The 283,515-nt window shown below is 52.6% G+C and overlaps 5 protein-coding genes and 1 long non-coding RNA gene across 28 annotated transcripts; 3 read left to right on the top strand and 3 right to left on the bottom strand.

Annotated features, from left to right (window-relative positions):
- Positions 1-74,602: 74,602 nt before the first annotated feature.
- On the top strand, positions 74,603-91,838 carry SLC22A11 (solute carrier family 22 member 11). The gene is made up of 10 exons (XM_007993799.3): positions 74,603-75,429; positions 78,158-78,261; positions 80,984-81,138; positions 81,247-81,415; positions 83,233-83,353; positions 84,144-84,259; positions 86,529-86,743; positions 87,596-87,704; positions 88,581-88,787; positions 89,914-91,838. Exons 1-10 carry the CDS (start codon positions 75,037-75,039, stop codon positions 89,975-89,977), a joined length of 1,653 nt encoding a protein of 550 aa, XP_007991990.1. The 5' UTR covers positions 74,603-75,036; the 3' UTR covers positions 89,978-91,838.
- Positions 91,839-111,383: 19,545 nt separating this feature from the next.
- On the top strand, positions 111,384-122,989 carry SLC22A12 (solute carrier family 22 member 12). Its single transcript, XM_007993774.3, has 10 exons — positions 111,384-112,121; positions 112,943-113,046; positions 113,578-113,732; positions 113,808-113,976; positions 118,821-118,944; positions 119,112-119,227; positions 119,975-120,189; positions 120,670-120,778; positions 121,036-121,239; positions 121,791-122,989. Exons 1-10 carry the CDS (start codon positions 111,720-111,722, stop codon positions 121,852-121,854), a joined length of 1,662 nt encoding a protein of 553 aa, XP_007991965.2. The 5' UTR covers positions 111,384-111,719; the 3' UTR covers positions 121,855-122,989.
- Positions 122,990-126,444: 3,455 nt separating this feature from the next.
- Positions 126,445-243,556, bottom strand: NRXN2 (neurexin 2). Of its 16 annotated transcripts, none has more exons than XM_073014973.1 (23): positions 243,328-243,556; positions 233,281-234,257; positions 218,695-218,712; positions 213,841-213,870; positions 211,127-211,198; positions 206,321-206,622; positions 197,216-197,239; positions 188,390-188,551; positions 187,196-187,634; positions 180,769-181,155; positions 180,350-180,553; positions 173,740-173,766; positions 172,067-172,186; positions 171,288-171,669; positions 170,478-170,668; positions 168,781-168,954; positions 168,267-168,386; positions 155,399-155,580; positions 150,563-150,734; positions 146,683-146,772; positions 142,961-143,286; positions 140,503-140,581; positions 126,445-127,784 (listed from the first exon to the last, which is right to left on the bottom strand). In XM_073014973.1, exons 2-23 carry the CDS (start codon positions 234,011-234,013, stop codon positions 127,480-127,482), a joined length of 4,539 nt encoding a protein of 1,512 aa, XP_072871074.1. In that variant the 5' UTR covers positions 234,014-234,257; positions 243,328-243,556; the 3' UTR covers positions 126,445-127,479. The 16 variants fall into 16 exon arrangements, with proteins under 16 accessions (XP_072871074.1, XP_072871079.1, XP_072871076.1 ...); XM_073014952.1 differs by having other exon boundaries at positions 126,924-128,366; positions 243,328-243,449; XM_073014978.1 differs by lacking the exon at positions 146,683-146,772.
- Positions 163,827-168,506, top strand: LOC103233180 (uncharacterized). 2 transcript variants are annotated; one of them, XR_012092886.1, is made up of 4 exons: positions 163,827-164,689; positions 165,703-165,787; positions 166,429-166,626; positions 167,354-168,506. It is a non-coding gene; the product is annotated as an uncharacterized lncRNA (long non-coding RNA). The 2 variants fall into 2 exon arrangements; XR_005240579.2 differs by having other exon boundaries at positions 167,351-168,506.
- A 3,999-nt stretch (positions 243,557-247,555) lies between the features above and the next one.
- Positions 247,556-266,694, bottom strand: RASGRP2 (RAS guanyl releasing protein 2). Of its 7 annotated transcripts, XM_073014945.1 has the most exons (18): positions 265,983-266,072; positions 265,581-265,730; positions 264,058-264,201; positions 263,275-263,377; positions 262,710-262,772; positions 262,224-262,355; positions 261,292-261,442; positions 260,915-261,088; positions 260,639-260,755; positions 257,783-258,064; positions 256,939-257,016; positions 256,580-256,702; positions 256,150-256,265; positions 250,368-250,509; positions 250,076-250,112; positions 249,178-249,357; positions 247,942-248,009; positions 247,556-247,776 (listed from the first exon to the last, which is right to left on the bottom strand). In XM_073014945.1, exons 3-17 carry the CDS (start codon positions 264,128-264,130, stop codon positions 247,948-247,950), a joined length of 1,833 nt encoding a protein of 610 aa, XP_072871046.1. In that variant the 5' UTR covers positions 264,131-264,201; positions 265,581-265,730; positions 265,983-266,072; the 3' UTR covers positions 247,556-247,776; positions 247,942-247,947. The 7 variants fall into 7 exon arrangements, with proteins under 7 accessions (XP_072871046.1, XP_072871044.1, XP_072871040.1 ...); XM_073014943.1 differs by lacking the exons at positions 265,581-265,730; positions 265,983-266,072 and adding an exon at positions 266,515-266,694 and having other exon boundaries at positions 247,942-248,006; XM_073014939.1 differs by lacking the exons at positions 265,581-265,730; positions 265,983-266,072 and adding an exon at positions 266,515-266,617.
- A 943-nt stretch (positions 266,695-267,637) lies between these two features.
- On the bottom strand, positions 267,638-282,513 carry PYGM (glycogen phosphorylase, muscle associated). The gene is made up of 20 exons (XM_037999120.2): positions 281,945-282,513; positions 280,819-280,920; positions 280,653-280,731; positions 280,462-280,565; positions 279,989-280,120; positions 277,322-277,433; positions 277,148-277,230; positions 276,569-276,712; positions 276,130-276,222; positions 275,784-275,930; positions 275,422-275,585; positions 274,981-275,095; positions 274,312-274,413; positions 273,829-273,976; positions 273,486-273,544; positions 273,214-273,355; positions 272,263-272,470; positions 268,472-268,606; positions 268,170-268,236; positions 267,638-268,057 (listed from the first exon to the last, which is right to left on the bottom strand). Exons 1-20 carry the CDS (start codon positions 282,185-282,187, stop codon positions 267,908-267,910), a joined length of 2,529 nt encoding a protein of 842 aa, XP_037855048.1. The 5' UTR covers positions 282,188-282,513; the 3' UTR covers positions 267,638-267,907.
- Between the last annotated feature and the right edge of the window lie 1,002 nt (positions 282,514-283,515).

Here is a 283,515-nt window from a genome sequence, read left to right as displayed (position 1 = left end):
ACTTATTTGCTGGACCCTGAGGTGCCATTTATCTTTTTATTTCTTTTAAAATAGTGGCCATGATTTTTTTTTAAAAAAAAAACAAGTAATGCTTATTCAATGCAGATAAATTGAAGAACACAGAAAAACTCAAGAGAAGTCTAACCCAAATGCATAATCACCTGTCTGCTGTTAGCATTTTGATATGTTTTCTGCTAGTTTTTTCTTTATGTATATTTTCAGACAGATACAGAGTTACAAAAATATGTGTTTTTTATATATGATGCTGTTGTCAGTTGTTTTTTTCTCTTACCAATACATTATGAACATTTTTTTCCATGCTGATACATGTTTTTCTATGGCATAATTTTTAATAGATGAAAATTATTCCATTACATGACTTTTCCTTAACCAATTCCCTGCCAAACATTTTTCTTTTTTCTTTTTTTTACTACCATAAACAATACTGGGATGAACATATTTTTCCATTATGTTAGTTCACTTGTCTGCTGGTCTTCTAGAGGTAGAGTTGTTGAGTCCAAGGTGATGCACATTTTCAGAGTTTTCATACCAATCAGTCTCCGAAAGATTGTATCGGTGGATGCTCCCCTCTACTTTGAGCCAACAGTGGTGTTAGGGGCTCATTTCAAACCAGAAGCAGACGCTCTAACAGTGCCTGAGCCCAGCTCTTCTTCAGCCCCAGCCTGTGACATGGCGCCATGGGCAACACAGTCTTCACGTCTCCCAGGTTTTGGTGCTCTGTGTCTTACAGGCTTTTGTGTTCATGACCCCAGCGGACCTTCAGCATTGATCCTGCAAGGTTGAGAGGGTCAGAGCCCATCCCTATGGCAGATGGGAAACCTGATGCCACCGAAGGTCAAGTGACTTGAGTCAGCAAGTGTGTGGGTCAGTTCAGGCTGCCATAGAAAAATACCACAGACTGCGGGACTTAAACAACAGAAATTAATTTTCTTACTGTTCTGGAGGCTGGAAGCCCAAGATCAAGGTGTTGGCAGGTTTGGTTTCTTCTGAGAATTTTCTTCTTGGTTTCCAGATGCTGCCTTCTTGCTGTGTCCTAATGAGGTAGGAGACCAGCAGGACTTGTTTTCTGGTCACAACCCTGCTGACCAACACAGGATCTGGTCCAGACAGGATAAAGTAAAAAACGAAAACCAACTGGCCCAAACCAACAGATGGTTGCAAAAACAATCTCTGGCTGCCCTCAGGGCTCATTAGCGTAAGACACTCCCACAAGCACCATGACAGTTTACAAATGCCCAGGTCATTCTACAATGACCTGGAAGTTACTGCACCTTTCCTACCCAGCCTTCAATTTGTATTGACCCACCCCTTAATTTGCATGCAATTGAAAGTGGGCTTATGTGAACATAAATATAGTTGCCAAGAGCCCATGCATTGCTGACTCTGGGCACACTGCTTGTGAGTCAGGCCTGCTTTGCAAGGGGCAGAACATCAGCTCCCCTTGAATTCTTTCCTGGGTGAAGCCAAGCACTGTCCCAGGCTAAGCCCCAGTTCTGAGGCTTTCCTGTCTTGCACCACTCACGTGGCTGTTTCTCTGTGCAAGCACTTCCCTGGTGTGTCTGTGGCTCCACATTTCCTCTGCTTATAAGAACCCCAGTCACACTGGATTAGGACTCATCCTAATGGCCTCGTTTAACTTGATTGCCTGACTAAAGGTCCTGTCTCCAAATACAGTCACATACTGAGGGACTAGGCTTGGGACTTCAACATACGAATTTTGAGGGTGGGCACAGTTCTGCTCCTCATAGTGAGTTAACAGCAGAATTGGGGAGGTCCTGGCCAGGCGCAGTGGCTCACGCCTGTAATCCCAGCACTTTGGAAGGCCGAGGCAGGTGGATCACCGGAGGTCAGGAGTTCAAGACCAGCCTGACCAACATGGTGAAACTCCATCTCTACTAAAAATAAAAAAATTAGCTGGATGTGGTGATACGCACCTGTAACCCCAGCTACTCGGGAGACTGAGGCAGGAGAATTGCTTGAACCCAGGGGGTGGAGGTTGCAGTGAGCTGAGATTGCACCACTGCGCTCCAGCCTGGGAGACAGAGTGAGACTCTGTCTCAAAAAAAAAAAAAAAAAAAATTACTGGGGAGATATAGATTTCTGGGGAGATCCAGATTTCTGGTGTACCCTCCTGAGAGCAGAGAATCTGATGGGGGTGTGGGATGGAATGCAAATACAGTGCCCAAGACTGCTCCTGTGCTTCTGTTCATTTGGCTGGAGAGAAGCTACGACATCACCAGCGATTCTCTTCACGGTCCCACTCTTTTGGGAAACTGGAGGAATTATCCTTGGATCATATTACCAGCCTCTGATGTGGGGAATTTTGTGGTTCACAGATTTAGCCCAGTTTTCCAAACTGATTCCAACAAATGGACTCTAGAAGTTCTTTTTCTACAAAGTTTCTTTCATTAGCTCCAGCAGAAAGCAATGCCAGGGAGAAAGCCCTGAGTTGAAGATGAGAGCCCAGGGGTTTCGGGAAGCTCGGCTTCCCAACCAGTAGTTGCGTGAGCCTTTTCTACAAAATAAGGATGGCCCTATTGTCTGGAAAAGCTCTTTGTAAGCTGTAAACAAAACACATCATGAATATTAATAATAAAATAACATAAAACAAGAAAGAAATAGACATAGAATCCAAATCATTGATATCTGTGAAGGAAATAAAGTCAGTACAGATTGAAATAGAAAAAGTGTGACTTGTAACTTTGCTGTGAAATTCAACTTCATTTTCATTTGCTCTGGACATTAACAATGTGACTGACAGACTGACTTCTAACTTGGAATTTCTAACAACCCCATCAAGAGGCTGTACCCAGGATCTCAATGAGCCAGATTGTGGGTGACGTTTCCCATTCAGCAATTGCTGGTATTGGTGAGCCGCGTTCAATGTTTCTTGGGAAGTCCAGGCCTAAAGAGGTAGTTGAAAGAGTCTCCCAGGGGGATGATTATTTAGGGCACACTAGACTTGGAGTTCAAAACACATAGAAAAACAGCACGAATGAATGGAAAAAAGGAACCGGAGACACAGTGACCCGTGAAATGGGTGAAGAGAATGTAGTCTTAGGAATGCCAAGAGGGACATTTCCCAAGAGTGGCGCCAGCTTTGTGGTTGGTGAGGTTTTAATTAGATTTGAAGGCTTTTGTTTAAGCCTCAGGATAGTAGATTTAAACAGATCGATACACGAATTAGAATGTAGGGACTGTCATGGGACATTGGAGACTGGCCCTCAGCAGAGGAATAGAGGCTGGCAGAGTTGTCACGCGTGTCCGTGACACATGCGTGGGAAAGAGAACCGGGAGGGACCAGGCTGTTTAGGAGAAGAGCCCTGCAGGTATGGGTTTTGCACTTGGCCTCTTGCACCAGGCATTAGATAAATAACCATGGGCAAGTCAGTCTGAGACTCTGATTTCTCCCCGCTGAGCGGGCACAGAGACACCTCAGGGATTCGGACATGGAGATGAGAGCCTAGACGTTGGCTGGGTTGCAGGACAAGCCAGCTGGGATGGTATCAGAAAGCGTCTTTCTTTTTGCCCCCCCAGTGCCCCACTTGAATTCCTGCAGAGGGTGAATGAGTGTCCTGTGTTTGCTGGAACAAAGTGCTACAAACCAGACAGTGTGAAACAACAGAAACTCACACGCAGTCCTGGGGTCCAGAAATCTGCAATCAGGGTGTCGGCAGGGCCATACTCTCTCCAAAGGCGCTGGGGGACCCTTCCTCTCCTGTCCATCTTCTGATCATTATCTGCGTTCTTTGTCTTGCAGACGCATCACTCCCGTTCCCTCTGTCATCCCAGACTTCCTCCCTTGCCTTTGCATCCTCTCATCATCTTCCCTTTACGAGTGTGTCTGTCCCCAAGTTTCCCTCCTCTTATAAGGACACTAGTAGGTCCCTTGGATTTAGGGTCCACATGAATCCAGTATGACCTAATCTTAACTGGGTTACATCTTCGAAGACTCTATTTTCAAGTAAAGTCACATATGGAAGTTCTGGGTGGACATGAATTTGTGGGGGCTGCTGTTGAACTCAGTGAAGTGAGAGATGTAAGTGTGGGTGCTCCTAGGCTGGGCATAGTGGCTCATGCCTGTAATCCTAGCACTTCGGGAGGCCGAGACGGGTGGATCACAAAGTCAGGAGATCGAGACCCTCCTGGCCAACATGGTGAAATCCCGCCTCTACTAAAAATACACAAAAAGATTAGCCAGGCGTGGTGATGCGTATCTGTAATCCCAGCTACTTGGGAGGCTGAGGTAGGACAATAACTTGAACCAGGGAGCTGGAGGTTGCAGTGAGCCGAGATCGCACCACTGCACTCCTCCAGCCTGGCGATGGAGTGAGACTCCGTCTCAAAAAAAAAAAAAAAGAAAAGGAAATGTGGGTGCTTCTATGACTTTTTCAATTACCCTTAGGGGAGAAATGTCCTATAGTCACTTTAAGTCCAAAATAGTGTCTTGGCCGGACACGGTGCCTCATGCCTGTAATCCCAGCACTTTGGGAGGCTGAGGCAGGTGAATCACTTGAGTTCAGGAGTTTGAGACCAGCCTGGGCAACATGGTGAAACCCCGTCTCTACAAAAAAAAAAAAAAAAAAAAATTAAACAGGCGTGATGTTGCGTGTCTGTAATCCCAGCTACTTTGGAGGCTGAGGCAGGAGGATCACTTGAGCCCAGGAGGTCAAGCCACTGCACTCCAGCCTGGGTGACAGAGTGACACCCAGTCTCAAAACAAAAACAAAACTAAAAACATTAAAATAAAGTATCGATTCAGAAATTCAAGGCTTCCAGTTCAATGTCTTAGACCACACATTTTTCTCCATTCCAAGCCAAGGCGTCTTGGACAGGCAGCAGGGGCTGGGGAGCATCTAGGTGGCACCTTCCTTCTCTCTGACTCCTAATTCATCCCGTCTGAAGGGGAGGGGCAGGCTCCAGGAGGAGCCATCGGGGCAGGACATGTCTGTGTGGCTGACACTGTCCTCACGTGGTTCCGTGTTTGGCATCTGTCAGAGTTCACAGATGTTGCCTCCTCTTTTGGGACTTGGCCAGTTTGGAGACCCTCAGGGCAGGGGTTCCTTGATGGCAGCCCCTGCGCTCCGGGCAGAGGCTTTGTTCCAAGCAGCCTGCCTCCTACCCGCCTCTGCTGAGGCTGTTTGCCCTTCTAGATGGTCCATTGGCCTGCACCGGCTGGCACTGCAGCCCTCATCCACCTCCACCTGGTCAAATGATGGCCTGCGGGCGGGACCATGCTTTAAAATGAGGAAGCCATTCCTGGTCTCTCCACCCATCACTGTGCCTCTAACTGTGGGGTCCCCCTTCAGGCTCTTTGGGATGTCCAGGCTCTCCAAGCTAGAGGCGGGAGGCAGACACCCCCTTACCCTCACCCCACGTGGGGGAGGTGGGACTTCTAGTTCTCTCTAAATAAATCCTTTTTCAAATACCCGCCCTGCCCTGAGCCTTTTAGATTCTAGCCCTTGAAGAGTTGTGACACCTCCTTTTGGCCACCCTGCCCTGACAGCCAGTAGGGGGTCCCGTCTCACTCCTTGCTCTGTCTGAGATCTGGTGTCTTGGTGCCTCAGTCAGTCTCAAGTGGGAGACCCTGCTACCCATGTCAAGCGCTGGCACAGGGCTTGGCATATAGCAAGCCCTTGATAAATGGATGCTGTAGTTATTCAGACACATTCCCTGCCCTCGCGAGGCTTAGGGGGCGTGACTCAGAGATAGAGAGGCAACCTCAAAGGGCTCCCTTGATGGGAGTGAGAGGAGAGGATGTGAGGCCGAGGTGATGGGGAGGCCGCAGGCAGGGCTCCATGCAGGATTCGGGAATTGAACCAGCCCTGAGCTTCCGTGAGATTTGAGTCGGGGAGGGTAGCTGTGACATTCAGGGCTGTGTGGATGCAGCAGCCCACGGGAAGGAGCTACAAGGCTTACAATGTTGTGGGAGGCACTAAGGCCAAGCCACAGACACAAGGCTTGATCCTGCAGGGGATGAGGGGCCTGGCAGGTGTGAGAGCCGAGGACGTACGGTGAGTTGAGGGCTCAGTGAGGGAGCAACCAGGCTGCCGTTCCTCCCTGCCCATGGCCTCAGAGGCCATGAACCCTTTCTCCTCCACACACTCTTCTCCTTAGACCTTGGCTTTGTCCCATTTTTTTCCTCAGCTCTAGAGTGGGGTTCCCTGATGTCCTAGGTCAGATTCCCTAGACGTGGAGCCTGGGATGGGGATTCCTTTTTTTTTTTTGAGACCGATTCTCACTCTGTCACCTAGACTGGAGTGCAGTGACACAATCTTGGCTCACTGCAAGCTCCATCTCCCGGATTCAAACGATCCACCCACATCAGCCTGCAGAGTAGCTGGGATTATAGGTACGTGCCACCAAACCCGGCTAATTTTTGTATTTTTAGTAAAGACAGGGTTCCTCCAGGTTGGCCAGGCTGGTCTTGAACTCCTGAGCTCAAGTGATCCACCCACCTTGGCCTCCCAAAGTGTTGGGATTGCAGGCGTGAGCCACCACACCTGGCCAAGATGATGATTCTGGAGCAAGGTTAATTGAGAGGGACTCTCAGGGGAAGGGAAGTGGAGGAGGCAGGAGGAAGACAGGAGGAGGCTCAGCGGACATGGTGTTTCCACCACAGCCTGCTGGCCTCAGCCCCATCCCACTGGGGAGCCCTTCCCACAGAAAGGCAAGGAGGTGGAGACTCTGTGTCCCGTATGGGATGACATTGGCTTTAGGCTGCCCTCTGAGGGATGCTGTGACGGTCCAGGCACTTCCAGGGAGGAGTCTCCTAGCTGACTGCAGTTCTCTCCAGCTCAGAGTATCTGGGCAAGGCACCAGCAGCTTCTCCTGTTCTGCACCTGCTTCCCCATGGCTCTTCTTGTCTTCCCAGCGAGGGGTACAGGCCTCCCTCCTCACCTCTCTCCTCTACACTCACCTCACCTGCTCTGCAATCCAAAGTCTTCCACAAGTCTTGTTCACCAACACCAACTCCTCTCTTAGCAAATCATAGCCAATTTAATAACAGTGATTTCTAGGTAACATTATTCCTGATGATGTATGTCTTAGTCCATTTATGCTGCTATAACAAAATACCTGAGACCTGGTAATTTATTTAAAAATACCAGGAATTTATTTCTCACAGTTCTGGAGGCTGGGAAGTCCAAGATCAAGGCGCCAGCAGAGTCAGCACCTGGTGAGGGCTGTTCTCTGCTTCGAAGATGGCACTTTGTTGCTGCATTCTGCAGAGAGGACAAAGCCTATGTTCTCACATGGCAGAAGGGACAGAGGGGCAAGAGAGAGATGAACTCCTTCCAGCAAGCCTTTCAGACCAGCTCCGATTCCATTCATGAGGGTGGTGTCCTCCTAACTCAGTCACCTCCTGGAGACCACACTTCTTAATATCGTTGCATCGGGGACTAAGTTTCAACATGAATTTTGGAGGGAACACAAACATTCAAGCCATAACAATGACTTACATTGTTTTTTGTTTTGTTTTGTTTTGTTTTTATGTGTGGTTTTGTATTTGCGTGTTTTGTTTGGTTTTGAGATGGAGTCTTGCTCTTGTTGCCCAGGCTGGAGTGCCTTGGAGTGATCTTGGCTCACTGCAACCTCCACCTCCTGGGTTGAAGTGATTCTCCTGCCTTAGCCTCCCGAATAGCTGGGATTACAGGCGTGCACCACCATGCCCAACTAATTTTGCATTTTCAGTAAAGATGAGGTTTCTCCATGTTGGTCAGGCTGGTCTCAATCTCCTGACCTCAGGTGATCCACCTGCCTCTGCCTCTCAAAGTGATGTGATTACCGGTGTGAGCCATCACGCTAGGCCATTTTCTTTTGTATTATCTTGTATTTATAGAAACCAACTGTAACTAACATTTGTGTTTTCTGTTACCATTTTTCAGGCCCATCTACATCTTTTATCTTGATGTTGTTTCACAACCCAATCAAGTGTTTTCCTAAATTCTCACTTTAGAGTTAATGACTGTGAGCATGAGATAGGAGCTGTGTCTGGGCTTGTTACAGAAGAATAGTAAGTATATAAAATTCTGTAAAATCAACTTTATTGAGCTATAAGTTGCATACAATAGAATGCACCTATTTTAAGTGTGCAGTTCAGTGGGCTTTGGCTTTGACCAACATATGTATACCTGTGTAACCACTACCTGCATCACCACCTCCCTGGTCCCGGCTGATCATCAATGCTTTCTGTCACAGTACGTTAGTTTTTAGCCTTTTTGGAAATTCACGTAAATGTAAATCATACTTTGTGCAGCCATTTGTGTCTAGTTTCTTTTGCTCAGTGTAACATCTGTGAGATTTATCCATGTTTTGGTTATTGAGAATAAAGCTACTATGTACATTTAAGTACACATTTTTGTGGAGATATATGTTTTTATTTCTCTTGAGTAAATACCTAGGAGTGGGATTCTGGTTTGCATGGATAAGTATATGTTTAAACTTATAAGACAATGCCAAGTTATTTCCAAAGTGGCTGTGCAATTCTGCATTTGCTCCAGGAAGGTATGAGAGCTCCAATTTCTTCTTGTCCTTGTTAACACTTGAAATTATCAGTCTTTTACATTTCAACAATTCTAGTAGTGTCAGTGATTTTTTTTTTTTTTTTTGAGACAAGTTCTTGCCCTGTTGCCCTGGCTGGAGTGCAGTGGCACGATCATGGCAGCCTTGATCTCCCGGGGTCAAGCAATTCTCTCACCTTAGCCTCCAAGTTGCTGACATTTCAGGCATGCACTAACATGCCCAATTAATTTTTTATTTTTTTGTAGAGATGGGGTCTTGCTATGTTGCCCAGGCTGGTCTCGAACTCCTAGGCTCAAGTGATCCTCCCATCTTGGCCTCCCAAAGTGCTGAGATTACATGTATGAGTCACCATGCCCAGCCTAGGGTTTTAATTTAAATGTGTATGATAACCAATGATATTAAACTTTTATGTATGCACTTACTGGCCATTTGTATATCTTCTTCTGTGAAATATCTTTGAACTTTTTACACATTTCTAAAAATTGGGTTGTCTTCAAATTGAGTTATAAGGGTTCTTTATATTCTGTATACCACCAGTCTTTCAGTAGATATATGCATTGTAAATTTTTTTTTTTTTCTTCTGGCCTGTGGCTTGCTGTTTAATTTCTTTTTTAACAGGGTATTCTGAAAAGGAGAAATTTTAAATTTCCTTAAGTTTTAATTTATTGAAACTTTATTGTCTCATGATTTGGGCTTCCTAAGAAATCTTTGCTTACCACAAGGTTGTGAAGATTTTCTCCTGTTTCCCTCTAGAAGTTTCATAGTTTTAGCTTTTATGTTTAGGCTTATGATGTTTTTCAAATTCATTTTTGTGTACCATAGGAGGAAATGGTCATTTCCATATATAATTGTTCCAGTACTTTATTGACTATTCTATCCTTTCCTCATTGGATTATTTTGGCAGTTTTGTAAAACATCAACAGACCATGTATGTGGATCTGTTTCTGGATTCTCTATTCTGTTTCACAAGTATATGTTAACTCTTACAACAATATTACCTGCCTTGCTTACTGTAGCTTTTTTTTTTTTTTTTTTTTTGATAGAATCTCACTCTGTCACCCAGGCTGAGGTGCAGTGGTGTGATCTCGGCTCACTGCAACATCCGCCACCTGGGTTCCAGCAATTATTTTGCCTCAGCCTCCCAAGTAGCTGGGATTACAGGCACCCACCACCACGCCCGGCTAATTTTTGTATTTTTAATAGAGACGGGGTTTCACCATGATGGCCAGGCTGGTCTCTAACTCCTGACCTCAAGTAATCCCCCTGCCTTGGCCTCCCAAAGTGCTGGGATTGCAGGCATGAGCCACCATGCCCGGTCTACTGCAGCTTTACAGTAAGTCTTCTCATTGAAATGTTACATATATAACAAAATAAAAATTTGTTTTATGTTATTTTAGGTTTTTCACATTTTCTCATATTTTTCAAAGTTATTTTTGCTCTTCTAGGACTTTTCTGTCTCCATATAAATTTTAGAATCACCTTATAAATTTTTATAAAAAAATCTACTGGGCTTTTAATTGGGATTGCATTAAACCTCAGCTCAACTTGAGTAAAACCATTATCTTAATGATACTGAGTTTTCCAATCCATGAACAGGGTATATCCCTCCATCTCTTAAGGTCTTCTTTAATTTCTTTCAGGAGTGCTTTGAAGGTTTCAATGTACAAGTCTTGCACATATTTTATTAATTTTATCCCCAAAGTACTTCACATGCTTGATGAAAAATTTTTCATTTTCTAATTCATCATTGCTAGATTAGGTATACAACTGATTTTTGTATATTGACCTTGTATCCAGCAACCTTGCCAAATTAACTTCTTAGCAAAACAGACTGGATGCTGTGTTTACCCCTGGGCACAGAGGGACACACACACAGTATCCCAGGCAGTGCTCCAGATGTAAGGTTGTTCCCAGATTTGTCCATAGAGTCATTCCATTTCATTGCCCTCAGAGACTAACAAAGGTAAACCTTTATGCAGGGCCAGAGAGGGGCTCCTAAGGCATAACATTTAGGAAACTCTTGCTCTTAGCAAGGGCAAGGCATCCTTAAAAAGACTGAACACCTCCTTAAATTTTGCATCTTGCTCCCCCCATGTCATCATTATAAAACCTGAATGGAATTCCACTTGCTAAAAACTCCCTTTTTCATATGCATATTTAATGTTCACTAGAAAATCTGAATGCATTTACAAAAAGAAAACAAACAGAACTATTTCTGTTTAAAAGTAATTCTTTATTTTTAAATCTCCTGTGTGCCCACAGACATCCAGGGCACAAAATAAAGGGCATGCACGTGGCAGTTCCAGATCCCACAGGCACAGGGATGTGGCACTGGATTTTCCAGGAATGCAGCTACCACACAAAGCAAGGGAGATGGCTCCTTGTTTTTTGGGGACTTCTCCAAGAATGGTTCACCATGGCAGAGCCTCACAGTGCTGAGAACAACACCACTGGTGCTGGCTTCCAAATTGGCCTCTGCAGCTGTCCCTTGAAAACATGTGCCAGACAGGCCTGGAGAATTATTTTAAGAGACTAGGAGCAAGTATTATCTAGTGTATGTTAAATATACACAAAAGAAACTTTGGTTTTGGCTGGGGGATGGTGGCTCGCGTCTGTAATTCCATTACTCTGGGAGGCCAAAGCAGGAGGATCGCTTTAGGCCAGGAGCTCGAGACCAGACCTGGCAACTTAGTGAGACTCCATCTCTACAAAAGCCAAAACAATTACCAGGTGCGGTGGCTCATGCCTGTAATCCCAGCACTTTGGGAGGCCAAGGTAGGAGGATTGCTTGTGTCCAGGAGTTCAAGACCAGCCTGGGCAATATAGTGAGAACCTATCTCTATCAAAAAAAAAAAAAAATTAAAGATTAGCCTGGCATGGTGGTGTGTGCCTGTAGTTCCAGCTACTTGGGAGGCTGAGGCAGGGGAATCACTTAAGCCTGGGAGATTGAGGCTGCAAGGAGCTATGATCATGCCACTGCACTTAAGCCTGGATAACAGAACAAGACCCTGTCTCAAAAAAAAAAAAAAAGAACTTTGGTTTTATATGGAAATAGGCACAAGTATTTCTTATTTCTAAGCACAAACAATTGTTCAGGCTTTGCACCACATGAATGTCCCACAGAACATTTGCAAGGTGACAGGAAGCTGAGTGTTGCTGTGAGGGGCTGTCCTGGACAATGGGGGCACCTGTTGCTCTGGCTGTGGCACTAAATGCCAGACACAATCATGGCAACCACCAAAGGGCTCCTACAAATGTCCGAACGCCACTGTAGAGAAATACTATTTTTAAAGGGGCATTGGGCTGCAGGGTGGCAAGAGTCTCATCAAAGTTTGCCTCCAATTCAAATATTCAGCTTCCCCACTGTTACTGCTACCAGAAAGGGGCCCCGATCCAGATTCTAAGAGAGGGTTCTTGGACCTCACATGAGAAAAAATTTGAGGTAAGTCTGTAAAGTGAAAACAAGTTTATTAGGAAAGTAAAGGAATAAAAGAATGGCTACTCCATAGGCAAAACAGCAGCATGGGCTGCTCCCTGATTACACTTACAGTTATTTCTTGATTATATGCTAAACAAGGGGTGATTGTTCATTAGTTTTCCAGGAAAGGGGTGGGCAATTCCTGGAACTGAGGGTTCCTCCCCTCTTTAGACCATAAAGAGTAACTCCTGGATGTTGCCATGGCGTTTATAAATTGTCATGGCGGTGGAGTGTCTCTTAGCATGCTAATGTATTATAATTAGCATATAATGAGCAGCGAGGACAACCAGAGGTCACTCTGTCGCCATCTTGGTTATGGTGGGATTTGGCTGAGTCCTTTACTTCAAACTGTTTTATCAGCAAGGTCTTTGTGATCCGTATCTTGTGCCAACTTCCTATCTCGTCCTGGGACTTAGAATACTAAAATTCCTAGGAACGCCATCCAGTAGGTCTCAGTCTCATCTTCCCCAGCCCCTGTTCAAGATGGAGTTGCTCTGGTTCGAATGCCTCTGAGGTTACAATGCAGAAAGCATTTCTCTCAGACCTCCTCTCCCTCTCAGTTATCGGTCTCTCCCCTTCTGCTACCTCAGAAACAAAATATTAAAAGCAAAACCAAACCAAAAATACTCCAGTCTTTCCCTTGACCACCCTTTCCAGCCACAACTCATTTCTCGGTTCCCTTTCAGCGCCAAACTCCTCAGCAGAGCTGTCCGCTCCTGCTGTCTCCATTCTATCACCTCACACCCACTTTTTAATCTAAGTGAAAGAATCTGAACATATAGAAGAGTGCAGAGAATTCACAGCCCAGATTTGACAACTGCAAACATTTTGCTGTATTCGATTGGGATTTGTGTGTTTCATCCTCCCCACCCTTTCCTCCCATCCCCGCTACCCCAGGCTGGGGCCCGTATTCCACACTCACTGCCTCGTTGAGGCATCCCAGTGGGGCGGCGCCTCCATCTGTCTGGGAGTTTGGCTGGTGGCCACCTGCACCTCGGGTGGGGAAGCTCCACGAGACAGGGATCTCGTCCATTCTCATCCCAAGCTCTCCTGCACCTCGTTAAGGCATCCAATAAATAGTTGTTGAACCGAAGAATGGCCACCCACCAGCTGAACTCCCAGCCTGATCCCTGATTGCCAATAACAGGAGCTTACGTGTCAATTCAAGCCTAATTATTTCCCTTTAGATTATTTTTTTGTTTTCTAGTTCTGATCATTTTTGTAATAAGGCACTCCCTGGTGGAAACACGGAAAGTACAGAGAGGTAAAAAGGGGAAGGGGAAAACTCACTCATACTCCCACTCTCCAAAAACAGCCTGATTGCATGGCTCAAGGCAACACCTCCTTGTCTTACCGATTTTGACCCGGATGCAACAGGTAGACAGTTTCATTCACCAGAAACTCCACCATTGATCCTCACAAGAAAAGCAGAGAGAGAACTATGCGCTCCCTGGGGTCCCATGGGTGGAAACGAGGGCCTCAGCCCAGTTCCTGTGAAAAGATGTCTCGAGAGTCTTTTTTTTTTGAGGTGGAGTCTCACCCTGCTGCCCAGGCTGGAGTGCGGTGGCACGATCTTGGCTCACCGCAACTCCCACCTCCTGGGTTCAAGCAGTTCTCATGCCTCAGTTTCCTGAGTAGCTGAGATTACAGGTGCCCACCACCACTCCCAGCTAACTTTTTTTGTATTTTTAGTAGAGAAGGGGTTTTGCCATGTTGGCCCGGCTGGTCTCAAACTCCCAACCTCAGGTGATCTGCCCGCCTCGGCCTCCCAAGGTGCTGGGATCACAGGCGTGAGTCACCATGCCCAGCCAAGAGTCATTTTTGGCTGCAGAAAGGTTTGGGGTTTCCCCTGGTGGGTGGGGGATATCAATGAGGGGAGGGGTGGGGAGGTTTCAGCAACTTCTGTGCCTGGGAAACTTTGAGATGGGGAAGAGAAGCCTACACTGGATTTATGGGTAGCCTTTGAGGCAAAGCTCTCTGTGAATCATTGTGGCTTCTAGAATCCGGCTGCCACTTCCTTCAGTTCTACATCAAGCAGTGACTGGGCCACGTGGAGCCCTGCGACTGATGGGTTACACTGACAGTCACACATGCAGATGTCTGAGGGAACTTCAGTGTAGCCAACAGCTCCTACTCAGGATTGAAAGAAATAGAGTATCAGAAGCGTATTAGTCACAGTTTTCCAAAGAAACAGAACCCATAGGCTACATAGAGACATAAGAGGAGATTTATGATGGGAATTGTTTCACGCAATTATGGAGGCTGAGAAGTCCACCATCTGCCACCTGCGGAGTGGCCTCTGGGGGCCAGGGCAGGATGGGGAGGGAAGGGAGGGAGTCAGAACCCCCTCCTGTACACACTTCCATGTTGATCTTATTATATTTTGTTACAATCATTCATTTATGGGTTTGTGCCTCCCAGCGACTGCCTGTTCCTCTAAAGGGACCATGTTTATTGATCTTTGAGTTGCCAGCTCCGTGGACAGCGCCAGCAGACGCAGAGAGCTCAACACGTCTGTTGGCCGAATCCACCTCCCTTCACCCTGTGGCACCCTGCCCAGTGTTTTCAGCACTGCGTGGGCGCCCCTTCCCCACCCAGCTGACTCCTTGAGCACAGCTTTAGTCATGAGCCCCATGGGACCACCCCAAGTCTCTCTGTGGATGTACTTGGCCAGACCACGGGTCAAGCTCCTTTTTGGGGCTATGCCCACTGAGCCAGGACTCATGGCTCTCCTCCTGCCAGGAATGTCTTTAGTAGGTAACACAGGCCACTGCCCTGCAAAATGGACACAGGGCCTTGCCTAAGGCAGCAAGGACCACCAGGATGGTGTGGGAGGAGGGGAGGAAAAGGACCTGGGGCTCTGAGGCTGGGCAGGCTTCATGGGTTTGTGTGGCCACTTAGAAGGGTCCAAGCTTGTTCCAATGCTTTCCAACCAGCAGCTTGAAATTCTTACTAGTTCTGAATAAAAGGCCTGTGTTTTCATTTTGCACCAGAAACCGCACATTTTGTAGCTGGTGCTGCTGTGAGGAATTATCAGAGGAGGGTCCCAGAAGCAAGAAGGAACAATGAGCTGTTTAGAAGAAGCTCTGGTCCTCAGCCACCCTCAGAGAGCAGTGATGGCCGGAGCTTGGGCAGGGGATGGGTGAGTTGGGGGCAGGGACATGGCTGGCACGCTCTCTCTGCCCTGACTGGAGAGCCACGATGTTCCAAGGCATTGGGGGCCAATATCCCTGGTCCACAAATGGGCACAGGCCCTGGTGGTGAACTTCGTTTTTTTCTCATTGGAGAGAAAATAGCAGAGTGAAGACCTGCGATTGAAGATCACCCCAATGTAGAAATATTATTTTCAGAGAAAAGAAAAATCGAGTTCTCAGTGTTCCAGCATGGCTTTGCCAAGACTGAGAGGAGGCTGGGGCAAGCCTGTGCAGAGTGAGCCCCACAAGATCCCCCTCATGCCCCCACATCCAACAACTGTGAAATATTCAGTGACCCAAACAGATGACAGCCTGTTACAGGGTCACAGGGACCCGAGCTGCACAGACGGGTCATCCTCACCCTAGTTATATGTGGATTCTGTATTTGCAAATCTGCCTACTTGCTAAAATGTATTTGTAAACCCAAAATCAACACTCAGGGTCTTTTTTTTTTTTTTTTTTTCTGAGACGGAATCTTGCCCTGTCACCCAGGTTGAAGTGCATGGCATGAACTCGGCTCACTGCAAGCTCAGCCTCTCCTGGGTTCATGCCATTCTCCCGCCTCAGCCTCCCGAGTAGCTGGGACTACAGGCGTGTGCCACCACGCCCAGCTGATTTTGTTTTTGTATTTTTAGTAGAGACAGGGTTAGCCAGGGTGGTCTCGATCTCCTGACTTCGTGATCCACCCTCCTCCGCCTCCCAAAGTGCTGGGATTATAGGCGTGAACCACCACGCCTGGCTAGTCAGGGCCTTTTGAGTTCATTTATGGACAGGCCCAGTGGCAAAAAAAAAAAAAAAAAAAAAAGGCTTTGAATGCAGGTTTCCAGTTGAGGCTGAACAAGGAACTGCCGTCTTGCTTCAGCTCTTACATCATAAACAAATGTCTTTTTCGAAGTCTATTTGGTACTGTGGTTTTGCATTTTCATGTTTCTTCTCGGTGATTTTGTTGTTTGAAATGGCTCTAGCTCCAGCATAGCACCAAAGTGCTATCTGATGTTCCAAGCGCAAGAAGGCAGTGACCTGCCTCATGGAGAAAACACATGTGTTAGATACACTTTGTGCAGGCATGAGATAATTAATCAGCAATAGACACGAAATGAGGTATATTTAAATGGAAACACACATAAAGGAGAATTGTTTATACATAGATTAATAAATGTGACTAGAGGCTGGGCATGGTGGCTCACACCTGTAATCCCAGCACTTTGGGAGGCCGAGGTGGGTGAATCACTTGAGGTCAGGAGTTCGAGACCAGCCTGGCCAACATGGCAAAACCCCATCTCTACTAAAAATACAAAAATTAGCCAGACGTGGTGGCATATACCTGTAATCCCAGCTACTTGGGAGGCTGAGGCAGGAGAATCACTTGACCCTGGAGGACAGAGGTTGCAGTGAGCTGAGATCATACCACTTCACTCCGGCCTGGGTGAAAGAGCCAGATTCTGTCTTAAAAAAAAAAAAAAAAAAAAAAAAAAATTGTGACCAGAGTCTCACAGGACCCTGACTCCAAGTTTCCCTAAGAGCAATAATTCAGTATCCACTAGCTCTAGTTCAGTCTTTGAGGGGACCTTACAGAATGTAACTATTGCGAATGATGAGCAGCAACTGTAATCCAAGAGGCCTAACAGGTTCAGGAATGCATTTTGGGTTTCTTTGCCTTGTGGGTATATAGACTTAAATCACCACTTTTTTGATGAGAAATAGACTTAGAGAGATGAAATGATGCTATGGACGAACGTTTGCGCTCCTCCAAATTCTTATGTCAAAGGCAGAATCTTTCTGATTCTAGAGCTGGGACATAGTTTTCAAACATTTGCACTGAAGCATCCCCAACACAGAAGAGGGAAATGCGGGTCCCTGGGGGTACAGAGGGGTGGAAAATGACCCAACTGGGTGTAAAAGTTCTTGAAAGTCTCTGTTTGACCTTAAAAATTCCAGTAAATTATTCATTCTACTCTACAGATAGTATGCTTTTGTTTTACCATAAAATATTATATTAAATCACTAGCTGAATGATGTAATTCCAATAGCTAGACTCACTCACTCAGATGTCATACACACTCCTAGAAAGAAGGGGCTGCTGAGCCTAACTCATCCCTGTGTTCCCTGGGCCCAACAGAATAGAGAGTCCCAGAACAGACACGGGATGAAGAGGGTCCCGCACGGACACGGGATGAAGAGGGTCCCGCACGGACACGGGATGAAGAAGGTCCCACACGGACACGGGATGAAGAGGGTCCCGCACGGACACGGGATGAAGAGGGTCCCGCACGGACACGGGATGAAGAGGGTCCCGCACGGACACGGGATGAAGAGGGTCCCGCACGGACACGGGATGAAGAGGGGATGAAGAGGGTCACTGTCAGAAGCCAGGGAGGTGCGAGAGAGGGGTCTGCAATGTGACAAACTCATTTCCTTAGGCATGGTCCGCTGGACACTCCGGCTTGGGCCAGTTTTCTGCACCCGCTGCGGGACACGCTTGCGCCTCTATCCTGATTGACCACGTGGGGGCGCCCCACACGCGCTGTACCCCGGTACCCGCACCTCTGAGCTTTTCACTCAGATGTGGCTTTGTTTCCCAGGATGTCCGCATCCTCCTCTGTGTCAGCCATGGTTGCCATGGATACCGTGGCTCCCAGCCAGAGGAGGGTCTCAGGACTGAGAGGCGTTGCTGGTGTTAGGCCATCAGTTCAAGAACAGGACCACGCAGTGGGGAGCTGTGTGCTGGTGGAGAAGGACCCTGCGGATGTTACCAGGGAAAAATGAATGGAACTCCCTTCTGAGCAGCCTCAGTGGAGACCAACCCAACACCCTTACCCTGTGTTCATCCCGTGCAGCAGGGACTTCCCCTGCCCCCCACACAGGAGGGGCCAAACCCACTTACAGCAGACTTGTGGCCCCCAGGTCTCGGGGTCACGGGAAAGTTCCTCGTTCCTCTGTTCGTCCTCCTTTCTGTCAGCTCGCCAGTGGCGTGTTGATGCTGGGTTCGTGGTCCTTCGTCTTCCTTTGTGCTCAAACTGGCAGTTTCTGGACCTATGCATGTGGATGTCTAATAAGCGCATCCAGAGAGCCATGCCTTTTCATAAACGGTGCTTGGGTCTCAGTTTCACTCTGGCCAGGATGTTGCGTTTTTGGAGACCACGTGCCAGAGGGCACATACCCTCCTGTTGCTCAGATGAACGGACCGGCCTCAGTTCCTGCGCTTCGGCAAGTGGCCTGTTCCATACCTGCAGCCGTCTATGTGTCAATCAGTGACTGCCGAACAACACCTGTGGCTCTGAGGGCATCCTCTGAGGGATCCCACCTGAGTCCCACGGAATCTGATTCTCCCGGAGCCTCCCTTTCCCAGTGGCCATCCAGTCCCCACACTGCCCACTGGGGCTCCTCTCGGCCCCCATCACGGGGGTGTGGCTTGCCTGGCCATGACAGCAGGCTGTAGTTTCCTGCACCCACCGCACCCTCTCTCTAGAACACTCTCCAGTTTGAGCAGTGTCTTCAGGAAACATCATCTGATCACAGCGCCCATCTGTAGCACAGATCAACTCCTCCCTTCCATCAATGTGACTTTTGTGTTGGTTCGGTTGCTTTTCTTGATTTCTTTTGAATAATTTCGTTTTCCTTTCCTAATTTCTTAGGATGAGTACAAGATACCAGTTCTTTTATTTTTCATCTTCCTACTTTAATAACGAAAGCATTTTAAAGTGCTAACATTTCCTGCGAGTATTGGTTTTTGAGGATTCACATAGATTTCGGGATGAAACGTCCTTTTTTATTATTATTATTATTTTCAGGATAGTATGCCATTGATTTTTTAAAACTTCCTGTTTGAGCTAGGTGTAAGCTAGGAATATGTCTCTTAATTTTGAAGTTGTAAACATTTTTGGGCCATCTCTGTAATAATTATTCCTAATTGTTTTGGATTATGTTTAGAGGATGTGCTGGTAAAGCCTGTTTTAAAAATATTCTCGGCCGGGCACAGTGGCTCACACCTGTAATCCCAGCACCTTGGGAGGCCGAGTCGGGGGCGGATCACTTGAGTTCAGGAGTTGGAGGCCAGCCTGGCCAACATGGCGAGACCCCATCTTTACTAAAAATACAAAAATTAGATGGGTGTAGTGGTGCATGCCTGTAATCCCAGCTACTTGAGAGCTGAGGCAGGAGAATCTCTTGAACCCGGGAGGTGGAGTTGCAGTGAGCCAAGATCATGCCACTGCACTCCAGCCTGGGTGACAGAGTGAGACTCTGTCTAAAAAAATAAAAATTAAATAAAAACATTTTAAAAATTAAAAATATTCTCAAGGATTTCTTTATGGCTCAGAACAGCAATGTGTTCCATGGACTTGAAAAAATGAATCTCTATTCAGGTGATATAAAGATATATTTTTATTAAGTATGAAGATTTTAGTGTATCTTATTGTATATATTGACATTTCCCACTATACTTGTATATGTGTGTTTACACATATTAATATGTGTATACGTGTACACATACATAAATATATACACATACATATACATGTGCGCATCTTTTTTTTCCTCCAAGGTAGGGTCTCAGTCTGTTACCCAGGTTGGAGTGCAGTGGCATGATCTTGGCTCACCGCAACTTGGCCTCCTGGGTTCAAGCTACTCTCATGCCTCAGCCTCCCAAGTAGCTGGGACTACAGGTGCCTGCCACCACATCTGGCTAATTTTTGTATTTTTAGTAGAGACAGTGTTCCACCATGTTGATTAGTCTGGTCTTGAACTCCCGACCTCAGGAGATCTGCTTGCCTTAGCCTGCCAAAATGCTGGGATTACAGGCATGAGCCACTGTGCCTGGCCATGGGTCTATATTTTAATCAAAGTCTCCTACCATTTCTTTTTCTTTTTTTTTGGCGTCTCGCTCTGTCACCCAGGCTGCAGTGCAGTGGCTCAATCTCAGCTCACTGCAACCTCTGCCTCCTGGGTTCAAACGATTCTCCTGCCTCAGCCTCCTGAGATGCTGGGATTTATGTGTCACCACACCTGACTAATTTTTGTATTTTTAGTAGAATGGGATTTCACCATGTTGGTCAGGCTGGAGTCTCCTACAATTTAGAATAGCTTTTGTTTATGTTTATCTGTGGCACTGTTGTGTGGACACAGGTCTACTTTCTTCATAAATGGTGGCTTCTATCATTATGTAATGTCCATTTTTTTTCTAGTTAGTGCTTTAACCTTCAATTCCACTTTTTCTCATATTAATATTACTACTCATGTTTGCTTTGTGTTTCCATCTGCCTGGACTTCTTGTGACCATCTTATTTTGGTTCTGCTTTTTCCTTCCTTCCCCTTTCTTGCCTTCATTGAACTAACTTTTGTTTTTCCTATTGTTTGTTTATTCTTTCTGTGGCAACCATAGATTTTTTTCTCATATGTATACTTAAATTAACAAAATCTAAATTTAATCAATATCTTCATTCTCTTAATTAAGGACCTTAAAATGCTTTAGTGCTTAAATAACCCATCTAACTTATACATACTACTGTTGTCTTCACTTTTATAATTTTGAATCCCTAAAATTAGACATTATTATTATTGCTTCATAGTCAATATTTAGATGTCTATGTTCTAACCAGTTTCTTTGCTATTATTTCATATTTTTAGAGCTAAATATAATATTAATTTTGAAATGATTTTATATATATAGAAATTTGGGCTATGTGAGGTAGCTCACCCCTGTAATCCTAGCATTTTGGGAGGCTGAGGTGGGAGGATCACTTGATCTTGGGAGCTCAAGACCAGCCTGGGCAACATAGTGAGACCTCATCTCTATAAAATAAAAAAATTTTAAAAAAGAAAATTGTAAGAAGAGTACAAATAGCATTTTTCCCCTTCTGAACCACTTGAGAATTAATTACCAGCCTGATGCCCATTATCTCAAATCCTTTAGGGTGTACCACCTACAACAAGGACAGTCTCCTGCATAGCAAGGCAACATCAACATCAGGAAATCAACACTCACACACTACTACCATCGAATCAACAGAATCCTGCATTCATGTTTTGGCAATTTCTCAGGAACATCCTTTGTACCAACAGGGTCTCATCTTGGGTCACAAGTTGTGTTTAGTTGACATGTCTCTTCAGTCTCCTTCAATCTGACAGTTTCTCTGTCTTTTCTTGACTTGTATGACCGTGACGCTTTTGAAAAGCACAGATCAGTTATTTTGTAGAATGTTCCTCAAGTAGGATTTGTCTGATGTTTCCTTTTGATTAGATTCAGGTTATGCATTTTTGGCAGGACTATCAGGGAGTTGGGCTGTGTTCTTTCCATTGTATCCTATCAGAGAGAACACAACATAGATTTATCCTATGACTGGTGATGGGACATCATGCTTTGACTGTGACTTTGGTCACTTGGCTAGAATGGTATCTGCCAGGTGTCTCCACTATAAAGTTATTATTTTTCCCTTTGTATTTAACAGGTGTTTTGTAGAGAAGTACCTCGAAACCACGTAAACATTCCTGTCTGTTCAAACTTTCACTCCTCAGCATTAACATCTCCTAATACTTCTTGGTTAAATTACTAATAGCTGTGATGATTGTCAAATGGTAACTTTCCTAATTCTATAATTTCTTCCACATTTATTAGTTGGCATTTTGTTGTAAGAAAAGTTTTTTCTTCTCATTTATATATTCATTCATTGGTATCTATATGGCTGTTTTATCCAATGGGTTATAATATGTTATTATTATCTACTTTGGTGTTCAAATTAGGTCAGAACCAGTGGGACCCCTTTAGAGCTGGCTCCTCTGTCCTTTTAATTCATCTCCATCAATTTTTGAGCACATGTTCACTTTCTGGCACAAAAGATGTTATAGGTTCATCTTATGCTTTTCCTACCTCAACCCTGGAATCAGCCATTTTCCCAAGAAATCCTGATTGCTTTTAGGGGAGAACGGTATTTAGAAACCAAGATTTGAGTGCTGGGCACGCTCATTGCTGTCAGGGTGTTATTGCACCCAGGACTTCTCGGTGGATAAAGCTAGCAACACATGTATGTATACACACATTTATATCTATATTCATTTCTGTATCTGTCCATTGAAAACCATTAGTTCATCCCTCCAATTATAATCTAACACACAGAGTTCATTCCAGTTTCCTCCTTTTCCGTGTCTGTAACTTCTCTGGCAGTGAGAAACCTGGCTTCCACTTTCCTCAACATTTTGCTTATTTGATCAATCCTTTTTAGGTAACCAGTCTACCTCCATGTTGCCACATGCTTTCCAGTACTCAGAGCCACTTTGCTCTGAGGATAGTTTCCCATCCCAATGAGATACCTGAAAAGATGGGCCCTGTTATTCATAGCCCCTTCAGGCTAAGGGGACGAAAGTCAGAGTGCCTGGAAAGGGGGGATCTGAGGACATAGGAAAAAGAACAACCAGAAACCAACAAAAGTGCTTTTCCTATTCTCTCACTCAATAATCAACAAGCAATACTTCTTGATTGATCTGCTTGCTCTTTTCCCCCACATACCAAGCAATCAATCAACTTTGCAGAGGACACCAGCTAAGCATCCTCCAATTCAATTCTGATGCTGTCTACCTGGAGATAGCGTCAGATCCCACAGGCTGAGCGCTCAGTCCCACAAGGCTGTCCCCACTTCCAGTGCTCATTGAAAGCCCCAGGTTATTCCACCTGTGCTTCTGACCCACCAGCTATAAATGGGGGTTCCCATGACCCCCTTTTTGAGTGTGATTAATCTACTGGAGTGAGTCACGGAACTTAAGGAAACATTTACTTTTACCAGTTTATTATAAAGGATATTACGAAGGACATAGATGAATAAATGCATAGGGTGAGGTATGGGGAAGGGGCGTGTTTCCCTCTCCAGGTGCGCCACCCTCCAGGAACCTCCATGTGTTCAGTTATCCAGAAGCTCCCAGAACCAAGTCCTTTTGGGTTTTTTAATTTTTTAATGTATTTTATATTTGTCCATAGGTTATTGGGGAACAGGTGGTGTTTGGTTACATGAGTAAGTTCTTTAGGGGTGATTTGTGAGATTTTAGTGCACCCATCACCCGAGCAGTATACACTGCACCCTATTTGCAGTCTTTTATCCCGCCCCTGCCCACCCTTCTCCCCATATCCCCAAAGTCCATTATATCATTTTTATGCCTTTATGTCCTCATAGCTTAGCTCCCACATATCAGCGAGAACATACGATGTTTGGTTTTCCATTCCTGAGTTACTTCATTTAGAATAATTTTCTCCAAACTCATCCAAGTCGCTGTGAATGCCATTAATTCATTCCTTTTTATGGCTGAGTAGTAGTTCCCTTTGGGGTTTTTATGGAAGCTTCATTACATAGGCATGATTGATTAAATAATTGGTCATTGGCCATTTAACCTTCAGCCTCTCTCTCTTCCTCGGAGATTGGTGGGGGACAAGATGAAAGTCCCGATTATCTAATCCTGCTTTGGGCTTTATTGTGATCAGCCACCACCCTGAAGCTACATGCGGGATGCCAGCCATCAGTGAATTCATCAGCATACAAAAGATACTCATCACTTTGAAGATTCCAAGGATTTTAAGAGTTGTGTGCCAGGAAAAGACCAAATATGTATTTCATAAGATCACTGATGGGAACCTGTAAACCCTATTCCACTTTAGGCTAGGACCCAAAGGGCTACACCCAAGGAAATAGAATAATCTTAGCTTTTCATCATCTAGACAGCCCAGAAAATCTGAAGTCCTGAATTTATATTAAGGTGATTCTAGACCGGGCACGGTGGAATCATATCTCTGATCCCAGCACTTTGGGAGGCCCAGGTGGGAGGATCACTTGAGCCCAGGAGTTTGAGACCAACCTGGACAACATGGTGAGACCTGGTCTCTACAAAAAACATTTTTAAAAAATTAGCCAGGCATAGTGGTGTGCACCTGTGGTCCCAGAAACTCAGGAGGCTGAAGTAGGATTGCTTGAGCCAAGAAGGTAGAGACTGCAGTGAGCCCTGATCATGACCCTGCACTCCAGCCTGGGCAATAGAGTGAGACACTGTCTCAAAAAAAAAAAAAAAAAAAAAAAAGAGATGATTCTAGATCATTATTATCCTCAGTACCTGGAAAAAAGAAAAGGAAAAGAAATATTATCTTTAAAGGAGAATGACATCCTCTCAGGCCTCAAGGGTTTTCTACAATTAATTAATTTTTTTTTTTTTTTTTTTGACGGAGTCCCCCTCTGTCTCCAGGCTGGAGTGCAGTGGCACGATCTTGGCTCACTGCAATCTCTGCCTCCTGGGTTCAAATGATACCCCTGCCTCAGCCTCCTGAGAAGCTGGGACTACAGGTGCGCACCACCATGCCCGGCTAATTTTTTTTTTTTTTTTTTTAGACCGAGTCTCACTCTGTCATCCAGGCTGGAGTTCAGTGGTGCAATCTTGGCTCACTGCAAGCTCCACCTTCTGGCTTCACACCATTCTCCTGCCTCAGCCTCCCAAGTAGCTGGGACTACAAGCGCCTGCCACCACGCCTGGCTAATTTTTTTGAATTTTTAGTAGAGAGGGGGTTTCACCGTGTTAGCCAGGATGGTCTCGATCTCCTGACCTTGTGATCCGCCCACCTCGGCCTCCCAAAGTGCTGGGATTATAGGCATGAGCCACCACACCTGGCCTAATTTTTTGTATTTCAGTGGAGACAGGGTTTCACCATGTTGGCCAGGATGGTCTTGTTCTCCTGACCTTGTGATCTGCCTGCCTCAGCCTCCCAAAGTGCTGGGATTACAGGCGTGAACCACTGCACCTGGCCTCTGCAGTTAATTTTTAAAATTGTTATCAAGGCCGGGTGTGATGGTTCACACCTGTAATCTCAGCACTTTGGGAAGCCAAAGTGGGTGGATCACTTGAGGCCAGGAGTTCGAGACCAGCCTGGCTAACATGGTGAAACCCTGTCTCTACTAAAAATACAAAAATTAGCCAAATGCGGTGGTGGCCACCTGTAATCTCAGCTACTCAGGAGGCTGAGGCAGGAGAATCGCTTGAACCTGGAAGGTGGGGGTTGCAGTGAGCAGACATAGAGTCACTGAACTCTAGCCTGGGAGACAGAGCAAGACTCTGTCTTAAAATAAAATAAAATAAAATAAAATAAGGTATCAAGTACACATTCCAAAATAATCAGATGCATGAAGAGACATGACACTTAGAGCAAGAACCAGCACAAACAGTAACATAGGGACACAATATTTAATATACTATAAAAACTGTAGACTATGGAATAATTATGTTTACTATGTTCAAGGAAATACATGCTATGCTTGAATTTTTTTGGCCAAAATAAAAAAGCAGCAGCAGCAAAATCTGACATAGCAGCTTTGACAAAGAACCAAATAGAAATTCTAGAACTAAAAAATAACTAAAATTAGGAATTCCATTGAATTCCTAAAATAGCAATTCAATTATTAGTTTATTATACATAGCTATAGAGAGAATTAGTGAACTGGAATACAGGTCAGAATAAACCTGGCAAAATAAAGCATGAAGAAACAAAACCTCTGTCTCTTGTCTCTCAGAAGAGAAATGAAAAGATCTAATCTGTTTCCTTAGAGCCTCAGAGGAGCGGCTGGAGGAAATGGTGCAGAGGCGTTTGAAAAGATTACAGCTGAGATTTCTCTGGATTTGAAGAAGAACTAATGTTAATACTCATAGATGAGTTAATACTCATAGATTCAAGAGGCCCGCAAACACCAAGTAGGATAAATAAAGAGAAGGAGGAAGTCATTGCAGCTTTGGCTGCTTCACGGAGAAGCCACTGTCCCTGCCATGATGATGAAATTCCAAGAGGCACCACATCAGCCCCTGCCCCACTGTAACCCTTGCCCAGTCCCCATGGATGGAGGAAACTGAGTCATAGTGTCAGGGAGCCATACCCTGGTCACTGCCCAAGAGCTACCTTGGAATCCTCATTTTGAAAGTGAAATTGCATAATTTTCACTCCGTGTACTCCAAGGCCTGTGTATAAGACACTAAACTTTAGAAGCAAGGAGGTAGGACAAGAAGAAAGGCAGTTAACTTGGCCACCATACTGGTGACAAAGGTGTGCACCAATGGGAGGGGAGCTGGAGTAATGATTCAGCCTGGAAAGGTGAGTAGAACCAGAGGGAAGGCACGAAGATGAGCCATCAGGACCAGGTGGAAAATTTCACTGGGATCTGTGCAGTCCCTACACCCAGCCTCCTGCAACTGTCCTCAACCCTTCAACCCCACGATCCCATTCTACCACGAAGATTATGTAGCTCCTTCTTTGCTGTCCTGAAATGGAATTCAGAGATACATTTTTAGACCTCAGTATAATTCCCTGACTGTAATAAAGAAGAAATAAAGATAACTTAAATAAAGTAATCTGTATTATAATAGATAAATGTTCAAGCACAACCCCACTAGGGACATGGTCTCCGAATGGGTGACTAAGTCTTGATAAAAATTGGAACAAGACAAAGTACAATCTCATTTCACGTGATAGTTGAAAACTTCAGGCTTCAGTTAAAAATATACATAACATAAAATATAATATATTATATATTTTATATATAGTAAAATAATATTAGGTTTTAGATGCTGAATGATTATAAACAAGGTCTTGTAATAAAATTAAATTTTGAAATTATAAGACTTCTTTAGCATTTTGGAATAACTTTAAAATGATTTAAAATGATTTTAAATGCAGTCCAATGGACATTCAGAAGTTGCGCTGGATATGGATGATTCTTGGTGGTGTGGGACCATCTTACCCACTGTAGAACATTTTAAGTCCCCACCCCAGTTTTTGCAGATGCCAACAGTGTTCTCACCAAGTCACTGTGATACAAAACGTCTCCAGAAGTCTCCAAACCTATTCCGGGTTCCACCCATGTTGAGAGCTCCTGGTTTAGGGTGTGGGCTGGGGCTGGCTCTGCAGGTGGACACTTGTTCCTCTGACTGCCTGCTGGCCTCGCCACCTCTGTGGTCCACAGCCTCAGAAAGAACAGTCCTCATTGGCTTTTTCTTCAAACAGGACCCTGGGGATGGCTTTAGTAGCTCCTGGAACAGGGGAATCTTGGCCCCGTCTGTGGTCAGGCATCTCTCCAGCTCACTGAAGAAGAATGTGAAGTGGAGAAAGGCTGAGAAGGGCCCCATAAAAGGCGGAAAAGTCACTTCCTCACTTTTCCCCAGTGAGAGAAGATGAGCTTTGATTATTTGTCCATAAAACACACCCATAGCAAGGGCCTGGCATGGAGCACAGTGTGGGGAGCGGAGGACAGGGTCCTGCCCTCCTAGAGTGTACAGACTGGGTGTGTGGGGGAGAGAGACAATAAACAAGGAAATAAACGGTTGCAAGTGTCCCATCAATCATAGGAAAGAACAAGTGCTGTGTGTGGAAGAATAAACCAGAAGGACGCCACAAAGAAGGGACTGCTGGCGTGGGGGCGGCCACAATAAGTTCCCACTGTCTTCAGAGCTTTGGGCCGGGAGGCGGGCACCCAAGCTATACTCACCCGTGAGGCTGTTGTTCTCCCGTCAACTTTAACAATGATTCGGGTCTCACTGGATGCACAAGGTATATGTCCTTTCATAAAGAATGCAGAGCAATGGAAGAGTGTGTGTGTGGGTCTTTATCAAAGAAATTGTGAAATTCCAGCAAAATACAATGTTTTGGAAGGAAACTCCCTTAGAGGCTCCCCTTTGGTGGCATAGCATCATGGAAATGAACCAAAGAAGAAAGGAAACATTTAAAGAACATCCTAAGTTTTAAATTAGACCTAAATGCTGCAATCTCATCAAATAAACACCCAATCCACCAAATTCTAGCCCCACCAACAGGAGTTAAGGAAGGAGCACTCTCTCAAAATGGCACCGGGGGCCAGCCCTGTGATGGGTGGACTCAGGTCATGTGACCCTAACTGCATCTTCAGGACTGATCTCTTGTGAGGCCCCTGAAGCTGTGCTCCCCAACCTTTTGGCACCAGGGGCTGGTTTTGAGGAAGGCAAATTTTCCAGATGGTGGGGGATGGGGGTGGGGGTGGTCTCAGGATGATTCAAGTACATTTCATTTATTGTGCATTTATTGTGCACTCTATTTCTATTATTATTACATTGTAATATATAAGGAAGTAATTATACCACTCACCATAATGTAGAATCAGTAGGAGCCCTGAGCTTGTTTTCCTGCAATGAGACGGCAACAGATCATCAGGCATTAGATTCTCATAAGGAGCACACAGCCTAGATCCCTGCATGCGCAGTTCACAACAGAGTTTGTGCTCCCGTGAAAATCTAATGCCGGCACTGATCTGACCTGAGGGGCGCTCTGGTGGTCATGTGAACAATGGGGAAGTGGCCGTAAGTACAGATGAAGCTTCACTTGTTCACCAGTCGCTCATCTCCTGCTGTGTGGCCTGGTTCCCAACAGGCCATGGACTGGTACCAGTCTGTGACCCAGGGGCTGGACACCCTTGCTGTAAAGGCTCCTGGGGTTGGCTGGGTCTGCTTGTGGGTAAGGGAGAGAGGACAGAAGCCTGTGCAGCTCAGGAGCCCACACCACAAAATGCCCTGTGTCCTGGATCCCAAATTCCTGAAGAGGCTAAAGTAAAGGGCGATATTAGAGGATATTGAAAGTTTTGTTCCACAACTCCAAAACTTCTTTTATTGCAAAAAGATTTCCTTTACCAAACTTTGACATATATATATATATATATGTGTCTGTGTCTATGTCTATGTCAGTGTCTGTGTCAGTGTCTGTGTCTGTGTCTATGTCTATGTCTGCATCTGTGTCTGTGTCTATGTCTATGTCAGTGTCTGTGTCTATGTCTGTGTCTATGTCTGTGTCTGTGTCTGCGTCTATGTCTATGTCTGCATCTGTATCTGTGTCTATGTCTATGTCTCTGTCTGTGTCAGTGTCTGTGTCTGTCTTAGTGTCTGTCTACGTCTGCGTCTGTGTCTACATCTGTGTCTGTGTCAGTGTCTGCGTCTGTGTCTGTGTCTATGTCTATGTCTGCATCTGCGTCTGCGTCTATGTCTATGTCTGTGTCTGTGTCTGTGTCTGTCTGTGTCTACGTCTATGTCTGCATCTGTGTCTGTGTCTGCGTCTGCATCCTAATCTGCGCCTGTGTCTGTGTCTGTGTCTGTCTGTGTCTATGTCTATGTCTGCATCTGTGTCTGCATCTGTGTCTGTGTCTGCATCTGTCTGTGTCCATCTGTGTCTGTCTATGTCTGCATCTGTGTCTGTGTCTGCGTTTGTGTCTGTGTCTGCGTCTGCATCTGTGTCTGTGTCTGTCTGTGTCTATGTCTATATCTGCATCTGCATCTGCATCTGCGTCTGTGTCTGCATCTGCATCTATGTCTGCGTCTATGTCTGCGTCTGCATCTGCATCTGCTTCTGCCTCTGCGTCTATGTCTATGTCTGCGTCTGCACCTATGTCTATGTCTGCGTCTGCGTCTGTGTCTATGTCTGTTTCTGTGCCTGTGTCTATGTCTGCGTCTATGTCTGTGTCTGTCTGTGTCTATGTCTATGTCTGCATCTGCATCTGCGTCTGTGGCTGTGTCTGTGTCAGTGTCTATGTCTGCGAATACGTCTATATCTATAGCAGTCAGGATTTTCCAGAGAAACAGAACCAATGGGATATAGATAGATGATAGATGGGTACATAATATACATAGATGGATAGATAGATGATAGGTAGATAGATAGATAGATAGATAAATTAGATAGATGATAGATGATTGATAGATAGATAGATAGATAGATGATAGATAGATAGATACGAGAGGAGCGTTATTAGGGGAACTGGCTCAGGTAATCAAAAGTTGAGAAGCCCTGCAATATGCCATCTGCGAACAGGAGAAATAGGGAAACTGGTAGCATGGCTCAGTCCAGGCACAAAGTTCTGAGAACCAGGGGGCCAATGGGGTAATTTTCAGTGGGAGCCAGGGGCCTGAGAAACAGGGATCTGCTGGTGCAAGTCTCAGAGTCCAAAGGTGAGAGAACTTGGAGTTGTGATGTCCAAGGGCAGGAGAAGAAGATGGCCCAGCTCCAGGAGAAAGAGAGCAAGCAAATTGGACCTTCCCAAGCCTTTTTATCTGTCCTGGCCCTCAGCCAAGTGGATGGTGCTCCCCGCACACAGAGTAAGGGTAGATGTTCCTTACTCAGCTTACTGATTCAAATGCCAGTCTCTTCCAGAAACATCCCCAGACACACCCAGAAATCATGCTTTACCAGCTGTTTCATATTCCATAATTTTGTCAGGTTGACACCAAAAATTAACTATCACAATCTCTATGTGTATGATCTAGATCTGTATCTCTATCTGTGTATCATCTAGCTGAGAGATGTATTAGAAGGTACTGGCTCATGTTATTATGGAGGCCAAGAGGTCCCATAGTCTGTTGTTTGCAAACTGGAGACCCAGGAAAGCTGGAGACCCTGAAGAGCTGGAGACCCAGGAGAGCTGAAGACCCAGAAGCTGGAGGCCCAGCAGAGCTGGTGGTGTAGTTCGAAGGCCTGAGAGCTCGATGGTCAATGGTGCAGATTCCAGTCTGAGTCTGAAGGTGTGAGAACCAGGAGCACCAAGGACAGAAGATGGATGTTCCAGCCCAAGCAGTCAGGCAGACAGGGAATTCAACCTTCCTTTGCCTTGTTGTTCTCATCAGGCCCTTAACGGGTTGTATAATGCTCGCCCACATTGGGGAGACCACCTGCTATCCTCAGCCCACTGATTCAAATGCTCATCTCTTCTGGAAACACCTTTATGTAAACACTGGAAATGATGCTTAGCCAGCTACCTGGGCATCTTGTGGCCCAGTCAAGTTGACACATAAACTTAACCATCACATCACCCTCCTCTTTCAATCAAATATTGGTTAGGGGGTCATGCACTCCAAGGAAGCTGGCCTGGTGGCTGGCCCACTCTGCACTGGCCCCTCTATGCAGGCTCTGGCCCCCCGAGCTTTAGAGGGAATTAAAGGGTACTTCTTTAAGGGTCATTTGGAATGAATTCATTCTTGCCAGGCACTGAGCCAGGGGGTGCTGCAATGACCATGACAGGCCAGATGCTGCCATGGCAGAGGGGGTATCAGAGGAACCTAAACTGGCCATCATGGCCAACCTGCAGTGAGAGCAATGGTTTCTTTCAGGGAGTGGCATGATTCAATGGGGAATGTGGAGGAGGAAGAGGGAAGTCAGCCAGACCCTTGAGGAGCCATGGCAGTTGTTCACTGATAGTTCTCTGCATCAGGATGCTGGCCATGGAGACGGGGAAAAAGTGAACAGATTCAAGAAATGTCTCGGAGATGGAGCCTACGATTTGGTAATAGATCAGATGAGGGGTTTTTAGATTGTGTTGTCACAGAGGCAAACCAGGAAATGGGACTCACGTGCAAAGGACTTATTAAAGAAGTGTTTGCAGGACAAATGGGAAGGACAGTGGCCATGCAGGACAAATCCCAGATGGCCTTGGCCACTCAGCTCTTCCCCACTTTCTTGCTTGTCATTTTCAGAATAACTGTTGATTGTGCTGGGAGTGCAATACCTTGATATAAGGAGGAACTGGCCGGAACAGTCCAGGGTCTCTCCCTGTCCCTCCTAGAACAAGACATCCTGCAACGTTTGAGCTCAGTGAGTCAAATTCCCCTAGGTATAAAACCTAGCGTGGAGCATCCTTTGCAATCCCTCAGCTGTGGTGCTGCCTAGGGCATGTGCAGATGGACTCTACCCTCCCTGGCCAGCTTGCCTGAGCCTTGTTGGGGGGCAGGGACCCTAGGCTCCTGCTGTCTCCTGATGCCGGTCCATGAATAAAAAAGTTGCTTTGCTTAATTCACAGTGTGAGCTTTCTCTCTCACCCAGCTCATGCAGTGGTAGAGTAATCTTGCTTACAGAGGGAAGCAGGATAGGGAGGAAACCACACAAAGGTGCAGTCTCAGGTGAGAGCTGAGCCCCAGCCAGATCCTGCAGGATACTCTGCCGCCTTAATGATGTCCCAGAGCTCATCTCACCTCGAAGCAAGGGAGCTGGGCTCTCACAGGGCTGCAGCAGTCAGCCACAGGCTCCCAGACACTTCTGGCTTTTAGGGGTATCTTGTTAAAGTGGCAGGGAGAAGAAAAGGGAGACTTTAAGGATCACATTAGGTTATCTGCTGCGGGGTGGATGGTGCCATCATTATTGAGATGGAAAGATAAGGGGCAGCAGGGGTTCGGGGGATCAAGGACTGGACTCCTTGAGTGTGAAGTGCCTGTTAGACGTTCCAGCGGCGATGTCAGGTAGACCATGGGTATGAATCTGGGGTCTGGGAATGTGTATGGGGGGGTTGGACTGAAGGTACGCTTCTGGGAGTCACTGGGTGTGGCTGGTGTCTGAAGTCATGCCACTATCCACAGGGCCTTGGCATATGCCATCCTTTCTGCTGGGAACTCGCTGGCCTCCTCCTCACTTGTTAACTTCTACTCATGCTGAGGCTCTTGGCTCAAGCATCGTTTCCTTAGGGAGTGCCTCTGACCTCCCTGGCTGCACCAAAGCGCCCTGTCAACCTTGTTCTCCTGAGAACCTGAACTTCCTCTCTGCAGCAATAGCCGCAACTGAGGGTTGGATCTATTTGTGTGATTTTGTGGGTTTTATCCACCATGGGGCCCTCAGCTTCCTCCTCCCGTGCTTGACAGAGTATTGGAGTGTCGCGCCGCTGATGGCTCTGCTCTGACGAGGTCTTTCTAGCCCCAGGAGCTTGTTCACGGGGTCCCTTTCATTCCCACCAATTTATTTGTCCAGCTTCATCTCTTGCTGAGCTGTTAAATGCCGGGAGACCTAACTGCTCACCCTCCCCGAGTCGGTTGTGTGCGATCCTGTCCCATGACTCTGCAGATGCCATATGACCCAGTTCGCAGTCGCCTCCTGTCCCCACTGCTGGAGCCAGCCTCCACCTCTCAGTGGTCCTTTCTGAGACCAGACAGATGAAATGAGGCGTGTTCAGGGTGGTACGGCTGTAGACAAGGGGGCCTTTCAAAAATGCCTTCTCCTCGAGGCTCTCGCCAGCCCTCTCTCCTAGAGGAGCACGTTTCTCCTGCTCTGTGTCTCCCCTTGGACCTTGTAACGCGGTCTGTGTTTTTTGAATATCCCTCGGCAAAACTAGGGTGTGTGCTTTCTTGCCTGAGGGCTGCAACCACGCCTGAGTCCACATCGAGACTCCCTGGAGCAGAGCCCAGCCCTGGCATGCAGTAGTCAGAGTGCGTGGAGTCGCGCGCTGCTGCTGTGTGCCTCTGTGTGTGTTCAGTACAAAACTGCAGAAGGGACACCCCTTCATCCCTTGGGGTCACAGAAGTCCCTATTGTCAGGAAAAAGGCCTGAAAACCTCTACCTCTGCTTCCAGATCCTGACTCACACAGGTCACCTTGACCTTATAAACAGCTCCTGCAAACCTGTGTGATTTTATGGCTTTGTTTTTATCCGTGTGTTTTGTCTAACATATTCTGAAAAATTTAGGACTTCCCGTAAATATCCCATTTACATGTAAAAGAGTCTGCTGAGAATAGCCAAAAGGAATCACATACATTTTTGCATGGGAAAGAGGTCTTTTAACATTTAGTATTGTTTTTATGGTGGTAAAATATACATAGCATCAAATGTATACCGTTTTTAAACATATGGTTCAGCGGCATTTAGTCCATTGACATTGCTGTGCAGCCATCGCCACCACCCAGCTCCCGAACGCTTCATCTTTCCAAACTGAAGCTCTGTCTATTAAATACTCTGCTCCTCCTTCCCCAGCCCCTGGGAAACATTATTCTTTCTGTCTCTATGAATTTGGGTACTCCAGGCACTTCCTATGTGTGGAATTATACAGATTTGTCCTTTTGTGACTGGCTTATGTCACTTTGCATAATGTCTTCAAGATTCATCTGTGTTGCAGCCTGCATTTCCTTCCTTTTTAAGGTTGAATAATATTCTATCATCTGTAGATGCCCCTATATTGACAATGCTTTCTTATTTTCTGTGTTCTCCGTGCTCTGGCATTGGGATCCTTGATCCTGGAGAGTCTGCCCCCCACAGGGCTAGCTGAGTTCCAGAGCTAGCAAATGACTCCTCTGCAACACACCTTTGACACGCAGACCATCCAACCCGGAGCCCACATTCCCACCCGCCTTCTTTATCACAAATTCACACACTGAGCCAATAATCCACCTGGCCAAGTCACCCCAGGGCCAGGTCCTGGACAAGTAGGGACAGGCCCGATACTCCAGAGTCCACCAAAATTATTCAAACCATCCAATTGAAACAGCACACCTACCCCATCATACCCATTCTATCCCATGAAAACCCCAGTAAAGGCCACGGGCCACTGTCTCACCTGACAGCCCTGGTACTTCCTCATGTGGCCCTGGGTGGCCGGCCGTGATCCTGTTTCTAGGGTGAGGACAAGCTTCCTCCTTCACGGTGATCATTTCCTTGTCTGGGTGTCTCCCCTTTCCTGATTAAAACAAACTGAGGCAACGTTTTAACACATCATGTTTATCCATTCATCCAACGATGGACTTCTGGGTCATTTCCACTTTTTGGCTGTTGTTTCTTAGTGGAATATTTCAAGCAAAAAAAAAAAAAAAAAAAATTGCATGCAAAAGAAGAAGCAAGCATGGGCCGGGCATGGTGGCTCACGCCTGCAATCCCAGCACTTTGGGAGGCCGAGGCGGGTGAATCACAAGGTCAGGAGATCGAGACCAGCCTGGCTAACACAGTGAAACCCCATCTCTACTAAAAATACAAAAACTTAGCCAGGCGTGGTGGTGGGCGCCTGTAGTCCCAGCTACTCAAGAGGCTGAGGCAGGAGAATGGCATGAACCCAGGAGGCCGAGCTTGCAGTGAGCCAAGATTGCACCACTGCACTCCAGACTAGGTGACAGAGCGAGACTCCATCTCAAAACAAAAAAAACAATAAAACACAAAAATTAGCCAGGTGTGGTGGTGCGTGCCTGTAATCCCAGCTACTTGGGAGGCTGAGGCCAGAGAATTGCTTGAACCTGGGAGGCAGAGGTTGCAGTGAGCCGAAATCGCACCACTGCATGCCAGCCTGGGTGAGAGTGAGACTCCATCTCAAGAGGAAGAAGAGGAAGAGGAAGAAGGAGGAGAAGAAGAAGAAGAAGGAGGAGGAGGAGGAGGAGAAGGAGGAGGAGGAGGAGGAGAAGGAGGAGGAGGAGGAGGAGGAGAAGAAGAAGAAGAAGAAGAAGAAGAAGAAGAAGAAGAAGAAGAAGAAGAAGAAGAAGAAGAAGAAGAAGAAGAGGAGGAGGAGGAGGAGGAGGAGGAGGAAGAGGAAGAGGGAGAGGGAGAGGGAGAGGGAGAAGAAGAGGAAGAAGAGGAAGAAGAGGAAGAAGAAGAAGAAGAGGAGGAGGAGAAGGAGGACAAGGAGAAGAAGGAGGAGGAGGAGGAGGAGGAGGAAGAGGAGGCAGCAAGCATAATAAATACAAGGACTAACCATGTGCTGTCACCTGACCTAAGAAACCAGAAGTTCCAACTTCCCCTAACTTCTCCTGAAGCCCCCATGTGTCCTCTGGCCCCCATCCCCTTCCTTCCCAAGGGAATTGCTCTACCCTATTAGCATCATTGTTACTGAACGGACCTGGAGTCCGTTAGCCCAGCACAGTAAGCCAAATATCTACACTGAGGTTTTGAGGTGGGAGGAAGGAGGGTGTTTGTTTGCTGGGTGCCAGTCGGGAGCTCCAGACCTCCGTGGTGGCCTACACACAAGGGTTGTAAAGGCAGCAATAAATTTTGAGAAAGCAGAAGTTACAAGCAAAATCGTATCAGTACATGGAGGTTCTACCTTGGTCTGGCCTAAAGAGGGAGGAGGAATATATTGAAGCAGAGGCTTGTAGGTCATAGGTGGATTCAGAGATTTTTGATTTGTGATTGGTTAAGGAAGCAAAGCTTTGTCTAAAAACTTGGGGTCAGGGCCGGGCTCAGTGGCTCACGACTGTAATCCCAGCACTTTGGGAGGCTGAGGCAGGCAGATCACCCGAGGTCGGGAGTTCGAGATCAGCCCAACCAACATGGAGAAACCCCATCTCTACTAAAAATACAAAATTAGCCGGGCATGGTGGCGCATGCTTGTAATCCCAGCTACTCGCTTGAACCCAGGTGGGGGAGGTTGCGGTGAGCCGAGACTGCACCATTGCACTCCAGCCTGAGCAACAAGAGTGAAACTGTCTCAAAACAAACAAACAAACAAACAAACAAACAAACACCATTTGGGATTAGCAGAAAGAAACGTTAAGGTCTGGCCTGTGGCTGTGCCCTCAGGAAGAAATTTAGAACAAAAAACAGCAGTCAGAATTCAGGCCTCAGTCCCCCTGGTCTAAGTCTACATGGCAGCCAATGGCATTTGACATTCAGTGGAGATCTGGGCTTCTGAAAAACAACTTGGGACATAGGTCAGGATGTTGTATTTCATTTCTACAAGGAACCAAACCTCTGGTGGCGCTAACTTATTTGGGCAGGCATCGCTTTAAGACACTGTTACGGTCTTGCTTATCAAGGAAGTTGCCGTTTACTTCTCGAGGCTAGCTAAGTGCAGGGAATTTCCCTTGAAGGAATTCAAGATTTTCCTTTATTTCCATGCTTAAGGGGCTTGGCAGGCCCCTACGAGGGGTCCCTGCTGTACCTGCCCCAGGCAAGATTGCAACTTTCACTACACATGAATGTCCTCATAAACAGCATATGGTATAGTCTTGTACGTTCTTGAATTTTACAGGAATAGCATTATTTGATCCAGACATGGGCCTGTTTCACGCAGCCATATGTTTTTGAGATGCATTCATGCAGAGGCCAGCAGCTTTAATTCATCCGTCTTCCTGGCTGTGTAATATTCCACGCTTCGAAGGCATCACATTTTCTGTATCCACTCTCCTATTGATGGGCACTCAGATGTTTCCAGTTTTTTAAACTAAATCATGAACATTGTGTGTCTGTGTGTGTTGGGGGTGGAGGCATCTCTAGGGGACAGAGTCTGGAAGAGAATTGAGGGAGGAGGATATGTACATTTTTATTTTACCAGATAGAACCAAACTGTTCTCCAACTGATAAACCAGTTTGCACCGTGACCAGCCGGGTCTGAGGATTCCTGGTGAGACAGAGGAGCTGACTCCCACCCCTCACAGCTCCTCCACACTGGAGACATCCTTTTGTTCATGCTCTCCTCCCCTGCGGGCGATTTGGCATTCGGGAGAGTGGTTTCCTGGAGCTTCTTGCAACCACGAATGAAATGGTTTGGCCAGGACATTTCTGGAAGGGAACCTCTTGTTTCTGCTGCAGGGACCCCAAGGGGTGCATTAGGCAGCAGAGACAACCTGGCCAACCATCACACTATTTCTGCTTTTGAGAGAGTTCTCAGGACCCCGGAGAGGCACCCCCTGGCTGTTTGTGGATGTGCGTGCTGACTCTCTCCCTGTCCCTGGGAAGGAGATCTCCCTGAGACGCACCCCAGCCCCCTCTCTGACCTGGAGTTTTGGTGTCCTGCCGATCCCAGGCGACAGTGGACAGTGGCTCCATCAGTTTCTGGAAATCGGTTTGGCAGATGTACAGGCATCAAACAAAAAAAAAAAATTTGCTTAATAACGTGCGTGTAGTGAAGTGTTTTTGTGCCAGTGTGCTGTGACAATGCAAAGCATTTCAGTAAAGAAGAGGCAAATTTCTTTGAAATTAGAATATTCAAAGTAACTACTCAACTCAGGCCTTTTGATATTGCCTTAAGAAATCTGTTTTGCCCATAAAATCATGTCTCCGCTGTTCACACCACTCAGCTGACATTTATTTCAATTTTCAGATAGCAACTTCTTCCACTTTGCCTTCTGTAATTCAAAATAGAAATCTTTAAGTCCTCGGGAAATTGTTTTTATAATATTCTAAAGTGAAAATACTTGCAAATGTGTACTTTTTAGAACAAGCGTAAATTTTAAATTCAGGACTAAAGTAATCTTTTATGTGTGAACTTGTCTCTACTGTAAATCACAAGCGTTTTACTCTTTATTCTTTGAGCATGTCTCAACTGCCCTGCGTTTTCCTGAGACTGGCATTGCTGGGTAGGGGTTTGAGCTGGGCTTAGGGGCTGCTTGCTCTACGTGCTTCATATGCTTCCAGTGTTTGCTTGTACAGCTGGTGCGGCCGCAGGCCTCTCCAGCCTATGGACACCAATAATAATCTGGTAATGCCAGCTATGGGTTCTTGCACCCATCCTCAGTTGGAGTCTTGGCTCCCTGCAAGTTTCTCTCAATCCCCCCATATATCGTGGGTGTCCCACCTGTGCTCAGGCCCAGGCAGCTGCCAGCTGGCATCTGATGGGCACCAACACTGCTGATGCTTGGCACACCAGCACTAGTCTTTGCTGGACAAAGCTGTCCCTTCCCTTGGCCCAGCCCCTGGCGTCTGTCTCCTGGTGCTCTGGGTGGCAGGTGGGGAGAAGGCTCATCTCTATGGTTTGCTGAAGGGCTCAGGCTATGCCATTAAACCCTATGTGCCTGGAAGGTTTTGCAAGAATAGCTCTTTCAGGTTTTACTCAGTCTTTCTAGGACCCGGATATGGCCAGGCTAGGCAGGCGCCTGGGCTGAGCGCAGAGATTGAGGTCGGTTATGGTCTCAGGGTCCTGCTCCCTGCAGTGCAATCTGCACTTGTTAATGCATCAGCCTCTGCTGCCCGCTCCTGCCCCCTGTTCCTCCAGGAAACAGGGTTCTAGGGCTGCCCCATCATTTGCTAGAAACTCGCATCCCAGCTTGAGCTCACACTGTACTTGGAATACAGTTTCCTCACAGCCAGAAATGCGCATCAACCCATTAGCCATATTCCTAAATGTGCAGCATCTCAGACCCTTCCATGGAGCATCTGGTACTACTTGCTGTTGGGTGCCACTGAGCACAGGAGGAGTGAGGGACACCTTCAAATGTCAGGAGAGGGTGGGGACAGAATTGAAGTCTACAGAGTTCTTCTGACTTCAGTTATCCAATGAGGAAATGAGCAGGTTGTACCCATTGACCTCCAAGGACACTTTAAGCTCTTTAAACTATTAGGAGAAAGAATTAAACCTTATTGGCTGGGTGTGGTGGCTCACGCCTGGAATCCCAGTGGTTTGGGAGGTCAAGGGAGGATCACTTGAGGCCAGGAGTTTGAGACCAGCCTGGGTAACATAGCGAGACCCCATGTCTACAAAAAGTTAAAAAATTGGTTGGGTGTGGTGACACAAACCTGTAGTCCCAGCTATTCAGGAGGCTGAGGTAGGAGGATCACTTGAGCAAAAGAGTTTGAGGCTGCAGTGAGCTACAGTCATGGTACTGCACTCTAGCCTGGGTGACAGAGTGAGACCCTGTCTTAAAACAAACAAACAAACAAAAACTTACCTGAGCCGCCTCTCTTTCAGTGACCTTGTTTGGAATGTCCATCCATTTTCAGCCTATGTGGTCTGGGCCACCTGCTTGTGTAACCTGTTTATACCATTAGGACCTGCTCAGGCATGTTGCTGACTGTTCCATTTTCATCCTTCAGTGGGTCGTTGTCATTACGGCCAAACACTCCAACTTGGCAAGCCTGGTAACGCCCAGCTCAAGATGGGCAGCTCTACCACGGAGTCACTGTTGTCCCATGCCAGGCATGAGTGTCTGTCTATGAACTACTTTTCAATGGTGACCAATTCTCTGCTGCTGCCAGTATTGCCTGGTTCTTGTGTCCACACCGTGAATCTCCTATCCATTCTTTCCAGATGCTTTCCATGCTTTCCATAGCATCCTTCTCTACCATGGGCAGCTCTGGTACCACAGGATATGAAGAGATGTGGTCCAAGTGGCAGAGTTACTTATCTGGCACCTGAACCTTCTATAGAGACAGCCATTTCTTGCTCTCAGATCCAACAAAATTGGCAGTCTCCAAGTCATCTGATAAAGAAGTTGGAGCAGTATTCCCAAGTGTGCCATGACAAGGGATCATCTCCAAAGTCCCAAGAGGCTTACCAAGGTCTGTGCCTTTTCCTTAGCAGTAGAAGACACAAGATGACGTAACTCATCCTTTACTTTGGAGGGAATGTCTCAGAATGACCCATGCCACTGGATTTTTTTTTTTAAGTCTCGATTTGCTCCCCAGGCTGGAGTGCAGTGGCATGCTCATAGCTCACTGCGGCCTCAACTTCCCAGGCTCAAGCGATCCTCCCACCTCAGCCTCTGGAGTAGCCGGGATCACAGGTGCACGCTACCATGCCCAGCTAATTTTTAAAATTTTTTGTAGAAATGGGGTCTCTCTATGTTGTCCAAGCTGGTCTTGATCTCCTGGGCTCAAGCAATTCTCCTGCCTCAGCCTCCCGAGTAGCTGGAACCACAGGCATGCACCACCACGTGCAGCTACTTAAAAACATTTTTTTAGACATGGAGTCTTGCTATATTGCCTAGCATGGACCCCTGGATCTTTATTGAGATAGCAGACCCTTGAACCACTCTAGGGCTTATCTCCCACTCTCTGCAATGCATGGGTGCCTTACAAGGGCATGTAGGGTATGTTCCACTTCCTGCTTACCAGGTCTGATTAGCATGACATCTTCAATGTAGCATCCCAATGTGATGTTCTGTGGGGTGTCCAGATGACTAAGGTCCTTGTAAATGAGTAATGCTGCTATTCCAGGTAAGTGCAAATCAGTTTAGATACATCTTCCTATAGGGTTTCAGAGGGTACACACACCAGATCAACAGCTTTACACCGAATTCCAAGGCTGTGCTGATCTGTTCTACAGAAGACGTTGTACGTGGCACAACAGCAGCACTTGGGGCTCCCATGCAGTCAGGTTTACAAGAGTCCATCATCATCTGCTATGATTCAGATGACTTTTTCAAGGGCTGTACTGGCAAATTAAAGAGGGATATAATGGGGACCACCCTCTTTGCATCCTGTAAGTGAATAAGGGTAACACTCATCTCTCTTATAATGCTCAGACTTAGTATTGCTTCTGGTTTTCCATCTTGTTAAGTGTCTCCAAGCTAAACATGTGCTCAGAGACTGAAGAAATGGCCACAGATGGTTCTCCAGACTCACTGGCTTCCTGAAAGGTAGACTTGGGCCAGAACTTCATTTATCACATGTTCTGTAGACCCCACTCTAATGGGGGTGGTCACGATGGTATTTTGGGTTCCCTGGTAGCAGTGTCAGATCTGACCTGTATCCACCAGTCCTTGAGAGGTCTGGGCATCACACTTCCCCACTATGAAAGCTATTCTGATAAATAAGCAGAGCAGAGGGATTGGGAGAATCCTACTATGTGGGCTTTCAGGATCCTTCCTCAAGAGGACCTTTCTTCCCTTCAATCTGCGGGCTCTGAGTCTGAGAACTGGTGCAAATCTAGAAGTTGGGGGAGAGATAATAACGCTTCCATTGAGGTGGCTGGCCTCAGCCTCCTGCTCACACATTCTTATCATTTTTTGGTTACATAAGTCAAATAAGCACACTGGCTGCCCATCTACCCTGCCTCTAGAAAGAACACAGCCTTTTTTTTTTTTTTTTTTTTTCTTGTTTTTCTAGATGGAGTCTCACTCTGTTGCCAGACTGGAGTGCAGTGGCACGATCTCAGCTCACTGCAACCTCCACCTCCCAGGTTCAAGCAATTCTCCTGCCTCAGCCTCCCAAGTAGCTGGGATTATAGGCATGTGCCACCACACTCAGCTAATTCTTGTATTTTTAGTAGAGATGGGGTTTCACCATGTTGGCCAGAATGGTCTCGATCTCTTGACTTCGTGATCCGCCTGCCTTGACCTCCCAAAGTGCTGGAATTACAGGCATGAGCCACTGCACCCGGCCAGAACACAGCCTATTATTCATTACCACAGAGCCCTGCGTGTCAGGCTCCTGGTGACCTTTCCACCCTCACTGCCCATTTTGGTAACGGCATCGTCTTGCCTCTGAGGGTTAAGAGTGCTACATAGCTTCTGTTGTTTTGGGATCCTCTCTTCTCCATGGACACTAGGGAGGTCAATTCTATAGCAGCCTTCCGTCATCAATCCTGTCCTGTAAATGATGACCACAACTGGACTTGGCAACACCGCTGGGGCTTTCTTCACTAGTGCGTGTCTTACAGTCTTCGCAAGCAGAGTCCTCTGGGACTCCTGGGAACATACAGAGGGAGTAAGTTCTCCAGTCTTCCATTGTAACTTTATTGTAACACGTGCACCTTCTGAGCCATTTGATCCCTTTCTTGATCAAAATCTGCCAAAGTAACTCCAGCATTTCTTCCTCATCTATTGCAGGCCATTGTTGTTGCTAAATCTCAAGATGGCAGCCCAGTAGAGCATTAGGGGCAACTCAAGCTGCCCTTGTCATGATGAAGACTCCTGAGTCATGGGACGGTGCCCCTCATCAGTAAATTCTTCCCTACCTGGCCTGCTATTCCACCCCTAATCTCGCCCAGCACACTCCATCCACTCCCAGGCATGTGCTCCCAGGTTTGTAGGTGCACATTAGCAGGAACCTGCAGTTCCCCTCTCTCTCTTCCCTCTTCTCTTCTCTTGTATTCGGCCACAGCCAGGCAAGCCTTCCCAGCTGGCCATGCAGAGACTTGACTATCCACACAATCTCTGTGCTGCAGGTGGGATTGTTCTAGCCCACCTTTCATGAAGGAGGCAGCCTCTCAGGCGTTCCAGGCTTACAGGGAGCAGGGGGCTGTCGTTCCATCTCTTCCCTTCCCATGGGCTCCAAGCCTTATTTCCCATCCCCATGGGACTCTTAAAACCAAGACCTCCGTTCAATTCCACAAAAACCCTTTGCTCCTAATTGCTCAGGCTTTCTCTTCCATTTCCCTGTTTGTTCCATGGAGTATTTCTTTTACGTTCTTGTAAGCCCAGCTATGCATTTCAAAGAATATCTGCGGCATTTAATCTAGCATGTTTACAGGCTTCGTCGTTTTCATTGTTGTTGCTATTGTTTTCATAATATTGAGTCCTTAGTATTGTAGGAAGCAGAACTCCTTGTGGTTTCTCTTTGCTTTTAGCTTCTATCACAAAAAAGTCATTTTCTGTTGCAGAACAAATTGAACCGTGGTTTCCGTGCTAGCATGTTCCAAACAATTAAAGTACTTCTTGTCTCTTTCCACCCCCGGAACTTTGGGGGAATTAATTTGGGAGTTGGGAGCAGGTTGAAATTTGTAGTGGGAGGGTCATATTAATGTAGGATAAAATCACTGTGATGTGGGGCAGGGCACATCCTACTGTGCCCTCCCAACGCCCACATAGAGTCTACTTTTGATTGGTACTTTATTTATTGTATCTATTTATAAATATTTAGTTTTGTTTTCTTCTAGGTCTTTGCAGTTCATTTTTCCCCTCCTTTGACACATGTGCAATCTATTTTTGTGTGTGGAGTGAGGTATGAATCCAACTTTCCTCCCCCATATGGCCAGTGAATAGTCCTGGTTCTACTTCTGAAGACACTCCTGCTCTTGCCCACTGAGTATGACACATCCATTATTTCTGGGCAGGCAGTTCTGTTCCACTGACCGGCTGTTCATCCATGCATGGAATCAGTAGGAGTGTGTTTGGCTGCAAGTAGGAGAAAAAGAACCCCCAACCAGCTACGCCTTAGACAGGTGGTGGGTCTCTTTTTCATGTGTAGCTGTGAATCCAGAATGGACAGTTTCTGGCATTGGTTCAGTTACCTAACGTGCTGCCAGGGACCACACCCTCCCCTTCTCTCTTTCCATCAATGTCATAACCATGTCTGTCACCTCCTGGGTACAGATGGCCACTGTAGCACCAGGCCTCTCCTCTGCTCTCAGGACAACAGAACGAAGCGTGCCAGCAGCATCTGCCCTTTCATCGTGAGTGCGAGGTTTTCTAGAGCCCCAGCCGACTTCTGTTCATGCCTTCTTGGCCAGCACCAAGGTGCTGGCCAATTGTAGGGAAAGCTGGAAAAGTGGGTAACTGGACTGTCCTAAGTGACTTAGAGCAATGGTGATTACCTTGGGCTGGGTGTGAAGGCAGGAGCTCCGGTCTGAACCACTGTAGTGTTGCCCTGAGAGAATATTGTGCCTCAGGGGTACTTGTGCAGGAAAAACCAAACCAAAGCCAGAATTCCTGGATGTGGCTGTTTTCCCACAGGGCTTGCATTCCGCCGGTGGGGGGTGTGACACACCCAACCTCCCCCAGCAGGACTGGATGATCTGTTTAAACCACACCCCACTTGACCCCACAGGAGAAGGTGGAGAGCACGATGTGCCTTGGGGACCCCAACTGAGTGGGGTGGGCAGCAGGGGGTGGTATACAGAATGACCCTTGTGATATTACCTTACCGTAAGAAATCTATATTTGGTCTCTGCTCCTGGTTCTTGGCACACAGCCTCTAAAACCCTTAGAATCTCTGGCGTGGTAAGAGTGCCTTTAGTATGCTCATCAGATGACTGGTGGCTGGGGGCCCCTAGGTAGCCTTAGGATGGGACTGGTCACCAGAAAGACCAAGGCAGGACTAGCCAGCCCCACCTCCCAACCTCCAGGGAGGGGAGGGGGCTGAATGTTGAGTTGATCACCAATGGCCAATGATGCAATCAATTCCGCCTACATAGTGAAGCTTCCATAAAACCCAAAAAGACTGGGTTTGGAGAGCTTCCGGGTTGCTGAACACGTGGTGGTGTCCTGAGAATGGCGCCCAGGGAGGGTGTGGAAGCTCCGCAGCCCCCCTCACAGCCCTGCCCCATGTGCCCCCCTCCATCTCACAGTTCATCTGTGTCCTTTGTAATCTTCTTCACAATAAACTATAACTGTAAATGTCTCCCCGAATTCTGTGAGCAGTCTTAGCCAATGAATTGAACCCGAGGAAGAGGTCATGGTGACTCTGACTTAGAGCTGATTGGTCAGAAGCACAGGTCACCACCTGGGGCCTGTGATTGGCATCAGAAGCGGGAGCAGTCTTGTGGGACTGAACCCTCACCCTGTGAAAATCTGATGCTAACTGCAGGTAGGTGGTATCAGAACAGGGTTAAATTATAGGACACCCTGCTGGTGCCCCCTGAGAGCCGCCACGCCCCGCACATCTGGGCACAGGCATATTCTGTGTTGAGTGGTGCGGGATGTTCAGGAGTGAGGAAACGCTCTGCTATTTCCTGTATCTTACACAGCAGCTCATGCCCTGCAGAGGCTGTAAAAATTCCCCACCAGTGTAGTGGCTTAAGAGCAGCACTGACTTATTATCTTACAGTTCTGGGGGTCAGAAGTCTGAAGTGGGTCTCACTGGGCTAAGATGAAGGCGGCAGTGGGGCCAGTTCTTTCTGGAAGCTCTGGGGGTCCCCGCTACTGGAAGCCTCTCCTCCATCTTCAAAGCCAGCAGCCTGGCGTCTGCCAGTCTCTCAGCTTCCGTCTGCACATCAGCTTCTCTCTTCGGAGGACCCCTGTGATTCCTTCCAGCCCCTCAGGATCATCCCCCACCTCCAGATCCCGAACTCGGTCTCAGCTGCAAAGTCCCTTTTGCATATAAGGTAACACTCACAGGTTCTGTGGGTTAGGACCAAGCTGTTCTCTGTGTTGTCCCAGGTGAGAGGCAACGGCGGATTCTCCCTGCAAACGGAAACCCAACGCAGGGTGAATCGTCCCAGTCTAGGAAACCAAGAGACTCAAGCACAACCAATGAGAAACTGCCAAGTAACCTCTAACTAGGGACTTTCCACTTTAATTAACCAAATGTTTTCTTTGTCTGGCTTTTGCAAACCTCTCATAAGAGCTTCCCCCTCATGGCCCCTTGGCGGAGTCCTGAGTAGCTCTAGATCCAGTGCTGCTCGATTCATGAATTGCTGACTGTTCAAATAAACTTATTACAAATTTTAATGTGCTCAAGTTTGTCTTTTAACACAAAGGAATGAGTGTGGATGTCCCCCAAGACATTATTCCATGAGTGTCGAGACCAGCTTTACTTAAGAGAGCCTTGAACTGGAATCACCCCAGTGAAATCTTGTAACAGCTCTGAACACTGAAGCACCGGGGAGCTTCCTGGCTGATGAGCACATAGATGTCCCAGGTAGGTGAGCTGCCTGGTTCCCCAGAGAGAGGGCATGGCTGGTGATCACATGGATGTCCCAGGTAGCTGAGCTGCCTGGTTCCCTAGAGAGAAGGCATGAGGCTCGGGGTTCAGGACACCCCCGGACCTTGTCCCGCACATCTCTGCGTCTGGCCAGCCCCAATCTGTATATTTTATAATAAAACTGTTATTGTAAGTACAGTGCTTCCCTGAGTTCTGTGAGTTGTTGCAGCAATTTATTGAACCTGAGGGGTTTGTGGGAACTCCTGAATTTGTAGCCAGTCAAAAGTGCAAGTGGCCTGGGGACCCCTGAACTTGCTGCTGGTATCTGAAGTGGGGGCCGTCTTGCTGGGAACCACGTCCTCAAGCCCGTGGAGTCTGACACTAACTCTAGGCGGCTGTCAGAACTGAATTACCATCCGCCAGTCGGGGTTGAAACAGAATATTCAGAAATTCCATGTAGCTGAGCAGAAACGTGCTTGAGAAGGGAACCCCACATCTGTTTAGAAAACGGTTTTAACACAGAGACATCCAGAATCAAGTATAGCAATGATGAAGTAGATCAAAATGACAGCATTTATATTTTTGTGCTAAGTTCAGAAATATACATCTTTGGCATTTTAAGAACTTACAAAGTTTAAGAGAATTTGGCATATTTGAGTCTTCACATCAGACGTGTGATTCTAATTTTAAATGTGCTCTTGAGTCATGGATTTCGGAGCCCTTTCAGTAACCCATGAGCTCAACCCATGATCCCTTCAACCAACTAACCTGACACCAACAATCATCCTCTGTGGCTACAGGTTGAAATCTTACCAAGTTGGTAAACAGTTTTTGAATATTTAAAAATCACCATAATTATACATGTAATGTATTTGATTTATAAGCATCACGTAATGACTTGGGAAGATTTGTTAGTCAGATAATTGAAAAACTTAGAAAATGGAATATAATACATTTTGATTGCAGCTTAAAATGTTTAAAGGAATTTAAATTAACTAAGTAGGTAAATAATACAAACATTAATTAAATTCCTCCTTATAAATGATGATTGAAATTTGCCGGATCTATTCATAGAATAAGATTTGTAAGTTGCATTTGAAAGCTCACGGAGGGCGGGTAGAGGAACGGGCAGTTGCTGTTCAATAGGTATAGAGTTTCAATTATACGAGGCGTAAAGTTCCGGAGATGCACACAGCACAGGGCCCACAGTTAACAGTACCACACTGCACACTTAGAAGCTTGTCGAGAGAGTCGATCTTGTGTTAAGTGTTCTTACCACAATTTTTATAAAAGCGATAGAGCTAAAAGTTCAAGGAAGAATTAGGGCTTAAAAATCAACTTTACTTATATTTATTTATTTATTTATTTATTTATTTATTTATTTATTTATTTTTGAGACAGGATCTCGCCTCTGTTGCCCAGGCTGGAGTACAGTGGTGTGATCATGCCTCCCTCAGCCTCCACCTGTCAGGCTCAAGCAATCTACCCACCTCAGCCTCCTGAGCAGCTGCGACTACAGGTGCATGCCATCATGCCCGGCTAATTTTTATATTTTTTTGCGAGACAGGGTTTCACTGTGTTGTCCAGGCTGGTCTTGACCTCCTGGGCTCAAGTGATCCTCTCACCTCGGCCTCCCAAAGTACTGGGATTACAGGTGCGAGCCACCGAGCCTGGCCTAAAAAACAACTTTAAAAACCAAACTATTTCTGAAGTCTTTTTCCTCCTCAAAGGCTGCCTTCAAGAACACTCAAAAAAATCACTGGAACTGGACCAGAAGGAGGCTGGAATAAGGTGGATCCAGCTGTCACCTGCCTAGATGAGGCCCACAACAAATGGGACGGTAGGCACAGCAGGCGGTGGCCTCGAGGGCTCAGTAGGAGCCCTGGACCCAGGCTCCCAGCATTTAACAAGTCCCCAAACTCAGGGACAGGCTGAGTGAGCTCAGAGAGAACAGAGGATGAAATTGTGGATGGAGATGAATTACAAGCACGAGCAAAACAGGCTCTATTTATTTCTCACTTGAGGTTGTGGCCCGAGAATGGATCCACCTTCTTGTTTCCTCCCAGGGACTGGAGGGGAACTGAAGGGCGGCTATGAGGTGCATCTCGCCGGCCAGAGAGGCGCTCAGTGCTGGGTAAGCAGCGAGCCCTGTGTCTCTTCCCCTCCTTTCCCTTTATTTCCTTTCTTCTTCTTTGCTTTTTAGGCTTTTTGCTGTTTTCTTGCTACCTCCTCCTCCCTGCATCTTGCTGGTTGCACTGCTGCGGAGTCTGGGGCCAGCACGTCCGTCGTCCCCGGAACATGCGGGTATTTGCCCGTCATGACTCCCCCAAGCCCCAGCTGCCACGGAGGCCTAGGGCGGGGGTCTGATCCCCACGGGGGCCCTCCCCACAGTGCTCAGGCACTTCCTTGTTAGTGATAGCTGCAGAACCAATGGAGAAATCACCACGACCTTGGCTAAGCCCCCCTCTGGAGATGGGTGGGTCTCACCAGGGCCCCGTCTGGGAAAACAAAATAGTCCCATTGACGACTCTGTCCTCGGCACCCAGAGCCAGAGCTTGGGGTGGGAGGGAGGGGGTGGGGCTGTCTCAGACACAGGGCCTCTGGAAGACGCCGTTCAGATGCCGAACACCGGGAGCTTAGGACTTGCCCAGGCACTCTGAGATCCGACTGCTGCTATAGACTGTGTGACGGTCCCCACAGTGGCCTCAACCAGCCCAGCCCACAGCATTGGAAAGGACCACTTTTCTCATTTCCCTTTTGATCTTACTCTGAAAGTGAAACTTTAAAAGAAATGGGACTTTATTCTTGTGCTTATCACCTGGGTCTGCCACAGAGTACTCACCTTCAGCCAGCAGCTCCGGACCTGGAGGTGCTCCCCAAAGCAGCCCTCAGGACAGTCTGCAGTGCCCTGGGGTCACCAAAGCATCCCAGCCACTGTGCCTCACAGACTCTGTGAAAACGAGCCACGACAGCCCAACCACCTGGGTCTTCAGAGCTTCTTGCCTGCTTGGCGTTGCCCTCTGTGATTGGCAGAAGAATGCCCCCCAAATATGTTCAGGTCCTAATCCCTGGAACCTGCGAATGTTCCCTTATATGGCAACAGAGACTTTGCAGATGTGATTAAGTTCAGGTTCTTGAGATTAAGGGAGATTATCCCGCATTATCTGAGAGGTCCCTAAATGTAATCACAAGTGTCCTTCTAAGAGGGAGGTGGAGGGAGATTTGGTCACTGAGCACTGAAGCCAGGAGCATGGCTTGGAAGCCGGAGGAGGTGAGGATAGGCTCTCCCCAGAGCCTCTGGAGGGTGCAAGTCCCTGCTGCCACCTTGGTGTCAGCCCAGGGAGGCTGATTTTGGACTCCTGGATTCAAGACTGTTAGAGAATAAAGGTGTGTGATTTTAAGCCACCGCATTGGTGGTTATTGTTACAGCGGCTGCAGGAAGAAGACACACCTGCCCAGGGCCCCTCCTTGCTCTCAGCTCACCTGGATACCTGAGCTCCTCCTCCGGGACCCATGGCCTCTGCTGACCTCCTGGACCCAGCCATCATCTTCCCTGGCACGCTGCTGACATCTCACCATCTGGTGGAGAACTTCTGGGCATCTGTCTCTGAACTTGACAATGACACTGCTCCCACCCCAAACGCCGAGCAAAACTTCCATCGCGGTGCCCTCGTGGGTGTCTTCATCCCCCTGGACTCACATCAGCCAGAGAAATCCTGGTTATTCCTGAATCTGCAGTGACAGTTTTTACACAAGCAAGGGGCAGGTGCTGGTACAGGACACGAAGCCTGTGGCCAGACGGTGCACAACAGGAACCTTTTACTCCACCATTGCCACTGAGATGTGAGTCCCCACCATGCCCCACAGACTGTAGCTGCTTGGATATCTCCCAGGCCCTTCATGCCGGGGAGGGTGTCCGCTGCTGCCTTCCATACAGGTCTGTCTCCTGGGACACAGTGCGGGTGTGGAAGGATGCAGAGTGTTTCTGGAGGTGAAAATGGAAGACAAACGGCACCAAAATTATTTACTCATTCACTCAACAAACATTAATTGGCATCCATGCAAGCCTAGCTCTGTTCTCTTAGGAAGTGACATGGTGGGTCAAAGCATGAGCCTTGGAGGCCAGTGACCTGGACTCAAATCTTGGCTTGACCACCTTCTGGCTGTGTGATGTTGGGCAACTTACTTGGCCTCTCGGTGCCTCAGGTAATTGTAGTACCAACTTGCTGCCCTCCACCAAGGTAGGAGGAAGACATGCGATGAGGTGGGGATGACACTGAGCACAGCGCATGGCATGCAGCAGGCACAGGCCCACTCAGCAAAGGGCAAGAAGAGCCACAGCAGGAGAGGCAATGCAGGAATCAGTAGGATTTAAGGAAAGGTGGGTGCCCCAGACTTAAAGGACAGCAAGTAATTCTGGAAGGACCAAGAGCATCAGTGAGGGGCAGGGCCAGCAAGAATTGAACTTACAAAAAAGGCAGCGAGGACAAAGGGAAGAGAAGGGCTGGCCATGGCACTGCCTCTCTGAGACAGATCACACAGGGAAGTGGCCCGGATCTCCTCTCCTGCTCCCTCCACAGAAGATCCGTGTCCCCTGCCATTTCAGTGGGGCCTGGTGTGTGATTCCCGGGACTCGAAGCAGTTGCCACAGGCCCTGCTCACAGGTGGGCAGTTAGGGGGAGGACTTGCAAGCAGCCAGCCGTCTAACAGTTGAGCTTCCCTTGGCCCCGTGTCAAGCTGTGGGCTCTGTTCTCTGCTCCTGGTCTTGCAGCAAATGCCATTTCTGTGGCCAGGTCAGGGAGGCTGTTGGTGCTGAAGAGGGAGCTCCCTGCTGGCTGCTGTCATGGGCAGCACCTTCCGCAGTCACTGCTGGCTGTGCTTCCTGGTGGAAGTGGCTGAGACTAGCATGAGAATGAACTTAGGTCTCTTCTGTGAGGCTGCAGGAGGGAATCCCCCAGGGTCCGACATCAGGGCTGCTAGCCTTTTTCTTTGCCCACTGTCTTATCTGCTTTCTACTGCTATGACAGAGTACCTGAGACTGGGTGATTTATAAAAACAGAAATTCATTTCTCCCAGTTCTGGAGGTTGGGAAGTCCAGTATCAAGGTGTGGGCATCTGGCGAGGGCTTTCATGCTGCATCACCTTATGGCAGAAGGTGGAAGGGCAAGAGAGCTTGGGGGAAAGAGAGGAGCACCAAGGGCTAGTCCTGCTTTATAACAAACCACTCTTGAGATAACAATCCCACTCTCATGATAACAGGATTAATCCATTCATGAGGGTGGGACCCCATGACCCAATTACCTCTTAAAGGCTTCACCTCCCAATACCATCACAGTGGCAATTAAATTTCAACATGAGTTTTGAAGGGGACATTCAGACCCTAGCACCCACCTCTCCTGGTGTGGCCTTCTTCTGCAGCTTCCCTGCTGTGATGGAGTGTATTGCAAACTGGGCCAGGCCGTCACAGTGGCCATCACCACCTGTCACTTCCCATGGGCCTCATACTGCTGGAGTCCTGAACTACTGCACCCCAGATTGGCACCTCTTGTACCTCACCATTCCCACTCCCCATGGCTGCCCTCTTCCTGTACTCTTGGCAAGTGTGGTCTGGGTTCCCATGGTGGCTCAGAAGTGCCTGGTGTTGGACTTTGGGGAGACAGCCCAGCATTTCCCAACAAACCCCACAGGCCAAGCCAATTCACATCACGGTTATGCTGAAGTTCACAGGAAACCAGATGTGTCTGTGTGACTGCCTCCAATTCAGAAGTCTCTAAGTAAGTGGTGCCAGACAATTTGCTGGGATATGGGAAGAAATATCAGAACTTCCATTTACATTTATTTTTAGCTCATTCTTTTATATTGCCATTCTTTAAATATCTTTCATACTTAATATATTAGAACAGGGTTATAAGTATATAATTATAAAGAAATAAACATAAAACGGTAGTATAACGCTTCAAAATCTTTAGATATGATGACAACTAGTAAAGAAAGTTTTCCCACCATTAATCGAATTGATGAGCATTTATTGATCATCTACCGTGTGCAAAGCACTGTGCTAATTGCTGTGGGAATATTTTACAAAGAGAGAAAGCACAGGGTGTAGTCTTTAGCAGAGAGTGGAGAAGTGCCAAGTCTGAATGACCAACTGGGAGAATATTTGTAACTCATATCTCAGACAGGACTATAAGGAACATCCACAAATCAACAAGACAATGGCCATCAGCCTAATGTGGGGAGGGTAGAATGGGCAGAAGAGATTTACAAAGCAAGCTGTTACACAGCCAAAAAGATGCCCACTTATCAGAGGAGAGCTGCATGAGGCGAGGATGCTGAGAGGCCAGTTTGCAGAATCACACCCTCCCCCACACACAAGCTGGCCACTCATCTGGGAATTGACTGATAAATATCCTCACCTGTAAAAAACGAATTACATACATCCATAGGGTGGAGTATCACTCAGGCTTAAAGAAGAGTCAGGATACCCTGTATGTGCTGATATGAAATGAGTTCCAAGAAATATTGTTAGTGGAAATGGCCAGGGCCTATGATTTGTAAACAAAAGGAAGAAAAAAGAATATATACACACAGACACACACACACACACAGAGAGAGAGAGAGAGAGAGAGAGAGAGAAAGAGACTGAGAGACATATCCTTGGAAGGCAGGTGCAGAAGGAGAGAGCGGACCAGCACCTTGGCCAGGTTGGGGGGTGAGCTGGGACAGGCCTGGCTGAGACTGGGAGAGCCCAACCCCAGGTCTTCATGGAGCTGTGCCAGCCTCAGTTTTCTTGTTGGACATGAACACCACCCACCCCTTAAGCCCCTAGGGTGACTGATGTCAGGTTGACAAACCCAATAGCTCTTTCGTCACTCATTGGGGGGTCCTCTGGGAGCCAGGGTCTCTGCTCCAAGCCTCACCTATGTTATCTTTAGGAAGCCTCACAACAGCTACCTTTTGCATCTCGATTTCCAGGCGCTGAAAGTGAGGCTTCTAGAGGTGAAATAATTGGCCCAGGTCACACAGTGATAATGCGAGATGCGCCCCCTCCCCCAGGCTGTGTCCTTGCAAAGCCAAGCTTCGTGTTCCTTTCTTGTCACTGTGAAACAACAAACCCAGCTGGTGCTGTGCATGTCGTAAGGGCCCTGCTCACACAGCCCCTGTGCTCACCCGGGAGCGCTGGTTCCTGAGAGCTGCTACCTCACGTGCTGTCCTTGTCCCCATGGGTAGGTGTTGGCTGCCCCCCTCCCTCCTTCCCATCCTGGGGAACAAAGTACCCCACCGATGGGGGCCCAGAGGCAACATGCTGGACAGCAACAGGGAGGGGGTTCCTGGCACCGAGAGGGGAAGCGAGGGCTGACACAGCCACAGAGGAGAAAAGTCCCCTGGTGCCCCTGAATCACCCTCACGAAAGAAGAAGAAATCCGCAGCCACACCAGGCGGGCCATCAGGGCTCTACTACCGCCTGCTTCCACTTAGCTTGACGCCCTGACTCCACAGTACAGGGACTCCGACACACAGAGGCACATCCACCAATAATCCAGGCGCCCACTCTAGCTAGCGCCTCCCACCTTCCCCTTAATTTCTTCTCTCCTTAGTGCTGCTGGCAGGCGGCAAGACCGGAATTCAAGTATTCCTCTCTCTGAGGGAAGCAGGGATGCTGGGAGGATTTAAATTGCCCTTTGGGGACAGCAGGCAGAAGGAGGAAGATTTACAAATGGATCACTCAGGAGACCGAGCCCCAGCCACGTTCTGGAGTCACTCTCCCCACCACCCTCGCAGGGAAGGCTTTTGAAACTCAGCAGCCAGTCTGGGAACTGTCATCCCCAGGGAACATCCCCCAGGGAGAGGGAGCGCCGCCAAAGATCCTGGAGAAGGGGGCGAGGTTTGTAACTCCCCTGCTCTCTGCAGGCCTCTTAGCCATCTGGGGGGCAGTGGCGAGGCCTGCTAGCTGCATATCACAGGCAAAGCAGAGGGTGGTGGCAGGAACCTAGAGAGGTAGCCAGAGCACAGGAGAGCAAAGGGACGGCAGAGATGTTGACCACAGACTGAGGCAGAAGAGTTGGGCTGTGATGACTGGGAGGGATGTCCTGGTGTATTCACTAACTCACCTGTTCCATGATTTCATTCATTCATTCAACAAATATGTATTGGGTCCTTACAAATGATATGTCTGATTTGAAGACTAATACCCCCTTCCACCCCATGTATTTGCACACCCCATACAAGTCCATGGATGACCAGATAAAATTATTTAGGTGAGCTCTTGGGCCGCTTACTCAAGCCTGCACCCACTTTTTGGTGTGTACTTTCGTTTCAATACATCTGTGCTTTTGTGGCTTCGAAAATATTATTTTGTCTAAAACTAAAAAAAAAAAAAACTATCAAGTTAACTTTGAAACTTAGAAAGCTAAATAAAAAGAAAACACTATAATGAACAGAGATCACAGCCACTCAAAGCAAACAGATTTTACAATTTTCTGCAAACGTGACCTTTTGCAAGTTTCACCTTTTTTTTCCAGCTGTTTCAGGAGCTCTGCTGAGCAGAGCCAAGAAAGCTCCATGCACCATGGTAGGCTGGAATTCCCAGGGAAGGAAGCAGATTTGGGGGCAGGAGTCAGGACACTGGGGAGGAAAGAAGGGACTTGGATGGGCAGGGGAGCAGCTGAACTGAGATGGTTGCCAGAGAGGCCCCAGACTATCCTAAGGGAGCTCTGAGCTGGGATGACCCTTCAGGGGTCCCTTTGTGCCAGCTCTGAGCTGGGCTGGTTTTGGTCCTAAAGGAGGCGGCGGGGAGGGAACAGCAGCACAGACTACAAATGGTAAAGTGAGCCAAATGGCTCCCCCCACTATTTCATTCCAGTCTCTGCTCAAATGCCACCTTTTCAGAGACTTTCCTTCACCACCTGCATTACAGGAATCCCCCAGCCCCTCTCTTTTTTATTTTTTATTTTATTTTTTGAGAGGAAGTCTCGCTCTGTCACCCAGGCTGGAGTGCAGTGGCACAATCTTGGCTCACTGCAACCTCCGCCTCCTGGGTTCAAGCGATTCTCCTGCCTCAGCCTCCCGAGTAGCTGAGACTATAAGTGTGCACTACCATGCCCGGCTAATTTTTGTATTTTAGTAGAGATGGGGTTTCACCATGTTGGTCAGGCACCCTGGCCTCTCTTGATCCCTTCTGCTCTGTCATCCCCACCCTCGATTCCATCTTTGAATATTTATTGCTTGTTGCCTCTCTTCTGCTGCAAGAATGATGACTCCGTGAGGCAGGGCTTTGTGTCGTATCCCGGGGCCTGCTACACAGCACGCACTCGGGAAATGTCTATAGCATGAATGAATGAATGAATGAACCAGAGTGTAGGGTTAGCCCCTGGCATTCTGCCTGCTCCCAGGGATGAGGACTGTGTGGGGAGACCTGAAGGACCATGATGAGTGTGACTCATCAACTGTCTCTATTTGTATCCAAAATGATTGTCTCTGCAGAAAATCCCAAGGACTTACAAAACAAACAGACAAATAGAAACCTTCCTGTAACATAAGGGTTTAGCAAGATCATAGATACAAGGTCAACATACAAAAGTCAATTACATTTCTACACTAGCAATAAACAATTGAAAACTAAAAATTTAAAGTGTTATTAACTCCAAAAACTGAAATACTTGGGCATAAATCTAACAAAATATGTGCAGGTTCTGTATGGTGAAACTATAAAATATAGATGAAAGAAATCCAAGAAGACCTCAAGAAATGGGCAGAAGTACTGTGTGCATTGAATGAGGGCTCTGAGTGGTTAAGGTATCAGTTCTCCCAAGCCCTGGTCCCTTTCCTTTAATTCTGGCCAACCCAGAACCTCTCTGGAGGCCATGCACCTTCCTGGCTTCATCAGGTGGCTACGGAACAGAAGTTCAGGGACAGAGGTTTTGGTTTATAATGACAATTGGATGTACTCTTTGGGAAGAAAAAAAAATTCAAATCATAGATAAGTATATAAAGCCAAAATTCAAGTTCTTTCTGAAAACCTCTCAGCTTATACTCACCACAGGAACCACTGCCAGCAAGGAGGTCTCATAACAAGGCCTTAAGACAAGGACCCTGGAATTCAACTGTCTGCGTTCAAGTCCTGGCTCCATCATTCCTTGGCTATGTGACCTTGGCAAATTTCTTTCCTTTTCTTTTTGAGACAGGGTCTCACTGCGTCGCCCAGGCTGGAGTACAGTGGTGTGATCATAGCTAACTGCAGCCTCAAACTCCTGGGGTCCAAGCCATCCTCCTACCTCAAGCTAGGACTACAGGCATGTGCCATCACGCCTAGCTAGGGTTTTTTATTTTTTTATTTTTTATTTTTAGTAGAGGTGAAGTCATACTATGTTGCATGGCTGGTCTCCTGGGCCTCAAGCAATCCTCCTTCCTCAGCCTCCCAGAGTGCTAGGATTACAGGCATGAGTCACCGTGCCTGGCCACCTCAGCGAATTTCTTAACCTCTATGAGCCTTAGTTTTCTCATGTGTAAATAAGGATTAAGTTTGATATCGATCATAAAGTCTGCATCATGTAAAAGCCCCAGTAGAAGTTAACTTTATTTATGAGGCTCTCACTATATGCAAAAATTTGTCGTTATTTTTACTACTGTGAAAATAAGCGAAGACCAACCAAATGAGAACAAGCAAAGCTGTTCGTTCAGAATTTGCTAGAGCCAGGGAGTCAATCACTGTCACTTGTTTGGCAGTGACTCAAAGGTGGCCGGGGAGTGAGGACACCAGACAGTGGGAAAGGTGGCGGGCTTGGCTGTGCCCTGGTGCGGCTGGCACGTGGGGAAGCTGTAGGGCCTCTTGGGAGTCTGGGTAGGGAGCAGGTTGGCTTTCTTTTCTTTTCTTTCTTTCTTTCTTTTCTTTCTCTTTTCTTTCTTTTCTTTCTCTTTCTTTCTTTCTTTTTTTTTTTTTTTCTGAGACAGGTCTTCTTTTTTTGTTGTTGTTTTGTTCTGTCACCCAGGCTGGGGCACAGTGGTGTGATCTCGGCTCACTGCAACCTCCGCCTCCCAGGTTCAAGTGATTCTTCTCCCTCAGCCCCCTGAATAGCTGGGACTACAGACACACATCACCACGCCCAGCTAATTTTTGTATTTTTAGTAGAGACGGGGTTTCACTGTGCTAGCTAGGATGGTCTCGATCTCCTGACCTCGTGATCTGCCCGCCTCAGCCTCCCAAAGTGCTGGGATTACAGGCGTGAGCCACCGCGCCTGGCCGGCTTTCTTTAGTTAATCCTAAATTAAAAACTGTGACCAAAATTAGGGAAACTGGCAGTTGCCGGCCAAGTCCTGGCCATCTGGGACGTTGCTGTGGAGGCTGTGGCTTCCTGTGCTGGTTGTGGCAGGCACTGAGGAGTTCCGTTTTCGTGATGAGGTCTTGCTATGTTGCCCAGGCTGGTCTTGAACTCCTGGGCTCAAGCAATCCTCCCACCTCGGCCTCCCAAAGTGCTGCGATTACAGGTGTGAGCCATCGTGGCTGGCCCCCTTTGCAATTTTCTTTCAGTCCCCTTAAGTCACTCGAGCAGGAGAATCTGCTTCCTGAGGCTAGTAATGCCTTATTCTTAAAAACAAAGAGAACGCTGGCCTCAGTTCGGCGCCCTTGGCAGGCGAAGGCACCCAGCCAGAACTGTCACAATTGTTTCATTTGCACAGGATATTTTTACAGTTTTCTTCTCTTTGTGGTGAGTGATCCTGGTTTTCCAATCGTGGTCGTTGCTGTAGACATTCTGGGGCACATAAATGGTTTAGAAGTCAGTTCACCGAGAGAAAACCATGAATTAGATAATAGTCCACGTGATCTGAGATGTGGCAGAATCAGAAAGGCATGTAAATTACACAGGTTTGGAAAACGCTGCTCTGAGGCAAGACAAGGATCACTTGCTGGGTCAGGGATGCGTTATTTTGTGACTGCGTCTTGCTCTCGCGCTATTGTGGCCTAGAGGATTTGGGAGCCCCGGAACAGATATGAGTTGATTAAGCATACACATGGCACTTCCTTTGTGGCTGGGCACTCCCCTAAGTGCTTTTCTGATGTGGCCTCACTTCATCCTCACACACCATGCCATCAGTCCAATGTTCCCATTTTACAGATGAGAAAACTGAGGCGAGCCGGTGAATGGCAGAGCTGGGGTCTGAATGTGGCTGCCTGGCCAAGTGTCTGTGCTGTGAGCTCCTGCCACGGTCCCAGTGTCTCAGCCCTTACACCCTGCAGGGCAGTTGTTGATGCGGCAGTTGTGTCCCTGGGTCACCTTTTCAACGTGTGCCCTGGAGGAAACGCAGGCCTGGCCCTGCCTGGTGCTGGTGCCTCAGAGCCTCTTACAGCTGTTTTGTCATTTACTGGCTTAGGGGCCGTAGCCTCCGCCAGGGCCCCTGCTGTGTGGGCACCAAGGGAGACTCAACATCCTTGGGGGTGGAAATCCTGTCCTGAGACTAGGGTGCCGCTGCTGTGGCTGGTATCCCCAGGCCAGGGAAGCTGAAGCACGAAGTGTGACGGTTACTGTCCTTCCAGGGCAGAGTTAGGGGAGTACTGGTCACTGGAGTGTGAAACGGGCTCCCCTCCAGGATGGGGCATTTGGAGAAGGCGCCCACCCTCCTTTCAGGACAGCGGCTGGGGAGTGGGTCAGATATAAGCTCACCCCCGGTTCTGAAGATCCGAGGACCCCTAAAGAACATTTCACCCCTCTCCCTCTCATCACCAACCGCATCCTCCCGGGCACGGCCAGCCTGGAGAATTTTCTCCTTCTGCCTGGAACTGACATTACCCAGGACTCGGAGGACAGTGAGCAAGGTCCTAGAGAAAGGGCTGATGATGGAGAAACGTGAAGACAAGGTCCTAGAGACAAAGTTCTGAGGGTGAGGGCTCCCTGGTGGCTACAGAGAGAGCCCAGAGGTGCCCGGGTCCTGCTGGGCTGGGATGTCCTGTCCTTAGTCTTCCAAGAGGCTCTGGGGTCCAGCTGTGTCCTTGGCTCCAGGTTCTGGTCTGCCTGCGTTGTCAGCAGCTGGAGGCCCCTACTCTGCAGGGGACCCTGCCTAGGGGCCGAAGTCACCGACCCAAGGCCTCAGTGGCCAGAGATGTTCTAGGCATCTAGGCATGATGGAACCCGTCTGGCACTCGGGTTCATGGGTTGCCAGTCCCTGTGCCGCCCTGGCTGCAGGCCTCCCGACCACATGTCCAGCGCCTCAAGAGGAGCATCTGCGTTCCATATTCATCGTTCTAGAAGCAGGAGGAAGTCAGGAAGTGAAATTGTGACTAGAATAGAAAAGGGGTCTTGATCCTAGACCCTAAGAGAGGGTTTTTGGATCTCGCACAGGAAGGAATTCAAGGCAAGTCACAGAGTGCAGTGAAAGAAGCAAGTTTATTAAAACTCCTCCATTCCCGGCCTGGCGCCGTGGCTCACACCTGTAATCACAGAACTTTGGGAGGCTGAGGCGGGAGGATCACTTGAGTTCGGGAGTTCAAGACCAGCCTGGCCAACATGGCGAGACCCCATTTCTACTAAAAATACAAAAATTAGCCAGGCTAGTGGCTCGTGCTTGTAATCCCAGCTACTCAGGAAGCTGAGGCAGGAGAATCACTTGAACCTGGGAGGCAGAGGTTGCAGTGGGCCGAGATTGCACCCTGCACTCCAGCCTGGGCGACAGAGTGAGACTCTGCTTCAAAAAAAAAAAACCCTTGAGCATTCTCAGAAAGTGAGCAGAGGACCTCCCCGTCCTTAAGTTTCTCTTATATAGGGGTCTTATCTGTGTAAAGACTACCCTAAGCTGTGCCTACGTGCGGCTGGGCTGACAGCATGACAACAATGATTATGCTATTGATTTAAGAAAGCTATCCTTGACATCTTCACGAGTGAGTACATCAAAGCATAACTATAATTTTTTGAAAGCGTATATTGTTATGGGTATTGGGACATCTGGACTTTCTGCTGTTGTAGGAGCATGTCCTTGCAGGCATCTTCAGGCTGTGTTCTTCCTAGATGTAATTATCTGATGACCCTGAGTCACGACCGGCAAGGAATGTGCCTGTTTGTGTCGAGATGGAGCCGAATTTAAAATGGCATCACTGTGGCTCTCCCCGCTCCTGCTTCCGTAACAGAATCCTTCAAGGGAAGAAGACAATCATCGAGTGAACGTTGTGTCTGTACTCCTGGGGCCTCATAGAAACCTAGATTCAAATTTCCCTGCTTCCAAGACCCCCACCCAGAGGTGGCACTTCTGCTCCCACACCCTGTGTCCCTGAGGGCAAGCCCCAAGAAGGGAGTGTGGTCCGAACCCCTTTGTCCCAGCCCACCTCACAGTCACCTCCCCTGCCGCCCTTCCAGAAGGACACAGCAGCCTCCCACACCCCGTCATCTTCATCTGTCAGGGCCCTCCCCGCCCACCAGTTGGCCCTGGCCTGAGGCATTGGGGGCTGAGAAAGGGTGATGTGCTAAGAAGAAATCAGGGTGTGGATGAGCAGAAATACCTAATCGCTTGTGAAATCTCTAGCATGCTGGGGCAGCTTCCTCCGGGCCCTGGTGACACCGCAGTCTTTGTCAGCATTACCCGGACAGGAAGTGACAAGCCGAGGGCCCGGGGCAGCAGCCTGATGTGCTTCACATGCACTGGGTGGACAGCGGAGGCCCCCCGGCCCGGGGAGGTGGCAGCGGCCACTCAAGTGAACCCGGGTCTGGAAGCTTCTTACAGCACGATGATGCCCAGGCCTGGCCGGGCAGCTCCCTGGACCCCTCCAGGAGGGTCAGGCACTGCTGTTACATTCCCACATCCCTGGTGGTCCTTATGGTTAGCATTTACCACGGTCTTTCCGTATTTATCCAACTCTCACTTAGTGTTTCCTTTTGCTGTGTATGGTCACTGTCCTAAGTGCTCTACTTACACCTTCAAAACGACCTACGAGACAGGAACTACTATTATACATTGTACATGGAAGGAAACTGAGGCACGGAGAGGGTCAGTCACTTCCCTGAAGTTACTGAGCTGGTAACAGGCAGAGCTGGACTCCGAGCCGGTGTTTCGGCCCCGGTGCAGTTGCCTGTTTTCTCATCTGTTCCCCTGTTAGACGGGGCTTTTGAAGTCAGGGTCTATGTCTGTTTTATTCTCCTTTACCTTCATAGGAATTGGCAGAGCCCTCAGGTTGTCAATAAAGATCTGCTGATTGAAATAATGAATGAGACTGGGCACGGTGGCTCACACCTGCAATCCTAGCACTTTGGGAAGCCATGGAGAGCGGATCATTTGAGTGCAGGAGTTGGAGACCAGCGTGGGAAACATAGCGAGACCCAATCTCTATTTAAAAAAATTTTTTTTAATTAGCTGGTCATGATGGCTGCATCTGTAGTCCCAGCTACTGGGGAGGCTAAGGCAGGAGGATTGCTTGAACCCAGGAGTTTGAGGCTGCAGTGAACCATGATCACACCACTGCACTCCAGCCTGGGCAACAGAGTAAGACCCTGTCTCTGAGATAGAAAGAAAGAGAGAGAGAGGGAGGGAGGGAAGGAGGGAGGGAAAGAAGGAAAGAATAAAGGAAGGAAGGAAGGAAGGAAGGAAGGAAGGAAGGAAGGAAGGAAGGAAGGAAGGAAGGAAGGAAGGAAGGGAGGAAGGGAGGGAGGGAGGGAGGGAGGGAGGGGAAAGAAAGGAAACCAAGGAAAGCAAGAAAGCAAGAAAGCAAGAAAGAAAGAAAGAAAGAAAAAGGGAGGGGAGGGAAGGGAAAGAAGGAAAGGAAGGAAGGAAGGAAGAAAGAGAGAGAGAGAAAGAAGGAGAGAAAGAGAGAAAGAGACAGGAAAGGAAGGGAAGGAAAAGAAAGGAAAGGAAAGGGAAAAGAAGGGAAGGGAAGGAAAAAGATGAATGAAGGCCAAGGTAACCTATAAATTGAAGAGTTATAGTGGAAATTTAATGTACAAACCTACTTCCATTCTTGGAGTTTAGACATTTCACCAAGCACGTGCCAATTTTTCATCCTTGCTACCCAAAGCTACTGGGACATTGTAGTCTAAACATTTCCATCTTCTTCAGCTCAGAGGTCCTTTCTTTTCTTCCTTTTCATCTCTCTGTGCTTTTGCACTGGGTTCCAGGAAACTCCTTTGTCAAGAACTTCCAGGTCACTGTATTCCCCTCATTATTCAATCTATTAATTAGTGGTTTCAGAATTTGTCCATCAAGTTGGCAATTTCCAAAACTGAAAAGGTTTCCTTTTCTCAGGAATCTGTTTCTTTTAAAAAATAGATGTCCTCTCAAATTTCCCTGGAAATAGAAAGTACAGCTGTTTTACCTTTCTCTTCTGTTTACTGCATTATTTCATCGGCCTCCTGTGTTGGTTCTTTTGTTTGTCGAGTTTGGTGTCTCTCTTTCGGTGCATTGAATTCTTGCATTTTTAGTGTTTCTTGGTTGCCTCTTGATATTTGAAGATGGTGCGGGGAGGGATCTGGACAAAATTGTTGTTTCCTAGAATGTCCTTCCTCAGGCTAAGTGGGAATTCCTGTTGGCTTAGCCATGCAAGAAATCTTTGTGCTGGAGAGCCCTATCTACAGTAATTGTGACATGTGGGCAAGTGAAAGAGGCCTGTGGCCAGGAGGAGCTGGTGGATCTGATTTTCTGAGTAAAGGGTTCTGCTTCCCTGTGGGACGCTTAAGTTACCTGGGGTGCTGCCCTTTTTCTCTGGCCTAGTATGCAGTTTCAGAACTCCATTTAGCTGTTCTTGCGCCTTGACCTCCAGGCAAACATGGAATTCAATGCCAAGTGGTGTTTGGTGGAGGAAGGGTGGGACACAGTCAATCTGCTCACCCTGACGCTGTTAATTACCCAGATGTCCTTGGCCTGTGACCACCCTGCAGCCTCTCACCTAGTGCTGTCCTCCTAGGAAGGTTCAGGGGCTTGGGTCTCCTTTCCCTCCTGCATGGGGTGTGGGTCCCTTTGTCTGTGGGTTTCATTGTCCGTCTGTCCTATGACCTTTATGTCTTATGCAGATTCTTTCCCTAGTTTTCCATTTCTCAGCTTTCCCATGCTGCTCTGGGACTGCCAGACTATTTCCTTCTTTGATCCACTTGGACTTGGCTGGGGGAGATAAATGAGTGCCCCATCAGCCATCCTGAACCCCGAGCCCCTCCACGTCCCTGGAAAACAGAGAGCAAGTGGTCAGGAGACCTGTGTGACCCAGAGCTTCGCGTTCCTGCATCTCTTGGGCGATGTCACCCAGTAGGTTCCTTAAGGGCAGGATTCTTAGTTGGCAAAGAAGTGGCTGAGTGAGCTCAGTCTGTAGCTGGGTCGAGACCAACGAAGAGAAGGGTCTGAAATCTACCTGCCGCCAGGGCAAAGGCACATGTGTCAGGGAGAGTGGGAAGGGGGGTGGGGGGAATATAGGCTCCCAGGCTTCTGCCTCTCCAGTTGTCTGTGCAAAGAACAAATCCTAGCGCGCTGTGGCAGGGGTGGCACATCTCTTTGCTCTCATATGCCACTCTGTTCCTTGTTCCATTGCCTGATGATGCAGAGGATAGAAAGGGACTTGGCCCTGGCATGCTGCCAGTCTGCATGGTGACACACATCCCCTCGCTTATTCAGCAAGCACTGAGTAGGCACCTCCAGTGTGCAGGCAGGGCTCAGGCACCGAAGGCTTTAGGGATACACGTTCCCATCCATAAGGAGCTTATATTTTGATGGGGAGGCAGACGTGGAAATAAGCATAAAGCCCTTCCTGGAAACCCCTTCTGAGGAGACAGAAGGTGTGGAACAGTCGTGGCTGTGGAGAGTGGTCAAGGCCAGGGCGTATTAAACTTCAGTGGGCACACAGATCACTTGGGGCTCTTAGTAAATTCAGATTCTGGTTCTGGAGGTCTGGGTTGGAATCTGAGATTCTACATTTCCAAAGAACTCCCAAGTGACACTGATGCAGCAGCAAGGGAAGAGGGAAGCCCCAGCTTCCTGCCACGCCCTGATGTCCTGTGGGTGCTGGGGGCACCTGTGGGAACCCACCAGGAACAGTTGCCCCCAAGGCCTCTGAAAGAGGCCCTGTCCCAACCCCAGGCCCAGGGGCAGGATGGAGGCTGGCTTCCAGGTCAGCCTGGCCTGTAGTTCCCCCTCTGCCCTTCATGCTGCTCCAGAGGGAAAGTGCTGGCAGGTGGCTTTGCTTGGACAGGACACACCCCAACAGCTCTGGACTTGGTCAGGGAAGACCTCTCTCCAGAATTTTGGGAGTTGGCTCTGTTCTTGGGGGAAGCCTGGTCAGATGAGGTTCTGTAGCCGTCTACACGGCCCTGGGGCTTCAGAGCTTGTAGTAAGGTCCTCGTGAGCACTGAGACCTCTGCATGAAGCTGACACAGCGTGGGTGCCCAGGGACCCTTGGGTGTCTTGGGGGCCAGATGACTCAGCAGGGGTCACTGCTGCCGTTGGACTTGGCTCCCTCGGGTCACTCAGGGTCAAGGTAAAGGCTCCAGACAACTGGAGAGTCATGCCCCGCTGCCTGTGACAGTGGCTCAGGGCCAGGTCAGACGTGGCCATCCTCGGGACCAGGCTGGGAGCTCTCTCCCTAACCAGGGAGCTCTGGGGCTCCTTTCAAGGTGGCGGAGAATGTTGAGCCATGGTTAATAGGCTTACAGGTTAATCCAGCATGTGACCAGGACAGGCGCATGCTTCGGCGGGTAGAGGTCAGGATGCTGCCGCCTTACCAAAAAAAGATGCTCTGAAGTTCTGGAACTCTGTGCATGCCATTGAGATCACTACAAGAGCCAGCAAGACTTTGCTGGGACCATGAAGCACTCTAGGCAGTCCCTGCCCATCCACCTCTGGGCTGGAGTGCAGTGGCACGATCAGGGCTCACTGCAACCTCCACTTCCTAGGTGCAAGCGATTCGTCTGTCACAGTCTCCCGAGTAGCTGGGACAGGCGAGTGCTACCACGCCCAGCTAATTTTTGTATTTTTAGTAGAGATGGGGTTTCACCATGTTGGCCAGGCTGGTCTTGAACTCCTGGTCTTAAGTGATCTGCCCGCCTCAGCCTCCCAAAGTGCTGGGATTACAGGCGTGAGCCACTGCGCCTGTTCCTCATCTCTTTAAAATGTGTTGAATTCACATTCTCCTCACCATCTCCACAGTCTGTGCCCAGTTCAGGCCAGAAAAGCCTCTTCCCTGGTTCTCCTCTCTGTAGCCCTGTCTCATCTAAGCCCACCTTACATTTTCATCCATCCAAGACATTCTCCTAGTAATCAGACACTCTTCCCCCATCTCTCCTGGTCTGGCCTCAGGGCCTTTGCACATGCTGTTCTTGCTCTCGGAACACCCATCCTCACCTCCCCACACCCTCTCAAACCTGTGCTTTCTCTCGGCTCTTTCTTCTCTGTACTTCCTAGTTACATTTTTGGCCTTTGTCCTGTGGTGTATTGAGTTGGCTGATACTGCCCTGATGCAGTGGTTTTTACATCTGTCTCCCCACTGGACGCACCTCCTGGCTGGTTCACCTTGGGTCTCCAGGGCCCAGCATGGGGCCTGGAACCTTGTACACTTTTAATACATGTTTGTGGAGCTGACATGATGATGAATTCTTTCACAACCTTCAGATGTGTATCTGTTAGATGGAAGGAAATTGCTGGGAAACTATTTTCAGAACTAAGTGCATTCGCTGTTGCGCTTGGAGAAGCCGTTTAACTTCTCTGAGCCTCACTACCCCACCGGTCACCCACCTGTGCAATTGTTCTAAGCATGACCAGGGGGTGGTGCCAGTGATCAGCAGGGGGCAGGCTTGTCATTGCAGGGCTACCACTAACCAGCTGTCACACCTCACAAAAGAGGGTTGGGAACCCTGCCTTAAGTTGGGTCCCCTCCAAAGCCAATATAAAATAAAGATTTGAATATAAATCATCTATTTGGGAGGCGAACCCAGGAAGCACTGGTAGGAGAAGTGAGACGGGAAAGTCAGCAAAGGGTGTGGCATCGAGCAAGTTACTGCTGTGAGCAACTTGGGCCAGGGAGCTGGGGTATTGATCCACCAGGTCCCAACAGTCACTGAGTGGAGGCTACCCTGCGGGTGCTAAAGTCCTCAACACTAATTCTGTCTTGCTCCCAGTAGACCCTTTGAGTTCCTGAAGCCAGGGAAGTGCTGGAGTACTTGCAGTATGTGGTGTCAGAAGGCACCAGAAAAGTAGGCTTGGGGACCTCTTCCTGGTAAAATGAAAGGAAATAAGCAGAAGCCAAATAGCAAAGAATGAACCCCCATCACTGGAGCTCAGGGCAAGTCCAGCCTCAGCTCACCTGCTTTGAGCAGGACCTGCAGGACAGCTCTGCGGGTGGCTGTGTAAGTCTACCAGTTTTCAGACACTCTGATTCTTGCAGCCGGTCAAAGTCCAAACAGGCATATGGTGATGGAGACACATGTGAGAATGAGAACAAACCCCTGCCCAAGATCACATGACAGTCTGGACCCATTTGAGGAAATGAAGCCCACAGGTGAGACTGGTTAAAACCTGATCTCCCGGAAACTGCAAAAAAAAAAGAAAAAGAAAAATTAATACACAGAACCTAGCAGTACACTAAAGAAATAATACAATCTGTCCAGCTCTGTGTGTGGCTGTGTAACTCTACTTAAACCTATAAATATGATTAATTATATTAATGGATTTCCTGATACTGAACCATCCTTTCATTCTAGAAGTGAGTAGAGATTTTGCCAGAAAAGAAAGGAAACTACAGCCCAATCTCACATGTAAAGATTAATGAAAACCTCTACATAAAAGACTAATAAATAGGCTGGGCATGGTGGTTCATGCCTATAATCCCAGCACTTTGGGAGGCTGAGGCGGGCGGATCACCCGGCCTTGGCCACCCCGCCTCGGCTTCCCTTTCATCCAATGAAAAGGTGGTTCAGCATTAGGAAATCCATTAATATAATTCATCATATTCATAAATTTAAGAAGAAAAGTCATAGTGTCAACTCTACAGGTGTTGGAGAGGAAAGTGACAAATCCAACAAGCATTCTGGATTTAAAAATCCAACCATGAAACAATTCCTTTATCACCATAGAGTAGAGAGGGCTGTTCTAATGATGACTAAAACCCAAAAATCAAAAAAGAAAATGATAAATTCAATTACAAAAAAAATTCTGCAAGCAGAAAAATATCAATAACAACATGAGTTGTTAAAAGACAAAGTGGGCTGGGCACGGTGGCTCACGCCTGTAATCCCAGCACTTTGGGAGGCCAAGGTGGGACGATTGCTTGAGCTCAGGAGTTCGAGACCAACCTAAGCAACATGGCGAAACCCTGTCTCTTCTAAAAATACAAAAATCAGTTGGGTGTGGTCGTGTGTACCTGTAGTCCCAGCTACTTGAGGGGCTGAGGATTGCTTCCCAAGTAGCTGGGACTACAGATATGCACCACCTACTCCCTCTCCCACAGTAGTGGGAGGATGGCTTGAGCCTGGGAAGTTGAGTCTGCAGTGAGTCCCGAATGCACCACTGCATTCCAGCCTGGGTGACGGAGTGAGACTCTGTCAAAAAAAAAAAAAAAAAAAAAAAAAATCCAGTCTCCCTGATTTGTATAGGGTTTGTAGATATTGGTAAGGAAATAACCTACAATTGAAATAGGTAAGGGATATGAAGAAATAACAGAAAAAGAGAAATACAAATGCATCTCAAATATATTAAAAGGTGCTCAGCCTCACTCATAAGAAAAGAAATGCAAAGTAAAGCTACACCGAGAAAGCACTTTTTATCCATGATATTGGGAAAACCCCACAACTGTGACACTGGCTTTCTGAGTTAAGGAGCTGGGGACAGGATACGCGACTATGTCCTTGGGGAGGGCAGTGGGTTGCCTCTCAAAACCACGGCTCGCTCACCCTTCAAGGAAGCAATCCTACTTCTGGAATTTTATTCTACAGACATACTAACAAACATTTGAAATATTATGTATGTAAAGGTATTCATCCGAGCATTTTAAATAATGCTTTAACTTTTATTTTAGGTTCTGGGGGTACGTGTGAAGATTTGTTACATCGGGGAACTCATGTCATGGGGTTTGTTGGTACAGGTGATTTCATCACCCAGGTACTAAGCCCAGTGCCCAATAGTTATCTTTCCTGCTCCTCTCCCTCCGCTCACTCTCCACCCTCAAGTGGGCCCCAGTGTTGTCTGTTGTTCCCTTCTTTGTGTTCATGAGTTCTCATCATTTAGCTCCCACTTATATGTGAGAACATGTGGTATTTGGTTTTCTGTTCCTGCATTAGTTTGCTGAGCATAATGGCCTGTAGCTCAACACATGTTCCCACAAGAGACATGATCTTGTTCTTTTTTATGGCTGCATAGTATTCCACACGTATATGTAGCACAATTTCTTTATCCAATCTACCACGGATGGGCATTTAGATGATTCCATGTCTTTGTTATTGTGACTAGTGCTGCAATGAACACACATGTGCATGTGTCTTTATGGTAGAATGATTTACATTCCTCTAGGTATATGCCCAGTAATGGAATTGCTGGGTTGAATGGTAGTTCTGCTTTTAGCTCTTTGAGGAATCACCACACTGCTTTGCACAATGGGTTGAACTAATGTACACTCCCACCAGCGATTTATAAGCATTCCTTTTTCTTCACAACCTTGCCAGCATCTGTTGTTTTCTGATGTTTTAATCAATAGCCATTCTGACTGGTGTGAGATGGTTTCTCACTGTGGTTTTGATTTGCATTTCTCTAGTGATCAGTGATATGGAGCTTTTTTTCATAGTTTTAAAAATATTTTTTGAAATATCAAAATTTTAGGGCGAGGCAAGGTGGCTCACGCCTGTAATCCTAGCACTTTGGAAGACCGAGGCAGGTAGATTACCTGAGGTCAGGAGTTCGAGACCAGACTGACCAACATGATGAAATCCCATCTCTACAAAAAATACAAAAATTAGCCAGGCTTGGTGGCAGGCGCGTGTAATCCCAGCACTCTGGGAGGCTAAGGCAGAAGAATCACTTGAACCCAGAGGTTGCAGTGAGCCGAGATCATGCCATCGCACTCCAGCCTAGGGGACAAAGTGAGACTCTGTCTCAAAAACAAACAAACAAACAAAAAATCAAAATTTTAGACACAGTCCAAGTGACCATGAACGGGAGGGGGGTTAAATGTGTGATGGTAAATCCATACAGGGGGTTACCATGCTACTGTGAAATGGGAAGGAGGATGTTCACAAAGCACGAGGAAAGGCGTCCGAGGTACACTGTTGTGGGAAATCAACGCAAAGGGGAAGAGTACCTTTGTGTAAAAGGAGTAAAATCAGAATGTGCGTCTCCCCTCGCTTATATTTTCAGAAAGAAAATCTGGAAGGATGCGCAAGAAACTAAAAATGGTTCCCTGAGGGTGGGTGGAGGTGGGATGGGAGAGAGCCTCTTCACTCTACACATGTTCGTAAGTTTTCTATTTTTGAACGATGTGAATTTACTACCTATTGAACAATTTTAAAACTTTAAGAATGTGTTTGAAGGTACATTATGATTTTTCTGGAAGAGTATAACTTGTTGGTGGCAGTTGCCCCAGGCAGTTGGGGATTAGAGGAGAAAAGGACTTTTACTTGCCATTTTACACACTTTGAGATCATTTTGGTTGTTATCGTATACATCAAGACTTCTCAGGTATAAATGACTAATTATAATGATTTATGTTGACATATTTCTAAATACGTAGGTGTTTTAAATAGGTGTTTTACCTGGGGTCCTTTGAGCAGTGGGACTGTTGGAGTCAGGGTGGGAAAAGGGGGCCTTCCTTTCATTCCTCACATGATTCTGTGATTTTTGCAACACGTACACTTTAAGAAAAGACAAGAAAATTGAGTTAAGGAGGTTCCTATCATCCTCCCTCCCTGCAAAAAGGCACGTGGGTGAATTTAGGAAGATTCGCAAAAATGAGTTCTTATAAGGCATAATAAGATCTAAGAGCTCTAAGCTGCTGCTGGGCAGTGAATTGAAGAGGAATTCAAAAATGAAGAAAGATGATTTAAGTTTGTAGTGTTATTGGTGGAGGAGGGGTAGTCCCCAAATTTATGTCCCTCAAAGAGGAATTAAAGAACTGAAGAGGTGAGATCTGCTTTTGGCCTTATGTGGCTCATCAATATCTCCTGTTCAGTGAGGTGAGGCCTGTTCTCTGGAGCAGGAGGATAATTTGATATTTTATGGTTAATGTTTCTTTGACTTTCTGATGGATCATTGGGCATCTTTACAAGGGTACAGTGGAAAAAGCAATCAAACTGGAGTCAGGATCTGAGACCCTGGAGAGCCCTGTCCCTACAGCAGTATGAAACTAAGAAAGAGCCTCACCTTCTGCCGACTCCAGATTCTTCCAGGATTTCAGGGAGGAGTCAAACAAGAAATCCCTGTGATTCCAGTTGGATCTGAAATACTGCAGCTTCAACTGGAAAAGAAAAAGAGGAAGAACGATGGGTCTGCTGTGATGGTTGTGGTAATGGTGTAATGGTGATGGTGATGGTGGTGATAGTGATGGCGGTGGTGATGGTGGTCATGGTGATGGTTGTGACAGTGGTAGTAATGATGGTGGTGGTAATGATGATGATGGTGATGATAGTGAAGGTGATGGTGGTGATGATAGTGATGGTGAGGGTGATCATGATGATGGTGGTAATGGTGATGATGGTGGTGTTGATGGTGGTGATGATGGTAGTGGTGAGGGTGATGGTGGTGATGGTGGTGGTGATGGTGGTGGTGATGATGATGGTGGTGGTGATGGTGGTGGTGATGATGGTGGTGGTGGTGGTGATGGTGGTGATGATGGTGGTGATGGTGGTGATGATGGTGGTGATGATGGTGGTGATGGTGGTGGTGATGATGATGGTGGTGGTGATGGTGGTGGTGGTGGTGATGGTGGTGATGATGGTGGTGATGGTGGTGATGATGGTGGTGATGATGGTGGTGATGGTGGTGGTGATGGTGGTGATGGTGGTGGTGATGGTGGTGGTGGTGGTGATGGTGGTGATGATGGTGGTGATGGTGGTGATGGTGGTGATGATGGTGGTGATGGTGATGATGGTGGTGGTGATAGTGATAATGGTAGTGGTAATGGTGACAATGATGATGATGGTGGTGATGGTGGTGATGGTGATGATAATGATGGTGGTGATGGTGGTGATGGTGATGATGGTGGTGCGGATAGTGATGATGGTGATGGTGATGGTGGTGGTGATGGTGATGATGGTGGTGGTGATAGTGATAATGGTAGTGGTAATGGTGACAATGATGATGATGGTGGTGATGGTGGTGATGGTGATGATAGTGATGGTGGTGATGGTGGTGATGGTGATGATGGTGGTGATGATGTTGGTGATGGTGATGATGGTGGTGTTGATGGTAGTGGTGATGGTGATGGTGGTGATGATGGTGATGATGATGGTGATGATGGTGGTGGTGATGATTGTGGTGGTGATGGTGGTGATGGTGGTGGTGGTGATAATGATGATGGTGGTGGTAATGGTGACAATGATGATGATGGTGGTGATGGTGATGATAGTGATGGTGGTGATGGTGGTGATGGTGATGATGATGGTGGTGGTGATAGTGATGATGGTGTGATGGTGATGGTGGTGATGATGGTGATGGTGGTGGTGATGGTGATGGTGATGGTGATGATGATAGTGACGGTGGTGATGGTGATGATGGTGGTGATGATGGTGGTGATGGTGGTGATGGTGGTGATAGTGATGGTGATGGTGGTGGTGATAGTGGTGATGGTGATGGTAATGATGATAGTGGCAGTGGTGATGGTGGTGGTGGTGATGACAGTGATGGTGGTGATGGTGGTGGTGATGGTGGTAATGGTGGTGATGGTGGTGGTGATGGTGGTGATGGTGATGGTAGTGACGGTGGTGGTGATGGTGATGGTGCTGATGGTGACGGTGGTGACGGTGATGGTAATGATGATGGTGGTAGTGATTGTGGTGACGGTGATGGTGGTGGTGATGGTGGTAGTGATTGTGGTGACGGTGATGGTGGTGATGGTGGTAGTGATTGTGGTGACGGTGATGGTGGTGATGGTGGTAGTGACTGTGGTGATGGTGATGGTGGTGATGGTGGTAGTGATTGTTGTGATGGTGATTGTGGTGGCTAGTATTTATTGTCAGGCCCATTAATTATCTCATTTAATCTTACTACCTTAAGTGGAAGGCCCTATCTTAGAGATGGAGATACTGAAGTTCACAGCAGGGAAGGCAACCGCCTAAGGTCATTTGGGGGCCATGCTGGTCTTTGGTTTAATTGATGGGAAACCTGGGCTAGGAAGGTCAACTCCACAGCAACTCTAGTTCTATGAATAACAGGGGTTTACATTACACAAATTAATTTAATGAGGCACCCCAGAGGACTTGACAACTATAATCGGGGGCTGCCTGCCTTCCTCCCCAAGCCCTTCTCTCCCCACCCCTGCCTGAGGACCCTTGAGGGATGGGCACCTGGGCAAGATGTGCCTAGTTTGGGAAAGGCTACAGTCCCAGGTGTGACCGCCAGGTGGCAGAGCAGCTGCACCAAGCCCTGCCCCCAGCAGCCTCAGAAAAACAGAAAATACAAATGAAAAATTCCTTGGCCTGGAAGCAGAAAGTCAGTTGGAGATTCCGGGAGCCTTCTGGCAGGTCCAGGAGGTTTGACCTTCTGCTGTAAGCAAAGCCTAGGGGTGTCCATGACAGGCAAAGGGCAGGGAAGAAGAAAAAACGTGAAAGCATATGGACGGAGGAAGGAGAAAGAATCGAAGGGCTTCCTGGACACCTTGGATTCCGGCAGCCACCTCCAGTCCAGAGATTTTCAAAGCAAGGCCCAGGCCCGGTGTGGTGCAATCAGTTGGGGACTTACTTTAAAATGTTCACTCCTGGGCCCAGCCCACCCTGCAGCAGACGCTCAAGAAATTGCGTTCTAGCCAGCACCCCAGTGGCTTCTGGCACATGCTGAGGTTTGCAAACACCAACACAGAAACACACTTCACTCTGCAGGCGAGAAGCCAGGAGCCAGAGAGAGGAGGCCACCACGGAAGGCCACATCTCAGGGCCAGGCCTACCCCCAACAGCTCGGTGCTTGCTCAAAACAGGAATAGGGTGCAATTCTTTGCACGTTAGATTAGGCCTTTGGGTTGTTTTGGACTGGGGCTCTGTCCAAGGAGTCCCTCTCCTGCGGCCTCCTGGGCTTTAATTTGGGTTGGTTCTCCACCTCCCCCAGTCCCTCTCTGCGATTTTAAAATTCGTAACGATTTCCTGCCTGGAGAGGCCGAAGACAGAAGGAGCCCCAGCTTTGAAGCCCAGGCCTAGAATCCGGCTCCCCAGCTTCCTGGCCAGCCTCCATCCTGGCCGAGTTCCCCAAGCCCTCCAGGGAGGTTCTCAGAGGTTCAGGGTCCAGACACCCACCCACACCTCACCCACACTTCCAGCACTTCTCGGACTTCTTTCCGGAACTGACTCAGCCGCTTCCCTCTCGCGCTCTGGGAAGTGACTTCGGGCTGGCCCTCATTCTGACCCAAATCCTGAATTCTAGCTTTTGGCCAGGATTTGGTCCGTGACAGGCTGGAGACCACACAGCAGCTGCCCAGGGGCAGCGGAGAAAGCTCAGGCTGTGGCGTCTGGCTCCGATCTGGACTGTGGCAAGTGACCTTGGGCGAGCTGCCTTGTCCTCTCTGAGCCTCGGTTTCCTTGTTTAAGGGAATTTGCCTTGTCTCTCTGCTGGGCTGCCACAAGGAGTGAAGGAAGGGGGGCAGGCAGTGAGGTCAGCCCAGAGCTCAGCACAGTAAGAGGCACCACCCAGATGGCCATGGGGGAGGGCTGGCTTCACTCTACCTCGTGCAGAGCCTGGAAACGGGGCTGGCCTCAGAGGCTGGGTCACAGCATCGTGATTCTGCTCACTTCCCCAACTGCCCGCCTGCTCAGCTGCGGGCCCACGAGGGGCTTCAAAGAGAAGCCAGGAAGTGGTAGCCATGGTTTCCACTGGGGGAGCTTACTGTCTAATAAAGGCAACCTAAAACCTCGGAATAGAAGCTTCCCGAAATAGTGAGTCTGCAAGCTGGTCTCCCCGGCACTGCCTGGTAGGAGGTTCACATCAGGAAAGAAAAGAGCACAGACTTGGGCCCTCCTGCCAGCCCATGCCCACCCCACATCCTCTCCCACGCCCACCTGCACCATCTCCCCAGCCAGGGAAGGCCCTTCCCAGGCCGCACATCTGGCTTCAGAGCCTTGAACAATTGTCAGGAGGGATGAAGTTTAGGCTGACCGTTTTCTGATTTAAAGGGCCTCGCGTAGAAGATTCTAAAGATTTAAGAATGAGATCAACTGGCCAGCGGGGAGTGGCTGAGGCCTCAGGTCCTGAGACATGAACTGCCTTCCTCACTCAGAAGCCCACGCTGAGATTAAACTTTAACCAACTCAGTGAGGCAACAGCCCAGTTGATATTTCTTCCAAACTGTAATTCAGTAACATCAAAGCACCCTGTCTTTTTTTAATAGAATCTGCCTGACTTTCACTTTTGGTGCTGGAGAACTCAGAAGGTGGCTCAGCCCTCTGGTCCACATTTGGTGGGCAGTTCGGATGCCCCAGGCAGCCCGAGTAGAGTGAGCTTAGTCCCGTTACCCCCTCCGCAGAGCGCTGGGGCATCCGCAGTCACTCCTGGAAACAAGAGAAGGAGGAATTTCCCGGAGGCATCAAAGGGCTTCCTGGGACCGACTCAACTGGTTATTGGACAGTGCTCCACCCTCAACCCAGCCGAGGGGTGGGAGGGCAGAAGGTCCTGGTGGCCCTGGATCTTGTGGCTGTAACCAGTTCCAAACAGCAGTTAGGTCAGCTGTCCGCTCAGCCGAGGCAGCTCTGTTCATGGCATTCTCAAAGCTCTTGGAGCAAGCCGGAGGCATGGGCCTCTTCCAGACCCTGCAGGTCCTCACCTTCATCCTCCCCTGCCTCGTGATACCTTCCCAGATGCTCCTGGAGAACTTCTCAGCCGCTGTCCCAGGCCACCGATGCTGGACACACATGCTGGACAACGGCTCTGCGGTTCCCGCAAACATGACTCTCAAGGCCCTTCTGACCATCTCCATCCCGCCAGGCCCCAACTGGGAGCCCCACCAATGCCGCCGCTTCCGCCAGCCACAGTGGCAGCTCTTGGACCCCAATGCCACGGCCACCAGCTGGAGTGAGGCCGACACGGAGCCGTGTGTGGACGGCTGGGTCTATGACCGCAGCGTCTTCACCTCCACCATCGTGGCCAAGGTAGGGCCTCCCCCAGAGCCACTCCAGTGGAGGTCAGAGTCATGGATCAGGTTGGTTGGACTCCAAGGTCCAGTCCTGGGAGGGACTCGCTTCCTCAGACCCTGCTCACTCTCGAGCCTCTCAGCCCCTCGTCAGCCACACACAGGGGAGTGGGCGGCAGGGATCAGTCTACAGATGGGGCCAGCCCTGGCTCCTGGAAGTGCAGGGTCACCTGGACAGGCACCTCTGAATGCTGGCACCTGGACATTCGCCAGCCTCGTCTGGTCCCGGCCCTGATGACCCATCAGCCATGACCCCAGGCAACTCAGCTGCAGGGGGAAGTCAGGGGTAAGGGGGGATCTGGCTGAACTGACCCAACAGGCTTCTTGCTGAGACAGGCCAGGGTGACCAGACATCACCCTAGAGGTGGGTGGAGGATGAGAAACCTGATCGGATATCGAGGCTGGAGTCAGAGGGGATTCTTACTAAACTGATTCAGCAGGGTCCTTTGCTAAAACTGGATTTTATGAGGAAGCACCCAGATGGGCCCAGGAGAAGGTTTAGGAACCTGACTAAAGATTAGCCAAGCAAAGACTTCTGGTCACCCCACGCCCATTTCCTGATTGGTGATGATGGGCCAGATTCGGATCGGGGCTCTGGTTCCAAGATGAGCAGGGAGCCTTCAAGAAGCATCCATTCCACTGGTGACTTCACTCAGTTGACATCTAAACCCCTCCTAGCAGCAAAGCCCCGCCTCGCCCTGTACCTGTGAAGCGGCAGACACATTTCCAATGGGTCTCTGCTGCCACAACCTCGCCACAGTCTTGTGGGATGGATCCTATGACAGTCCCCATTTAATAACAGAGGAAAGGAAAACAGAGAGAGGTTAAGGGGCTGTCCCAAGCTTCACAACTAGAGTGTCCTGGAGCCTGATTCAATCCCAGCAGTCTGCATGGGGGACAAAAGCAAGGTTGCGAGGGGCGAGGAGGGGCAGCCTCCTTCAGGCAGATGGTTGGGGATGGCCTCTCCAAAGAGGCAACATTGACACTGAGACTTGGATGGTGAGGGGAGGAATCAGTGAAGGTCAGGCGCCCCACAGAGCAAAGGTCGTGCATAGAAGCATGTCTGGGATTTGAAGGAGCTGAACAAGGCCCAGTGCGTCTGGGCACAGGTGCTAAGGGGCCACAAGCAGGTGCAGGGGCATGCTCTGGAAGTGAGATTTTCTTTCTCTTTTTTTTTTTTTTTTTTTTCTGATACAGAGTCTCACTCTGTCACCCAAGCTGGAGTGCAGTGGCGCAAACATGACTGACTGCAGCCTCTAACTCCCAGCCTCCAATGATCCTCGTGGCTTGGCCTCCCCAGTAGCTAGGACTATAGGTGCATACTACCATGCCCAGCTAATTTTTTTTTTTTTTTTGACACTGAATCTTGTTCTATTGTCCAGGCTGGAGTGCAGTGGCATAATCTCAGCTCACTGCAACCTCCGCCTCCTGGGTCCAAGCAATTCTCCAGCCTCAGCCTCCCGAGTAGCTGGGATTACAGGCATGCACAACCACTCCCGGCTAATTTTTGTATTTTTAGTAGAGAAGGGGTTTCACTGTGTTGGTCAGGCTTGTCTTGAACTCCTGACCTCTGGTGATCCACCCACCTCAGCCTCTCAAAGTGCTGGGATTACAGGCATGAGCCACCACGCCTGGCCTAATTTTTAAAATTTTTAGTAGATACGAGCTCTGACTACATGGCCCAGACTGGTCTCGAATTCCTGAGCTGAAAGGATCCTCCAGCCCCGGCATTCCAAAGTGCTGGAATTACAGGCATGAGCCACGGTGCCTGGAATTTTCTTTTAAATGCAAAGAACCTCATCATCGTCATCCTCATTGGAGGGTTTGGAGCATGGAAGTGATTTGGTCTGACTTGCATTTTCAAGAGGTCACTTTGCATGGTGGACAAGCTCTGTGAGGGCATGGGGGACCCACTGGAGGCTACTGCAGCTGCCTGGGTGGGAGGGGAAAGAGACAGGTGGGGGAGCTGTCGGGCCTCAGTGGAGGACGGGCTTGGGGACGGGTGTGGGGTGTTCAGGCAAAGGATGACAGGCCCTGGGCTGGAGCCACTGTAAAAATCCCAGCGAACTGTGCCAAGCTCTCTCTAGTCACCCTCACTGCTGATGACAGGACCAGGTCATGGCTCCGTCTCTAGAGGAGAGGATAGCCCAGCGGAGGCAGTGGCTCTGCCACATCCACCTGGCCAGCACTCAGTACAGGTGGAAGCAGAGCCTGTCATGTCACCCCTGCCAGCCATTCCCTGCCCCTGCCTCCCACTGCCCACCTTGCCTGCCACCTCACTGCCCACCCCTGCCAGGTACTGCCGGACACAGCCACACATTGCCTGCCACACTTCTTTTTACCCAGAAATTGTTCATTTTCATACCACTTCTGCCCCTTCAAGGCCCGGCTGCCCATTAGAGTCTGTCCTCTGCATGAGGGGGTCACCGGGCCCCGTGGAGAGGCCTCCACACAGCTGGCGGACACAGAGCCAGGCCACACTCTGTCCTGCAGCTGGGCTTCCCTTGGGGGTTGTAGCCCCATGGTCAGCAGGTCCCTTCTACGTCTGTGACCCGGCAATGGGAGTCCAGGGACCCTAGTGTGGGTGGCTGGCCCCAAGGGCTCAGGCTGGCCAGGTGTCCCTCGGCCACACCCAGCCCCACGATTCCACACCCCCCGAGCTGAGCCACTGCACCCTCCTCTTGCAGTGGGACCTGGTGTGCAGCTCCCAGGGCTTGAAGCCCCTGAGCCAGTCCATCTTCATGTCCGGGATCCTGGTGGGCTCCTTTATCTGGGGCCTCGTCTCCTATCGGTGAGTGCCTCCGCTCCTCCCAGCTCCCAGCTCCCTCAAAACAGAGTTGAAGACTATGGGGCAGAAGGTTCAGAAATGTCAGGCGAGCACCCCATCCCCCTTCCATCTCCCTCCTGCCTCCTCTGTTTCTTCCCTCCCCTGGCCATCGCCACCAACCCACAGACTGTTCCGGGTCCCCACCTCAGCAAGTCCCCCCAGACCCTGGCCTGGTTCCCCTCACAGGGAGGTCACCCCAGACCATCTCCCACTGCCCCCATTCCCTCTTCCATACTCCAGCCAGAAGGTCATAGGCCTCCTCCATGTGGCCGTGCTTGGACCCTGTGCCTCAGAGCTGTCCTGGCTCCCCATCCTCCTCTCCTCTGTCCTTTGTCCCCCAGTCTCAAAGCCTTTCCAGAAGCCTCACGTCGGCCAAACACTGGCCAGGTGCAAGGGACACCCCCAGCAGAGATGGGGGAAGGGGCGGTAGGGAGGCTAGGAGACAAGTGCCTGCTCTTCTCCAGCTTGGAGCCAAGCAGGGCTCAGGACACAGGTCAGTAAGTTAGGCCACCTTGGAACGTGGGGGGGGCTAGGGAACAGGGCACAGCTGATGGGCACGCCGGGGCCGGCTGGCAGGACTGGATATGTCTCATAGCAGGTGACACTGAAACCCAGGCCTGCTGGCGGGAAGAAGCGTTCTCTGTGACATACTTTCTTCTCTTGGCTTCCAGAACATCCTCACTGCTGGTTTTCCTTCCACCTCCCAGGAAGCTGTTTCCCTTCCCCCTCTTCCTGCTCCCCCTCCTCCTGCTCCCCCTCCTCCCTCTCTTCCTGTTGTGGAAGCTGAGCTGCTGATTCCTCGCCACCCCCGCTCACTCCCCTAGCAGCCTCCATCAGAGGACGCGGACCCCCGACCCATGGGCCCCTCTGCACCTGCGCTTTCCCCGGCCTCCCTTCCTCACCCCACACTCTCCTGGCTCTTCCTCTAGGACACACTCAGCCCAAGCCCCTCCCTGCCACAGCATCCCCTTGCCTAAGCCACCATCTCCTCCCACCAGGCAGGCTGCAACCCCTCGCAGGTGTCCTCTACAGTGGCCGTCCACGCTGCCACAGCACTGGATGACTTTGCAAAATCTTGGAGGTTGATCTGGTCAATAAAAGCTGGCCGGAAGTCCTCCAAGGGCCCCACTGCACTGAGGACAGTCCCTTTCTGCCCACCCCCTGCCCTGCGCTGGGCTTCCTCCCACCCCCAGCTCCACCAGCCTCCTCCTGGAGCCCCCTGCACCCCTGCAGAGCGCCTCAGTGACTGTGCTTCACCCAGAAGCTCCTGCCGATGCTGCCTGGTGCCCACACACAGGCCACAGCTCAATGCTCTTCCTTGGGGAGGCCCTCCCAGGCCACGGAGCTAGAGACTCCTGCCCAGCCCCAGGGATGATTATCCCAGCCCCTCCTTGCTTCCCTCATCACCGTGCCTGGCTCTGACCATGACTAGCTGGCTTAAGTCTTGTTTATTGTCCATGTCCCCACAAGCACACAGGAACCCAGGGACTGTGCCCCAGAGCCCAGCTCAGCACCATGGCAGACTTGCAGTCATTATTTTAGGAATGGAGGACTGCCTTCCCGCTCCCTCCTGCCACCACCCTACTGGCTCTGGGGTCTGACTACCTGGGTCTGAATCCCAATCTTACCACACCCAGTCTTGTTCTACAAGGTAGATCTCTTCCCTTCTCTGGGCCTCAGTTTCCCCCCAGCAGTGGGGCCTCACACCTGCCCATGCGGTTGTCGTGAGGATGAAGCAAGTGTCCTTGTTCCTGGATGCTGCTCAGACAGGCATGGCCAAGGTCCACCTCGCATCTCCGTTCTGAGCAGCATGGGCTTGAGTGGCACTAAATGCAGTCTCCGGTTCATGCTCAGCCAGCCTGGAGGCCACCGCGGCCCAGGACACTTGGGCAGGGCCGAGGGCTCTGTATCGCCCCATGAGCACCCCTTTCACAGCGCACAGATGAGAGCAGTGCCTTGCAAAGTCTCAGCCTCCTCACTCCCCAGCCCCTTGCCCCGTGTCTTGATTCTCATAGCAATCTCGTGAGGCATGTCCTTATGGATGCCCTTGTGTTACAGATGGGGAAACTGAGGCTCAGAGATGTTGAGTCACATGCTCAGGGTCACCCAGGAAGGAGAGAGCTGGGGCTCAAACCCAGGCATCTGATGCCCAAACCTGTGTTCTTTTTTATTTATTTATTAGAGACAGACGCTCACTCTGTTGTCCAGCCTGCAGTGCAGAGGCATGATGATAGCTCACTGCAGCCTTGAACTCCTGGGCTCAAGCCATCCTCCCTCCTCAGCCTCCCAAGTAGCTGGGACCACAGACGCCTGGCTAATTTTTTAAATTTATTTAGTAGAGACTGAGGTCTCACTATGTTGCCCAGGCTGGTCCTGAACTCCTGGCCTAAAGTGATCCTCCAGCCTCAGTCTCCCAAAGTGCTGGGATTACAGGCATGAACCACCGTGCCCGGCCCCAAACCCCATGTTCTTAAACATTGAGACCGAACTGCACCCTCCCGTGGCAAGGTACTGCCACTTTTATAACAAAAACACTCTGAGTGTACCCCTAAAAGTTCCAAGAAAGATGAGCCTCCTGCAGGAGACCCCCTGGCGTTGTCGAACTCCCAGAAGGCAAGTGCCTGCCCACATATCCACGTCCTCAGGGGCCCCTCTCCAGGCCCCGTGTGCTTCTCTCCTTTGACAGGTTTGGGCGGAAGCCGATGCTGAGCTGGTGCTGCCTGCAGTTGGCCGTGGCGGGCACCAGCACCATCTTTGCCCCAACACTTGTCATCTACTGTGGCCTGCGGTTCGTGGCCGCTTTTGGGATGGCCGGCATCCTTCTGAGTTCACTAACACTGAGTGAGTGCCCAGCTCAGCGCACTGCTGCCATGGGGGCGGGGGTGGCAGGAGAGAATGGGGCTCAGGCCGCCGCATGAGGCCTCACCTGCACGTGTCTGCATCCTGCAGTGGTGGAGTGGACCATGACCAGCAGGAGGGCGGCCACCATGACGGTGGTGGGATGTGCCTTCAGCGCAGGCCAGGCGGCACTGGGTGGCCTGGCCTTTGCCCTGCGGGACTGGAGGACCCTCCAGCTGGCAGCATCAGTGCCCTTTTTTGCCATCTCCCTGATATCCTGGTCAGTATGATGTGGGACCTTTTCCTTAGGAGACCCAGGGTGGGAGGGCATCCCTTCACTTTCACTTCTCTGGCTGGCAGGAGGTCCAGAACCATGCAGTGCCACAGAAGGGCCGTGGCATGAGCGGGGCCCTCGCTGGGGAGGGACGTTGGAGATTGGCAGTCCTAGGCTGAGTGTTGCAGCCCAAGGTCTGTGGCTCCCATCCAGCCCAGACAGGCCAAGATGGGCCCGCACAGCATTGGTTCAAATGGTGATTTAAAAAATATATTTGTAACTAGTTGCTAACATTTAAAAATCAGAAGATTTTTAAAACAAACAAAAGCAGTATTTTTACCTTCTTTGGAAAAACTGGAAGATCCAGGGGCACTGGGCCGAAGTTCGGGCACAATGGAAGCAGCCGCTCTCCCAGTCCCCCAGGCCCCACCGCTACCGTCCCCTGGGCTGAGGCTGTGGGCATCGTCCTTCCCCAACGCTTGCACCAGCCCCCACCCACCAGCTTCACTCCTTCACATACAGTGCGAACCAACATTGGATATGAAAATAGATCATTGTCACTACAGTTTTAGGGGCTGCAAAAATCCATGAGGTCTGGAAATTCCTCCTTGGATTGGCACTGAGGAAGGAGACATAGATCGGTGCAGGGGGTCTTAGGTGCTAGGGACACAAGTGAACAAAACAGGCAAAAACCAGGGGCCCCATGAAGCTTACATTTCATACACAGATCAACAAGTGAAGAGGAAGGCCATCCCTTACAATAATTAGGCCATCCCTGCCACACTGATCAGGTGTGTACCAGGTGCTTACTAACATATCTTCTAATAAGGAAGATGATGCCATTACCGCCATTTTCAAATGAAGGACCGAGACCTAGAAAGGTTAGGTCACTCACCCAGGGTCACACACAGCCGGTGAATGCCAGAGGGAGGATTTGAACCCAGGCAGGCTAACTCTTCACCACTACGTCAAACTGCCTCCGGAAGTCCTTCTTAGCTTCCCTGCAAACAGGGCTGAGAGCCGGTGGGCTGGGCAGATCCTGTGCCTTCCACCAGCAAAATGCTTCTGGCCCATCTGCCCCTGTGGTTGGGGAGAAATAGACTGGTTTTATAAAATCACCTGGTTCTGCCTGGGAATGTTTTAAACGTGCTTTAAAAAATAAATAAATAAATAAAACAGGCCAGGTGTGGTGGCTCACGCCTGTAATCCCAGCACTTTGGAGGCTGAGGCGGGCGGATCACAAGGTCAGGAGATCGAGCCATCCTGGCTAACACAGTCTCTACTAAAAATATAAAAAAATTAGCCATGGTGGTGCGTGCCTGTAGTCCCAGCTACTTGGGAGGCTGAGGCAGGAGAATCACTTGAACCTGGGAGGCGGAGGTTGCAGTGAGCCGAGATCGCGCCACTGCACTCCAGCCTGGGTGACAGTGAGACTCCATTTCAAAAAAAAAAAAAAAGTACTAAGTGACCTTTCTATCCTAGAAATTGCCCCAGAATCACTGGTGAAGCAGCCAACTCTAGGGACACCCATGCCCAGGCCACCTGTGCCCTGGCTGTGTGCAGGACTCAGGTGGGCAGGCCCCAGTAGCCAGGTGAGCCACCTCCATCTGGGCCGGTGGGAAGGTGGGCCACCAGGCAATGGGACTCAGCTTTATTCTGAAACCATCGGGGACTGCCAGGCTCCCAGCTGGACAACAGCAGCACAGAAGCATCTGCCTACTCGTCACTCATCTCAGCTGAAGGGTCTATGCCACTGCCCCTTTCCACCCCGCCCCGGGGGAGAGCCCAGCGTGCACCCCAGCTACACACCTGTCTCCTTACAGGTGGCTGCCAGAATCCGCCCGGTGGCTGATTATTAAGGGCAAACCAGACCAAGCGCTTCAGGAGCTCAGAAAGGTGGCCAGGATAAATGGCCACAAGGAGGCCAAGAACTTGACCATAGAGGTGAGATGCTGCTGTCTGTGAGACTTGACCTGGGACAGGACATGCACTGATGGATCGTCCATGTGGCCTCCAACATCAGCACCACCCACTCCAGCACCACCTCCACCAGCACTACCACCAGCATCTCCACAGACACCACCAACACCTCCATCACCACCTCCACACAGACACCACCACCACCACTAATCCCAATACCATCCCCAACAGCACCACCACCGTCCACACCCACCATCACCTTCACCGCCATCACTCCATCACCACCAGCACCACCAATACCATCACTAACCCCACAGCCACCATCTCTGCAAAACATCTCCACCACCGTCACCACCATTGTCACCATCCGTAACAGCACTGTCATTATCAACAGCACCCACACCGTCACCTCCATCCCCCACCACCTCCACCCGCACGTGGCACACACCCACCTCACAGGGCTTTTCGATGTGTCTGGGGAAACAGAATGTGCTTATTTGAAGGTAGCTGTTTTCAGGAAGCAGGTGCTGCCAGAGATTAGAGTGAAGATGGGGCGGGAGGATCAAGGAAGACTTCCAGAAGGAGGCAAGCTAGAGCTGAGAGGACCAGGGCTGAGTCAAACCTGCAGAAGAGCCAGGGCCTGGAGATAACTTTTTCTGCTCCATCCCTGCCCCTCCCCTAGAGATCCGGCTTCCAGAGGCTGAGGCGCAGGACAGGCTCCCAGTCGCTCTGGCCACTTGGACAGTTCTCTGGCACAGGGGATGGGGCGGGGCCGTTGCCCTACCATTCACAGTACCCCCATTCTCCCCGGAAGGTGCTGATGTCCAGCATGGAGGAGGAGGCAGCCGCTGCAAAGGAGCCGCGGTCGGTGCTGGACCTGTTCTGCGTGCCCGTGCTCCGCTGGAGGAGCTGCGCCATGCTGGTGGTGAAGTACGCCATCCTGGCGTCCCTCCCCAAGGCAGGGCTGGGATAGGCAGGAGGCAGGGTGTCTGGGGGAAAGAGCACCCGCAGGCCTCAAGGGGGTGCATTTCTGTCTGGGACAGGACGCAGGCAGCCCCAGGAGGCAGGAGTCCTGGCAGACCCCAGAAAGGGACTGTGCACTGGTGGGGTCTGGAGGCTGCCATCTGCAGGAAGCTAGAGGGAAAGGCTGGGGGTCCCAAGGTCCCAGGGAGGTCCCAAGACAGAGGCAGAGTCAAGGTCCCTAAAGCCAGGGGACCAGCCGTGGCCGAGGAGTACCACTGTTTGTCAGCATTAGAGACTTACCACTTTCCTAGAGTCTATGGCCATGCTCCTAGAGGGTGAACCCGCATGCACTGACGCCTCCACGCAACCCCACTTCACTGATGGGGAACGGGGATCCCAGAGGGGTAAACAACAAGCCCAAGATGATAGAGCCTGCATTGGAACCGGGCTGCGCTAGCACTTGGCTTACTAGTACTGTCACCGCCCAGGGCCCGCACGACCAGACCCTGGCCCACCGCAGGACCCAAGGTCATCTAGGCCCAGGAAAAGGCCCTTAAAACAAATTCAGTTCCGCTGACATCCGAAAGAGCATATTAAAAAGCAAGGACCAGTCAGGCGTGGTGCTCAAGCCTGTAATCCCTCACTTTGGAGGCTGAGGCAGAAGGATCGCTTGAGCCCAGGAGTTCAAGACCAGCCTGGGTAACATAGTGAGACCCTCTTATCTCTACTGAAAATCAAAAAGTGAGGTAGGAGGATCACTGGAGCCCAGGAGACAGAGGCTGCGCTGAGCTGAGATTGTGCTACTGCACTCCAGCCTGGACGACAGAGCAAAGAAAAAAACCTTAGGACCAGGTTTGACTGGGACTTTCATGTTGAAATAAAACTAAAGCTTAGGAAAACGTTTCTTTGATGCTATATTTAACCACATGTGGGTTATGATGGCAAATATTTCCTAATCTTAGAACAAAGATAGATCAAATGCCTTTTTTAAAACACTTCAGTTTTTTTCTGATAAATCAGAAGAAGTGCTCTTGCTGCAAACACCCGGGACCTGTTTAAAAAAAAGAAAAAAAAACCTTCCAGGATTCCTCAGGGGCCGGCTCTGCAACCTTTGTTATTCAAATTAGAGGCTTTGAAGCAGGTGACCTTGTGGGTTTTCTTGTCTTGACTTGTTAACCTAGTTGTTATCTGTCCAAGGCTCCAGCATCGGCCACTTTTGAGCATCAGCCAAGTGACTCTCACATCACTCACATAAACTTCATGAAACACTGCGGCTTGTGCATGAATTGCGATTTCACTCTGCTGTGGTTGGGCTGGTGTTGTCCAATGTTTATTGGGTGATGCAATCAGGTGACCCCTAAGGGGAGGGCTGGGAGGAGTGTATGGGTTGAGCAGGGAGGGGCACAGATTTTAAACTTGGCGGAGAAGAATTTTACCTTGCAGCCACTTGTGGATCCAAATCCGGTCTCCAAACCACGAGAATTTAAATACTGTAAATTCAGCTACTCATGAATTTAAATACTGTAAATTCAGCTGGTGGGTAGGGGAGTGGGCAGAAAGCAGACCCTGAGATGGAGAAGAGAAGGGAAGGGGAGATGCAGCCATAGCCTGGGCCCGGCCCAGCCCCTGGGAGCATGGGAGCTGGGGCCCTTCTAGGTGGTCCCTCTGCCCCGTGAAGCAGTCACAGGCTGCTCACCCCAGAGGAGGGGCAGCACTCCCAGGGGCTGGGGGACAGGCTTTCCATCCTGAATGCGGTCTGGGCAGTGCAGCCCAGGGTCTCCCGAAAGGCCCCGTCCTGCCATGATTCCCGTCTTCCAAAACAAAGGAACTGGCACGGTGTGATTGGTTATTGGAATCAAAGTCAGAGAAGGCTAGGCCGGAAGTGAGGGGCAGCTCAAAGACCCCCAAGGGCAGGCTTGGTCCCAGCCTGAAGAGGGCCGAGTCTCCCAGCCAGGGAGCCAGAGAGGTGATGCCCCAGTCTATCACTGCCCCTGACCCAAAGCCCGTATGTGAAGGGATGGGGGCACCACCCTGCCTGCCCTTTCCTGGAAGAGCCTGAGCCTGGGGTTGTGTCCTGAGTTTAACAGGCTTCTGGGACGGCTGGCCGAGACAAGCCCGGGATTGTCGTCTGGGGTAGGCCGTGTCCTTCCAGGCAGCTCCTGGTGGGAGGTGCTGTTGCTGTTGGGGCGCCCTCTCCCCAGCAGGGCCGGGACCTGACTTCCAGCCTTGCCCGCAGCTTCTCTCTAATGATCTCCTACTACGGGCTGGTCTTCGACCTGCAGAGCCTGGGCCGTGACATCTTCCTCCTCCAGGCCCTCTTTGGGGCTGTGGACTTCCTGGGCCGGGCCACCACTGCCCTCTTGCTCAGTTTCCTTGGCCGCCGCACCATCCAGGCAGGTTCCCAGGTCATGGCCGGCCTCGCCATTCTGGCCAACATGCTGGTGCCGCAAGGTGAGGTGGGAGGCCTGGGTGGTGGGACAGGGCCCTGCTTCCCCGCCCACCCTACTGCTCTCAGCGTGGGGCCACATCCCCTCCCTGGCCCCGGGAGCTGCCTCCCTGTCTTCTTTCTGAATGAGGGAGGCTGCGAGGATCTGGAATCCCGCTCCATGTCTCCTTTTATTGCTCAGGGTGGGAGACTGGGGGAAAAAGACAGGGCCACACGTCCTATGGTGGCAGCAGAGCTGGAAGGAAGGCAGGAGGGTGCCTTGTGGCTGGCAGGGGAAAGCCTGAGTGAGGACGGAGGCAGCCGGGGCCCTGCAGGCTGCAGCGAGAGCCCAAGTTCTGAGCAGCTGCAAGTAAACTGGCAATGGCGAGCCCCCTCCCAGCAGTTCAGGTGCCTGCTCAGAACAACACACTGGGGAGGCCAGGCCTGCAGCCAAAAGGTGGCCCAGACCTCTGCCTCCAGGCAGGGCTGCTGCCTTCCCCACACAGGCAGGCTTGGGGGCAGCAGGGAAGCTGCTATGGGCTGGGCCTGGCGCTCTCTCCTTCACAGCAAGAGGCACCTCGGGACCCTAGGAGCTGCGGGGGGCAGGCTTTGAGTGCAGCCTCCACAGCCGGCCAGGCTCAGCCACCCCAGACCTGGCTGGGTTTCTGCCTGTGCCCCTCGGGCCCACCTGCCGTGATATCACATCCTATGCTCTGTGCCCCAACCCCAGCCCAAGGCAGCCCCGCACCAAGCCATCAGGGCTGGGGACTTGTAGGGAGCCCAGGGGCCCCTCTGCTCCAGGCTGGCTGGCCACACACTGACTAGCCCCTGGGGACCCTCCGGGGCAAACCCCACTCTCACTCCCTTCCTATACCCAGATTTGCAGACCCTGCGTGTGGTCTTTGCTGTGCTGGGAAAGGGATGTTTTGGGATAAGCCTAACCTGCCTCTCCATCTACAAGGCTGAACTCTTCCCAACGCCACTGCGGTAAGCTGGGCTGCAGGCCATGCCCCAGGGCCAGCAGAGCCATCCTGGGAGGGCAGTGGGGAGGGTAAACAAGGGCCTGGTAGTCAGGGAAATGCAGCCAGGGCCGCTCAGGGCCCCCCCAGGACAGCTCCTCCCCACAGAGAGTCTCGGCCCAGACAGAAGTAGTGCAGCAGAGCCCTGGGGACATCTGGGCCTGTGTTTTCACACCGTTTTGAACCACAGAGTCATCTGTCCAGGTGGAATCTTATAAGAACCCTGATAAGGAGACCAAGAGCTGCTCTGGTGGCAGTGGGGACCCTCAACTCATTTCCCACCACTTCTTCCCTGCCCCAAGAGAGCCCCAGGTCACCTCCTTGGAGCCCAAGGGCATCACAAAACACAGATGGAAAACCAGTGGTCTAGAGTCTTGGCCACCCCCACATTTGATATTTGGGTAAACAGGCTCGGGGTGAAGGGCTGACTCAGCAGAAGGGTAGGACTGGACTCCAGTTCTCCAGACTTTTAGCCCAATGTTCTTTCCACCGCTCACTCATTTGTCCATTTTTAAATTTGTTGTTTGGACAAGCATTTATTGGTTTTGTTGACATCATATGGAAAGCCTGAGTTGGGAGCTCAGTGGCCTAGCAGGAGCATGGAGAAGCCCTTAAGTTGCCCAAGAGCAGGGAAAATGAGGTGGACCCTATAGATTTCCCCTGAAACACTAGATGTGAAAATCTGGGTAGGCTCCATGGAGGAGGTGGTATTAGAGGAGGCCTTGAGGAGGGCAATTCTCTCAGCCCAGCTTTCCTTCCCCTGGCATCCACGGGCCCAGCCAACCTGTCTTCCTGTCACAGGGCCAGCTATAACAGGGATCTGGGCCCTCCCCTTCACCCACAGGATGACAGCAGATGGCATTCTGCATTCGGTGGGCCGACTGGGGGCTATGATGGGTCCCCTGATCCTGATGAGCCGCCAAGCCCTGCCCCTGCTGCCTCCTCTCCTCTATGGCGTTATCTCCATTGCTTCCAGCCTGGTTGTGCTGTTCTTCCTCCCGGAGACCCAGGGACTTCCGCTCCCTGACACTATCCAGGACCTGGAGAGCCAGTGAGTGACCTGTGACCCCTGGGCATAGGGCTGGGCTTCCTCCTGGGCCAAGATGGAGACAGGCCTGGGCCACCCAGGGCAAAGGCTCAAGAGTATCAAGGCCTGTGTTTCTGAAACCATTTAATCTTTCCAACAATCCTGCCAGAAAGGTACTATTACTATCCCCGTACTATTAATAGAGTCAGAGAGAAAAGTGACTTATCCAAAGTCTCATGGGTAGAAGGTGATCATACCTCATGCAGGAAAATGTAACGGTTGAAAGCCCAGGCTTGGCAGCCAGATTGCCTGGGCCCACGTTCCCCACCTGCCTGGGCAAGTGACTTAACCTCTCTCAGCAAAACTGACAAAGGAAGATACAGATAGTCTCAAGTGTCCTAGTGACATTTTCCCACAAAGAATTTCAGGCCCAGACAGATTAACAGGTGAGTTTTTTCAAACCCTCAGAGAACAGATTGTGCCATCTCACATCCGTTCTTTGAGAGGGAGAGTTGAGGGAGCACTCCCTAGCTGCATTTTATAGCCAGAACCACTTCTGTGGGCTTTAGCCCCCTCCTTTGTAAAATGGTGTTTTTTTAAAAAAAACCTAACAGACAAAACCCAGCCTGGCTCACAGAGTTGTTTTCTGGTTTAAGGGAATTATTATTTTAAAGCGCCTGGGAAAATGCCAGGCTTGCAGCAAGCGCTGTGGACATGTGGTTGTTGTGACCTGGGTGAGTGTTCACGGGGCCTCAATTCTGCTGGTGACTGAGGTCACAATGATAGTAATAATACTGAGCTCTTATTGTTTTATGTCACCTTATTTAATCAATGCAACAACCACATGAGGTGCTATTACTGTCCAATTTCTTTGCCAAGGAAACTGAGATGCAGCAGGGTTATATAACTTGCCTAAGGACACCTGTGGAGACCCGGAGAAGATGGGACTTCATTTTTTCTTTAATTTAATTGATTTTTGTTGTGTACCTACTATGTTTCAGGCACTGTCCCATGCTTAGGACACAGAAGGGAGTAAAAGCCTAATACCATAGAGTTTATCCCCCAATAAGACTTGACTGTCGTTCTGCCCCAAGCCCCAAGTGCATACCCACTTCATCACATAGCACTGCTTTTCTTTGGATTATTCTAGGAAATCAACAGCAGCCCAGGGCAATCGGCAAGAGGCCGTCACTGTGGAGAGTACCTCGCTCTAGAAATTGTGCCTGCATGGAGCCCCTTTAGTCAAAGACTCCTGGGAAAGCAGTTGCCTCTTCTCCAGTCAGAGGGTGGAGGCGAGCTGGGCGAACTCGAGGGCCTGGCATGGCAGAGGCCAGGCAGCCGCAGCCGAGTGGACACCATGGCCATCTGCTGTGGCTGAAGGCAGCTTTCACAGCTCACTCCTCTTCTCCCTGCCCCACCTTACCCCAGCCCTACAGGAGCCTGTGCAGGCGGCCATGCCCAACCAATAACAAGACGGTTCCCCTCCCTTTCCCTGCCAGGCTCATGTCTTTACACCTTCACTCAGCCAGGCCAACCAGAGACTGGGTTCCAATCTCACCCCACCACATACAGAGCCCTCATCTGTGAAATAAGAATGATCATGTGACCCACCCCCAGGGCAGGTATCAGGGTGAACTGATCTTAGCACCGGCCAAATAAATGGAACTTGCTGAGAGAGCTGCCAGATACAGGTGTCCAGGTTGCACACTGGCCCAAGGCATGTAGCCAAGGAGGCATGTGGGGTCTGAAACTCAGCCCCGGTTACACTGGCCCCACTACCTACCCTAGCAAAGGCTGTGTCCGCTCCAAGAAAAGAGCTGTTTTAATCACTTTTCATTTACCCATCAGTGAGGGAGGGCTTCCAGCCCTGTGGTTACAAAGATGGCCAAACACATCACCAAACACCAGACAGGAGGCTGGCAGCAGGTTACGACACACATGTGCTCAGAGCCCACAAAGATGACACTGCACGCTATGCGGGGCCACACGGGACAGGGTGCACTGAGAATCTGAGCGAACAGCCAGGGCTGCGGGAAGGCAGTTTTGGAGCACGGAGGGAGTGGGGCAACTCCTGGCTTCTGCGGGAGGGTGTAATTGAATTGTTCCATCATGCTGCAGGCTGGCGAGAAATGGAACCTTACAAGCGTAGGGATAAGAGGAACCGCCCTTGGTCCCCTCACTGAGGGTTGTTTGGCCAGGGAGGTTCTTCCACAGGGGTGGAGTGAAAGGGGAGAAGGGGAGCTCACAGGCAGGCCTGCCGAGGCCTCCTGGCTTTGCCAGATGTCAAGACAGCACATAATACTGAACCTTAACTTTCGGTTTTCAACCAAAGAGCACCCTTTTACTGTTTGTTTTTCCGGAGGAGACACCTTTTCTAGATTCATGCCCAGACCTCCCTTGTCCAGGCTGTGAAAACTCTGGGATGGTCGAGGCCAACTGCCCATCTCAGAGGCAAGGAAGCAAAAGTGCAGAGTGGTGGAGGGGCCAGCTTGCAGAAACACAGCCGAACCCGGCCCTGATCCTAGCCCAGGGCTCTTTCCAGCACACAAGGCTCCTAGCCCTCGTCTCCACCCCTCCACACCCCTGATATCTGTGATCCTGCCACAAAGTTACCCTCATGCCCTTCCCTGGAGACCCCACTCTGGGAAACCTCAATCTCAGGCCCCTCAACTCACCTCTCACACCCCGTGTACACCAGGTCAATCACTCCTGCCCCCTCACAGCTCCCAAATCCACCTACTTCCCCTTCACTCTGGCTACACCCTGGTTCACACCACGGTTGTAGTTCCAAACTGGTCCCTGATGTCCGTATTGCACTCGGCACAACGGCCACAATGCTCATTAAGAAACGCAATCCAAACCAAATCTCTCCCTGCTGAAAGCCCTCCAGTGGCTCACGATAAGGATCACACTTCTTCCTCTGCCTGGTCAGGCCCCTATGGGCCCCCAGCCTTTCCTCACACTTCAGTACACTTTAAAGGATTCAGATCATACAAAGAATGTTCTTGAAACAGCATGGAATTAAATTAGAAATCAATTATGGAAAGAGATATAGAAAACCTCTTCAAACTATACAATACACTTCTAAGTAACCCACGGGTCAAAGAGTGAATCTCAAAGGAAATAAGAAAAGATTTTGAACTGAGTGAAAATGAAAAAATGACATATTAAAATTTGTGAGATGAAGCTAAAGTAATGATTATGGGGAAATTGATACCATTAAATGCTAACATTAGAAAAGAAGAAAGTTCCAAATCAAATACTTCAGCTCTCACCTGGAAAGTAGAAAAAGAAGAGTTAATTAAAACTATAGTAAACAGAAGAAATAATACACAAGAGAAATCAGAGAATTGAAAAAACAATAAAGAAAATTAGCAAAACCTAGAGGTGGTTCTTTAAGATCAATACAATTTACAAACCTCTAGCCTTCCTGATCAAGAAAAAAAGAGGCTGGGCATGGTGGCTCACGCCTGTAATCCCAGCACTTTGGGAGGCTGAGGTGGCAGGATCACTTGAGGTCAGGAGTTCGAGACCAGTCTGGCCAACATGGTGAAACACTGTCTCCACTAAAAATACACAAATCAGCCCGGTGTGGTTGTGCACACCTGTAATCCCAACTACCCCGGAGGCTGAGGCAGGAGAATCAAGGAGAATCACTTGAACCTGGGAGGCGGAGGTTTCTGTGAGCCGAGATTGCACCACTGTACTCCAGCCTGGGCGACAGAGCGAGATGCTGTCTCAAAAAAAAAAAAAAAAAAAAGAAAGAAAGTAAAAAAGAGAAAAGACACCCACTACAAATCTAGGGCATGAGAGAGGACACATCACTAATAATCCAGACATTAAAACGATAATAAGGGAATATTCTGGGCAATAATTAACCAAAAATTTTGAACACTTTAACAAATTTCTTGAGGAACACAAACTACCAAAACTCAAGAAGATATAGGTGACTTGATTAGCCCTAAATCTGTTTTTAAAATTGAACGTATGTTTTAAAAGCTTCCCACAGAGAAAATTCCGGGCCCAAATAGCTTCACTGGTGAATTCTGACAACTATTTAAGCAGAAAATAATAGCGATTCTACAAGCAAAACCTTCCAGAAAATTGAAAACGAGGTATCACTTCCCAACTCATTCTGTTTCCCTGAAACCAGAAAAAGACATTACAAGAAAATAAAGCTATAAACCAACATCCCTTATGGACATAAACATAAAACTTCTTAAGAAACATTTAGCAAGTTGAATCCAACTATGCATGTATATATATTTACATATGTGTGTGTAGTGGTGTGTTTTATATATAGGTATTTATTACATATGTGTGTAGTTGCATATTTTATATATAGGTATGTATATATACATATATATATATATATATAGAGAGAGAGAGAGAGAGAGCAATACATCATGACCGAGTGGACTTTATCCCAGGAATGCAAAGTTCGTTTTACATTTAAAATCAAGGTTAACAAACCAAATTATGAACAAGCCAAAACAGAAAAGCCATATGTCATCCAAATAAACAAAGAAAGATCATTTGACAAAATTCAACAGTCATTCCTGATCATTAACATTCAGCAAACCAGGAATTCACGGCAACTTTTCCAGCCCAATCAAAGTCATCCATGCCCTAGATGGGCACCCTGTTATCCCAGAGGTGGCATCATGCTTATGGTAAAGGCTGCTTTCCCCTTCCGATCCGGAATGAGGCTAGGACATCCACTCTCACAGTTTGTATTCAACGTTGCTCCTAGTCAGTGAGATAAGGCGAGCAAAATAAGTAAAAGGCATACACATTAGAAAGGAAGACACGAAACTCTCTTTATTTGCAGATGACATAATTGTCTATGTAGAAAATCCTAAAAAACCAACAAAAATACTACTGGAACTAATAAATTAGTTCAGCAAGGTCAATATACAAATGCGTATTGTACCAGAAGTTGAACATTTTAACACAATACCATTTAATAACAGCATGGAAAAAATGTGTCACCCAGGGAAAAATTCAATAAAAGAAAGACAAGACCCATGAACTGGAAACTGCAGAACTGAGGGGAATTAAAGGGCTAAGTACATAGACGCACCTTGTTCATGGATCGAAAGACTTGATATTATCAAGATGCCAATTCTCCACAACGTTGTGTTTAGATTCAATGCAATCCCAGTCAAAATGCCAGCAGATTTGCTTTAGATAAATTGACAAGCTCGCCCTAATGTTTATATGAAAATGCAAAGGGCCTAAATTATCCAACACAATTTTGGAAAAGGACTAAGTTGGAGAACATTTTTTTTAATATAATACAATCAAAAGTTCAGAATAGAGCCGTGCATTTATGGTTTAAATTTAATAGATTTTCAATCAAGGTACCAAATCAATTAAAATGAGGAAAGGATAATATTTTCTGCAGATGATTCTGGAACAATTGGATAGCCGTATATAAACAAAGAAAGAAACAAGGAAAAAGAGGCAAGGAGGGAGAGAAAGAAGAAAGGAAGAAAGGAAAGATGGCAGTGGGGAAGGGAGAAACTCAACCCTAACTCACACCATTTCCAAAAATTAACTTTAACTGTATCATAGACCTAAATATAAGAGCTAAAATTATAAAATTTTTTGAAGAAAACAGGAGAAAGTCTTGGCAACTTTGGGTTTGGCAAAGATTTCTTAACTAGTACTCAAAAATATGAACTATAAAAAAACATATTGGACTTCATAAACACTAAAAACTTTTGCTTTCCAAAAGACACTGTTACAAAATGAAAAGGCAAGCCACGAACTTGGAGAAAATATTGGAAAAATCTGTATCTAACAAAGGACTTCTACCTAGAAAATGTAAAGAACATTTACAACGCACCAATCAAACGACAGTTCAATTGTAAAAGGCAAAAGATTTGAACAGATGCATCGCCAAAGAGGATATATAGGTACCCAATAAGCCCAAGAAAAGATGATCGCCATCATTAGGAAAATGCAAATTAAAACCACAACGAGGCCGGGCGCACTGGCTCACGCCTGTAAGTAATCCCAGCACTTTGGGAGGCCCAGGCTGGCGGATCACCTGAGGTCAGGAGTTCAAGACCAGCCTGGCCAACATGGTGAAACTCTGTCTCTACTAAAAATACAAAAATTAGCTGAGCATGGTGGTGGATGCCTGTAATCCCAACCACTCCGAGTTGGGAGGCCGAGGCAGGAGAATTGCTTGAACCTGGGAGAAGGAGATTGCAGTGAGCTAAGATCATGCCAAGCACTCCAGCCTGGGTGACAGAGCGAGACTCTGCCTCAAAATACAAACAAACAAACAAACAAAAACATAAATTCAAATCTATCATTGAATTTACAAATTATCATCAAACAAATCCCACGTTCCCATGACCTAGCTGGAGAAGCAGAGCCTCACTGGTGCTTGATGGCCCCTGCGTGGCCCTCCCCAGTCAAATCCTCCCACCCGAGGTAACTGCTATCCCGAATTATCTTGTTTTCCTCATAAGGGTGCCACCTACTTATATATCCTCCAGCAACATTCTGTTTGGTGACACCAGCGTGGGATTCCATGGTCTCCTGTGACTTACTTCTTCCAAACCATTATTATGTGTTTGAGACACATCCCCATTAGTGGTTGGGCTGTGCAGGACATGGAACAGGCCATGCAGTGGAGCAGATGGGGAAACAGAGTCAGGCTGCCAGGCACACGGAGGGCCCACCCAAGTCCGGCCGTGAACTTAGAGTGGCCTGTCAGCTGGGCTGTATGTGTATTTTTTCTATCCACATTTGGCTGCTCAGGGGCAGGTATGGGTTGTCAGAGAACCAGGATCCCACAATAAAAGTGATGACATCAGTGATAGTCCCTGAGAAACCTGGCAACACCACCCTTTCCAATAGCACTGGTGATACTGGTTAGATGTTCGTGCACCTGCGCATGTACTCACCAAAATGATGTGATGAGTGGGCCCTGCCATCTCACTGGTCTTCTCAAAAAACCTGTAACCCCAGTCTAATCATGGGTTCAACCCTCAGTCCTTCTGAGATGCCTTGGGGCCCTGTGTGACCAGGCTTATCCCACACCAGCTTGCCTCCCCCAACCCAGCCCCATCCTCATTCCCCTCATGGTTCCATGAACCTGACAGGTTCTTGCCCATCACAGGGACCTTGCACATGCTGCTCCCCAACTGTATGCACCTCCCTTCCCAGCCTCAGGTGGGAGCTCCTGTTCCTTCCTGATCACTGGCTGGGTGGCCCTCCACACCCCTTACAGTTATTCTATGACCTCTTGATTTTGTTCGTGACCCTTATAGAGTCTGTCTTCCTAATGGCAGTGGCCAGTCAGCCTGTCTTCCTGCCAGCACCATACAACCCAGGCAGGAAAGTTTCACCATCTTCTCCACAGTGTCTCCAAAGCTCTCCTCCAGGGCCTGACTCTGGTATCTTTTTAATAACTGTTTACTGGATAGATGGATAGATAGATGGATGGGTGGATGGGTGGGTGGGTGGGTGGGTGGATGGATGGATGGATGGATGGATGGATGGGTTGGTGGTTGGATGGATGAATGAATGGATGAATGGGTGGGTGAATGGCTGGGTTGATGAATGAATGGGTAGATGGATGAATGGATGGGTGGGTGGATGAATGAATGGATGGATAGGTGGGTGGGTGGGTGGGTGGATGGATGGATGGATATATGTATGGATGGGTGGGTGGATGAATGGATGGATGGATGAATTGATGGGTAGATGGATGAATGGATGGGTGGGTGGATGGATGGATGGATATATGTATGGATGGGTGGGTGGATGAATGGATGGATGGATGAATCGATGGGTAGATGGATGAATGGATGGGTGGGTGGATGGATGGATGGATGGGTGGGTGGATGAATGAATGGATGGATAGGTGGGTGGGTGCGTGGGTGGATGGATGGATGGATTGGTGGATGAATGGATGGATGAATGGGGAGGTGGATGAATGGGTGGATGGATGAATCAATGGGCAGATGGATGAATGGATGGGTGGGTGGATGAATCAATGAATGGATAGGTAGGTGGATGGATGGACAGACGAATGAATGGATGGACTAACAGATGGATGGATGGATGGATGGATGGATGGATGGATGGATGGATGGTTGAGATGGATGGATAGATGGGTGGGTTGATGAATAAATGGGTAGATGGATGAATGGGTGGGTGGATGAATGAATGAGTGGGAGAGAAGAGAGTGAAGAGGTCAAAGACAGCATTTAAAAATATTCCCACAGAGAAAATTCCAGGCTTTGATGGCTTTGCTGATGAATTTTGACAAATATTTAAGCAAGAAATAATAGAAATTTTATATAAAATCTTCAAGAAATTTTTAAAGAAGTGTGTGACTATTCATTCAGTTATGTTTTCATTGCCTTGCCTCTGTCTGCTAAAAGCTCTACCCCTTCCTCAGGGCCATGAGGGACAGGCTTGAGCCCTGCCTCCCAGGTTAGAGCGTGGCCAAGAGCTTCCAGGAACCCACACTCATCCACAAATAACCCTCCCCCAGGCACAGACATCACAAGGCAGGAGATAGAAAAGGGGACACTGGACAGGGATCCCAGGGACCTCAGGTGACCTTCCCTACCCAGGTCCTGCCCTTCCCATGTCATCAAGGGTGTCACTGTGTTCTTTGGGTCCAGGAGGCTGCATGTGCCCTCACTGGGCCACCAGAGCCCTCTCCTGGGCCACTTGTAGCCAAAATGAAGAAAGAAAATCAGTCCCTCTCTCAGAGTAGAGCAGCAGGAGTTGGCATTTGGGCTGTCGGTCATGCTCTGTGCTTTGTGGAGAAACAGACCTGTAGCAAAAATGAAAGCAACAGGGAGAAACAGAAGCAAGAGCTAGAGGGAGGACAGGGCGGAAAAGCCACAGGTCCCCATGAGACCCCACAGACCAGGGGCCCTGAGCTTCCAGGGAGCCCTTCCCCCTAAGTTTGTATGACCTGGGGCCCTGTCAGTCACAACCCAAACATCCTACCACTGCAGCGTAGGGGGCCTGGGCCTGGCGCAGGGCAGAAGCACCCACAGGAGCCACCTATGTATGTCCTCCCAGGAGTCAGCCTGTGGCAGGCTGTGCTGCTTGGGTGGTGATGGCCCTGGTGGGGCCACCTCCCCGTCTGGGTCCCCAGGAAGCTGCCTAACAGAGAATCGCTGCTTTTCCAGTCAGTTATAGGTAGTATATGTGATCTTAATAACTAAGAACTGAATTTTCTCAGGGATAAAACTGCATTGGCTTAGGAAAATCCCTTGGCTAGGCTACTGGAGGGAAGGCGAGACCCTAAGGACACCTGTTGTTTCTTAGGAGAAATAGCCCCAAGAGGGAGAACAGGATGATTCTGGGTTGGAACTAACAGACCCCCACGGTGGGGAGAAAGCAGAGAAGAGGCCAGGCGCAGTGGCTCACACCTGTAATCCCAGCACTTTGGGAGGTTGAGGCGGGTGGATCCCAAGGTCAGGAGATCGAGACCATCCTGGCTAACACGGTGAAACCCCGTCTCTACTAAAAATACAAAAAAATTAGTTGGGCATGGTGGCGGGTGCCTACAGTCCCAGCTACTCAGGAGGCTGAGGCAGGAGAATGGCATGAACCCGGGAGGTGGAGCTTGCAGTGAGCCGAGATCGTGCCACTGCACTCCAGCCTGGGCGACAGAGCAAGACTCCATCTCAAAAAAAAAAAAAAAAAAAAAAAAAAAAAAACAAAGCAGAGAAGCAAGGGGTAGAGAGGAGCTGTGTGGTAAACAGGCCCAGGGCATCCATCAGGAAGGAGGGTCCAGTCCATTATCTGTCTAGCCACAAACTGTTCTCATGGCTGCAGGGCAAACTCGCCCTATGTCTCTTTAAACCCTGAGAACTCAGGTGGACGGTGCATGCGTGTGTGTGCTCGTGTGTGTGCCTGCCTGCTGTGTGTGCGCATGAGCCTGCACATGTGCCCACCTGCTTGTGTGTCTCTATGTGTACATGTGTGTGTCTGTGTGTAAAAGCTAGGGACTGCCATTCATGTTTCAAGGACACAGATCCCTCCAGGATAGAGACACAGGAAGGGCCGCAAGCCCCCATGGCGGAGGACGACTCTAGCAGGGACACAAAGTAAGCAGGAACACAGAGCCCCACATCTTCCTCAGCCCCAAACCCTCCTGCGCTTTGCTCAAAAGCATGAATGGGGAGTGGGCCGATTGTATTTAGTTCCCGAAGGTCCAGTGCCCCTGACATCTGTCATACGGGTGTTCTTTTTAGAAAAAAATAAGAGGTCTTTGTTAAAACTCTAAGCACACATTAGCCACAGGTGAAAATGAACATCTCACCCCAGGTTTTCAGCAGACTCATGATACTGTGTACAGTTTGGTGCCTTGTCTTTCTTTTTTTTCTTTCTTTCTTTTTTTGAGATAGAGTTTCACTCTTGTTGCCCAGGCTGGAGTGCAATGGTGCTATCTTGGCTCACTGCAACCTCTGCCTCCTGGGTTCAAGCGATTCTCCTGCCTCAGCCTCCCGAGTAGCTGGGATTACAGACATGCGTCACCACACCCAGCTAATTTTGTATCTTTAGTAGAGACGGGGTTTCTCCATGTTGGTCAGGCTGGTCTCGAACTCCCAACCTCAGGTGATCCACCTATCTTGGCCTCCCTAAGCGCTGGGATTACAGGCACCTGGCCCTGGTGCCTTGTCTTTCAAATGATATCTCTGCCTGCCCGATCTAACCCTGGGGTGACCTGGCTCCCCATGGGTCCTTCTCAAGTTCAGCCTCTGGGAGCTTCCACGTGTTTCCCACAGTCTTCCTTGTCAAAAATCAATCACAATAACAACAGCAATACGAATGAGGCATTCACTGCGCTCCAGGGACTATTCCAGGTGATTTGTAGAAACTTGTTTGGTCTTCTCAAGAGCTGGATGAAATCAGAATTACCAGCACCACCATTTTACAGAGGAGGAAATGGAGGCGCAAAGGGGTTAAGAATTTTCCCAAGGCCACACAGCCTGGGTAGAGCAGAGATTCAAATCCAGGCAGCCTGAACCCAGAGTCTGTGCACGTAACCATTGGGCCTCACTGCTTCTCATTTACCGGGGAGTCTGCGGGGTCTGTTGAATCCCTGGCCAGCACTGGCTGCTCTGAGCTCACTCTGTGTGGCTCCTGCATCCACAGAAGCAGGAAAGAAGGCTCCTGCTAGCACAGTGTGTTTGCACACGGCCGGCCAAATCCCACACTGTTTTCCGATGAGATGAGAGGAATTTTGCCAAAATCCACATCATGCCTTCCCCTGCCCTCCCCGCAGCTAGACTTGTCCTTGCATCCACTTAAAATTGCTCCTCTGAACAATAGGCTGCAACTCACAAAGTCAAAAAGAGACAGCTCTCTACTAGAAGACCAGCATTCTTGAGACTGCAGCTTAACCAGCATGAAACTTCTCCAATAAAGATGCAGCAATCATAAGGTAGAGGCCAAGAATCATGGGAGCCCACAGGAAGGGGGGCCCTGGGCACAGGCTCCGGAGGAATGACTCAGAGGGCAGCATTTGTACCCAGCCTTGTTAAAATGTGCCAGCCAGAAAATGCTGGCTATGGGCAAGACCCTCCAAAAACACAGAACAGTGCAAAGTTCAACCTGTTTGAGCAGCTCCCATTTTGACGAGCCTGGTTCCGATGTCTGGTTAACATCTCTGTGTTGAATTTTAACATAAAACATCTTTTTGACACAACAAGAAGAGCGAAGTCCCTTTGGAGCAGGAAGGCCAGGCTCACAGGTGCCGCCAGGCACATGAAAGGGCAGGGCAGCTGAGCCATGCTGAGCCTCCTCGGCCTACTTAGGCAGATTTGCTCAATGGGCCAGAGGAACCCCTCAGGCGGAGGATCCAGGGGGGTTGGAGAGAAGGGGTCTGCTTAGTGTGGGGCCTGCAGTTAGAGCCGTGCCAGCTCGCGCCAGGGGCCAATTAAAGTCACGAGTGTGCTCCCCCCAGCCCTGGCCACCTGCCTGAGCTGGTGCCGAGCCAGCAGCCCATGGCTGCCTCCCCACAATACGGCCTCCGTGTGGGCAGCGGGACACACAGGTGGCCAACCATCGCCTGCTCCCAGGGGTCAGCAGCCTTCAGGCCAGAGGAAAATGTATTTTTATTCAAGCGATGTCTGTGAATGCTCTAGAAGGGTGCAGGGAGGGAGGGACGGGCTGTTGAGTGAGTGCTGTTGAGGAGGGGGCAGGGGCCACATGTGTGAAGCAGAGGTGGAAATGGCTGTTCCCGGGGTGAAAGCCCATGGGGAGGCTGTCCTTCTGGGAAAACCTCTTGCTGGGCTTTGGGGTACACAAGGGCAAAGCTAGAACCTAGTCCAGAGAGAGAGGAGGCCAAACTGGAGGGTGGGAAGTGTGGGAGCTCTTCCTGGGCTCCAAGGGCACTAAGACAGGATTGATTTGAGTCTCCCTCTAGGACTCCCTCACCACCACTCTCCCTTACCTCTCCATCACCAGCAGCACCACCATCTCAATCACCACCATCAACATCTCAATCACCACCATCACCGTCTCAATCATCATCACCACCACCACCACCATCACCACCTCAATCACCACCATCACCACCTCAATCACCACCATCACCACCTCAATCATCATCATCACCACCATCACCATCACCACCTCAATCACCACCATCATCATCTCAATCATCATCACCACCACCATCACCATCATCACCTCAATAACCACCATCATCATCTCAATCATCATCACCACCACCATCAGCATCACCACCACCATCATCATCTCAGTCAACACCATCTTAATCATCATCATCACCATCTCAATTATCACCATCTCAATCATCACCATACCATCACCATCTCAATCACCACCACCATCATCTTAATCATCATCATCACCACCTCAATTATCTCAATCATCACCATCACCATTTCAATCATCAGCATCACCACCATCTCAATCACCACCACCACCACCATCTCAATCACCACCACCACCACCATCTCAATCACCACCACCACCATCTCAATCACCACCACCACCACCATCTCAATCACCACCACCACCACCATCTCAATCACCACCACCACCACCACCATCTCAATCACCACCACCACCATCTCAATCACCACCACCACCACCATCTCAATCACCACCACCACCACCACCATCTCAATCACCACCACCACCACCACCATCTCAATCACCACCACCACCATCTCAATCACCACCACCACCACCATCTCAATCACCACCACCACCACCACCACCATCTCAATCACCACCACCACCATCTCAATCACCACCACCACCACCATCTCAATCACCACCACCACCACCACCATCTCAATCACCACCACCACCATCTCAATCACCACCACCACCACCATCTCAATCACCACCACCACCACCATCTCAATCACCACCACCACCACCACCATCTCAATCACCACCATCATCACCATCTCAGTCACCACCACCACCATCAGCAGCGCTACCATCATTGTCATTCCTGTCATCACCATCATCATCACCGTCATAAGCACTGGGGCATTTCCCAGTTGTTCTGTGGGGAATTTCAAATTGAGCCTGTGGCCACGTTTGGGGCACATTTGGTAGTAACAAGGAGCAAAGCCACTGCCATTTTTCAGAAAGGCAGTGGCCCAGGCTGTTCCAAACAGAAGTTTGGAGCAAGCAATGCCCAGGAGAGCAGACCTTCAAAGGCTTTGGAGGAGCTGGCACTCCCGAGCCTCACATGGGTTGGGGGCCCTCATTATCCTCATGTAGACACTCCAGAAGCTGGAGAAGGACCCTCGGAGAACCAGGACATCTTGCCCTAAAGACCACCTCACAGAGTGGAGAGCACGATGCCCTTTCCACAGATGAGGAAATCAAGGCCCAGAAGACCTGGATTTAAACTGAGACTGTGAAGATGGCCACCCCTCTCTGCAGCCCTGACTGGGCCCTACCCTGTGCCAGTCCTGTGCTGGGCACTGTTAGAGGCACGATGACTTGGGCCTGGCACTTAGAAAACCTGCAGCCCGGCCGGGCGCGGTGGCTCACGCCTGTAATCCCAGCACTTTGGGAGGCCAAGACGGGTGGATCACGAGGTCAGGAGATTGAGACCATCCTGGCTAACACGGTGAAACCCCGTCTCTACTAAAAATACAAAAAACTAGCCGGGCGAGGTGGCGGGTGCCTGTAGTCCCAGCTACTCGGGAGGCTGAGGCAGGAGAATGGTGTGAACCCGGGAGGCGGAGCTTGCAGTGAGCTGAGATCCGGCCACTGCACTCCAGCCTGGGCGACAGAGCCAGACTCCGTCTCAAAAAAAAAAAAAAAAAAGAAAACCTGTAGCCCATCACCTCACTCAAAGCACCTCCAGGTGGTGGGCACTGTTCTGGAGGGCCTCAGGGATAGGGAAGTGAGGAGAGAGGAATGGGCCTGGACAGGCGGAGACAGTGGCCACAGCATTCAGGTGGAAGAAGCAGCAATGGAGCAAAGACAGGAGCGCAGGACCTCTTCAGAAGAGAGTTGGTGCCTGTGTGGGCAAGGCTGGGGCCACGTGATGGAAGCAGCCAAAGGGAGAAAAGAGGGTTCCCGTGGCCTCGGCCTCCTCTCCAAGGCCCTAGGGGGTTATCTCAGACTCTGAGCAAGGGGTGACAAGCTGAATGCTCGCAGATCCTCCAAGGGGTCCACACAGAGCTTCTCCCAGGAGCACCCTTCTACCTCCAAGAACCCAGCCCACAGAAACAAGGGCTGGGAGAAGAGCAGAGGCTCTGATTCTGCAGTAATAGTTTCCAAGCCCCAGGCAACCTCGAGGAGCACAGAGCCCTGTTAAGCCCTGAGCAAGCCCAGCCGGCTTTGGCTGCTGCCTCCTTCAGCCGCCCGCCTGGATTTGGCCAGCCCTGCTGAGTCACGGACAGTAAGCTCTCCTGCCTGCCCTTTCTCCTGCCTGGCCTGGGACCAGAGGCAGCTGCTGTCACCACAGGACATTGGGGGCTGGGAGGAATCACAAAAAACCTGCTGCACCAACCAGCCAGAAAGATGCCCACCGCACAACCCTAGGTCCAAAAAAAAAAAAAAAAAAAGAATACGCTGACAAACCACTTGCCTGTGCCCATTTTGAGAAAATCTGCCATCTTGCCAGTAACAAGGCGGGCCCGGGACAGGGTTGAAGCCTCACGGCCACGGGATCTCCCTTCATTGATTTTGCTCCCATTGCCTCCACTCTCTGTTCCTTGACCCTTCCCCCGGCAAAAATCTTATCCTCCACCCGCCACTCACCCCTGTGGCCTAGGGCTCATCACTAGACCAGTAGCTGCCCGAGTTCCAGCTCTCCACCTGGGCTCCCCTCCAGACCTGGACTGTAACAGTCCTTCCACACTGTGTGCTCTAAGACTTGGCGCCCCTTCTCCTGCACTGTCCCGGTGGCCTTGAGTCCCTTTAGCCGCTAGCTCAGGACTCCTCCGGGGAACATCTTACAGCCACTCCCTTGCACATGCGCACCGTGCAGCGGCCCCATCTCTCTCCTCTTTTGCTGCCTGGCCAGGTTCCTCCATGCCCAAACCTAACTCTGTCCACACCACTCCTGCACCCCACAGAGAAGGCAAAGTCTCATCACAGACTCCCAAGGGGTACCAGCAGCAACCGTCCCTCCCTGGTCTGTCAGCTCTCCTGCCTCTCTCTCTTCAAATTTGCAATACCTCCCGAAGCTCAACTGCCTACCTTGCTTCTTATTTCACCGGCCCCTGTTGTCCTCCCAACGCAGAGCTTTGTTTGTGTCCACACGATCACCCTCACCTCCTGCAGCTGGCAATGAACTCCTGGGGCCACTGTGCTCTGGGTTCCGTCCCCCCTCACAATATCAAGGACTCTGCTCAGATATCCCTCCTGCCAACAACATCAAGGCTTCCCTTTCTAACATGTGATCCATCAGCACACAAGCGAGTTGTAATGACCCCCCTGCTTGAAAACAAAGCTTCAATAACACAATTGGGTGAGCTCCCACAGCAGAGATGGCCAACTGCCCACAGCACCCATGCTTCCCCATCCAGTGTTGAGATGTGGCCTGGAAGCAGCAGTCTAGCCAGGAACTGTGTCCCTCCCCATCTTCTGCCTTGTCACCAGTTCTCAGCAGTGGGGTGTGAACGGAATAAATGTGGGTCACTTCTGGGCTAAGATGGTTAAAATGCACGTGAATGTGGGCCGGGCGCAGTGGCTCACACCTGTAATCCCAGCACGTTGGGAGGTTGATGGGGGCAGATCACCTGAGGTCAGGAGTTTGAGACCAGCCTGGCCAACCTCGTCTCTACTAAAAATACAAAAATTAGCCAGGCGTGGTGGTGCACACCTGTAATCTCAGCTACTCCAGAGGCTGAGGCAGGAAAATCGCTTGAACCTGGGAGGCGGAGGTTGCAGTGAGCCGAGATTGCTCACTGGTGACAGAGTGCAACTCCATCTCAAAAAAATACAAATAAAAAAAATTTTTTAAATGCAGGTGGATGCTTTATCCTCTCTTCCTCTCTGTGGCTGGATGCACGTGAGCACCGCCAGCGTGGACGCCAAGCACAGAGCTGCAAGACAGGGAGAGCCTGCATTTCCAGACACCTCTTGGAGAAGAGCTGCTCACAGTCAGCAACAGCCATTTGGGACTTTAAACTATCAATAAATAAACTTCTATTGTGTTTGAGCTGTTATACATTTCGAGATTGGCTTGCTACAGCAGCCAGCGTTACTCTAATTAATGCAAACCACATCCCCATTTTCCTGCTTCTCCTTAGAGTGAAACTCCATAGGTGAGCTGCCTGTGTTCACCGACTTCACTTCCCTGCCTCCAGCACTCTCACGGTCCTGTGCCTCTCTGCACTTCACCTCACCCCTCAACAGTAAACCCTCCAGCCAGGGCCCTCAGAAGTCCATGCTGCCAAATCCAGGGGCTAATTCTAGATCTTATCCCACTCCACCTCTCAGCAGGCTGTGACTTGTTTGTTTGTTTGTTTTTGAGATGGAGTTTCACTCTTGTTGCCCAGGCTGGAGTGCAATGGTGTGACCTTGGCTCACTGCAACCTCTGCCTCCTAGATCCAAGCAATTCTCCTGCCTCAGCCTCCCGAGTAGCTGGGATTACAGGTATGCGCCACCATGCCTGACTAATTTTTTGTATTTTTAGTAGAAGTTTCACCATGTTGGCCAGGCGGGTCTTGAACTTCTGACCTCAGACAATTCACCTGCCTCGGCCTCCCAAAGTGCTGGGATTACAGGCGTGAGCCACTGCACCCACCCAAGGATATGACATTGCTGATTGACTCTATCAGATACTTTTTACTCTGGCTTCCGGGACATCCTGCTGTCCTGGTTTCCAGGACTCACTGTTTTTGCCTTCACAGCTCTTTTGCTGGGTCATCCTCTTCCTGACCTCTCAAAATCAGAGACCAAAGGCTCCATCACAAATGTCATCTCTTTGCTATGAAAAGTTGCACCCTACGTGAGCTTATCCAGTCCTGTGACTTAAAATGCCTTTTATCCCCTAATTATTCCCAAGTCACTCCATGATGCCATCACCTGGATGGCTAATAGATGTGTCAATCTCATCACAAAAAAAGATTCATTTTTCCCTCACACTTGTTTCTCCCCGAGTGTTCTGCTTCTCCGTAAATGGCCCACCATCCACCCACCACCCACCTGATCATCAGTTTATCCTTTTTCTTCACCCTCGGCCCTATATTTAATCAAAGCAAAGCAATATGCCCCAAATCCAAGCATTTCTCTCCGCCTGCCCTAATCCCCTAGCACTGACCCTCATTGCTCACATGATACACCCCAACAGCCTCCTGGGGGAACCCCTTCTTCTATATTTGTCCCATTTTCAGTCTATTCTCCGGGGGGATTTGTAAAAACATGAGTCAGATCATGCCATCATGCCACTCCTCTCCTCAAAACCCTATAAGGATCTGTATGTTTTGGCCCCATAACTGCTCTACTTTTCCCACTCACTTATCCCCAACCACACGGGCCTCCTTCCTACTTCTTGAGCATAAAATCACATGCCCACCCCAGGGTATTTGCATATACTCTTCCCTCTGCCTGCAATATTCTTTCCCCAGTCAACTGTGTGTCTTGTCCCTCATCTACTTGAGTCTCTTTCCATGCCACCTCCACAGAGAAGTCTTCCCCGACTGCCCCACCCAAAGTGGCAACATGATCCTTACTCTCTGCCTCTTGTGCTGTCTTGCTCTGTCCACGGCATGATCACTACTTGTCATTACATTATATTCATTTATTTCTTGATGTGTTTCCCCTCTCTTACTGGCATGTCTTTCTACATATCAGTGAGAACAGGGAATTATCTTGTTTGTTCACCGCTGCATCCCTGTGCCTAGAGCAGTGTCTGGTGCATTACCAACACTCAGCTCAACAAATGAATATTGATATTAACAAGAAAGACATTCTTTTTTTTTTTTTTTTTTTTTGTCAGACACAGTCTCACTCTGTCGCCCAGGCTGGAGTGCAGTGGTGTGATCTTGGCTCCACTGCCACCTCCACCTCATGGATACGAGCAATTCTCCTGCCTCAGCAACCCTGGTAGCTGGGATTACAGGTGCGTGCCACCACGCTTGGCTAATTTTTATATTTTTACTAGAGGCAGGGTTTCCCCATGTTGGCCAGGCTGGTATCAAACTCCTGACCTCAAGTGATCCACCCACCTCGGCCTCCCAAAGTGCTGACATTACAGGCATGAGCCACCACGCCTGGCCCAAGAGAAACACTCTTAATATCCACTAAGAGATCAAGGAAATTATTCCACCCATGAAACAAGAAGTGGAAACTAGGAAACAAGAAGGGGCAGTTATAGGAAGAACCAAACAGGGATTCTGAAATGGAAATTACACATTCTGAAATTAAAATGCTGGTGATTTGGGGTTGGGTGTGGTGGCTCATGCCTATAATCCCAGTACTTTGGGAGGCTGAGGCAGGTGGATCACTTGAGGCCAGGAGTTCAAGACCAGCTTGGCCAACATGGTGAAACCCTATCTCTATTAAAAACACAAAAATTAGTCGGGCATGGTGGCACATGCCTGTAGACCCAGCTACTCAGGAGGCTGAGGCATGAGAATTGCTTGAGTCTGGGAGGTGGAGAGATTGCAGTGGGCCGAGATGGCGCCACTGCACTCCAGCCTGGGGAACAGAGCAAGACTCTGACTCAATTAAAAAAAAAAAAAAAAAAGTGGAGAAAGCTGAATGAGAAGCACTTTTTTGGAAGAGCTCAGCTTTGGCCACACTAAGTGTGAGATATTTATTAAGCACCTAAGATTAGGCAGTTGGATCAAAATTTAGCATTCCAAGAAGAGGTACAGGCTAAAGATGTGAATGGACCAGATGATAGAGAAGATAGAGAGGACCAAGGAGTGAGCTCAGTGGCCTCCAATGTTAACAGTGTGGGGAGAAGAGGAAAACCCAGCCAAGAAGACTGAGAACTGGTGAGTCCTGGAGGCCCAGGGAAGAAAGTATCCTCAGGTGGAGATCAGAGACAGATGGCTCGAGTAAGATGAGGACTGAAAATGTCATTGCATCTAGCAGCATGGAGGTCACTGGTGACAGCAGAGTGATAGGGGCAAAGCCTTGACGGGAATGAATCCAAAAAAACAAAACAATGGGAAGAGAGAAACTGGAAATGAATGTCAATAATACTTTCATAGAATTTTGTTGTAAATAGAAGCAAAGGCGGGGTGGTAGCTTAAGAAGAAAGAGGGGCTTAAATGGAAGGGGACTTTTTGGAAGACTACAGAAAAAATGGCATATTTGTTCATTGCTGGAAATTATCCAGTAGAGGGAAAGACAAATGCCAAAGAGAGATGTGAACAGGCAAAGGGGCTCTAGGCACACAGTGAGGGGCTGGCATGGATGAGAGAGAGACCAAACTGGGTGGAGGGAAGGCAGAATGTGGGCGCACCAAGGCAGGTGAGCTGGTGAGAGAATTAGATTGTTGGCTTCTGATGGCTTCTATTGTTTTAGTGAAATAAGAAGAAAGGTCATCTATTGAGAGAGAGGATGGAAGAGAAGGTGGTAGTTTTGAAGAGGGAAAGTGGTATCAAATAACCCCTGGTTTGTGTGTTCAAATATAAGGATAACAGAAATAAAACATAACTGACAGACCAAGACAGAAGTATATAACAAGAAAACTTAATTTATTCAGTAGAAATTAGGAACAAGGAAACCAAGATTTAAAGGGAAAGTGTGGTAAACGAGAAAACATATAGTAAGTCCAAACATTTCAATAATTACAATAAATATGAACAGGTTAAAATTGCTAATTAAAAGGCAAAGGTTTTTCTTTTGGATTTTACAAAAGGAAATGTAAAGCTTATTTGGCAGCTCAGGCTGATGAAGCTAAACCTATCAGTTACAAAAACAAAGTATGGACATATTTACACCAAACTGTAAACAACAGTGTAACTCACTGGTTGATGAGTATATGAGTGATCTGTATTTTCATTACACTTTTCAATATGTTCTGAATTTTTAAGGAAGTGTGTAAATTATTTCATAATTAGAAAAAAAAGGAAGTTTTTTAAAAAATCGTCCATGCACTTCAGCAAGTCTTCATGGAGCCTTTATTTGTTGTCCAAATCAGTTCCAAAGAGGCTCTAAAGAAGGGTCCCAGACTACCAGGAGCTCGCTGGAAATAAGACCAACTGGACCATAACGGAAGAATGCAGGACATGGCTGTGTGCCATGGCTCATGCCACTTTGGGAGGCCGAAGTGGGCAGATCACCTGAGGTCAGGAGTTCGAGAAGAATGCAGGACAATGTAAAGATGGGATTCCACTGACAACTCTGAGCCCTGGGTGTAGGCAGGAATAAGCAAAGAGAGCCCACTGGGGGAGGCAGTAGGCTCCAGTTGGACTGTGCCCATTCCACACAGTATGTGGCCTAAGGGTGAGCCTGGAGACAGCATTCCAGGCTGGAGGTCCAACATAAGCAAGGGTGGGAACTGAGCAAGCATGTACAGGGCGCGTGGTGGAAGCAGTGGATGAGTCAAGGTGCAGAGTCCAGGGAGGCAAAGAAATTGGCTTGGTAAGCCACGTGGCGGGGCAGTGGGAAGAGTGAGTAAAGCAAAAAGAAGCAGATGGGAGGGGCATTTATGCCTCAAATGGAGAGTTTTGTGCCCAAAGCACATAACAGCAAACACCTGGGTTGCCATCACTGCTGCACTGCACATATACGCATGCACACACATACACACATGCACTTGTGCAAACACATGTGCACACATACACAGGCATGTGCACACAGCCACATACATATACACTTCTTTTTTTTTTTTTTTTTTTTTGAGATAGAGTCTTGCTTTGTTGCCCAGGCTAGAGTGCAATGGTGCAATCTCAGCTTGCTGCAAACTCCACCTCCCGGGTTCAAGAGATTCTCCTGCCTCAGCCTTCCAAGTAACTGGAATTATAGCTGTACACCATGCTCAGCTAACTTTTGTATTTTTAGTAGAGATGGGTTTTTGCCATGTTGGCCAAGCTGGTCTTGAACTCCTGATCTCAAGTGATCTGCCCACCTAGGCCTCCCAAAGTGCTGGGATTACAGGCATGAGCTACCACACCCGGCCACACACACACACTTTTTAACTGCTTTGTGTTTTCTGGCCCTTTCACCTAGAGAATTAGCTATCAAGACCAAGGGGGTTCTCTTGGCTTCGGTCCAGACTTTCCTGAACCCCACACCCTGCACTGGCACACACTGCTGCCCGCCCCCCTGCCCTGGTAAGGCACCACTAGCTATTGTCGACTGGGAGCCCCTTGACTTTTAAGCAGGATTTGACCCAAGGGTTTGCAGTGCAGGGTGGATCCAGGGACAGGAGTTGAGGCAGAAAGACAAGGGCAAGGACAGCTGTGGAGTTGGGGAGGTGGGAGAGAGACATCCTTAGGAGGCAAAACTAGCCAGGCTTGGCCTGTTGTGAGTTTGGGAGGCAGAGAGCAGGAGGCATGAACCAAGATGCTGGGTTCCAGGCCAGGGACCGTGACATGGGAGGCCATAGCTGAGGCGGGGCTCTGCAGGAGGCGTAGATTTGGGGAGGGGACAGAGATCTCAGGGAGGCATTGGGCACACCGAACTTGGGGAGTCGGTGGGGTGTCTGTTGATGCTGGGAAGCTCCACCGAGGGCTCAGGACAGGGTAACAGCAAACGGGGAACAGGATGCCAACCACAGCAGGTGAGTGGAGGCAGGAGCCACGGGTGGGGCCATGGGCAAGGCCAGGCCGCATAGCCTGGGAGGCGCAGGGGCTGGGCAGCTGCCAGTGACCCAAGCCCACACAGAGACCTGCACAGCTGCCCCAGCCCCAAGTTAGGGGGATCTGCGGGCCCGCCTTCTTTTGGCTCAGCCACCCTGGGAGGTAGGCACTCAGGGGCACCGAAGGGGGCAGGCAGCCCTGGCATCCCACAGCCGCCAGGAGGAGAACTTAGGCCTTCCCAAGACCTGGCAAAGAGCGAGCTGGCCCTGGCCCCCGAGCGGAGGAGGCTGCATCTCCCTCATGTCTGCACCTCCCTCAACGCGGGTTAAACTTTGACCAAGGAAATGATTGCTAAACTCGATTCCGTAAGTGTCACCAGTCACACTTTAATTCCAGTCTAGAATTAAAGTCTTCAGTCTCCACATTTCCTACTTTCCAAATTCAGCTTTTCCGGGAGGTCTGGAGCAGCTGCCTCTCTGGGGAGATGCTGGAGGTCTCGGAATCACCTTACGCAGCCTCAGGGTCTGGTTGGAGCCACTCCAAGTGACACCAGCAGGCAGATGACCAGAGAGCCTGAGCCCCCAGCCCCAAGTCTGTGAAGCCAGCAGCCACTGACATGCTCCCAGCCGCCGGGCTGGAGAAGCCACTGTGGGCAACACCGTGGAGGAAACAGGCCTGTTGCCCTGGCCCCTTTGCCTTGGGCCAGCCCTTGTGAAGTGGGCCCTCTTCTGGGCCCCTTGAGTAGGTTCCATGGCATTTTCTGAACTCCTGGACCTCGTGGGTGGCCTGGGCAAGTTTCAGGTTCTCCAGACAGTGGCTCTGATGGTCTCCATCATGTGGCTGAGTACCCAGAGCATGCTGGAGAACTTCTCGGCCGCTGTGCCCAGCCACCGCTGCTGGGCACCCCTCCTGGACAACAGCACGGCCCAGGCCGGCGTCCCAGGGGGCCTGACTCCCGAGGCCCTCCTGGCTGTCTCCATCCCACCGGGCCCCAACCAGGGGCCCCACCAATGCCGCCGCTTCCGCCAGCCACAGTGGCAGATCTTGGACCCCAATGCCACAGCCACCAGCTGGAGCGAGGCCGACACAGAGCCTTGTGTGGACGGCTGGGTCTATGACCGCAGCATCTTCACCTCCACCATCGTGGCCAAGGTAGGGCCTCCCTCAGAGCCACTCGAGTCCTGCCACCTTGGAGGTCAGAGTCATGGATCACGGTGGCTCAGACTCAAAGGTCCAGTCCTGGGAGGAACCCACCTCCTCAGGCCCTGCTCACTCTTGAGCCGCTTAGCCCCTTGTCAGCCACACACAGGGGAGTGGGCAGCAGGTATCAGTCTACAGATGGAGCCAGCCCAGGCTCTTGGAGGTGCAGGGGGCACCTGGGCGGGCACCTCTAAATGCTGGCACCTGGACACTCACTGGCCTCACCCAGTCTCGGCCCTGCTGACCCATCAGCTGTGACTCCAGGCAACGTAGCCACAGGGGGACTCAGTGACCATTCACTGGATTCCCCAAGACCAAAGCACACAGGGTAAGGGACCACCCCAGGCTGCCTCCCAGATGGGGCGCCAGGCAAGGCCAAGCAAGCAGAGAGGGGCAGCTCGTCCCAACAAGCGGGAAGAACCTCTTTACAAAGAACAGGAGGGACGCAGCCTCCGGGAGAGCGGCCAGGGTGTCAGTTTGGGTGGCTGCTTCCAAGTGGACAGACAGGAGACGGGGCAGATGTGGCTAGAAACCCATTGGGCAATAGGGAGCCAGGGAGGAGTTTAGGCAAAGGGTGGCAGGATATACTCCTCGGAAGACCAAACTGTGCCTGTGGGTGCCCTCACTGTTCCACAGGGTCTTGCTCTAAAGCCCTAGAGGTCACCAGGCCACCCACCCCACTCAGCTCCCTGGGGGCCCTCCCATACAGTTCCTCTGCCCCTCCGCACGGGCTCTCCCAGCCTCCTGAGCTCCTTCTCCTCCTCTCCCCTCAGTGGAACCTGGTGTGTGACTCTCATGCCCTGAAGCCCATGGCCCAGTCCATCTACCTGGCTGGGATTCTGGTGGGAGCTGCTGCATGCGGCCCTGCCTCAGACAGGTGAGTACCCCCAGTCCAGGAAGGTCCCAGTTCCCCTCACGACCCCGCTCTCCTAGGCCCCTGGCCGACTGGCCCCAAACCAGCCTCAACAAACCAAGTCTAGACGCCCTCCTTGTTGGAGGTGGGTCTCGGACCAGCCACCCTGCAGCTGTGCCATGTAGGGAGGTCTGGAACCTTCTCTGAGCCTCAAGTTTACCAACTTTACTCTGGGGGTTGTAGAGGGTTGCTACTCCCCAGCAAACATTCACTGCTAAAACTGGCTTGGCCACACGCCTGCCTTCAGCTGCGACCTGAGTGCTCCTGGTGACCGGAGCCCATTCCCTTTGGCTCCAGTCTCGGGACTCTCTTTGTGCTCCAGAGTCTTGCTCCAGAGTCTTCCATGGGTGGAGAATGCAGGTTTCACCCAGGTGCCGCTTCAGTGTCCGCCTCAGCTCAGCGGCCAAGCAGAGGGTGGGCTCTCTGTGGTCCAGATCCCCGTGGCCAGTGCCATGGCCAGTCACAGACCCTGCCTCTTCCTGGTTTGTGCCGCAGGTTCGGGCGCAGGCTGGTGCTAACCTGGAGCTACCTTCAGATGGCTGTAATGGGCACGGCAGCTGCCTTCGCCCCCACCTTCCCCGTGTACTGCCTGTTCCGCTTCCTGTTGGCCTTTGCTGTAGCAGGTGTCATGATGAACACGGGCACTCTCTGTAGGTCTCTGACCTGGCGCCATGCAGGGGGGCTCCATGCAGGCTCCAGGGCTGAACCACTCGGTCTCCTTGCAGTGATGGAGTGGACGGCGGCGCAGGCCCGACCCTTGGTGATGACCCTGAACTCTCTGGGCTTCAGCTTCGGCCATGGCCTGACGGCCGCAGCGGCCTACGGTGTGCGGGACTGGACACTGCTGCAGCTGGTGGTCTCGGTCCCCTTCTTCCTCTGCTTTTTGTACTCATGGTGGGTGCTGTGCTCCACTTCCCTCCTCAGAGGAGATCCTGCCCACTCTCCCCCCGGGGGAATGGGAGACTCTCCTATCCCTGGGGGCTGGGGAGTGCTGGAGGGTGCTAGAGGCCAGGGGTGCACGGGCTGGAGGAAAGCCAGGAGCCTGGCAGAGTGGACCATCCACAAGCCCAAGACACCCACTTCAACCAGGGCTTTGGTCCCCAGGGCGCCTCCCCTGCTCCTCCCAAGTGCTCCTTCTCCTACTCATTCTTCTCCTTTCCTCCCTCCTTCTCCTCATCTCTTGGCCTGTTCCCCTCTCCTGTCTCTGCCTGCCTTGGCATCTGTGCTGCCAGGCCCATCTTCTGAGCCCCTCTTCTGTGCCAGGCATGGCAGCACTGAACTAGGCTAGGGGAGCGGGTGGAAAGATACGACACATGCCCGCACATACAGCACACAGCTGCAGTCTGCCTCATGGGTTGACAGAATCAATGTATGTGTCTGTCCGCTAGAGAACAGGGACCAGGACCCACTCATCAGAAGGGACTCCACAGTCCCCAAAGAGAGCCGGCATGTGTAGGAAGTTAGGAAATGTCAGCACTGCCCTTAAACAAATCAGGCTTGGCCCTTGCCAAGCACCTGGCACATAGTAGGCGCTAAATAAATATTTGTTGAATGGATGAATTGTTAGGTAAGTAGAAATAGGTAGGTAGGTAGGTAGGCAGGTAGGTAGAGACAGATCAATAAATGGGATGATGGATGTGTGGATTAGACGAGTGGATGGGTGAGTTGGTGTATAGATGGATTGGATTGTATAGATGAATTGAATCAATGGTTGAATGAATGGATAGAAGGATGGATGGATGGATGGTTGGAATAGAAGGATGGATGGATGGTTGGAATGGATGAATGGATGGATGGATGGATGGATGGTTGGATGGATGGATGGAATGGATGGATGGATGGATGGATGGATGGATGGATGGATGGAATGGAATGGGTGGGTGGATGGATGGATGGTTGGATGGATGGATGGATGGATGGATGGAATGGATGGATGGATGGATGGATGGATGGAATGGAATGGGTGGGTGGATGGATGGATGGTTGGATGGATGGATGGATGGATGGAATGGATGGATGGTTGGATGGATGGATGGATGGATGGATGGATGGATGGTTGGATGGATGGATGGAATGGATGGATGGATGGATAGTTGGAATGGATGGATGGATGGATGGATGGATGGATGGATGGATGGATGATGGATGGAATGGGTGGGTGGATGGATGGATGGTTGAATGGATGGATGGATGGATGGATGGATGGATGGATGGAATGGAATGGGTGGGTGGATGGATGGATGGTTGAATGGATGGATGGATGGATGGATGGATGGATGGATGGAATGGATGGATGGATGGTTGGATGGATGGATGGATGGATGGATGGATGGATGGATGGTTGGATGGATGGATGGAATGGATGGATAGATGGATAGTTGGGATGGATGGATGGATGGATGGATGGATGGATGGAATGGAATGGGTGGGTGGATGGATGGATGGTTGGATGGATGGATGGATGGATGGATGGATGGATGGATGGATGGAATGGGTGGGTGGATGAATGGATGGATGGATGGATGGATGGATGGATGGATGGATGGATGGAATGGAATGGGTGGGTGGATGGATGGATGGTTGGATGGATGGATGGATGGAATGGATGGATGGATGGTTGGATGGATGGATGGATGTATGGATGGATGGATGGATGGTTGGATGGATGGATGGAATGGATGGATGGATGGATAGTTGGAATGGATGGATGGATGGATGGATGGATGGATGGATGGAATGGAATGGGTGGGTGGATGGATGGATGGTTGAATGGATGGATGGATGGATGGATGGATGGAATGGAATGGGTGGGTGGATGGATGGATGGTTGAATGGATGGATGGATGGATGGATGGATGGATGGATGGATGGAATGGATGGATGGATGGTTGGATGGATGGATGGATGGATGGATGGATGGATGGTTGGATGGATGGATGGAATGGATGGATAGATGGATAGTTGGGATGGATGGATGGATGGATGGATGGATGGATGGATGGATGGAATGGAATGGGTGGGTGGATGGATGGATGGTTGGATGGATGGATGGATGGATGGATGGATGGATGGATGGATGGAATGGGTGGGTGGATGAATGGATGGATGGATGGATGGATGGATGGATGGAATGGAATGGGTGGGTGGATGGATGGATGGTTGGATGGATGGATGGATGGAATGGATGGATGGATGGTTGGATGGATGGATGGATGTATGGATGGATGGATGGATGGTTGGATGGATGGATGGAATGGATGGATGGATGGATAGTTGGAATGGATGGATGGATGGATGGATGGAATGGAATGGGTGGGTGGATGGATGGATGGTTGAATGGATGGATGGATGGATGGATGGATGGATGGATGGATGGATGGATGGAATGGGTGGGTGGATGGATGGATGGTTGAATGGATGGATGGATGGATGGATGGATGGATGGATGGATGGATGATGGATGGAATGGATGGATGGATGGTTGGATGGATGGATGGATGGATGGTTGGATGGATGGATGGAATGGATGGATAGATGGATAGTTGGAATGGATGGATGGATGGATGGATGGATGGATGGATGGATGGATGGAATGGAATGGGTGGGTGGATGGATGGATGGATGGATGGATGGATGGATGGTTGAATGGATGGATAGGTGGATGAATTGGATGAACTGGATGGATGAATGGATAGATGGATGGACGGAGGCCATTTGAGGGCAGGGCTGAGCCTGGATCATTCATACACGGGCCCTGCACTTAGTAGTTGTTTGGCCATTGGGACCACCGCAGAAAGGAGCACAGCAGAGGGCCCAGTGGTGAGCAGATGCCCACACCCACACTAGGAAGAAGGTTGACTCCACAAATCTCTCCCACCCAACAGTTTGGAGTGGAGTAACAATTTGCAGCCACTCCTCAGAGCAGGAGACAATTACATCTCATACAGTGACTCCACAAGGAGGCAATTGTGTCCAACCGCCTTCTGGGATGGCAGCTTGACTCCCAACACCAAAAGGGTAGAGAGTGGAAGGCAAAGGTCAGCAATACAAATTCCAAGGCACCCCTCCTGCTTCTCATGCTGATGCAGGGCCACAGAGCTGCACCCCCCTTTCCTTGGTAGACATGCTCCCACAGGGCTGAAGAAGTGCCCATTAATTCATTCATTAATTCATTCATTCAACAAATGACTACTGAGCACCTACCAGATGCCAGGCGCTGGCTGACACCAGCTATGAGCAGACATGGGGTCTCTGCCCATGTGGAACTCACAGGGAATCCCAAACATCATGGCCTCACAAACTGTGCCTAAGGCTTGACGACAAGCTGGGGTGTGGACATCTGAAAATGGGACCCCGCTTTCTCCCTCCCAGTCACTTCCAACACATTCCAGTCAGCTTTCTCCCTCTTCTCCACCCAAACTGCCCTTCCCAGGGTCACCCACAATGATCCGGCCACCATCACTTGTGGCCCCTGCTGTGTGGCGGGCACGGTCTGCACTCTCTCCCTCAGGCAGCCTCACCCCTGCCTGCAGCCCCAGCTCCCTCCAAATGCTGCAGACTCCAAATCTCCACTCGGTCCTGCCTCCCCCACTGACCTCCAGCTTCACGCCTCCAACTGCCTGTGTGATGGCTCCATTACAGGTGTCTCATCTCCACAAACATCTCCTTAGACCTCTCCTCCTCAAGGCTTCCCCAGAGTGGGGAGCAGCCCCTGAACTCACCAGATGCTGAGTCACAGTGACCATGATGCCTCTCTCTCCCTCACCATCTCCCCACCAAGTCCACGGGGTCACCAGGCTTCATCAGCTCTACCTCTAATATGCATCTGGAATCTCTACTTTTCTCCTCTGTTCTGCAAATACCTAAGGAGCTCAGGGCCCCAGTGGGTGTAGGCAGGTGGCCCCCACCCGGCTGCTCACAGGGGACAACATGTCTGGCTGGAGGACCTGCAGGAGCCAAGGCCTAGAGGCAGGCCTTGTGTAGAGTGGTAGCATGGCAGGCGCTCAGCAGGTGGGGCAGGATGCTGTGGCGTAAGTTCAGTTTGACGCTGAGAGTAGTGGGAGCCAGGTCAGTGTAAAGGGCTGAGTCCTGCCACAGGGAGGGGAGGGGCTGGGCTCATGAGGCTGAGGTAGCAGAGACTCAGGTGCAAGGGGTGCTATGTGGGAATCGGCTGACTGAGTGCGGCCAGAGGGCACTGGTGCTGTTGGGGACCCTGCTCCCAGCCTGAGTCCCAGGGTGGCTGTTAAACTGTTTGCAGGAGGAAGATGCAGCCATGGGGTGGACAGGAAGGCCATGTGGTATGGGAGGTGCCAGGACAGGGGTGGACCCCAGCGGCCTTGGAGATAGCCAAGGTCCTGGCAGCGGCCAGGACCCAGTGGTCCTGTAGCCCTAGGGGCCCTGACTGCAACCAGGCCAGGTTCCTAGTGAGGTAGGGGAAAGGCTGTGGGGTCCAGAGGGAGGCAGGAAGGGTTCAACGGAGTCGTCCCTCCCTCCATCCCAGCAGCCAGCCCCAGGATAAGAACTGCATACCCCCAACCGCAACTCCTAGGAGGGAGAAAGGAAGCAGGAGTTCTGCTGGGGAAGGAGGGTGCCCAAGAGGGCATGGCTGCCCTTCAGGGTCCTCAGCCACCCTGAGCCTTGGGCCTGGAGCAGTGGGTACAGGGGAGCAGTCTGAGGCTGGCGCAGGCCAGGCCCTGGGGGCCACAGACAATGACCCCTCCCATGCCCCTCCACTTAAGGTGGCTGGCAGAGTCAGCACGATGGCTCCTTACCACGGGCAGGCTGGACCGGGGCCTGCGCGAGCTGTGGAGGGTGGCTGCCATCAACGGAAATGGGGCGGTGCGGGACACCCTGACCCCTGAGGTAAGGCTGGATCCTCCTCAAACCTGGACCCTCAGACCCTCTCCCTGGCCCTGCATAGGGCACCCTGGGAGACCCACCAAGGACCTCAGCTCCCTGAGAAGAAGGTCTCAGAGAGGAGGAGGCACCTGGAGCCCCCAGTGCCAACAGCACCCACCCCGTCTCCACAGGTCTTGCTTTCAGCCATGAGGGAGGAACTGAGCATGGACCAGGCTCCCGCCAGCCTGGGCACACTGCTCCGCACGCCCGGACTGCGCTTCCGGACCTGTATCTCCATGTTGTGCTGGTAGACGCCCTTCCCCCAACCCCACCTCCACAGAGGAACCTGGAATCGGGGCTCTCGCTGGCACATGGCCCTGGCCTCTGCTGGCTCTGCTTGGTCCCGCTGGCCTGCAGCACAGACACCTTCCCCTCTGTCAGTCACTCCCGACAGGAGACAACCCAGGCCGGGTGGGCTCACTGAGGGGCTTTAATAAGGGGCAAGGCAGATAGAAAAGATGCGGTAGGCCGGATCCCTAACAAAGCTCCTGGGAGGGCTGGGAGTCAGGCAGGACGATGGGGTGATCCAGGCAACAGCATGGGCAGCAAGCGCCCCTGCCTGGTGTGGAGGGGCTGGGGAGGGCAGAGCGGGCTTATCAGAGCCCGGGACCCACGGCCATCCAGCAAAGACCAAGACCACCAAGGCCAAGGAGGCAAGGCCTGTTTAGTGGCAGCTGGAGCCACGGAAGGAACACAGTCACTCCCAGACAAAGCCCCCACGCAGAGAGGGAGGCAGAAATCCCCCGCTCTCCCCCTCCTCCAGCCTTTCACCAGCGCCTCCCATCAGCCAAACCCAAAGGAAAGCCATGTTGGCAAATGGACCTGGGAAACAGTCTAGAGACTGGCCCCAGCCCACAGAGCTGCAGCTGAAGGGCCAGAACACTGACCTAAGAGCAGCGCGCCCCCACCCTGACCGCCCCCGCCCATTGTTCCCATCCTGCCCACCGCCCTCCCACCCCCACCCCCACCCTGACTCCCCTGACCCCCACCCCAGGTTCGCCTTTGGCTTCACCTTCTTCGGCCTGGCCCTGGACCTGCAGGCCCTGGGCAGCAACATCTTCCTGCTCCAGATGTTCATTGGTGTCGTGGACATCCCGGCCAAGATGGGCGCCCTGCTGCTGCTGAGCCGCCTGGGCCGCCGCCCCACGCAGGCTGCATCCCTGTTGCTGGCAGGGCTCTGCATTCTGGCCAACACGCTGGTGCCCCATGGTGAGGGGGCAAAGCTGTACACCAGAGGCTTCCCTACCTCGGGGGTGTCGGGTTGGGAACAGAGACCTCGGCCCCTCCTTGGAGGTGCTGGACTAGAGCAGGTACCCTGTTAGGAAGGAGGCCGCTGGAGCCGTCTAGGGACAGACGGCAGTGTCTGCGCTGAGCCAACGAGAACGGTGAAGGAGTGGCAGGGGTGGCACCAGGGAAAAGTGTGGAGTTAAAATGAGAACTGAGCGATGGGTTGCAGGGGGAGGGAAACGGGGGTCAAGAGGACTCCAGGGCTGGCTCCGGATGTCTGAGTGGGGAGCAGATTGCAGGTGTGGCCATGAGGCCACTCAGGACAGGACCTCCAGATGGAGATGACTCCCCCAAGCATTTACAAAGAGGCCTGCAGCTCAAGGATAAGCCCCCTGGGCTGAAGGGAGCCCCCATCTGATCTTGGGCCCCCACCAAGCTCACTAATCCCATCTCTACCCACAGAAATGGGGGCTGTGCGCTCAGCCCTGGCCGTGCTGGGGCTGGGCGGGGTGGGGGCCGCCTTCACCTGCATCACCATCTACAGCAGCGAGCTCTTCCCCACCGTGCTCAGGTGAGGCTGGGCCTGGGCTCCAGGAGAGGGGAGCCCTGGGCTGAGCTGCAGAGCAACCCCAGGCAGGAGTGGCTTCTCCCAGACCTAGGTGTTCATGTCATGCATCGCCCTCTTGCATGATCCTGGGGCTGCTCAGGTGCGTCCCAAGCCCAGCCTGACCCCCTGGGCCTCCCTGGGCCAAGTGGGCCTGGCCCGGGTACGGGATCAAGGATGTGGGCAGGCAGACCAGGCGCTGACAGGTGCAACTGCATTGGTAGGATGACCGCAGTGGGCTTGGGCCAGATGGCGGCCCGTGGAGGAGCCATCCTGGGGCCTCTGGTCCGGCTGCTGGGTGTCCATGGCCCCTGGCTGCCCTTGCTGGTATACGGGACGGTGCCGGTGCTGAGTGGCCTGGCTGCACTGCTTCTGCCCGAGACCCAGAGCCTGCCGCTGCCCGACACCATCCAAGATGTGCAGAACCAGTGAGTGGACCCAGCCTTGGGACCAGCCCTCCCTCCCACCAGAGAACCCCAGCACAGGGCAGCCTGCTCACCCATCCTCATCACTGGACGGAGGGGGAAGCAGAGGCCCAGACAGATAGGATTTGCCCAGGGTCACACAGTACATCTCTGGGAGAGTGGCAACCCAGGGCTCGGTCTCCAGCTGGCAGTGCTTTGACCCACGGCTTTGTCCTCTGCCCTTTACTCCACCATTCGAGGCACAAATGGCCAAGCTCCCCCAGGTCCACCCTGAGAGAGGCCAAAGGGAGAAGAGTGGATAGTCCTTTGTGAGAGGGAGATCCAGCTTTTGTTGGGGGACCTCACAGGCCCCAGATTCTACCTCTAAAGCCCTAGATGACTGACAGGGCAGTCACTGCACACGCACTCCCCACCCATCACATGCTTGGGAGCTCAGTTCTGGGCCCCTGAGAGCAGGGTGGTGGCATTCCCTGGAGTCCTTGGGATGGATACAGGTCAAAGGTCAGGGGCCACTCTGCACCCCCAAGACACACTCCCGTGTGTTTCCTGAACAGGGCAGTAAAGAAGGCGACACATGGCACACTGGGGAACTCTGTCCTGAAATCCACACAATTTTAGCCTCCTGGGGAGCCTGCGATGGGACAGTCGGAAGAAGAGCCTTCTTCTGTCCTCTGGAGAAGGCAGGAGGAAAGCAAAGTCCATTTCCAGAGGCCCAGAGGCTGTCCTCTGAGGTCCCCACTCTCCCTCAGGGCTGCCCCTCCAGCTGAGCCCTGCCCCTCTCACAGTCCAAAGGGCCCCCCTTCAATACTGAAGGGGCAAAGAACAGTTTGATTTGCAGAAGGTGGCCCAGTGCACCACCACCCTGCCCTGCCCTCATGGCTTCAGAGAGCAGAGGGGTCAGCCCAGGGGAACGAGCTGGCCTTGCCAACCCTCTGCTTGCCTCCCCTCACTGCCACTTGTTCCCCCACACCCATCCACCTGCCCAGAGCTCAGAGGTAACCACCATCCAAGGTCAAGACCTCTCCTGGCTCCGCACAAGCAATAGAGTCTCAGCCCCACAGCTTTACCCAGAAGCCCTTGTTAGCCTGACCCCTGGCCCCTCTCCATGTCCCTCCAGACCTCAGCCACCTGCCTGCCACATCCTCTGCCTGCAGTCCCCTTCCCACCCTTATCCCTGACAGACTCCACTTAACCCCCAAACCCAGACCCCCTTCCAGGGCTCCAGGGCCAGCCTGAGATGCCCGTGAAACTTCTACCCACAGTTACAGCCACAAGCCTGCCTTCTCCCACCCTGCCAGCCTATGAGTTCCCAGAGGGTTGGGGTGGTCCCATGACCCCATGTCCCAGCTCCCACACAGCGCTGGGCCAGTGGGGCATTGGTGCGAGGGATTGAATAAAGGAAAAAATGAATGGCTGCCCCTCACTGACTCCAGTGATGACCCCCCAGGGTCCTCCCAGGTCGGGGGAAGGAGGAAAGTTCTGGGGCCTCCTTGCTGAGATGGGCCTTTTCCAGGCCAGCTTTCCTGCCCCAGGTGCCAGGCCAGAGTGGCTGCTATTTCCAGCCCCTATTGTGGGCCCGGTGCTGTGCTGGACCCCTCAAAGCATCATCTCACTTCACTTTTTCCTGAACCCTGTAGGGCAAACGTTGCCCCATTTTACAGATGAAAAAAACTCGAGGCTTGAAGAACCCGATTGCCCATGACACTCAGTTAGGTGGGGGCAGTATCAGGATTCAAACCCGTCAGTAGGCCTCCAGAGCCCCACTCTGGCCACAAACACCCGCAGTCTCTCCCAACCCAGCCTCACCATCTGAGTGTCCGGTAACTCTCCTGGAGGCAGCGGCAAGGCCAGGGGCCCACAGTGTTCACAGGCATGGCTCGCGGGGAAACGCAGTGCAGCGCACACAGAGGTCTGGGTGCACGCAGAAGCCATTTCCTGCCCAGCCGGGTCCCGGTCAGCCCACCCAGTCACCTGAGCCACCCTGGGGCCATGCTCAGATGGTCTCTGGGTCCACCTGTGCCTGCCTTGCTACTTCCAGGCACCTTGACCGAGGGCTGTGCCCCACCCCCCCACACACACACATTAGCCATGTGTGCACACGTGTGCCCACGTGCACATGCACACGCATGGAATGGGAAAACAGAAAGCAACTCTTTGCCCCCACAGGAAGGGGGTCACTTCTTGGCCTGGTCTTGTCAGCTGCAGCCCCTGGGCCTCTGGGGGGCCGTGTCCTCTGGCCATCTACCTAGGGTCACACCTCAGTAAAGAACCCTGGGCAGGAATCCCATTTGTGAAGATGCCTGAATACAAAGTCATCTCAGCCTGCCCTGGACTTGTTGTCTTTTGTCTATCTGCTGCCCAGCTGAGGCCCGGTGCCCTTTCTAACCCTTGAACAGCATTCTTGGGACCTTAGGGTATCTAGAAGTTTCTAGAAGGCAGAACCCAGGGCTGGTGGGAGATGTCCTCTCCTGTCTTCTGGGATATCCCTCCAGCTCACCAAGGGGGTCTGGGCTACCCCTCTGCCCGCATCCTGAGTGGCCTTGCTCCTGGTCCTTCCAGGTAGTCACGACCTTCTAGGACCCAAGGCCTGTCTGCTTCCAACATAAGTCATCCCTCGATTAACTCAAGAGGCCCTGAAAGCTGGGAAGGCCCAGGGCCCTGTTCCTCTGGCGAGTGAGCAGCCTTGCCGTGGCCAAGTGGGTGTCGGCGAAGGGAGAAGGGCCCCGCTCAGCAGCAGCCGCAAGCCCACCCGAATGGCAAGCCTATGCTTGGGACACACTCTGTTCTGATGCCCACCACGGGGGCTCCAACCTCAGAGCCTGTGGGGCACCCTGCTATGGAGGAGCCAAGGGAAAGAAGAACCCATAACTACCCTTGTCAGTCTCATCCCCATGGCGGTGGAGGCCTCAGGCAGCAGGGATGAGGAAAGTGGCTCAGGACTCACTTTGTTCATTTTCATGCCTCCAGCCAAGCCCATAGCTCACCCAGGAGGATGTGTGGGAAGAGGTAGCACCAAGCCCCATGGGCTCCAGATCTGCCTTCAAGAGGGGGAGTTCTATCCAGAAGCGCTGGGCACTGACTGGGCTGGTGTTCCCTCTCCTGGGGGCTTGCTTGATGAGGCCAAGTCTGTGAACTTCTTCCCCAAATCCCTGTCCTTAAGAGGCCTGAGGAGAAATTTCCTGATACATCCCTGTGAGGACCACCCGCCAAGGAGCCAGGATGCCTGGAATCTCAAGCACCATCAAGCCCTGGACACTGGGCCTGTCTGGGACACTCCTGGGGCCACTGCCAGGCCAGCCAGACCCTGAGGAGCTCAGCTCAGGCCCAGATGCTAAGTTCAACCTCAGAGGCATAAGAAGATAAACTGGGAATCAGGTGACTATCTCTTACAGATGGGTAAACTGAGTCAATGACTGAGTCTGTCCTCTTATAACCAAGACCTTGAGCTACCTTATGCAGAGAGAAAGACCAAGTCCCACAGTCATATGGCAACCAGGAGGACTGGGGTCCATCCTTCCAACTCCTGGACTGCCCCTGTTCCTCCTCCCCTACCCTGATACACTGTCCCCTATCCTGTTTAGGGTCGTTCGAGAAATTTCTGGAGTAAGGATATTCTTTCCCTTCCTAACACCAAGGAGCCCCTTCCTGCCTGTCTTTCTTTGGCTAGTTGTGATGGGAGGAGGGGAATCCAAACTGTCTCCATCCCTTGGTCAGAGATAGTAGTAACAGGAAGCCCCAAAGGTTCCAATCACCAGCCCAGGAACAGGACATCCTAGCAAGAGTGCCCCAAACCAGGGCCTCTCCCAGACTTCCACGGGTGCTTAGAGCTGACCTCAATGATGCTGACCTTGGCTTCAAGACTGTGAGCAGTTGGGGGACAAGCAGGGCCCAAGTCTCACCCCTCAGGAGCTGGATCAGAAGGGCAAGGAGGGGCTGAGTCCATAGAAATCCACACCTGGGGCTCTGCTCTCTCGCCCTTGTTAGGATTTTGCAGGAGGAATCTCAAGAGGTCTTGGGGGTGCCCCATGGTGGGGAGGGTCCCAAGACGAAAGCTTCTTTCAGGGATGGAGAGAAGGAAGAGAGGGAGATGAGACTGACCTTGGCCTCTGGAGACAGCTGGAGGCTGCTCAGGTCAGTACCTGCCACTCCCACTAAGGGATGTTCCCCTGCTGAAGGGTGGGGCTCCTGCAGGCATGGAGGCAGCCAGGCCTAAAGATGGACCAGGCTTTTGAACTGCAAAATGCCGCGAGGATGAGCTGGTCAACAGCCAGAGCCTGCTGCAGACGGAAGATCAAGATGCAGAATTGGGCAGTGGAGGGGATGGCAAGCCAAGGGTATGAGGAAGCCTGGCAGAGGGGAGGGCTGAGAAGCCGATCGAGAGAGGGACCCTGAGTGACACAGCATGGCTGAGTCACGTCTCCTGTGCCAGGTGATGCAACGCCCCACCATCGCTACCCTCGAGGTCCACAACCCTCCTCGCTCTCCCCTCCTGACAATGCTGTACACATGGGTATCTGTCCCTTGCGACTGAAATACAGACCCATCTCTTAACATGTCTGGACCATGGACCTGTTAGGATCTCCACAAAGGAGTAAACACAGTGGACGAGGTGGCCAGCCCTGGTTCCACCTTCAGTTCCAGCAGCTGCCCACAGTCAACCAGAGTGGACTTGCGGGGAGGTAGGGTACGTGGGTCCAAATCCCCAGAGAGGAAGAGCACAGACTCTGGAGTCAGGCAGAACAGGAGACCACATGGACTCAGTCATTCATTCACCTCGAGACCTGGGAGCAGCCACTGAAGGTCTCCAAGCCCAGGAATCACCTCCTCCCTCCAAGGGCTGCTGAAGGATGAGGCAGCATCTGTCCCGCACCCAGGTCAGTGCCCGGGCACACATGCCCCTAGATGTGAGTCCAGTAGCCATCAAGGGGCAACACAAGGTCTCCAGAGATCTGTCTGCCTCCCTGAGAAGCTAAGGTCTGTGAACCGGCCAGAGACCAGCCACATTTCCTGCCCGTTCCTCAGCCCAGCAGGGATACAGGACACAGGACACCGTGAGACAAAGACAAGTCATCCCAGGAACCCAAAGCCACGCTACGCCCAAAAGTTCGGGAGCAACTTACCAGATCTTGTGGGCCACCATGTGGGCCCAGACCCCAGCCCAAAGCCAGGATCTAACAGCACCCACCCCGAAAAAACTGCACAGGACCGTTGGAATTTGGAAAGTTTTTGTTTTCTTTTTCCCACACATTTCTGGGGTTGGGGCGTTTTCCAAGACTCAGACACGTTTGTTAACAAAGAGAGAAAAAAAACTGGGGGAGCAGGGAGCCCGTGGGCAGAGAAGTGACCCCAGCAGTCTGTGGACAATGCCTTGCTCCCTCTTCCCTGCTGCCTGCGCCCAGCAGGTGCCACAGGCTGCTGCTCGTGGAATCTAGAGTATTTGTCTGTAATATATATCTGCATTTGCCTTCCCTCCCTCCCACCCCCACCCCTGCTCCTCCAGCAGCTTCCCCATCAATGCACGTCGCCCGGCAGCACACACAGAACAGGCCTTCAGCCAGGCCTGAGCCCCTTCCCTGGGCGGCACCAAGCAGGTGCCTCTCCTGGTGAGGGGAGTTGGGGCACTTGGGGACAAGCCCACTGCCCCACCCCACCCCACCCACCCACTGGGCCACTCAGGCCCACCCTCCCGCCCTTCTCCCACCGACTCTGGAAACCCAAAGGGAGGAAAGGAAGGGAGAAATGAGACACACAAAAAAAGAAGTAGGAAAGAAGGGTGGGAACAGTGAGACACAGCAAGCCTGGGATGGGGACTGGAGGGCTTTGGGAGAGAAGGAAGGCAGGAGGGACAGAAGGAGGAAGAAGAAAAATTGAGGAAAATTAACAGGACGAATAGTGGACACTTTACAAAACCCCCAGCCTTCCTTCCCACCCAACCCCACCAAAATAAAACTACCCCCCTTAAAAAAATAAATCAACCCAGGGCTGTGAGCACGTGCCCTGCCTGGCAGGCGCAGAGCTGAGAGGGACAGTCAGCCCTGGGACTGACGAGGCCGCGCGGTGGACGGCAGGAGGAAGGGGGCGAGCACGGGGTTTTTCCTTTTCTTTTTTTGCGTTTCCTCTTCGTAAGAGAAGCCTGAGGCAGCCAGGGAGAGGGTCCCCAGGCCCCTGGCAGGGAGAGGGTGGCACCCTCCTCCCGGGCCCTCCCAGGAGGGGCAGCTGGCAGTGGGGCGCAGTGCCAGGGGCTCAGACGTAATACTCCTTGTCTTTGTTCTTCTTGGCCTTGCTGGGCGTCTTGGGGGCAGTCGGGGCCTTCTCTTTCACCACCGCCCCATTGCTCTGGGCCGAGTTACTGATGTAGTTCCGGCTCTGGTCCACCTGATAGGAGCCCTCGTCACGATTGCGGTACTTGTACATGGCGTAGAGGAGGATGAGGATGCAGAGCGCCGCCGCCGCCACAATGCCCACCACCATGCCCGTGGTGCTGCTGGACTCCCGGATCACCTCCACTGCGCCCGGTGGGCCCCGCTCCCCAGGCCCTGTGGGGTTGGCTGTGGGCAGATGGGGGAAGCCGGGGGCTGAGGTCACGCCGGGGCGCAGGGGAGGGGGCCTCCGCGGCTCAAAGGACGTGGGGGCCCCAGGCCCCAAGGGCGGGTTCTCCAGCAGGGGCTGAAGCGGATCTCGGTGGTTCATTTTGCCCGCCGGCAGGTTGGGGGCTGGGGCGGAGGGGGCAAACAGCACCCCAGGGGCACCCGTGGCCCCATCTGTCCTGAGGTTGGGCCGGGGAGCGGGTTTGCGGGGTGACAGGAGGGTGGTGCGGTCCGTGACCAGGGGAAAGGTGGTGTAAAAGTCCTCGTCGTCCGTGGGGGGGAGGCTGGAGTCAAAGACCTCCCCGGAGGCGAAGCCCGAGGCCTCGATGGGCTCCTCGCAGTCGCTGTCGTCCCGCTCGGCCTGGCACGGGCCCCCGGAGGGCGGGCGGCGCGCCGCAGGCGGGGGCAGCGTGTCTTGGGTGGCGCCCACTCCCGTGAGGAAGGGGTAGAAGGTAGGGGGCGGGGGCACGAAGGGGGATCGGGTGGCCACGGGAGGGGGGTCTAAGGAGTCCTCCGTGATAATGGGCAATATTAACTCTCCTCCTAGAACAAGAGAGAGAAGAGAAAAGAGAGGGCGTCAGCAAGGGCCAGGGCGCAGGCGGCCGGCACAGAGAGAGAAACAACAGCCTCACACACCCAAATCGGTTCCAATTGGCTTTGGCGGAGACTAGAGCGGGCTGGGCCCGCCCGCCAGCCGGCCGAGCACTGCGCTTTAAGCGGGCAGCGGCTCAGATGCCCTGGGCACCCCACGCACGGGCTCTGTGACACTCTGGGTTTTGGTCTTTTGTTTGTCTTAAGAAATCAAAAGGAACAGAAAGGAAAGGAAATTGAAAAGAAACAGAAAAAAAAAACTCTACTGGTTTAAGGCTTTAAAAACAGATACAACAGCAGCATTTAAACAAACCTAACAACAGTATCTTTTAGGGTTTTTTTTTTTTTTTCTAGATTTTTCTCTTTTTTTGCTTTTTTTTTTTTTTTTTGCTTTTGTTTTTAAAAAAGAAGATAGCATACCACGGAATTCAGGCAACTTACATCAACAAATAGGCCGTGTGATTTTAGCATGAAGAAAAAAATTACAAACAGAGCTGTGTAAGCGGGTTCTCCCGGAAAAAATAAGAAAAAACAACTTTTCCGTACAACGTTTTCTGTCTATCTGTTCGGTATCTCCCTCCCTCACTCTCCGCTCCCTGCACATCCTGCCTCCTCCTGAACTCTCTCCGCCCTCACTTGTCCCTCTCCCCCTCATTCAACACAAAGCTGAACTCTGCACAGGGCAGGCTGGGGCTGCGGGCGGTTTCCACCACTTGGTGTCAGCATATGGGGGAGGGAGGACCAGTGGGCAGGAGGGCTTGCAGAGTAGGGACATGACAGGCAGCCATGTAGGGATTGCTACATGGGGGAGAGGTCTTGGGAGGGGATGGCCATGGGGGGGGCTTGGAAGGCTAATTGCAGGGTGGCCATGGGAGGGGAGACATCAAACGTGGGAAGTGAGGTGGCCCATGAGGAAGAGTGGGCAGGGAGGAGTCGGATGCATTGGAGCAGAGTCCTGTCCCATAGGACTCTGGGAGGGGTGGGGAGAAGCCATGTAGAGGCAGGGATGTGGGGAGGGACAAGGAAGGAGTGAGCGCAGTGGGCAGGGACACATGGTTCCTGAGCTAAACCTAACTCCCCAACTTTCTCGTTCTTCACCCTCCACCTCTGACCCCCACTGACTTCCCCCCTCCCCCTCCCCAGAACCCCCATGGGCCGCCAGGACCTGGCCAGGGCTTGACTGCCTCTGGCCCTCTTATTATTGTTAAAACAATAATAAAACAACGGAAAGAAGAAGAAAGCAAAAAAAGAAAAGAAAATACATACACAGCCATCTGGGAGGGAAGCACCTGCTAAATAGGGCCCATGGGAATGAGTGGGGAGGGCTTTGTGAGGGGAGAATGGGTCTCCCCATCTCTAGGTCTGATAACTGGAGTCCTGTGGGCAGAAACTGCAATTCCCATCAGCTCCCAAAAGGTGAGAACTATAACTCCCATCAGTCCTTGGAGGAGTGTAGACCACAATTCCCATCAGCCACTAGGTCAACAACTGTGACTCCCATCAGCCTCCTGGGCCTCCTCTCAAAGCAAAATAGTGCAACCTCCTGGTTTGGGGTAGAAGGGAGCTGGGGCTGGCTCTAGGTGGCTGGTGGGAGGACTTGCTCCTCTTGCAGGGGCACCTCTGGGCCTTACAAAGGCTGGAGGTTTCCTCCCTGGCTCTCTCTTCAGCACAGCCTAAGCCCTGCCAACATCTGAGTGCCTCTCGCTGGTCTCTGCAGGGTGTGGTCTTCCTAGATTGTGCCCAGAAGCCCCTCAGCCTCTTGGTGGAAAAGCACCCCAGGGCCTCCACTGCCAGGTCCCGCCTGCCCCACTTCAGCCCCACTGCAGCCAGACCAGCCACATTCCACCTTCACATCTTGTCTGTCTTCTCCTGCTCCCCACCCACCCATGGCCTTCTACCTCTGCACTGAGTTCAAACACTGTTGCCAACCTTCAGATCACAAGCTCCAGCAATGTCGCAGAGCTGTCCTTGCCCACACAAGCCAGCCTGTAGCCAAGACCTTTCCATTGAACTTGAAGCCTTGCTGAGCTCCCCAGGCTGCTCTTCCAACCAGACTCCAATCTCCCCTAGCCAGGGGCTCACCTACACCCTAGATTTTGAAACCCCAGGGCTCCTGGCCCTCCAAAGGCTCAGTCACAGTGAAAACCTTTGAGCTAAGAGCAAAGCAGCATGTTTTGTGGAGCTGGGACTATCTGATCCCAGCTCATTATGGATAAGAATGCTGAGGCCTGGGTGGGCAGGACTTCCCAAGGTCACCAGGTGTAGGTGCTCAGCAAGGTAAGTGAGGCCAGGGAAGGGTTAGATCTCATGAGAAGCCCAAGAAAGCCTAAGTCGTCCTCCCAATGTCTCCAGGAATCTGTTGGGACTACTTGACTCTTGGCTTGGATGTGAACTTGGATGACAGAACAGGTGTTCTGAGTTCCTGTGTGACTGTGGGCAACTTTCTTCCAGTCTCTGGGCCTCAGTTTCCTCATCTATAAAACTGGGGTATTGGGCTTCAGGCCCAGGATGAGGCCAAGGCTTGGCTCTCATGGGACCTCTAGCCTTTGGATAAACAAGTATGTCTTCCTGTACCCACCTGGGACCCAGACAAGGAAAGCCAGCACCCTGGTCCCCAGGTAAGGGGCAAACTCAGCTGTCAGCTCTCAGGAGGGTTGGCAGCCCCTCGAGCGGTGGTAACCTGGGCCCAATCATGGCAGGATTCCCCTCCCTGCGTGAACTCTGAGTGCCTCTGGGGTCCTTCCTGCTGGTCCATACCACCAGCCCTCTACCTGACCTTTGTCTTCTATTCAGAACACCTTTCTCTGCTAACATCTCAGAGTCTGGTCAAACACCTCCTCTTCCAGGCAGAGGATGCTCCCTGCCTGAGTGCCTCTGACACCATACCCTAAGTCTGTTCTGGAGGCATGGCTTTGTACTCACTGCCAGGGAAGGGCCAACAGCAGTGGGCCTGGCACAGAGTTGGGGCTCGTTATACTTTTCCAGGGGAAAGGGAGCAATATTCCTCAGGCATTTCCTCTGAGCCAGGCCAGGCTAGGTATCTAGGGAAGGGAGTGGGCGTCTCTCTCACAGGCCAGAGCAGCAGAGTTCTGAACACCCCACCCCCTCCACCCTCTTAGGCAGCAGGCATTGTGGAGAGCTCAGCCTGGCAGGAGCCTTTCTCTACAAACCATCTCCTACCCCAGCTCGCCACCTTCCATCTTAGACTGGGCCACCAGCTGCTGCTGGAAACCCCAGCATCAAGGTTTGGCCTAAGCTGGCTGGCCATAGTTGGGGCCCCAGCAAAGTGCCAGGCCCAGGGCACAGGACCAGACCAGGAGGCCCTTGCTGAGGCCACATCCTGCCCTAGAGGGGCTGACAGGCTGATCAGGGCACAGAGCTCAGCTCTCTACCAACCTGCTGTCCCCCAGTCAGGCTAGGGCATGGGGGGCTTCAGGTCTTGGACCACAGACAAGTCTTACCCAGCCTGAGCCCCCTACATTTGCCCTAGCTAAGCCCTTGGGACACACAGGCTCCTCGGGCCACCCTTCTGCAGCCTTCCTCTGCCCCCAGACTCCTCCCAGGCCTGCTCACGTTGACCTCTTGCTCCTCCAACCCCAGCTGCTTCCTGGTCTCCATATCTGGGTCCCAGTGCTGTCCCTGCATCCGCAGCTCCTCTGGGGTTTCTCTGCCCAAGGCTTTGACTGCACCATCTCCTAAGGGGTCCTCCCCTCACACACAACCCCCACACTGCCATGACTTCCCCTTGGTCCCCCCTTCTCATGGTAGCTTCTGTCTTCCACATGGCTTCCTCTCCGTTTCTTCCCAGTGTCCCACACCCCACTTCCTCTCCACAAGATCAAGGCTCTGGAGAACCCATGAGAACGCATGAGGACCTTCCTTCCCTGGGCTCGCTCAGCCCTGCCTAGGCTCTGGGGGCAGTCAAGTCACCTAACCTAGGGTGCTGGGCTTTCCCAGATCACACACCAGTTCAGGAAGGATCAGAAGAGGCTGTCCTGGCGAGGATTTGGCAGGACCTGGAGGAGGGGAGGACCGGAATCCTCAGAGACTCCTCCCTGCCAAAAGCCCCACCGCTGCCTGTGCTGCTGGGCTTTGTGGGTGCAGACCCACAATGACTCATGGTCCAGCTCTACACCAAGGATGCATCCTGGAAGGGGGTGCTCCTAGGAGTCAGTGGAGTTTGGTAGGACCCCAGGCAGCCTCCTGCCTCTCCCCAACTTCAGGCAGCTGCGGCATTTGGAAAATACTCCCAGGTGCACACTTACCACAGACACCACCCGCCCACCCAACACTCCTCTGCATCCTAAGAAAAGCTGAATTTCAGTGCACGTGGGTCCCACTTACTAGAGAATGCCATCCCTGACCAGGAAGACCACCAGCCATTCCTGATCTCCCCTTCCTCCCCAACTCTCCTTCCTCTGGGGGCTGCCGGCCCAACAAACTTAGCCCCTTCTGCCCTTAGGGAACAGAAGGCCCCTGCCTGGAAATCTACCCAAGAACCCCATTCTCACCCAAGAAAGGTGTGCCCACCCCCAAAGGGGAGTCTAGAATTGAGGTTGAGCATGTCTGAGACTAAGCAGTGAGCTGGAGGCCCTGCCCAGGCTGTGAGGGGCAAGAAAGCCACCAGCCTACAGGGCACTTCATGGGGGTTAGAAAAAACAGTTCTATGCGGACGTGACCCTGTGGCACATGACTTCACAAACAGTACCTTCATGCAATATTGGAAAAACCATTCTCTCCTCTCAGTGGACGGTCCTGTTCTGCAGCTGGGCAAGCAGAGCTCTGGGCGGATGTCAGCCCCTACTCACCTGTGCGAGCAGAGGGCAATCTGTGCCACTGTGTATGGTGCCCTGAAGGAAGCCCTCCACCACCCACAAGCACCAGTACAGCAAGGGCAGAGGCCAGGGTATTTCAAGGTTAGAAAAAAATGGTACATTGCGGCATATGCACGCGCACACACACACAGACGATCTGTGTTTCTGTGCCCCAAGCACATGTGTACATGCATGTACGTGAACGTAGATGGATCTGAGCATGAGCGTGTGCATGTCAGTGCATGGACCTCTGGCTCTGGCATGTGCCTGCCGGCCACTGAGCCTGGGTCTGAGTTCTATGTGCACATGTGCATATATGAACGTGCCCCAGAACATGTGAGTGCACCACGGCATCCAAGCACCAGCGGTGCACCCCAGGGAACGCATCCTTCACCAAACTCATTTTCCCTTCTCCTGGGCAGTAAGACTACATTTCCCGACATTCCTTGTGAGTAGGCCTGGTGTGTGATTGAGTGTGGGCACTGCCCGTACCAGTGCCCCAGCAGCCTCCTGGTGCCACCTTCCATGCTCCTTCTCCTACAGTGATGTTGGAAACCACAGGTTGAAAATGGAGGCGCCACAGATGGGAGGAGTGTGGATTCCTAAAGCACTCTTTGCAGCAGAGCCACCTGCTGATCAGCCACACCCAGGTAGGGTGCACCTGAGTGAGAAACTCCTCTTGAATTAACTACGGAGATCCAGGGCTTATCTGTTACAGAAACAAATGTTACTTTAACTAATATAGACACTGGAACCAGAAATGGATGTCACGATAACACAAACCTGAGAAGGCACTCGTGACAATCCAAGGCGTGGAGGCTGGGAAGATGAAACCCACGTACTGCAGTGGTGAAGCATGTGGTGTGCACCGTTGCTCATGAGGACCTGAAGGGTAGGCACTGCCTATGGACTCTGGACACTGAGGGAAAGGGCTGGGAAAGGCCAGTGACCATGAGGCTTCTACTTTCTGCTTTTAGTGACATAGTACAAGGAGGAGACTAAGGAGGCAAGGAGTACCAGGAGGCAAGAATTGGCTGATTTGCAAGCAGAAGTGAAAAGAATACAGACAGCCCAGAAATCTGTATCCCACCAGAGTCACAAGAGGCCACTGCTTCCAAACAGTAAGAGAGAAAAGTGAAAAGGCTTTGAGGGACAATGGTGCAGTAAAGCTTCTCACCCTCACCCAATAAGAACACTCAGCCTTGCTCAAGGATCAGATTTAGGGATTGCCCCCCAGCCAACCTCCCACCTATTGTTTCAAATGTCCTCAAGACAGTCACCACCGTATGAAGAGAAAGAGGCATGGGGGCGGAGCAACAAGGAAATAAGTGAGGCTTGAGAACTGTGTCTAGGTATGGTTACTTTGAACCTTAAACCACCCTTGGGCCCCAAATCTGCATGAGCAGGGGTAGGCTATCATGCTACAGCACACCCAAGGAGGACACTGTTCCCAACACCCACTTCAGACATGGCTATGGGAGGACCGGGAGGAACTTCCCAGAGGGGAGAGCCAGGGACCCCAGACAAGGGAGAGGGGAGTCTCCCCCAGAGAGCAGAGTCTCTCCCAGGGTTTAATGAAGAAATTTCCCCCACTGCAGGGGCAGAGAGCCTGGCCTGCCTGCCTGCTGGATTTCCTCAGCGCTAGGAGCACACATTGGCCTGTATGAATCTAGGCTGTTGTGTGTCTTCCATTTTTCCCTTTTTTGTATGGGAGGTTGTATTACGGTTGTCGACTCTGCCCCACACCACAGTATTCTGGGTGTGTGTTGGGCTGCGGGAGCAGTGAGATAAATTATCTATTTAGTTCTTGGGTATCTGGATCACATATGGGTCCCCAATTCCAGAGGAGCCAGGTCTTGACCGGATGTGGAGGGCCACCATCTCCCAGACATCATCAGCTTTGAGATGAATGCCCTAATGGTTGGGACTTTGGGTGGTCTCCTGGGGAGAGGTGGGTGTGTCCTGGAGGTGAGGAAGAGTGACACAGATCCTTGATGACCCACAGGCAAGCCAGTGACAAATAATTCACTAGTTGGGCCCCAGACCTGTTTCTGCTTCCTCCTGAGGGCACAGCAAGGCCACACCTCACAGCCTTCCTTAAAGTTAGGTTGGGCCCCATGACTGACCTCCAGGCAACAGAATGTGGGCAGGAGCCTGGGAGCCTCTCCCACAGCTGGCCCATAAAATCTTCCACTTCACAACTCCATGCCACCGCAACTCAGGAAGTCACCTGTTGAAGATGGTGCAGCCGCAAGATGGAGAGGGACCAAGCCCTGAGTCATCACTTGGAAAAGAGTGGCCCACCAATCAGGAACACTTGTTTATAACTTAGGTGAATGAGAAATACATGTCTATGTGTTAAACCAATAGATGTTGTCCATTATAGCAACTAGTGCTACCTTGAGACCCTCTTGGAATCTGAACACACTGTGGTTCTATCAGTCTGGGCAAATGTGTCTGTGACTCTGTGGAGTTAAGCCTGCATGTGCCTCTGAGGGTCTCATTTATGTGTGCATGAGGGCAATGCCTCAGGAGGGATGCTTGCAAAGAGTAAGTGCAGAAGGCTGCTTCTGTGGGTCTGAGCATACGTGGACCTGGGTGAATCTGAATACACATGTGTGTATGTGTGTACTTTTGTGGGTCTAAACAACTGTGTATACTTGCCTGAGTGGGAACACAGAGGCATACAGGCATCCTTGTACTGTGTCTGAACATGTGTGCATGCCCTACAGGTCTGAGGATATGTGTGTGCCCTTCTGTGTGCTACTGCATGGGTACCTTGGAGCACAGAAGTGCACCTGCTGCACCTGTGTGGGCTAATGGAGGCCCAAGAGAGTGTGTGTGTGAGCATGTGTGTGTGTGTTTACACCTCTGTACAGGTCTGAGCACATGAGCTTGCACGTCTATGTGTATGTGTGTACCTATGTATTCTTCAGTGAGTGTGAACCAGTATGTATGTTTCAGCAGGTGAGCGTGTGTGTGTGTGTACACTACTGTGGCACTCGGCACATGAGTGTGCATGGAAATATGAGCTTCTATAGGGGTGGGCTTGGTGGGAGAAGTGCAGGTCTGTGAAGCCGAACAAATTGTGTGTGTATGTAGACCCCTGAGGTTGAGCACACAGCCTGCCTCTGAGAATGTGCACACCTGCACTCTTGTGAGTCTTATCTAGGTGCACCTTTGTGTACATGTGGGCATCTGGGGGTTGGATGCACATGTTAGTGCATGAGTACACCCCTCTGCAGATATGTATGTGTGCATTGTGGTGAGTATATTTACACACACGTACCTCTGTGAGCCTGGTCATAGATGTGCAATTCTGTAATTACATGTGGGCACACATGTGCATTATGGTGGGTCTAAGCACACTGCTTACTTGCCTGATCTGAACATGCCTACATGACTCTGCAGTTCTGAAACACATGTGAACATCTGCATGTCTGAACACAGGTGTAGGATTCTGTGGTCTAAGCACCTGTGTGTGTTACACAGGTGGATCTGTACACATGTGCCACTGAGCTGAGCACAGATGTATCATCTGTGAGTCCAAGGGCGTGTCACAAGGTATATGTCTTACTAGGCCTAAGCACACACACTCAGGTCTGAACACAGATGTGCGTGTCCTGAGTGTCTGCAATATGCAAGTCTGTCTCTGGGTCTGAGCATGTGTGTGTGATTCTGAACATTCAGCATGGCTGTCAGTAGTGTGTGGGTGTGCCTCAGTGGGTTTGAACATGCATGTACACATAGCTCAGAACACAGTCAAGTGCCTTGGTAAGTTTGAGACACACAATGTGTGTGTGTGCCTTGGTGCAACTGAACACACATGCAAGTGTGAACCTCTGGGAGCTGAGTAGGTGCACACGTGTGCATCTGAGTGCCTCTGTGGGTATTTCTGGAGCTCTAAGCACACACATGCAAGAGTTGGTAGCTCTGAGTACATGTGTGTGCTTTCATTAGGCTGTGCATGTGTGCATGAGTTTGAGCTTCTGTGAGTCTCAACAGGTGTGTATCTGTGTGTATGGACTTCAGAAGGGTATGAGCACACACATGTCTCTTGGAGTCTAAGCATGTGTGTGCCTCTGTTGGCCTAGGTACAAATAGTGTGTGCTCTTCTAGGTTTGAATGTATGTGTGTGTGTGTGTATGTGTGTGGAAGTGGGCCCATGTGAGCTTGCTGGTGGGGCTGTAAATGTATGTGCAAGGCTGTATGTGTGTGTGCTTCTGGTCATACATATGCATACAGACACTGCCTCTGTGGGTCTGAGCCTGTGTGTGCTCTTCTCTTCCTACGTGTCTCAGGTTGTGCAAAGTCAGATCCCCTCAGGGGCCAGGCCCAGAACACAATGTATGGGTTGGGCCAGCTGAGACAACTAGCAGTGGGTCACATTACTAATGGTGCATGCCCCACTAAAGGCACTCCCATTGAAAAGCCAACCTCAGCTAAAATAACCGTGTAGATGATGGTCTCACTAAACAAGGGAGAAAGTATGGGCCAGGGTCTGTGGAGGAGCCCAGGTTAGGGAAAACGGTGGAAAGGTGAGCGAGCAGGAATGATCCTAGACCCAGGGATGAAGATCTGCAAGGTAGGAGAGGTAAAACACCATGGGGTCTCCAGTCAGGCTGCCCCCACCTCTGACACTGGAGCCAAGGGAGGCCTGGCCGTCTGCTAGAGAAAAGCCTCCTTGCACTAGGGCCTGGGAGAGACTGGCTGGAGAGGCTCTGGATGGCATGGCATGGTCTACACCAGCCTGGGAGACCCTGGAGTCATTTTGGTCCTTGCCTGGCCTCCCATTGGGATGATGAGGATCCATCGTTAAACCTTTCACAGTGGTGCAAATGTGGACATGTAAGAATGTGCGATGCAGGCTTGGGGGAGAGGCTGTGGCTTCTGGCAGTTTCCTCTGGGGATTCCAGAGTGCACTCTGCCCTCCCTTCTGGCCCTATTTTTAAAGCTGGCTGCTGGAACGGCTACCAGTCCCTCCCTATCCCAGACTTCTAGACCTCCTCCACCCTTCATCCTCTACTTGTCCCTTTTCCCAAGAAGGTGGCTCAATAGTCAGTGACCTCACAGATCCCTGACTGGGAACCAGCTGACCCACCTGCTTCAACTCCTCCTCACCCTCTGCCCTAATGCAGCCTAAAAGAGTTCAGACCACCAATACACCCATTCAGCATCAGACCCAGGCCCTTGACTAGACTCCAAGCCAGGGCTGGGAGGCTAGAACTTCAGTGGACAAAGCATGGCCCAGGTGGGGTCCAGTGTGTACTGCATGTCCCTACATGGTGACCATCTGGCCCCAGACACCCCTCTGCAGGGTGCAGGGAAAGCAGAGACTCCTCCTGTTACCCAGGTGTTCCTGCCCCAGCGTGTGTGAACATGGGCACCTGTGTATGAACACATGTGGTAATGCCACTCAGTGCCCTTTCCTCAGGACCCTCAAAGACCATTGTCCACAGAGCCCCATCCCAGAGCTTTCATGGGGCCACTCATCACAGCCACTTCCAGCAGGCCTGGGCTAGCAGTGCTGTGTTGGCCACAGGAGCCACCAGTAAGTGCCTAGAGCTCAGAGCAGTAAAACAGGGCAGGGGGTGCTGTGTGTTGAAGCTGCCAGATGCCCAGAGCCCCCCAAAGCAATGGAGGCATTGAAGTGTGCATCCTTGAGCCAAGATCGCCCTGGGGGAAGAAGTGACAGCACTCAGCAGAGGGGCCTCCTAGAGACGAAGGCATCTGTCCCAGAAAGCAAAGGCCCCGGGCTATGGAAGGGAAGGCCTTTCTGGCCCAGCAGCTGGCAGCTCCCCTGAAGGTCCCTGGGCCCAGGCCCGTGGGAATAACCCCTCTCAGCTCTAGCCTACTCGGAGGACATGGAGGGCAACTGGGCTTCAGCCTCTGGATCTGGGGACTTGTGCCCCAGAAACCTGCTGCCCTTGGTTTTTGAAGCTGAGCCTCTGCCTCAAGGCTCCACAGGCCATGCTATGGTCCTGCTCTAACCACACTCCTTCCAAGATCGTGGCCCATCCTCAGCCTGAATGTCTTTTCTGGAGCTGGGAGGCCCCAAGCCAGATTCACAGGATGTACCCAGGGCATACTGCCCACCTCCTGACCACATCATCTCCCCTAACCCCACAAACACCTGTCCCAACCTCCAGCCTTCTGATACCAACAACCCAGGTGTGACCCATTGCAAGGTAATGGGGAGAAGCCTCCAGCAGCCCAAGTGAGAAATGTGGGTGGCCCTCCACTCCCACAGACTCATCTGGCAGCCACCAAGGCCCACGCTCCTCCACTGGGAAATCTGGCCACATCTAGTCCTTTCTCTGTTCCCTCTGCCAACCTCAAGTATCCCACCCTCCCCCAGCTGCTCCCAGCCACCCCCAACCTGCTCAAATGAGCAGCCTTGGCACTCACTGCACCACTCCACACCCCACACTTCTCAAACAGCACTCAAGGCCACCCCCGCTTTGCCAGCCTGGTCTCTCTCTGTGGCTGCATTCTTGGCTCCAGCAAGAAGTATCAAGCAGAGGCCTAGAAAGCACTCCCTGGCCCCAGTGCCCCAGGCCCTGGAGAGCCTTCCCTCCCAGCCCTGCTCTCCTCCTACAGCAGCTCCCCAACTAGAATCCGGGCCAGACCTCAGGCCCTAATCTTCCCCAGGGGACCACAAGTCTAGTCTAGAGGGGACTTCCCACCCAGCACACTATCAGATTCAGAGCAGTCACTGTGTAGTAACTGCCTCACCTTGCCCTGGCAGTCCTGGCAGTGTCCACTCTGGGAGCCCTTCAGACAAGAGCACAGGACACCTCCCAACACCCAGGAGAAGAGGAAGACCCAGGATCCAGGAGAGATCTCCTCTACTAGTGGCCTAGAGAGCACCAGGCCTCAGGAGCAGGCGGGAGTTGTGATTCTGGACCCAAGAACTGATGGAAGTTGTAGTTCCTAAGCCATGTTCACCCTCCCCCACCCCAGGGACTCATGGGAGCTGCAGTTACTCATCTTCTAGGGAAAAGTCTCCCTCCTTCTCTCCCAGCACCCCTTGGCTCTCAACCCCAGGACCCCAGGCTATGGACCTCACTACCTCTGAGGGGCTGGGAACCAAAAGGCATCTTGCCAGAGAGCATCTGAGGGACTGGGAGGATGTTAGGTAAGGTGGAACTATCAGGGAAAGCTAAGGCCTGGCAGCAGGCCCTGGGGCTTGGGCCAGGTGGCAGGGACAGTCGCCCCCCTCCCAGTAGCGTCACAGAGGGCCCCGGGGCAGGGGAGGGGGGAAAGGCACTCACCAGTACTGGGCTCACACTCCTCCAGGTCCTCATCATCACTTGGACACTCAGCAGAAGCCACCAGGAGGTCATCTGTGTTCTGGGGGGCGAGAGAAGGGGTGGGGAAAGAGAGGTTCCAGGCAGGTCAGCAGATCCCACAGCTGCCACTTGAGGTGCATGGTGGTACACAGGATGCCCCTGGGCTGAGACGGACCAGCCTGGTCTGAGTCCTAGCCCTTCCATCTCTTGCTGGCTGACCTCAGGCCTCCACTTCCTCCTATGCACAGGGAACTTCCCAGCAGCAGCCCTGCAGGTTTTCATGGCTTCCGAGGGTCAATGAAACAGCACATGTGGTGCTTTTTATTTCTGGGAAGTGAGGAGAGTGGATGCCAGACTTTGACCTGCAGGGCCTGGGCAAAAGGGTCTAGGATGCCTCAGGGAAGGGGTGCTGGGGAGGCAAGGCCCTACGGGGCGGAGCCTGCAGAGGCCAGCACAGGCAGAACACGACCAGGCCCTGGAGGGGTTTCCTGGCTCCAGTTTCACCACCCATCACCCCTCATCTCTCTCCCAACCTCCTTTCCTGGAGCCTGAGAGAGCCCGGCTGCACACAATAATTAGGGCTGTGGTTGCCATGACAACAGGAGTCGACTTTGTCAGCATTTTCTCTCTTACTGATTGCAAAGAAAGAGAATCCCCAAGATGAGTGAGTGTAAGGAGGAGGGGGTTGCCCAGGGGTATGAGGAAGGAGACCCAAGGAGGGAAACCAAAAGTCCAAGCAGGAAGGGAGCCCGAGAAACTGCAGGAAGGGGAGGAGAGAGCTAGGCCGAAGGACAAGGACGAGCAGGGTTGAAAGGGTCATAACCTGCCTCCTCCCAGCCCCTGATCTTCAGACTCAACAGCCCTCACTCACCCAAGGGCAAGGTGGTGCCTGGAGGACCCAGCTCCCTTCTGCATTCTTGCCCCCTCCGCACCAGCCTCCATCTTGGGCTTCCTCACCACAGCAGTGACTCTTGGGACCCCCACCTCTCTCTTCCCCCAGGATGATCTGCCTATCACCCTCCCACTGAGACCAGACAGCCCCTCGTCCCCTACGATTTGAAGGGCACTGGGCATGGTGGGTACCCAGCCTTGGGGAGAGCCCAGACCTTTCCCCGAGGGACTCCCTGCTCCCTAGGGGCAATGTCTTCAGGTCCCCTCAGCTTTCTTGGCAGAGAGGAAGTGGGTACAGGCTTGTCTCTCTGATCTGGATGGCCCCAGCTAGCCTAGTCCCAGGCTTCCTGCAGCACAGACTGGCAGGGAGGAGGAACCTTAAAGCACATGGAGCCCACCCCTCAGAGGAGAAGCTGAAGACAGACTGGTGACAGAGGGAAGGGCACATCCTCATGGCCACCCCCAGATCCTGCCCTCACCCTAGAAGGACAGAGAGTACCTAACAGCCACAGGCTGCCAGACAGGGTGATGGGGAGAGAAGGGGTGGCCAAAAAAGGCCTTCATGCCAGGTGTGAGCCCTCCCTGTGCTAAAGGTCAGAGCAGGCACTGGAGGCAACAACTAGAAAACAGCCCAGCCTGGGCTGCCTCAGGAAGTCACACAGGCAAGTCCTGCTCCAGCAGAGCCCCATTCCCCGGGTGCAGGCCCCTCCAGTCCTGCCCTATCACTAGGGCTTGACCTGACCCAGGAAACACCTGAGCAGGTGGGGTGAGCTCCATGTGCTTCAAGTCCCCTCCTCCCCACCAGTCTGTGCTGCAGGAAGCCTGGGACTAGGCAGCTGGGGCCATCCAGATCAGCAGGTGGGGTGAGCACCAGGGAACTGTCTGCCCTGAGACTCCCTCAGACGCACAGACGGAGAGGACACTGAAGCTGCCTGAGTTGTGGTGCCTGCTCACAGTCACATGGAGAGGGCTTGTGAAGGCAATGAACTTGCAGTCAGGGCTTTCCCACTGCAGGGAACCCAGAAAACAAGGAAAGGCTCCTCCTAGCTTCCACCAGCCTCTGGAGAGGGGCTGCCCATGCCAGGTGACTGCACCCAGCCCTCCCATGTTGTCACCCCTGCCCACAGCAAGGCCAGCCTGGTACTATCCATCTCTCATTCTCTGCCCACACAGAACACTAGGCATGGCCTTCACTGGGGAAGCAGGAGGAGCCATCCCACTCTCACCCCGAGTCCAGACTTCATCTCTCTTAGGTAGGGTGGTCTTCTCTCGTATAACTGGGCCATCAAACTCCTCCCCAACTCTGGAGATGGTCCCTCTAGAAATAGTGATCACCCCCACATCACAAGATGCCTGGTCATTAGAGTGAAGGCCACTTCCTGAAAGGTGACCTTGCCCATCACCATGGCAACAGTCAGAGACAGCAGCCTCCAGGATCCCAACAGACCCCTTGGATCCTCACTCTAGGCACCACTACTATAGCTATGCAGATATCAGCTCCATCCCCACCTATCCCTGCCCTAATCCACCAGCCAGAGTGGGGCCTCACCTGAGTGGTGCTGTCCCTCAGTGTGGGGGAGCGGCCCCGGCGCGTGGTGGTAGTGGCCATGGTGGTGGTAGTCTCCATGATGGTGGTGGCCATGTCAGCCAGCAGGGTGGTGGCCGTGGTCTCCGCACTGAGCAGCACGGACGGCCCCTCCCCCACCAGGCGCAGGTGACCCTCGGTCCGCACATTGGGGTCGCTCTCGGCGGCCAGCGCCAGCACCTTGAGCCCATTGTAGTAGAGGCCAGACACCTGGCCCTGGAAGGGGCGGCCCTGATCCCGGCCCCCGATCTTGATGGCAGCCTGGCTGTTGAAGATGGTCAGCTGGCGGCCTTGGGGGAGGGGAGGGGGTGACAGAGAAGGGGCAGGCAGTGAGGGGAGACCAGGAAGGGAAGGAAGAAGAGAAGGAAGCCAAGGAGAGGAAAGAGGAATGGAGGAGGAAGCCAGTAAGGGAGGAGGGGACAGGGAGAAATGAGGAAGGGGCAAACAACCAAAGGAAAAGTCCTTGTCAGCCACAGCCCCTAGCCCAGCCAGGTGGGGACCCCAGAAGGGGAGGGCACCCAGGGCACACACAGGCTGGGGAAGACGAGCCCAGCCCCTCCTCCCCACCATGTGCAAGCCTTCCCACCTTCCCCATTCCCTCTCCTCTCCAGCTCCAAGGCCATCTCCCCTCTTCATCCTCTTCCCTCAGTCCGTCCCCATCTTCTCCCTCTGCTTCCCCAAACATCCTGCCCCAGTGTCCAGCCCCGAGCCATGAAGCCATGGAGCCCCTGGAAGAGGCAGATAGAGGAGACACAGAGGCAGAGACAGAGGAGGTAGCTGCCAGGCCAAGGTGGAGTCGGTGCGTGTGAGAACAGAGAAGGAGGTGAGACAGTGTGATGGTGTGTGGGAGCAGCAACCTGCCCAGGCTGACCTCCCGCCTATGGCCAGGCCTTCTGACCCTTGGCCAGGATCCCCTCTCTTCTCCCGGACTGCCAAGGCCCAGCACTGCCTGGGACCAGGCCCTGGTAAGCCCAGCCCTTCCTCCCCACCTGGACATGCAAGCACAGAAATGGAAAATGTTAAAGGGACCTTGCTTCGCTCACTGACAGCCAATATAACCCGCTCCAGCTCCAATCTCACCCCACACTCAGCAGTATGACACCTCAGAATTCCCAGCTGGGTGGGGTTGGGCTGTTCTGTTTGTTTTTAGTGGATCTGGGGGTCGGTTTAACCCTCTGAGTTTGTTGTTTTGGTTTGGTTTTTATAAAAGATGTTTATTATGTTTAAGTTTAGATTTAACTTTGGTTTTGGTGCTACTTATTTTTTGGGGGGGGAGGGGTTGGGCAGAGGGCCTACTACATTGCCCCATCCCCCCCGGAACCTTCAGCTGCTGGCACTGGGGGTTTTAGACCTGGCTTAGCCCTTGTTAGCCTCTGGTTAGTGCCTCGTTAAAGATCTGGTTTAGAGTTAGGTGCCTGTAAGCCTTGCCCCCAAAACCTGGGCTGAGGAGAGTCCAACTTGTGAAGCCCACAACCTCTTTGGAAATACAGGTTCTCTGGGACACCCAGGCCTCTGGGACATCCAAACATCTGTCCAGCCTCTAGCCAATGATGGCCACTGGTGTGTCTCCCCAGCCCCCCACTCAGTCTTCTTTCCTCCTCCAGCACCCTCCCACTGCCCACTCAGGCAAGTATAGCCCCTGGACCAGCAACACCCACTACCAGTGCCCAAGAGCCCAAGAGGCAGAGGGCCAGTGGTGGCAGCTGTGGGACAGGCCCTGGAATGCCAGACCCAGACAGGCCCAGGAAGACCTCTGCATCCAAGTTTGTCCCCAGACACAAGAATCATGAGGAAAACAAAGGAGACAAGGATCACAGTGGTCAAATGAGTTGGGGAAGCAAACATTTCACAATCAAACAGGTTTCTTCCTCCAAGGGCTTCTCAGAGTCTTTATTAAACCAACGCACATAGGCATCTCCAAGAGGAAGAAACAGGATTCAGCACTTCCCAAACTCGTTCTACCACAAATCTCTCTATTGTGAAGCATCTCATGGGACTGTTTCATAGGACATGCTTTGGAACTGGAAAATGGATTCATCCAATAAATATTTATTGAGCACCTACCATATGTCACGTGCTAACAATAAAATATGCCCTCCAAGCATCCCCAGACCTTGTTCTGGGGTACTTTCCTGATGTTTCTTTCCTCTCACCCTCACAACATGCCTGTGAGGTGGGCTGAGTAACCATCACTGTCCCATCTTACCAAGGAGAGAGCTGAGCCTCAGAAAGGGGAAGTACTTGGCTAAGACCACAAAAAGCGAGTTCCTTCTTTCACACTTTGGGAACTACCTCTCTAGTCCAATCGGTTATTTTCTAGAAGAGGAAAGTCAGATCTGAGGAGAAGAGGAAGGAGGGTCCCAGCTCTCCTTCATCTAAACCACAATTCCTCCCCCACCTCCCAGTAGGGCCTGTCCAACTCTCCCTGCCATTGGGGTCACAAGTTGTCCCAGCCTCAGCCCAGGCTGCTCCCTTGGCCTCTCTGATTCTGCAAGAGGGAGGTGGGTAATGGAGAGGAAGCCACAGTGTTAGCAAACTTGGTCCCTGGGGCCCCTGGCCCCATCCGCCATGAACTCCTCAAAGGGTTAAAGTTCACCCCGCTGGAGAGAGCAGCCCAGTGTGGCTGGGGGCTGTAGGTTTTAGCGATGTGTGTTACAGTCCCTTTAACTTTTTGTCCTGTTATGGGTTTATCACATCTGGTTATCAGCAGGTTTATGCCCCACAGGCATGGGGGGCTAGAAGTTACATTTGGGGGTTTTAGTTGGGGAAGGCCCCAGTGGACATTTAAAAGCACAGTTATCAGCTGGTTAAGTGGAGGTTTAACAGTTCTACTTCCCCCTTAGAGTTTAGCCTTAGAGGTACAGAGCTCGCCCCTCCGCCCCCGCAAAAGGGAATGGGATGGATTTGCCCTTGGTCCCCAACTTCCCTTGGTGACAAGAAGCCTTCTCTATCACACCCAGCAACACCTCACCACACTCAGGCCTCAAAAGGTCTTGCTCGGTCTTCCTCATCAGCCAAGCAGGAGTAGAAATCCCTATGGGCCCACCACCTCCTGCCCCACCTCCCTTAGTCTCTCCTCAACTTCTCAGAGGCCTTCTGGACTAAGTTGGGCCTGTTCCAGAGACAGCAGCCCCACAGCACTCTCTTTGGGGGTCTTCCAGTAGGATCTGAGGTCCCCACTCTTCTCTCTTCTCCTCACATGGCTCTGGTGAAGCCTTCCTAACCCTCCTCAGGTCAGTCTTCCTGCTTCCCAAAGGCTTCCTGCCTCTGCATGCTCTGTGGCCCTCCGTTGGCCCTTTACCAAGCCTCCGAGATGATTCTGGGCAGAGGGAACCTACCTACAACCTGCATTCCTAGACTGCTTGTGATTTACTGCTGGGATCGCAGTGGGGAGCTCCCATGGTAGGCATCTTGTGGATTACCGTAGTTGATCCCAGGTTTAGAAAGAGAACAAGACTCCCCCTACTTCTAAGGAAAAACCCCACTCCTACCCCAAAAACCACCACTCCGAAATGCACAGACAGACCCTTGACTCCAAAGGGGAAGGGAGCATTCTGGCTAGCCAATTGTCCCTTCACTTGCGGGTGGGCGTTGGTGAAGGCATGGAGGGGGAAAGAGAGAGCTCTGCACCTTTAAGATAGTGTTTTTAAAGTTAATTAATTAATTAATTAATTCTGGTTAATTACCTTTGTCGAGCAGCCACTCATCTACTACTCGACCAAGCCGGTAGGGGATTCTCTGTCTAGCAATCGCCAGGCGCTCGTTATCAAAGTTTCCTTGGAAAAGTTTAGAAAGACAGTAGGTTTCTCAGGCGGCGAAGTCCAAAGGAGTTAGAAAAGTAATTACGCAATCCTCAGGAGACTCAGAGTAAGCAGCAACATCCACAGAAAGAGGGGAAGGGAGGAAAAGAAACACTGGGCCCCTCTTCTCCCTCGACCCCCTCCCTAGGCTCTGGTTCAGAGCCAGCCCCACCCTGGGGGCAGGAGCAACCCAAAGCAAAAGAGATGAGAAAAGAAGAAAAGGAAAGGGACACAAAAGAAAGGGAGCTGGAAGGTCAAAGGTCAGAGGTTAAACAGGTTTATCTGTGGTTAAGCTGCTGTGGCCCCCTTCCTTCCCCATCCCAAAGTCGGGGGGGCGGGCAGGGGAGGGGCATTTAGCAGGTTTAAGTTGGGGGTGGGAGGCATCAGTGGCCCAGCTGGTTCCTGCGTTTAGAGGGCGGTTTAGAAGTGGGAGGGATGGGTTAAGCGGGGTTTATGCGGCATTTAGGGGGCCACCCAGCACACGCATTGAACAGTGAGATTTAAACCACTTCTCCAGGCCACCTCAACTCCCTTTGCCTTCATGCTCCACTCCCAGCTTCCCCTCAATTTCCACCTCATACCACACCCCTGACCCTACCACCACCGTCCCCCTTAAGTCCCTCCTGCTCCCAACCCCACCACTGCACTCCCTGCAAGGCCTCCTCACCCTGGTCAGGACTCCCATTCTACTGGGCAGCTGCTACAGGTGTGGTGTGGGAACTGGACCATCATCCAGCAGCCCTCTTCCCCTTCTCACCTTCTCTTTGGCCCCTTTCTCCTCCCCTGCAGACACTCCCCCACCACCCTCCTCTGCACCCTTCTCTGCCCCGAATGCACCTTGACCATTTTCTGCTCAGAGCCCAGTCTCCTCTCCTTGCTGTCTCAGGACCTCATCTTGCTCACCCTGCCAGGCCTCTTTTCCAAGCTTGGCTGTCCATTGGGATACCCACCTGTTCCTCTCTCCGCTCACCAATCTCCAGCCCCTGGAGACTGGGAAGGGGAATGTGTGTGAATGTGTGTGTGTGCACACAAGCCTATGTGGAAAGGGGTTCGTCAGTGCGCCTGAGAGGATCTGTGCTCCTCTGTGAGCTGTGGGTGATCCCGGTCTGCAGCAGTGGAAAGGGAACTGATTTCCTTTGAGAATCTGGCCACTCCTCCCATTTAAGCCACTGACAAACTATTCAGTGCACACTGGTGGGGCCAGGAGGCTTTTCCCATCATCTCTCACTGCACAGCTGCGCTCACCTGCCCAGAGACCCGGGCCTGGGCCTGCCTATGTACACCTCCCATGAAGGTGCACACGACGTGTTCATATGGGTATGGATGGTGCCTCCTTAGGTGCTTATGAGGCAAGGAGATTCTGCTTTCCCTATAGATTCAGGACATTTGTGTTTAAATTAAAAACAGATAATTCAATCCTGTGTGTGTGTCTCCAAGAGGAAGAGAAGAATGTACATCTGCCTGGAGGGAGGCTGAGTATATAAAAATTCTAACAAAAGTCTTATTTATTGAGCACCTTTGCTATGCCATGCCATTCTAGCGTTTAATGACATTCTCACAGTATTGCTATGAGGTAAGTATCGTCACCTTTCAGAGCTGGAAACTGAGATTCAGAGAGGCTAGATGACTTGTCCAAGGTTACACACTTGCCAGTGGGAGATCCAGGATTAAAACCCAGGTCCTTCTGACTCAGAATCCATGGGCTGTGTCTCTGTGCTCTCAAAGAGTCAGAGGGTCTCCCCTCTCCGGGCGCATGCATACTGCTGATCTGACCTGCTGGTATTGCTCAGGATCTGCCCTCAGTACACAAAGGCAACCACCAGGCCCTCATGTTACTCCCCTTTACAGGCAGGGGGCACCCAGCAGCCTTTCCTCACCCCTAGTCAGGGGTCCCTGAGGAGAGGAGAGCAGGAATAATTCTTCCATCCTGACTGGTGGCCTGCTGGGCCCCAAGGGGAGAAGCTCTAGATCCAAGTCCTGGCTTGACATGGTGAGGCCTTCATGCTTTTGAGCCCAGCCCTGTCCAGCACAGGCCAATGTCATCACTGCTACAAAGGTTGCCCTAGTGTGTGTGCGTTGGAGAATGAGAGAAGTCTGCTGCCCACAGGGATCATGCCTACGCAGCCAGAGCTGTCAGTGTTGGCTTGTTGCAGGGCGCGGAGGGTAAGTGGAATTTAGTGTAGGAGGGTTGGTGGGTCTTGAGTGTCCCTACATGTACCCAGGGCCTTGATGTAGGCTGGCATCCCTCTGCAGAGCTGTTTTTTCATGTGTCTGTCTGACCATACGAATGTCTGCAGTTGTCCATATGTCTAAGGTTGACCTGTGTGTACATCAGCCTCTGTATGTATTAGGGGGCCACGTGGGCCTCTTTATCTCCGAGATGGGACTTTCCAGAAATGTCTGGGTACAAGCCTGCATAACTGGTGTCATAAGCCTGTACTGGCATCTTTACTCCAGCATAGGTGAGCCCATGAAGGTTTACACATTGGCCTTTTGCCCCTGCCCCTCGCAGTCAGCACAGGGCAGCTTCTCTGCCTCAGCCTGGCTGTCTCTCCGCCTGGGAGAGTGATGGAGGTTGCAGATGCTCACTCCACTTCTCAGTCAGGCCCTGACTGCAATGTCGCTCAGACAGTATCTCAGCATCTCTGTGTTTCTGCAGTTTTCCCTGCAGTGTTTCTGTTTCCCCTCCCTCTTTATCTCCCATGCTGGGGCTCTCCTCCGCTCCCTTCCAAGGCTCTGTCCACCTCTTCTCTCCCTGGGCCTGCATGTCAGCATCTCCATCTACCTCTCCGCATCTCTCCTTGTCTTTGCGTATAGTTCAGTACTATCTCCATATCTTTCCATTGCTTCCCCTCCGGTTTCCTCTCATTCTGAGACTCTGTCTCCGCCTCCCTCAACATCTTTCGGTCTCTGCCTCCTCATTTCCCCCATGTCCTCATCTCTGTCCCTCTCCTGCACTCCTCAGACCTTGGTTGGTCCTTGGCCACCACAGCTGTCACCCTGTCGAACTTGGTCTGTTTGCATTCTCAAGGCTCCCTGCAAGCAGGGACTGAGTCCCCAGGACCTAGCACAAGCCCTGATGCCTAAACAGGTTGTCAACAAAGGTTGTTGAATGCACATGACCCTGTGTTTCATTTTTGTTGTCACTTGTCTCTCCCTTCCTTTCACCATGTCCCTCACTGCCTTGGACACTGGGGTCCTTCACTCTGAGTCTCCGTGGCTACTTCTCTTCCTTCGTTAGATCTCCTAAGTGGATCTCCTAAGTGGAACTCTGACTTGCTCTTTATAAGGACCTTGGTTCTTTCCTTGGCTCTGCCCTTGGTAACAGCCCTGTCTCCTTGCCAAGACACGTTTTATGTTACTTCCGGATTTTCTCTCCTGTTTCTGCATCTGTCTCCCTCATTTCTGAACTCAACCTTCCCTCAATCGCACCAGATTCTCCTCACCTCTACCCTCCCTCCTCTTCTCCCCCCACCCCCAAACTGGACCCTAGCCTTGCAGCCTTCCCACCTTAGCCCTGCACCCTCCCCTATAGGGGGCGCATTCGCACCACCAAGGTCTCGCCCCGCCCTCACAAATCCCGACTTTTCCTAGCCACGCCCCTGCCCTAGTCCCGCCTCACAAGCTTAGTCTCTCCAGTAGCCCCGCACCGCCCCAGAGCCGCTTGGCCCCACCCCGGTGCGGCCGCACTCCTATCCTCCCGCCCAGAGGCCGCCACCCGCCCCGCCCCGCCACCGTGCCTCCTCCGCGGGCCCGCGCCGCCTACCTGCCGGGTACCGCTCGTTGACCGGCCAGCTGTCCACCTGCAGGGTGGCGTTGCCGCCGCTTCGAGTGAAGCGCACCACGTGGTATTTGCCGTCGCTTACGATGGCGTTGGGCTCGTCGATGGTAATGTCGTCCGTGCCCACATTAAAGATCACCCCCACGGTGCCCTGGTCCTGGGGACAGGGAGGTGGAGGTCAGCCACCAGAGGGAGCAACCATTCATCCCTTGCAGTGGCTACTCCTGTGGCCACCACTAGCCCAGCTCCGCAGCACTTTACAGCTTTACAAGTCACGTTTCCCAGGTCTCAACCACGGGAGGAGGTGGGCAGGCTCGCTACCCTTCCCCACATGCAAGGGAGTAACCTGAGGCTGGAGGTGGGGGCAGACCCTGTGGGGTGCAGATCCTGAGCCTGGAGCGCCTTAGACTAACCACACCTGTCTCTTGTCTTTTGGTTTGCCCTGGATATTCACAAATATTCATAGAGCACCTACTCTGTGCAAAGGCCACTGGGCCCAGACAGGGGTGATTGGGCCAAGCTGGGGACCAGCTCCGGGTATAGAGGGCAGAGGCCTCCCTAAGGCAAGACCAGCAGAGAAGTCCACAGAAGCTGGCCTCTGCCAGAGGAAGGTCTCTGATCCCCAGCCCCTCCCCAGTCCCCAGCCTCCAGCCTCTCCTCCCCAGTATGCTCTGCACCAGGCAGGCCCCCAGGGTGCTCCCACCCACACCAGGGCATTAGCATGCCTCTCCTGGCAGCCTCTCAGGCCCAAAGTAGGTCAGGCTCTGAGTATGGGGGTGGCCCCTCTGCAGCCATGGGGGTAGAGGTTGGGAGTGTAGACTGTGTGTATGGTGGGATGGACACCAGAAGAGTTGACGGACAAACTATGCTAGACTGACCAAGAAAGGGGATCATGGGGGTGTCGGGGTAGGGACTGGAGCTAGGGGCTGGGGAAGGACAGGCAGAGTACAGACAGGGACGGAGGCCTGGAGAAGGGGAGAAAGAACCTAAGCAATCTCTGAGACCCAGGCCCATGGTACACCCTGCAAAGGCAACCCAGGATCAGCCCAGGAAGAGTTCTGCCTGTGGTGCTAGAGTGAGAGGGAGGGCTTCACTGAACCTAAATCATGCCAGGCCCTGTGTGGGTACTGTACATGCATGCTCTCTTCCCCACACCAACCCGCTGAGGAAGCTCATAGCTCCCCGTTTCATCAAGAAAGAGACTGAGGCTCAACATAGTTAAATAACATCTCAAAATCTTGCAGCTCATGAGAAGGAAGCCCCAGATTTGAACCCCAGCTAGTCTGACTTCAAAGCCAGTGTTCTCTCTCTTTGCCCACCAGCCTAGGAAGACCCTGACTCAAAGAGGTGGGGGTGTGGGATGATCCAAGAGGCTGCTGAGGCCAACCTACCTTCAAGACCAAAGGCATCTAACCAAGCCAATGAAGGCCCACTGGGCACTAAGCCTGAGCCCCTGTTTCATTTCCCTGAACCTCCCAGCAGCACTCCTGAATGCGGTCTCAGCTCTCCTCCCACAGGGAAGAGACACTCACACAGGTTCACTCAGACCCCCTGGCTCACACACTCTCAGGCACCCAGCCCATCATCATAGAAACACACTACACTCTTGGGATCTTCTTGAAAGACTGTCCCATGACCTGGACATGTGGAACATTCAGCTGCCACCTCTTTCCTGCATCTAGCAGAGCCAAGAGGCTTGGTGGCACTGGGGGTGTTGGCAGGGGTGGCTCACAGATGGGGCAAGGGTTAGGGTTTGGCAGAGAGAGTTGGGGGACAAGGTTTGCAGCTGTGGCTCAGAAGACCCATGTCCTATCCCTTCCCACTTGTGGGGTCCAGTTGTCTCCTTCTCAGAACCTGGGAAAACCACATACATATATGCATGCATGCACGCTAACACACACATGCATGCACACAGTCATACATGCATGCAGCCTCTCTCCTCAGATGCAGTAAAGCAGGGAAACTGAGGCTGGGCTTGCCTAAAAAGAGTATTAGCAAGCCCCACCCATCCACCACCCACAGACTGACAACATCCCCAGGGAGACGGGCTGATCATCTGCTCCCCACACACGGGAAGGGAACAGTCGATCCTCCTCGGTACTATTGTTAGTAATAATATCACCCAGAATAGCATCAGCTCCCTGGATTCCTCTGAGGATTTCTCCCCACAGGCTCAGCCCAGGCAGTGATGGTGGTCAAGGAGCACATGCGGTCTGGGAGCCAGGCTGGCAGAGAGCTGGCCAGGGAGCTGGGAGGCAGGACACCTGGGTTTCCTAGGAGGCAGTCAAGCTCAGGGCCCTGCACTCCGGGGGAGAGGCAGCTCCCCAGAGCCTCTCCCAGTGTGAAGTCAGTTGTCACTTCTGTTAAAGTCATTAATTCCTAATTCCCCAATTACCTCATTAGGCGGCGGTGGGGAGAACGCAGCCGCTCCTACAGCAAATAATTATGGGAGTCAAAATTAATTTGGCAAAGTGGAGCGACGCTTTATTAGAAACGTCAAATTGCTTTTCTCTTATTTTGCTGCCGCCTCCCCACTCTCTGAGAGCTGCTACTGACGCTGTAGTGGGAGCTGATGTGTCACCAGGGAAGGAAGGGGTTTGGGGGCTGCCCCCAGGGGGCCTCAGCCCATCTGGTGCCCAACTCGCACCTCATGGCTGGCTCCTCTCATGGCCCCTCACCCTTGCCAGGCCTCTCCACCCTCGGGCAGACTCCCATCTTCCCTGCCCTCTGTAGTACCCGGCACCAGTACTTGTTCCTCCATAGCCTTGCACCAGTAAGGCCTGTGCACAACTGTTGGGAGGGAAAAGGAGGAAATCCCTTCTCCTCACACCCTGATCCCCCTACCTTTTCTCCTCAGTAGGGAGCCCTGTGCCCTAACCTAACAGGCACAGAGGTACACAGTCCTGCCCAGGTAGCTGATCAGAGATGGTCAGGATACTAGCTAACACAGCATGCCCCCTATGTGCTTCACATACGTGATCTCCTTCAACCTCCCAACATCCCTGTGTCCTCTTCCCATGCCACTCCATAGATGGGCAAACTGAGGCTCAGACAGCTGTGGTGACTTGCACAAAGACAGCAAGGAAGTGGCAAGCCATGCAGAGCTTCGCATGAGGGAGAAGAGTGAGAAGGAGAAGCCCTCACTCACAGAGGACACAGGGAAACCCAGTCACATCCCACCACCCAGAAAGGCAACTGAAACAACTGCAAACACCACTCCATGGGGAAATACACATCTATAGATACACTCCATCAGAAATCATGAGACCCAGTCTCTGTCTTCATCCCCCACTGTCACAGCCATCACTCCTGACACACATCACGGTGCATCCAGTCCCACACTGTCGTCTACAGCCACACTGTCTCTCACTTGCCGGGTGCCTCTCACCGTTCTAGATAACTGCCTGTTCTGCTGACACAGGTACAGAACTTCCAGGCCTCTTCTTGGGCCTGACTGCTGTCCTGCTTGCTAGTCCTCCTTCTGCACCCCTTCCTCATCCACTGCCACTTCTACCCCAGCTCTGCTCTGCCTACAGGAAGTCTCCCCTCGTGCTGCTTCCTTCATGCCCTGGTGTTGGGGTGGGGTGGGGTGGGGTGCAGACCTGGGATGCTTAAAAGCTATTGTGTAATGAAGGCCAGTGGCTGCATTCCCAAGCAGATGCGGAGAAATCAAAGCCCAAACAAGCCTCTCCCCTGGCTTCCTCTCTCCCCTTCCAACTAACTATGTCCGGCTGAAAGCCAGGGGCCCCTCACCCAGAGCTTTCCAGCCCACAGAGCCTGGCCAGCCTGCCTGATCCCCACAGCACAGGGGTCCTGGCCAGGGTGAGCATGTGAAATACAGGCAGGGAAACAAGGTGGCTGTTAGGGACCAGAAATGTACAGATGAAGACTGAGGGCAGAGGCTCGGGATTGAGGACTGTGAGGAGGGGTCAGGGGAGAGGCTGAGACCAGAAATGAAATGGAGCAATACCAGAGGTCGTAGGGAAGGGTGTAGGGCAGAGCCAGAGATGGGGGAAAGGGCAGGGAAAGAAAAGGGGCCACTTGCAGACTAGAGTTCAACAGTACTCAAAATGGTGAGTCAAGGAGCTGCATATATGGTAGGAGGCCCAGAGGGAGACCCTGGGAATGAACCAAGGTCAAGGCAGGGAGCAGACACAGGGAGGGGCTAGGGCCACAGGTGGAGCTGAGCAGAGAAAGGCAGAGCAAAGTGGGAGCCGAGGTCAGGGTGGGGATGTGGGGCTGGGCCAAGGGGTTAGTGAGGAGTGAACCTGGCTAGAGAGGCAGTAAGGGAGACAGGGTAAGGGGGCTGCTGGGAGGGCAAAAGGGCAGAATCCAGAGGCAAGATGAAGCTACAAGGGTAGGCTGCCCTGGGGCAGGTAGGTATGAAGGAGGGGCAAGAACAGGTGCAGGACACAGTGGGCTGGCCTAGCTGGTCTAGGAGTGAGCAGGCAGCAGCCTGGGGGAAGTCACAAATGTGGGACACCGCTGAAGGCTGCAGGAGAATGGCCTGGAAGGCCCAGAGAGGCCCTTGACTACTTTTAGGAAGGTCAGAAAACACAGGTGGTCTCGGGGAGTGGGGAGCTGGAGAAATATGAATCAGATGGGAGGGTGGATCTGGGAGTCTTGGTGAATAACTGAGAGAGGGAAGAGTCTCAGAAGCAGAACTTCTTCTTAGCAGGAAGCTCCAGCAATGAAGGAACAGAAGTTCTGAGGATTCCCCATGAGGGAAGACTTGAGGTGTTGATCCTATGGCAATGAAGGGCTGAACTGATTTGGGAGCAGGAAGCTTGGGGTTGAAGGGCTGGGGCCCAGGGTCCTTACGATGTGCAGCTGCAGGTAGTCTCCAAGGCCGGAGGCGCTGTCCACCCGCACCAGCACAGCGCTCCGCTGGTGGGTGCTGAAGCCCACAGCCAGGCGATCCATCCTCGTGCTGGGCCTGTCATTGGGGGGCCACGTATAGGTGATGAGTGCTCCCCCCTTCCCAAAGATGTATGTGGTCCCGGCTGCAGAGAGAAGGAAAGGGAGACAAGAAGAAATGACATCAGGAGGACAAGGTCAGCAGGTCCTCAGGGTTGTGACCAGAGAGGGATGGAACCCCAGGTCTAGATGTGGGACTTCAGCTGTGATACCCACAGCAGCCACCAGCCCCGCCACCCCAGGGAGCAGTTGGCAGGCGGGTGCCTGGGTGAGAGCCTGTGCACGCGCACAGACAGATGTAGCTGCCTCATCAAGAAGTCTAGCTTTAATTACAGCAAAACGGAGAGGTAATAGAGTGACACAGAGAGAGAGCCCAGAGAGAAGCTGCAAGGAGACTGAGAAGACGAGAGTGCTGTGGGCAGGAAAGACCCAGGGGGCCCGGTCCTGACTAGCTCCACTTCTCCCAGGTCTGGCAGAGGTGACAGATCCAAGGTGTGTGCTTCTTTGGGGCCAGAGTTGAGCAGGCACCAAGGAACCCCAGGTGATGGCAGGAAGATGAGCAGAGCTGTGTGCAGCTCTGACTCACAGTCAGAGCTGGTGCCCTCCAACAGCTCCCTGTCCCCACCCCTCTCCTGGCTTGCCCAGGACTCCCTGCTTCCGCCCTCACCCAGGGGACTGCCTGGGTCCCAAAGTAGGAAGGTCCTGGAGCCCTGCCCAGAAAGGAAGAGACAGCCATGGGTTGGGGGGTAGGGGGAGGGGAGACGGGAGATTGACAGCCAGAGAAGGAAGGAGGCAGAGAGACAGATGGACAGAGAAGGACAGAGAGGGGTGTAGGTGAGAGAAACGGGAGAGTGGGAGCCGGAGATGAAGGCTCCCTCTCCCAGCCCTCCCCCACCCCACCCTCTCTCCCCTTCTCCTTCTCTTCTTCGCCAGCCGGCTGCTGGGGGCGGGTGTGAGGTCCCTAACGATCTCAGCCCCAAAATAAACCCCATTAGTCGCCATGTTCCCTCCTGCGGCTGACTGAGCTCTCTGGGGGTGGGGGTGGGGGGCTGGTCACCCAGTTTCCCGGAAAGGAGCCTTGTCTGGGAGGCCTGAAGGACTAGTACTCCACAGCCTGCAGAGAAGGGAAGGGAAGAGAACAATCTTGCATTCTTTAGAATATAAATGGAGCAGATGAGATTCATAAAATGCTTAATTAAATAATTAGCCACTAACGACTCCTCACAAAGCACTTCTTATGGGGAGAGGGGTTCAAGGGAGGACTTAGAGAGGGAGACAGACAGATGAGGCCTAAGGGTAAAAGCCTAGAGGGGGAGAAAAATGTCCGTCTGGGGGTGGGAGAACTCTGGAGTGAGGAACTAGTAGCCTGCGGGGGCAGGAGGGCCTGCAGCACTTCTAAGGAGCAGGCCTTGCCAGCAGCCAAGGTGGTGGCCCAGCTGGTAACATTAGGCCGGGTTCCCTCAGGTACCATGGGGTCTCTCGCCTCAGGGACTTGAACCCCCTTGTAGTTGGGTCAATCAGGTGTGAGGAGCCTCCATCCCAGGGAGCTCCTAGGACCCCAAAGGGGAGGGGCTGCCTGAGTTTCTTGTGAGGAGCCACCATCTGCAGGCCCAGGGAGGGGCTGAGGAGAGAAGGGAAGATTGTTGCCTGGTTCCCAAAGAGGTCTTGAGGCCAGCAGGGGGTTGAGGTTGGGGGAAGCAGGAGCCATAGGTCCCCTTGCTGTTCCTCAGAGCACCCACCATCAACATCTTCCATCTCCCCAGAGTGAGAGGTGACCCCAGGAGGAAGGGCAGGAGGGAAAGAACCATCTGGATGTCTAATAACTGCCATGTCACCTCTGCCTGTTGGCCAGGAAAGCACCCCCAGCAGACAGAGGGGGCTTGGCTTTGCCCTCTCCAGATCCAGGTGTCCTTTCTACCTGAGGGCCCTGGAGGCACAGTGGTGAGCACTGAATCCTCAGGATGGGCCCCCAAGTCAAGGGTGGAGAGTTGGCTGACAGTGGGGTATGCAGTGAGCCCCACCCCCACACCATGTGGTCACCTGCCTGGAAGGGCAGGGCCTGGAGGTGGGTAGCCCAGTAGGCCTCAGCCAGTAACAGTCTTTCCACTCCCAGCACTGCAGTACTCCGGAAAATCGGCTGTTTCCATGACAACCGTAATACCCAGGGTCCTCCTCCCCCCTCCACACAAGCTGCACATCAGAATTTGGGGGGTGGGGTGGGCCAGGGGAGCAGAGATGCTGACCTTCCTCCACACACATTCCTACCCCCACCTCCCTAATCAGAGGCTGCAGCCTCTTCACCCCTGGGCTCCAGGGCCTCCCATTCAGAGAAGGCTTTATTGGGTTTCTTGGTCCCTCAGACCAGGGAAAGAAACCCAGTCTACCTGCAGGCTGCCTCCAAATCCCCCAGGTCTAGGAGAAAAGAGGCCCTTTCTCTTCACTTCCCAGCCCAGATCCCAGACAGCAAGCACATCACCATGGACAGAGCCCTGTCTGTGCCCAGAGAGGGCGGGAGGAAAAAGCCGGCCAAATGCCTCACTGAGCAGTGAGGCAGGAGGGATCAGAGGCGGTGTCCAGCGCCCAAGCCCCCAGGCCCCACACCCACACACAGGCGGCGACGCACCCAGCTGCACACAAAGACCCAGCGTGGAGAGGCAGACCCCCGACAGGAGACGAAGCAGTCAGGAAACATGGCGGTGAAGGCACAAAGACAGACCATGGAAGGCGGCCCCAGGACAGGGACTGGCCAGGCGTGGGACAGGGCGCACGCGTCCCCACTCCCGAGGCCCGTGGCGCACAGGCTGCCCAAGCCCAGACCTCCCCTGGGATTTATCACCCAGCTGTTCTCACACTGCAGCCAGTTTATTATGCTGGGCGGGCCTCTTAAAGCCTAAGGGCGTTTATTACACTGTGGGGGGACGGGGCGGAGAGACTCTTCTTGGGCAGAAGAGGTGAAGGATGAATGGTTTATTGGACTGGGGCAGCAGTAATTACCCAGGGGAGACATTTCTCTCCCAGCACCGCGGCTGCCTCCGGAGCGCAGAAGGCTGGGGTTCGGAGACCGCTGGGCTGGGAGGCGGGGCTTCCGCCAGGCCCCTCCCCAGCCGCGCTCCGGAGGCGCCTCCAGCCTCTCACCCCGGCAAGCTGTCCTTGGCCCTGCCCACGGACTCCCCCAGGGAAGGCACAGCTGCCTTCTAGGAGACACGGAGCCCAAAATAGGGCACCACATCTAGAACCTCTGACAGGCTCCAGAAAGGGTCTGAAAGGCAAGAGGGGCCTGAGTCAAGGCCCAAAAATGTTGCCCAAGGGTGGTGTAGACCAGTTGTTTTTAACCTTCCTAGGAAACCACCAGTGAGCTGAATTGTGCATAACATTTCAGAGAGAACTACACACCTGAAGCCTAAGGCAAGAAAGCCTCTGGCCAAACACAAGATGCCACAGGCCCAGGGTTGGCACCTTCTGCCCACTCCCAATATAGTCTCCTCAATACCTCCTAGACCCAGAAATTCACTGATCCAGTGAAATACTCTAAATGTTCAAGAATCTTCCATGCAGTCCCACACACACCTGCATTCTAGAAAAAAACCAACCAACCATTAATAATGGTTAGCTAACCCAGACCCAAACAACATAATCATCCATGTAGAAAACCACCCATGCAGTGATGCCCCTGTGGTTAAAACTACATGTGCAGAACCTCTGCCTGCCTGTGTCCCTGCAGCATCCGAAGCCATGAAAGAAAACCTTCTGGAAGATCTAGACTTGTGAGAGGATAAAACATCCTGCACAACCCAGAAAAGCCATGGCCCTAGTGCTCACAGCCCACACCAGCGCTTTGTACATGAACCTTTACATCCCAGACGGGGAGATCTCTACTGGTCCAGATCCCTGCGCTCAGCTGTCTCTTGATCTAGGATCCCAGAACACAGTCTTTCAATTGTTAACCCCCTGCTTGGCCATAAACCATCCAGTCAGAAATCCGAGTTAACACACCCTGTTCAGAATCAAAATAAATGCTAGCCCCCTTTATAAGCTGGAGTGATAAACCTGGAACCCATGGAAGCTACTGACTCAGAACTTAGCAGGGATTGACCACTCCATTCCTGGCCAAAGAGTACCAGAAATGAACACGGTGAGGTGGGAGGAACCTCAAGGACTCTGAAACCAGAATTGGGGATCCAGGACCAGGAGAGTGTCGCCCCTGGGCTCAGCTCATTTTTAGGACCCAGGTGTGCCAGTCCTCCCATGCCCCAGACAGACATCAGGTACAGGAGTGGCAATGGGTGTCCGGCAGATAAGGACATTATGTAACAGGAGGGGTTGGGGGGGGATGGCAGGGTAAATGGGGGATGGTGTGAAGAGAAGAGAGGAGAGGACAAGTAGAAACAAAGTGAGACCCCAAAAGAAGGCAAGTGGAGAAGCTGGTGCAGAAAGGAGAGAGGCTGCCTCCCACTGGGGATGCTAGGAAGACACTGGGCAGAGAGGAAGCCTGGCCTGGAAAGGCCTCTTGAGCTGGCCTGGTCCTCTAGCCAAGTGTAGGGTCCCAAAAAGAGCCTGTCTTTTCATCTTTCCCACCATGGTTAATGGTTAATGGGAGCAAAGGTGGAGTTTAGCCAGGACAGGTGGCCTCATCCCTTCTCCTCCTTTCCTTGGGTCCTCATCCTTCCTCTCAGCTGCCCCACCCTTCACAGGTTCCTCCCCCACACCTCCCACCCCCTTCTATCATCATCCTTGAGCACCCTCCAGATGACTCCTCCTGTTTCCACTAGGCACTGGTCCTCTTTCTCCTCTGCGCAGCAAAGAGGTGGCTGTCTCCGAGGCAATCCCAAGGCCAACATTCCATACCCTGTCCCCCATACTCTTCTGGCCACTTTCACTCCCTCTGTCCAGCTTTTGCTCCTTCACAGAATCTTTCTTGGGCACTCTGGCTCCCAGGCCCTCCTTTCTACCTGCTCAGGGTCCCTCAGCCAGTTCCTCTCTCCTACACCTTCCTCTTCCACACTCTCTTCATCCTGCAAAATCCCCCAGTATCCCTGACTTCCTTTACCTGTCTCACTCCTTCATGTTTTGTCTCACTGCCCAGAAAGACCATGGCCTATCTGGGCACCTTTGGGGGCAACACTGGGCCTCGAGGGAGCCAGAAGGAGACAATGAAAGAGGGAGGAAGGTAACAAAGAGCCAGAGAGTTCCTGCGGAGGGGGAGGGAGTTAAGGTCCAGGAGCAAGGGTTTGGGTGGGGTCGTGGAAGAAGAGAAGGAAACTGAAGAGTGTTGCCTGAGAGGAGCCAGGTGGGACAGAGATAAGATGAGGCAAACTGTGTTGGGGATGAGAGAATAAAAGAATGGAGTAAAGAGTTTGAAGGAAGTGCTCCAGAGAAATTGGATGAAGAGAAAACGGAAGCATGAAAAGGGAGATAGATAAAGTAGGAAAAAAGGAAGAAGACCAGCAAATGAGCAGAAAGATTGGAGGTGATATGGTGGCACAACTGGGAAGCAAAGATGGACTGGCATGGAGCAAGAATGGGAAGGCAACCAGGGTCACAGATGGGAAGGGCGCAAAATACAGGAATGGAAGATGATGGAGGAACAAAAATGGAGTAAAGAATGAGAGGGGATGGAGAGACAGAAACAGGAAGTGATGAGGGCATAAGGATAGGAAGGGAGAGAAGTGCAAAAATGGGAGGCCACCTGGGTACAGAGAACTGATGAAGACACAGCGATGAGAGGGAATGGGAGCATGGAGGTGTCAGAGAACCCCGATGGGAGGTGATGAACATGGAAGGTGAGGAGAGAGGGGCACAGAGGGGAGAGGACATGGATAGGAGGACAGATATGTGAGGTGTTGAGAGCACAGGGATGGGATGAGATGGGATGGGATGGGATGGAGGCACAGAAATGGGAGGTGAGAGAGGTACAGAGATGGAGGTAATGGGGCTACCCTCTGAAAGGTAATGACAAGGTGCAGAGATGGGAAGTGATGAGTAGACTAAAATGGGACGTGAGGAGGTCCCGGGATGCAAGTGACAGAAGCTCTGAGATGGAATGTGGAGGGACTGAGGTGGAAAGTGATGGGCTGAAACAAGCTGAAATAAAATGTAAAGAGGGCTGGACATAGAAGGTAATGGGGAGGACAGAGCTTGGGAGTGATGGGGGCACAGAGTATGGAGGACAGAGATGGAAGGTGACAGGTACAGAGGTGAGAAGAGATGGCATGGAGAGAATCTTAGGGGTCTAAGATATGAAGTAATGGGGGGCCTGAGATGGGGCTGAGGAAGGATGGAAATGAGAAGGTGATGGAGTCTGAGAAGGAAGGTGTAGTTTTTCAATGGATGGTTATGAGGGGCAGAGATAGGAGGTGATTGTAAGTGGACAGTGATAGAGAACTGACACAGGAGGGGAAGCCTGGAAACGGGAAGTGCTGGGCCTACAGAAGTGAGATGCTGGGGGTCAGAGGTAGAGATAGAGCAGAGATGAGGGGACATGGAGGGGAGACACTAGAGATGAGGGGAAGGAGGATGGGAGAATGGTGAGACAGTGGAGTGAGTTGGGAGGTAATGGAAGGCCAGTCGTGAGAAAAGAAGGGAAGGTTGTTGGAGGGATGGAGGTAAAACAGAGACATACATGAAGAGGTCAAGGAGGAAGAGATATGTCAGAGGCAGAGATGACAGATGTGACAGAGGTGGGAGGGAGGTGAAGGGGGAGAGATGACAGACCAGCAATGGAAGGGTGAGGGTGAGGCAGAGGTGGAGGCAAGACAGATGGAGAGATGATAAGGGGCCGAGATGGAGGAGGTGATGCGGAAGAGAAATGGAAGGCAGAGCTGCAGGGAGAGGATGAAAGGACAGACAGGGCAGGGAGGGTAAGGAAGTAGAAGGAGATAATGAACCAGACCTAGGGGTAAGCAGGTTTAGGTGAGGCGAGGAAGCAAAGTGCTGAAGACAGAGATGAGGGTGATGGGGGAGAGGAGAGATGGAGGCAAGGGTGGGGCTGAGATGATGGGAGCTGGAGATTGGAGGTGAAGGGGCTCCGGGACGCAAAGCAGAGGGGCCGGACTCGGCGTGCACAGCTGGGGTGGGGCCCACGGGGGCCCGGCTGCGCACACGGGAAGCCCCCCCGCCCCGGGGGCCAACCGGGTGGCCGGCATCGACAGTGCCACTTACCGTGGCCGCCGCGGGTGAGGAAGGGCATGCGGTTGATGGCGATGGGCACGGTGCCGTGCTTGCTGTGGAAGTGGTGGACGTGGTGGGTGGTGCTGAGGCTGGAGGAGACCCGGGCCCCCTCGGCCGCCCCCAGCAGCAGCAGCAGCAGCGGCAACAGCGGCAGCAGAGGTGGTGGCGGCGGCGGCGGCGGTGGCGGCAGCGGCAGGGGCCCAGCCAGGGCGGGGGGGCGGCGCGGGCACCCCCCCGGCCCGCTCCCCCCGGGGGGCATTTCGGCCCGGGGGCAACCGCCTCACAGCCCCATGGCCGGGGGCGGGGACGCGGGGCTGCGCAGCCCCGCGAAGCCCCCCTCCGGCTCCGAGCTCCGGGAGCGGGGTAGGGATGAAGCGGAGGTAAACCAGGGCCCAAGCCTCGGTCCGGAGCCAATAAAATCAACTGGATCCCGCCAGGAAATCGGGGGTCCGCGGAGCGGCAACACCAAGGTCCAGGACGCCTGGGTCCATCGCGAGGAGCTAGGGGTCTCTCTGCATCCCGGCGGGGTCGGAGCGGCGCAGAGGGCCGTCAGAAACCCGGGGGAGCGCCCGGGGGAGGGGGCATGGTGCCGAGTGGAGAGGGAGGGGAGCGCGGGGGCCAAGCAGGGAGGGGAGAGCGAGGGAAATCCTGCGGAAAAACCGAGCCGGGGAGGAGGGCGGTGCGGGCTGGAGGAGAGAAGAGGGACGGAGGCCTGGTTCTCCCGAAAGCAGGAGACCGACGGCGACTAGGGCCGGCGAGCTGCTGCTGCCGCTGCCGCCCGACGGAGGCCGGGGGAAAGGAGGGAGCGGCCGGGGGAAGGGGGGCGGGAGAAGGGGGAAGGGAAGCAAATCCGGGTGAGGGGGGAATGAAGGGATAGGAGAGGAGGGGAGAGGAGAGGAGGGGAGTGGGGCTGAGCAGAGGAAAGGCGCGAGCCTGCGAGATTCCGGCGGAGAGATGGAGGCAGCGGAGTGTTGCTGCAGAGGCTGAGAGGGCTGGAAGGGAGAGGGAGGGAGGGAGAGAGGGAGAAAGAGAGGGAGGGAGGGAAGGAGAGCGGAGAGGGGAGGGGAAGCGCGGGAGGAGGAGGGGGCAGGGCAGAGGGACCAGAGCGGCTCCCGATCTGCGGGCGGCGCTGGGCAGCTCCGCCGCACAGCACCTGGCTAGCCCGCTCGCCGCTCGCCTCTCCTCTGCGCGCGCCCGCCCCTCCCCCGCGCCTGGACGCGCGCGCTCCTCCTGCACCCCCCTCCTCGAGAAGGGACCCTGCTGAATAATGGAACGGGATTGAGGCTAGCAAGAGAGGCCACTTTCTTCCTCCCCGCCCACCCCACCTGGATGAACCCCAATAATGCTCTCTGGCACAGCCTGCTGAGATGCCGCAGCGGCCACCTCTGCACGCACCCCTCAGAACGTACATGCACACTGAGATGTGTACCGGCTTGGGTATGGAAACATCCACGTGCCCATACGGGCACAGTGTGCGGGCAGGCACACAGGCTCAGACATATACATGCATGCATGTGCTCACAAACATGGGCACACCAACTCACTCTCAGGGGAGCATGTACACATGCTCACCGGGCATACACGCGTGCACACACACGTTTGATCACAGGCCATGAATGGCCAGCATACACACAGACACCCCTGCCCTCCAAGCTCACCCTCCAAAATAGGGTCCACAGCATACAGTGCACCCAGAGCCTTTGAGGTACTCAGGAGTAAGGCATGCCACACACATACAGCTCCCCACCACCTCCCCAAAAGGCTGCTCCCCCAGCCCCCTGCACAAGCCTCTCCTGGACTCCTCCAATCCTTCCTCTCCATTCCCACTGCCCCTCCCCTGGCTCCAACCTCTCTCTCCATGGTGGGGTCTAGAGGACACCTGCCCACGGAGTGTCCCACTTAGGACAAAACCCTTCCTGGGCCACATATGTCAAGCTGAGGAAACCACTTCTCCTTCAGGATGCCCTCCAATTGGGATCTGTCCCCCAAACTTTTGGACGCCTCTGGAAAGCACCTGTGGCCCCAGAGGTAAGCACAGAGACTCCTTTCCCATCACCCGGTATGCACCAACCTGCTTGGACAGCGGAGAGGCTGGGAAGGCAGAGGGTAGAGGAGAAGGGAAAGGAGAGAGGTGGAGAGGGCACCTGGGGGAGCTGAAGAAACAGTGCAGCAGAGTGAGGAGGAGGGCTGGATAAGGAAAGGACAGGAGGCAGGGGTGGGTGAAGTGAGAAAGGGGAGGGGCTGGAGAGAGCTGGCTCCTGCTTATTGATTCTGAACTCCATTTGGGAGTAAAAACTGTCACCATGGGCCCCATGTGCCACCCCCAGTTCCAGGATGTAATCAGGACCCAGGACATCTCCCCAGTGCTGCTGCCAGTCCTCCACCCCTACTACATGCCAGGGCTGGATTTGGACCCCAGGCCTTTAGAAGTGAAGAAAGCGGTCCTCAGAGGCACCCAGAGGAGGCTTCCGGTGGTGCAGTGCTAGAGAAGAGACTGCAGGCCAGGAGCAGGGCTGGGGCCCCCAGAGGCCACGTCCCCCTGACCTCTCTATCCCGTTCTTGGGCCCCTGGATCTGGAATATAGACTGACACAGCTCTGAGCAGGCAAAAAATTTATGGTCCCACAGGGAGGGAGGGAAGAGCTGGTGGCGAGAGGAGAGGAAGGGAAACCGCCTAGAGGCCAATCAATACCAGTGAGTGGGAACTGGAGAAAGATGGGGGTGGAGGGCAAGGTTGAGAAGGGAGGGGGAGACATAGAGGGTAAAAAAGAAGGGAGAGACAGAGGTGTGCAAGAGATCAATAGAGGCTGCAGAGATGAACAGAGACAGGGAGGCAGAGATGGTAAGGAACTGACTGCCAGGAGAGGCAGGAGACAGGCTCTGAAAGACAGAGGAGCAAGCAAGCCTGATGGGAACACCTCAGTCCCAAATCTCAGGCCTGGGAAGTGTCTCCTTTTAGCCACCCTTTCTCATTTCATATTCTCTTTTTCATTCACTGTCCACTTTCCTCCATCATATCTTTTCTCTCCTGTCTTCCCAAAGGAGATACTCATAAGCCTTAAAGGAACACAAAGTTCACTGCACCCCCAGGAGTAGCCCCCATGTCACAAATGGAGAAATTGAGGTGGTGGGGAAAAGTTGTTCTGCAGGTGTGACCTCTCCTCACCCTAGTCTCTTCCCCACCAGAGAGCTCCACCCCACAGCCCCACCCTTCAGAGGACAGGACCTGCTCCTTCCACCTTTGCCATTTCCACCCTCCTTCCTCTCTTGAGACCAAGGCCTGCCTGTGCCCCCAGGGCCTCCCAGGGGTGAAGGCAGAGCTAACTGAACAGGTCTCTCTGCTGGGTTCCAGCTTGACCTTATATATCACAGGGCCCCAAGAAGACGTGCCATAGAAAGAGAGCATGAAAAACCAGAGACAAGCTAGGAAGGAGGAGTAGCCCTGGGAGAAGAGAGGATTGGGCCCCACTCCCAAGATTCCTGCCCTGCCCTCCAGGGGTGATCTCAGCATTACCCCAGAGCCAGAGCTCAGAGCAGCAACACACTAAGCCCTGTGTGGCCCCCAGGTTGCACCCACCTTGTCTTAGCTCCACAGCTTTGCAGAGGCCAGTGCTTGGGGATGGTGACGCCTCCCAAGATGCGCCCAGCTCCCCAGCCCCAACTCTCCCTCCCTCCCACCAGCCTGGAACCCAAAGAAGTTGCTCTTCCCATCCCTGCTGAAAGGTGGCACAACCCCCACTTCCCATCCATCTCATGCCCCCTTTTCAGAAGGCTCCACTGTGTGGGAGTGAAGCAGTGGCGACGGGCAGCAGCGCTTCGTGATCCTGATTTCTTCCACCCCAGGCAAGAAGTGCCCACCATGGGTACCACCACCACTCCCCTGGGGACTAAATGAGCAGCAGGAAGTGACAAACAGGCGCACCTAAGTTCCAGCCGAGCTCTACCATCGACCCTCTATGACTTGGGGTGAGTAACTGCCTCTTACTGAGGCCTGGGTTTCCTTATGAGTTAAACACAAAGCCCACTGCCTTCTCTGAAGATCAAATTAAAAGGGCTTTGTAAGCTGCAAAACATGAAACTATTAGTGGGGACTGTTACCATTAAGCAACGAAGTTACCATTGTCTCCAGATCTGTGCAAAGCTAAGTTAGCTGGAGGGGAAGAGGTCCAGCCACAGCCAGGTCTCCATGCCTTGGCATTCAGGGCTGGAACACCCTCAACTGGCCATTGTCTGGAGGCTTTAGAAGGCACAGAGAGCAGCAGGTCAGGTGAGGAAAATCTTGGGGGACAGAGTGGGGATGTGGTGGTACCCAAGGGCTGGACATGCCTAAGAACACAAGGAAAGCACTGAGGGAGATGGGGTAGACATTTTTTCAAAGAGGAAAGAAAAACTAACACCACCCAAGAGCCCCTGGACCCAGGAGGTTTCTCCCGTAAGAAACTCAGGACTCATGCCCAGGTGACGAAGGTCCAGCAGTGTGGTATGGAGGCAAAGGCACTGACTGGGGTCTCACCCCACATCTGCTATGAACTACTTCCAGAAATCAACTGTCCCTCTCCAGTCGTATTCCATGTCTGTAAAATGGAGATGCTCTGTGATGTGTGTGTGTGTGTGTGTGTGTGTGTGTGTGTGCATGTGTGCATCTGTGTGTTTCTTCCCAGGCAGCTGACTTTTCTGCTTGGTCTCTCAGCAGGACCCCAGGGAAGATGATTTAAGCGATGCTGAGGAGGCTGCACTCTGCCCACCCACTCCAGCCCAATCATCCAAGGGAAACGCCAAAGCTACCCCACAGAGTAGAAGGTTGCCTCTCCGCCATTCTTGCCTCAGCTGCCCTCCCTCTGCAGGGCTCTAACCAGCTGCTGGCCACCAACCGCTAGGGACTGGGAGCTGCTACTGAACCTGCCCTCTCTGGGGAGGGGCCTCAAACAGAATGCAAGTTGGCAAGCAAATGTCCAGCCTGGGAGGAAAAGAACCAAGCAAAGACAGTAGGGAGTGACATTGTAGCTCAAGGGGACAAACTGCAGCTGGGATGCTTGGGGAAGAAAGAGGAGCCCATTCCAGGCAAACCAGCTGTCCAGCAGCCTAGCCTCCTGGGAGCCTCCAAAGCCTGTCCTCTGGGATGTGGTCCTGCTCTCAGCAGGAAATAACAGATTCCCACTTCATGCCCTGAGGGCATCTAAGGGAGTGCAGGTTGTTAACAGCCCCCCTCCCTGTGCAATAGTGTGTCTGTGTGAGATACAAATACATGTAAGGCCATCACCAAAACCACACAGGACGGCAGCAAGTTCACCCCACTGAGGCCAACACCTTTGGTTCTGGGTGAAGGGAGCAGGGTCCCATCAGCTGAGAACAAGGAGGAGAGGCTATCTATCAGTGGGCCCCTCCAGAGCTTCAGGCAGCAGCAATCCTGCACAGTCCCAGGAGAAAGACCCTATGAGGGGACAGCAGGCCGCAGCTCCCCTGGGACTCTGCAGACAAGGGATGAGAAGGAAGCAAGCAACACAGCTCCTGAGTGCTCAGAGGCCCTCTTTCCTCCCTGGCAGCCCCTACAGCTGGGAATGGACCCTGGTCTCCCCAAACCATCCCCAGCCCTCCCAGGCACTCACGATCATTGCAGACAGGGCCTCCATAGGAAGTCATGGTGCAGTCGCAGGTGAAGCCATCCCACTGCTGCAAGCAGACGCCCTGGTTGGCACAGGACTCTTCAGTGCAGGTGGTGCTGGGGCCTGGAAGGGGCAGGAGAAAGGAACACCCCTGGCTCAGCCAAGCCCCCTCTCTCCCCAGGAGGTGTGGAAGCTTCAGAGTCAGGAGGAGAGGTCCTACTCTGAGTTCTGCCTGGCTGAAAGGGCCAAGTACTGATGAGAGGGATTGGGGCGGGCGGGTCAGGTCTGTGACGCTTGGCCTTGGACTGTGACAAGGGGCCAGGGTGTGAGACAACAGGGAGGGCAAGTGACCCTTCACACACCTGTATCCCTGCCCCAGAACTGTGGGGGCAAACTCCCATAGGCCTGAGAAGGAAGGCCCCTTTGCAGAGCAGAGGCTACCTGCCCTGGTCTGCCTCTGCAGCTGGCGGTCCTGTAGCCAGTAGGGCCACGCCTCACTCCTCCACCCTCCACTCACCATCACAGCCCCTCTCCACCTGCCCAATGCGGTGCAGGGCGTCGGCGATGAGGTCTGGGAGGCGTCCGTTGAGGTCCACTGAGGCCAGGCAGCCCTGAAAGCCATCCCGGGAGGCCACCAGCTTGGGCAGGTTGCTGAACATATTCTTGCTCAGACCGCCAATGTACAACTCCCCTGAAAAGGGAGTGGGGTCAACCAAGGCATCCAGGTTCCCATTCCCTTCCCAAGACAATGGCATCTGGCTGTCAGGTCCTCCCAGCCCTCTCGGGCTCTCTGCGTTCCATCCCAGATTCCAGGTCCCTAACAGAGATCCAGAGACCTGCACAACCCGCACCCCCCCGACACCTCTTCCTTCTCCACTTTGCCATCTGCCTGCTCCCCTCCCAGAGAAGCCCAGATGCCTGGGAGAGTGGGGGCTGGGGGACAGCTGGAGGAACCTGCTCTGTGCTCTCTCCCACACATTTGATTCCAGTTCCGGCCCGTAATCAGGGCCTTTCATAGATGCGCAGCCCAATCCCCTCCACCCCCATTCCCTCCCTCCCAGTTTCCCATTCCCAGAACTCATTCAAGCCTTTCCCAACTCTTGGGCTGTCTCCTAGGGAGTTCAAAGCCCAGCTCCCTTCCCCCAACAACTAGGGCTTGGCCTTGGGACTCTGGGAAGTTCTCCGCAACACCTGATCCCCTGCCATAGAGCCTAACCCCTGGAAGCCCTGGCCAGCCCACAGCTGAGCTTCAGTCAAGACACTGGTCAGTCTGCTGCCCTGGCCACAGGCTCAGTACAACACAAGACCCGCCAAGATAACCCCTGGGTTTGCTGGCACTTTGGATTCTCTGTGACACATCGCCCCCTTCTGAGAGCAAGGGGAATTCACAGCACTATGTCGGGAGAGCTGACAGATCTCAGATTTGGGGGAGTGGGGCAGTTAATTCCATGGTCTCTGAGGACCCTCCCCAAGCTCTGACAGTTTGAGTCAGGCTGACGCCCAGGGGTTCCTATGGGGCTGAGGGCTACTTTGGGCATGTGCAAGAAGTAGATCACATTGCCCTCAGTAGGCTTTGGAGAAGCTGCATCTTTCCTGTCCCCATGCTCAGGCCTTAGCTCACCCTCCTCTTCCCTGATCTCTCAGTTCACCCATTCTGGGGGCAGTCAATGACCGCTTCAATGACCACTGAAGAGGCCCTGGGGAATGTGGCACCCTGATGTGACCCTGGGCACACCAGGGAAGCCTACGTCCAAAATATCCCTAAGCTAGCCCAGCCAATGCCCAAGACAGGTGACTTCGGGGACTCTAGCTCCTGCTACGTCCTCCGCCCCATATTGTCTACCTTACCCAGGAGGATGCTAAGCTCCCTATTCTCACTCCAGCCCTCAACCAACATAGGCTTCTCAACCTTGGAGGCCCAGGAGGTCCTTGGAGGGCCTGGGCTACCTACTCCTAGCTCTGAAATGAGGCCACCAAGCACCCTGTGAGATGCATCCTGCAACCAAGCATTCAGTGGTGAGATGCAGACTCGCAAGAGAGCCAAGCAGAACTTGGACAGGAAAATGTCAGGCTGGACATAGTGGAGACAGGGAAAGAGAGGTAGAAACTAGGGGCAGGGAACCGAGGGAAGCAGCATCCCAGGAATGGGTACTCTCACTGGGGTGAGGGGTATCTGGGCTAGGGCCAGGCCTTTTCCAGAGGCCCCAGCCCCACCTTTGAGATCGAGGTTTCGGGCGCCATTGGAGTGCTGCGTGACAGTGCGGGAGTCAATCTTGAGCGTGTGCACGTTGCCTGGGTCCCTGGACACCACCACGTTGTGCCACTGGTTGTCATTGACTGGTTTGTCTGAGTTCCCCTTCATCAAGGACGGGCCATTCCCCAGGTCAAACACGTAGTGGATGTACCTGCCCCACAGTAGGGAGGAGACACGGGGTCAGGGTGGGGGTGAGGCTGGGAAGGTGGGGTGAGGAGAAGCTATGGCTGGCAGGGGTCCTAGGTGCCATGGAAAGAAGGGATTGAGAGGGAGACCCCAGAAGAGAGGGACCAAAACCAATGGCAAGAGTGCTATGGTGTGAGGTCCTGTTATGGGAAGAATGTAAGGAAGGAAGGCCACCAAGGAGCTGGCTCTTGTGACACAAGCTCAGAAGAGGAGCTAGAGGGGAGAGGTTTGTGGGCCAGCAGGGTCCTCTGGAGGCAGGGACTGGGCTGCTCTGGGGTGGGGTCCCCTAAGGCAACAGAGGGGCAAGACTGACTTCTGCCTGTAGAGAAGATGACAGTGGACAGAGAACAGATATAACTGGGAACTCTGGCAAGAAAGCAGCTGGGGCGTCAGCAGAGTGGAAGAGGGCGTGCTTCTCCATCTTGGCTGAAGAGGGAGCCTCTCAACTTATGGCTGGGGACCTGAATCTTGACTTGTGATCTGGGGGGATCGGACACCTCAGCCAGTAGCTGGGGGAGCTATATGTGGTTCAGCAGGGGGAGGGGGCCACTTCCTTGACAGCCGTGCAATGCCCAGCCCCTCACCCCTTGACCAGTTCGATGACAATGAAGTCATTGCCGTTGCCCGAGTTGAACAGGAGAAGCCCATCAGGGGCCGTGGTCTTGAACTGGAAGAAGAGGTGCATGGAAGCATAGGCTTGGAGCGTAGCAAGGGCCAGGTAGCTGCTGCGACTCTTGAAAGTGACGGGATCGGCCACGATGGCACGCAGGCCAAAGCGAGCATTGAGCTCGCAGTAGGTGATGTCACCATCCTTGCACTGGTCCATGTAGGGCTGGCCGTTGAACACCAGCCCACTCAGGTGCCCGATGAAGTTGGAGGGCACCACGGAGATAAACCGCCGCTCTGTCATGATGCCCGTCTCAATGTTGTGGAACTCCAGCCGAGTATGGGCTCCTGCCATCTGTCCTGCTCAGGACAGGAGACCAAGATGAGGGGGACGGCTTTGGGGCAGGGCTGGGGCTTGGGTTCCCAGGAGTCCCCCCCTCCACAGGAGGGCCACCCATGAGTGACATCCGCAGAGATGTCCTCAGCTAGGCACTAGCAGTCAGCACAGCTCCAAGAGGAGTGGCAGGACTCGCCAGTCAAGAGCCAACAGGCTGCCAGGGGAATGCTGCCTGCAGGGAGTTGAAATCGTTCCTGGGGTCCCGATGCCCATAATATTCACCCTGAAGGAGAAATGGCAGAGGCAGCTCGCCAGAACACCGCCCTAGGAACGGCAGCCCAGGCAGTGGTCACCAAGTACAACAGGGCCAAGCATAGGTCACTGGAGATGTGTCCACCTCCCTGGGCCCAGACCACCTACCCTCCACAGTCACGTTGTCCACAGACAGCTGCAGGCTCTTGCCACGCCGGACCACCCTCACCGTGTGCCACTCATTGTCATTGAGCTTGTGCCCCGCAAACAGCGTCTCGGGGCCTTTACCTGCGGCACCAAGGGGGGAGTGAGTAGGGCACCTATACATGCTCACAGCTGACTTTCTATATCACCTTGGACACACAGATAGCCTCCCCACCCCCGCACATGCCACATATGAACACATACATGACCAATGGCTCATATTTGGCCATACAACACACTCATGAATACAAGTACACACACTCATGGCCTCCCATCACAGCTGGAGTCCATGCACACGCAGAGCTTTTATATCCCAGTCATACATCCACTCTCAGTACTGCCCTTTGTGTGACTTCAGGAGGTGCCACGCACATAGAATATTAAACAAATGATGCCTCTAGAGTACCCTGAGGCCCTGCACACAGACACCCACACCTATGACCAACATACTCTTCCCCCAGATTGCTAAGGGCCTTCAGTGAGTGTGGCCAGAAGCTGTATTCCCAGTGTATAAACACAGACCTAAAACTTTCAAAACTTCACAGTACCCAAATGTAAATGCGAGCCCACAGCTTCAGCCTCCACGCACATACCAGCTCCTCCATCTACAACGGGACCCAATGGGACCTTTCTACATACACATGCCTGGTTAACGTCACACACCAGCTCACACCACCATATGTACTGCCCATAAATATGCAGGATGGCCAGAGAGGGGAAGGTTCTAGTTCTTAGGAATTATGGCCATTTATTCAAGACCAGGCTTATCAGCTTCCAGAGTCTAAAACAAAACATACTTATCTTTCAAATGCTGCTGGACTTTGTAGCACTCCCTGGTCATCCCCGGGCCCCCCAGTGCTCACTCCAGCACACACACAGCATGCCACGCACACATGAAGAGCAGGGTGCCCGTGCCCAGCACACACAGTCTCTGTGCCTGGGCCTACCACGTGCATGTGCTCGCCCACGTGACCCCAAGCCACACCATGCAGAAACACCCTGAGACAGAGCATTGAGCCCAGGCGCACTGGGATGTCTGGAGATGTCCACATGCTCACTCTCCATCTCACCCCTGCTGAGAGCCCTCACTGTCACCACAGAAAGAGCCCCCATTTGGCAGAAATTCACCCCAGTTGACACAGGAACTGAGGAGAGCTCCCTTCCCACTCTCATCCTCTTTCCCGCATACCTCGCCTTCCCCCTTGTGGCCAACTCTGGAGATGCAGCAGCTTATTCCAGCCCCTCTCAGGCTCCTGCCTGCCAGCCCTTAGGACCTCAGAGCATCCCGCCACAGGTGCTACCCAAGTCTCTGCCCCAGTCCTTGATTTCTACCTCCTCCCCACCCTCTTGCTGACTTGGGCAAAGGGTGTTCTTGTCTCTTCCTTCCTAGACCCAGTGAACATCCTGACTGCAGGCCCTCCCCCAGCTCTCCTTGGCTCTGCTTCATTTGGTCCCTCCTGCCTTCCACAACCACCCAACTCCACCCCACTGCCTGCATCCCTCCCCACACCCAAGGCCCAACCACCACTCGAGCCAGCAATCACAGCTTCTCTTCCTCCCGGCCTCCCTCCCTAAATCCCAGCATCCAGCATCCCAGTCCCCTTGGGTCTCTGCAGAAGAAGAGGGAAGCCACTTACTGGGTGCGCAGCCGACGCGCAGGCAGTCTGGGGGGGCCATGGGGCGGGCAGAGGGGAAGGGGAGACAAAAAGGTAAAACAGGTTTTTTTTTTTTTTTTACATCCTTCACAGGGAGGGGTGTCTGCGGGCAGGGTTCCCCCCAGGGCCACTTTCCGGGGACCACGCGTGCCCAGGTGCCCTCTTCCCTTCCTCAGTTAGACCCCTGTCCCTCCTGCCCCCAAGAGGGCTCCAACCCTCCCCAGAGCTGGAAGGCAGGGCAGTCAGATGATGGGAAGAGGGCTTGTGTCCCCCTTCTTAGAGGGGACTAGACCTCTAGTGTCTGAGGGAGACGGGCACCTTGGGAATCCCAGTCGTACAGGGGATCAATGGGGGCTGAGGGCTTGACCAACCCCACATCTCCCCTGTCTTTGGGAGGGAGATGGATGGGGAGAGCCAGAGTCCCTGCATCCCCTGCTCTGGGACGACTCCCTCCTCAGAGTCCAGGTGTGACTTGTCACTCCCTGTTCCCCTCTGGGCTCTGAGCTAAATGGAGGGGTCTGCCCCAGGGCCCCCTTCCCGAGGCCATACACCTCCCAAAGCCCCAGGGGCTAGCACCACCCCTACAGGAACCTTCCTTCCACCCCTTCCTATCGTGGGAAATGCCAGGCTGCCACTGGGGATGGATCAGGGGAGTCCTTCACCCTGAAGAGGACCTAGTATTAACCTGTTTTCCTAGTCGGAAGAGCCAAGGTGACATGGATGGAGACAGTGCAGCCCCCAAAATATGACTTCTCTGAGAACAAAAAGCAGTTGGGGACAAGTAGCCACCATAAGCAAAGTTTCCTGAACCTGCTCCAGTACCGGCATTGCTATCCTCTAATTTCAGGACTGGGAAGGCCCCATGTGGTCAGAAAGCACGTGTCTACACAGAGCCAGCAGCCCAGGGCCCTAAAGCCTCTGGCCATCCCTCTGGTTAGACACATCTACCAAAGGTGGGAGCCAGTCACGTCTTGCAGAAGAAATAGTGGACCAGGGTCCTATGAAGTCCAGATTTAAGGCCCTCAGGATGCCTGCAACACTCCATCAAACCCTAAGCCTGACTCAGCCCAAGGGAGGGGGCTGGCTGGAGCTGCAGATATCCTTTACTGGGAATCAGGGGAGCTCAGTCCTCGTCTCCACCCTAACACTCACTAACTCACCGTGTGACCTGGGCAAAGCACTTCTCTCCATGCCTCAGCTTCTCTGCATGTGATCTGAGGAAATGGATAACAGTAGGATCCTGAGCAGGAAGTAGGCAGCAGGTGGACACTGGGTTGGCTTTGCCTTTCAGAGAGGGGCAGTCTCCCGACCCTCAATTGACAGACCCAGTACCCTGGCCTCCTGTCACTCCACCCCAAACAGGCTCTGCCTACCCCACAGCCCAGGAAGCAAAGGGGGTGAGCAGCTGGCATCCCCTGGACCCCTGAAGGTTCCTGCAGTGGAGGTAAACTGATGCCCCTGTGGCTTTGAGGGCCACGGCCCTTCGGCAGTACAGCTGAGCTCCACACGCGTTGTCAACCGCAGCAGAAGAGTGGAGGCGAGCAGCCAGGACCCTGGGCCACAGCCTGGCACCAAGGGAGGAGCAGAGGAGCAGAGAAAGATCAAAGGGCAGACACAGAGGGAAGTGAGAAGTCTCAGTGAGAGGAAGGAGGTAGAGAGAGCACAGAGAGAAAAGAGGAAGAAAATGGAGCAGAGGAAGGAGCGGCTGCACAGAGGGGACAGGGGAGGCTGGACAGAAGAGGAAAGGGAGGACTGTCAGGGTGAGGTGGAAGGGTGCCAGGCCCTGGACTCAGGTCACGGGTGCCCTCTTGGGGCCGGCAGAGTCTTCACCAATGAAGGGTCCAAAAAAGAAAAAAGGGGAGGCTGGACGGGCAAGCAGGTCCCCTACTGGGGAAAAGGCCCAAAGAAGGAGCTTGATTCTTCCCCTTCCCCAGCAAAGGAGCACCAGGAATGGGGGGTCCATCTGTCCAGAGAAGAGGTGTCAGCTCCAGGCTTGCCCCTGCAGAGACTCCACCCTCAGAAGCACAGGCTCCAGTAGGGTTTGCAAGAGCAAACGACTTGAAGATGGGCACCCAGAGGGAAGCAGCCCCATCCAGAAGAAAGCCAGAGACTGAGAGCGAGCAGGAGAAACCCAGTCCCTTCAACATACACATTCACCAAAGTTCAGGTGGGCACTAACTAGTAACCTGTTAACTAATGACCTGTGCCTCAAGTGCAGGGAATAGGCAGAAGTGAGTGGTCTTGGTGGCACAGACCCACGAAGGCCCTGGCTGGACACAGAGCAGGGTCGTAGTATGAACATGTGCTGGGGAGGTGAGACAAAGCAGTCTGCATGGAAAGGAACTCAGGGGAAAGAACACCAGCTTCCCAGCCCTGCCTCACCTGGGTTCCTTCCCCACCCAGGCCCTATGGGTTGGAAACAGTGGGCCCAAGGCTCCCAGACATCTGTCTCAGAAGTGACATCACAGAGTGGCAGCATGCACTCTGTCATAGCCCTCCTTCAGAGCTGGCTCCCGGCAGCCCCCCTGACAATTATTGACCAGCCTCAGGTGGAAAGGCAATGCACCCTCCCATGACCCCAGGGATTAAAGGACTTTGGGATACAGTGTGTATTTAGCCTGATTTAAAACATGAACGAGAGTTAGATTTCTCTGTTTGATTCCAGGGGGCAGAACTAATGGGAATTTCACAACAAGTGGGAATTTCAGAAGGGCAGGATGACACTAAGAAAGAACCACTCAATGATCAGAATGTCCATCTTGGAGGTGGGAGGTAGAAGGCCTCCTACTGGTGGGCAGTGCATGGGTGATTCATGGGGTGGGAAGGGATGTTGAAGGAGGTAACCCCCTTGCAACTCAGAGATTCTTTAATTACACCACACCCTTCATGTCAGCTGCACTGACAGCTGGGACCCCAGGGGCACACCTAGTAGAGGACAGTGCCCAGCCTGGCCTGGCCTCTCCTCCCCTTCAGGGAGGGACCCAGGCCATGCTGGGATAGGGCAAAGAATCCAGGGGACTCCACCATCCTCTAGGGACAGAGGTCAACTCCCCAACTCAGGGGCTGCAGACAGCAGAGCTCAAGGAACTTGCTCAGTGTTTGCAAACATAGTGGGGGCTGAGGAGCTGCAGCAGGAGGCATGATAAGTTCCTTAGGATCCTCTGCCTGGAAAGAGGCAGCAGTGCCTTTTTGGCCCTCTCTTATCTAGCAAATATCCCATCTCTTGAGGCTAGCACTTAGCAATCCCACCAAGTGGTCACCCGCAGCCTCCGCTCCCTCTTCAGGCCCAGCCCCGGGTCTGTTTCAATCCACTGAGTGCCTGTGGAGCTGCAGAGATGCCTCCTGGAGCAATAGCTTCCCTCTCTACAGGATAAGATCATGAGGCCAGAGACCAAGCCTCACCAGGCTTCTCTCTGTTCCCCAGTAGACAGTCCAGCCCAGGCCTGGGGCCTTGGTGTTGCTGCCGGTCTGTGAGGCCCTGCAAGTCCTGGGGAGTAAGCAATGGGGGACAGGAATGGGGCTCTTGAAGTGATTCACGAGGGCCAGGAGGCTGAAGGAGGTGATGCCTTGTGGCTCAGAGATTCTTTACACTGCACTCTTCATATCAGCTGCACTGACAGCTGGGACCCCATGGCACACCTAGTAGAGGACAACTCCAGTCTGTCCATGCTATGTGGAAGTGGCTCCCAGGCCTGGCTCCAAACTCAGGTCTCTATTCCAATACGGTTTTCCTTCAAGAAGGCTGGGTGGGTCTCTACTATGGGCCTTGAATCTGCACAATGGTTTCAATGGTTTCATTCCCATTCTTCCATCTGAGCCTCAAAAGCACCACAGACGTAGGCAGAGTGAAGATTCTTATCTCCATTTTAAAGATTAAAAAGAGAGAGAGAGACTCAGAGATGGGAAATGACTTACTCAACAGTAAAAGACACCAAGGTTAGGCCCCAAGTCTTCTGGCCCTGAGCCCAGAACTCTTCCCATCCCAACCCAAGGCTTGGTGGCTGGGTAGGGACCACCTGCATGTCCATAGTGCCTACACAGGAGGAATCTGTAGACAGAGGCGTTTGCACCAAGCTTTTGGTCATGGATTGTCAGGAGCCATGCTAGAGATGGCATCTCAGCTCATACATGTCAGATGGGGGCAGGGGCACAGCCAGGGGTAAGAAATGGGTGGAAGGACAGTCCTGTTATCTGTCAGTCTGGGAAGCCTATTCTTAACATGATGTGTCTTCCAAGAGGCCACCTTGTTCTCTGACTTCTGAGCACTTATGTGGCACAGAGAGAAAAGTGCACCCATGGAGAGGAGAGGGTGGGTCCCAAGGGCCCACAGGATAGGTTTTCCTGACCAAAGACATTGTTTCCTGTCTAATCTTAAAAGACACAAGCTTCTTCCCAGGGGCCTAAGACAGTCCAAATAAGTAAAACGCATCTGCCTTCCCTGCAAATCAAAGGCCCCAGATTTTTCCTGCTGTGTCCCCAGCAAGCACAGAGACATGTGCTTAGATGCAGACAACACACACATGCCTAGGCAAAGTGGGGGGGAACTCACACTAGATACACAGATCTGGGCAGACTTGGAAGTACAGAGCCACTTACGGGGTTCTTGGCTGGGGCCATCCTCTTGTGACAGTTTCAGGGATGCAAGGGGCATTGTGCAGACTTGACTAGAGTGTCTCCCAGCCTGCTTTCCCCTGCAAAGCTGCTGCACACCACCTGCTCTACAGGCTGTGATTGTGGTTAGAAACAGAGCTGAGGGGAACCCTTCAAACAACTCTGAGGCCCTGGCCACCTGCACATCTCCCCACCTCCAGTCCCCACCTCTCTCAGAAAATCTTTGTCCTAGGAATACAAAGGCCAGGTGGCCAAAAGGGGAAAAGGAAAGAACATAGTATAAATATATTTACAAGGCAATGGGTCCCCCAAAGGCCACAGTCTGTCCCACAAATGCCTTGGAGACCAATGTTAGGATGAGACTCCAGATGAGTATTTAAAAGTTCAAAGTTCGGCCAAGCACAGTGGCTCACACCTGTAATCCCAGCACTTTGGGAGGCCGAGGTGGGTGGATCACGAGGCCAGGAGTTCAAGACCAGCCTGGCCAAGATGGTGAAACCCCATCTCTACTAAAAATACAAAAATTAGCCAGGTGTGGTGGCAGGCACCTGTAATCCCAGCTACTTGGGAGGTTGAGGCAGAGAATCACTTGAACCCAGAAGCAGAGATTGCAATGAGCCCAGATCATGCCACTGCACTCCAACCTGGGCAAAAGAGTAAAACTCTGTCTCAAAAAAAAAAAAAAAAAAAGTCAAAGCTCTGTATTCTCTCCAATCGTGTATTCTAACCTGCTCAGAAGAGCCCTACTTCCCCTATAGGTCCAGGACATAACAGGTGACCCTGATGGCCTGCAAACTTCCAATATGGCAGGTGCTACACCTTTATAAGCTTCTAGAGGCCAGTCTGAAATGGACAGATTTGACCTCAGCCTGAACAGCTTAGGACCTCCCATTTCCAAGGTTCCCCTGTTCTGAAAGCTCCAAAAGGGTGGGGACTGCTTATTAACTGCTGTAGCCCCTGGCTTGAAACATACCTAGCATTTATATGGTGTCCCATAAATAGCTGAATGAGTGAACCTGCTGTTTTCTTTTTGCCCTGACTAGGAGAGCTGAAGCCCATGAGGAGAACCTAACAGGCTCATGGTCTGGCCCTCATGGACACCACAGGGACTGCCAGGTGAAGTGGAGTCAAGGCCTGCTCTCAATCCTAGGCATGGGTGGAGACACGAGTCAGTATGAGTGGCCTGAGGGGGAGGGTCAGCAGCCCTGTCCGAGGCAATGGGAAAAGCACTGAACTTTAAGGCAAATGACCCAGGTTGAGTCCTGGCTCCTCCTTCTGCCTTCACTAGCTTTGTAATGTTGAACAAGTCAATATATGAATTTCATAATCTATAAAACAGGGACAGTAACGCTTGTTTGGTGATCTAGTATCTTCACAGGACAGCCATGAGGCTCAAATGTGAAAGCCCATGGCACTAGAAAGGGGAAGACAGCACGTCTGTGTGTCCAGTGTACACATATGTGCCTCCACACGCCAACACACAGACTGCTGTTTAGACTGAGCAGAGCAGTGGGGGGCAGCTGCGTGCAGAGACCAGGCCTTCCTCATCTCTGTATCTGCTACCACACTGAGCTCAGGCTTAGCATCCAGTAGGCATCAGCAAGTGCTTCTCAAATGAATGAACCAATGAATGAGTAAGTGGATGCGCCACTGACGAAAACGAGCTGTGTCATCCGTGTGTGTGCAGGACAGATGCTGCCAAGATCCACATGAGTGACCTAGGAGGACAATTAGCATACCCCAGACACTCTGGGTCTTGCCCTTCACAGTGTCATCGAGCATGCAGTGTCACCCTACACTGTGCATCCTCACCAGGGACAGAGCTCTCAGGGTCTCTGACCCAGGCTGGCACCTCCCCACCCCCAAACTCTGCTGAGGGCACTTCTTGCTGGTGCCACCTCCAGCTTCTCCAGACAGAGGCAGGTGTGGGTCAGAGACAAGGCCAGGTGAGGGGTCAGGAAGCACAGGGCAGGATGGTTACCGAGGTTGACAGTGAGCTTCATCTGCCCCCCATCCAGCTCCAGGCGCAGGGTGTCAGCAGACTCCCTGGAAGTGGTGGCCATCATGAGTCCGTAGGCCCGCTGGGACATGAAACGCAGGGACACATCTTCTGCCTCCGTGTGCATGGCGTTAGGCAGCATGATCTTCATGTACATGGAGCCATCGTAGCTCAGGACCGTGGCCTCTGCCCCACAGGAGTCGGGGAAGAGGAAAGGGGAAGACAGGCAGAGGCCAGGGGAGGGAAAAGACCAGAGAATCATTACAAGGGTGACAAGCCTAAGGCAGGTCTATGAGGGGATCCCCTAGGAGGAGGTGGCACAGGGATGGAAAGTAGGAGTTACCCTGAGAAGGAGCACAGGGATGGGAAGCAGGGACACCCAGGATGAAGACCAGCCTCACCTCTCTCACAGACCCGCCCAAGAAAGCCGGTCCCAATGCAGTCACAGACGAAGCGGTTCCAGCCTTCTCGACAGATGCCCCCATTGCGACAGGGGGCAGATGCACACTGCTTCAGCGTCTCCCGGGAGCAGAAGGGGGCGACGCCCACAGCCCCCTGAGCCTCGGCCAGGCCCCGGAGGTCTCGGCTACGCCCATCTATGAAGAGGTCCCGCACACAGCCCACGTAGCCTGCCCGGAGTGCTGCTGTCCACACCTCTGGGGGTAGGGGCAGGTCCACCCGGCCCCCCTCAGGGAGACCGCCCAGGTACAGCTCACTCTCCAGGTCCAGAATCTCGCTGTCCCCAGTTGCCAAGAATGGTGTGCTGCGACTATTCACTGAGATGGAGCCTGGGAATCAAGGGAAGGCAGGATGGAGAAAAGCCACAGGCCAGAAAGGGACATCCTGACTCTGCCAAGGAGGCCCCCACCAAGTATGGGCCCCTCCACTTTGTGCCCTGCAGTAGGCTCAGGAGGATGAGCAGCAGTCCTGGGCTGGAAGCTCAGCCTCACTCACTGCAAAAACTACTTAACAAAGGCCCCCAGGCTCAGAGGCTCCTGTGATGCAGCCCCAGCCCAGCTGCAGAATGCTGTGGGCCTCCGTCCATACCCCTCCTCCCCACCTCAGTGAGTCCTCAGAGGATATGCAGGAAGTGAGCATGCCCAAATCTTGAGCTCAGAAAGGGTTGGATCATTCACTGGGTCATTCCTGCCAGCCAGTTTCTTAGACTAGGAACCGGAAGCAGAGAACCTTAAGGAACAGAAGGGGCTGAAAGATCTTTAATCCAAGGGAGTTTTTTCCCCCAACAAACATTTATTGAGCTTTTATGACTAGATGCCAGGCACCTAGCACTTTAAATATATTATATCACTTAAGTCTCATAATAACTCTACGAAATTGGTCCTTTATGATCCCATTTTGAAATGGTAGATGAGGCTTGCAGAGACTGGGGAACAGTGCCAAAGCGCCACAGTGGGGAAGGAACACAGCCAAAGTACGGTCCCAGCAGCAAGAACTCAGAGCCTATACTCTCCACCCCTCAGACAAGAGCCCACTCTGCAGCCAGCAAGGCACACGAGCAGATTGGCTCCAGGGCCTGTGGGGCAGGACAGCAGTGAGGAGAAAGGAGGCAGGCACAGAATTTTTAGGTAGAAGAGTTCTTCAGAAATAGAGGGTGCTTGGCCGGGTATGGTGGTTCACGCCTGTAATCCCAGCACTTTGGGAGGTCAAGGCAGATGGATCACTTGAGGTCAGGAGTTCAAGACCAGCCTGGCCAACATGGTGAAACTCCATCTCTACTGAAAAAAAAAAAAAAAAAAATTAGCCGGGCATGGTGGCGCAAACCTGTAGTCCAAGCTACTCGGGAGACTGAGGCAGGAGAATCACTTGAACCCGGGAGGCAGAGGCTGCAGTGAGCCGAGATCATGCCACTGCACTCCAGCCTAGGAGACAGAGCGAGACTCCATCTCAAAAAAGAAGAAAGAAGAAAGAAGAAAGAAGAAAGAAGAAAGAAGAAAGAAGAAAGAAGAAAGAAGAAGAAGAAGAAGAAGAAGAAGAAGAAGAAGAAGAAGAAGAAGAAGAAGAAGAAGAAGAAGAAGAAGAAGAAGAAGAAGAAGAAGAAGAAGTAGTAGTAGTAGTAGTAGTAGTAGTAGTAGTAGTAGTAGTAGTAGTAGTAGTAGTACTAGGTGATTATCTTAGAAAAAAGACTTGGGATCAGGTGGGAGTTCCATAGCCTTTACTGAGACCTTAAGCTGCAGAAACCTCTACATTAGAAATTTTATTCTACTTGTATTTTTTAATTCCTTCTTCTGTCCTTTTCCAAGTTTGGAAGAACTGTTTAAAAGGGGTCGGGGTGGGAGTTGAGTTCAATCTCTCTCCTCACTGCAAGACCCCATTGCAGTCATCTTAGTTAGAAAAAAAAAAAAAGACTGCCTAACTTCATGGGATTAAAGACAAGTTAAGGAGGATTTGGGTCTGCATGAGGCCTGAATTTGGCAGGGAGCTTTGGGAGGAGAATCGGTGTGAGCATAGGGTGGGAAACCAAGAGGGAAGAACAGGGACCTCCTCTACAGACACATGCCCTCATTCAGGGCATGTTCTTCTTCTCTGCTCAAAACCGCACCTGAGGTCGGGCGCAGCGGCTCACACCTGTAATCCTAGCACTTTGGGAGGCCGAGGCAGGCGGATCACCTGAGGTCAGGAGTTCAAGACCAGCCTGGCAACATGGTGAAACCCCATCTCTACTAAAAATACAAAATTTAGCCGGGCATGGTGGGCACCTGTAATCCCAGCTACTCAAGAGGCTGAGGCAAGAGAATCGCTTGAACCCGGGAGGCGGAGGTTGCAGTGAGCTGAGATCATGTCACTACACTCCAGCCTGGCAGCCTGGGCGACAAGAGCAAAACTCTGACTCAAGAAAAAGCAAAAACAAACAAACAAAAAAAAACACCTCACCTGAACCAGAGCTGTGCCCCCTTTTAGTAACATGGTCTCTAGCTTTTCTTTCCATACGAGGTGCCAGATGACCCAAGGTCCTGACTCTAAACCCACTTCCCAGGGCTGGGGGCCGACTCCCCTAACAGGCCACTAAACATGGCCTGCCTGATCACCCACACCTCTATTTATAGCCAGATTCCCCCATGTCTGTTCTGCCCACCCACTGCAGGGTCTCCTGGGCTCTACATGACCCAACCAGACTCTCTACAAATGAACCAAATGTTGGAAAAGGAAGAGACAGAGAAGGAAAGAGATGGGGAAGGGGTGTATAATGGAGGGTCAACAAGAGGAAACTCTAGTGAGTACAGGCCTCTGCACCAAGATCACTCAATACATGGAAAAGAACAACCCAAGCATCCATCAACAGATGGATGGATAAACGCAAAGTGTATATCCAGGCAATGGAATATTATTGAGCCCTAAAAAGGAAGGACATCCTGACACATGCTACCACATGAACGAACCTAGAAGACATCATGCAAAATGAAATAAAGCCAGATACAAAGGGACAAATATTATATGATTCCACTTAACGGAGGTACCGAGAGTGGCCAGATTCTTACACAGAAAGTAGAATGGTGAGTGCCAACGGCTAAGAGGAGAGGGAATGGGGAGTTAGTGTTTATTGGGCCAGAGTTTCAGTTTGGGAAGATGAGAAAAGTTCTGGAGATAAATGATAGTTACCAGTGATATTTACACAACAATATGCATGTACTTAACACCACTAAACTGCATAGTTAAAAATGGTTACGACGGGCTGGGCACGGAGGCTCACACCTGTAATCCCAGCACTTTGGGAGGCTGAGGCAAATGTATCACTTGAGGTCAGGAGTTCAAGACCAGCCTGATCAACATGGTGAAACCCCATCTCTATTTAAAAAAAAAAATTATATATATATATATATACACACACACACAGACACACAAAATTAGCTGGGCATGGTGACACACGCCTATAATCTCAGCTACCTGGGAAGCTGAGACAGGAAAATCACTTGAACCCAGGAGACAGAGGTTGCAGTGAGCCGAGATCGCACCATTGCACTCCAGCCTAGGCAAAAAGAACGAAACTCCATCTTAAAAAAAAAAAAAAAAATGGTAACGATGGTAAATTTTTTTTTGCTGTTTTTTCATTTTTTTCTCTGTCCCACGTGATGTGCAGGAAAGGGTAGTAAATTTTGTTATGTATCATTTACCACAATTGCAAAAACAAAAATAGAAAAAAAATGGAAAAGATCTAAGATAGTTTTCTCGGAATAGCCGCCCCAAGTCTGTGTTTGTGTACACATATGAAATGGATCATCAGAGGCCAGGCACGGTGACTCACGCTGTAATCCCAGCACTTCGGGAGGCTGAGGCAGGTGAATCACAAGGTCAGAAGTTCAAGACCAGCCTGGCCAACATGGTGAAACCCTGTCTCCAACAAAAATACAAAAATTAGCCAGGCGTGGTGGCATGTGCCTACAATCCCAGCTACTTCGAGGCTGAGGCAGGAGAATCACTTGAACCCGGGAGGCAGAGGTTGCAGTGAACTGAGATCACACCACTGCACTCCAGCCTGGGCAACAGAATGAGACTTCATCTCAAAAAAAAAGAAAAAGAAAAAGAAAAGAAATGGGTCATCAGAAATGTCCAGAATTGGTCAAGACAGGAATCCAAGCACCGGCCAGACCTGGTCCAGACTCTGGCTCCAGAGATTGGTGTGAGCTAACAGGAGTACTTCCTAAAAGCACAGAGAAGTAGAAGCCCTGCAGTGCCCTGCAAGGTTTGGGCAGACTTCCAACCTAGAGTGTTACTGACCACCTGGTGGAAACCCTGGGGCACAGAGAGCTCTGGGAAGAATTCCTGGTGCTGTCCTGAGACACAACCCGGGGATGAAACCATTTAATGTGAAGCCCAGGGGAAGCAACACTTCAAGGATGGAAGCGAAAGAAATAGCAAGCCCATGAGAAGCTGTCATTCTCTGGGAGCCACAGGGGCCCCTCCTTCCTGCACAGGGAGGAATGGTCACTCCACCCAAACTCACAGGCCCAGCTCAGTGACAGGCGGAGGAGCACAAAAATTTAGCTAATGTTGGCCGGGTGCTGTGGCTCACGCCTGTAATCCCAGCACTTTGGGAGGCTGAGGCAGGCGGATCACCAGGACAGGAGATCAAGACCATCCTGGCTAAGATGGTGAAACCCTGTTTTTACTAAAAATACAAAAAATTAGCCGGGCGTGGTGGCAGGTGCCTATAGTCCCAGCTACTCAGGAGGCTGAGGCAGGAGAATCGCTTGAACCCGGGAGGTGAAGGTTGCAGTGAGCTGAGATCGCACACCACTGCACTTCAGTCTGGGCAATAGAGCAAGACTCCGTATAAAAAATATATATATATATTTAGCTGAGTGTTGGTAAGTGCTTAAATAGGATAATGTGTCAGTTCTCATTTATATCAATTTCCCTTTCTTGGATAATTCTCTCATGTTTAACAAGATGGAGAAGAGTAAAGGAGAGAGAATTAGCAGACAGAAAACAGGAAGAGGATGCAAAAGACTGAAATGAAGGGTGAAGAAGAGAGTGGCTAGAAGCAACAGAAGATTCAAGAACAGGCATCTGCTTGACCCCAGGACTCTCTGCCCTGATACTTTATTGTTCTAGAGCCCTCACTGCTAGGTGGGGGTGTGGGGCTATTTACTGTCTTTTTCACTCCATGCTCTCCCACCCCACACCAAAACAGGGGTTCTGTGACAGCGAAGATAGTCTTTTTAGTTTCCCTGCTGTCCATACCTCCAGAACCTTGGACAGCATCTGGCACACAGTGGGTGCTCAGTAACTGTTGAGTGAGCGAATTTTTTTTTTCCTTTTTTTTTTTTTTTTTTTTTTGACAGTCTTCCTCTGTCGCCCAGGCTGGAGTGCAATGGCAGGATTTTGGCTCACTGCAACCTCCGCCTCCCAGGTTCAAGCGATTCTCCTGCCTCAGCCTCCCAATTAGCTGTGACTACAGGAGTGCACCACCATGCCCGGCTAATTTTTGTATTTTTAGTAGAGATGTGGTTTCACCACATTGGCCAGGGTAGTCTCGAACTCCTGACCTCAAATGGTCCACCCACCTCGGCCTCCCAAAGTGCTAGGATTACAGGCATGAGCCACAGCGCCTAGCCTAGTGAGTTTTTTTTTTTTTTTTTTTTTTTTTTAATTGAATGGCTCTAGACAGAAGAGAGGCATGGCTGGGAAGATACATTCTTTTTTTTTTTTTTTTGAGACAGAGTCTGTCACCCAGGCTGGAGTGCAATGGTGTGATCTAGGCTCACTGCAAGCTCCGCCTCCCGGGTTCACGCCATTCTTCTGCGTCGGCCTCCGAGTAGCTGGGACTACAGGTGCCCACCACCACACCCGGCTAATATTTTGTAATTTTAGTAGAGACCGGGTTTTGCCATGTTAGCCAGGATGGTCTCGATCTCCTGACCTCACGATCTGCCCACTTTGGCCTCCCAAAGTGCTGGGATTACAAGCGAGAGGCATCGCACCCGGCCGGAAGATATATTCTTAAAGGAGAATGGGGTATCTACTCTATGTTGGCCACTGTGCTAATCCTTCTACAGGTGTGCTCTTATTTTCTCCTCTTGATGGCCCTTGTGGGATTATTCCTTCTACAGATAAGGAAATGGAGTCGCACTTCCAGCAAGTAGGGGAGCTGAGGTGTGATCCAGGTCTGACTGACACCAAATGCTGTGCTCTTTCTGCCAATGTCCAGAAAGGACAACTGGGAAGACGTGAGGAGGGGTGCAGGAGAGGTGGCAGGGAAGAGTATAGGAAACGGTGTAGAAGAGACCCGCTGAAGAGAGACGGAGAGCATGTCAGGGCAGATGGAAAGGGGTGGCCCACGGAAGGGGAAGGGTCCAGAGGCCTCCTGACCTTTTCGCCCATCCCTCTGGAAGTCCACGTGACACCACTCGCCATCATTGACCTTTCGGCTGGATGCCCGCAGCTTGATGCCCCCAGATCCCATGTCCAGCAGAAGATAGAGGTGGCCGTCCAAAAGCTCCATGGCAAAGTAGTCGGCCCGCTGAGCAGAGCTGTGGCTGCCAGCTCCACCCCCAGCCCGCCGGCCCTGGCTGAAGAGCAGCAGCCCATTGGGCTCAGTGGTGCGGAAGTCTAGGGAGATGGAGCCAGTGCGCTTAGCGCTCCAGCGGGGCAGCGCCACAAAGGCCTCGGGACTCTCAAAGGTCACAGGGTCCAGGGCAGCCACATCCTCACAGCGGAATGACAAGTCCCCCTGCAGCTTCATCTTGGGGTCCCCTTCCTTTGCCAGGCGGGACAGTTCCAGTTTGAAGTCATTGTTCTTATAGACCACCTGCAGGGAGGGGTGGCGTCAGGTATAAAGAATCAGAAAGCAGCTTAGGGCCTGGTCACTCCCACCCAGCATCGAGCACCAGGGGACCCAGTCACCCACCCCTGTAGCCCCTGCTCAGTTCCACCAGACCACTCCCCTTAGGCCTCTGTTCTGGAGCTTCAGGTACAGAGGCTGTGAACAAGCACCTCCCTTGCCTGTCCCATCCTGTCTTCTGGCCCAGCAGCAGCATGGTAACTTGCCCTGTGGGCTCTCAGTGCCCACTAAATTGCAGTTCATAATAATGGCAAGACCACTGACATGTGGTAGCCATTTTCTACTTGATGAAGCACGTTCACTTACACTCTCATGTGCGCCTCACAACCTTATGAAGTAGGCACTGACTACCCATCTACAGAGGAGGAAACTCAGCATTAGACAGTCAAGTGACTTGACCACAGTCACAGAACCAATGAGTAGAAGAGCTGGAATTCAAGCAAAGGTCTTTAGTCTTCACACCCAGCACTCTTTCCTCTGTTTCACAGCTGCCTTTGAGGGTCCTCTATGAGGATGGGAGTTTCTAAGGCTCAAGGAAATGAGAGGGGAGAAGCCTCTTGATGGAGTCAGTGGGCCTTAGGTTTTAAAGAGGGGGTGTCTCCCACCATGGACTTGGAAGGAACAGAGGACCCAGACACCTAGCCGGGTCAGACTAAGTGACACTGAAGACAGGAGCCAAAGGGCTCCTGAATGGCCTGCAGCCCCTCCCTAGCCCTACTCACGTCCTTGAGGCAGCCCATGAAGTTGTTGCTGACGGGTGAGCCCGGCAGGTCAGCTGTGTTGGGGCTGCCCCCAATGTAGAAGAAGTCATCAGAGCCCAGCATGGTGTAATCCTCCTGCGTGTAGCCTGTGGTGGTCAGGATCCCGTCCACCGAGATGGTCACCTGCCCAGCCCAGGAGGGAGGGAGAAAGACAGAAGACAACCAACATCAAATCCCTAGGAAGAGCTATGGCTGGGCAAAGGAGGGGCCAGAGGGCAGCAGGGGAGGGGGACCCCCATTTTTATGTCTGCTTGTCTTGGAGAAGGAACAGTGGGGGAAGAGAAGGAATGAGGAAAAGGAGGCAGCACAAGATTTGATGGTTTCAGGGTGGGCTAAGACCTGCCCTCTTGCCCCCAGCTCAGCAGGCAGGAGCCTGAAGGGTACTTGGAGAGCTCCCCATGAGGTCCTCCAAGAAGTTGTTCCTGGAAGGCACTCTGAACAAGAATGTGGGCTCCACGATGGATCCCCCATTCTGGGGCACAGGATGGGTGCAGATGGCATTCTCACTTTTCTTCTCCTGAAGGTACTCTCTGGACACACACATGACTCCAGAACTTCTTTCAAAAGTGTGCCAGAGAATGGTGTTCCCCAGACCTTGGTGGCTTAGACTCATCTGCAGCCCTCTCCGCTGGGTGCTGGGAAGCCTTTCAGTCTGGACCCAGTAGGGAGATGGAAGATAGCAGTGTGAGGACCAGGAGCTCAGATATTCCTAGAAAATCTTGAAACTTTCTGGGGTTGCCCATCGGGGTTGATTTCCACCCCTGCTGCCCAGCCTCCGGGTTTGTACTTCTAGCCCTTTCCTGAGTCTGTCTCTTGGCTCCTCAGATCTCCTTATATTCAGGTCACTCTCTTCCCTCCAAAGGAGAGGGAGCTCTTTAGCTACATTAGTCCACTCTTCCTTCTTCCTATCTAATTGCCTTGTCTACAGACACCACCAGAGTTACTCCAGGGAGTCAGGGCCAGCTTAGGGAACAGAGGGGATTAGGGCTAACCTCATGAATACCTTGCCCCTGGGCTGAAAGTTCAGTAAGAAAGCAGGATGAGTGGGAATGGGGGAGTACTTGGTGTTCCAGGAGGAAGGAGGGCTCAGCGGTGGCCTGGAGAATGCCGGAAGTGATCTTAGGTGGGGCGGGGCGGGGCGTGACAAGGACAGGAAACTCTCTGACTCCCCCAGTCTCCCCAGGCAAATGTCCACCTAGTCTCCAAAAAATCTAACTCTACAAGCAGCCCACAAGGGTTCAAGACACCCAGAAAGGTTGTGGGAGAAGGGCCAAGGGCTATGAGACCATGAGCCCCTACTCTAGGAAGGCAGTGGTTTGGGAAGGTCAGCTGGGAAAGAGGGCAGAGCTCTGCAGGGTCAATAGGAAGCTGGCTCAGGGTTAGCCCAACACTGTGTTTCCAAAGGCCACAGCTCACCCCATTTCTCATTCCCCTGGCAGAGAGGGGCTGGAGAAAGGGAAGAAGGAACCAGGATGAAAGGTCAAGGATAAGACAGGGAGTGGGTAATAGGCTGAACGGGCCTCCCTGGGACAAATTCAACTCCATCCAGCCCTCCACCTCCACTCTCCCTGATGCTGCACTGAAAGAGGTGCCTCAGTACCCTCTTTCAGGAACAGTCTAGAGATTGGGGCCTTCCAGTCACATCCTATGCCCTCCTCACCCACACCAGTCTATATGCACATGCCACCAGCCATCTTCCAGTGACTGGTCTCCAGGGGTCCATAGTCTCAGTGGGTGAGGGGAGGAACTCCAGGGGAGAACTGGGGTAAGGGAGCTTCCTGCCCTCCCAGGACCCCCGAATCCCCCTTGTGCTTGGCTGGAGCCTTGCAGTGAATAGGGTAGAACTGAGCCCCACTTTCCACCTCCTGGGAACCATCAAACCTTGTGCTGGGGTAACTAGGTTCAAGAGCAGAAGGTAAGAGGGTGTCTTTGTGGAAAGGGGCAGTCTGAAAGCTTTTGAATCTTATTTGAGGGGAGGGCCGGTCATTACCATTTATTTCTTCTTCCCTCCACCCCACCCTAAGGCTGGGAAGTAGGGGTCTGGGTAGAAAAGGGAAGGGTCAAAGTATTAGTCACAAAAACATGCAAACAAGATTAGACCTGGCAGAGAGGGGCTGGAGAAAGGGAAGAAGGAACCGGGATGAAAGGTCAGGGATAAGACAGGGAGTGGGTAATAGGCTGAACGGGCCTCCCTGGGACAAATTCAACTCCATCCAGCCCTCCACCTCCACTCTCCCTGATGCTGCACTGAGAGACCAGGAACTGGGCTGCTGATTACTTCCTGTGCCTAAGTCTGGTCACCCCAACTGGTCAGCTCCTGACAGGTAGGCACCAGACTGACATGTCCCTGTAACCCCACTAATCTGAACATAATCCAGGGTATACAGCACATAGCCATTAAAGATCATCTTATGACCCAGGGCCACAAAGCCGGCATCTCCATCTATGAACCTAACACCTAGGGAGCCTGTGACTTTGGTGACAGAAACTCAAGTGCACTCCTGCTTCAGTGCAGGGAAAGGGCTCTTCTGGTCCCAAAGCTCCCCAGGAAAAGAATCTCCTCTTTTGGCCTCCAGCCCACCTGAGCCCCTCAGCTGTGTCCTCCCTCCCTGACCTCAGAAGCCAGGGCACCAGCCACTGGCCATCTCCCTCACCCTATGGGCTCTCTCTATCCCACTCCATTTGCCAAAGTCACCCTCCCTTTGCCCTCTCAGACTTAGACGAGGTGACAGTGTAGGGTAGAGAGGAGGAAACACCCTCCTCAGTTTCCCTCCTGACTGGGCACAATCTCACCTTGCCCCCTGGGCTTTTTGCAGATCACTCCCATGTGCTCCCTACTGGGAAAGGGCTGCCTTAATCACCCTCTTATGGCCCAGGGCTGGGCCTGGGGGTGGGGTAGCAGGAGGAAGGACAACATAAGGAAGTGCCCAGAGGAAGGGGATCAGCCAGAGGGGGGGAGTAGAGGGAGAAAGTGGGGACGGGTTCTGGGTGAAAAGGAAGCCAAGGGTAGAGGGAATGGAGGAAGGTCTCTGGGGAAGGCAAGGAGGGAGATGACTTAGATTAGTAAAACCCGACTGTTCCCTCAGACAAATCAAAGTCCAGACACAAAAATGGCAGGTTCGTTAGTAAAAGCAGGAAACAGGGGAATAATTCCCCCGGTCCCCCTCCACCCCAGGGGTTCATGATGCCCCTGCCCCCCAGCCCCCCCCCACGCATCTTCTGGAAGGGGTGGGGCCGGTGGGGGAGGAGGGAAAGGAGGGGGTCGTGCAACACAGAACAGCCACTGCAGCTGGACACATGCAGGTTAGAGGAGCAGGGTGAGGGCTAGGTCCAGCAGGACAGGCCAGAGAAAGGCAGCCAGGTGAGAAGGCGTGCAGGGCAGGGGCATTGGGAGGAGCAGAGATGGAGGCGACAGAGCTGTGGGGCACAGGTAGGGAGAACTTCCTTCCGATGATGAGGGGAAAAGAGAGGAGTGACCACTAGGACAGAGACACTTTAAGGGTTGAAAAAGAAAGAGAAAAGACATTTGACTCTACCTTCCTCATAAGCAGGCGACCCAAGACTCATTCCACCACCCATTCGCCACCAATCACCAATCCCCAGACACACCTGCGTACATACCACATCCTACCGAGGGCAGTGAGACGTTCCAGCTGTCTCCTTCCAAACAGCATCACTGAGACATAGCAGAGTGTCTGCACCCAACCCATGCCAACCCGCTCAACACAGACAAGCAAGCCAAGTGGGTACTGAACTGGCCAAGGGGAATGAGCCAGAGCTTCTGCCCTGGAAGAGTTGTGTCCAGCCAGAGGAGAAGGGAGAGGGTGCAGAGGCAGCAGGAGCCCACGGCCCAGCCCCCACTGTGCTCCCCAGGAGCAGGGAGGCTGGATGGAGGTGGCCACAAGGGGCAGCCTGTGACTTGGGTGGGCTCTCAGCCCTCCCTGCTGACCCCACTTCTCTTTCTGCTCCACGCACCTCCCCTGTGGCAGGCTGTGCAGGATATGAAACTAGGTCCTGGCCATAAATAACTCCACATTGGTGGGCACTTCATGCCCACTATGCCTGAGGAAGAAAGGCTGAGGAAGAGGGGAAGTATCCTTCTGCCATCTTCTGGAGCCTTTCTCAGTTGCCTGTGATGATCACAGGGTCACTGCCCTCCTTGGGAGGGGGACTTATTCTGGGGAGAACAAGACAGAGGGCAGGTATTTTTAACTTGTGGGCAAGCTGACTGAGCTAGGGAGATCCCAAGTCCCTTGATATTGTGTGCAAAACTGCCTCTGTGGGCTTTTTTCCTGTGAGAGTCCATTGCTGTCATCAAATTCTCAAAGGTATTCAAGAACCAAAGGTGGTTAAGAGCAACTAGTCTAGGGGAAAGGTCCTGGCATCCCCTTAGGATTGAGTGGGTGGAAATAAGAGACAAAGACAAAGGGGAAGAAAGGGTCTCCAGGCTGAGTGAGGTACTGCAAGTCCTGCTAAGGGTTTGGGTTAGCTACCTGTTCAATGAGAGGGCAGAAACTAATCAGAGACTCAGGCTGGAAAGATACACCATGAAGATGGACTGAACCGGCAGGCACAGCCCTGTCGTGAATCCTGAGGTCTGGATTTGATAGTTTGGGAATAGAGAGGAAAGATATCAGGTCAGAAATCCTGGGCTCTCATTCAGCCTTTATCCTTTTCCAAAACAATCCCATTTTACCTCTGACTCTCATCTGTGAGAGGAGTTTAACAACTTCTGCAGCTCCCATTTCTTCCAGGCTTACGCTGAGCACCAAATGAGAAAACTGAAGTGAAAGTCCTCCATATCTGGCTATGTGACCCTAGACCAGGTGCTTTCTCTGGGCTTCAGCTTTCCCCATCTGTTAACTGGGAACAGTCTCTGCCTGCTACGTGCAACCCAGGCATTTGTCAAGTTTAAATGATATTCGAAAGGGGAAAGCTATTCAAAGACTCCCAGTGTGTATACAAAGAACTATCATTATTTTTACAAGCAAACTCCATCAGCCTGATCACACCTAATCCAAACTTCTCAACCTTCTCAAGGTTGGCCTTTTTGCTTTATATCCACCCTCTCCCCGAAGAAGAAGTGCTCAAACAACATGAAAAGAGTCCATGTAAATGAGTTAGTAAAAATAAACTGGAAACTAGCCAAAACCTCTCTGGGGGATGCCTTGGGAATCAGAACACATTGAACCCTGTTACAAGGCTTCAGACTCTGGTCTTGGCCGGAAAGAGCTGATTCCTAGTACAGGTTTATGAAGGTCTGTGAGGCTACCAAAAGGCAACTAGATCTGTTTACCAGTCAGTATTGCTCATGCAGGAAAGTGCAGACTTTAGAGACTCAGAATTTAGCAGATACTTTCCTTTTCAGGGCTGAAACAAGACAGTATTGTTTACTTTTTTTTGTTTGTGTGTGTGTGTGCACGCATGTGTGTGTGTTTGTTTTAGAGATAGGGTCTTGTTTGTTTGTTTGTTTGTTTGTTTTAGAGATGGTGTCTTGCTGGGGCACAATGGCTCATGCCTGTATCCTAACACTTTGGGAAGCCGAGGTGGGTGGAATGCCTGAGCTCAGGAATTCAAGACCAGCCTGGGCAACACGGTGAAATCCTGTCTCTACTAAAAATACAAAAACTTAGCCAGGTGTGGTGGCGTGCACCTGTAGTCCAAGCTACTCAGGAGGCTGAGGCATGAGAATTGCTTGAACCCAGGAGGCAGAGGTTGCAGTGAGCCGAGATCATGTCACTTCACTCCAGCCTAGGCAACAGAGCCAGACTCTATCTCCAAAAAAAAAAAAAGAGGGGAGGGGGGTCTTGCTATGTCACCCAGGCTAGTCTTGAACTCCTGGACTCATGCAATCTTCCCATCTCAGCCTTGAGTAGCTGAGATTACAGGTTCATAGCTGGTTGTTGGCTTCTTTTTGTTTTGTGTTTTGTTTTGTTCTGTTTTGTTTTGTTTTGGAGATGGAGTTTTACTCCTGTTGCCCAGGCTGGAGTGCAGTAGCGCGATCTCGGTTCACTGCAACCTTGGCCTCCCAGGTTCAAGTAATTCTCCTGCCTTAGCCTTCCGAGTAGCTGGGATTACAGATGCCCATCACCACACCTGGCTATTTTTTTGTATTTTTAGTAGAGACAGGGTTTCACCATGTTAGCCAGGCTGGCCTTGAACTCCTGGACTCAGGTGATCCACTCGCCTCAGCCTCCCAAAATGCTGGGATTACAGGAGTGAGCCACCACACCCAGCAGGTTGTTTCCTTCTTAACCAACTTAACCACCTCAGCCTCAAGTAGCTGGGATTACAGGTGCCTAGCTGGTTGTTGCTTCTTAACCAATTTAATCAAGTCATTCATCTTTCCTCCTCTTCTCCAGCCCAATTCCTAAAGCATTCTAGGGTTTCATACAGTTATTTTGGGACTGATTCTTAAGAAGAGATAGTAATAGGATCTCCAGTGGGCCAGAGATGTTGTATTCTCCAGGGTTTGCTATGGAAGAGAATCATTTCTTTACAAAACATCCCTGCCCTGGAAACACTGAGACAATCAGTTAACATTTTATAAAGCTTAGTAACACTATAATTTCCTTTACAGAGTACAAATGTTTTCACTTCTATTACTCTACTTGATCTTCACACTGATTCCATGTAGTAGGCAATGCAGGTATATTATCCCTATTAGCCCATTTGGTAGATAAGGAAACTGAGCTTTAGTAGACTCAACCCACGTGGTCAATTTTTAACCAAATTGAGGCTAGATGGAAAGTCTGCTGAGTCCTAATTCTAGGATGGTATTACCCAGAGGCTTGGGGTGTACCACATGGCTTGATCTTGCCTCCCTTCTGTCCCCAAAGTCACAGGTTGGCTATCTAGTGAAGCACCATAAAGAAAGTTCCAAATGGCCAACTCCTGACAGGTACTCAATGGCCTGGCCTAAGCTGGGCAGGTAGCAGCTAACTCCTAGAAGCAGCAGCTGGAGGAATAAGAAACCTGGCACTGTATGCCCCATTGGAACACCAAGACCACTGGGAGTGGTAATCTGAGATCTTAAATTGGGGAGGGCTGGAATGGCTTTGGCCATGGGCACTAGTCTATATGGGTGCAGGAAAACATGGACCCGCAAAAGTGTCAGGAAAAGCCAGATGTAGCCTCAGAGGTAGAGCCTTCTAGGGAAGTTGGGGAGACACTCAGATTGGGAGCCCCAACTGTTATGCTTCCCTCCTCACAAGCCAGCCATGCAAACCTGGGCGGCTGGGCAGGCCAGGCAGCTGCCCCAAGCAGCGCCGGCCCCACGGGAGCAGACATGTCCATCTGCAGGGTCCCCAGCCTGGTGCTCAATCACTCTGCATTATTAATAGGCGATGACTAACCGGCTGCTACTGCAGAGCCAGGACTGGGCAGGCACGAGGAAATCCCAGGGGATCGCACGCAGCAAGGCCTGCGGGCACACACTCTGAGGCAAGGCAAGGAGCAAAGAGCTAGCCCCAGCTCCTTCCCTGTTCCTGCCTGCCATGGCACTGCGACTGAAGGGCCAGTCCCCACAGTCCACCTCCACACAGAGTCCTCACCAGGCTCAAAAACCTACACAGTCACGCAGCCCCCAGCTCACACCAGCTCACACATGGAGAGTCACCAGCAGAGCCTCGCACATACACGGTACAGCTTCCCACTAACACCCCAAAATGTCACGCCAACATTTACACACAGTCACACCCACACACCAACACACACCAGCTGCATTTACACAGACACCCACACCAACACTCACCAGGACTGAGCCCAAGCCAAACAGAGGAACTCGGTGACAAGGACAACCAACACTGGCCCTTCCCACCCCTGCAGGCCTCCTCCTCTTACTCCCCTCAGCAGGAAAGGAAACCAGCCCCTGTCAGAGGCCATGCGGGGCAGGCAGTGGGCAGACAGGGCAGGGGGTGAGGGGAAGGAAGACAGTGTGAAACACAGTGTTAGTCAGAGCAGCAGAGCAGTTGCAGGGAACTGGACGCTATCCCTGGTCGGGGGAAAAGACCATTCATGCCATGCAAAATGTGGGGGACATGGAACCAGGAACTCTCAAGGCTGAGAAGTGAGGGAAGGGACGGCACCTTTCCCGGAGCAGCCAGCATGGGGCAGCCCCCAAACTGCTATGAACTGATGATTTGCATGAGGTCTGGACTGATCTCAGGCAGCTCCGCATCTCCCAAGGCCATGCCCACCACCCCTGGGAACCCACCCCGCTGGCTGCCACTGGAGGTCTCACCCCCGGCCCCCTCCCCAAACTTGAGGGGCCCTGTCCAGGGAGCTGACAGTGAGCAGAGCATAGCATGTCATGGGATGGTGTTTTCCATGGATTTTCAGGGGACCAAGAAACTAAATCAAAGAGAAAAAACAAGGGAGGGGAGGGAAAAGAACAAAATAAAGCAATAGAAATAAGCAGCCTGGCATCGGGGCTGGTCTAACCAGAGCCGATGAACATGGGGCCTGCCCCCAGGTCTCTCTGGCCAGGAATCTGAATTCAGGAGTTAGGGATTACAGCAGGGACAAGCCAAATTCCTCGATTTCCATTTGTCTTTTGTATTTCAGTTTGGACCAAAAAAGAAAGAAAAGGGAAAGAGGGAAACTAAAAGAGAAGCAAAATCTAAAGATTGTCCAGGACGCAAAAAACAATTGGAAGAGCAAAACAACCAAAAAACCAAACAGGGAGAGGAAACAAAAGAAGGAGAATCGAACAGTTAAAAAAACCCACGGCAAACCAAACGGTAAGACAATTAGAGTGATATCTACCAGATAATGCAGTTTGTTTACCATAGCGTGTCCAATCCCTGCGTGCTTCACCGGAGATATAGGGGGATGGGGAGGAGGGGGATGTCAAAAAACAACAACAAACACAACAACAAAAGAACAGAACGAAAAGAAAAGAAAAATAAAATGACCAACTGTAAACTCAAGGAAGGAGGAAAAAATATATCTATATATATATTTGGTTGTTTGTTCCGACCCTCCCACCTTAGGTTCAGCGGAAGTATTTGTTTAAAGAAAATTAAATTATAATGGGGGGAGGAGAAATAAAACACACACAAAAATTAAGTTCCTTCTTCTCCCCATCCCTCCCCCATCCCTCCTCTGGATTCCTCTTCCCCCTCATCCCCTCCCCGAAGAAGAGCCGTCTGCAGAGAAGGGGAACAGTTAGAGACCTTGGTTAGTAGAGAAGAAAACAACAAAAGAACTGGACCAAGAAACCAAAGACTTAAAGATGGCCGACATTCCGCAGATGAGACAGAAAGGTTAGTTCGGTTTTTCATTCATACCTTGCCCCACCTGTCCCTGCCCATCCCTTGGTCCCCTGGGTTATAAGCGTGTTAGTAACACACACAGAGTCGGCAACGGGGTTTTCCAACAGAGGGTGAGAGAGGGAAGGCAGGGGATTAAGAAGCAGACCCAATTATGCAGTATTAGTAAGTCCTATCAGCTGAAATGTTAGAGAGTTTAGGGGAAGGAAGGGAGGGAACAAGGGCTGTGAGGAGGGATGGGCTATTGGTTGGAGCCATGGACTTACAGGTTTGTTGGCTAACTGATCAACCAGATGGCTTTCCAGAGAACTGGCTAAAGAGCGAGTTGGTGCTGGCCAACTGGCTGACCAGTGGCCATGCCGGGTTAATGGATTAACCAGTTGGTGATGGGCCAGCTGGCTATCAGGCTGGAAGAAGAGTGGGCATCACCCCTGGAGAATCCAAGGACTGGCAAGAATGAGAGGCAATTTCATTTTGGAGGCAAAAGGAAGGGGTTCCCAAGGAGCATAGGAGGGACCATGGATGCCTGCTTTTCCTGGGGATGGAGAATACACAAATCGATCCTGGGAGTCACTGAGGAGAGGGGCAGCTCCTCTGTTTTTGTTTTTTGTTTTTTTTCTTCTCATCCTTAAGAAAGGAAGAGAGAGTAAGTCGCCACCAGTACAGGGAAAAGGAAATGTTGCCCTCCATGGGCTGGCAGATGGCTCACACATTATATCAAATTATTACAGACCCTCCTCCCTCTCCTCCCCATCTCCCACCCATAGCTGACTCCTCCCACGTGTCCACCTTGACTTTTCAGAACTTTCCCCAAAAGTTCCCCAGGCTCTTCAATCACCCCAACCCCATTCTCTTACTCTCCGGGCTGCTGTCCCTCCCAGAATCAAGTGCCCACCACCACCACCTCTACCAGTCTCTAGAATTGGTAAGGCCATCCTGGCAGCACAGCCTCCTTTCATGTACACCCATAACCCCCTGAGTCTCCACTCCCCAGAGCCAGCACCAGAAATTTACTCCCTACACCCATAAAAAGGAACCTCTAAAATCCCTGACTTCTCCCTAAGCTATAAGCACACTCTTTCTACCCCAGTCTCTAGTGTCCCCACTCTCATGTGACTCTAAGTTCATTTTCTCTTCTCATTGCCACAGACAGCAGCAACACCCACCTTCCAAATTATCCCTGTCTTTGGGGAGGACACATAAGAGGCACTGAGGCAGCTTTACTTAAGAGTATTAGAGATGGAGGGACATTATTGCTTGATGCCTGTTAAATACTAAACTGTACCCCAGAGAGCGTGATTGTGAGAAGGAGAGGTATTCTAGGGACAGATCCATTAGTTAGAGAGTTGTTATAACCAGTGGGCACAGGACTAATTCAGTAAGATAATGAATAAGGGCCTCGTAATAATTAAAAATAACAGAATTCAATATTTAGCAGCCAGAAGAAGTGCTGAATAACCAATATTAATTATTAGTGATGCAGAAGCAGTTTACATAGCAAGAGAAGAGTCTAATTGCAGGTGCAGTGATGGGAGCCAGGGGATAGCGTGTGATAAGAGGATTAGTACTGGCGGCTGGTAGGACTGTCATGAAATGAAGAGGCCAACTAGTCAGAACAAGGAACAATTAGCTTCAGGGCAGCTAAACAACCAGACCCAAAAAGGTAAGTGTTGTCTGGTTTCACTGCCCTAGTCAAACAAGGCAGGAAGAAAAAGGCATTGGAGGTAAAAATCCAACTACTACTCTTTGAGTTAGAACTGGTTGTGGAGAATAAAATAAGATTTAAATGTTTTCAACTTTAAGAAGAAGATTCCATTTTAACAAGTAGAACAGCAAATTAAGAATCAGGACTGATGGCCGGGTGTGGTGGCTCACGCCTGTAATCCCAGCACTTTGGGAGGCTAAGGCGGGTGGATCACGAGGTTAGGAGATCAAGACCATCCTGGCTAACACAGTGAAACCCCATCTCTACTAAAAATACAAAAAATTAGCCGGGCGTGGTGGCCGGTCCCTGTAGTCCCAGATACTCGAGAGGCTGAGGCAGGAGAATGGTGTGAACCCGGGAGGCAGAGCTTCCAGTGAGCCGAGATCACGCCACTGCACTCCACCCTGGGCGACAGAGTGAGACTCTGTCTCAAAAAAAAAAAAAAAAAAAAAATCAGGACTGAGAAGAAAGAGATGTGAGTTCTAACCCTTGGGCCTTCCACAAATTTGATGAGAGATCCAGCCTTCCTCTTAAAAATAGTAGGGTTGGAGTAGATGAGATAGGGCCCCTCTAGACCTAAGGATTATGGATCCAGACCCAGTCCAATGGAGATCATGCTTATGGGGTCAATTGTCGTGAAATACTAGAATGCAGCTTCCATCAGAACCCATTCCTGGTGGCCTGGGACACAGCACAGGGAAGGGGTACACAGCAGCCTAGGCCTTCCCAATGGCCAGGATCTGGAGAGCTGAGGCTTCAGAATAACAGGTGAGCAACGAAGGCTTTATCCCCATTCACAGAAACAGCTAGAGAGCTCCTGGAGCCTAGGAGCACAAGCATGACAACACATGATGAATGAGAAGGGTATCAAAGTCACAGAGGGGAGAAGTCAGGCATCATATCAAGTGGTCATTTTTACCAAGTCTTTCTGACTCAAACACCAGCTCTAGGAATTCACCAGGCAGAGATCAGAGCCTCAGGACAAAACTATACCCCATCTCCACCTTGAAATCTGAGTGTAGCTCCAGCCCGCTCAAGAAAGCCAAGAGAGGGGAATATTTACATAAATCATAAAAATCTGGGGTGAAGACAATCTGTGGAGCTTGAGTAAAAGAAGCTCAAGACAAAGAGAAGAGCAACCCACTCCACTTGCACATAAGAGGGACCCATTTTTCAGAGATACAAGCAGAATATTAAAATGGCTTCAAGATCTGAGAACATCCAAGAATGACAGAAGCACAGGACAAACCCCAGCCTCTTTGCATTTTGCACCAATGACAACAACCAGGCCCTCACTCGGAGGCAGAGGAACAGAGTGGTTTCAAAGTCAGACTTCCAACTCCACCACTTCCTAAATGGATAACCTTGAGCAAGTTCTTTAACCTTCTGTGTCAGTAAAATGGGAATAATATCTCCACCTCACAGAGTTGTCATAAAAATTAGGTGAGATAGTAAAGAGAATGAGATCCTTGAGGCCAGGGGCTAGTGGGGAGAGAAGTTACAGTGTGATCTGAGAAGCGCTATGACAGAAAGATAAAGTCCTGAGGAAATTTAGAGGAGGGACCAGGAGAGGTGTTCTTCTGGTCTTGTAAAGTGAATTAGGGTTGGGCGCGGTGGCTCATGTCTGTAATCCCAGCACTTTGGGAGGCTGAGGTAGGTGGATCACTTGAGGTCAACAGTTCAAGAGCAGCCTGGCCCACATGGTGAAACCCCATGTCTACTAAAAATACAAAAATTAGCCGGGCATGGTGGCAGGAACCTGTAATCCCAGCTACTCAGGAGGCTGAGGCAGGAGAATCGCTTGAACCTGGGAGGCAGAGGTTGCAGTGAGCCGAGATTGCGTCACTGCACTCCAGCCTGAGAGACAAAGTGAGACTCTATTGCCAAAATAAAATAAAATAAAATAAGTAAAAAAGTGAATTGGAGGGTTTTTTCCCAAGAGGACAAGAAGTAGTTCAGTGCTCACATGAAGTAGTTAGATCTGCTACTTTTGGACATGGGTCCTCGCGTCCAAAACCTTACCAGTTGTCTTCAAGAAAGAGACCAAATGGATCAGAAAAAAACTACTAGGAAAACAACTACAAACACTCAATAGTTGCTGATATTAAGCCACTAATTTGCTTACCATCTAGAAGTACAGATAAGGAATGACCACAAATATTGACAACACAGGCAGAATGTGATGAGAGGGCTCAAATACACGTTTCCAAGGGCTCAAAGAACATAGCCAAGAAGGAAGGTTGGCTGGAGGAATGGATCAAGGAAGGTTTTATGAAGATGGTGGCATTTAAGCTGGGCTTGAAGGATTGAAAAAAACACAACTAATTCGTTCCAGGCACTGTGTTGAGTGTTTTAAGGCAATACCCCAGTTAGTCATCAAAAGGCTCATTCTCACTTTGCTGATGAGGAGCTGAAGCTCACAGAAGTTGTATAACTTGCCTAAAAACACTCAAACTATTGGCAGAGCTGGGATTTGAACCTGGTCTTTCTGACTCAAACCTCAGATCTAGGATTTCACCAGGCAGAAAGGAGGGCAAATGAGTGGTGTCTGTAGGAGAACTGTGAAAACAAAGGGAAAAACTAAGAAAGTTGGCATGGATGAGTATGGAGAACAGCACAGCAGGCCCTGAGACAGGGTGTATGCCATGCCAGAGAGGGAGAGAGGCCTGGGCAGGAAGGAGAGGAAAGGAATCTAATTGCCTGATGGACTCCACCCCTGGGGACTCCATCCTTAGGGGAATGCATTCCTAAGGAATGCATTCCTAGACTCCCAGGGGTCTCCTCATCCTTAGTGACTCCATTCTTGGGGACTGCATGCTTGGGGACTCCATCTTTGGAGGGCTACATTCTTGGTGGACTCCACCCTTGAAGACCGCATGCTTGTGGACTCCATCCTTGAGGACTGCATCCTTGGTGGACTCCAACCCTGGGGACTCCATTCTTGGGGATTCCATCTTTGGCTATTCCATCCTTGGGGACTCCATCCTTGGCAGATTCCATCCCTGAGGATTGCATCTTTAGGGTACTCTGCCCCTGGGGGACTCCATTATTGGGGAATCCATCCTTGGGGACTCCATTCTTGGGGACTCCATCCTTGGCAGACTCTATCCTTGGGGACTCCATCCTTGGCAGACTCTATCCTTGGGGACTGCATCTTTAGGGGACTCTATCCTTGGGGACTCCATCCCTAGGAGTATGCATCCTTAGGAGACTCCATCCTTGGGGACTGAATCCTTGGGGACTCCATCCTTGGGGACCACATCTTTGAGGGACTCCATCCTTGAGGACTGCCTCCTTGGCGACTCCATTTCTGGGACATGGAGGAGCTCCTGAAAGCCTCTGCAGCAAGGAGAGGAGTTATCCAAGCTGGGCAGGAGGAAGCACCATGTGATATTTGGATAGCCAGCTTGTCTTCCAAATTTGGTGCTGGCTAATGAGGAAATGGGTTTGCACACTGCTTGCATGGTGGTGGGAGGCAGTTAGGAAGCATACTGGGTATGGAAGGAGAGTGGGCCCAGGATTTAAAATAGACCTCGGGGAATCCTCAGAAGTAACAATTCCTGCCAAGATCCTCCAAGAGACACCTCCAGTCACAGTGACCTCGAGGGCTGGATTTGAAAGGAGAGAAAGGAGAGAGCGAGACACTGTCTCAACAGGTGCCCCTGGTCCTAACTGCTATGTTCTGAGAGCCTCTGGATGATTCCAGGGATAATTACCAAGTCCAAGGGAAAAAGGGAAATTCTGCCTCCTTCCAGTCTTTGGAGCTGGCCTTTGACCCACTCCCATGGCTGCAGAAGCAAAGGGAATGGAGACCCCTCAGTGCTGGTTCTCAGGCAGGTCCTCCCCAGAAGGCCATCTCCCTGGCCATTCTAATCAAACGAGAAAAATAACCTGGAAACCACAGTGTTCTCAGATCCTGGCCCTCTCTTATTAAGGCTGAAGACAGACGTCATTTCTCCCTGTCCTTGCTCCTGGCCCACCAAACGTGAGGGAGACAGAATATTGATTCAAATCACTCCACCCATCATCACCCTTCTTATCACATAAGTGTTGTTCCAATCCCAGGATGTCACCCAGACACTACAAAAACTTGATTGAGGCCAGGTGTGGTGGCTAATGCCTGTAATCCCAGCATCTTGGGAGGCCAAGGCAGGCGGATCATTTGAGGTCAGGAGTTCGAGACCACCCTGGCCAATATGGTGAAACCCCATCTCTACTAAAAATACAGAAATTAGTTAGGCATGGTAGCAGGCACCTGTAATGCCAGCTACTCGGGAAGCTGAGGCAGGAGAATCACTATAACCTGGGAGACGGAGGTTGGAGTGAGCCGAGATCATGCCACTGCACTCCAGCCTGGACGACAGACTGAGACTCCATCTTTAAAAAAGAAAGGAGGAAAGGGAGGGAGGGAGGGAGGGAGGAAGGAAGGAAGGAAGGAAGGAAGGAAGGAAGGAAGGAAGGAAGGAAGGAAGGAAGGAAGGAGGGAAGGAAGGAAACTTGGTTGAGTAGGGCTTCTCCATATCAGCACTACTGACATTTGAGGTTAGATAATTCTTGGTTATGAGGGCTGTCCTGCAAACTGTAGGGTGTTCAGCATCATTCTGGCCTCTACCCATGAGATGACAGTGGCACCCCCAAGTTATGACAGCCCAAAATGTCTCCAGATGTTACCAAATGTCTCCCGGGGAGCGCAACACGATTGAGTGACTGAGAAACACTGCTCGAGGGACACAAGATCCAATAAATTACTCTTTGAGGCCAGGAAAAACAGGCCCATGAAGGGCCTGGTGAGGATGAACTTGGCCACAGTCTAGGCCTTGAGTGAGGGCAGTGGAGCCAAAGCATGGCTCTGAGGCTGACCTTCCCCTAGTAGCCATGACGACCAAGAGAGGACTGCTTGTCTGCAGCTCCAACACTTCATATTTATGGGTGTGGACTAGAGTCAAGAAATTCCCCCAGAATCCCTTTTCAAAGAGAGTACCCAATCAAAGTCTTTAAGCAGACACCCTCTGTGGACCTCAAGACCTGCTTTAGGGTCCATATGACCTGCCTCTGCTCTGAGCCTTCTGGTAGAACAATCCAGGGGAAGAGGTTTCCATCAGTTACCAGCTTGGACTCTCAACTACGGGAACCCCAGGAAGAAGCAACCAAGGGTCACTGTCTACACTTAGCACTACTGAGGCCGAGTGTCTCCTCCTCTGTGTGGCTTTCCCACCTCCCCTAGACACAGACCTCTCCCTCGTCTTGGGTATCACTCTAGTCGTAGGGTGTTTAAGGTTTCTGCTGTTCACTTGGCACTGGCATGGCTTTGCTCTACTCACTTTTAACAGACTCATCTTGTCTCCTCAAGAGCTGAACTCCTGGAAGGGCAGGGACCATGTCTTTTTTCCCCCCTCTGTTCCCAGTATGGATGTGCCATGTATTTTTTGGTCATATGATGCATGGGGACTCTGAACTTGGAGCATCTTACCGAAGTCAGTACCAGGTGACAGCACTGCTCATAGAGAGAGCAAAGCGAGCAGAAAGCACCAGAGGCAACTCCTCCATACTCCCCAATAAAATGTGTGTGGCATCTGAAACTGTCACAAATGCACATGACACACTCAGGTGCACTCGGTAATGACAACGCGGGACACCCCTCTGATTGGGTAAAGGGATGATTTGACAAGAAGAGGAGCCCTGCATTGAGGAGTGACTCCACCAAGCATGTCACTCTCTGAAATGCAGGGGCCACTAAGAATAGGCACATTAGTAGGAGCCCGGCTGCAACAGGTATTGGCAGGTCTGAGGAAAAGCAGCAGGACTAGCTACTGCGTTCTCCTGGCAAGGAGGAGTGGCATTAATGAGGAGGTATCCCCACTAGATCATCATTGATGAAATCAAAACAGGTAAGAAGAGTGGGAGGCCAGCCGAGATCCTGAGCCTACTGACAAGCCTTTCAGTGGGAGGAAGGGGACGAGAAGGAGGATGACAGGAGGAGAGACGGAAAGTTAGCCACCACACCGCTAGAACCAGGAAGTTCAGAGAAGATAACTAGGAAGAGACTGGCCAGAGGCCTTGGGAAAGGAGAAGAGGACCACTGCTAAGAGGAACTGTCTGGTGGGAGCATCCGGGAACAGGAGCTCCTGTCTGCAGGAGCCAATGCAGGAAGGTCTCTGAGCACCTGTATGGGCTTTCCCAGGAGCTGGAGGAGGCAGAAAGCAAGCCATGGATGCTGGGAGGGCCTGGCAGCCCTCCCAAGGGCTGAAAGAAAGAGAAGGAAAAGAAGGGCATGTCCTGCCCAAGGAGATAAGGGGCCAAACCCCCCCCTCTGGTCCTGCTCTCTGTCACCCACCTGCTACACTACCACCTCACTGGCTCCATCTCTGCCTCTGCCCTAAAAAATCCTCAGCTGGGGGCAGAACACATCCTGCCCACACACATAACTCAGGCTTGCCTTCATGCTTTGCTGCCCAAGTGTTGGGACACCCTCATCTTCTCCACCAGGCCAAAACCTGCCCACTCCACAGGAGCCCCTCCCCACCCCCTGGCACCCAGGCACACCCATTCAGGCACTGGCTCACTCCTCCCATCTCCTGAATTGCCCTCCTGCTAAATCACCTGATTTCTTAGCCCCAATCCTTGAAAGCCCAGCTGCTCCCAACAGTCTGAGCCCAGTCCTTCCCCTGCCCTCAGGCTCCTTCCCAGGGGCAGCTCTGGAGCCTCCTCCTAGCTCACCTCCCTAGTCTCTGAAGCCTGCCAGCCACTGCAGCCTTATGTTGGGACCCTTACAGTCCCAATCTCTGTTCTTCTCCAGAACCACACCTCACTGCCCAGCCCTGATCCCTCCATCACAAGCTCCCAGCAGCCCCCTCTCCCAACCCCCGTTCTGCCCCAGATATAGTTAATCCCTGGCCTTCTTCTCACTCCCCCTACCTGGCGCAGGTTTCGGGTGACCCGGACGTCGTGCCAGGCGTTGTCGTTGAACTTGCCATTGACGGGTTCCACAAGGGCCTCGAAGGCACCTGAGCCTAGGTTGATGACCAGCCAGACAGCCCCAGACTTGAGGGACAGGTTGACGTAGTCGGCCGACTTGCCTGTGTGCAGCATCAGGCCGTTGCGTTGCAGGGTGCGGAAGGCCAGCGTGATCTCATCAGTGCTGCTCTGGATGGGGTTGTGTGACAGGTCGTAGCAGAAGAACTCATTGCCTTTGAAGGTCGCCACAAACTCCTCCTTGCCTGGATGCCATGGTGTGGGGAAATGGGAGAAGGCTGAATGGGGTAGGGTACGCCAGTGCTTCCCTCTCCCCTCCAGCAACCCAGGCACTGGTCCTGGGCACCAGGAGCCCAGAGGTCCCAACCTGTAGCTTTAGGCCCCTTTCCCTCCCTTAGCCTGTCAACCATCCTCTCCGGACCCTGCCGTCTCTGCTGTCAAAAGTCAATGTCCCCTGTGTCCATTTCCAAACCAGGAGGCTGCTAAGTGGCTCCCATACTGACAGCTGACAATTACTCTGCCACAGGATCCGGCAAAGCAGAAGGTGCTCACTGTCTCCTCCCCAGCTACCCTCCCATCGGCCACTCCCCTTAACAAAGGGACATAGAAGGGAAATAAGAGGCTCTGCCTTACTTTTCCCTGGGTGCTCCTCCCATATGGCAAGGTCCACAAGGGCCTCCTACGCACAGCCCACCTCCCTTCCTGCCCCTGCTCCAGCGATGGCCAATCTCAGTGCCTGAAGACAGTTTCAGCCTCACCATATGGGATGGGACCAATAGGCCTGCTGTGCAGCAGGGAGTAGATGAGGAGAATGGGAGGTGGGGGAATGGGGGAAGGGTCAGGAAGACACACAGGAAGGCAATGCAGGTGACAGAGATATGCACCGGATAGCAACAGGCCACCAGGCAGAGCTCACATGGGTGGCCACCGCCCCAGCTATCATCTCCACCCCCAGCTCCCTATTCCAAGCCAAGGACAGCGCAGACAGGCCCAAGGTGGAGAGCAAAGAGTGCCTGGATGTGACCTGTGTGCCCAGAGAGTGACAGGGCAAGGGCAGAACTGGGCCTCGTGTGTGCGCATGTCTGTGTGTGTGCATGTGTGTCCGTAGGCACCTGGCACAGGGCCTTCCACTGGCACTTTTTAAGCAGAAGCAAAAACTACTGGGAGAGCCTGAGGGATTGTCAGCATTCTGTAAGCTGGTAACAAGTGAGAAGACAATGACTCCGTAGTACCAAGAAGTTGAAGTTTCCGTCCAACACTGGCACAAGCCAGAGTGCAAGCAGAGAGAAGAGAACCGGATATGAAATCAGGACAAACCAGAGGACCTGGGCTCTACCAGTGGCTACTTCTGGTCATTAAGCAGTGGCACACAGCTGGCCCTGCCTACCTCACAGGACAGGTGCAGGGCAAACAACACTGGCCGTGAGAGTCTTTATGAAGAGGCCAAGCTAACCAAATGCGGGAATTCTCAATAGATGCTCCCAAGGCCCAGGCAAGAACAGGCACAATGCCAAGGTGCATGCAGGGCCACCAGGAGGCACTTGCCTTTCCCTGGTGGGGGCAGGGCTCAGCAGCAGTGCTATGTGTTGAGGCAGTGGGGTGGTAGCAGGGGGGGTCTCGGAGTGTAGATTCTGCAGATCCCCTCCCCTCCACACACAGCCTGCTTCTCTCTCTCTGGGCAGGCTGCCCACAGCCTCTGTCCTCACTGCCTCCGGATGCCAAGGCACCAGCTGCTGCCCCTGAGCCTGGCACAGCACTCACTGCAGCTGGCAAGGCCCGGTTTCCTGAGGCCACAGGGCAGCAAGGCTGGTGGGGGCCTGGGCAACATCGGGACAGTCTGAATCCCTTCCTCTGTCTACTTAGGGTACCAGTGGGGAGGGCCAGAAAGCAAAAGTGAGGACCCCAGCAGAGACAAGAGGGGAAAGCAGGGAAGAATGGCAAGGAGGAGGGAGGTGGGGCAGAGCCGGGGAAAGGTGAACCATCGCAGAGACAGACAAGAAATGAAGAAGGCTCAGGACTGTGAGGGAGCAAGAGGGGATGAGCGTGGCTATCTGGATAAAGGAGCAAGCCCTTCAGGGACAGGTACAGGAGATGGGAAGAGAGCCAGAAATGAAAGTGGACAGGGACCTCTAGGGAACAGAAGCCAAGGCTTTCTGGGGCCTTGCTGTTTCCATAGCAACGAAGCCTGCTGCCCAGGCACTGGGAGAACCAGGGGGCTCAAGGACCAGAAAAAGGAATGTGTTTGACCTTGGTTTTGCCACATGTACTAGTCCCACCCAGAAGCCACTCCTCCCACTCGCTCACCTTCACTGCAGTCAAAGAAAATATCATTAAAGAGAGTCAAACAGAAAGAAAGAAAAGAATAAGGCAACCGTGTGAAAAAGTGATTCGGACAGAACAAAAGAGGCCAGCAAAAGGGAAAGAGGCGGGTCTGGGGCTGGACCGTGGCTGCCAAGGCCAAGTAGAGAAACGAGGCCATTCCTCAACTCCTCAGCTCTACCTCCAGTCTCCTGGGGCAGGTGGCAAAGCTAGCTACTCCGGAACCTGCGCCTCCACGGGCTCCAGTCCCTTTGCCACCAGAGACCTGGGTCAGCCCAGAGACGCCAAGAGGCCTGAGGAGCAGCCAAAGAGAACCTGAAAGCCTTTGAGAAGAGGGACAGAAAAGAGATGAGCAAAAAAAAAGAAAACCAAGGATGAGCAAGTGTGGAAAGAAAACCCGAAGATGGTGAGGAGAGAGAGAGAGAACCTGAGTAGGGGAGGTCGGGGCATGACTTCAAGGTACTGGTGGAGGGATTCTACTGGGGTGAGCCTGTGGGGGCGACCAAGGGGCTCAGCAGAGCACAAACCAGATCTGGGCTGAACAAGCCCTGAAGCACCAGGGGGCGCTCTCCCCCATCTCGCAGCTCTGGCGCGACTGGGAACTACAACTCCCAGCAGGGCTTGCACAGTTACCGCCCCTAATTGCTCTGGACCCAGGAAGGAGGATAATAGCTGATGCTCGTTTATTTCCCACAGATGGGGAGTCTGTAGCCCTACAAGTGTCCCCAGTGAAGATGAATGTGGCTAGAGACTAGTTGTTGTGGTCCTGCATTTCTGAGTACCATGCATGAGGGACAGAGCAGCTGCCTCCTTTCCAGGCCCAGTTCCCAGACCTCCTCTGGGAAGGTCTCCAGCGCCCCCCTCCGCCCTCCCTACTCTCGAGCTCTACAGCTGTCTGTTCTGCTCACTTGGCACTTACTGCCTAGTAACATCTTGTACTGCTCCCCGGAGAGGAAATGTGATGTGAGAAAGAAGACCTGGGCGCTAGTGCTGGCTCCACCACCAGCTTTGTGACCTTGGCTTGTCACAAAGCTGGGCTCTAAGTCCCAGCTTCCCCCTCTGGAAAATGGAGCTGATCATCAAGAACTGCACAGGCTGCTGTGGGCATCTCAGAAAGAGAAAGGGCAGTGTCCAGCTTCCTCAACTGTAAAGCATCCCACAAATAAACGATTCATGCCTGTTGGTAACTTTCTGCCAGTGTGCTGCCTCTCCCTGTGTCTCCTCTCTTTCTCAAGGATTCTTTTTTTTTTTTTTTTTTTTTTTTTTTTTTGAGATGGAGTCTCACCATGTTGCCAGGCTGGTTTTGAACTCCTGGCCTCAAGCGATCCTCCCACCTCAGCCTCTCAAAGTGTTGGGATTACAGGCATGAGCCACTGTGCCTGGCCTCAATGAATAAACTAACTCCTCTCAAAAGAGCCTACACTTTTCATATACTTTGCATGGACCATACTTTATTGTAGTTATTTGTTAGAACATCAATCAGCCCCTTGGGAACAGAGCCTATCGGCTCATGTAAGATAAATTTGCTGAGCACACGGCTACTTATGTGCCAAGAGCTGTGTAAAGGACCAGGGGCATAGGAACAAAAATATCCAATCCCCGGCCTCAGGGAGCTTGGTCTAGTTTGGGAAGCAAACAGGTAAAGTGACAGTTATGATACAGTGTGATGAGCCTTCTAGTGGAAGTGTGGACAAACGAAACACCAGAAGTGACCAGGTCTGCCTGGGGTGTTCAAGGAGACTTCCAGTGTGGATGGCCTGGCTGCTTTTTTAAGAGTCAGACAAAAGAGACATACCAAGTCATTGGAAAGAGGACAAGGATGACAGAAATCCAGGCAAACAGAAGAGCAGACTAAAGAATGGAAATAGGACTCCATAGCCCCAGTGCTTGGCACCCACTGGAGTTCCTTGAGGACTATGTTATAGTGGCTTACAAACTTCTTAGGAAAGAGATTATCTTAAGAGAGGCAGCTTCAGTACAGAAAAAGGAGCTAGAGCCCCCAAGCAGGCTTAAAGGCCCTGTGCTGGCCACAGCTCCCAACCAGAATTTCTCTGGACTGGGCACCTAGCAGGCTTCCAGAATTTGATGGTTAAATTGGGGTTGCCCTGCTGCCTGGTTGCCTTACCAAAGAAACAGACACTTCCTAGGGATCAGCCTGAACAACTGCCACAAAAAAAGATACCTGTGTTCTACAAAGAGGTCATCAGAACAACTGGGCTTTGCGAAAGAAATGGAGGTGTGTGGCCCTTCACACCAGGGCAGCTAATGGGGCCTTTGGAATGGCACTCAGGGAGCAGGCCCATCAGTTCCCACAGGCCTCAGAGAGGACAAGGGGATGTGCCTGCATTGACTTGGCTTCCCCCCAGGAAGCACAGTTAGCCTGCAGCAGGATGAGGGCTAGGCTCTCTGGGGACCATGGGGATCACTGACCTTTTGTTGGCTGGTGCACATCGCCGGCTCCTCCTCTCCCGGCCCCCCCCTCGGAGAACAGTAAGGACCCTACTGGAGAAGCAGAATTGGGGAGTCAGGCACAGGGGCTACCGAGACAGTCCCTCCCCAGCCTTGAGGGGATGAAGGGCCCTCTCCAGGGTGGAGGTGCTGCTTGCAGGGACTTTTCTGGGGACTCCCTTGCCTTCAAGGCCTCTAAGGAAGGAGCTGCTTGACAAACCAAGGACGATCAGCCCCACAGACCCCATCAGACTCATGATCACCGACTTCCACTCTTTGCCTGGGGCGGGGAGACTGGGCAGAGGAACAGAGGCCTCACCATGAGTGCAGGATCCCTCCTTCCCCACAGCAGGCAAACAGGCCAGCCCTCAGCACTGGAGGCCCCCAGTTCCCCCTTCCAACTGCCCGCTCATTCTCCTAGCCTCCTTCATGAGGCACATTCTCCCCACCACTTTGCAACTTTGCTCACACCCTTTATGCTGGGTCAAGCTCACACTTCCCAACTCGTTCAAAAGCCTGACACAGGCACCCCTCTCCTCCAGAAACTTCTCCAGATTTACACCCCAAGCTCCTCTTCTGTTCTTTCCTGTCCTTGAGGCTCTCACTACACCTTGAGGCCATCCACACCTGCTTCATTCAACACAGTGAGTGCTCAGAAGCTCACCCTCGTCCAGTTCTTTGCCAGTTAGACCCCAGAGCTTCCCAGAGATTTCCAGGGGCTTCCTGTAATTCCTGTCTGTTCTTCATCCCACCATCGTGCCTACAAAAGGGCTGTGCACGTCAAAGGAGATCCTGCCTGGAGTTCAGCCTGGATGTGGGCAAGCCCTTTCTCAGGAGTTATTTCTCACTCCCCACCACACCCCTCATCAGCAGCACCTGGGCCTCAGTCCAAAGGCCCTGGTGGGCACATGTTACCATGTCTGGGTTCCAGGCCGGCTTGAACTCTTCACCCCACCTCTCCCGCCGCCAGTGAACCTGTATACTCAGCACCTGGCTTCCAGGTACCCAGCCCTACTTCCAGATCCACAGGATGGCTTCAGGATGAGAAAACTCAGTGATGAAGGGGAAAAGTCCTTATATGGGCTCTTACTCTAACCCCAGTTGCAAATTCCCAAACTTGAACTAGAATAATACTTGAGCTGTGGAACTTTCCAGGGGGGCTTTCTGAGATCCTTTGGGAGGGGCTTCCCTTATGACAAAGGGAAGCCACAGCCAGCACCCATAGAACCAGGCACTGAGAGGCAAGAAGGATGTGAGTGAACCAACCAGGGCTCCTACTGCAGACTTTCCATTTGGGACTTCCTCTTTCCCCACACTTCTTGCCATAATTTCACATCCCTGCAAGACTCCAAGGCCTCTACCTCCCCAGACCTAAATCCAACCCAGATTTCATATCTATACGAGTTTCTCCCTGTAGCCCAATCTTGGTCCTGCCTACAGGCTAAGGACCCCACTCTGTTCCTCCATAAGATGACCCCCCAACAGAGGGCTGAACTGGGCAGGTCCAAAAGTGCCAAAGGGTCTGGAAGGCCAAAACCCTGAGCTCAGAGAGAATCAGTGACAGCAGAGGGCTGGAGCAGGCCAGAGCTGGAGGAGCTCAGACAGGACTCCTGGGTTCTGTCTCCAGGTTTACTTAACACCAGGGCTCTCAAAGATGGTAGGCACTTAGTCGAAGGAGTGCTAAAATTAAATGCCTAGTCCCAACCATACCACCAATTAGGGCTGTGGAATCACTAACGAGTCATTTCATCTCTCTGGTCCTCAATGTCATCATCTGTCAAATAGGGTTAAGAGATGTTCAATATAATCCCAGCACTTTGGGAGGCTGAGACGGGCGGATCACGAGGTCAGGAGATCGAGACCATCCTGGCTAACACGGTGAAACCCCATCTCTACTAAAAATACAAAAAAATTAGCCAGGCATAGTGGTGGGCGCCTATAGTCCCATCTACTTGGGAGGCTGAGGCAGAAGAATGGCGTGAACCTGGGAGGCAGAGCTTGCAGTGAGCTGAGATCGCGCCACTACACTCCAGCCTGGGTGACAGAGCGAGACTCCGTCTCAAAAAAAAAAAGAGACGTTCAAAAGACACAAGGGTGAAGGCGTGTGGGTGGGCAGGGTGTTGGGAGTGCACACTGTGGGAAGGCAGAGACCCTACAACTCTACTCCCATTCCCTTCTAGTCATGGATGGGGGCCTCCCACAGTAGCAGGGTGAGGGTAATGAGACTGCCTAAGACCCTCTTTCTCCAGCCCATGCTTTTCTCTTGTTACTTAGGTCCATAGAAAAGAAAGAATGATTAGAATGAGTGGAAGGAAATCAAACACCACCATGAGAAAGAAAAAAAGCAAGATATACTACCAGGAAAACGCAAAAAAATGGTGACTGGAGACAACGGCAGGAGTTCAAACATCTCTTGATGTCAGAAACCAAGGTGAGATGTAGGTGGATGGAGTGCTTCAGGGTGGGCAAAGGAGAGGGGAGCACACAGACAAGGGCAGGCCCCCACCCCCACCCCAGCACCCCCCAAATAAAATTAAGAAATGGCAAAGGAAGCGGGTAGGAAAGGAAGGAAGGTGTCAGGACAGGTGGAGGAGGGGAAGGGGACAGGGGAGGGACAGGGAGAAGAACAGAAAATCCAGGCGCAGGTTGGGGGCAATCCAATCCAATCCAAACCAAACCAAAACTTCAAACCATACCTTCGCTGTTTAACGTCAGGTGAGCCGGACCTTGGAAAGGGGAAGGAGAGAAAGAAAGAAAGAAAAAAAAAGAAGAAAAAAGAAAGAAAAGGGGAAAGAAACAAAGAAAACACAAGTCATCAAAATCAGCCAGAGAGAAGGGAGAAAAAAGCTTTTGCTGCCACAATTTAAAAACCCTTTTTAACTTGTGACAGACATCGGGGGGGAAGCCTCAGCCCAGGAGCTGAGGAGAGGGGCCCGATGCCGAAACAGCGGGTGGAGGGCACAACAGGGGAAGAGAGAAAGAGAGATTAGGGGCTTCAGAGAGGGTGAGAAGGGTACAGGCAGAACCGGAGGAAGGAGGGGGCGGGGAGCCGCTGCAGGGGGGAGAGGAGATTTTGGTTTCTTTTTTTCTTCTTGCCGGAAAAAAAAAAAGGAAAAGGAGGAGAAGCATTAGGCTGGGAGGGTTGCTTTTTCCTTTTTCTTTTTTTCTTTTTTTTTTTCTTCCGGGAGGCGGAGAGAAAAAAAAACGGTCAACGAGAAAAACGATTCAGATGGAGGAGAAAATAAAACACGACACAAAAATCAAAGCCACCTGGAGAGAGAGAGTGTCCTGTTAGCATGGGATTAAGCGGGCAAGGGGGCCTCCAACCCCCCAACACCCCTAATTCCAGTTACCCCTAGGATGCTGACAGAAAAGGGGGAAAGATGGGGGGTATAAAGAACCTGGGCCTAAAAGGATCCCCCACTAAAGCGGGTTTTGGAAGGAATCTGTTGGGTTCTAATCCTCCCAGCTACCCTTCCCAATAACCTCTGTAGGGATAGTAGGGACACTGCACACCTGGGTTCTAAGAGGAAACTGGGGTTCAAGAGGACAAAATTAGTGAGGAAGCAGGTAAGAGAAGGTAGAATCTACGGAGACACTGAGAGACTGGGCTCAGAGCTCTCAGACAGCAAGGTCCAAAGAGGACAGCCAAGCCCTATGGGAGGAGGCCCAGCTCTCTGAAAGGTCCAAGTACATCATTCATAAATTACAGACACCCTTTCTCTGGCCAGGACCTCTCTCAAATGACTCAAAAGCTGGATTTTGAAAATAGAAAATGGACTGATAGGAAGATCAGCTAGGATTTCCATCCAGAATTACACTGGCCCCTTGAGACAGCCTTGTCAGCCCTAACCCAAAGTATCCCTCCCCAGCCTTAGTGGGAAGGAATCTGGCCCACTGGATCAGTACCCTTGTCCCCAGCAGGCACCAGCCAAGGAACGCTCTCTCCTAGAGAGGCTGGCAGCACCAGGCCCCACAGCTGGTCTGAGACCCAAGGGCTCCCTGAGATGTCCAGCCAGCTCCACCAAACCTCAGAGCCCCCTCCTAACCCTAACCCCAGCCCCACTCACTCCCCTGTGGTGTCTGGCCAAGAGGGTAGGAAAGGGAACAGCCCTGCAGTGCCACTGTCACCCTTGGAAACCAGCCCCACTGCTGTGGCAATGAGATGTTAAACCTAGGGACAGAAAGCTGGGGCCAGGATGGAAGTAGCAAGGTTAAAGAGTTACAAGTATTTCTGAGACGAAGCTGGGGGCCAGGATGCCTGGGTTCCAAGAGGAAAGGCAGTGAGGAGGCCAGGAAGGACATGGCCAGATGGTTCACATTTCCCTCTTTGCCCCATCTCTCTAGGGTGGCATTGGTTTCTCCCCACATCTGAGTCTGAGGCCACTTGGAGGAGGAGGTCACAGCCGCTGAGGGCAGCCTTAGGACTCAGGACTGAACAGCTCTTGGGAGGATGTAGGTTTTTATCCATGACACAGGTAAGGACCCAGGCATTTGAACCAAGTCTCCTCATTCCTTACTCTGAATACCCTCCTACTCTGCCACCAACCCTTTCCCCAAGAACTACCAGCATCTCCGTCCAAACCCCCTAAACCCAGGACCCAGACCCAGAGCCCTCAACCCACATCTGACATTCCCTGTCAGAAGCAGCCTTGCTCTCAGGCTCCCACCCTTGAGAATCCAGGCCTCTGCCCACCCCCAGCCCAGGAGCCAGGTGCCCTGTGAACCCACCCTCTGTCTCCCACAGGCCTGACTGCTGCTGGGGGAAGCCACATCTCCCTCTCCCAGACCCTTCCACTGCCCAGCTCCTCGCCAGCCTCATTAGCATTCGGCAGTCTCCCTCTGTCACCACGGCAACCAGCTGCTCAGCTCCCTCAGGCGTGACAGCACCAGCCATCTTGGTGAAGGGGAGGCTGGTTCCCTTCCTGTCTACCCCTGGCTCAGCCCCAGCTGGCCCCAGGGTTTTCTCCCTAAAGTCCGTCTCCCCGCTAATCTGAAATCTCTGCTCCCTCCTCCTGGCCCCCAGCCCCACTGGGGTATTCACTTCCCCACATCCACCTGTGACATCAGCCCCTCCTCCCACCACTGGAGAAGAGACTGGCAGTGATGGATGGCATTGCCAAGGGTCTCTTCCTAGGGCACTTTATCCGGCTACTTCTGGTTCTCTTTGCCCTGCCACAAGAGGGTGGGAGGAAAAAGGAGGTGCTCGGCAGGGGCTGCAAAGCAGGATCTTGGGGTTCCTGGAGAAAGCTAGGCCTCAGGCAAGTGTCAAGCGGGAAGAGGGTGAAGGTACAGAGGACTCCTTAGAGATATAAGGAGGGCTGCAGGGTCCAGAGCACAGTGCCACAGAGGAAGCCCCCAGCCCACCCACGTGGAACCACCACCTGCTAAACCCACCTCCCCACCTTCAGTCTCATCCCCTAACTCTCCTACTGAAACCCCAGAGAGGACCACCATCAAAAGAAAGATGGTGATAGGTGACAAGGTTAAGAGACACAAAAGCAGGCACAAAGACATGTCACAGAGTGACATAGAGATGCATCAGACTCCTAGGTGTGTATACACACACACACACACAGCCACCAATACACAGCCCTGCACAGCCACTGACATGCAGGCACCCACAGTGCCACCTCTAAACCAGCAGACCACCACACCACCCAAAGAAACAGTGAGGTGGCATCCACAGGCCTCCTTCCCCATGGGTCCCCAAAGCCCAACTTCCCTTCTTGTCCCTGTCTATCAGCCCCTTTCCTCTCCCCTACTCCCGCCAGACTCCTTCTTCCCAAGTGCCCCCCTGCCTTTCTTCTTTTGGCCAAGTTGTTCCCCATTCCTGCCCCTCCCTACAGCTTGAGGCTTGAGTCTTTCTCTTCCCACCCCTTCACTTGCCCCCTCTCCTTCCTCCATCTCTCTGCTCCTTCCTTTTTTCTCTCCTCCACCATTTTTTCCCTTTCTCTCTTCCTCCCTCCATCTCTCCCTTTGTTCCAGAGGAGACATGACATCAAGAGCAAGTAAAAGTCACATCAGCACTAAATCTTATCTCCAGCCCTCAGAAGGCTGCGTCCACCCAGACATGCAGACTCTCTCTCTGACATACACACAGAGGTAAACACTGACACACGGAGATGCAAACACAGATGCAGACACACAAAGATGCTGATGCTCTACACAGGCATACAGAAATGTGGGCCACACCACATATGCATCGATGGAGGCGCAGAGCACACCCACGCACTCAGACACAAAATCATGTTACATGTACACAGCATATATCCTCAGGCATGCACAGAGACACACAGACCAGCAGAGCTGTATAAATGTATGTGTATGCAGACATACATACACACATATACATACACACACACACACACACACACACACACACCTGCCAGCTGGGCCCAGGGGACCTGAGGACCCCAAGGAGAAGAGATTTCCAAGAGAGACAAGTCAGACCATGGACATCACAAGGAAAAATGGGTTCCAGCCCTACACTCAGGCAAAGAGCCTTTGCTGCCTTTCTTCCCCATGACTACTGCATCCTTGGCACTTTCCTCTGCTCCTCCCCAGGGACACCCTTGCCCTCCCACTCCTCCTTCCCAGGAGAAGGGACTAGGATGCCACCTCATGCCTGCTCTGCCGCCTTCTTCATGGTGGCTATGTGAGTTCATCTTCAACACAGCCTTCAAGCCAGGACTACCTTCTTCCCGCTCTCAGTCCACCCCAGAGAAGGAAAAGAAACACAGGGAAAGCCAAACTGCTAGAGAAAGAGTCAGAGAATGACAGAAACCCAGAGAGAGCCTGGGGAAGGAGAGACACATGGTCCAGGGACAGAGTCGTAGAGAAAAGGAGGTAAAGACAGAAACTGGACAGGGAGAAGAGGCCAACAAAACAGGAGATAGAGAAAGAACAGAGAGATCTCAGAGAGAGGCAGAAGCCCTACCCTTGCCCTCTGACCTGGATGAAGGAAGAAGCAGACCACTCCTACCTAGCAACCTGTAGGGCAGTGGCTAGGGGCCTGCTGCAAGTGGCAAGTGTTGGTCACAGTGGGGCAGAGAAGCTGCCCCAACTATACACCCCCGACCCCCTACTCTGCCAGTGCACTCCACCACCCTCCAGTCCCCTAAGCCCTGCACAGTGGCACCAGACTCCAGGGCAGATTTCCCCCAAGCACAGGTTTCTGGGGCAACAGCCCACCCCAGCCTGCCCCAGCATCTGGCAAAATTGCCTTTCTAAGTTTCTTAACTTGGGCTGGGCTAAACGTTGTCTACCCAATTATTTCTAGGCACTTCAGAATCCTGTCAGCCCCGTCCCTCCACCCCCACCGCTCATCTCTTCCCTAAGAAGGCCGGTCAGCAGCTCCCGTGAAACCCACGAAGAGGGGATGCAAGAGAGTGGGGCAAGGCAGCCAAGGGAGGACCCCAGCCATCCTTCTCCAGAGAGGCCCTAAACATGGCAGGAAAGGGAGTCCTTGGGTAGCCAACGACAGCCCCTCATGTAGGATCCCCATAGCAACAGATCCACTACCCCAGCGACCGGGAGGCTTCACTCACCTTCCATGGGGTGCTCCTCTGTAGCCAGCGAGGTTTGGAGAAGGGGGAGGCAGAGAGAGAAGAAAAAGGAGGGCTGTTAGCAAAGGCACCACGGACAGGGGCTCCAAGGGGAGAGTGGAGTCCAAGCCCACCCAGACCCTGACATGAGTCACCCAACGTGGAAGGCCCAAATCTCAAGAAACAGCTATGTTGGGGATGAGGCAGAGACAGAGCTACTCCCTGAGTCAGAACCTCACACACAGTCAGCCAGTACCCATCACACCCAAGCCTCAAGTAACATTTCAGGAAACTGAGGCCCAGGACAGGGAAGTAACCACTCAAGGTCACACAGAGAATCTGAGGCAGGGCCAAGAGTGGCAGTCAGGCTTCCCAGTTTCCCCAGACAGGCTCCTCCCCTGCGTTCCATTGCATCTCAGAGACATAGGGACACACTCACACCACTAACTGTCTCACAGGGTTTACTAGAGACACACTCATGCTCAGTGATACACTGACACACATAGGCACTTAGCAATCCAGTGACACACACCATCTCACACAATTCACATATAAAGCCTCTGTACACAGGACCCAACCACCTACAGCCCCTGACCCTCCCAGGGGTGAAAAGACATCAGGACACAGAGTGAGAAAACATGATTCTGCCACACAGCACTGTGTGACTTTCATCCTATTCACTTAACCTCTCTGAGTCCCTACTGCCTCTTCTGCAAAAATGAGAGGGGTGGACTGGATAGTTTCTGAGGCCTCTTCTGACTCTGATTCTGATTCTAGGACAAATGTCTTCTTAACATCTGGATGAGGCCAAGGCTCCCCAGGCTGGATGGCCATGCCAGTGGGGGAAGGGAGTCCAAATTCAGTAGGCCACACTGGGCCCAGAGCTAGACCATGCCACATTCTTTGGACAGGCAGACCTCACCTATTAGGGCCCTGCCTGGGCCTGGCCTTGGAGCTCACCAAATGGGTCAAGGGAGAAGACAGAACAAAGAGAAGATGGAGATAATTCCTTCAACTAAGCTATAACTCCTCAAGCAGGCTGGGCTCTGATCTGCTTTGTAAGAGGATGGAGGTGCCCCCAGCTCCAAACATTTGCCATGTGCCCACCTCCTGGGAGCCTTTAGATGAAGCAGTAGGCAGGAAGGGGGAAACAGCACAATCTACAAACACACAAACCCAGTGGGGAAACACATACTTGCATGTGCAGGCCCCAGGATACACACTTGTGTACACACAACTATACAGTACACACTCACGCATGCACACACTATCTCCTCCTACCTCCAACCCCATTTGGTGATACCTGTTCATTCACTCACGGAGAGGTAGCTATACTCTGAAAACAAACACAGTCATTTGTCATACCTTATACCACTCCCATAATCCACGCACATACACAGGCTGAATGCAAGCACCAATACCTGCACAGTAATCTACTACATAACACTAGACACACACACCACCACCCCACAGTGACTCCAGTGGCTAAAGACACACAGCCAGCAATGAACACAGCTCTCTTTCTATCTTCCATTTCCTAAACCTACACACACAGTCTTTCCATGTCAATATGTGTTACAAACACACTCCTCTACAACACAGAGCTGCTTCTACCGGACAGCTGCATCACCTAAAAGCTATATATCCAATAGTTTTCTTTTTTTTTTTTTTTTTTTTTTTTTGAGATGGAGTTCTGCTCTTGTTGCCCAGACTGGAGTGCAATGGCACGATCTTGGCTCACCGCAACCTCCGCCTCCCGGGTTCAAGTGATTCTCCTGCCTCAGCTTCTGGCCACCACACCTAGCTAATTTTTGTATTTTCAGTAGAGACAGGATTTCTTCATGTTGGTCAGGCTAGTCTCGAACTCCCGACCTCAGGTGATCGGCCCTCCTCGGCCTCCCAAAGTGCTGGGATTACAGGTGTGAGCCACAGTGCCCAGTAATAGTTTTCTTAAGTAAACTGAATCACATTACATTTATGGGGGGAGCTGGCTAATAAAGGGGCCCTCAGGAAAACCTTTGGCTCTCGTGAAGACTGTTGTGCCAGGATTTCTTTGGTCCCAGTATGCTAAGACCCTGGTCTGTCAGCACAATTGTCTCACCAGCACCTGTGCAAATAAGGAGGCGTAGTGATTTCTAGATAATCCAACATGGCAGGTATTTCAAAACGTATTTCCACCTGCCAGAAATGTACGTCATGCTATGCTCAGGAAGTTGAAACAACCAGGTTTGGTTTGTTTCTGGCTTTGGAGAGACAGCACCTAGAAACTCACATATCTCTCTTCCTCTGCTGCCCTTTGCTTTCTGCTGATTCACCTATGCCCCTCCCCTGCCACCTCAGGCCCCTTCAGGCTTGGCCCCTGCCCTCCACATTCCTCTTACTTCTCCTCCCTGTCCTCCGTGATGGCTCACTTTCGTGCTCAGAGACTCCCAAACCTGCATGGGTAGTCCCAGCCTCCTCCCTGAGTGCCAGTCCTGTATCACCATGTGTCTGCCCAGCAATGTAATTGCTCGGCCAACTCTCTGACATCCAAACTCCACCACTGAAGCCATTCTCGACACCTCCACTCCCACAGTCAAGTGCTTATTCCTCTGTGCTTAGCAAAGCCCCTGCTTTCAACCACTGCTGCCTGAGCTCCCACTACATGCCCCACACTGCCCTCACAGGATCCAGAGATGCCATTAGTTAGCCATGTGCTGGGCACCGTACTGACTCTCACATGCAATGTCACACATCAGCCTCACTGCAACACTGAGCTCGGTGTTATCTATCTCCTTGGTGCAGAGAAGAATACATACCCAGGAGCGCAGAATCACCTTTGCCCTTCTCCACTGCAATCCTAGGTCATCATAGCCTCTGGCCGCACCCCTTGTGCCTGGTTTCCTGCAATAGCCTCCTCTTGGTCAGTCTCCCTACCCATCCCCAGTCTGACCCTTTTGGCACAGGTAACAGATATGCCTTACTAAATACTGCTGTGATGAGAACCTTTCAGTGTTTCTTATACAAACCTCTCTCCCGTGCTCTTGACCTACGTGCCCATCTGCCTTTAGAGCCGCTGTCTCTGAGTGTCTCATAGGCTTCTCACACTCAATATGTCTAAGGTGGGCCTCATAACCCTCTTCTCACCCCACCAAATTCCCTGATCAAGTTAGGCACCCAGAAAGCACTTGCTCCTTTTGTCAGGCCAATCACTGGATTCTATTGGTTCCACCTTCTAAAACCCTAAAAACAAAACTAAACTCCTAGAAATCCTTATCATCCCTCCATTTCCACCGGCACTGCCCAGGCCTGGCCTTGGTGAGGCCAGGCCCTGATCAGTCCCTCTCCTTGGAACATTAATAAGCCTAGGAGATGACGCCCTCTACAGCCACTCTTTTCACCCTGAAATTCATACACCACAGCATAACAAAGCGGTCCACTCCCACCATGTTATGACCCTGCTGAAAACTCTTCAAAGCTTCTCAGTGCCTGTAGGTTAAAGTCGAATCTTCTCAGAAAATCCCACCCGAAATTTGACCGTGCCTTCCTCTAACCTCTTTTCCTGCGACAATCCAGGCTGCAACCACCTCAGCTTCTTCCTGTTTCTATAATATGCTATGTTTCTGCACATAATATTCCTTGTGCTTGAAATACTCTTCACCTACAGCTGGCTAAGAAAATCTACTCTTTCTTTAAGACCCAAGTCAAGGGCTAGCTACAGTGGTTCGTGCCTATAATCCCAGCACTTTGGGAAGCCACAGTGGGAGGATCACTTGAGCTCAGGAGTTTGAGACCAGCCTGGGCAACATAGGGAGACCTGTCGCTACAAACAAATGCAAAAATTAGCCGGATGTAATGGCTCGTGTCTGTACTCCCAGCACTTGGGAGACTGAGGTGGGAGAATCACTTGAGCCTGGGTGGTCGAGGCTGCAGTGAGCCGTAATGACACCACTGCACTCCAGCCTGGATGACGGAGAAAATCTTGCCTCAAAAAAATAAATAAATAAATTATCCAGACAGGGTGGTGTGCGCCTATAGTCCCAGATACTCAGGAGGTTGAAATGGAGGATCATTTGAGCCCAGGGGTTTGAGGTCACAGTGAGCTATGATCACACCACTGCACTTCAGCCTGGGTCTCTAAAAAAAAGAAAAGAAAAAGAAAAAAGATTCAGGTCAATATACGTTTGTCTCTGTTCTAAACAAAGGAGAGCTAGCCTTCCTCTTTTGTGCCAACTCTAGAAATGTACATTCTATTATTAATTATCTTATTGAATCTCTATTGCAACTGTGTTAACATGTCTGTTTCCTGACTTGACTGTGAAATATCCAGAAGTGAAGACAATGCCTCATTCATCTCTCTATATCCAGCTGCTCACATGGCTCCTGGCTTAGAAAAAAAGGCATTCTCACGTTTGTTGAGTGAATCATAAAATAACACTTTGCATATACTGAGCACTTAGGGTGTGCCTGGCTCTTTACGCCCATTGTGCCTTTACTCACCACTGCTACATTGTGAATGGATATCACTATCACTTCCTTTTAGAGCTGAAGAAACCAAGACTCAGAAAGTAGGAGTAACTTGGCTAAGGTCACACTGCTGGCTGGTGACAGTCAAAATTTGAACTCAAATCTGCCTGTCTGAAAAATTCCAGTGGGCTACATGCTTAGCCTGGAAGTCAAGACTTCTAGAAACTGATTCTAATCTAACGTTCTGATTTTATCTACCATAAAACACAACCAACTTTGTCTCTTCACCACGCCCTGACCCACTCAATTCACATCCCCTATATTCCTCATGTAGGCTACTCTCCTGGTGGGAAAGCCCTGCCCTTTCCTTTCCACCACTATAATTCATACTCAGTTATCCTTCTTCAAGGTCTGGCCAAGTCCCACCTCCTCCTTGAAGCCTTCCCTGACCACTACAGCTAATAACCATAGTACCATTTATTGATGATTCAGAATAGTGCCTGGATTGTAAAGGATTTTCATATATTAATTCACTTAGTTCTTACAGAGTAGGACGTTGAAGAACAATGTGGATAAGTTAACTGCCCAAGTTCACATGGCTAACAAGTAGCAAAGCTAGGTTCAAACCATGGCAGCCTATGCACTTACCCATTTTGCCACCTTTACATAGAAGCATCTAGCTTGTCTCTGGGTTCTGAGAGCAGCTGCTGTCTATACCACCCTCTAGAGAAGCCTGTCCCATTCTACCTGAAGCCACTTCTACCCACAGAAACTGTCAGGACCACAGGTACTGGATGTTAGAGCTGACAGAATAACCCAACATAGGTGATTTCATTTGCTTAACTTTCAGACACAAGACTTCACTCCCCCAGCAGAATACAGAGGTGGTGTCATAGATAGTATGTCTTGCCTAACATGAACTCAGGATTCCAGCAGATTGGTGATCAAGGACAGTGATGAAGACCAGAACAAAAGGGAAAAGAAAAGGCTCTAAACAACCAAAACATACATCTAACACCTGGACAATTAAGAACTGTTATTTTCTGGCTACTCTACACACACTGCCTAGAAGGTAGCCTTGCTCTATAGAAGCAGTCATGGAGCTGTAAAGCTGCATCCTTAATAAAGCTACTTCTACAAAAACGAAAAAAAAGAACTGTTATTTTCTCATAGGGCCTCTCAGGCCCTAGCCAGAGTCCACCTACTGTTAGTGACACACAATTCTAACAGCAATTCCTAGTTTAGGAATGCTGATTTCCACATTCACACACACACACACACACACACACACACACACGCACACACACAGAGAGAAAAAGAGGTGTCCGTTGCTACCTGACAACTCCTCCTAAGGGTAGAGATGGAAAAACTAGAAAAAGCTAATATAAGAATTCAGAAATACAGCAGTCAGGCATCAACTCAGGCAGGGACAAACCTCAGTGAAGGAACCACTGCATAAGAGTTTGATGTAATACCTGAGGGGAATCACGACCACCCTGAGTCATCTGCAAAAAGTTAAATCACGTTCCAGCTATTATGCTTAGGGAGGCAGAGAGGTGTGTAACACACTGTGAAGCGATTTCCATCTGAAATGTGTTAAATGTGGCTTAGCTGTGTGTTTTAATAGGATAACGCCCTGCTCTCTGGGATGGGTTCCTCTCCAAGGGCTTGGAAAACTGAGATTTTCCTGATCTATCTCCATCATCCTTTCTCTGTGCTGGGACAGCTGACCGATAAACACAGGAATACCCTTAGCACACAATGGCTTAAGGAAGAAGCTGTGGCCTAAGGAATTTAGGGCAGTTACCGGTTTCTGATAAAACCTTGTCCCTAGGCTGGGCGTGGTGGCTCACACCTGTAATCCCAGCACTTTAGGAAGCCAAGGCAGGTAGATCACAAGGTCAAGAGATCAAGACCATCCTGGCTAACATGGTGAAATCCCGTCTCTACTAAAAATACAAAAATTAGCTGGGCGTGGTGGCGGGCACCTGTAGTCCCAGTTACTCGGGAGGCTGAGGCAGGAGAATGACATGAACCCGGGAGGTGGAGCTGGCAGTGAGCCGAGATCACGTCATTGCACTCTAACCTGGGCAACAGAGCAAGATTCTGTCTCAAAAAAAAAAAAAAAAAAAAAAAAAAAACCTTGTCCCTAAATAGCCCCAATAAACCAAATGCAGGTAATCAAACTGACCAGCTCTCCTTTCCGGAGGTAGCATGGAGACAGGTAGGGAGCAACAGGTTCTTGAGTCAGCTCAGGGCTCAGATCCCAACTCTTACATCTCTGAGCCTCTCTTTGACCCTCTGTAAAATGGAGAAAGTTATCCTCATGTGGTGATCATGAGGACTAAATGGGATAAAACATCTAAGACACCCGGCAAATGCTCAATAGCTGCGAGTCTCCCCCTCTCCTCCCTTGACCTTCCGAGCCAATTCTCTGTGTTCAAATTGCTGGGTCTGCGGCCACTACTACACTTCCTCCTTCTCCCAGCTGTCGGCGCCGCTGAAGTCTTCTGCTCAATTTTCCTCACCTTCTCCTTGGCCACTTCATCTGATCTCAGAGCTTCAAATACTATCTCTACACACACACAGCTCCATCTGCAGCCCCAGCTTCAACTCAAAGCTCTGGTCTCACATTCCCAATCACCTAGAATGTCAAGAGGCACCACCACTTAACACAAGCATGATCTATTGTGCCAAGCCTGCTCCCCTTCCTGGCACTCCCCTTTCCTCTCACCCCTCCACCAACTTCCAACCGTGCAGACCTGAAACTTCATCATCTCTGATCCCTCTCCTCCCACTCCACATCCAAGAGGAAGAATCCTACACTTTCAGGCTCAGCAATGGCCTTCAATCACTGCCACCACAACTGCCACCACCCTTCCTCGCCACTCCCCAAGACAACCAAGGCTCAGGTCCTCAATATCTCTTGTGTGACCTATCTCCCAACTGATTTCTTCACTACATAACTCTGTCTTCTGTAATCCCTTTGCACTTCACTCCCAGCTCCCTAAGTACAGCTCTTATCTTATCCATTTCCCTCCTCAAAATTCTTTTGTGGCTCCATTTGCCAGTACACTGTACCCAGTCAGCATTCAATATGAGTTAAATAATTTTTTTTTTTTTTTTTTTTTTTTTTTTTTGAGACGGAGTCTGGCTCTGTCGCCCAGGCTGGGGGTGCAGTGGCCGGATCTCAGCTCACTGCAAGCTCCGCCTCCTGGGTTTACTCCATTCTCCTGCCTCAGCCTCCGGAGTAGCTGGGACTACAGGCGCCCGCCACCTCGCCTGGCTAGTTTTTTCTATTTTTTTAGTAGAGACGGGGTTTCACTGTGTTAGCCAGGATGGTCTCGATCTCCTGACCTAGTGATCCGCCCGTCTCGGCCTCCCAAAGTGCTGGGATTACAGGCTTGAGCCACCGCGCCCGGCCATGAGTTAAATAATTTAAGCCAGATCATCAAGACCTGGTCTCAACCTGCTTCTCCTGCTTTAGGTTCTACTATTCTCCCTATACTTTTTGGTGCCCTCTACAGAAATGATGTATATTTCCCCGCGTCCATGCCTTTGCTCATACCAGCTCCTTTGCTTCAAATGACCTCTCCCAATCAAGTTTATTAATCAGTGTTCGAGGTCAGTTGCAAACAGCATGCCTTTCATAAATCTATTACTGATCCCCTCAACTTATAAACTCTCCCCTGCACTTTGCTTGTAATAATAACTACCATTTACTCATCACTAATTTTATATAGCAGATGCTAATTTAATTCTTACAACAAACCTATGAGATAAGCGTGTGTATCCCCATTTTTTTTTTTTTTTGAGATGGAGTCTTGCTATGTCGGCCAGGTTGGAGTGCAGTGGCGCAACCTCAGCTCACTGCAACCTCCACCTCCTGGGTTCAAGTAGTTCTCCTGTCTCAGCCTCCCAAGTAGCTGGGATTACAGGCATGCGCCACCATGCCCGGCTAACTGTTTTATATTTTTAGTAGAAACGGGGTTTCACCATGTGGGCCAGGCTGGTTTTGAACTCCTGACCTCACGTGATCCACCCGCCTTGGCCTCCCAAAGTGCTGGGATTACAGGCGTGAGCCACTACACCCAGTCACGTATCACCATTTTATACATAAAGAAAAATGACTCTAAAGGTTAGGTACTCACCTAATGTCACAGGCCTAGGGAGTAGAGAAAACAGATTTAAACCAGACCAGAGCCACAGAAGTCTATGGTTTAATCACTAAGCCACACTGCTTTACTGCATCTCTGGGCCACACACTATTGTACTGTTGTTGTTGTTGTTGTTGTTTTGCTATTATGTATTGAGCATTTTCTACGTGCCAGGCACTGTTCTAAGCACTTTACACAAACTAGCTAATTTAATTTTCACAATAACTCTATAAGGTAGGTACCATTATTATCTTCATTTATAGATAAGGAAATGGGGGCAAAGAGAGTTTAAGTATAAAGTCACTGCCTGGGCAGTCTGGAGCCAGAATCTCTTAACACCACACTGGACAGCTTTTTTATCTGCTTCCTCAATTTCATATCTGCTTCCCTAATTTAATAACTCCCAGACCAGGTGCGGTGGCTCACGCCTATAATCCCAACACTTTGGGAGGCCGAGGCAGGCGGATCACCTGAGGTCGGGAGTTTGAGACCAGCCTGACCAACATGGAGAAACCCCGTCTCTACTAAGAATACAAAATTAGCCGGGCATGGTGGTGCATGCCTACAATCCCAGCTACTCGGGAGGCTGAGGCAGGAGAATTGCTTTGCTTGAACCTGGAAGGCAGAGGTTGCGGTGAGCCAAGATTGTGCCATTGCACTCCAGCCTGGGCAACAAGAGCAAAATTCCACCTCAAAAAAAAAAAAAAAACAGTCAACTCCCAGAGCACAGAGTCATCTTATTCATCTCTGACCCCACTGTAGCCTCCAACACACAGTCTATCACAAAGGAGGCCTTGATAACTACCTGTTGAATTAAATCATTAACACAAAACACATGAGACATGTGTGTCTACCTCCCTGCAAGCACACACATTACAACTAGTTTCCTATTTCTCTCCTGAGCAAATCGTATATACCTGACACTCTGTTCTAAACACCTGCACCATCACTCCACCTGAGGTCTCACACACATGCCTGCACATCCCTTCTTCTTTGATCCCTTTTCAGCCCCTTCTCCACACACACAGGTGACATGAGTAAGCACTGACATGCAAATAATTGCAAGATCCCAGTCTACTCTATCCCAGCTTTGGCAGATAATCAGCAACAGTAGACAGACTCTCAGCCACTCCTACTGAGCTCTGTCTTCAATTATGTGTGGCCAGATCCCTGAGAGAGAGAGAGAGAATGCAAATTTCCTAGCATGGAGGTTCTCCATCAATGAGTAAGCCCAGACCCTGGGAGAGCAGGAGGGATTCCAAAGGATACACAAATCCGTATGCACACCAAACATCTGAAGGCAGATTGAAACATCTTGCATATAAAGCTAAAACCATTTTTCTAATGTATATTTTATTAACCACAATGGCAAATATAACATCAAAGTCATCTAAAAGCTTTTCCAAATTCACAGTAGCTTTGAGTCATTTATACTCACACTAAACAGATATAAAAATAATAACTACTTTGGAAGGGGTACTGTGAATTACTGACTTTTTAAAATGTCCTCAGTGGGCCAGGCGCGGTGGCTCACACCTGTAATCCCAGCACTTTGAGAGGCAAAGGCAAGCAGATCACCTGAGGTCGGGAGTTGGAGACCAGCCTGACCAACATGGTGAAAACCCATCTCTACTAAAAATACAAAAATTAGTTGGGCATAGTGGCAGGTGCCTGTAATCCCAGCTACTGGGGAGGCTGAGGCAGGATAATCACTTGACCCCAGGAGGCAGAGATTGCAGTGAGCTGAGCTCGTGCCATTGCACTCCAGCCTGGGCACAGAGCGAGAGTCTGTCTCAAAAAACAAACAAACAAACAAACAAAAAACTCCTCAGTCTCAGAAAGAGTTGGGAACCACTCACAACAGATGATAAAGTGATTATAACTCCAAGGAGGCCTGGGGATTCTGACCCCTAGAGTTGTCTCAGAGATCAGGAGCCAGGCCTGCTCCCCTTAAAGTCTTCCTTCCTCACCCCAGTACCCAACCATGGGAGCCCATGTCTTTCCTCCTTGACTGGATGAGAAAGTACTCGAAGTACAATGAGCACAGGATATTATAAAAGCTACCCAGGAAATAAGGAACAAATTGAAGAAGAAATGAGGTTGCAGAGTGGGGAGAGAAAAGAAGGGAATCAGTAGGGTTGTTGCTGTGCCTGTCATCTCCAGATGCAATCAGTGCCTACAACCCCCATGCCCACCCACAACATATATCTGAAAATACATACATACATGTTTTCATATGTATGTACAGCTTTGCCCCAAGCCTTTATTCTCTCAATTACTTATTAACATCTCTCCATTCATTCCACAAATCTTTATCAAACACCCACTATGTGTCTGGTACCAGATTAGGTGCTGGAAATACAGAAATGAATAAAGACACAACACTCCCCCTTTACCACAAAGCACTGCTCTCTCAAAAGATACCACACACACACATCACACACACACCACATACACACAGGCAACCCTGCCCCTACCAGCTGGCACCCACCTTATATCTCACTTTCCCTTTTTTTTTTTTTTTTTTTTTTTTGAGACGGAGTCTCGCTCTGTCGCCCAGGCTGGAGTGCAGTGGCCGGATCTCAGCTCACTGCAAGCTCCGCCTCCTGGGTTTACTCCATTCTCCTGCCTCAGCCTCCTGAGTAGCTGGGACTACAGGCGCCCGCCACCTCGCCCGGCTAGTTTTTTGTATTTTTTAGTAGAGACGGGGTTTCACCAGGTTAGCCAGGATGGTCTCGATCTCCTGACCTCGTGATCCGCCCGTCTCGGCCTCCCAAAGTGCTGGGATTACAGGCTTGAGCCACCGCACCCGGCCTTTTTTTTTTTTTTTTTGAGATGGAGTCTCATTTTGTCGCCCAGGCTAGAGTGCAGTGGTGTCATCTCAGCTCACTGCAACCTCCACCTCCCAGGTTCAAGCAATTCTCCTGCCTCAGCTTCCCAAGTAGTGGGGATTACAAGCACCCGCCACCATGCCTGGTTGATTTTTGTATTTTTAGTAGAGACGGGGTTTCACCATGTTGGCCAGGCTGGTCTCGAACTCCTGACCTCAAGTAATCTGCCCACTTCAGCCTCCAAAGTGCTGGGATTACAGGTGTGAGCCACCGCACCCGGCTCACGTTCCCTTTTCTTACATGAATCTCACACATACACACACACACAATGGGTCAGATACACATACTCAACCATCTCTCACAGCTTCACCACAGCTGACACAAACATTCATCTGATACCAAGCCATATTATACACACATCCATCCCTCTCCCACAGTTACTCAAACACATCTTAGACACACAACCACACAACCCATATTCAGAAGCATGCACTTGTTTGCCTCACTGGAAGCCTCTGGCCAATGAATCCTCTCAGGGAATGGACACAAAGGCTCTGGTTGACCAAGGTGCCTCTGGCTGCATTTTTCATACACCCAAGCCCAATTCAGCCACAGTGAGCCCAGGGACCAGTTACCCTAACCTCCTGCAGCTCGAGCTTTCCCTCCATCAAATTAGAGGATGGTTCATCCTGTTTTCTTAGGCGGGCTTTGGGGGAAGGGTAGAGGAACCAGAGGATCAAATTAAGGTTCTGGAAAGAAAAAGTCCTCATACATTCCAGCTGTCTTACTGAAGCCTCACATTAAAACACAGGCACATGAGCAGACACCCTCACACTTGGGAACTACTCACTCTACTAGGCACTAGGCTCCTATCTGCAAACACTGCTATTCAAACAGACCCATTCACACGTCAAATACACACTGCCAGACTCGCGGGCCTCTACACGCAGGCAAACACACACCAACACAGAATTTCACAGTTTAGGAAACACCTGAACTCCTTGGAGAAAGGGTGAGAAGGTGTCAGCTTAACTTAATACACAGTTTCTCATGAGGCATCCCACAACCTTGTACCAATAACCCCAAGAAAACAATCCCCAGAACTTTCTAATGTATTCATCGACCACAACTACAGATGCGCAGGCAAACGACACTCCCAAGTGCAGGCTTCCCACACCCAGGGCCACACCTGCAGGCTGGGCCCCTCCCATGGCTGCCCATAGGCACACAGCCACAGGACACTTATCCCCAAAGCAGTACCAGGCCATTTCGTTTTGCTGGCGCACACGTGCACATGCACACGCTCCCTCAAAAGCCTCTGCCCCGGGAGGGAGGACGAACACACACACACAACCGCTGAGTGGCCCACAGCTTCTAGAGGGACCAGGGGAGAGGAGGGCAGGCCTGAGGCACACACGGACTGGAAGAACAGGGACGAGGGGCGGGGAGAGACGCGCATGCGCCGCCCCCAGACTGATAGAGGAGCCCCTTCTCACCGCCCAGCCAGACCCTTAAGAAAGAGGCTCCTCCAAGTGCCTCCTCCCCTCAGCCCCCCGACACCACAGCCCTGCCCCGGGCCGCTCAGCCCAGGGCCCGCCCGCACTTCTCCACTTCACGGTCTTGGAAAGACTCTCGGCCTCGGGCAGCGCGGGTGCTGGCCGGACCCCTCCCTCCGCTGAGCCTCTCTCCCAAGCGCCATTCCATAGTCAGCCCCACAGCCCAGGGTCCCACCTCGCCCTGCCCAGCCCAGCAATCTCCCACCAAACCCGACGCTCTCAGGGGCTCCACGCCCCGTCTGTCATCAAGAGAAACTATTGGCCATCCCTGCCCCTCACCCAAACTGTCCACTCCTCGTAAGGAGCCTGAGAAGCCTCAGCCACCCTCTCCCTCGCTTTCCCTTTACTCTTTGAAGGCGCTCTGAGGATTCTGTGGTGAAAAAGAAGCCCTCCCTTCCTGGCCACAGCTTCGCAATCCCCATTCTCCCTCGCCTGCCCTGGAATCGCTATTGTGCCCTTCTCCTTACACTCAGCGTCCTCACACCTAGGCCCTCATCCCTTGGTGCTTGTTCAGGCCGCACAGGCCACACTTCCCGCCCTTCACTCGCGGACCTTCAAAGACTGCGACCCACTGTCGACTACGCCCCCCTGCCCGAAGGCCCCACCACATGGCTCCAATCCCTGTCTCATAGGCCCTGCCCACACTGGCCTCTCCACACACGCCCCACTCAGCCCCTCACGGTTTCACACGGGGCCTCGCCCCCTGTCTCATAGGCCCCGCCCACACAGGCCCCGCTCAGCCCCTCATGATCTCACAGGAGGCCCAGTCCCCTGTCTAATAGGCCCCGCTCACACTGGCCTTCCACACAGACCCCACTCAGCCCCTCAGAGCCTCATACAAGGTCTGCCCTGTCTCGTAGGCCCTGACCACACTGGCCTTCCACACAGGTCCTATTCATAGCCCCTCACGGTCTCACACGAGGCCCCGCCCACACTGGCCTTCCACACAGGCCCCACTCAGCCCCTCACGGTCTCACATGAGGCCCCGCCCCCTGTCTCATAGACCCCGCCCACACTGGCCTTCCACACAGGCCCCACTCACAGCCCCTCATGGCCTCATACGAGGTCCTGCCCCCTGTCTCATAAGCCCTGCCCACACTGGCCTTTCCACGCCGGCCCCACCCACCGCCCCTCACGGCCTCATACGAGGTCCCGCTCTATGCAGAAGCCCCACCCACTGTCCTCCAGGGGCCCCATGGTCCCCGCCCACTGCCTTTAATGAGCCCTGTCCACGCAGACCCCATCCACAAGCCTTCACCAGCGCCTCACAGCCCCTCACCCACCAAGCCCACAGGGCTTCGTGCACCCCACCCTCAGCAGCCCCTTCAGAACCTGGCCACACAGGCTGCCCACAGGTCGCCGCGGGACTCACGCTGACCACGCCCACGCCGGCCACGCCCGCTCGCCCCGCCCACCGCCAACCCCACGCGCCCTCGCCCGGACACGCGTCCCCGCAGTCCTGGCGCGCTCGCACCCACTCACAAGCCCTCGCGCCCAGCCCCCGTGCCTCAGGAGCCCCCACAGGCTCCGACCCCCACGGGGCGCCCCAGGACCTCACCCCCGCGCCCAGGCGCCAGGCGGCCGCTCCCCGGAGCTCACCTTCGCTGCAGAACTTGCCGCCGAAGCCCGTGTGGCTGCAGTCGCAGCCCACCTCGCCGGGGGCCAGCACAGTGCAGAGGCCGCCGTTGGCGCAGGGGTTGCGCGCGGGCGCGCACAGCGGGTCGGCGGTGGCGCCGCGCAGGCCCTGGCTGCCCAGCAGCGCGGGGGGCCGCTCGCCCAGTTTCAGGTTGGCCAAGAGGCCGCGGAAGGGCGGCTCGTACTTGACGGTGCTCAGCGTGAGCGCCGAGAGGCGCACGTCGGGCGGGATGCCGCCCACGAACAGGTCGCTGGCCACCTGCATCTCGCGCCGCTTGGAGCGCACCTCCGCGGCGCGGGCCTCGCCGTCCACCGCCAGCGCCGTGCGGCGCGCGTCGCGTGTCAGCAGCACCATGTGCCAGCGGTCGTCGGCCACCGGCGTGTCCAGCTGCAGCGTGGCCGGCTCGGCGCATGAAAGCGTGAAGCGCAGCCGCAGGCGGCCGTCTACCAGCAGCAGCTCCAGGAAGTCGCAGTCGCCGCCGTCATCCAGGTAGAGCAGCAGCGCGCGCGTGGCGTTAGTACGCAGGCTGAAGCTAAGCTCGCCGCTGCTCGCCGCGCCTGCCCAGCGCGCGTAGCGAGCCCACTGCCCGGGTCCGCCGCCGAACTCCAGGCCGTCCGCGCGCGCCGCCAGCGCCAGCAGCAGCAGCAGCAGCAGCGGCGGCGGCGGTGGCAGCCGCCACCGACTCCCGGGCGCCATGCCTCCGGCGGCCCCGGCCCCGCCAGGCCCCCGGCCCCCGCTCAGGCTTCAGAGCCGCGGGCGCATGGGGCGGGAGGGGGCCGGGAGCTCCCCGCGCCGAGCGGGGCTCTCTTGCCGGCTCACAGTGCCATGGGCCCGGCCGCGGGGCGAGGCGCGCAGAGGACCAGGCGCCGGCTTCCCTCGGGTGGCGGCGGCGGCGCCCCTCCCCCGCCGCGGGCTCCGACGGAAGAGCGGGGAGGGATGCCTGCGGGAGAACAGAGAGGAAAGGGTTAATGAGGGGCTCCAACGACAGGGGCTGTCAGTGCCGGGCTCCCCACTCATATCAGCAGGCACCAGACTGTTTCCCTACATAACTTAGCGAGAGGCCCTGACCTGCAGAGGGTTCCGAGGCAAGAGACACGGATTCCAGGGGCCAGCACTTGGGAGAGATGGCACGCACTAGGGGCAGCATTGGTTTGAGATGTCGACAGGGAGAGGTGACACGTTCCAGCCCTGTAAGAGCCCAACCCATCTGCCCGCGCCCTCACCCTCTCAAAGGACCTGGGTGTCAGGAACAAGGCCAGCTCCTCGAGTGAGGCTAGTCACTCTCCTCGGCCTGGTGACCCCAGCCCCTTCTCTGAACCGCCCAACGTCTTTGCCTGGCTCCCACCTCCAGCCACTGTTCCTCTCATCAGCCCTTGATACTGGATAATGAAGTTGCTAAATAATTCATTGGGATTAATTAAATGCCAATTCGTCAATGGTATCACAGGGTAACCAGACTGGGAAGGGGGCAAGGGAGAGAAGCCAGCCAGGACCCAGATATCCAGGTCCCAAGCCCTCTCTATCCTAGCAGGGACACTGGCATCCAATTCTGTGTCTCCAGTTCCCCCAAAACCACGCTCGCCCCTTCCCAGGCCCCAGCCTCTCTGCTTATCAACCCAGGTCCTTTCTGAAGCTAAATGTCTGTCATCCTCAACTTCCAGTTCTCGGTGCTCAGCCTCAGGACTGGCCCCACTACCTGGGCTCTCTTCACCCTTCAGTTCCCTCTGCGCACCCCCCACCCAAGATTGGGGGAGCCACCAGGAGGCAGGCAGGCTCATTTGCATAAAATTGCCTTTCTGAAATGATTACCCTTGTAACGGGCTGTCAGAGAGCAATTTATACCCCACGCCGGGGAGGGGAATTTGCATCTCGTTAAACTCCAAGTCGTAATTATTTATATCCAACAACCCTCCTGAATATTGCATTGATTTTATTTTGGGGAGGGAGGGAGGGAAGGAGGTGGGGAGAAGCCTGGGAGAGAAACAGGGAGGGGCTAGAGTTTAGAAAAAGACAGGGAAAGACTGAAGCAAGAGGGGAGAGAAAGAGGAAGGAGAGGAAGTACCTGAAAAGTGACAGAGATGGAAGAGTAATGGAGGAGAAAGGTGGCCTAGTGGGGAGAAATGAAAGAAAAGACAGAGAAAATTAAATTCCAAATCCAAACAGCATTTGTCAGTGCCCTGGGTGCTGGGCATTTTTACAAATGTCATTTTACATAATCACTCTGAGAAGTCCCATTATCCTCATTAACCCCTGGGGAAACCCAGGTAAAGAGATCTGGGGACTTGCCCAAGGTCACGTGGCCAGTCAGCGGGGAACTGAGACTCAGATCCAAGTCTGCTTGACTCCAGCATTCCCAGGAAATAGAAAAAGCACAGGACAGCCACAGGTGTAACTCAGTGAGGTGAGAACCAGAAGATAAGCAGAGGGCTGACTTCGGGAGGGGAAGGCTGCAGAGGTGCAGTGAGGAGCCAAAGAGCTATGTGGATGGAAACGAGGGACCTCCTAAAAAGCCATAGCGAGGGGGCGTCTGGAGAGTAACCCTTGTGCAGAGGAAGATTGGACAGAAAAGGCCTCAGAAGGTAGTCAGGAGCGTTGGGGCAGCCATCTCCAAGAGGCCCGTAAAGCTCAGCCCTTGGGTCCTGCCATCCAACTCCTGACTGCTGCCCTCCCAATCCTACAAGGCTCCAATGTCCTGCCCCAGCACCCCTCCAAGGACTGCCTCTGCCTGGGCAGTGGGGAGGAGATCCAGGCAAGCAGCCCCCACTCCTTACAAACACTGTCAGGTTATATATAGCTTTGCCACTGCCTCTCCTCATTGGGTAATGGAGATAATTAACATGTGCAGGCTAATTAGCCAATCAAATTAAATGCAGCACCTGCTCCCAGCCTGATTGACGCCCTCACCCCCCCACACTCACATGCATCCCCAGCCCAGGGCAGGGAAGGGGGCTCCTCAGGCGTCGCAGGAGGGAAAGGTCTAAGCTTTTCCTCTTTTCCAGAAGGGGTAGCCAAAGACCCTCAGCAAAGGGACAGCCCTGTGGCCAGAAGAGTGACCAGCGTGCCTCCCTCCCTCCCTGCTAGGGTCTCCATCTCAGTCTGGCCTGGCCTAGCCTCTGTCTGCTGCTCTCCCAGCACCCACCCCCACCTCCGGACACTATTTTGGGGAGGGAATTAATTAGCTATCGATTTCCACTGGCGGAGGGAATAGGATTTCGTGCTGCTGTCCACTCACCCCCAAGCTCAGAATAGGAGGGATTCTTTCATCTGCCTCACCCCCAGCCCAGACCCCCTGCCATGGTCACATCCACCACCCTTTAGGGAGATGGCAGACGGGTTCTGTGGGAAAAGCTAGGGGCAGGAAGTTGGAGGAGGACAGATAGAGTGAAAGATGGTGGGGAGGCTGTCAGAGGCTGGAAGGCAGATGCCTGGGTCCTGAGAGCCAAAGGGAATGTTATCTGGGTGGAGGGGCAGGGAGGTGAAGGGGTGAGAGTCCAGGAGGTAGAGGTTCTACTGGTCCATGTGGAGGGAGAGTGGGAGGGGTGCCATGCAGGCAGGCTTCTGTGAGCCGGTTCAGGGACAGAGGCTGGGCTTATGCGGTGCCTCCAGGGAGGGTCAGAAGCAAGGTCTGGGCCTGCGGCCCCTCAAGGTTCATTACTCATTCTCCCCGCAGCCCACAGCTCTGCAGCAGAGGCCAGCCAGGCTGCGGGGGGCACAGGGGCTGCGGGGCTGACCAGGAGGAAGCCCCAGCACTCCCTGAGTCCTCTCTCCCCAGGGATCCACAGGCCCTTGGGGTGGCTTCACGCTTGCCAGGCAGAGATGGCCCCAGGAGGAGTGAGCCAGCGGACACCTGGGTCCTTTCCATTCCCACACTCAGTGTCCAGGAAATGTGCTGCTCTTTCCCTCGCCTTTCCCCTCCCCAGGCCTCTCCCGCCCCAGGCCCAGGCTACAGCCGACCCAGCCTCCAACCCACCCTTCTCCCAGAACACAGGGGGCTCCTGCTACCCTGGGATGCTCCATCCTTCCTCAGCTCCTGGAACTCAGCAGCAACCCTTTCTCCAGAGGTCTCCCCACAGGCCAGGGCCATTGCCTCATATGGCCACATCAAGTAAACAGTGTCCCCTGGAGTTGTACAAGGCAACAGCTCCTCCCCAGGTTTATGCATTGCAGAGGAAGCCCCCCTGCACCCACAGCGTCCAAGTACTGCCCCCCCAGGGCCCACTTTTCTGCTTCCATTGCCCACTGCCAGTGCAGGGACACTGCAGGGTGGCCCTGGGGAACCTGCCTGCTCACTGACGTCAGTGCAGTGCACACTGCCACCCAACCCACTGCTGGCCCAGAGCCACCACACCTCTGAGGAGCTGACCTCCTGAGTAATCCTGGGGTTCTGCACCCAGTCAGCTCCCTAGTGCCTCCCACCCTGCCCCCGCCCACAGATAGACTCAGCAGCCTTGGGCCAGTGGTGCCCAAGCTGGAGTGGATGGGGCAGGAAGTGGCTAGGCTGCCCTCAGGACTTCTGCTGCCTCTCCCCAACATTACCCTCTCCTGATAACATTACCCTCTCCCGATAACTCAACATTACCCTCTCCCAATAACTCAACATTACCCTCTCCCGGTAACTCTTCCTGGGTCCTCCTAGGCCAGGGCCTCCTCCTCATCTTCCCATGGCCAAGTCAGTGCCACTGAAGCCTCTGGGCTGCAAGCTTTGGGCTCCGTCTGCATCAGATACCAGGCTGGACCCCATGTACACTGTCGTATTCAATCCTTCAGCTTCTAGGAGGTCATTTTGTCACTCTGGCTTACAGACCAGGAAGCTGAGCTTAGAACGATGAATTCACTTGCCTGAGGCCACAGGGCAGGTAAAGGGTGTGAGGGCTCCAAGGCATTTCTTTTACCACTGTGTCTGGGGGTCAGAGCCACCCTCCTCTGATCTGGCCTTCACAGGGGACACGGCTCTCTCAGGTGCCCCGCTCTAAAGCCCACTCTTGGGACTGGGAGACAGAGACCTCAGAGCTCATGGGGTTCATCTTCTCCTTTTTTCCTGATGTGGAAACTGAGTCCCAGGGAGGGGCAGTGAGCTGGCCTGGGATCACACAGAAAAGCAAGACTAGAACCAAGGTCGCTGGCCTTCCATTCCAGACACCTCCCATTGCACTTGCTGACCTGGACCTGGGCCCTCCTGCCTGACCAAAGGCCTCAGCCCCACACCACCAGGGGCATGTATGCAAATGGTGATCCATGCCCACACAAGCAGAGCCCCTGGCCAAGGGCCTTCTCCCCACATCCACACAGCCCCCTCTCTGTCAATGCCCACACACACAAACACACGCCCATACACACACCTCCAGCCATGGGGATGCCGGCCTCCCTCTGGCTCTCCTCTCCTCACGCCAGCATCCTCTCATGCCAGCTGGGAGTGAGACAGCAGGGGCCTCCTCCAGGCGCCAGGGAGGAAGAGCTGGGTTTACACACATTCTGGTGGCCCCAGAAGGCAGCCCGTGGACAGGTGGGAGAAGTGCGTGCTACGGGGGGAGATTTTGGCTCAGGCTAAAGAGAAACTTGCTGGCTGGCAATCTAAAGCATCCAACAATGGAGTAGGCTGCCTCGGGGGGCGGTGAGTTCCCCGTCTGTGGAGGTGTTTGAGGTGAGACCGGATGACTGCTGCTCAGAGAGGCTCGGCGTGGGGGAGGCTCTTGAATCATATGGAAGAGGACAGCAGACTGCTTGACCCCTGAGGTTCTTTTCAGGTGCAGAGTGTTTTTGGGAGGGTCCCTTCTCCCCCATGAAACTCCAGGCAGGATTGGCAGACAGTGAACAGTTCCTACCTCCCCTTCCTTCCAGCCGTGATGATCTGGCAGAAAAAAAGGGAAGACCCCATGCCTGTCCAAACCCAGCCATAACCTCAGCAGCAGCAAAAACAAGACAGCACAGTGGTTAGAGGCACTGGCTCCAAAGCCTGGGTTCAAATGCCAGCTCTACCCCTACCCAGCTGTGTGATCTTTGGTAAGTTACCCAGCCTCTCTGTGCTTCACTTTCTTTATGTATAAAATACAGATAGTAATAGTGTTGTCAAAATTAGAATTAACATACATAAAGCACCTAGTACAGTGCCTGGCGTAGACTAACATGTGAAAAAAAAAGTGTGTCGTATTAATGATTATTTTTAAAACTTCTCATCTCGGCCTTTTACAGTTTGCAGTACTGAGTGCATAGTGTTTCCTTTGATCCTCACCAGGGTTTGGTGAGAAAAGTAAGCAAGACAAGTATTATCACTGCTCCTTTTACAGATGAGGAAATAGATATTCAAAGGGGAGAAGGGACCCATCCAAGGTCCCACAAATAGTAAATGGCGGAGCTGGGATTCAGATTTGGTTCTGTCTAATCCCTATCCCTCGTGTCCTCCTCAACTCTGCTCGTCAATTGTCCTGACTCAGAGGGCAGGAGAAGGAACAAACAGGTCTAAAGATAAGTCAGAGTCCCATGCCAGGGTGGGCTGGGCATGAGTGAGCATGTCCATGGGTCTCCAAGCAGCTCTCTGTGTCATGGAGAGAAGCAGGGAGCGGGCTGGGCCCAGGAGCTGATAGCTCAGGGTGCACAGGACAAGGTTGTTGCCACTTTGTGGAGCTGGGGAAGCAGGTGGGCTGGGGATGGAGGTGCAATGGAATGACTCGGTGCAGTGGGGGCCGGAGGACAGGTGCTTGGGAGCATGGAGGTAGGTGGTGGGAGGGATAAGCACCAAGCATACCTATGCTGTGCACAGCTGCGGCACAGCAGCCTGGGTGGGTGCACCCCAGTGATGCAGAGGGGACAGATGGCTTCCGGGGCGGCCTTGTGAGTAAGCACGAGGTGCCTGGGAATGTTCCTAAAGGTATCTATGACAGGTGTGTGTATGCGTGTGTGTGTGCAGGGAAGGTTATGATAATGACAATAAAAATAGCTACCATTTACGGGGACTTTCTATGTGCCTGACAAATACATCAAAGTAAGGTTTACAGAGTGCTTTGCACAGGGCCAGGCACACAGTAGGTACACAATAAATGTTCTTGTTACTACTGTCATTGCCATCATTGTCCTCTCAGTGAGTCCTCGTAACATCCCATTAGGTAGGGATGAGGATCCCATTTCACAGGTGAGGAAACTGAGGCTCACTGAGGAGCACAGCGGAGTCCCAGCCTCACCCTCACCCCACCATGCCAAACAGCAGTGGTGGCAGTGGGGAAGCAGCTTCATAAATGCTAACAAAGTGCCACGCACACCCCTGAAGGTGTGCATCAGACTGTTTGTTGAATGAGTCTCCAAGAGCCCACAGGGCCATCAGTGTGGAAGGGGCAGGGGTGGGGGAGCTGCACCAACAGATGGAGCAGCAGGGTGGATGGCGGGTGAGGACACACAATCGGGGCATCCCTGTGGGGTCTGGACTTGGGAGCTGCGAATGAAAGGACAGTGTCTCCAGTGCACAGGCAGGTGTAGGGGCCCCTGTGCCTGAGGACTGATGTGGGGGGTGGGGCCACTTAGAAATGGGAAGGCTCCCAGGGCAGCCAAGTATAGCTGGGGGCTGGACTCCACCAGGAAGGGTCGTGGTTGTGACCAGGAGGGGTAGGAGGCCCTGGGCCGAAGGTACAAAGATAAGCGAGTGAGAGAGAAAGTAGAAGAGAGGTTTAGGGGGTGAACCACAGCATAAAGTGTATTAGCAAGTGTGTGTTGGTGTGCACACACACGTGCACACACACAAAGGCCTGGGGCAAAGTGCTCAGCACCCACACAGACATGCACATGGTACTTCAGGATGAGCTTGCTGGGGTCAGGGACTGGTGTGTCTAGGAGGGTATGCACATGTGCTGTGAAGACCTGGGAGGGATGGGGTGTCTAGAAGGAGAGGGTGTGTTGCAGGGACTGAAGGTGTATGAGGAAGAAGCACAGGTGTGCCTGCAATGGCTGTGAGCCTGGGGAGGTGAGTGGTTGGATGGGGGCTGTGTGCATCCAAGGGTGAGGGCTGGCAGTGCTGCGCTTGGGGCTCTGGGGGCACGTAGTGACCATGTGTGTGTGTTGTGTACATGACAGCAAGGCACCTGGGGGAGGTCTCAAGGAGGCAGGCACGAGGTGGCAGCCTCTCTGGGTGGGGAATGTGGGCGGTATGCTGCCAGGAGGTGTATTGTGTACGCAGGTGTGTGTGCTTGTGTAGGTGTGTGTCTGGGTGGGTGCCACTGAGCATGTGTATCATTGTCAGAGTGTCTGTGTCACTGGCAAGGGCAGGCAGGAGGGAGCAGCTGGACCTGGGTAGTGACTGAGCCTGGAAGGAAAGAGGGGTCCCCACCAGCCACTCAATCACCCAGTCCCTCCTCTCAGAACTCCACTGTCGTATGGATTCAACCCAGGCCAAGATGCCAGGAGAGGCCCAGGCTCCTGGAAAGAACTGCCCAGCAGCCATGGCCGGTTGATCCATCCCGCCCACCCTTGTGGATCTGAGGACAGGATGGGTCTGAGAACACTTCCTCTAGCATGAATGGAGAGCCCCCAGCACACCCTTCTCCCCTGTCTCCCAAAAGATCCAGCCACACCTCAGATGCCAGTATCCCTGGAGCCATCCCTGGAAGCAAGAGGAGCTAGGGACTGAGGGGCTGAAGCACCCACAAAACAGAAGGCCTCACAGTTAGTGGACCACAGACCTCCCTCCCCTTCTCCTTCCCTCCCCCTTCTTTCTTTCTCCTTCTCTGGCAGAAGACAGAGAAAGTAAGACCCTAATGTCTACCCTCCCCCAAAAGGAACACCCAGACACTGGGAAGGTGGACAAGAGGGAAGGATAAGAATGAATGGAAGAGGAGAGATGCCCACCCACCAACACATACAAAAACAGGGCTATCTGGAAGCCCCCAGGGCAGCCAAGGGACTGGGGACCCAAGACCCACCCCCTAAAAATCTATTTCATTATTCCAGGTGGACAGCCTCCTCCTTCACCTCCAGACACCAAGAAAAAGCCCCTCCCAGCCCTTGCTAGCTCAATGAGACATCGAATGCCCTCTCCCAAGACTCAGGAGGGGGCTGAGAATAAAGGAGACAACAGCACCCCAAAGCCAGTTGTGCCCCAAGAGCCCATCAAGGGTTCAAAGGCTCATACCCCAACCCAAAGACCCCAGGGAAGACTGCTGCTTCAGCTGGGGGAGGAGGCTGGGACATGAGAAATGGTCCCTTCCTCTTTAGGGGTGGGGGAGCAAGCCAAGGGCCCAGCAGCTTCCTCTCCCCCTGCAGCACTCTCTGACCAGAACCCTGTCACCGCCCCCAGCGCATTCCCACCCCAGCAAAGCCCCCTCCTACTGATTTCCCAGTCTCCCTCTCTCATCACCCCCAGCCTTCCCCCGCAAGCTTCCGCTCCTCTCCCTCAGACCCCATCTTCCCCAGCTCTCCACCAGCACAGACCCATCTCTGCCTGGAGCACCTTGGCACATTCCCCTCTGCCCTCTCCCAATAACCTCTTCTCGCCTTGGCTCCCATCCCCCAGGAAAGCCTGGTCCTCAGTGGGTCCTCTCAGGACGAAGCCCTTGGCCTGGCCCCTTTCCTTCCCTCTCCACTTCTCTCTCCTCTCCAGCCCCCTCTCCTCTCCTCCCACGAAGCCCAGTTTCTCGCTGGTTAGACCCTCCAGAACACAACAGCCCCTCTGGCCCGGCGCTGCTTCCAGCCTCTGGGGCTAGCACAGACTGGGGACCCCCCTTTTAGAACCCCCTCACAGTCCTCTGGATGCCCCTCCTTCTCTCCCCATCCCTTCCCCCAAAGACCCTCCCTCCCACCCCTCCCCATTCTCCCCAGCTGTCAGGGCCAGTGCCCCTTCCACAGGAGCCTCTGACCCCCAAGCCCCCAGCGGCTTTGCCTCCTCTCTGTCACCCGGCCAGCCCTCTCAGCGCGGCGCCCCCGCCCCCCAATTCATCCGTCCTGCCTCCCCCGCCCCCTCTGATCCGCTCCCCTCCCCCGATCGGCTCCCGCCCCCCGCCTGTCTCCGCCGCAGCCCCCCCCCTTTTTACCTGGTTCTCGGGGCGCCAGAAGCTGGAGGGTGGGTAGCAGAGCCACAGGGCCGCCCCGTCTCCGTCTCGGGCGGGTGGCAGAGCCGGGGCTGGCGGTGTCTGCCGCCTCGCGCCTCTCTCACTCCCCGCCGCGTCCCCGCCCGCCCGCCCCGCCGCGGTGCCTCTCCGAGGAGGATGCTCCGCGAGTCAGGGCGGCTGCTCCCGCCGCCGCATCCCTGCAACACCGACTGACGGCAGCATCAGCACCAGTGCCCGCCCCCGAGACGCGCGCATTGGACCACACTGCGCTGACGGACGAGCAGTGCAGCCAATGCAAGGGCGCAGAAGCCGCCAGTCCGGCGGCTCCACAGGCCCACTCCCTCCCCCGCGCGGGACCCAGGCGTCCCGGCTCCGCGGCACCCGCGCTCCTCCCAGCCTCTCGAGGTTCTCGGGCGCCCGGGCCCCCAACCAGGCGGACCCCAAACCCGGCCTCAGTGTCTTTTTCAGGAACCCAGGAACCCTCGCCCCTCGCCCCTTGGTTCGGGGCCTTGGGTCCCGCACCCTCCCGCAACGGCCGGGGGGGTCTTCGCGCAGCACAGGGGCTGGGACGAGCCGAAGGAGAGGCTGTGGACCCCGACTTGGGGCGCCGCGGGAGCAGGGCTGGTGCGGGGCCTGGGCCGCAGCGCCCTCTGCCGGCTATGCTCAGGGACGGGCCCAGGCTTCGAGGAGACTAGAGAAGGGGAACCCGGTGGGTGCACGGCTGCTGGGGGCTTTTTCCAGCCGGTAGCCTGGCCCCCCCTCCCACCATCCGGAGGGCCCCTGGCTTGGAGCCCCCAGCACTGAAGAGGAAGGGGCTTTGCTGGGATAAAGACGGAAACAGTGGGGGAAGGAAAGGCAGAGATGGGGGCGGGGTAGACCTAGGACTTGGGGGTTTCCCAGTCCTGCCTCATGGGAATCCCAGAGTTTGAGGCCAAACTCTAAGTTCTGCCTGGAACCCTGGACTAGGGTACGAGTAGGTGTGGGGGCGGGGTTGCGGCTGCACATGCCTGGTGACCGAGGGCACCTGGCAGCAGCCCCCTTCTCTGTTCTCCTCCTCCCATCCATGAGTTTCAGAGTTAGAGTGGTGCTGGGGGGCGCAGCTCTCTCCTGTAAGGGTAAATGCATCACTGTGCATCTGTACGAGTGTGGGGGACTGGGGGACGCCCTTCACTCACTCCGCCAATAAAAGTGTACACACACTGGCACCTAGTGTGTGTACCCGGAGGCTGGTCACTGGGCTGCTGAATGAGACAGAGAGTGTGTGCGTGTGTGTGTGTGTGTGTGTGCGCGCACACGTGCCAGACCATTCTGCCAGCTCACTCCCGGACCCTGATTTCTGTTGCAGGGTCTGTGATCTGCACAGCTGGTGGTAGTTGGCACTTCCTTAGCCAGAGGCAACATGCAAGAACACTTACATTCAACCACCAATGCATGCACATCGGGCACTCACAGCCATGCACACCTAGCTGTGAACACTGGGCATTCCCAGAGGCACACAAGAACACTGCAGAAATGCCCCACCATGGTAACACACCCACAGGAAGCATATACTGCCCAAGAATACACACACTTGTGCACACAGGTACCCACACCAGGCAATTAATGCATGCCCAGAACAGGTGCACCCAGGAGACCTGCCCACAGTCATCCTGGACCCCTGCCCAGGCACTTTGAAGAGAGTGGTCAGTTACTGAGTGGCTTAACACGGACACCAGCCCCCCAAAGGGAACCTCCTTCCCCAGCCTGTGACGGGGTAAGAGGGGGACCCAGGCTGCAAGGAGTGTTTCCTAGGAGTCGAGAAGGGTGATCCCTAAGCCAGGTCCCAGACTTGGGGCCCACTCTGACCTTGGAGAGACCCTCAGGGCATCCCCACCAAAGCCACTGAAGGAGCCAGAGAATGGAACTGCTGAGTCAGGGCCTATGAATGTGAAATCGCCTCTCTGACCCCACAGCCCACTTTCCTGCCCATCCCCCACTGTTCCTCTTCCTGCAGCCTCCTTACACTCACTCAGACACATACACACACACACGCACATACACACACCTTGTCCATCTAGGCATCAGGGTATAAACAGACAGGTGCAATGGTTCACAGAGACAGAGACTCTTACAGAGGAGTCTGGGCAGGGAGGGAGGTAAGGATGAGCACTTGTCTCCTGTCCCCAACCCCGGCTTTGCCCATCAAGGGCAGAAAAGGTCACTGGGCAGCTGCTGCACCTCCCTGCCCCTCCCACCTACAGGGACATCTCTCCTCTCTGCAAGGTCCAAGGTTCAGATTGCCTAAGCATTTGGGACCTGCCACTTCAAGACACACCCCATACTCACACACCGCACACAGGCACCCACCCGATGTGGACAGTTGAGTGATATGCTGAGCACATGCCCTTCTCCCATGTGCAAAGGCCAGTGGGGACACATGGGGGAGGGGAAACACAGCAGATCCAGCATGCATGTCTGTGCACACACATGCACACAGACACATACAACGTGAAGCTCAGACACCAAATTCAGACACATGCAACCATGAAGACTGCTACACATCACATCCAGACAGGCAGACCTGGACACACATATGCATGCACACACACACACACACACACACACACACACACCAGGAAGAGGCCAGACTGGAACTACAGGGTGGTGAGGAGAGGAGCCGACTGGGCTGCAAGGATGGAGGCAGCACAGGAGGCAGGCTGCACAGGAGCGAGCTGCTCTTCACAACACAATCGCCGTCTGTTGTTATAGCAACTCAGCCCCCAAATCGTGAAACGGATATTACAGCCTCAAGAGGGGGAAGGGTGTAGGGGGCTGAGGACAGAAGGAGGGGCAGGGGGGCACCGATGCAGAGACAGGGCTGGGGGGCCCAACACGGGGTAGGCCTGCAGGAGAGGTATGACCAGGAAAGAGAAGGAAGTGACACAAAATAAAGAATATGCCAGGGGGAGTGGGGTCTCAAAGCAGGGATGGATGTGATGTGGAGAAACCCTGGAGTAGGGGGCCGGGGCATTCACGGGGGAACTGAGGCCATGGCCAGGCCCGCAGATACTGGGCTTTGGAGTTGAAGGTACTCAGGTCTCCACCCCCAGGACAATCCCACAGCTGCTGTGGGCACCTCCCAGTTTGGGGGACGTAGGAGGTAGCTCCCATTGTCAGGACTGCTGTCTGGAGTCTCCTGACTCCAAGGGCAGCCCAGCCCAGCTTCAGAACCTTTCGTAAACTCCCAGACCAGCCTTAGAAGTGGCCTTAGCCGGCCAGGTGCAGTGGCTCACACCTGTAATCCCAGCACTTTGGGAGGCTGAGGCGGGTGGATCATGAGGTCAGGAGTTCAAGACCAGCCTGGCCAAGATAGTGAAACCCCCATCTCTACTAAAAGTACAAAAATTAGCCAGGCATGGTGGCAGGTGCCTGTAATCCCAGCTACTCAGGAGGCTGAGGCAGGGAATTGCTTGAACCCAGGAGGCGGAGGTTGCAGTGAGCCGAGATCGCCCACTGCACTCCAGCCTGGGAGACTTCGTCTCAAAAAAAAAAAAAAGAAGTGGCCTTAGCCTTCTTCAGGTAGCAGTGACCCCCAAAACCTCCGTGCTGCAGGCTCAGGAGGGAAGAGCTGGGTTGGGAGAGGCCGCCACCGGAGGCTGAAAGCAGGATCGATATGCATTTCCTCTGGAAGTCACTGTCCTTCCGGCTGGCAGCAGCACCAGGCCAGGAGGCTGCAAGGCCGAGGAGTGCAGCCCCCGCCCTGAGGCACAAGCCCAGCAGGGCCCTCAGACTGCCCAGGGCCCTCCCTCCCTTCCCCCACAGCCAGCAACTCTGCACTGCCCCCCTCCCTCCCACGATTCCTGCAGTGAGGGCCCTGATACTGGAAGCATATAAGCAGGGGCTGAAAGGCCCCCTGTCCAGCAAGGGAATTTTGGCCATGGGCTGAAGGCTTTGGGTATGCAAGACCACTGGCCCTGCAATTCTCGGGTGCCAAGCCCTACTAGTTTCAAGTTTTAGATGTCCAAGAATCTGGTCTCCTCAAGATCCTAGACCCTCCCCAAGATTCTTATAGTCCAAGGTTTTCTGCTTCTAAGATTCTCTCCCCCAAGATTCCAGACACATGAGAGTCCAGACCTCCCAAGTTTCTCTTGCTACAAAGTTCTAGCTCCCAAGATTGTCCTCCTGTAGAGTATAGCATCCCCTCACCCCACAGGATTCTAGGCACTGATGGTGAAGGTTAATTACACGGGCCTTTTTATTCCATCTGGAAAATACAAATATTCACAAGAGTCTGTACAACCTTAGGGACGCCAGCCCTGGCCCTGCCCTCAGCTGCATGCCACCCTCATATCCCACCCCCAACCCCAGTTTCCTGCCCCAACACCCCCAGGCTTCCTGCTCTGGTTGAAGTCTTTTCTCCAAGGCAGGAATGAGTCCTTGATCCAACCACAGCTAGGAAGAGAAAAACAGGTTTTGAGGAAGACACCCCCCTCAACAACAAGGTAGAAGCCCACCTGGCTTGGGGCCATTTGGATAAAGCACCCATTTCCCTGATACTCCCCACCCCCGCCCCAGCCCTCAGTGGGGAGCTCTGGTGCCTGATGTGGGAGGACTCACCATCTATTACAAGTGGATGTCAAAAACCCCATCCTCCACGGTCTGTACCTCCTCCTCACGGATCTCTGCTGGGAGGGGGATTGCTGTAGAACACACTTCCAGGTCCCTGGGACTTTGGCAACCCTTCTTCCCCTCACCACAGGAGGCGTCCACATCATCCCAGAAGCAAACCCATCCACCAAAAATCAATTCCCTGCATGACCTAACGGCTCAATTTTTTTTTGAGACAGAGTCTCTCTCTGTTGCCCAGACTGGAGTGCAATGGCATGATCTCGGCTCACTGCAACCTCTGCCTCCCAGGTTCAAGCGATTCTCCTGCCTTAGCCTCCCAAGTAGCTGAGATTACAAGCGCCCACCACCACGCCCAGCTAATTTTTGTATTTTTGTACTGTAGAGACGAGGTTTTGCCATGTTGGCCAGGCTGGTCTCCAACTCCTGACCTCAGGTGATCCACCCACCTCAGCCTCCCAAAGTGCTGGGATTACAGGCGTGAGCCACCACGCCCAACCTCAGCCCAATTTTTGAGGCTCTTTTTCTATGTTTTTGTTTTGCCACAGTTTTTTTGCCGCCACAGATTCGTCAGTGCAGTTTGCTTAAATGTCAATTTTGTGTGTATTTCACATTTTAGACCCCAGCACTTCTGGAAAGCTCAATGCAAATGGATTTATCTTTTCCATTTTTGAAGATGTATGCCCTGTGCCTGCCTCTGTTTTTTGAGGACTTATGCCAGCGTAAACAGTTGTGATCAACTACCTTAGACCCCAGTTTAACATAGTTGTTCCGACTGTTCTCAGCAAAATAATCATTTGGCCAATTGTCATTCAGCAAACTGACCTAAAACCATCAAAGACCCCAAGAGAGCTGCCAGGACATTATCAGGGCAAGGGACTTTCCCCAGAAGAGCCTCCAGAATAGCCAAAAAGGGAAAGGCAAGCCAATGGCTCATATAACACCTTCTCCAATCCTTCGTTAATCCCTCCAACAAAATAAGGCTGTAATTGGAATCTTGAAGCCTCTTTCACTATTATACCTCTTTATAAATTAGAGTCTCTCTCCTCAGCCTCAGAAGGTCCAGGGCTCCCTGGCCACTTTCTGGCACCCTTACCTGTCCCTTCTTTATTATCCCACCACAAAAAGAGAATTATGCACTTTGGAATGGCTTCCATCCTGCCTTCTTTGCCCCGATGGCCCTGCACCCCTCCCTCCACAGGCCGGCACAGAATGAGTCCCTCTTACCTGGAGGCCTGGAGCCTCGCCTGCCAGGGCGGGGCAGGGAGAAGCTGAAAGCGCGGTGATGGTGGCTGTGCGTGGGTGAGGGTGAGGGTGCAGACCCCTCCAGGCTTACACTCTGGGCCCTGCGCCGACACTCAACTGACAGGCGATCCTTGCACTGCTTGTGGCAGTTCACACCACAGGCTGGGGGAGGGCAAATGGAGAGTCCAGCCAGGGCCATTGGTCAGAATACCCTCCATCCCATCCCGCAGGCTTGCGCCCCTCCCCAGGAACCTTTGTTCCTGAGCAGCTGCCCCACCAAAATGAGAGTCTCCTTCCAAAGTGTTCTCCTCCTCCTAATTGTCAGTCTATGCCCTCTCCCACGTTCTCTGTTCCTGGGCAGCTGCCTCATCAAAATAAATAGCCTCTTAAAGGCCACTCCGTTCATATCAATCATCTTGCACCTCTGATTTTGTGGGGTTTTGGGGTTTTTTTGTTTTTTGTTTTGTTTTGAGACAGAGCCCGCTCTGTTGCCCAGGCTGGAGTGCAGTGGCGTGATCTCAGCGCACTGCAAACCCAGGTGGAATCACTTGAAACCCAGGTTCAAGCAATTCTCATGCCTCAGCCTCCTGAGTAGCTGGGATTACAGGTGGGTGCCACCACGCCCAGCTACCTTTTGTGTTTTTAGTAGAGGTGGGGTTTCCCTGTGTTGGTCAAGCTGGTCTTTAACTCCTGACCTCAGGTGATCCACCCGCCTCGGCCTCCCAAAGTGCTGGGATTACAGGCGTGAGCCACCGTGCCTGGCCACGCGCCTGCTTTTAAGGTACTTCACTCCTTGGCAATTGCCCCACCAAAATAGTAACTCTCCAAAAAAAAAAAAAAAAACCACTGCCCAGCAGCCCTACCAGTCATTCCATCTCACCTCGGCATTTGAGGCCCTGCTTGTAGATGCCCAGGATCTGCAATAGAGGAGGGGCGGTGGTGGGAGGTGGGATTTAGAGGTGATGATTCTACTTCTTTCTTCTTGAGGGTGGGACTGGGGCTTTAGAGCCCGCCTCAGGGCCAGGGGCAGAACCGCAGTAGGAGAGAGAGACGGAATTAACCAGGTTTTCCAGGCTTGAAAAGGGCTCCGGCAGAGGCGGGGCCAGAAGGGAGGGCGGGGCCGGGGCTGGAGGGGCGTGGCTTGGGCGGTGAGCCGGGAAAGGGGCGCTCACCAGGGCTTTGCAGTGGCGGCAGGCGACCGGGCGCAAGGAGTTGCTCTCCTGGAAGTTGTGTACGAAGCCCATGCGGCCCCCCAGCACAGAGCTGGAGCGCAGGAAATAAGACACCATCTCCTCCCTGCTGATGCAGCCATCCCTGTGGGGAGTTGGGTGGCACCTCAGCTCGGGCCCTCCCCAGGACCATCCACCGCTGGCCTAACCCATCCCACTGTTCCCAGTGTCCTCATGGAACTCCTGATTTTGGACTCCTGGTGCAGAGTAAAGAAAAGGCAGGCAGCCCTGGACTAGGGGTCAGGCAGATGTGGGAAGTGCCGCTAACCAGTGTGTGGTCTTGGGCCAGTCCCTTTCCCTGGGTTCCTTCTCAGAACAGTGGCCTGCCCTGCCCACTTCACACTTGGTTTGCAAACTAAAAGGACTGTGTACTTTCCATGGAACCATCAGCCTCGGGCTCCCGAAGTGTATTGTGTGCAACACCAGTCGGGAGCCCTGAGCAGGGAGAACTCTTTAATGAGTTCTGCGACCAGGAGAGACTGGGAGAAATCGCACCCCTCTCTCTCCTGCATCATCCTGCTGGAAAGACATCTGTAAATCCAGGGTTTCCCACATAACCCAGGGCTTTCCGCGGAAGCCCTTTTTCACCTGTGAATACATTTTAGGGAAAGAATGAGCATGTGTTCTAGACACAGACCTCAGTTCAAATCGCAGCTCTACCTCTCTGCCTCTTGACAATTTGCCAATGAGTAGCCGAGTAATCTCCCTGCCCCTCCGTTTCCTTATCTATAAATGGGTGTAATGATCATTCCTATATTTCATAGGATTTTGGTGAGGATTAAATTAGATAGTGCACGTGAAGTTTTACAACAGTGTCCGCACAGATAGGAGGGTCCTCAGCCACCAAGTGCTTTTCCCATCGGGACTGGCCCTCGCTTGAGACTCCCACCTGCTGTATGAGGGGTCTCATAATGTGTGATCCAGGTGGTCCTTCAAATCAAGGGAGCATTAGGATAACTGGCCATTTAGAAAAAAAATATAGGGGGGCCGGGCGCGATGGCTCATGCCTGTAATCCCAGTACTTTGGGAGGCCGAGACGGGTGGATCACGAGGTCAGGAGATCGAGACCATCCTGGCTAACACGGTGAAACCCCATCTCTACTAAAAATACAAAAAAAAAAAAAAAAAAACTAGCCGGGTGCGGTGGCGGGCGCCTGTAGTCCCAGCAACACAGGAGGCTGAGGCAGGAGAATGGCGCTAACCCGGGAGGCAGAGCTTGCAGTGAGCCAAGACTGCGCCACTGCACTCCAGCCTGGGCGACAGAGCGAGACTCTGTCAAGAAAGAAAGAAAGAGAGAAAGAGAGAAAGAGAGAGAGAGAGAGAGAGAAAGAAAGAAGAAGGAAAGAAAGAAGGAAAGAAGGAAGGAAGGAAGGAAGGAAGGAAGGAAGGAAGGAAGGAAGGAAGGAAGGAAGGAAGGAAGGAAGGGAGGGAGGGAGGGAGGGAGGGAGGAAGAAAGAGAAAGAGAGAGAGAGAAAGAGAGAGAGAGAAAGAGAGAGAGAAAGAAGAAAGAAAGAGAAAGAAAAGAAAGGAAGAAAGGAAGAAAGGAAGGAAGGAAGGGAGGAAGGGAGGAAGGGAGGGAGGGAGGGAGGGAGGGAGGAAGGAAGGAAGGAAGGAAGGAAGGAAGGAAGGAAGGAAGGAAGGAAGGAAGGAAATATAGGGGCCGGGCAGTGGCTCAAGCCTTTAATCCCAGCACTTTGGGAGGCTGAGACGGGCAGATCACGAGGTCAGGAGACCGAGACCATCCTGGCTAACACGGTGAAACCCCGTCTGTACTAAAACAATACAAAAAACTAGCTGGGCGTGGTGGCGGGCGCCTGTAGTCCCAGCTACTCAGGAGGCTGAGGCGGGAGAATGGCGTAAACCCGGGAGTGGAGCTTGCGGTGAGCTGAGATCCCACCACTACACTCCAGCCTGGGCAACAGAGCAAGACTCCGTCTCAAAAAAAAAAAAAAAAAAAAAAATGAAAAAAATACAGGGCCAAACGCAGTGGCTTATGCCTGTAATCCCAGCACTTTGGGAGGCCAGGGCGGGTGGATCACGAGGTCAGGAGTTCGAGACCAGCCTGGCCAACATGACAAAACCCTGTCTCTACTAAAAATACAAAAAATTAGCCAGGCGTGGTGGCAGGCGACTGTAGTCCCAGCTACTCTGGAGGCTGAGGCATGAGAATCACTTGAACCTGGGAGGTGGAGGTTGCAGCAAACCAAGATCATGCCACTGCACTCCACCCTGGATGACACAGCAAGAGACCCTGTCTCAAAAAAAAAAAAAAGATACAAGATAATAATTTTATAATCTTGAGAGGCTGAGGGCCTTTCTACACAGAACACAAATCCGAGAAGCCAGAAAGGAAAAGACTGACATACTGAGCACACAAAAGTTTTTAAATTTTATGTGAAAAAAGACAATATAAATGACAGACAGGGAGAAAATATTTGCAAACACATTCAACAGCAAAGGGTTAATATCCATTAACAGAGATTCTAAAAATCAATGAGAAAAAGACCAACAAACCCAGTAGAATAATAGACAAGGAATCTGAACAGGCAATTGACAGAAGAAATAAATGGCCAATAGACATATGAAAAGATACCCTACCCCCATTAGTATTAAAGAAATGCAAATTTAACCAAGATACCACTTGCCAATGAGACTGGCAAAATTGTGAAGCTTTTTATAGCATCCACTGTTGGCGAGGAAGTTGGGAAGCAGGCACTCGTACACTGCCGATGGGGGTGCAAACTGGTACAACCTTGTCTGAGGTCAGTTTGGCAGTCTCTCTCCTAATTTAGAATGTGCATATCTTTTGATCCAATTATCCCACTTCTAGGAATTTCTCCTACAGAAATACTGGCCTGAGTGGATCAGTAAAAGGACATTCACGGCAGCCTGGCGTAGAATCGTCATGAAAAACTGGAACAGTCTAACTGTCCATCAGCAGGAGGATGGTTAGGGAAATGATAGACTAACCGGACAGTGGAATACTGTGCAGCTGTTCTAATGAATGAGGCAGTTCTACATGAATCCACATGGAAAGATGTCTGTGATCAAGGGTTAAGTGGAAAACAAGCATGAAGACGGAAAAAAAGCAAAAAGCAAGGCATGCAGTTCTGTCAAGATGGTGATTTTTAGGCTGGGTACACAGTGGCTCATGCCTGTAATCCCAGCACTTTGGGAGGATGAGGTAGGCAGATCACCTGAGGTGGGTAGATCACCTGAGGTGAGATCAGGAGTTCGAGACCAGCCTGGCCAACATGGTAAAATCCTGTATCTACTAAAAATACAAAAATTAGGCGAGGCGCGGTAGCTCACACCTGTAATCCCAGCACTTTGGGAGGCCAAGGCGGGTGGATCACCTGAGGTCAGGAGTTCAAGACCAGCCTGCCCAACATGGTGAAACTCCATCTCTACTAAAAATACAAAACTAGCCAGGCATGATGGCAGGCACCTGTAATCCCAGCTACTCGGGAGGCTGACAGGAGAATCGCTTGAACCTGGAAGGCGGAGGTTGCAGTGAGCCAAGATTGTGCCACTGTACCCTAGCCTGGGCAACAAAGAGTGAAACTCCATCTCAGAAAAAAGAAAAAGAAAGAAAGAAAGAAAATTAGCCAGGTCTGGTGGCACGGTGCCTGTAATCTCAGATACTCAGGAGGCTGAGGCAAGAGAATTACTTGAACCTGGGAGGCAGAGGTTGCAGTGAGCCAAGATCACGCCATTGCACTCTAGCCTGAGCGACAGAGCAAGACTCTGTCTCAAAAAAAAAGAGGGTGATTAAAAAAAAAAAGAAAGAAGAAAGAGAACCCCACTACTACAAGTACCTAGATGCTGCATAAAGATATATCAACTATTGCTGTAAATGCATAGATAATTTTGTAAAAAAGAAATGGAAACCCCCAAGTTCCAGAAACCAAGAGGGAGCTTTACAATGACGCAGAGAGTTGGGCCCGGTCTCCCTCCTGCTAAACCAGGTGCTAGGTTTTGATACCCAACCAAGGCTTCCCCCTCACCAACACACACATACACACACACACACACACACACGCACACATACACGGCCTGGGGCCTGCAAGAGGTGGAGGGTTAAAGCTGAGAGCGCTGCATGAAGCCGAGGCCTCCATCATCTCAAAGGGTCATCCTCACTGAAAAGGTGGTCTAGATAAAAATCCGCCCACCAACCCAGGGAGAAAACATGGAGCTTAACTACCTCTGCCTAAACTCTGGGAGAAGAAATAAAGCAGCTACGGTAAAAGCCACAAGCAGAATTGGATTTATACTCTAATCCTGTTTGTCCATGAAACAGACACCAAACAAACAAAATCTCTATCAATGTGCACATGCCTGGGAAAAGAAGACTGGAAGAACCCACATACTGCTAAGCTTAATATTGTCAACAGTGTTTAATCATGGCAACTTCTACCAGCGGAAAAGGAAAGAGGGGACTTTCATTTCTTCCTTTTTTTTTTTTTTTTTTTTTGATGGGCGTGGTCTCGCTCAGTCACCCAGGCTGAAGTGCAGTGGTGTGATCATAGCTCACTGCAGTCTCAACCTCCTGGGCTCAAGGGATCCCCCTGCCTCAGCCTTCTGAGTAGCTGGGACTACAGGCACGCACCACCCACGCCCAAAAAAAATCTTTTTAGGCTGGGAGCAGTAGCTCATGCATGTAGTCCTAGCACTTTGGGAGGCCGAGGCAGGTGGATCACTTGAGGTCACAAGTTTGAGAGCAGGTTGGCCAACATGGTAAAACCCCATCTCTGCTAAAAATACAAAAATTAGCCAGGTGCGTGGTACATGCCTGTCATCCCAGCTACTTGGGAAGCTGAGGCAGGAGAATCACTTGAACCCAGGAGGTGGAGGTTGCAGTGAGCCAAGATTGTGCCACTGCACTCCAGCCTGGGCAACAGAGTGAGACTCTGTCTCCAAAAACAACAACAAAAAAAATTAATTTTTGTAGAGACAGGGTCTTAATATGTTGCCCAGGCTGGGCTCGAACTCCTGGCCTGAATTGATCCTGCCACCTTAGTCTCCCAAAGTGCTAGGATTACAGGCATGAGCCACTGCGCCTGGCCTCTCATTTCTTACTTTAAACACTTTGTTCACTATAAAATTACTTTACTACCTAGATTTTATTTTACCATGGATTTTTGTAATGTGGAAATAAAAAACAACAGATTTTTGAAATACAGGTAACATTAAAAAATAAATCGACGTGAGATGGACTGTAAATTTTGAATGGAGTTTTGTCTGCTCAGCAAAAATAGGGCATGAATCTGGCTGCAGGGGGCATGTTTCAGCTACTTCAGAGAACCAGCTGTTTTTCCAAATTGTCAGCATATAAACTGTTGATAAGCAAATGGGTACCACTAATTATAAACTTTTCTTATCTATTCATTAAAACAGGCTATCCAGGAGTTCAACTTGCCCACACTTCTTGACAGCTGTGAGCTCCACAAATAAAGCAGCACTTCTGTAGCCACTGTCCCCAGGCCACAGTCTTTGCAAGACTCAGGTGGAGCCCCCCATCTGTCTGAACTCATGAGATACCACTGCACCTCCACAGCTGACAGCCTCTCCTCCCCACAAAAGCAAGTGCCCCTTCCCACACTGGCAGCTTCCCAGGCCAAGACGGTCTGGTTTAGTGACCTTATCTTGCACACAAGAAACTGAAGCCCAGGCGGAAGTGGGCTAGGTTGCCTTCCCTCTCCCCCAGGCCCCCAGCCCTCCTCACTGGTTCTGGTCGAGGTCCCCAAAGGCGCTGAGGTAAGGGAAGTTCCCACGGATGATCTGGAATTCTTCCTGTGAGATGTGGCCATCCCCATCGACGTCAAAGTTCCGGAACACAGACTGGGGCATACAGAGGGACACACAGAGCCGGGAGAGGGGAGAGTAAAGGGGACATCAGGTCCTGTCCCTTCCCACATTCCCAGTCCATTTGATGAGGTGTGTCTCAGAGAGGTCTCTGACACTGCCCCTGTTCCATAGCCCCGCCCCCACCCTACCCATGGGCACCTCAGCCCTGTGCAGATGGCCTGCCAGGCCCTGTGACTCCTGGGGGCTTAGTGCTGGGTCTTGAACAGGACACTCATGCTGGCTTCCAGGGCAGTGCTCCGGCAAACTGGCCTCTCCCCACACACTGCTCAGGCTCCGCAGGAGCTCACCTCCACCATCTTCTCGATGTGCTCCACCACGAGGGCCTGATCCAGCTTAGGTTTGGCAGCCGAGGTCCACTCCTCCAGCACCGGGGGCCGAGGTGGTGGGGTGCAACTCGTGGGGCTGGTTGGCTATGGAAATGGTCAGGCCTAAGCTAGGGCCAGAGGCAGGGGGAGCCCAGAGCCCAGGGGAACAGAGAGGGGAATCCCTGGGAGAGGGAAGTCTGCTCAACACTGTGCCCTGCCCCCAGGATGCCTCTGTCCTACAAGAAGGATGGTGAGGTGGCTGCTAAGATCTCTTCCTGTCCTCACATCCTGGGATTCTCAGGAGGGAGGGGCAGAGTGGAGAGGAGAGAGTACCCCCTCACCGAGGACTTGGAGCGCGGCTCCCGCTGCAGGGACAGTTGGTACAGCTCATCCTCCGTCTGATACTGATCCAGAGACACCTGGGACATACAGGTCTGATCACACCCACTGGCCCCTGCCCATGGCCACAGAGCCCAGGGTCTCCACCTAGAGGCCACAGCTCAGCCCAGAGCTTGGGTCAGAAGCTAGACTCAGGACAAAGCCTGGCTTAGAACACAGCACAGCCACCCCACGCTGTCCCAGTGCACAGATCAAACCACAGCATGGCCCCAAACCTTGAACATGACATATTGCCAAGATGTCAGGGAAGAAGCTAGGTCAGAACCCAGCCGCAAGCTCTGCTTTCAACCCTGATCCCATCCAGAGTACAAAAGCAGCTAAGAATCCACTCCAAACCCTAACACCTAAGCCCCAGCCCAATGTCTAGAACCTAGTCTGGATCTAAACCAGAACCCAACTCCCACCCTAGACCCCAAGACCAAGTGCAAAGCCAAGCCCAGAACTTCACTCCCAGCCCAGGGCCATGCTTAGAAACCACCCCTGCCCGCAGAACGCAGAGCTTGGCCCAGCCCTAGAACACAACCCACTGCCAGAACTCAAACCGGGACCCAGGCCCAGTTCAAACTGCCCACAGTCCACATGCCAGCCTGGAGACCAGACCTCAGTCCACAGCCCCAGCCAGAGCCTGGACCCCTCCTCAGCATCCACTCCAAACCCCAGAGCCCATGCTAGATCTCAGTTCCCTGGTCAGAACCCAGAGCCCCAGGCCACACCCACCGCCGGGACCCGGGGAAACTGTCAACCCCTGGTGCCCAGCTCCCCACCTCCCTGCCCCCTGCTCCTCACCGTAAGCAGGCTCAGCAGGTCGGGGTTGGCCTGTACTGGTGGCCGCAGGCTGGTCACCATGGCCAGCTCCTCCAGGATGCTAAAGAGCTGCTTCATCTTGGCCCCGTTGAGCCGGGTCCGGGCTGGGTCCAGCCAGTCAGGCAGTGCCAGCTGCAAGGCCACCAGGTCCTTGAGGTGCACACCCAGGATAGGGAAGCGGAAGCCCACACAGGCTGCCAGCCGGCGCCGGTAGTTGCCATAGTTGCCTGTCGCCGTCACTAGTTCTGTGAGACCCTCCCAGAGCTGGGGGACAAAGGGCAGAGGGGTCATACCCCCACAACTATCCTCCCTATCTCAGCCCTGGAAATGTAGGAGTGAGTGAGGAGGAGTCAGGGTCAGGGACAGGTGAAAGAGTAAAATTCTCCCTTACTGTCCCCCAGGACCGGCTCTCTCAGCCCCTGGGGATTGAATTCATTGCCATTAATTCGAGGCAATACTCACTGCCAAAAGCACCACACCTTTAAACCAGGCCTGGACGCAGAGTATCATCAACATTTAACAGGAGAATCAGAGGCTCAGGGAGGCAAGGCAGCACAGGACAATGACCTGGAAGAATGTACTCAATCGCCCCGTCCAAACAGCAAAAACTGGAAAAACCAGCCGGGCGCAGTGGCTCACGCCTGTAATCCCAGCACTTTGGGAGGCCAAGGCAGGCGGCTCATGAGGTCAAGAGATGGAGACCATCCTGGCCAACATGGTGAAACCTCGTCTCTACTAAAAAAATACAAAAATTAGCCGGGTGTGGTGGTGCATACCTGTAGTCCCAGCTACTTGGGAGGCTGAGGCAGGAGAATCGCTTGAACCCAGGAGGAGGTTAGAGTGAGCCAAATTAGTGCCACTGCACTCCAGCCTGGCGATACAGCAAGACTCCGTCTCAAGAAAAAAAAAAGGAAAGGAAAGGAAAAACCCCAACATTCAACATAGAATCAATACATAAACTGGGATAGGCTGGGCGCGGTGGCTCACGTCTGTAATCCCAGCACTTTGGGAGGCTAAAGCAGGTGGATTGCCTGAGCTCAGGAGTTCAAGACCAGCCTCAGCAACATGGTGAAACCCTGTCTCTACAAAAAGTTGGCCAGATAATCTCAGCTACTCAGGAGGCTGAGGCACGAGAATCACTTGAACCCAGGAGGCGGAGGTTGCAGTGATCTGAGGTCTCGCCACTGCACTCCAGCCTGGATGACAGAGAGAGACTCCATCTCAAAAAAATGAATAAATGAATTGGGGTAGACATACAATAAAATATTATATGGCAATGAAAATGAAAAAACAATTGTTTCACATAACAGAATGAAAACACTCTCAGAACCATGTGGAATGAAAGAAGCAAGACATAAAATAACACAAACAACATTCCATTCATAGAAAGTTCAAAACAGACAACAAAAAGCCCCACATTGTTTTGGACCGCATACCTACGTGGTGAAGCTATAAAGAAAAGCAAGATCATCATTGCAAAAGCCGTGGGAAGGGAGTTATGCTGTAAAGTGTTGGGCACTTGGGAGCCTGGCAAGGTTCTATTTCCCAACCTGGGCAGTAGTTACACAGCGTTTTCTGTACAATTTTTCTTTAAACGATTCATATGTTTGTATATACTGTTTTGTTTTTTTTTAGACGGAGTCTCACTCTGTCGCCCAGGCTGGAGTGCAGTGGCACGATCTTGGCTCACTGCAACCTCCGCCTCCCAAGTTCAAGCAATTCTCCTCCTGCCTCAGCATCCCAAGTAGCTGGGATTACAGGCACCCACCACCATGCCTGGCTAATTTTTGTATTTTAGTAGAGATGGGGTTTCACCATGTTGGCCAGGCTGGTCTCAAACTCCTGACCTCACATGATCTGCCCACCTCAGCTTCCCAAAGTGCTGGGATTAGAGGTGTGAGCCACCACACCCAGTCTCATAAGTTTTTATATACTTTTTTATATGTGTATTACTCAATACTTCAAAAACAATAATAAATGAAGGACAAGGAAAAGAAGAAAGTACAAGTGGCAAGGCATAATGGCTCACACCATAATCTCAGCACTTTGGGAGGCCAAGGTAGGTGGATCACTTGAGCCCAGGAGTTCAAGACCAGCCTGGGCAACATGGCAAAACCCCATCTCTATCAAAAAAAAAAAAAAAATTAATAATAATATAAAAATTAGCCAGGCATAGTGGCGTACACTATAGTCCCAGCTACTCAGGAGGCTGAGGTGGGAGGATCAATTGAGCTCAGGAGTTCAAGGCTGCAGTGAGTTTGTGATTGCACCACTGAACTCCAGTCTGGACAACAGAGAGAGACTCTGTCTTAAAAAAAAAAAAAGGGCCGGGCGCGGTGGCTCAAGCCTGTAATCCTAGCACTTTGGGAGGCCGAGACGGGCGGATCACGAGGTCAGGAGATCGAGACCATCCTGGCTAACATGGTGAAACCCCGTCTCTACTAAAAAATACAAAAAACTAGCCGGGCGCGGTGGCGGGCGCCTGTAGTCCCAGCTACTCGGGAGGCTGAGGCAGGAGAATGGCGTGAACCCGGGAGGCGGAGCTTGCAGTGAGCTGAGATCGGCCACTGCACTCCAGCCTGGGCGACAGAGCGAGACTCCGTCTCAAAAAAAAAAAAAAAAAAAAAAAAAAAAAGTACTAGTTTTGGGGTCCATGACGACCTATGAGCCCCCAGTCTGCTGTTGCCATTGTGCAAACTGGGAAAAGCACTTAACCCCTCTGGGCCTCCATATCCGTATCTGTCAAATGAGGACAGTTGTGCCCAGCCCCCAGTGCTGCTGGGAGGACCCAGTGAAGACAGATCTGGGAAGCACCTGCCCCTCCCTAGTCCCAGGCACCTTGATGGTCTCAGAGCTAACGTGGCTGTGGGTCTCCTTGAGGCGGGAGATGGAGCTGTGGCTCAGGCCCCCGACCACTGCCATCAGCGTGTTGAAGTTCTGCAGCTGCAGCAGCTTCTGGAAGGCAAATGGGGAGGCAGAGGCAGGGAGTCACTGAGTGGGCCCAGAATTTGGCCCAGCCTTTCTGGAGAGAAGGCAGTGGGTTAGGGGAAGGGAAGGGTTGGCCTGACCAGCATGTGGGGAGGTTGGGAGACACAGGGAGGGAGGGACAGGCACCTCTGCCACGTGGACAAAGTGTGTGATGACCAGGGCCCGCTGTGGGGCTGTAGGTTTGCTGAGGATCATGAGCTGCACCCACTGCGAGACGCTGTTGAAGAGGGAGATGAACCGCTCCAGGACGGGGTTGTCCACAGTGCAGCCGTGAGTCACAAAACTGTGATAGTCCTGAAACTGGGGGCAGGAGGAGTGGCCTCAGCACCTTGCCAGCCTCTCCCCTCACTGATGGCCACTCCTCCTCACTCTCCAGCTGACCTTCAGTGGTTGCACTGAAACCCCTGATGCACCCTGTGACCCAGCCTACCCCAGGGACCCTGCCCCTCCTAGAACCCCCTTCCAGCCCACATTGGACCACTGCCCCCACCCTCGGGCCGCACCAGGATCTTGCAGAAGGAGCGATACTCCAAGTAGGTGAGATGCTCCGCCAGCTCCATGGGCTCCAGGTGGTCAAACAACAAGGACATCTTGCGCTTTTTCTGTCCCACAGGGTTCCGCTGAGTCACCTGCCGCTTCCACTTGTAGGTAGGGCTGGGGGGGCAGGAGTAGTGAGCCCTTTGCTGGACACTCACATGCCTCGTGGCCCCCCACTCACACAGACACACCATTCACACTGTGAGGACCTACACAATGCGAGGCACTGTCCTAGGCACGAATGTTCCCAGTCCCAGCAACTCCTCCATATCTCCCCCAACCCCATCATGCATTCAACACACGTTTATGAACAACGTACTCTGTGCCAGGCACTGTGCTAGGCGCTGGGAATACAGAGATGAGTAAGACACGGTTCCTGCCCTCGAGGAGCTCACAGTCTACTGAGGGAGACAGACACAGAAACACATGATCACAAAACAGCGTGACACATGTACAGAGGTCTTTGTACAGGAGTCTGTACAAAGTGCCATGGAGAACAGAGGAGGGAATGACAAATTCTACCCTGGAAGAGCCCTGAACCCTCAGAGCCCGTGGAGACTTCATGCCTGAGCTGAGTCTTGGTAACACGGAGGAGGCAGCAAGGGGATGATATGAGCAGAACACCATGGTGGGAAAGGACTCGGGAGCTCAGCTGACGGGGAGGCAACCCAACGCAGCTACAGGAGGAGGTGTGTGGGATGGGCGGTGGCAGTGGAAGATGAGGCAGGAACGCCAAGCTGCCCAAAGAAGGCATATTGAAGGCAATAGGGAGCCATGGAAGGTTTTTAAGCGAGAGAGTGACATGACCCTCACTCATTCAGTTCAACAGACATTTATTAAGCACAGATGGTATAGGATACTGAGTGCCCCCCCAGCCCTCTGTACTCCCCCCACGCACACGCTGTCTATGTCGATGAGGCTGCTGTGCCGCCGGTTCCCTTCTTGGTCTAGCAGAGCCTTCAGCTCCTTGATCTGCTCAGCCAGCTCCGGGTTCAAGTCAAACTCCGCCGGGAAGGCAGAGATCCAGTACCTGGAGGAGAGGGGAGTCACCCAAGACAGCCCTTCCCCCACCATCACCCAGCAGGCTGCAAGAAGCTATTTGAGATTGTAGTCACCCAAGGAAAAAGAGCCTTAAACTATGGTTCCAGCTCTTTCCTTCTCCAAGTGTACATTAGACCCTTTAGACAACCACCTGCACTGCACAGAAAAGAAAATTAAGGCCCAGACCCAGGAAGGGGTGGGCCTGTGGCAGCACAGCCCACCCAGACAAACCAGGGTTCAAACCCACTCCCAGAAGCAGCGCCCTGCCCCCTCCTCCAGGCCAGCCTGAAGCCAGAGAGAAGGGAGAAAGGGGAGGGGTCAGAGCCCCAGGGGAAAGACTCACCTGACCAGGTGGCACGTTTTCACCTGCAGGGAATTGGAGTTGTCTTTCCGGGATTGTTGGTAGGTGAAGGAGAGAGTTAAGGAGGCCGCTTAACTCTAAAAAGGGAGGCCCGAGGGGAGGGAGGCTGGGGGCGGGGCCTGGTTCTAGGAGACACGTTCTAGGGATGGGGCCTGCGCTCTGCGGGAATGCTGGGGGTGAGACCTGCGCTCTGGGAAGGGTTGGAGGTGGGGGTGGAGGACTAGGTGCTGAGGGAGGCTGAGAGCACAGCCTGGCCTCTGGGAGAGAGAGATGCACAGGGCGGACCGAGGCCTGGAACAGGGGCAGGCCCTAGACTCTAGGGAGGAGGAGGGCAAGGCCTCGGCTGGGGACAGAGGCTGGGGACAGGGCCGAGTCACCAGGAGCAAGGAGGGGACAGAGCCTAAGCCCTGGTTGGAGGCTGGGGCGACGCCTGAGCGCTGGGAGCCGCCTATGCTTAGGAGCCAGGCTCATTCTGCGCCTGGGCTGGGCAGAGGGGCTGCGCATGGGCTCCGACGGCGGGGGTCTTGGCAAGGCGGGCGAAGGATATATGTGGAGCAGCTTGGCCGCCAGCTGAGAGGAGGGGATGTACCAGGGGTGCATCATGAGGAACATGCGCACCAGCTGCGGGTCCCGTACCTTCCCGGAGTCATCTGACTCCGAAGGGTCAAAGACAGGCGGCTGAGCTGGGTCCGCAGCGACCATGCCTCACCACCACCCCGCAGCCCGCTGGGTATCGGCCCTTCGGGTGCATGCTCGACCCCGCCCACCTCCTGCTTGCCCAGGACTCCGAGAGCAGGAGGCTAATTAGAGAGGAAAGGTGGGGTGGGCGAGGGATAGACAGGCCCTGAGGACGGGAGGAGAGGAGCGCCCGAGCCGCCCATCGTCCGGAGGGGAACCAGCTGGGGCGGAAGGAGCCTGGGTTCCCAGGGGTCAAGAATCCAGAGGTCATTTCCTGAGCGCTTGGGGGAAGGGGCACCCCTTCACCAGATAAGCCGCCCCCCATTAGCCGGAAACAGCTCCCAGGCCAGAGATAGAGAGTTCCTCCGGATTCCCCAGGAGACAGATAATGCCCCTCAAGTGTCAGAGTCAGGGACCGGGCTCTCCCTTCGCCGCCGCTGGCGAAGGCTAGAGAAGGGAAACCTCATCTGTCTGAAGGGCGTGCATCTCTCTGCCCTGCGATGCAGAGGAGGCTTTAGTTAAAGAGACTGCACGCTGCGGAGCTGGGTGGGTGCGGGTCAGGGCTGTGCCCTGGATGGTGCCTGGGAGGCAGGGACCCGGGCTCAGACTCGGGGCTGGGCTCAGGCTCCGTGTGCCCTCCCGAGCCACTCACCGAAGGCTTCGATGCACCCGCGGAGCAGCTCCTCCACCGTGCAGCCCTTGTCCAGGTCCAGAGTGCCCGCCATGGCCGCCAGCGCGGGGTGGGCTGGGCTCAGACTGCGCTCCGGGAGCCTCCCACCGGTCTCGGACCGAACCCCTGTCCCGGGAGAGGCAGATCCGGAGTCTGCGGAGGCGCGGGCGGGGGGAGCGGCCCCGCGGGCAGAAACGGGGCGGGGCGGGCACGCCCCCTGCTGGGCAGGGGCGGAGTTGTCCGCCGCGGCCACTCCCGGGGTTAAACGGTCTGGCCCGGGATGGTGCAACCCGCCAGTTGGGAAATGGACCCGCGGACAGGCTTCCGGCCCACCCTCGGAGTCGCGGGAGGGCCGAGGGGCTTCACGAGGACGGGGAAGCCAGGATCCCAGGACTGGCTGGCGCCCAGCCCCCGCAGGCTCCCTTCTCCTCGCGTCCTCTCCCCAGAGGCACCTGCAGCACCCCGCAGCTCGGCTCTGCGCCCCTCCCGCTTCCCTCCCTCCACAGCCTCCCTTCCCCCGCAGGGTTATTTTGGGAACCCGGAGCCTGAGGGGACCTCGGAGGAATTTCTCCCTGGTATGGGAGGGGGGAGGAGAGAACCCAGGCGTCCTGCCCGCCTCCCCTCTTCCCGAGCGCCCGGGAAGGCGAGGCGGGGCTGCGGTAGCCCCCAGGGGCCTGCCCTAGGGGAGGCGGACTGGATCGGAGAGGAACATTCCTGGGGCGGGGGGAGACCGCTGCGGCCCGGAGGCGTCAACGGGAAGCCTGAGCCTGGGAACTGAGCGCTCCCAGGCCACCTCCGCAAAGATCCCAGGGGTCACGGCTCAGCTCATCCACAGGCCCTCTTCCTCCCTATCCCCGGCTCCTGACCCCGGCCCTGGCCCCACACAGGCGAACTGTGAGCGCGCACGGAGCAGGGTGTCCAGAGGAGGGCGCTCGCGCCGGGGGTGGCCGGTGGGTGCATGACACCATTAGCAACTCCGGTCACTGGTCATACGCACCCTGGGGCAAACACTCCACACCCAAGTTATTCGTCGGAGGCCGGGGACCTACATGGAGGTGCAGGCGCCCGCACTTACACGCACCGGGCCACAGGCACCAGCCTCCCATCCTCCGTCTCTCACACACAATGGTACCCACACCCCGTGCACACCTGCACGAAGGAACCCTCAGGCACACATACCCGGTTCGTCTACCCCAGAATGCAAACCCGTGGACGAGGTCGCCTCCTGGACCTGCTGTTCACTTGAGCCAGGCCAGCCTCGAGTCCCGCGGCCACACAGGCGCTGACATCCTCACACGTGTGCACACACGCAAGGCAGTGCTTCTCCACGCATGTACACTCCCACACACATGCACACACCCCCATGGGTGCGCACGCCCATTCCGTCGCCCCCCTCCCATCTGCGATGCAGGGCCCGCCCTGCGGTCCCAGCGCCCTGATTCCCTTCACTCCCAGATTTTGGCAGAGCCTTGCCCCACGGAAAGGTACCGCGGCCCTACACATACTCCCCCAGGCTGGAGGACGGGGGAGCTCCTGTACGGAGTTCTCAGGCGGACTTTTCCTAGAAGCCACCCAGAGCCGTCCCCGCCTGGCTGTGCCGCCTCCTCGTGTGACCTTGAGAATCACTTGGCCTCTCGGAGCCTCAATTTTCGCATCTGTCAAATGGGGGTTCGCGGGGGAGGGCCCCGATGGAACGTGGCTAGGAAAAGCCAGATGCGCAGGGGAGGTCCTCCGCCCTCTGGGGATCCAGGGCGCCTTAGCTCTCGTGGCCGCTGCCCCCTCTCCCCGACCCGGGTCGCAGACTCCCCACCCGCCCGCCGACCCCAGCCCGCCCGCGCCACCCTGGGGGGGTCCCTGGGGGCTGTGCCCTCTTCTGCCTAGCGCCCGGCGCGCGCTCGCTCACTCACTCTTGGGACCTGCCGCAAGGAGCCCGCACCGGCCCGGCCGGCCCCACCTCCGTGCGCTTCCGCCCGCCAGCCTCGCTGCGGCTGCGGCTCCCGCCCGCTCTCCGCGCCGCGGCCCCGCTCCCCGCCGCCCCGCCCCCGCCCCCGCGCCGGGCCGCCCCCTCGCCCCTCCGCCCCTGCGCCGGCCTCCGCACCGCCGGCTGCGCCACCCCCACTGGGGGCTCCCTCTTGCCCCGCACGCGGCGGTCCCTGCGGCAGCTTAACCCCTCCCCTGCCGCGCCGCCCGGGAGGCCAGGGCCGCGGGTGGGGGCTGCGCCATTGGCTGCCCCGAGGGTGGGCGAGCGCAGGCCCCGCCGCCCGGGACGCGGAGGGGGGACCGAAACGAAGAGCCCCTCCCTCAACCCCAGACGCCCCAGTGCCCCCCGCCCTGCCTGGGTGTCGGGCGGAGGAAGCCGGGAGGGGCAGGAAGCGGACTGCGGTGGGGAAGGGGCGCCCCGCCCAGCCCCCAGCCCGGGTTCCTGTTTTCGAGACAAACCGTTCCCACGGGGCTAACCCGGCCCGGGACCCGGCGTCTTCCTGCAGGCAGCGGGAGGCACAGGCCTAGTGGAGGTCGGGGGCGTGGGGAGAGCGGGTCCTTGAGATAGTCTGGGGGAGGGGCTAGGACAAGATGGGAATATTTTGGGGAGAAGGGCCTGTGGGGAGCGAGGAATGAAATTGTGGCTACCTGGAGACGTGGCCTTGATGTCTGGGCATGGGGGCGGGGGGCCCAGTTCACACAGGAGGAACGGGGCCCCGGAAGCCTGGCTTCCCACAGGGCCGAATGGAAAGGGGCAGCCGCATGTGGCGGTGGGTTCTCCACAGCCTGGAGACTGGGGGCCTGGATGCCTGGCCAGCAGGGAGGAACTTGGGAGGGGCAGCCGCAGGCGGTTGGGGTCCCCGCTAGCCGGGCCTAGGAGAGCGGGTAACGGTTTCCGGCCATTTGGCTTCACACACTCACTATGAAACCACCGACCCCAAACCTCCCTTCCGAGGCGTGCCCCTCCCAGCCTCGGGGCGGGGGAACCAGGACCGCCCCCGCACCTCAGTCTTGATAATGTAAGACCTAGAAACAGGCCCTTTCTATTCCTTAGTTTCCCCATAATGAGGGGGTAACATGGCCTAGCCTAGGCAGTCTGCGAGTGTTCCCTGCCCTACCACTCCCCCGACTTTGGATCGAGCGCAGCCACCTGCTAAGAGACCCTTAAACGCCGCAGTAGGGCGGGGCTAAGGGCGGAGCCAAGAAGGCGCCGAGCATCCTCTGCTTCCTCCCCCTGCTGGGTCCTGCCCTCGACAGCGTGGATCCTCCACGGTCCGGGAGGCCTCAGCTCGAGTCCCAGCTCCCAGCCCCGGTGGGCCCCACCCAGACAGACGCCCCGCCCCCGGCCAGCTAGGCTGGTCGCTGACCTAGTATGGACACGGCACTGGGAAGAGAGGCGTGGAGGGTGACGCCAGGAAAAGGGCTGGAGAGGCCTAGGCCCCGCCCCCACGGGGTCGCCCCCTCCACCTCCCACCACCGCCCCGCCCTGGGACGCACCTGCCGAGGGTGGAGGATAAGAGGGTGATTGCGCGGCTGCTATTGAGCCAGCCAAGAGCTAAAAATATTTCCCAACAACGAGGAGTAAGGAGGCTCCCAAGGAGAATCAGTTTATTGGGGAGTGGGTGCAGTTGGTCAGACCCCATAAATAGGAGGGGACCGGGAGCCCGAGGATGGAAGGGGGTCCGTGTCCTTAGTCACGCTGGACACTGGGACATTGAGAGTGGGGAAAATGAGACTTCCAGGAGGGGGCTTAGAGATCTAACTCCAGTACCCCACCCTCTGCATGAGGCGCTGGGCTGGCCCAGGGGATTCTCACAGGCTCAAGGGCTGGTTTGGGGTCTGGACTGGAGGCTCAGATGGCCTCATCCGGGGCTGGCAGGCGCTGGCGGGAAGGCTCCACACCCCAGATCTCCCGGGCATACTGGGCAATGGTGCGGTCACTGGAGAACTTGCCAGAGGTGGCTATGTTCCGGATCACCATCCGCGTCCACTCTCTTGGGTTCTGCAGGTCAAAGGGAAGCTCTGGTTCACTCTGCTGGCAGGATGTCCACCTTCTGCCTCATCCCAACCAGGGCCACCAAAGCCCTGCCAACCCCTGGCCCAGGACCCCTCACCTTGTACAAGGCACTGACTTTCTCCTGGCATTTAATGTAGTCTTCATAATCTGCGAAGACTTTAAACCTGGAGGGGAAAGGATAGGCATGTGCTATTCCTTTAGGGGCTAGGTTAAGTTCTATGAGGTCAAGGGCCAAGCCTGCCCTGTCCCAGTGGACAGCCGGGGACCTGGAGGGTCATGCTGCTTCCAAAGGTTCCTGGCTTCAACTGCCAGGACCCCTGTCCAGCTTCCCCACCACAAACCTGAACCTCGATCCACCCAGCAGCCCCACCTGCGTGATTCCCGGGCCAGCCAGCTCACCGGTCATGGTGCATAAGCATATTGACAATGTCCTTGAACAGGTCGGGCTGTTTGGGGGAGAAGAAGCCACTGCTCAGCTGCTCAATGACCTGCCGAAGCTCAGGAATGCGGTCATAGTACTCCTGGGCATTGTACCTGCCAGGACAGAGCTGCAGTCAGCTACCCAGAAAGGGGTTCCTGGCTCCTCTTCCAGAGAAAAGCTGAGAAGTCCCATGCCCCAGGGTCAAAACTCAGGCCCGGCCTGCTGCTCCCCAGGGCTGCCACACACACCCCGGAGGGCCTCCCTGCAACTCCCCTTCTCTGCTCAGCTTTTCATCCCTCCTTTGTGAATGAGGAAACTGAGGCCCGGAGGATACACAAGCTAAGTGTTAGAGCCAAGGCCCCCGAACAAGCTCTTTTCCTTCCACATGCCACTGCTGTCTCTTAACCGGTTTGTTTGCTCCAAAATGGCTTTTCTGCTCCAGTAGCCCAAGTCCACATCTGGCCTTGCCCTCGGACTGCAAGAGCAGCTAACAGGTACAACCCTTCAACTGGGCTGGGCACGGTGGCTCATGCCTGTAATCCCAGCAATTTGGGAGGCTGAGGGGGGTGGATCATCTGAGGTCAGGAGATCAAGACCAGCCTGACGAACATGGTGAAACCTGGTCTCTACAAAAATACAAAAAGTAGCCAGGCGTGGTGTTGTGTGTCCGTAATCCCAGTTGTTCCTCGGGAGGCTGAGGTGGAAGAATCACTTGAACCCGGGAGGCAGAGGTTGCAATGAATCGAGATCATGCCATTGCACTCCAGCCTGGGCAACAGAACGAGACTCCTTCTCAAGAAAAAAAAAAAAGATAACCCTTCAGCTGACCCTCAGCCCCCCCCACCACGGCTCAAAGTGCTCCACAGGCCAGTTTCAAACCCTAACCCTTCCAATCAGAAACCAGCGCTCCCCACAGTGTCTAATCCCTGTCCCCTCATGCGACTCTCAGGGGACTCTCCCTGCCTTACGGTGTCAGCCTCCACAGTAGTCCCCCATCTGCCGCCTCCAGCACTGTCTCCCTCCTGCAGCCAGAGGGTTCTTCCAGGCCTAGTTCTGAGCATGGGGGACTGCGATCACAACATCTCACAGCTCCCTCCTGCCCATGGGACAGCCAGCTTTCTAGTGAAGCCTCACAGGAGAAACTCCTTTCAGTGTTTAATGCCAACTCTGAGAAGCTGTTGTGGGAGGGTAAACTGGGAGAAACTGTCTGGAAAGCAGTCTGGCAATCTGTATCAAGAGCCTTAAGAACTCATACTTTTTAACTCAGAAATATTGCCTTTCCGATAATTATCTTAAGGAAGTCATCAGATGTGGACGTAGATGTTAAAAGGTTGTTGGCCGGGCGCGGTGGCTCACGCCTGTAATCCCAGCACTTTGGGAGGCCAAGGCGGGCGGATCACAAGGTCAGGAGATCGAGACCATGGTGAAACCTCGTCTCTTCTAAAAATAGAAAAAATTAGCCGGGCGCAGTGGCGGGCGCCTGTAGTCCCAGCTACTCGGGAGGCTGAGGCAGGAGAATGGCGTGAACCCGGGAGGCGGAGCTTGCAGTGAGCCGAGATTGCGCCACTGCACTCCAGCCTGGGCGACAGAGCCAGACTCCGTCTCAAAAAAATAAATAAATAAATAAAAGGTTGCTCATCACAGTAATATTTAACAAACCGGAAATCAGCCTCAGTGTCCAGCCATATGGAATTGATTAAATAAGTTGTGACATGCTCATAGGATGGAATGTTATACAAACATTTAAAATATTTTTGAAGACTAATAACAGGGAAAATCTCTCTCCAGGATTCAAGAAGGCCGCGGTGGTTCATGCCTGTAAACCCAGGACTTTGGGAAGCTGAGGCAGGCGGATTACTTGAGGTCAGGAGTTCCAGACCAGCCTGGCCAACATGGTAGAATCCCATCTCTGCAAAACTATAAAAATTAGCTGCACGTAACGGTGGATGCCTGTAATCCCAGCTACTCAGGAGGCTGAGGTGAAAGAATCACTTAAACCTGGGAGGCGGAGGTTGCAGTGAGCCAAGATCATGCCATTGCACTCCAGCCTAGGTGACAGAGTGACTCTGTCTCAAAAAACTAAAAATAAATAGGCCAGGCACAGTGGCTCACCCCTGTAAGCCCAGCACTTGGGAGGCTGAGGTGGTTGAATCACGAGGTCAGGAGATATAGACCATCTTGGCCAAAATGATGAGACCCCGTCTTTACGAAAAATACAAAAATTAGCCAGGTGTGGTGGCATGCACCTGTACTCCCAGCTACTCAGAAGGCTGAGGCAGGAGAATTGCTTGTACCCAGGAGGTGGAGGCTGCAGTGAGCCAAGATCGCGCTACTGCACTCCAGCCTGGGCAACAAGAGAAAAATTCCATCTCAAAAAAAAATTAATAGGCCGGACACGGTGGCTCACACCTGTAATCCCAGCACTTTGGGAGGCCGAGGCAGGTGGATCACAAGGTCAGGAGATCGAGACCATCCTGGCTAACATGGTGAAACCCCATCTCTACTAAAAATACAAAAAATTAGCCAGGCGTGGCGGCAGGTGCCTGTAGTCTCAGCTACTCGGGAGACTGAGGCAGGAGAATGGCGTGAACCCAGGAGGCAGAGCTGCTTGCAGTGAGCTGAGATCATGCCACTGTACTCCAGCCTGGGTGACAGAGCAAGACTCCATCTCAAAAAATAAATAAATAAATAAAAATAGGCCGGGCACGGTGGCTCAAGCCTGTAATCCCAGCACTTTGGGAGGCCGAGACCGGTGGATCACGAGGTCAGGAGATCGAGACCATCCTGGCTAACATGGTGAAACCCCGTCTCTACTAAAAAAAATACAAAAAACTAGCCGGGCGAGGTGGCGGGCGCCTGTAGTCCCAGCTACTCGGGAGGCTGAGGCAGGAGAATGGCATAAACCCGGGAGGCGGAGCTTGCAGTGAGCTGAGACCGGGCCACTGCACTCCAGCCTGGGCGACAGAGCAAGACTAAGACTCCGTCTCAAAACAAAACAAAACAAAAACAAAAACAAAAAAAATAATAAAAATAAAATAAATGGCCGGGCGCGGTGGCTCAAGCCTGTAATCCCAGCACTTTGGGAGGCCGAGATGGGCGGATCACGAGGTCAGGAGATCGAGACCATGCTGGCTAACACGGTGAAACCCCATCTCTACTAAAAAATACAAAAAATTAGCCGGGCGAGGTGGCGGGCGCCTGTAGTCCCAGCTACTTGGGAGGCTGAGGCAGGAGAATGGCGTGAACCCAGGAGGCGGAGCTTGCAGTGAGCAGAGATCTGGCCACTGCACTCCAGCCTGGGCGACAGAGTGAGACTCCGTCTCAAAAAATAAAATAAAATAAAATAAAATAAAATAAATAAAAATAAAATAAAAACAAATTTTTTTAATGTAATGCCAGGATAATGTCTCCTCTGAAGAACTGTTTCTGACCATAGGCCCCTTGTAACTACTGTGCCCATATTTCCCTTTTGCCCATGACTTCCAGGGAGCAAGGATTTTTTTACTTCCATTTCCCAAAAAATATTCTCTCTTAGGGTTGATATAATATTCTCTTCCTTTTCCTTCGGTTCTGTGTTACTTCTTTCTTTTCCCATTTCATTAAGCTTATTTGCTGGAAGCACCCTCTAAAGTTTCCCAGAATCCTGCTGGCCATGACCAAGACCTTGCTGGGCCTGGACCAGCCTTTCCAGACATGCCTCTTGCTCCCAGCACCACCCTCGAGCAGCCACACCTGAGTGTCTTTTCCCCGTGAACCCTGACCCCCATACCCTCTTTGGTCAAGCTTATCCACATCCTCCACCCGCATGCCAAAGATGAAGAAGTTTTCCTCTCCAGCCTCTTCTGCCATCTCCACATTGGCCCCGTCCATGGTGCCAATGGTCAGAGCCCCGTTGAGCATGAACTTCATGTTGCCAGTGCCTGAGGCCTCAGTGCCCGCAGTGGAGATCTGCTCAGAGAGGTCTGCAGCTGGGATCACTGTGGGGTGGCAGCAGGGGGACAAGTCAACTCAGGGAAGACCCTCACACCAGCTGGGGACTCTCGGATTAGGCTGGCCCCAGGCATAGCCGGACTCAGAGTCGCTCCACCCCAAACTCCCAGTCTTCACCAGCCAAGCCTGCCTCTCACACCGCACCCCCACTGCCCTCCACCTCTTGTTGATTCTTGACCATCTAGGTCCAACCTGGATTTCCCCACCTTGAAGATTTGAAGGTAATTTCATCGTGTACTGCCTGATAGCCCACCATTAGAGGGCATCCTCATGGGGTTTTTGCTTTGTTTTGTTTTGTCTTGTTTTGCTTTTTGAGATGGAGTTTTGCTTTTGTTGCCCAGGCTGGAGTGCAGTGGCGCAATCTCAGCTCACTGCAACCTCTGCCTCCCAAGTTCAAGTGATTCTCCTGCTTCAGCCTCCCGAGTAGCTGGGATTATAGGTGCCCGCCACCACGCCCGGCTGATTTTTGTATTTTTAGTACAGATGGGGTTTCACCATGGTGGCCAGGCTGGTCTTGAACTCCTGACCTCAGGTGATCCACCCACCTTGGCCTCCCACAGTGCTGGGATTACAGGCGTTGGCCACCACGCCCGCTTCCTCATGGTTTAAGCATTGCCCTTTCCAGATTCTTCTTTCAAGTACGAGTATCCCAGGAAGAGATGACTGATGCCTCTTCCTGAGACTGAACTAGGGTCAAAGCCTCCCTAGGGTCCCTGTCGGCAGCACCCACCTTTCTCGGCCAGTGAGACTCGGTAGTTCTCCAGGAAGATGACACGGAGGCGGTCACCCACTGTCGGGTCATGGTTGACCACATCCCCAATGGCTGTGATGAGTCTGATGATCATCTTGGCCATGTGGTACCCAGGTGCAGCCTGAGGGGACAAAGTCTGGGGTCAACTCTACTGCCTAGTCCCCCACCCCCTATCCTGCAACTCAGCCAGGCTGACCTCAACCTGGATATATCAAAGGATGGGAGCCCAGGGCTGGAGCCTGGCTTCTCACCTTCCCTCCAATCATCACAGTCCGAGGCACAAAAAACTTATTGGGCTCCCTCTTGATGCCTGTGGAGAAACGAGAGGGATCCAGTAGGCCTACTTTTCCCTCTGGGTAGTAGCTCCTGACAGAGGCTGAGCTGGGAGACAGTAGGCCTGACTCGGAAAATCACTTGCTATGTGAGTGCTACTTTCCCCTCTCTGAGCCTCAGTTTGCCCATCTGTGAAATGGGGATAATTCCATGCCCCGAGAGTAGTCCCAAGGCCAAAGGAGATGTTGGGTGGGCAGTATGTACTATGCCTCAGGAACACAGGGGAGCACTGAGAGACAGGGTAGAGTGACTGCCACTCACGATTATACAGGGTGATGACATGGAGGCAGTTGAGGAGCTGTCGTTTATATTCGTGAATCCGCTTCACCTGGATGTCGAAGAGTGAGTTGGGGTTGATGTGGACTTTGTATTCCCTCTCTAGGTAGGCAGCAAACTTCAACTTGTTTTCCTGGAGGCAGAGACAGGGAAGGGCTCACCAATAGGCCACAGCCTCAGGAGATCCTACAGTCCACACTCCATTCACTCAGCCCCAGAAGGATGGCTGCCAGGAGGCTCACTGGCTACTTCTGTCCACTCCCGCACCAGGGTAGACATTGCTAATCAACGTCAGCACTGTTCACGTGAGGTCAGATGATGCCTTCCCACCACAGACTCCAGCCAACTTCCACCAATGGCCTGGGCTGGCAGGAGAGATGAGCTCTATTTGCCACACCTGACCCAGACATCTGGCCCCTCCAGCGCTCTCCACACAGCACAGCTGTCCCACGTTGCAGCTCTCCCCACCTGCTTCACTTTGGCCACATCCCGAATGAAAGCTTCATCATCCACAAAGGAGAGCAATTTGCGCAGCTGGTCCAGGTCGGAGATGAAGTCCTCCCCGATGCGCTGTGGGAAAATGGCTCTCAGCCAAGCCCATCCCCCTGTCCTCCCTCCTCTCAACACAGAAGGGGCCCTTTCCAGGTCGGCCAAGCCCCCTCCACCCAGCAGGCTGCTCTGGGGGGCCCTCCCAGCCCCTCCTCCTCCAGCCTCCCAGATGGGGCACAGGGCATCCATGCACCTTCCTCCCCTCCCGTCCTTGAGCTCTGATGGCTGACCCCATCTGACCCCAGCAGGCCTTCCTGGCTTCCTGGCCTTTTCCTGACGCCAGCGTGACCTTGCGCCTTCCCTACCAGATATCTGCCCCCTTCCAGGCTCACTTCAGATGTGACCCATGGATGACTCCCTCCATTAGACTGTGACCTCTGCTGGGTTCACCTCCACAGCGAGGGCCTCCATTAGCACACAGAGCACCCTCATGCAAATAAGATGGTGTCCCTCCTCCAGGCGGATGCCAGGCTTGGGGAACACAGTGCAGGAGGGATTTCAGCCTCAGTGAACCACCTACACGACCATACCCAGCTGATCCCTGCAGGGACCCATGTTGACTCTGCTGGCCCTATGGTGGCCTCTCACCTCAGCAATGACCTCTGCCAGCCCGGGGTTACACAGAACCAGCCAGCGCCGAGGGGTGATGCCGTTGGTCTTATTCTGGAACTTATGAGGCTCCAGCTCATAGAAGTCTTTGAAGCTGCAGGATGAGGTTGGACGAAGGTCACCACTCACCCCTGTACGATGGAGGCCTCTGCCCTGGGACCCCTACCCTGGTGTCTTGCTGAAAGGGGATGCAGGGAATGCAGACCTGGGAAAGGCTGGGGGTGCTGTGTGTAAGAGGGGATCATCTCAGGACAGGGTGGCACTGGAAGGGGCTGCTGTGCTTGTAAGAATGACACCACCTGTGAAAGGCGCCAGGAGCCAGAGAACAGAGAGCGGTAGGTGAAGGGCGGGGCTTCTTGTGACAGGGGCGTGGAGTGGGTGGGGCCTAGAGAGGGGCGGGATCTGCAAAGCGGGGCTCACATGGTCTTCTTGAGGATCTCGGAGTGGATGCGCGCCACGCCGTTGACAGCGTGCGAACCCGCGATGCACAGGTGTGCCATGTTGATGCGCTTCACTGCGCCCTCCTCCACCAGCGACATGCGCCGCAGCCTGTCTACGTCCCCTGGGAATGTGGCTGCCACCCGCTGTGCCCAGAGAGCCCAGAGCTAGGACCAGACCCAGAAACCCCAGTCCCCAGTCCCCAGCCCCATACCCCCAGAGCTCTGCCCAGAGCCCCCACTGCCCCAGAGTCTCAGGGTCCCGGCTGGACGCCCCAACTCCCAGGCCCAGACTGGGTGTCCTCCCCCTCACCCCTACACTGTCCCCCAAGCGTCCCGACTCACGTTGAGGAAGCGCTGGTTGATCTCGTAGATGATCTGGAGGTGCCGCGGCAGCAGCGTCTCCAAGAGGTGCACTGGCCAGCGCTCCAGGGCCTCAGGCAGCACCGTGTGGTTGGTGTAGGCACAGGTCCTCACTGTCACATCCCATGCCTGGCACACAGGTGGGCAGTCAGGATGCTGACCTCAGCCCAGTGGGTCCCCCCGCACTGCAGTGCCAGGTTCCAGGATGGTCCCTCTGGCCTCAGGCTCCAGTCTGTTCACTCCACTCATATCCTCCCACGCTCCCAAACTGGGAAGGGAACTCCGAAGTGGAGAGCATCAGATGGGGCAGAGGGGCCCTGAAGCCCACCTTATCCCAGTCCATCCGCTCCAGGTCCACCAGGATCCTCATCAGCTCGGGGATGGCCAGGGAGGGGTGGGTGTCATTGAGCTGGATGGCCACCTGGGGTAGGGGGAGGAGTCAGTCTGGGCTCCAAACCACATTCCATGCTATGGTCACTGTCCTGTGCCATTTGGAGGCCCCCAGAGAGCCCAGCACGGTTCTGTGACTGGGCTGTGGGCAGAGGCAGGCAGGCGCTCACGGGGTTGGGAGGAATGGGGGAGTGGGGCAGGAGGAGGAGGGAAGCCCAGGTTATGAGCCTGTGGATTGTGGATCCTGAGCAACTGACACTCCCACACTCCCATCCTCCACTCCCTTATCTATTACATGGGGCAGGCAGGCTGAGGCTGGAGGGAGAGGCCTGGCACACACTGTCCAGTCACAGAGGCACCCTCCATGCTCATGCTACCTTATCTGGGAAGGCATCGAAGTTCGTGCGCACGGGATCGCGGCAGCCGAACTTGGAGGACTTGAAGCGACGGATGATGTCCTGGAGGGTGGCGGCCACCACGAAATACTCCTGCTTCAGCCGCAGCTCCTTCCCTTCGAAGAACTGGGCACAGCACGAGGCAGCGTGAGTCAGGGTGGTGGGGGCGTGGCCTAAAGCTGCAGTGGGTGTGGCCAGGAGGGACTCCCACCCATACCGGGACCCCTGAGTCCTGAGCTGTCCCCCTCTCTGGGACCCAGGGGCCTTTCCTCCACCAAGAACTAGTGGCGAGAGACAGTGTCAGGAAGAGGTGCACAAGAACTGAGTGTGTTGTGGGTGTCGCCAGGGAACAGCCCCTCCAAAGTGCCCTTCACTAACCCACTTTCCTGAGGACTCAGGTGTCCTTGCACTCAAAAGACTTGAGGTGGGGGTACAGGATGCACAAGGCCAGCAATATGCCCTGGGTGTGACTAGGGCACCAGCAAGTGTCCCTCCCCAGCTCTCCCTGACCCCCACTCCGAAGACTCAGGCTTCCAGCCCCCAGCCCAGGGAGTGACGCACATTATCATTGGGGTACAAGACACGAGAGATGTTCTCTGCCAGGTTTCGGTCCAACACAGCCTGGATGTAGCCACCGACGTTGACTGAGGGACGAAAGTGGGGACAGGGTAAGGCCTGTGCTGGGCGTGGCCAGCGGGCAGGCTGGGGCTGCTGGCTACCAGCGGATGAACTCACAGTCCTTGAGGTTGAAGTCATTGGGAGCCTTGGCAGACCAGAGGCGCATGGTGTTGACGACGTTGTTGCGATAGCCGGGCACGGGCGTATCGTAGGGCATGGCCAGTACCACCTGTGGGGGCAATCCTGTCAGGAGCTGGCCAGCCCTGGCAATTGCCTCCCTCCCCTCAGGGCTGGGAATCAAGACTTTATCCCTGCACTCTGCAGACACAGGCTCTTGTCCTGACACTAGCATCGACGAGCTGGGTAACCATGAGCAAACCCCACAGTCTCTCTGGACCTCATCTAGAGCAAAGACACCCTCAACACCTCCCCGACACCCATAAGCCCTGCCTGGGCAGGCGGTGGTGAGGAGAAAGGAAGGAGGCAGGTGATAAGCCCGGAGCCCAGGAGGGGCTCTGTTGGCGACCACTCTGCTGCGATGGGGGCTGGGCTGGCCCGCCTGGCCTGAGCAAAAGCTAGAGGACACTGGATTCATGAGAGGGGTGGGGAAACCCAGGGCCAGGCTGAAGGGGTCACAGAGGTCAAGTCCATCCAAAGGTCTCATGTCTGGTTGACCACAGGGCTAATTCACGGTGACTAATTCTGCCCTGCCTTCCATAACTAGCAAACATCAGTAATTGTCTGCTACCACGGTGCCAGGGGTACATTCACTCCTCCAAGGGAGCCCTTTTTTTTTTTTTTTTTTTTGAGACGGAGTCTCGCTCTATCTCCCAGGCTGGAGTGCAGTGGCCGGATCTCAGCTCACTGCAAGCTCCGCCTCCCGGGTTTACGCCATTCTCCTGCCTCAGCCTCCCGAGTAGCTGGGACTACAGGCACCCGCCACCTCGCCCGGCTAATTTTTTTTTTTTTGTATTTTTAGTAGAGACGGGGTTTCACCGTGTTCGCCAGGATGGTCTCGATCTCCTGACCTCGTGATCCGCCCGTCTCGGCCTCCCAAAGTGCTGGGATTACAGGCTTGAGCCACCGCGCCCGGCCAAGGGAGCCCTTTTAAGGGGCATCGCCCTCCCTCCCCACACTCAGTCACCCTGATTGGAGCAGGGTGGGAGCTGACACACAGAAAGGGAAGGGACCCATCCCCAAGCACACAGCTAGGCTGGCAGCACCAGAGGGAGCCAGGTCTCCTGCCTTCCAGCCACAGCCACTTGTGCCAGCTGCCATGCGCACCTGGCATGGACTGCCAGCTGCCCCCACTGCATCTTAACCTGGATGACAGCAAACAAATGCTCAGTTCTGAAAGCCTAGTGGTTTATCTGCAGCCCATCTTGGGGGTGATGATCTGAAGCTTCCAGCAGGAAGATTGCCTGAACTGGGATTTGTTTTTTGTTTGTTTGTTTTTGAGATGGAGCCTCACTCTGCTGCCCAGGTTGGAGTGCAGTGGCACTATCTTGGCTCACTGCAACCTCCGCCTCCCAGATTCAAGCAATTCTCTGGCTTCAGCCTCCTGAGTGGCTGGGATTACAGGCATGTGCCACCATGCCTGGCTGATGTTTTTGTGTTTTTAATAGAGACTGGGTTTCACCATATTGGTCAGACTGGTCTTGAACTCCTGACCTCAGGTGATCCACCTGCCTTGGCCTCCCAAAGTGCTGAGATTACAGGAGTGAGCCACCATGCCCAGCCTAAACTGGGATTTGGACACCTGGTTTGGTTTTAAGGTTTTCAGTTTTTGGTCTTTTTGATTTTTTGAAACAGAATCTCACTCTGTCACGCAGGCTGGAGTGCAGTTGTGCAATCATAGCTCACTGCAGCCTTGAAATCCTGGACTCAAATGATCCTCCCACTGAAGCCTCAAAGTAACTGGGACTACAGGCATGCACCAGCACCCTGGCTAACTTTTAAATTTTTTTCTTTGAGACGAGGTCTGGCTCTGTCACCCAGGCTCCTGGGCTCAAGCAATTCTCCCACTTTGGCCACCCGAGTAGCTGGGACTACAGGCGCACATCATCATGCCTGGCTAACTTTTGTATTGTTTGTAGACAGATTTTGCCCTGTTGCCCAGGCTGGTCTTGAACTCCTGAGCTCAAGCATTCTGCCCACCTTGACCTCCCAAATTGCTGGGATTACAGGTATGACCCACTGCCCCAGTCTTTTTTTTTTTTTTTTTTTTTTTTTTTTAAATTTTTTGTAGAGACAGGGTCTCTCTATGTTGCCCAGGCTGGTCTTGAAATCCTGAACTCAAGCCATCCTATCGCCTCGGCCTCCTAAAGTGCTGGGATTACGGGCATGAGTCACTGTGTCCAGATTTGGTTTGGTTTCAGGATTCCTCTAACTTGCTGTGTGGTGAGTGAATTCCTTTCAGAAGGTCCCAATTTTCTCCTGTCCCCGCTTCTGAGCTGCTGTTATTGAGATGTTCAGGGCAGACTCAAGTCGCTGAGATGGTCCTTTGATCAATCTCATGGTGTGTAGTGGAGCCAGGTCATGGGGAGACACTGGGGGAGCAGGGCAGCCTCTCTCCCCTTCCACGCTCAGTACTTAGACTGGCTCCCCTGTGTCCCTGTATCCAGTCTTTCCTGGCTTCAGCTGTGTGACTTTGAGTAAGTCACTTAACCTCTCTGAGTCTCAGCATCCTCAGTTGTAAAATACACTGGGTCCTGCTTCCTCTCTGGGCTTCCTTCTCTTCCCTCCCCTTCTCTGAGCTCCCCCGACCCCCAGCTTCATCCTTACCTGTGTGTCCACCCACTTGGCACCCTGGCTGGTGTGCTCCACATGGCCATAGAAGTGCACAGGTAGTGTGAACTCGGGACGGGCCTTCTCCCAGGGGTTGCCGTAGCGAAGCCAGTCATCAGCCTCCTCCATCTGCACCCAGGGCAGGTCAGGGAGAAAGGCCGGCAGCATCAGCGCAGGCATTTACACCACAGTGCACGGTGGGACAGGGCGGGGGCTGTGGGCCCGTGTACCCTACACCAAGTGTAAGTTAGGGGCTCTGAGGTGGGCCCCTGGTCTGCTGGGCTATCCAGTGGGACACAGACAACCTGTTTGAGGGCCACCAGCTGGCTTTGGGTTGGGGGGTGGGGAGTAGCAAGGATGCTTTCCACAGAGCTTGGGGGGCTGTTTCGGACCTATTCGGAGATAAGAAACAAGTGGGGGTCTTCCCCATCCTGACTAGACCCCACAAGGTTAGAGCCAAGGCTGCTCACCTGCCAGCCCCCGGAGATCTTCTGGTTAAAAATCCCAAACTCATAGCGAATCCCGTAGCCATAGGCGGCTAGGCCCAGTGTTGCCATGGAGTCGAGAAAGCAGGCTGGGGGTGTGCAGGGAGGCAGGTGTCAGGGACCCAGCACGGAGGACCCCATCGGCCCGCTCCACCCTCATGGCCCTGTCCACTTACCTGCCAGCCGGCCCAGGCCCCCATTGCCCAGCCCCGCGTCCTCCTCAATTTCCTCCAGCTCCTCCATGTCCAGGCCCAGCTGGAGGGGTGAGGGTGACAGTGGTCAGGGTCAAGTGTCAGCAGGGGAATCCCCCAGTCCCCATGGCTTGCCCCACCCCACACATACCTGGTAGGTGGCCTCGTCACAGGCATTCTCTAAGGCCAGGTTCACCATGGTGTTCTGTAGCGTCCGTCCCATGTAGAATTCCAAAGACAGGTAGTAGATCCTCTGTCCAGAGAGACGGACGGGCAGGGGATGGGGTCAGGGCCACACACCAACACTCAGCCAGACCCAGCCACACCTGGACCTCTGGGCCACCTGCCCTGCTCAGCAGTCCCATCCCTGTCCCCAGTTTGCTTCTCCCTGTCTCAGGCTTTGGGGCCCAACGGGTAAGGTTCTGGTCCCAGCATTCCTCTGACTTTGGACAAATCACTCTCTTTGGCCTCAGTTTCCTCATCTGGGAAATGGCGCTGGCCATACCCACTTCAGGGACTGAGGCGCTCGGGAGAGTGGGAACCCCTTCCCCCTGCACACACGCCCCCACACCGCCCAGCAGGGTGCCAGGACATGCAGAAGCACCTCCAAGAGCTCCCCAGGAGGGCAAGGCCAAGGCCCAGAGAAAAAGGTCATTTGCTCAAGGTCACACAATGGCTAGAGACTGGGCTAGAGACTGTCACCTCCCATCCTTGCACTGCCCAGTTCCCCTTGGCCCTCAAGCCTCAATCCCAAGGAGACTCAGAGGCACCAGAAACTAGGATGCTGCCAGTGCCTGGTCTCCTGGTTGCCTGGGTCCCCTCCTGGGCCCCGTCTGCCTGCCCCTCCCCCACTCCCCACTGAGGGGTGTCAGGTTGCTGACATTTACCAGTGACCCCACCGGACACTTGATCTCTGCCACCCGAGCTGCCCCAGCCCCTCCTGCTGCACAGGCACACCATGCATACATGTAGCAACTGACATGTCCTTCCACCTGGGCCCAGCCAGGCCACAGGTGCCGTCCTGCCCACCAGCACCCCCTCCAACCTTCTCCGAGTGGGCACTTTTGCAGCCAGACCACCTGCTCTGAGCTCCCTGACCCCCACCCCCGCCCCAGGTTTCTCCCTCAGATTGTCCCAGCACCACTTGTGCCTGGCACCCCTGGATTCTCCAACCCCAAGAACCTAGAATGACGAGGGGCAGCCACTTAAATCAAGATCCCCAGCTCCCTGGCAGCGCCTCCATCCCATACCCCCACCCCAGGTGTCCCCAGCAGCACCTTGGGGTCCTTCTCGTAGTAGTGTTGCTGCGTGCGGATCCAGCGCCCCACGAGGTGGTCGCGCACGGTATGGGCCAGCGCAAAGTAGTAGTCTCGTGGGGTGGCCACATTGCGGTCCTTTACGAGTGTGAAATGCAGGTGCCGGTTGAAGTTCTTTTTCAGCTCAGTCACATTCTCCACGCCGGCCAGGCCACGCACACTGATTTGCTTTCTTTTCTCCTGGTCTGACAGGGGCCGGGACATGGCTGCAGGAGGGCGGGCCGGATTGGACTGATGGTGGAGGAGATGGCAGCCTCAGCACTGCCTCCAGCCAGGGAGTAGAGCTCCCCAGGCTCAAGGGGATTTAAAGCCTGGCTCTGGGCAGCACGCCCCGCCTCCCCTGCAATGGGAGGGTCTTGGCCTGGCAGCTCAGGGAGCTATTTTGAGGGTAAAGGAAGGAGAGGGGAGGGGAGGGAGAGGTGAGCTCCACTTGGGCCTCCAAGACTGGCCTGGCTTGTTCACAGGCCTGTGCTGACCCACTTCCTCCAGGCCTTGCACACGGGTCTTCTGTCCCTTGTCCCTGCCTTTTGCAGGGTTAGATACAAGAAAGGGCAGGCAGAGTGCTGGATTGGGGAGCTGTCTGCCAGTGGCTAAACCAGGATGGGAGGCCATGTGTTGTGGTAAAAGGAACCAGGACCCCCTGCAGGCTGCGGTGCAGGAGGCAAGTCAGTGTCCCGTTACGGAAAAGGTGCAACTAGCAGAATGTCTTCAAGACAGGGGGCCCTTCGAGAAAGGGGGCCCACGACCCTGGTGGTGTGAGGGAGGCTGTGTGAGGCAGGGCCACAGCCCTCACTCCACCCCCACTGAAACTGAGCAGCTCTGGGCTCCCCCTGTTGCTGTCCCTCAAGGAGCTCTGAAGTGACCTTTTGGAGAGGGATGCTCAGGTTACAGGCCAGCATTGGCGGGAGGCTGCTAGCCTGCAGCACAGGGCCCTGGGAACTGTAGTCCTGTAGGCCCTCGGGGGTGGGAGAAACTGAGGCATTCCCCACCCCGTCATCATACTGGTTGATGACAGTAAGTTCTCCCTGTGATTCCACTGCTTAGGAAGTGATTGGAGGCCTTCTCTCACTCCTTCCTGCCACTTGGGGCCACACTCAGGGTAGGGATTTTGTGAACCAGCTCTGTGACCTGGCCTATAAAATGGGTGCCTGATCTGTACCTCGGGGACCTCACCCCATTCGTGTGCATAGCCCCACAGCTTCGGGCCCTTCCCTGGAGGCTTTGACTATCCTCCCATTCCACACTTTGTCCTGGCCCCAGCACTGACTTGCTGTGTGACCTCAAGTTTGTTGCTTTACCTTTCCGAGCTTTGGATTCCTTTATCAAATTTAGAGTCTCCAATGAGAAAAAAAAATCCCTTCCTCTCAGCTGCTGCCTCCTCATCTTGTGAGGGCAGGCTTTGGATCCTGCTGTTCTTTAAGCGAAAGGAACCAGGACCTTGTGCTAGTTCAAAGGCTGTCTGGGCCTCCCGGGTGGTGGGCCAGTGGAGGGGAAGAGCTGGGTTTCTGTTCTGAGGGCAGGCAGCAGGTCAA

Source organism: Chlorocebus sabaeus, chromosome 1, assembly GCF_047675955.1.
Source record: "Chlorocebus sabaeus isolate Y175 chromosome 1, mChlSab1.0.hap1, whole genome shotgun sequence".
Lineage (NCBI taxonomy): Eukaryota > Metazoa > Chordata > Mammalia > Primates > Cercopithecidae > Chlorocebus > Chlorocebus sabaeus.
This window is presented reverse-complemented; position numbering and strand designations above follow the sequence as displayed.

Bases quoted from the DNA above. Each gene is read 5' to 3' on its own strand.
- SLC22A11 (XM_007993799.3), top strand. From the start codon at position 75,037: ATGGCATTCTCAAAGCTCTTGGAGCAAGCCGGAGGCATGGGCCTCTTC. The intron at 78,262-80,983 runs GTGAGTGCCTCC...CTCCTTTGACAG, and splicing joins TGGGGCCTCGTCTCCTATCG to GTTTGGGCGGAAGCCGATGC. The intron at 84,260-86,528 runs GTACGCCATCCT...CCTTGCCCGCAG, and splicing joins TGCGCCATGCTGGTGGTGAA to CTTCTCTCTAATGATCTCCT.
- SLC22A12 (XM_007993774.3), top strand. From the start codon at position 111,720: ATGGCATTTTCTGAACTCCTGGACCTCGTGGGTGGCCTGGGCAAGTTT. The intron at 113,733-113,807 runs GTAGGTCTCTGA...GTCTCCTTGCAG, and splicing joins GATGAACACGGGCACTCTCT to TGATGGAGTGGACGGCGGCG. The intron at 120,779-121,035 runs GTGAGGCTGGGC...CTGCATTGGTAG, and splicing joins CTCTTCCCCACCGTGCTCAG to GATGACCGCAGTGGGCTTGG.
- NRXN2 (XM_073014952.1), bottom strand. From the start codon at position 234,013: ATGGCGCCCGGGAGTCGGTGGCGGCTGCCACCGCCGCCGCCGCTGCTG. The intron at 206,623-211,126 runs GTCAGTGATCCC...CATGGCATCCAG, and splicing joins TGTGCACCAGCCAACAAAAG to GCAAGGAGGAGTTTGTGGCG. The intron at 168,387-168,780 runs GTGAGTGGAGGG...TGCCCCTTCCAG, and splicing joins GGTGGAGAGGGGCTGTGATG to GCCCCAGCACCACCTGCACT.
- RASGRP2 (XM_073014939.1), bottom strand. From the start codon at position 264,130: ATGGCGGGCACTCTGGACCTGGACAAGGGCTGCACGGTGGAGGAGCTG. The intron at 258,065-260,638 runs GTGCCTGGGACT...TTTGTCCCCCAG, and splicing joins TTAGCTCTGAGACCATCAAG to CTCTGGGAGGGTCTCACAGA. The intron at 256,266-256,579 runs GTGAGCTCCTGC...TGTATGCCCCAG, and splicing joins ACATCGAGAAGATGGTGGAG to TCTGTGTTCCGGAACTTTGA.
- PYGM (XM_037999120.2), bottom strand. From the start codon at position 282,187: ATGTCCCGGCCCCTGTCAGACCAGGAGAAAAGAAAGCAAATCAGTGTG. The intron at 277,434-279,988 runs GTAAGGATGAAG...TTGCCCCCACAG, and splicing joins CCAAGTGGGTGGACACACAG to GTGGTACTGGCCATGCCCTA. The intron at 276,713-277,147 runs GTGCGTCACTCC...TGCTGTGCCCAG, and splicing joins TCTTGTACCCCAATGATAAT to TTCTTCGAAGGGAAGGAGCT.